Source organism: Micropterus salmoides, unplaced genomic scaffold (assembly GCF_014851395.1).
Source record: "Micropterus salmoides isolate LMB-PRFRI ecotype aquatic unplaced genomic scaffold, ASM1485139v1 Ms_hic_scaffold_5, whole genome shotgun sequence".
Classification (NCBI taxonomy): domain Eukaryota; kingdom Metazoa; phylum Chordata; class Actinopteri; order Centrarchiformes; family Centrarchidae; genus Micropterus; species Micropterus salmoides.
In genome coordinates this window covers 19207616-19425203 of record NW_024044237.1, presented here as the reverse complement: position 1 = coordinate 19425203, position 217588 = coordinate 19207616, and the positions used below count along the sequence as shown (strand labels likewise).

General features: G+C 41.0%; 10 protein-coding genes and 1 pseudogene across 13 annotated transcripts; 7 read left to right on the top strand and 4 right to left on the bottom strand.

Annotated features, from left to right (window-relative positions):
• Positions 1–490: 490 nt before the first annotated feature.
• On the bottom strand, positions 491–1995 carry LOC119888242 (annotated as a pseudogene).
• Positions 1996–7887: 5892 nt separating this feature from the next.
• Positions 7888–8661, top strand: LOC119888414 (piggyBac transposable element-derived protein 4-like). Its single transcript, XM_038698970.1, has one exon. The coding sequence runs from the start codon at positions 7888–7890 to the stop codon at positions 8659–8661; it is 774 nt and encodes a 257-aa protein (XP_038554898.1).
• Positions 8662–25179: 16518 nt separating this feature from the next.
• Positions 25180–32171, top strand: LOC119888696 (zinc finger protein 260-like). The gene is made up of 5 exons (XM_038699396.1): positions 25180–25415; positions 26047–26464; positions 27003–27130; positions 27412–27472; positions 29919–32171. Exons 2-5 carry the CDS (start codon positions 26140–26142, stop codon positions 31187–31189), a joined length of 1785 nt encoding a protein of 594 aa, XP_038555324.1. The 5' UTR covers positions 25180–25415; positions 26047–26139; the 3' UTR covers positions 31190–32171.
• Positions 32172–32353: 182 nt separating this feature from the next.
• On the top strand, positions 32354–35849 carry LOC119888697 (zinc finger protein 408-like). Its single transcript, XM_038699397.1, has 4 exons — positions 32354–33379; positions 33615–33736; positions 33901–34018; positions 34187–35849. The coding sequence occupies exons 1-4, from the start codon at positions 32959–32961 to the stop codon at positions 35164–35166; spliced, it is 1641 nt and encodes a 546-aa protein (XP_038555325.1). The 5' UTR covers positions 32354–32958; the 3' UTR covers positions 35167–35849.
• A 5080-nt stretch (positions 35850–40929) lies between these two features.
• LOC119888694 (serine/threonine-protein phosphatase 2A 55 kDa regulatory subunit B beta isoform-like) lies at positions 40930–67118 on the top strand. The gene is made up of 12 exons (XM_038699394.1): positions 40930–41116; positions 44342–44498; positions 44917–45255; positions 48631–48787; positions 55287–55384; positions 55981–56146; positions 56990–57102; positions 57714–57891; positions 58653–58817; positions 59936–60105; positions 63225–63316; positions 65090–67118. Exons 4-12 carry the CDS (start codon positions 48706–48708, stop codon positions 65382–65384), a joined length of 1359 nt encoding a protein of 452 aa, XP_038555322.1. The 5' UTR covers positions 40930–41116; positions 44342–44498; positions 44917–45255; positions 48631–48705; the 3' UTR covers positions 65385–67118.
• A 1004-nt stretch (positions 67119–68122) lies between these two features.
• On the bottom strand, positions 68123–77670 carry wfs1b (Wolfram syndrome 1b (wolframin)). Of its 2 annotated transcripts, none has more exons than XM_038699393.1 (10): positions 77493–77670; positions 75914–76283; positions 74407–74480; positions 74052–74196; positions 73721–73894; positions 73502–73582; positions 73102–73256; positions 72524–72760; positions 72242–72360; positions 68123–70764 (listed from the first exon to the last, which is right to left on the bottom strand). In XM_038699393.1, exons 2-10 carry the CDS (start codon positions 76272–76274, stop codon positions 69234–69236), a joined length of 2877 nt encoding a protein of 958 aa, XP_038555321.1. In that variant the 5' UTR covers positions 76275–76283; positions 77493–77670; the 3' UTR covers positions 68123–69233. The 2 variants fall into 2 exon arrangements, with proteins under 2 accessions (XP_038555321.1, XP_038555320.1); XM_038699392.1 differs by having other exon boundaries at positions 74407–74483; positions 77493–77669.
• A 5521-nt stretch (positions 77671–83191) lies between these two features.
• jakmip1 (janus kinase and microtubule interacting protein 1) lies at positions 83192–105537 on the top strand. The gene is made up of 22 exons (XM_038699538.1): positions 83192–83649; positions 90322–90624; positions 91556–91888; positions 92524–92685; positions 93947–94159; positions 94952–95065; positions 95341–95487; positions 95675–95845; positions 96547–96606; positions 97891–98019; positions 98582–98710; positions 98822–98905; positions 99888–99950; positions 100909–101007; positions 101905–102006; positions 102094–102147; positions 102248–102313; positions 102506–102574; positions 102790–102867; positions 103895–104104; positions 105197–105262; positions 105472–105537. Exons 2-22 carry the CDS (start codon positions 90469–90471, stop codon positions 105520–105522), a joined length of 2556 nt encoding a protein of 851 aa, XP_038555466.1. The 5' UTR covers positions 83192–83649; positions 90322–90468; the 3' UTR covers positions 105523–105537.
• A 1339-nt stretch (positions 105538–106876) lies between these two features.
• On the top strand, positions 106877–120402 carry LOC119888413 (early endosome antigen 1-like). Its single transcript, XM_038698969.1, is given in 16 exon segments — positions 106877–106974; positions 107369–107432; positions 108248–109138; positions 111071–111154; positions 111156–111572; positions 111678–113216; positions 113503–113652; positions 113933–114049; positions 114538–114660; positions 114780–114836; positions 114984–115529; positions 116476–116715; positions 116915–117644; positions 118263–118393; positions 118493–118546; positions 118638–120402. Coding segments are annotated over 16 exon segments (5358 nt in total). The 3' UTR covers positions 118755–120402.
• A 6203-nt stretch (positions 120403–126605) lies between these two features.
• Positions 126606–185519, top strand: LOC119889158 (Kv channel-interacting protein 1). 3 transcript variants are annotated; one of them, XM_038700034.1, is made up of 8 exons: positions 126606–126869; positions 178713–178837; positions 180279–180348; positions 180452–180522; positions 180651–180756; positions 180916–181022; positions 183211–183273; positions 183851–185519. In XM_038700034.1, the coding sequence occupies exons 1-8, from the start codon at positions 126782–126784 to the stop codon at positions 183896–183898; spliced, it is 678 nt and encodes a 225-aa protein (XP_038555962.1). In that variant the 5' UTR covers positions 126606–126781; the 3' UTR covers positions 183899–185519. The 3 variants fall into 3 exon arrangements, with proteins under 3 accessions (XP_038555962.1, XP_038555963.1, XP_038555964.1); XM_038700035.1 differs by lacking the exon at positions 126606–126869 and adding an exon at positions 168706–168896; XM_038700036.1 differs by lacking the exon at positions 126606–126869 and adding an exon at positions 178530–178575.
• A 130-nt stretch (positions 185520–185649) lies between these two features.
• On the bottom strand, positions 185650–190276 carry LOC119888215 (T-cell leukemia homeobox protein 3-like). The gene is made up of 3 exons (XM_038698687.1): positions 188806–190276; positions 187517–187754; positions 185650–186921 (listed from the first exon to the last, which is right to left on the bottom strand). The coding sequence occupies exons 1-3, from the start codon at positions 189227–189229 to the stop codon at positions 186738–186740; spliced, it is 846 nt and encodes a 281-aa protein (XP_038554615.1). The 5' UTR covers positions 189230–190276; the 3' UTR covers positions 185650–186737.
• Positions 190277–201052: 10776 nt separating this feature from the next.
• hrh2a (histamine receptor H2a) lies at positions 201053–214364 on the bottom strand. The gene is made up of 5 exons (XM_038700189.1): positions 214274–214364; positions 206818–208437; positions 206502–206673; positions 205905–206084; positions 201053–201783 (listed from the first exon to the last, which is right to left on the bottom strand). The coding sequence occupies exons 2-4, from the start codon at positions 207863–207865 to the stop codon at positions 206075–206077; spliced, it is 1230 nt and encodes a 409-aa protein (XP_038556117.1). The 5' UTR covers positions 207866–208437; positions 214274–214364; the 3' UTR covers positions 201053–201783; positions 205905–206074.
• Between the last annotated feature and the right edge of the window lie 3224 nt (positions 214365–217588).

The following is a 217588-nucleotide window of genomic DNA, read 5'->3' as shown; positions in this document are numbered from 1 at the left end:
GGCCTGGAGCCTATCACAGCTGACATGCGCGAAAGGGGGGGTACACCTGGACAGGTCGCCAGTCCATCGCAGGTATATATATGTATGTATATACTGTATATATAAATGCATTGTGTTTTTTATACTAAAAATTTACTTCTTTATATACTCATTATACAGTCCCCACCAAATGTATTGGAACAGCAAGGCAAATTCCTTGTGTTTTGTTGTTCATTGAAGACATTTGTGATAAAAGTCCGACAGGTCCGACAGTTTGCAACAGTGCAACAGGGGGGTGTGAAGGGTCAATTGGATAGGACTTCTTTGGACAGTCAGCGCTAGGCAGATAAATCTGACCTACTTGGCCTCTCATCAACTACATGTCAGTTTTTGGATGGTCGCCTAGTATGCTTAAAGCTCATTGGATGACCAAAACTACTTGCACAATATTTTGTGGTATGCCATGCTTGTTTTTAGCAAATAAACTAAACTCATATCAATCACAGTGTATGTCTGTTTCATGATCTGTTTTGTTTTATCTGGAGCTGCTGTAACGAAAGTAATTTTCCCCCGGGTGGGATCAATAAGCTCTAACTTATCTTAACTCAGACTCCTCTGATTATACCCTTAACATTGGTGAACCCTCATGTTTTTCACCCCAGCCTCAAGAGAGTCCTGCATCTGAAAGACTGGGTTCACTGACCTGCCGGGACTCTTTTTTTCCATAGCGTAGCTCATTTGCAAAGTGCTCACAGTTCCCCGTGAAGATGGAATACGGCAGCTCCTTGCCCACACGTGCACAGGCCTCCTTCACAATAAACTGGACTGGGCAGGGCTCGTACTTCTCGTCCAGGCTGTTGTTGATTTTCCACTTGTTGTCGCCCACCACGTCCTGCAGTTTCTCTTTCTTCACCATGGCTTTTTCAGTCAGGACAGACATCATAATGCTGGTGTCTGCACCCGCGACATCAACTGTGAATAAAGAGGAATGAAAGAGAGAGAAACAGACATAATATGTCCGGGATTATGTGCTAAATACAACAATTCTGAGTGGTGTATTAATTATGAATAATTTAAACCAAACAATCTTAGCTGATATTTTGGTCTGAAAGACAGTGAATGTGGGCCATTATTAAAGGCTGTTTTTGTTCAGGATTTGGCAGTAGCAGTCCATGGAGTTGTGTGTGGGGGGGACTCACAGAATGTTGTCAATCCCAAGTGAACAACGAAGTCATTGCCAATATACACAGCCCAGTGCTGATAGGGGCCCGGAAGATCTCAATCAAGTCCCCAGGCTGTGGTTTCATGTCATGCTTGGACTAGAACATAGAGGGGGGTGGACTTTGCATCAGGCTTGTGTTTGGCATCAGCTGCAATACATTAGACCTGCTGCTGGACTTTATGACTTAAACTGCAAGATAAGACAAGACTTAAACTTGATCAAAGTCAGTGAAATAAATGACACATAATTGCTATACCAGTGTCAGGGCCATGTCAGGTTTTGTTTCGTCTGTAAACCTGGGACTGCCTTCACTTTCCAGATGACTTTTTGCCCCTGAAGGAACAATTTTAACATTTGCACACAACATGAAATACAGGGAAAAGCAAAATATACAGAAATGTAAAAAATTGTTTGTCCTTCTATGTTTGGAGATAAGGTAACTGTGCTTTTTTGCCTTTAGATGTGCTATTCACATTGTGTGGTCACTAATACAATCTACATTAAATAATTGTTATGTGTAGAATTTGTGAATATTAATATGAGAAGACTGATGCAGACTAATGCCACTTCAACCCTCCGTGACACCCCTTTTACCTTTGGCAAGTATGGCAAAGGAGGAAAACAATTACAAGTGCATCTGAAAGGATTAGAAAAAAAACTGATTTTTGTAACTGCAATTCATATTTGAAACCCGGAGGCAGAGTTTGATTAATGCCCAGAGTAAATTTTTGAGATGCACCTGTAGGTACTGCAAGGATGGACGTAGAAATGTGTGCCTTTTGTAACAACGTGTAACACAACATATTACCATTTTAAAATATACTTTACTATGACTGCGTATTAAGTATTAATTTTTTTATTCATCTGCTGTTTGGTTTTCTTGTCAATAAGCATTACAGCCTCACAAATCCCACTATCATGTTTAAATTAAATACATAGTTAGATAACATAGGCCTACCGTAGTCTATTTCTCCCAATACAAGCCTTCACCAATAGGATTCACAAATTCGCCTCCGGGAAATGGACATGTAGTGAGAGCAGGGCAGGTAGTGGAAACACAGATGAGACACTGAGGCTGGAGGACTGGCAAGAAAAACTCTACGAAGAGGGAGAGTCTGAAGCAGAAACAAAAACCGAAGTCAGGATACAATTATACAAAAATCTCTCACGAGATTCAGGAAGTAGTCCAGGCCGTAGCACAATACCACATGAGAGAAGGAGAGAAGAAAGAACAGTGTGACCATGTGACCAATGTTCTGGCCTAAAGTGAAACTTTACGAGAATAACACAGGAAGGGAAAGGCTAAGATTACAGATGTGTTCATGCCTTTATAAGGGAATAAGGAAATAGCAGGCTGGTAGCCAAATGACGTTGGTAAATTTGAGTCATTCCGGTGGGTGCTGTAATGGCAGACAATTGATTCCTCTTACATTTAATCTTTAACACATGTTCAGTTATTAATATATTGTTTATGCCATCTCTCTCTCTATCTCTCAATTCAATTCAATTCAAATTGTGTAACAATATTGCCAAAGCCTCATACAAACTACATAAGAACAATCAACCCCATACATTTCATTAAACAAGTAATTAAAGCGTAAAGTAATTAAAGCGAATATGTGTTTGTGTTAAAAAATAAAATAAATAAAAAATTAAAATAAAACAAATAAATAAAACAGTAAGCGTTTGTGTTAAAAAAAAAAAAAATATATATATATTAAACATTAAAATATATAATAACGTAAACATGTGTGTGTGTATATATTAATAGACAATAAATTAAGAAAATAATGAATTGATTGAAAATAATAATAATAATAATAATAATTAAAAAGAATCAGGATCAAATGTAAAATCAAAACAATTACTAAAATATCAAGCAATCAAAATAATAATAATTTGAAAATTTGTACAATTATTTATCAGTCTGAGTTGGGGTGGGGTGGACTTTGCATCAGGCTTGTGTTTGGCATCAACTGCAATACATTAGACCTGCTGCTGGACTTTATGACTTAAACTGCAAGATAAGACAAGACTTAAACTTGATCAAAGTCAGTGAAATAAATGACACATAATTGCTATACCAGTGTCAGGGCCATGTCAGGTTTTGTTTCGTCTGTAAACCTGGGACTGCTTTCACTTTCCAGATGACTTTCTGCACATGCAGGAACAATTTTAACATTTGCACACAACATGAAATACAGGGAAAAGTAAAAATAAAGTAAAAATAGTTTGTCCTTCTACATTTGAAGATAAGGTAACTGTGCTTATTTGCCTTTAGATGTGCTAGTCACATGGGTATACTACAAACTACGTTAAGTAATTGTGTAGAATTTGTTAATATTAATATGAGAAGATTGTTGCAGACTAATGCCACTTGTAGCATACCTACTTGACGGTTAAATAAAAATTCTGATTATTAATTATTCAGAAATATTAATTCATAAATTCATATCTCTCTCATTTGGGGGCACCACCAGAAATTCAGTTCTTCCAGGGTCTCCGGGCTCCCTGGGTAACGTTATGGGTTTAATAATAACCCAATTATTCCTGTGATCAGTTAGTAGTAATTGCTTAATAATTTCTATAAATCAGTCAGTCTCATATCGAAGGCTTAAATCCTCCATTACAGTGACCTGGAGTCAAACAATACACACACAGTTCCTGTGATTACGGTGAAATTTATTAACTAACTAAAGGTGGATATAAAGTGAGTTTAGATATATCAAAGACATACAACTAATGATTAAACAAACAGGATGCAATCAGTGAAAATGATGGAGTTAAATGTGGATTTAGTGGTCTATTGTGGAAAAGATTTGGGTCTAAAGAGGCAAGAGAAACAATAAACGCAAGTTATGGTAATAACTCATCAACATCAACTCAACCACAGAATGCCCTTGGTTCCTTACTGCTTGTTGTTTCTCCAGCCGGTTAGTGTTCGGCCGGCCTCACGCTGGCTGAGTTTCGTGCGTTCTCGGTTGAGACGGCTCAACCGCCGTCTGCGGGTCGCTTTCTCTGCAAGGGAATTGCTCCGGAAGTCCGCCACTTCGGCTGGTAACTTAGTTGAAGAAACTTGCAGTGATGGCTGTTAACCTTGGCTCGGTTCGTGGGTTTTCATGTCCTTTGGGCTGCTGCTGGTGTAAATAACCCACGTGGCTGGCGTCCGGGCTTCATTGTCGTGGGGAGGAGTGAGGTTAGTTGATTCGACGGAAATAAAGTTTAAAAACAAACTTGGTTGTTTCTGAATTAAAATTTGCTTGACTTAAAACGGTCTCATAACTTTACAAACAAGCAAAAGAAATGAATAACTTCCACGAAAGGGAGCGAGACTTCGTGTGTGTGGCTTAAGAAGAACAAAAAACTTGGCCGGACTCCTTAGGGTGTTGCTGGGAGACGGGACACGCTCTGTAAGCGTGTAGAGCAGACCATAAACAAGAGCGAAGAGACCAGAGAACAAGGCTGTTAAATATTCTTACTTAGAGAATATAAGCAAGTTACACGAACGTGGCATCAGATTATACCCAATAAAATACAGAGTGATACATTAAAACAGCGGGAAGGGATTAAAGAAACAGGAACCTGTAATACTTAGTTTGTCCTCTTGGGGGAGATTGGTTCCACAAGAGAACAATTGATACTCTCACTAGGGAAGAATGGTTATTCAACATTTCGAGCTGGAAAATTAATTAAGTAGCACAGGATAATATTTCTGTTACACGGTCTTTAACAAGAAAATATATAAAAAGGTGTTGAAGCATAGCATTAGTATAACATAAATTAAAGGAACATCAGTGAGTATTGAGGAAGATTAGAACACTGCAAATTAACTTTCTTTATGGATTCTTCTTTTCAACACAGTCTTAAGAACATGGTAATAGAACTACTCAAATTAAAGTGGCGAGAACTACTAAGTAACTTAACAAAGATTATTTAATTAAACAAGGTAATAGGCAAGTTATAAGGAGACAATATTCATTTGTCCATACAAAGGAATTCGGGGCAGTGTCCTTCTCTGGCATCCAGAATTTCTCAGCAGTTTCACAACTGGGTGTGAAGAGGGAGAGGGCATGTTAAGAGTCCAAATTTATGGCTCTTTGGTGGGGTAGAGAGTCAAGACTGAGGAAGGGGATCTTTGATATTTGGAATAATTAGCAAAAGGGGGGCACGTGGGCTTTTGCCTGGAGTTCTCGGCCCTTGACGGGTACGCCTCTTGCATTCCGTCGGCATTGCATTGTCAACTGGCATTTGGATGGTCGTTTTTTTGGAGGGCATATGTTGGTTGGGTCGGGGTCTTCCGCATTTGCATCGTGGTGCATCTGGGAGTCATTTTGTTTTTTGTTTTTTTATTTCTCCCTCCCCTATTTGCTACTGGGGTTCTTGCCTGCCTGTTGCTGGGGTAGGTGTGGCATCCCACTCTCTAACAACTACATTCTTTAACAGGCTTATGTGCACACACATGTACACACACACACACACACATACAGACACATTTACCCACACGCACACAGACACACACAGTCTCACACATAGACACAAACAAATTTAGGTTGTCCCTGGTAGAATTATTCCTGATGCTTTTCTTTCAGTTACTTATTTAAATTTATTGTTATTATTCCAGCTCTCCTGGCTGTGCTGTGTTGCTTATTTAATGTGCATGACTGTTTCTTGTTTTCATTTTTCTCTTAGTTGTAAGCTGTTTATTGCTGCTGTTCGGCTGGTTGTCTATTACTATTATTTATATTGTTTGTTTGTTGTTTTCCTCCTCCCCAAACACCCCTCTCTGTTCTATTGCAGGTTTCGTTGCTTTCTGCAATTGGTGTTTCCCCTCTGCTATTCCCTGTTATCCTCACCTTCCATCCCCCTTCTCTTGCAGGGGTTGTCATTTCTCTGTGCTGTCTGTTTGTGCCCCCCCATCCCATGTCTGCCGCTCTGTCCGGCCCGGTGACAAATCGATACATATTTAAATAAATAATAAAACAGACAAAGGAGTATATTAATACTCTCTTGTTAAAGTAAAATCTGTCTCGCACAATATAGTATCCAGCTCATCATACTCTATACCAGGCTGCTGGGCAACACAGGTATATATATATAAAAAAAAAACTTTAAAAAATAAAAAAAAGGGGGGCACGGTTGCCATGGCTAGCATGTGTGGGGCAGTTAGCGTCTCTTGACCTTCTTTAAAATGGTTCTGATAGGCTGGTTTGGGCTGAAATTAGTCTCTGGGAAGTGTCGGGGTGACACCTTTATGGTCACTGAGGTCCTCACAGCCTGGTTCATGTTGAGGTTAGTCTCTGTGTAATGTTAATATTGTCAGTTTAACAGTCATGCATAGAGTCTGTTATCTCAACTTCACCGGAGGTGGTAGGTTTTATGGCCGAAATTACCCAAGCAGCACTTGGGAGTGGAGCAAACCTTTCACCCCCTCCTTTGTGGTACTTCGGCTGTCTGTTGAGGGTGGATATCTCAACCCTTCCCCTCTTTCTCTCAGGGAAAGACAAAGAGAATTTGGGATCTTCAAATTTTTGTTGATATAAAATGATCAAATCCACACTGGCTTGTTCACTACACACTTCAACCCTCTGTGACACCCCTTTTACCTTTGGCAAGTATGGCAAAGGGGGAAAGCAATTACAAGTGCATCTCAAAAAATCAAATTTCTTTAGCTGCAGTACACTTTTAAAAATGATATAGTTTCTTCAGCACACCTGTGTGTCTGGTTAGGGAGTAAACACATGTGGCGAGACCAGGAATGATGAGGCCAAACACACAATAAATTTTATTGGTTTTTATTCCACGACTGGACTCCAATGAGAACAGCCTTAATAATGTAAAGTCGAGAGGTTAAGGCAGTTGGTGGTTATACAAAACTTTCTTACTTGTCCTTTGCTTATTGCATCTGATCTCAACTATGTGCTCAATAGTACTCTATAGTACCCCTTAACCATACCACAAAATGTAAACAGCTGCCATAAACTAGTTCACACTCACTCTGGTAGACTTCAGTTACTCACTTTCTAGACAGGAACCTAAATTCTCAACAACCAAAGCTGTAAAACAGCCAAAATCTGTACAACATCAAAATCTAGACATCTAGATTAGATAACACCACTCTAGGCTAGACAACAGTAGTGGCCTTTCTAAACAGAGAAAAATAAAAAAACAAATATAAATAAATACATTCACTTAGTCACATAATGCATTTAGTGCATAAACTCAAGGTGAAATATTTAAATTGACCATAAAACATAAAATACATTCATTCACAGAACACAATTTGCCCAACACTTTGTACAGAAACTCAGAATTAACATTTTATGAATGAAATCAGTAACTCACTATTCTACTGTGCAGTGTGCATCCTCAGGACACGCCCACACACACACCAAGAACTCCGCACGTGTATCTCCCCTCTAAGTCAGCGGAAAAATAGGAAACAAACATCGTTTATTTACAGCTTCAGTATACACAAATATAATGTGATTTTGTTTGTTAACCCTTGTATGGTGTTCGGGTCTGTTGGACCGGTTTTCATTTTTTATCAAAGAAAAATTATACGATTATTTATTTTTTCAAACTCAGACTCATTTGCCTTGGCTCATTTTCTGTGAAGAATATATATCAGAACACATTTTCAATGAAAACACTGTACACCCCCCCTACACATTTACATTACACACATGATGTCCGCCTTCCCCTTTTTCAACCCTGGGCCTAATGTCACCATTGATGAGCAGCTGATGCCATTTAGTGGCCGCTGCCCCTTTAGGCAGTATATACCATCTAAACCTGCCAAATATGGTATAAAGATCTGGGCTGCCTGTGATGCCACTTCCTCATATGCTTGGAACTTACAAGTCTACACAGGGAAACCTGATGGAGGAGCCCCTGAGAAAAATCAAGGAATGAGAGTTGTCCTGGACATGACTCAGGGACTCAGTGGACACAACATCACATGTGACAATTTTTTTACCTCACACAAGCTGGGACAGGAGCTCCTAAAGAGGAAGCTGACAATGGTGGGAACGATACGGAAAAACAAGACAGAGCTCCCACCCCAACTGCTGACTACAAAAAACAGACCTGTCAAGTCTTCCAAGTTTGTGTACACAGCTGACACAACCCTGGTATCCTATGTGCCAAAGAAAGGGAAGAATGTGGTACTCATGAGTACACTGCACAGGGATGTAAGAATCTGTGGCCAGGAGCATCAAAAACCAGAGATCATCATGGATTATAATGCCACAAAAGGAGGGGTGGATAACATGGACAAACTGGTGACTGCCTACAGCTGCAAAAGGAGGACCCTACGCTGGCCACTTGTTATATTCTTTGACATATTGGACATCTCAGCGTACAATGTCTTTGTCATCTGGATGGGACTGAACCCAGAGTGGAACAGAGGGAAGCTCAGAGGAGACGCTTCTTTCTCGAGGAAATGGGAAAAGCACTGGTAAAACCTCAAATCCAGAGAAAACAACATGTTCCAAGAACCCCAGCGTCAGAAGCCATCATGAGGAGGATTCAGGAGGAGAATGGTGGTGCCCCATCCACCCGACCTACAGAACTACCATTTGCAGAGCCTGAAGTAAGTGTGTTATGCTGTTGCAGTATAGTATCTCCTTGCGAGAGAGAGAGAGAGGTGTTAGTAAAATTCTTGATCTTTTCATTATTCTAGGTTGCGGCCAGCAGCAACAAAAAGAAGCGCTGCGAAGTGTGTGGACCCAAGATGGACAGAAAAACACAATATACATGCATAAAGTGCAAGAAGTACATATGTAACACACACACAGTAAAACTCTGCCCCTCATGTGTTGTATAGACTGGTATGTAAAGGCAATGTGTGGCTAATGTGTCATCTAGACTGACATGGCTACTGTATGTGTTCAGCTTGTGTTGTGTAAACTGACCTGAATGGGTTAAATTTCTAATGAAGTTCAAATAAATAAAAGTCAATAGTTATGAAAAACCTTGCTTCATTTGTAAATTTGTTGAATTTTTCCACTCATACCTTGATTATAATTGATTTTCTTTTTTTTAATGTAATTTTAGTAAAAAATAAACAAAAAAACGAGTAGCACTTTAATACTAAATGTGATCTAACAAAGGTAAAGAGAAAATATTAACCATATATGCTGTTTATATTGCTTGTAATTGGGATGAAGTAAACATCTGTTGAGTATTTTAACATAAAATTGTTTGATTGTGTTGAATTAAAAACCCCAAAATGCAGCGGGTCCACCAGACCCACGAACACTGGCTGAATAACAAAAATATGAACACCACACACTTAATTGTCACTCACGCTGTCGCCGCTGCTTAGAGTCTCTTCCCCTCGTGGCGAAGATACACACACACATACACACACACACTCACTCACTCGGCTATCAATCATCAAGAATCAGCCGGGACACCCAGGTCTTCTTGCATCTACCTTGGTCCGCTAGCTAGTTAACTCTTTCGTCTGCCGATCTTAAGGATTATTACTGTACATGGGATATGGAGATATCCTCCGTATTGATAAACCAAAGTACATCCCTTGCCGTTTCTCTACATTGCGGTGTCCGTCGGAAACTCTACCCTCTCGCGCGAGCCGTCCCATGTAGAACTCTTAAAGCGACAGTGCCATTAAATACAGAGGACAGTTTTCGCAGCAGTAATCTCACCAGCAACTACATAACATTATAACCCACTTAACACTATTTAACTCTGTACCCCTGGTTCACCTGGCTGCACACATTTTCTGTAACTAGTAGGATGTACATGACGATTCATATTTTTAGAAGAATTTATTTTGGATTTGAAACCATATTTGAAAGTATTAATGTTTTTGGTTTTCTTGTCAATAAGTATTACAGCCTCATAGATCCCACTATCATGTCTTCAGAATAATTTGAAAGATGCTATAATCTACACATCATGTAATCTAGTGATTAAAACATTGTAAATGCATTTAATCAAGTTTTGAGTATTTGTTTAACAATTTGTTTATGCTTAGGCCTATATAGGATTTCTATATTCTAAATGCATTTTGTGTAGTTTTTTAAGTTTTCACTACCCAGTCTTTACTGCATCTTGCTTGGCTTTGTTTTTGTTTAAATTAAATACATAACATACAGTGGGTACGGAAAGTATTCAGACCCCTTTAAATTTTTCACTCTTTGTTTCATTGCAGCCATTTTCCAAAAATCAAAAAAGTTCATTTTATTTCTCAGTAATGTACACTCAGCACCCCATCTTGACAGAAAAAAACAGAAATGCAGAAATTTTTGCAAATTCATTAAAAAAGAAAAACTGAAATATCACATGGTCATAAGTATTCAGACCCTCACTCACAACAGCGGCTAACAACGTTAACATTGACATGATAAACAGCAGGGCTTCGGCTGTGTAAGGCTACGTTCAAACTGCAGGCCAATGTGACCCAAATCTGATTTTTTTTGCCCACATGTGACTCAGATCTGATCTTTTTATGACCTGTTATGTTTTGCTGTTGTGTTTTACACAAAGAACATGGCTGGGTTAAAGTTAACTTTGAACGGCTGTTGTGCTGGTTCTGCAGCGGTCCACTGAAACAAACGCTAAGTTAAGAGATGTCGACTAGCTAACCTGTGGTTAATGGTAGTTAGCGTTCAGTCTCCAGCCCTGTGATGACTCCTTTCTTTTTCTTTAGGAGTTAGAGGTCAGATTTTGCTGCTTCACAAGGCCTCATAAACGTGCTAATGGAAAACATTCAGCAGCATCACACCCTTGCACAGCAGAATCCAGTGCAGTCACATGAGCACCAGAATTGACAAGCACAAACCCGGAATATTGCTTCAGGTCAAGGGAGGTGTTGCTGATGGCAGATTGACCTGACGATCCAAGGAAATTACAAGTTTCTTTTAATATATCTTTTGTTATCTCATGAAGTCAAATCATAAAGTCATAAAGTCATAAACTCAAAGTTTTTGCATTTGCTCATATCTTATTCAATTTAAATATAATTAATATTTAATAGTTTTCACGTGGCGTCACATTCCAAGGAAAACGCTCCCTTAGGGTGCAAAAAATACGTTATTTTCTGCTGCCTGCCAACCAATATGCAAGTGATACTTTGAGTTTGTTACTCTTTGCGTTGCCAAAATGCTGGATGGTTATCGTACTTTTGGATTTAATAATCGAGGAGGAGACAAGCCTGGGCAGTGTTAGGTGAGGGATTTCCCAGAAGGTAAAAATAAACATTACCGCAGTCGAGCGGCAGCAGGGACCTTGCAGTTTGTGTTCATATCTTTCTTTTTCTTAAGTTGAAAGGTGATACAAATAAAATTTGACTGCTTTTGCAGCATCTCTACAGGGGAGTTGCAGTGTTGGTCTGTTGTTTTGCCTCCAGGTCACTGTATGGCAGATCTAAGGTAGAGTAGCTTGTCATGGCAACTTGAGCACTGATAAATGTGTCCTCACTTTAGTGTTTTTTATGTTAATTACAAGAACCTTCGATTGTGAGACAGTTCATGGAGAGAATGCTTAGAAGACTTCAGGAAGTTCTGCAACGTCAGCCTGTGGATTTTGATTATTTACACAAGTCATGGAGTGGGACTTGTACGATCTTTTGCCAATGTAGTAGGACTACCTCAAGATGTTGTTCGTGCTTTATCTGACTTATTAAGATTTCTTCATTTACAAGAGGAGCGTTATCCAGCTGCTACCTATGCAGAGGTTCTAGGTGGTGATAGGGGACAGCCAAAACTTTTAATTTCTAAAGGTCTTCAAAACCAAATCGACATGCAGTTGCCCATCCCCTGTGTAGCTAAGCTCCTGGGTGTCTGCAAAAGGACAATTTATCGGCGGATGCGTGAGTATGGACTATCAGTTACAGGATCATACAGCAATCTTACAGATGAGGAGCTGGACAATCTTGTGCACTCAGTTAAATTGAGGATGCCGCACATAGGTTATAGAATGATGAAGGATGCTGGTAGATTTTGTATGCTATTACAACATAGTTTATAGTTAGTTTGTGCCGCCATTCTATAAAATTCCAACATGTGAATGGGTAGCTATTTAATGATTGGTGCTTAGTGACTCTTAATCCATTCCATACTATGTGGATCTATGCTGTAAATCAAAAACATTCCTCAAGAAGGCTTGATTATTTTGGCATGGTTCTTTAGTTCAGCGTTAGGAAGTAAATGCATTGGTTTACCATTAAAAAAAACAACAACAACAGGATGAGGATGACATACAGTCAGGAAAAGTCTGCTGTTGCCGCACATAATAATACATGGCTATGTGTACAACATTGGTTTAACTGTTACATGAAATAAAAGAAGGGAAAAAACAGTAATGCACATACTGAGGCTAGCTTTATTTCTCATATTATAAGAGGATGGCCCATCTAAAGTGCAGCTTTTACAAATAACTGGACTTCACTCTATGAGACTATCTCAAGAACATCATCTTGAATATTGACAGTTTTTCTTTAAGGTCTTTGCAGTGTTTTCTCCAGTGACTGTGTAGCCCTATTTGGACCTACATACCTATACCTAAGGATGCCTTTTTGAATATCCTATTTTTTTATTGTAATTTGGTTAAAGCAGAATCATGAAGATAACTTTGGGTTTTTTTGGGGTTTTTTACAGTATAACTGCACAGAAAAAAATGCAATTCTGTAGTGAAAAGATTCGAAATGTTACATGGGTTCATTGTAAATAAAATCTGAATTGACCAACTTAATAATTTGTGTACACAATGTAGAACTGTTGTCAGAGGTGATATACTTTCTGAAAATGTATTTTTCCTTTCAGATATGGTATTGTTATCTGGGATTGATGGTTATTCACGAAAGGTAAACATTTGACATTTTTTCCAAACAAAGCAGTGTGGGTGAGCCTAGTATTATTCTATTTAGTATGGCACATTCACTTAAGTATTTTGTTACTATACTCTAGATAATGTACCTGGGTTCTGCAAATAATAAGACATCATCAGCATTTGGCTTCATCATGAGCTCAGTAGAAATGTTTGGCTTTCCATTAAGGTAATAAAACGGCAAGAGCATGATTGTCTTTTTATCAAAATCTTTTAGGTAACTGTAGCCCAGGCTTAATAATAGTTTGACAAAATGTCTTTTGGACAGAAGAGATATTACTTTGAATCGATGTTACCCTTATTTTATGTTTTTTATTTATTTCGCTATGTCCTTCCTTTGTTATTATTTATGTATTTTCTTATACAGCAGCCCCTGACTGTTTTGTATTTTAAATTTCAATAAACAAAAAAACAAACGTTCTTTTAGCGCCTGCACCTGAGCATAGGAGGCTGCGTTATCCACTTGATAAGACGCGAAACGACATGGAGTGAATTAAACAAATTCTGTAATCATTATTGCTTATACTGACTATACCCTGTTGTAATATAGAGAGTAAAAGAGAGCTGTGCCTGAATCCACTGTGGTCACGGAGCTAAAGGAAGTGAATTCCGCTAAAATGGTGAGTTGTTGACTTGGCGCTAGGCCTCTGAGTTTGCTAGCATCCATGCTAACAGGCCCCAGGCTTTTGATGCCGATTTGTATTTAACCTAGCCTGAGGCATGTACCATGTTGAAGTGCAAAGACTTTCCCGAATTCGTTGATGAGAAGGATCAGCTGAGACAAGGTATCAAGTTCAGTTGTTTATTTATTCAACCCAATACAGATATATCTGGAGACTCTGCTGCTAGGCTCAGGAGGTAGAGGGTTGACTGTTAATCGGAAGGTTGGCGGTTCAATCCCTGGCTCCCCCTGGTTGCGTGTCAAAGTGTCATTGGGCAAGACACTGAACCCCAAATTGCCCCTGGTGGCTGTTCCGCCAGCGTATGAATGAGTGTGAATGTTAGTTTCCGTTTGAGCACTTTGCCCCAATCGGCTCTCTTGGAAAATGACATCACCATCTGTAGGAAATCCCACAGACTGTTTTGGCCAATAGGCTGCTTTATGTTTGCAGCTGTGATGTGGAGAAACTCTTGACTATAGCGATATAATCCTACAGAGACTGATTAAAGGTCTTAGGCTATTGTTGCCTACAGGTTTTTACAGTACAGCAGGATAAGACTACTTACTTCTTTGAAATGTGTTTAATATTTTTTATTTGCTCTCAGTTCGTTTCACACACCCTGAGGCAGCCGTTAAAATAAATAGGTTTAAATAAATTAATCTCATTTTTGAAGTGACAAGTGAGGTGGAAGACCACTTATTCAGTGCCCGAGTCTTTTAATGTGGAAACGCACCGTAGCGGAAAGAATAAGGCTGGGCTGATATTATCATACAGCTCATAAGAACACATGAAATCGACGCATTATTATAGACTACGCCTGTTTATTTAGGCATTCACACTGTCTGCGATTTTCTGTCTCCCTGCATGTGTCAGATGCAGGCGAGCTACTGTGTGATTTCTGTAATGTTACACTTTAATCCTCGTTCATAAAATATGACGCTCTGCTGACAGTGGACTTGTTCGTGTCTGCGATTGGTCATCTGCTGCTAACACCGCCTCTTTTATGTGAACATGCTCCCGGATGGATTGGGAAACCCTGGGTTGATTTACCGAGTTGATAACCAGCTTCGTGGTACGCTTATCCCGATCGCGATTGTTAGGGTTAGTTAAACCAGATAACGAAAACATATCCTGGATAGCATTGCACAATGCAAAGGTGCTAATAGTGAAGAAAATTTACCTTTCCATACTGTTGCTAAATGGTTACTTTGTTAAATAATGATGTTAAATATTGTGGATTTAATTGTGTTTACTGGAGGTGAAAGAGGTCTCTTTTTTAAATTTTTTTTGTTTTTTGTGCATTCTCTCCACTGTTACCGGTGCAGAGGGGGATAAATAAGCACGCTAACGCGTTAATGCCCGAATTTGAAGTGATACAAATTGATCAATGTTTACATGCAATTCATGCAGTTTATTTATGATACTGCTAATGTTACTTAGGGTTCATAAAACTTGAATTAGAAATGTGTGTTTATATGAAGGATGTAATTTTTGATGTAAATGTACTTTTGTACTTGTGAGAAATTCATAGTTTTGATACTTGAGAAAAAACATAAGAGCTGTTGTACAACGAGAGATTTTGATATTGCATTATAGGTGTAGTGAAATATCATTTTATTTTACAGTAGCCTGTAGCAGTCCATTTATTCTCTGAATATTAATTGAGAGAAATGATATGGCCTTATTTATAGGTCAGGTTTTTGGTAAAGAGTTGGAAACATCGTGCAGCTGAGATCCATTCCACGGAGTGATGATCCACATGTTCCAGGCGTTCTCCCAGAGATTCATAGATTCCCAGTCCAGGTGGCTGGGTGGCAAGCCAACCGTGTTTGTGACTCTGACTTTAGACGGGTTGCCATGATCTTCTTCATCTTCATGGTGGTAGGACAAACACTAACACAAAGTTAAAAGGGCCCCAACGGTGAAAACTGAATAAAGCAAGTGGAAAAGAGGACGAACTGAGCTCAAAGAAACTGAAAAAAGGGTTTTATTTACGTGAGCAGCCCTGTGTATTTAATACACTTAATACAAACTGTCATTCTGGTATGGTATTCTTTTAATTGACATTCAATTCTCAGGCTCTTAACAATTTAGCGTCTTCTGATTCTGGTCCACATTAATGATAACCTCTAAGACTACTTTAGACTACTACACCTATGTACGTTATTACTACCTCATAATAATAACCCAAATCAGAAAAAAGCAGTTTTTCTGCACATCAGTGTTTTTATTTACTGAAATTTCCGTCTGTCACTAACACTTTTGTTCTCACAAAATACAATGGAGGTGAATGTGATTTATTTTTTGACGCGCAAAGCATTAAAGAATTGCATTGCGAAGACCGTAACACCAACATCTCTGTCCTAGTAAATTGGGATAATCCGTAAACGGTCTTCACCAGAAATTAATTCATTAAAAATATCTAAGTAAAATTGAGTGCATATGGCGTGATGTGTGGATGGCAGTAACAAGGGTATATTATGAGCTACTTCATGGTCTCGCAGAGGAGTGCCTGCTTGATCCCGCCAACAGCCTGCTGTTATTCTGTACCCAGTACATATTTGTACCACGCCTCCAAATGGACCTCAACACTTTTACATCCGGGTTGGATAACCATCCTCTGTGAACGGAACAAAACCTGACTCCCAATCAACTTTGGACCATTGAATTTCTCCAGTATCCTGTGGCTGTTCCAGAGAATCTAGACCTCAAAAATGTTGAATCCAAGCTATGTTTTATTAGGTTTATCCATTGTCTGAAACAATTATGACAAATAATGCAACAATAGATCAAATCAGAAGTCGAAATACATTTTAATGGCAATGTATATTCAGTATTTTCGTACTCTCAACAAATTAAAATGAACTATTTGAAGATCAAATGTGTGAAATACACAAAAGGCAATTACAAAATTACTTGCCATTTTGGGATTTGCACGATCACTTTTTGGATTTCAACCCTGACCGAGAAGATGCTGCTGCTGGTGGAGTAGTTCTACCACCTATCCAGTGCCATCTGGGCCACAGCTATGGCTGGACTGAGGGCAGCCATCAATCCTATCACTCCCTCCCAGGACAATGGAAAAGACATTTACAAGGCTGTGCTTTACTATGTAACATTTCACTCAAACTTGGCAGGATAACATGCAGTCATGCGTTTTTTGTGATTTGAAAAATTTTATCTGATTCTTACAAATGAAGTTGTAATTGCTTGCATGAATAGGTATTTGTGCAGAACTATTGTGGAGAAGGTTTAGGATATATAGGTTTTACTATGCAGTATATAAACAACACTGTTTTATTATGCTACGTTACTTGTTTTAAACAACCAAATGAACCTCCCACAGCTTTCAACAGTTTTTATTGGCAAAACTTTTAAATCTAGTGTATGCAGATATTTTAAACTGATATCTTAAATACCATTAGACAGTTATCTCACACTGCAAAACACATCCACCAAACTCAACATGCCATGTTTGCTATCTTGGTAATGAAGAATTTAAAATAAAGCTGTGTATTTGAAATGCATTTTTTTTTTCCCCAGTTGGAAACAACACATCAGTTCCCCTTCACAGTATAATGCTGTAGACTCAAGTAAAACACTTAAGTTAATATTCACAATGAAAATGATAAAGGCCACAGGCATTATATCCATTTATTGTTTTGACATCAACCAAGTTAATTTTTGATGACGATTTAGTAAATGTAAACCCCCACAAAGTTGATTCCACTTGAATGACATGAATTTGCCATACACGTATTGAAACTAATGTGTATGTGGAAGACTGAACAATTTAAACTTTTCAATAGTACAGGTAACACTGAAAAATTTCAAGATTTTACATTACATGTACATTTGTCAATGCTCTGCAAACAAAATGCAAATAGAGTTCTTAAATTACCTTTTTTCAAATAAATTTGTAGCAGAGGTCCCAAATTAAAAAAACAATGCAATGGGAGAACCAAACACTAAGGTTGAGCTATTTTTATGGTTTGACTTGGGCTAGATGTCTTTTTTGTTAAGACTCTCTCAGAATAAGAAAAAATGATAAATAAACAAAAATGCCATTAGAAATGAGAAAAAAATTCACAATACTGCTTGATTTGGAGAAGTAAACATCAGTGGTCACAAAACATGACCTCTACACAGTCTCTACCCGTTCTGATTGCTGCTGTCATTATATCTCATAATCTAACTTCTTGTATGTTTTCACATTTTCAACAGGAATAGTTATTGTATTTGTGCAGGCACTTACAAGTGGGAAACACAGTAGTGAAAAGGTTCTTGATGCTATTAGCATCCCCTTCATAAGCATAGCCAAATTGTTAGAAATTAGGGACAAATCCGACTTCTCCTTTCAAGAAAAAATGTTTCCCAAACCTCCAAACACCTGGGGTCTCATTTATAAACTATGCGTAGAAACCTCACTAAAAGTGTACGTGCTCCCAAAAGCCAAAAAAACTGCAAAACATATTCAGACTGCACCCGTAACCTAGCAGATGGTATAAGTTACTCAGATGTCCACAACCACACAACATCATTGTTCCACATCTTACCATAAACCACTACAAAAATCGCCATATTTCAACAAAATTTTACACAAAAATTGGCCGAACAATTTGAACGTTTGCTCAGTAGTTTTCACATCGGGTGTAACGTTAGCATTATAGCTATAACTTTAGCTGTGTTAGCCAACGTTTACAACAACTACGCACTAGAACAGTCTGTGAAGTTACATTGCCGTGTTTATTTTAAATATAATTCACAACCAATAAAGCATACTTACAGGTTGTGATTGTGAATTTCCAGGCCCAAACAGAGACTGAGTTGCATCGTCTTTTAGGACTAAACGTTGAACTGTTGCCGGTGTTCTGACGATCTATGCTGCCTTGCTGAAAAATGCTACCATAGCGCAAATTGATAGACTCAACTCTACTCGGCCCTGCTCCGTTCTCCGTTTCAAGCTTTATGACGCATTTTCATTGTGACGTCACAAGTAAAGGAAGTGAAGGGCTTGACTACAAACGAGCTGTCTTCAAGCAGTTCAGAGCAGTGCTTTCTGTGGGAGATGGGAATTCCCTTTGGGCTGGACTTTGGGCTTTTTCACTTTGCAAACCTGTTACATGCACAAAAAAGATTTATAACTCACTAAAGGAGAGGGGAACAGTCCTCACTTAATGAGGCTGCAGATGACTTAAAAGAAATATGACTTGTTGTAAATGACATAATACGTTATATTTCCATAATGTGTTTTTACAATTAGCGCATCACATCGACATGCTGGCACACAGCGTTTGGCTCAAAAAGGCAACGAACATGTGATAACAATAGGCAATATGAAACTATAGTCTAGTATTTGCTCGACTGACGCATTAAAAACGGCATCAATTTAAATGCAATTTGTCCTCCTTTTCACCTTATTTATGAGAATAAATTTCATTGCATGCAAGTAGCCCCCCTCCAGTGTATTTTGACATTTCTATATTTCATATTTCCTTACAATGTTGATTACCCACATAGTTCGTCAAAAAATATTTTTTGACAAATTTTTTGGCAAAAGTTGCTTAGTTGTTAAAACGGGGGTTGTGACGTATGACTATAGTAATTCCGTAATTCATACGTCATTCTCCAAGCTTGCGCAGGCGCATTGTCATGCCTTATTAAAAAACTGTCAGGCCATCATGCCTCGTTAAAGCCCCCTCCAGCCAGTTTTAACTGCCGTTTTTGGTTAATGTTCTTTCTCAAACAGAGAATGGTGTTGTGGTTAATAGTCGGACGTAATACATTACCATGACAACCAAAAACTGACCGGCTGAGCCAGAGAGGGGGGTTTGGGGAGGAGGAAAACAACAAACAAACAAACAAACAATAAAAACAATAATAATGGTAAAAGACAACAAGCCGAACAACAGCAATAAACAGCTGACATAGTAAGACAACTAAGAGAAAAATGAAAACAAGAAACAGTGACGCACAATAAATAAGCAGCACAGCCATGAGAGCTGGATTAATAACAATTAATTTAAATAAGTAACTGAAAATAAAGTATCAGGAATAATTCTACCAGGGACAATCTAAATTTGTTTGTGTCTATTTGTGAGACTGTGTGCGTCTGTGTGCGTGTGGGTGAATGTGTCTGTATGTGTGCACACAACATAGACCAGAATGTATTTATACTTCAGTATCCAGAGGGGTCCAACAACTGGCCGATAGAGAAATGGGGAAGCATGGATCTGAGGCCAACGAAGCAAATCAGGGACGCAAACTGGTCCCTCCAAGCCAATGAGGAAATGCCTCCCTCGGACTCCAGTGCACAAACTAAACGCCCAGTAGCCATCCAGAGACCCTGCACAGGGAAGGGGAAAAAAAACAAAAACACAATGCATCAAGATGCATCGACAATCGCCCCATAATCCCACCACAGCCCTCCAAACCGCAACTGGATCAACCCGCACAGCGCCCAGAGACCCCCACCCCCAGTAGCCAGGGGACCCCGCGACCGCCCAAAGTGCAAAGTACCCAAGACCGCGTGTCCCGGGGGAAGCTGGTCCCCACCGTCAGGTGAGCGATAACAAGGGAGAACCAGGCCAACAGTCCCCCAGCCAAGCCAGAGGCATCCCTCCCCAGAGTGCAGGCAGAGCCAGCAGCCCCTGAGCCCCATAAACCCGAGGCCGGTCTCCTTCTTGGACAGGGGCCCAGCGCCCCCAGTCAACCACCCTCAAGGAGGAACACCAAAACCCACCCCGACAACATCGGCCATGTGCCCCAGAGACTCCCGAATGCCCCCACTGTGAGAGAGCCGGCAGGGGAAAGTAGCGGAAGCCCCACCCCTGCCGAAGAGGGCCCAGGTGAGGAGAGGAGACAACGGGCCCCCAGGCCCAGGGAGACACCACCCGCCCAGAAATGAGCAAAAGCCAGAAGCCTGAGTCCCCAGAGCCCCTGGTCCAGAGCACCCCACAACTGTCAGGTAGTGGAGCCTCCCATCGTGCCCCTCCCACCCCCCAAGCCCTCTGTGTCTAATGTGTAATTAAACTTGAGGGGTGGCCAGTGGGGGAGGAAGAAGGGCGAGGCCGCAATAAATCAGCTCCACCCACCAAACGCCCTGAGGCCTGCCCGCCCCCCAGAGTCCTAAGGGTGTATGTAGTGAGACATGACCAAAGGGGGGAAGGTGAAGGAGGTCATAGGGAGGCTAGAATGGTCCTCCCCACTGGGACCAGATTCCTGACTGGCCCAATCATTCAGTTCCATTCCCCACCCCCCCTAAGCAGGAGGACGCAAGGTCCCTCCAGCCCAGGGCTTATAGCAAGTGACGCTCTAGAACCTTCAGCACCCCAGAGTCAGTGACAACCCCGCCCAGCCCCAGGACAGGTCCAGGTGACCCATCCCCCCCAGCGCGCAGACCTGCCCCAGACCCCCACACACCCCCGAAGCAGCTCAGCATAGCCCCGACCCAAAGCCCAACAATCCCCCGCCCTCTCCGGGGCCCCTCCGGCAGCCCCACTGCCACCCCCCCCACCTCACCGTTCCCACACAATCAGGAGCACTGGTGGGGGTTGTGCCAGCTCCGACACGATCCAGAGGGCCATGACGCGACCACAAACAACCATTGACACACCCCAAAGCACAATCCTTCTCCACACAGGATCCCCGTACAACAACCAAGCATCCAGTCCGGGCACCAAAATCCAGAGGAGACACCCCCCAATCAGCTCAAAAAGGACCAGCCTGCACCCCCAACCCACCCCGTCAACCCACTTCTTCCCGTTCCCCCACCCCTCCAACAACCAGTCGCCAGACCCCTCAGAGAACCGAAATAAAATTATAAGGATGCACACAGGAAAGAGCCACTGACGGTCACCAGTTAACAGCCACTATGTTTTATGGTGCGCTTTCTTGTGGTGGGTGCCTCCGCCGATGCATTGGTAAAACAGCCGTCAGTAAAATGCGTGCTGCAGACTGAATATAAGACGGCGGCAGGTGAAAGTGCGACGTGTTTTCTGTCATCTCTCCCCCAACACCGCACGCACAAATGCCATAATGAAAAAAAAAATTAAAGACCCTCTGTTAGCCAACTTTCTGCAATAACTATGCTAGCTAACTACACCTGGCTAACTACAACTTAGCTAACTAAACTAGAAAGACAAACCAACAATCAGACACAGAGAGACATACCTACTGTAAGTTCTAAGTAAATGACACGATAAATTGGTTAGCTAGCTAACAACAATGTTTATCAGTTTTTTACCAATGCATCGGCGGAGGCAACGGTATCAGAAGTCTTTACATACAGTTCAACAGAGTTATAGACCCCCCACATCCCCGCGGTAAAGTAAGCGCACCATAAAACGTAGTGGGAGTTATTGTGTGCAGTGCGTGACAGGACCATCGACTGTATGATTGCTAACAGCGGATACGCGCACATTAGTTTCTATCATGGGTAGTAATAGCTACTCCTGCCAGACAGTAAAGTGTACTAAACTTTACAGTGTAGTGACAGCATATCGTTAGTGAACACTCCAGCCAGTCAGTTTTTGGTTGTCATGGTATGTATTACGTCCTACTATTAACCACAACCCCATTCTCTGTTTGAGATAGAACGTTAACCAAAAACGGCAGTTAAAACTGGCTGGAGGGGGCTTTAATATGATTGCTGATTAAACTGTCCAACATATTTGAGATGAGAGAACATTTTCATCCTTCTGCCATGTGAGTTGCTTTATGTGCGTATGCATGGTTCAGAGTTTACGTACAGGGCCGCATATTCTCCCATCAAGATCACAAATTTTTGCTTGGGAAGTGGCATATGCACGTTTACTGTTTTGTGCGTAGGCACTGTTTATAAATGAGGCCCCTGGGCTTTGATTCTGTGTGTATTTATATTTGTAGCATTGTTTTTGAACAGGGCGTACTTTTAGAAAAAATTTGTATGTATACCCAGAATAAACAGACATCAGAACATGGCTATGGACCCTATGGGCACAGGCATGTGCGCACTAATGAGGACAATAGGTCTAAGCTAAATAAGGCTTAAAAAGGGGTACTTTGCGATTCTCATCTAATACACTTTTTGTTAAATTAGGCAAATATTATGGGTAGGTAGCTCTCTGTTTTTCGTGTGCTCTGAAAAAAAATCCGGTTTCCTACACAGCCCCTGGGTCTGTAAATTGAGCACAAACAAAGCTGCTCGGAGCAAGCAGCAGGTGGCGGTGGCGCGATCGAAGCAGTGGGAGATAGGGTTAGCAATGGGATTACCAGGAGAAGGATAAGGAGCAGTCTACCCTGCCGTCGCCGCCAGACCGTGTGGATTTTTGAATGGGAGTGATTGGAACTGCAGACGGGAGACCGGTGTTTCGGTTTAACGGGTGGCCCTGTTAACGGGTGGCCCTGTTAACGGGTGACCGTCACCTGAATGCGTCTGTGGTTGTCGCAGATACGACAGCTGTTGGAAACAGGAAGTTCTTCGTCTTTGGAGTCATGTGTGTGTGTAAACCTGTCATGTACCACTTTGTCACGCTTTGAACGTTGCTTATTGTTATGGAAAATGTTGAAAACAGGAAGAGGGCAAGTTGCTCTTCCTGTGAATGACAAACATTTTCTCTAAATGTTCTAAATACACATATTTGTCTTTGGAGTCTGTGTCAGTAAACACGTCATGTAGAAAAACAATTCAGCTTTTTTATCACGAGATTCAAACTCAGATCAATGTGGGAAAATAAATCAAAGTCGGATCGATATTCCACTAGCCTATGCTGTTATCACCTCTCACTCCGCTGTCGGCGTGGCATAAAACAACTTCTAGAGCATACAGCCAGCCATCACTCTTTAAAACGGGAGACACAGATCAACTTGTGACCACACTGTCTGTGCTAACCAAGACCATGTACGTATTTTACTTGTTCCCTTCACAACCAAGCCGCCGTTTAACACAGAGTTGTTTACAAGATGTGGATGATATTTATGTTAGTAGCCTACTTAAACTTTTTAAGTAGGCTCCAGCCTCCTTCCTAGCTGCCGGAAAGGAGCGGCTCCGCCCACCAACAATGAGGAGGAGAGGGCCTCCAGCAGCGCCTCGGTACATAACCCCACCTCCACCCGCTCCTCTGTGCAAGGACAACCTAAATCTGCGTCTTGTTCTTTAATTGGTCTGTTTCAAAACTACAACGGAAAATTTGATATTTGTGAAACCAGGAAGCAGCTTGTGTCTTCACCAACCAGGAACCTCCAGGTTTGAAAACTGAAGCCTCAAACCTGCGCCTCTCTAAAGGCCAGCAGAGGGCGACTCCACTGGATCGTATAGAAGTTTCTGAGAAAATGTAGCTACTTCTCAGCTGATTTATTACCTGAGTAACCACTTTCCTAATGAGTTTATGGTCTCAGTCGCTAGTCTTCTTCAACACAGCATGATGTTCATCTAGCAAATTATGGTCCCATTTAGAGGAAAATACACCAGAAAGCAGGAGAGGCTCTAGAGCGGGGCTACCTTGTGATTGACAAGTCACCCAAATATGGTACCCCATAGATGTTCAACACCTCTTTTCTCTCAGCTGGACAGGTCGGCTGGAATAAAATACAGCTGCTCGTTATTTTCTATAAATTGAAGTAAAAGACTTCCTGCTCAGCTTCCAGTCTGAAGGGGAGATGTTTGTTAACCTGCTTGAAGGTAGGTAGGTAGGTAGATTTATTTTGTCACAATATAACTCCCTTCTGCTATATAGCAGACAATATGCATTAATACAGAAAGCACATTTGTTATGCAAACAGTTTGTTGTAATCCTGCTCAGCTCAAATGTATGTTTTTGTTGTGTTTAGCAAAAAGAACTGTGGTGGATCCAATGCATTCATGTTGTTTGATTACAGACTAGCTGCTATGGTAACTGCCTGGCTGGGACTGGAGCACCAGTAGCATATTTAGTAGCGCCTGAATGGAAGAAAAAATCTACCTATTTCAAGCATTTTATTTTTTATCTTTATAGTTTTTTGTTTGTTTTTTTATGTTAAGTGATGCAGCAACAGGAGTTTCTCGCGAAAGATGACGTATAATGACGTATCATTTCCCTCCCTCCCTGGGGCGTTATTTTTTTCCCCACACCAGTTTTGCGGCAAGTCCCGCCCAGCTGTGCTGTGATTGGCTATTAGTCGTTCCGCCTGCTGTGCTGTAATTGGATGCCAGTATGAAAGTTACGGTTTAAAATATAATTATATTTTATTATGATTAATTTTTCATTATCGTCAACTTCAGTAGTGTCAACAGCGTTGCTCTGGTGTTTTTAGCGGGCTCTAACCCCCTTTTTGCAATAAAGATGATTAAAAAAAGCGGGATCTGAAAATTATTCGACTGGAAAACCGGTAGTGCAAGCATCCAATCACAAGGACGCATTGAGCACTGTTCCATTCACAGCACAATAGGGCGGGACTTGCCGCAAAACGGCGCAAAGCATTCATTCGCAAAACTGGTGGGAAAAAACGCCTCTCGGGCTGACGGCCTCTCGAAGTGTTGGGTAAAAATGGCGGAGAGACATACTATCGTGTGATTGTATACGCTGGATAAGTAACACGAAACAAATGCAGCTGGTTTAATATTCAGATGTCAGATGAGGATAAGCCGGTTTACTGTTCATGTGGTAAAGTTTCTGTGGCCCAGACAAAGGTTCAGACCGTTGATCATCAAAGTGTAGGAGGAGTTCTCCTTGTGCCGAACGGTCAGTATTTAGCATACATCACATCTGCCCGCCATGTGTAACGTTAACGTTGCTTGAATGTTTGTTAGTTTCTAACGTACATTTGCAGTCTTTGTCATTACAACACGGACCTACAACGCTTCTTGATGTTTAAAGAAACGACATGCTGGATCCAAATTTGTGTCTAACGTTATTCGTCGAAAGCCAACTGTAGTCATTAACCTAATTATCATTAGCAGACGATGGTTCAGCGAGAAACGTGATAAGAACATGAGAGGTTAATCATCTGTTTAATTGTTTTTACATTTTAACGTAACACACCGTAATGTTTATTTCTGATGGTCCTCCCTAATGCTGGCATGCTATTGCTTAATGTTAAATCCAAACAATGTGACGGCGACTTATATGTTGTGACTGAATGATTGCCCGTTGTGTCTGCTGGTTACTCAAAACATCACACGTTCACACAGTACTGTGCTTTAAACAATCCCAACTCTACCAGTCAGTCAGCCCTCGCCCAGCTGACTGGGATGTAAAGCCCTGTTTCATCAAACATACACCCAGCTAAAGTGACCATATAAAGAATACCTAGCAGCCCTTGAGGATGCTGTATTGGTGTTGACCTAACCTGATCTCTTATCTCTCTTTTAAGGGTTAAGCGATTGCTGATTGAAAAGTGCAGCACCGGTACACCATTACACAACTCTTTCTGATCGAGGACATCTGTTGCCAGCCATCTTCAAAGATGTCTGACTATCTGACCAGAGAATTCCAGGCCCAGCTGACTACAACCATGGACTCAGTCCTGAGGAGAACAATGTCTGAAATAATGAAGATCTTTGAGAACAGTCTACATGACCATCAAATGGCGCTGGCGCAGAAGGGAGAAGAGATTGTTCAGCTAAAAATAAAGTTGCAGACCGCAGAGATCAAGCTGAGAGGCAGTGAGTGTGGAGGTGACAGAGGAGCAGAGATGAATATAAGTAAGATTAATGAAATGCATAGAGATCCTGAAGATGTTCTGAACGCCATTGGACAAACTTCTGATGTTCCTGAGATTGACTTTGAAGGTATAATCTTTAAATGAGGAGAATAACTTAACAAAATATGCTGATTTGTACTGTGAAATATGTTTTCTGATTTAAATATAGTCAGTATTTTTTTAGAGAGAACTCTGTTTATTAACTGACTTGACTGTGTGTTCAAGACCATTTTAGTATTCACCCCAAAAGTGAAAACCGGTCTCTACAAGAGGATTAAGTACAAATACACATAATACACAAAAGAACTGATCTGACAAGTACTCTCACCCTTTACTAGGACACATTGAAGCATACCTGGTGTTGCCAGATGTTTTCAGAATGTGTTCAATCAAGTAATTTAATTTTAAGTTAAATACAACTGTCCTAAACCTTCAAGAAAATTTCCAAGGCATTAAATATCGCTCAAAGTACAGTAACCAGTATATCACAATTTCACATGGGGGTAGCAGAGAGAGAGCCTTTTTACCTGCATGCATGTAAATATCTTACTACATCATTGCAGCAATACGAACGAGTGCATTATATAGCTTACACATACAGCTTCATCATGTCTTTGTGTGTACAGTACCCGATGACTGGTGTGCTCCCCTGGGCTCCGAGACCGCGAACAAGCAAGAGGAGGGTGTGTGTCCCAGCATAAGACTGCGCCCGCTGTCTATTGCTCTGTGGCACATTCCGAACATCAAGCAGGAGGTGTGTAACAGAAGGGGGGATATCAGGATGTGGTGGCATCACTGTACAAGTTAGCATCATAAATCGAAAAAATGATGGGTAGAGCCTCCGGTTAAAAAAAGTCACAAAAAAGGCTAAAGCACTTATTTGCTCTGTATAGACTGCCTCTTTCATAATAAGCTGGAAATAAAATTCATCTCATTAATTGCTACTTATGCAGACCCAGTTCTGCACGTATGTGTTTTCTTTATACTTTGCATTGTTAATCATTGGAAATATAGCTAATAACATCTGTATTTTAGGTGGTTAACCGTGACATTGACTCCCACCAGCGAGCAAAGGGTTGCAGGAGATCGAAGAGAGGTGAGTTTCATTTTTGATTAATTATCTTTTGCTTTCTCACATCCACGTTTATATTCACTCATATTCACGTGGCTATTTAATGATTTCCAAGGCTCACTTTGTGAATAATAACTGTACTGTTATCCACAATTCAAAGGGTTGGTTCACCAAAATTACACAGAATGTTAGTTAGATAGTTTGGTTGCTTGGTTTTAGTCGCCCAGGTTTTAAGATGTCTATCGCTGAGATTACTGCGTCCACCCTCAATGGAGAAGAATTTTGTTTGTGGTGCTCACAGCTGTCAGTCAGGTTTGAAAAATTCAGGAGCATCATTTTTCCAGAAAGTGTCTCCATTACTCTGGATAGTCCACAGAACACTAAGTTTTTATAGGGACTATTCCTCACTAGAATTTTGTTGTAGTCAAAACTGCTCAGGGTGATTTATAGATTATCCAGAGTACAGGTTGTGATATACAATCCTTTTTACCAATGCGTGGAATCACAGACAATCAGCTGCAGGGTTGTTCACATACTTGCCTGCATATATTGTGGGAGGATTAAAAGGTAAATGCTCTAGAGGTCAGATTTGGGCCGAAGATTGCCTTGCTGACACGGCAAGTAAGCCGGCACGATATGAGGAAAATCTGCGATGTGTGATAACATTGTTCTGTATTGTGATGATGATATGACTTGTGATAAATAAACAAATATTGACGTCTGCATATTAGCTGCCTGGTTGTCTTTAATTTCAGAACAAGAGTATAATGTAATATTTAAAATACAACTGAAGTTATTTCTAGAGCAGCAACAGTAAAGTTTACAAGTCACTATATAAACTGAATAATATCTCACTGGGAAAAAATCTAAAGTGTCAATCAACTAAACCATATTCCTGACATCAAAATACTGAGTGACATTATCAGTCCGTATCAGTCCTCCCTGCTGCTGCTGTTATTCACTGCCTGCAGATAAAGTTACTGCTGGTAGGAGCGGCTGGTTTGTCTCAGCCTGCAGATAAGTTACCAACAATGTGCCAAATTTTAATGTCCATGGCAAACTAAGCTAAACTTTTAGGCTACAGACAGTCGACTATTGTTTGCGCTTCTTTGTAGCAATTCACTAATAGCCAAGCTTGCTCGCTAAAACACAGCGGCAGATTAAAATATCACTTCCTACATGTTTGTGTTTGTTAAGAGGTGTATTGTTTTTGTTTGTTTTTTTTTTTTTTTTACTTCCAAAGGTTTCATTGCACATACTTAGAGTAGAGCAGGGAAGAGACTTCAGCCTGTTAACAAATACTAATAATACTTGAGCCCTGAGGCCTATTTAATATTGCGTTTCATTGCCTATCCCTAAATACAATTAATTTTCTTCTATATCGCGTTTCAGGCAGTCTTATGCGTTGTTTATTCCGCCTGTTCAGATCAGTGGCAATGAAAATACGATTCATCGGTCTGCAGCGGTAATCACAGTATCTTCCCTGATAACTTTTGTATTTGCACGTTAACATAGCTAAACGTTGATGACAAGCCTGTATTATTATTGTCATCCCACTATTATCTTTTGTTTAGTTTATGTAGCTGGCCTTGCATCACCTAATAAATTATTATTCTAAATGTTTCAGGGACAAAAAAACTCAAACCAAACGATAAATGATGTTAAAAAGCTGACAGACTCACCGACACTAACTTGAGTTGTATCTATAATAAAAGATAATGGGGGGAAATAACAGATCATGAAAACACAAATCTTTCTAATAAATGAAGAAAGTTGTTTGTGGTCCTTTTGTTATTCAGACCTTCGATGAACACAGATTTCTAACTAAATGGGGAATCAGAAAACAAATCAAATAAAACATGCAAGTGATACACATTAGGTTTAATCTGTTGTGTCTTCACTCCAGTATGAATCTCCATTGATGTTGTGTTGCATCAGGTAAGTCTGATCAGCTGCAGCGCCCAGTTAATAACTGATATCCAGGGGGCGGCAAGTAAAATACGTCTGTCAAGGCTACTCTCGTGTGTCCTTGCTCATGGCTCTTCAGAGATCCATGCCTCCCTGGAGCACAAATAAGAGCTTTAGGACAGCCTTGAAGATGGCGGACCAAGTGTCCAAACTGTGTACAAAGTCATTGCTCACCCCTTTATACAGGTGTGAAGATTCTATTGGATATTGGTTCAAAACAACACACTACACTTTCCTAAGTTAACCTAAGTCATGTTGTGTCATTCGAGTCACATGCAACGCTTTCTAAAGAGAGCCAGTCAGCCTGTCTGTAATAAAACAAAGAGAATCTCGTTGGTATTAGTTTAGTCAATCAAGTCAGACAGGAGAGACGGAGTCTGACCTACTGTTTTGGAGAGTCACAGGCTCTCGGCAAATGATCTTAATGAAGGAAATATTCCTTCACTGTAATATTAATAACTTTCCATTAATAATACTTTTTGCAATGTTTTTTTCCCCACAGGTTCCTCATTAAACCAGGGGCACAAACACACTCAGGACGGAAGCTTAGCCAAATGTGACCAAGGAACAACAAAAACAGTAATAAGAAACGACATGAAAAAACTGCTCCTGGACATCAAACAGGAATATACTGACAGATCTGAAGGTCTCAAAAGAAGAGGGAGGCATTTAAGAAAAGCACAGCAAAATACACTGAAGAGCAAAGGAGATCAAAGAAATATCGCAGTAGCTGAGTCCAAGTCTGCAGAACGGGAGACGGTGAAAAGTAACCATAAAAAAAGGTACTCCTGCAAGTTTTGTGAGAAGGTATTTGACACAGAGTTTGGCCGAAGTGTGCACGTACGATCACACAAGAGGTGTCGAGGTTGCAAAAAAGAGTTCCCTTTTCCAAGTGCTCTTAAGAATCACAAACCATATTGTGGAAAACTCAAGAAATTGTTGACAAAAATAGCACAGTCCGCTGACCCTCTAAAACCTCAGTCCTCAGAAGAATCGACCTCGCCAAGCAAAAAACAAGTGATTAAGGAGGACAGCACGCCTTCTTCTAGCAACCACAGTCAATCATCTGTTCAGAAAGATGCCTACACCAAAAAGCACTCCTGCGTACACTGCAACAAGAAGTTTAATTCAATTTGCAAGTGCAGAGACCACATGCGTGTTCATACTGGGGAAAAACCATTTCCTTGCGACTTGTGCCCAAAGAAATTCCGTGTTAATCAGTCACTCAAAGTACACTTAACGAGAATGCACCAAGACAAGAGTTCCAGTGAGACTAACGGAGGACTTGCGTGGACTGAGCCTTTAGAGGAGATTGAAGATGATCAAGAGGATTTGATTTCTTCCAGCAAAGACACGCGTCAAGCAATCGATGTTCAGAGTGAACACAACCCAGACAAAAAGCCAAGTCGACAGTGGCAAACGATGGGCACACGCTGCTCTAATGGCTTTAGCTGCCTGTTGTGTCCAAAGATTGTGAGAAACAAGTACATGCTGACTGAACACTTTCGCACCCACACAGGAGAGAGGCCCATCAAATGTGACCGGTGTCCCGCAAAGTTTCATTCTAACTGGCAGCTTAGCGTGCACAAAAAAGGGGGCTGTAATCCTCTGATCCAGTGTGAGAAGTGTGAGAAGAACTTCTTCTCACGAACAAGGTATAATAAGCATGTGTCTAAATATCACAAGGACTGGTCTATTTTCTGCAAGTTTTGTGGAAGAGGCTTCGTGGTTGCAGGACGCCTCAGGAACCATATGGAGCGTTGTCATAAGTAAGCCCAGTATACAGCTAGCATCACCTTTCTGTGGACATTGAAACACTGGATGTTGTCATTAATGCTGGTTGATGGTGAAGATTCCCTACATATAACATGTTTTGATGGCTTAAGTTAAGCTGCTCTGTTGGGTTTTTTTTTTTTTTGAGATGTGATTTATATATTGATTTTATGACTATATCCGTAATCCACATTTCCTTCAAATATGGAAACAGTACTGTAAAACCAGTAATAACAAATCAGGTGACTGAGGGATTCTGAAAATGACATGTCAGCAAGATATAATTGGGTTACCAAATTAAAAATGTGTACTTTATTGAAAGTATAAGTAATGTAAATTCAATATTGCCTTAAAGCAGACCTGCTCTTTGACTGTAGTATTCGCCACAATGGTCTTAATACTACCTTGGTGGAAGCTGTATAACAATCGCTACATAAAATTCTGTTGTCTCACGGTATACAGTAAATCGCCAGATCCCCCTACCTGGTTGTATTTACTAAAAATCAGAGCTTGTGTTTTTTGGAATGATGTTTTAGCAGAATTGGAGAAACTGCATCACTCAAAAAGGCTTTCAGATCACCCCAGAGTGTTTGGTGATTTTGGAGTCAGACCCAGCTTTGTGATGTTGACTGTAGTTACTGGACAAAATTTGATCCTGTAAAATATCTCCTGCTACTTGACAGATATCTGAAAACGTTCCATTGTTGAGGACTTTTTACGTTCAATGTTCTGTTGAATTTTCATTTGATGCTTGAGTTCTGAAACAAACCAGAGAAGTGAGCATATTATGTCATTGTATTATGTCAAGTGTTTTATTTGTAATGGTTGTATTATTTCACAAGGACATGTATTAAAAGAGGAAGATGTAGTGTTACAAGCCCACTGTTCTTTTCTTCTTTTTTTTTGTCATTTTAATATAAGTGTTATGTTTTTAGCTTGTCAACATTACTCCAATAAAAAGTTCACATTGTGCACCTTGTCTTGCATATTGGAGTTATGTGTGTAAAGTTGTTGTACCACCTCCTTATTGAAGACTGTTTAGAAGAGATTGATCTGAATGTTTATCTATACAACATTACACATGTATTTTGAATCTTTGATGGTTTTGTTGTTTTTTCTGCAGTACATGGCTGCTGATCTGCAGTGTCCGACTCCTCTGCCGTGTTATCGCGAGACGTGCAACAACTATCACATCGCAGATACCTGCTAACCTAGCTGGACGACGAGTCTCCTCATCTTTGAATGTGATACGAGTGTTTTCGTGGATTTAATGTTAGCCATCGAAGATATTTGGCCGCCGACAATCAAGAGTAATTGCCGTCCTTCGTCTTTGGTTGTTTCCATTTCATTTACACAGTTAACTTGAGTGCTAGCTAGGACGGGCTTGTAACGTTACTGGCTACGCTTCACTGGCTCCCTTGTTTACACTTTAGCTAGAGTTAATGTGTTAGCTAATGTAACGTTACACTAGCAAACACCAAATGCATTTTCTGTTTACAACCAGGTTTCTTACAGCTAGCTAGACGTTGGTTACGTTTATGTCCTTAGACTATGCAAACTGGCTCTCGGTACGACACCGCATAGCATGTCATCACTAAATGATACCAGCGTTAGCTTACAACATAAAGCATTGACAGCATATCTTTACTGAGATCGCTAAAAGCGCCGCACAGGTTGATTATCAGTATTTGTTTAACCACAAGGAGATTGGGTTAAGAAAGGAAATCGCCGCGATAGATGGCTAACGTTAGATAGCATGGCAACATCTCATGGCAGTTCACAGATGCCTCAGTAGAGGAGTGTACAGTAGTAACCACATCGTCCCTCAACTGTCTGTGGAGGGCAACCTCAGAAGAAAACAGCGGTGTCAGTCAGTCGTTGACATTAAAATATCATCACTGAAACAAAGGACAATGGAGTCTGTGAGGAGTGCTTTCCACGCTCAGCTGGCCACAGTCATGGACTCGCTGCTGGCAGCTGCTGTTTGCGAGATCGCCAAGATCTTTGAGGGCAGCCTGTGTGAACAGCAGGCGGAGCTAGCGCAGAAAACAGAGGAGATCTCTATCCTCCGAGGCAAGCTGGAGAAAGTGGAGAGGAGGCAGAAGGCAAAAGGTGGAGGAAGCGAGGAAGGGGAGATGCCATCAGGAGACCGAGATGGTAGCTTGAGGCATCAGACCCTGACAGGACCAGGTAATACAGCTCAGTTGGTCTTATTCAAGTCAAGAGTTCACAGCAACTCACTTTGGTCATTGTCAATGTACGACAGATGAGTTAAAAAAACAACTTGTGGAAGTGAAATACATATATAATTGAAGTGTGGAATTATGTTCAACGTCTAGGATAATCTTGTATCCAAAGCTATATCTCAAACCAATCCATTTGTAGCGTTAAAGAACACTTACACAACTGCATTTTTCTGCCACAGGGCTGAATGTGGCAAAGGATGTGTCGTCTTCTCATTCAGACCCAGTAGATGGACTCAGTCAGAGCCTCAGCGAGCTGAAAGAGGAGGTCACAGGCCAGGATGGAGCTTCTGTAAAACATGAGGTCAGACCCTATCCTGTCTCTCCATGATTCAAAACTTGGCTGCTCAGTGAACTGAAGTTATTAAGCCTATGTGATTTCTGAATAGCCAAGGACAAAGTGACTTTTGCACCATGTCTTGCTGTTGGCTTTTCTGCATCTTACACACCTGTTGTACTTCTCCTCAGCGTGCTGGATCACGGCCTATCCTGGCTTCTGTTGCAGGCCAAGCCCAAGAGAGATGTCTTGCTACTGTGGACCAGAGGCAGATAGATACACAGTCTGCCACACAAGCCAAGGCAAAATGTAAGAGGTCATTCATTCTTCTCTCACTATTGATTATTGTAGTCAATAAAAAGACTATTCTTTTCAGTGCTAGAGCAATATGACCTGTGTATGAGTGTAAGGGTGTTTTGATATAGGTGGTGAAATGAAAGTGCATCAGTTGACCTTTTCCCCCTAATTTCTCTGCAGTGTCTCACTGGGATCAGGGCAGTCATGGTGCAGACCACAGACCCCTCCAAGATCAAGCCTCTACCCCTTTTCTCTCCATCTCCCAGAGCGGACGTTGCTCTCCCAGGCCTGACCCAAGCTTAGCTCAACCAGGGGAGTGGTTACCAGGGTTGGATGCCAGCCGAGGTGAGGTGTCTGGTCTGGAGAACCTGCAGGCAGATGGTTCTGGTCCAGCTAGCAGCAGCACTGGCACACCCTGCTTCCGACCAGGTTTTGGCTCTGATGAGACAAGCAACGAAGATGATGATAGCTCTTTCCCTTTTCTGGACCAGGAGCCTGAGAACCAGAACTCCAATCAGAACTCAGTGCAGGGCCACAGCGTGGGGCAGAGGGGGGCTCGGCAGCTTCAACCTCAGGCACCCTCTGGTGAATCACCATGGAGACCCCGAGACGACAGGGGTGGGAGAGGCCCCATAAATCACACACGGCGGGTCACAACTTTTGGCAACAGAGACCCTCTCCGACCACAGTCCAATTCACAGTCGCTCACGCTACGACACACAAACACTCTCAGCCATCCTGTTGCTCCTGGTGGAGGGAACGGACGACCTTACACCTGCCCATACTGTACCAAGTGTTTCACCTACCCCTCCCACCAGCGCAGACATCTTTTACGCCACACAGGAGTCAGACTGCATCCCTGTCAGTTTTGTGACAAGAGTTTTCTCACTCCTTCTGAGCTTACTGTGCACACTCGCACGCATACAGGCGAGCGGCCTTTTGGTTGCGCTCAGTGTGGTAAACGTTTTGCCCGCAGCGGGAACTTGAGAGCCCATCAACGGGACGTTCACATGGGGAAGAGGCCCTTTGCTTGTACAGAGTGTGGGAAGAGATTTGCTCACAGGGGGAACCTGAGGGTGCACAATCACAGAGTCCATCAAGGAGATCCCTACTACATGGATGATCAGCAGGAGTCCGACATGGGACCTAATCCCATTTGAAAGACTTTAAAAATATGGTTCTGCACATTTCATTTTGCTAGCAAAATAAACCCTAGGAACATGTTTCAGGATTGCCTATTGTGTCCCACATAAACTTACAACGGAACACTTAAAAACCGTTTGAAAGGATTTGATGTGTTTGTTTTATTTGTTTTGTCAAATTTTATGTGGGACAACCATAAAATGAACCACCGTAACATTTTATCATATGTAATCAATGACGTACATGGTAAAAGTAAATTTTTGAGTGTCTTAATTTAATTTTTAAATTTAATTCTGTGTCAGAATTGTGGGTCACACTAAAAGGGAGAGCTTTTTATTTATCTGTATTGTAAATGACTAGATAAAAAATCGTAAGAAATATTGGCTATTGTAAAGAAACAAATGTTTCTCCAGGATGACCCTGTCCAATAATGTTCTTTGCTCACAGTGAAATGTCACTGAACAGACTGAACTATATTTTCATTATAAGACAATAAAGAAAGTTGGTATTAGATTTAGACATGTGGCATGCAGAGGTAGGATAGCAGGTCTCTTCCATCACAATAGTGCTTATGTACTGCCCATCTCCTCAAGCCTTTATTTTGACTGTGCTGTAAAATGGAAATGTGTTGTTGAAGAAGAACTGTGCTTTTATTTTACATCCTGTTTTGAAATTAAATAATATACTCGCGTATAAACTATTTGTTCTCCTCAGCCAGAAACATTTATGTTTTGTACAGTGCAGTATTATGTTGTTGCACTGTTCTTTGGCAGACACCAGGGGGCAGTGTCAACATACAAAGGATTTATAGAAATAGCTTTGGACAGCATTGCTAATAGATTTCTGATAAAGTGTTGTTCTCAGCACCTTTTACCATGTGCCCTATATTTTCAGATCGTTTCCCCTGATGTATGCACTTGTGTCATCATGCCATCTCTCTCATGATCATGGTCTGCAAGCAATGTGCTTATAAGGTAAAATCTGAATGTCCTTGTGTTTCATACATTCGCCTTTAACAGAACCATGACATTTTGATCTCAGGACAGGACAGGCTCACATTTTTTCCAAGGCTGTTTTCACAAGCCTTCTTGTACGCTGAGTCATCAGTCACCGCAGTTGTTCCTCCTCTCCACACATTGGCCCATAAAATATCCCCTCCTAAATGTGATTGCATTTTAAGCAATAGGAGACAAAATGCAAAAAGAATTTCAGGTGAGGCTTATTTGAGGCTTCAGCAGCCTGGGTTAGTCAGAGTTAGTGTTTTTAGTATGAAATGTAACTCTGTTGCTATCCCTTCACTGCAGCTCTGTATGGTGGAACACAAAGAGGGAATTGTATACTAATAAGACTAATTTTGGAAAATACCCATTCAATTTGATTAACTCAGACTGCTGCAGCTGTAGCTTTTTGTGCCCGATGACTTAGACAAAGGCCTACATTAAAAAAAAATGTCCTAGCAAGTGGGATGTGTGAATGTTAATGAGATTTGTCCACGTCTCTCTCTCACTCTCCCTTTCTCACGTAGTCTCAACTGCTGAGTGAGGCTTGGCTGAGCTGTGCCAATGTATTCCCCAGGCTGCTGAGTCCTTGGTTTGCTCATTGAAAGATTACATTCGCTGCCCTCCTCCAGTGACCTCCCCTCCCCCAAGGGTCACCTGTGTCTGTGTCTCCCTCTGGGTTTTATACTCAGTTATAAAAAAATGAAAGAGTGCACAGCCAAAAGCCAACCCTATGTTGGCTCTAATACATGACAGAGAGGAAGGCAAACATTAATAGGAATGATGCATGTCTTGCAAACAGAGTTTTATATTTATGGATTTATAATTCAGCTTAGGACACTGTGTGAGTGAGCTACTATTGAAGCGAGAGGACTGAATCTCCTTTAAGTAAAGCTGTACGCTCTTACAGAGCATTTAGGGAAATGTACTGTGTAAGTATTGTATTTATGTATGGATGAAAGCGTTGGGTCAGATAAAAACACAATTTTATATACAGATTTGGGTCTCAAAATAGGTGTGTATGTGTCTGTGGATTCATAGGCAAGGGTTACACAGGGTTTGCAGTGTTTTCTGTTTGTATATTTGGTTATGTGTAATCTCCTTTCTGCTCTAAGCTGCTTTGCCCCAGAGGGGAGCGTCACCAAATGAACAGTTGACCAGGGTGGATACACTATGGGTGTTTTGAATTTATGTGATAAATGCATTGTAAGGGTATGGGTAAAACCAGATAAAATAATTTGACCGAAGACTAATGGGTCCATAGGCCATTCCTCCAGTGATCTGATGTGGTTTGAATGAGACCTTTCTGTTTGTTCTCACAGTCTGCACGCAATAATATGTCCTAGGAAGTGTTTATCGACAGGTCGCTGTGTTGTAGTTCTTTTTTCCAGAAGATATCAGGCTATATTGTGCTCTTTACCGTTTATGTCACCATGTTTCAGTTTATTTCTGTTGCCCCTGAGGCTGCTTCTTTAATTTGGCAGAAAAAAAAACACTCCTCCTCCTGCCATAGCTTTGCCCTCGGCCCAGAGAGTCATTCCATCACCATCCCATAATCCTCCAGGAGTAGAATTATACCCCTGACACCCAGTTTTATGCAGCTTCCTCCCCAAACGTAAAAAAAATACTCAGCAGAAGATGTATGAGCATGTAAGGAACAAGTCAAATTATATTCCCTGATATTGTTTGTGTTTATTTGTATGTGTGTACATCTCTCTCTGTCTTTATGCTTTCCATTTTCAAGCATGCTTCGATGTGTGTATGTACACTGAACAAAATTATAAACGCAACACTTGTTTTTGCCACCATTCATCATGAGCTGAACTGAGACTTTCTCTATGTACACAAAAGGCTTATTTTTCTCAAATATTGATCAAGTATCTGTCAAAATATGTGTTGGTGTGCACTTTGCAGAGATGATCTATCCACCTCACAGGTGAGGCATATCAAGATGCTGATCGCACAGCATGGGTATTTCACAGGTGTGCCTTAGGCTGGCCACAATAAAAGGCCACTCGAAAATGTGCAGTTTCACTGTATTGGGCGAGTCTGGGGGGGTCCAGAAACCAGTCAGTATCTGACGAATGTGAGCATTTGCCCACTCAAGTCAGTTATGACGACGACCGGCAGTCAGGTCGAGACCCCGATGAGGATGACGAGCATGCAGATGAGCTTCCCTGAGACAGTTCCTGACAGTTTGTGCAGAAATTCTTTGGTTATGCAAACCGATTGTTCCAGCAGTTGTCTGGGTGGCTGGTCTCAGACAATCTTGGATGTGAAGATGCTGGATGTGGAGGTTCTGGGCTGGTGTGGTTACATGTGGTCTGCGGTTGTGAGGCCGATTGGATGTACTGCCAAACTCTCTGAAACGCCTTTGGAGACGGCTTATGTTAGAGAAATGAACATTCAATTCACAGGCAGCAGCTCTGGTGGACATTCCTACAGTCAGCATGCCAATTGAATGCTCCCTCAAAACTTGCAACATCTGTGGCATTGTGCTGTGTGATGGAACTGCACATTTTCGAGTGGCCTTGTATTGTGGCCAGCCAAAGGCACACCTGTGCAATAACCATGCTGTCTGATCAGCATCTTGATATGCCTCACCTGTGAGGTGAATGGATTATCTCGGCAAAGGAGAAGTGATTTCAACAGATTTGTGAACAATATTTTAGAGAATAGGCCTTTTGTGTACATAGAGAAAGTCTTAGATCTTTGAGTTCAGTTCATGATGAATGGGGGCAAAAACAAAAGTGTTGCATTTATAATTTTGTTCAGTGTATGTGTATATATGGATGCATGTTATGGTTGTATTTACATGTGTACACTTACCAGCATCTTTCTGTGTGTGTGTGCTGGGGCTATAAGGGGTTTAGAGTCGCCCCAAGGCAGCTCATAATCTACCCAGTCCCACCACTCCCCAGAGGCTGTGGTTTCATGCGGGTTGCCATTACTGTAGTGAAACCCCCCTTTAGGGGATTACAGTGCTGTCTCCTGCTCAAGGCACTGAGTTGATACATAGTCTGCTTACTGTATTTAAGCACTCACTTAATGTGCTAATAGCGTTAGACTGGGGAGACGCAGCAGCTTTTAACTTTCATCTTCTAAAGCGCTTTGTCTGTTGGAAATGCTGATTTCATGGCTGCTGGCTTAAATCCATCGGTAATCAGTCACAATCACAAAATATTAAATAAGGTTCTGGATGCAGCAGACTTTATGTGTGCATGTTTTCGTGTGTGTGTGTGTATCAAAGGCAGTGAGGAGCAGTCACTGGGCCACGGTTACTGGGTTGAATCTCCTCCAGGAAGTGGAGTTGCCAGTTTCTCTTCACATTTTGGGGGTCATAGAGCACAACGAAGGGGTGGAGTGGGAGTACATTATCTTCCTCCTTCAGAGTTCCTGGGTTTTCCAAGTGTGTGTGTGTGTGTGTGTGTGTGTGTGTGTGTCTGCACGCATGAGTGTGTGTTCTCCATAGGCTGCTCTTGGGTTGCTAAGCAACGCTGTGTCTGCACAGTGAAGTGGGGGTGGTGGGAAGAGAGAGAGAAGCAGCAGGTCAACAGAGACAGACACTCACAAGCATTGCCGCGTCTGATTGGACACATCGGTGCTCCTGATGAATGATGCTGATGATTATCATGTTGACAGGCTGTAGGCCTGAATTGTGTCTGGGTCTCAAAGTCCACTCCCTCCCTCCACAGAGGTAAAGTCCATTTGTCTGTATCAGAAACTGAGATTGTATTTCTCTTACACACTGCTAAGAGCAACAGATGTCCAATGTTATATTTATTTTGGTTTAATATTTTGACCAATGTAGTTTAAAAAAAAACATGTTTCACAAAGCCATATTATAGTGATTAGTTATTATCGTACTCTGAGTACACTTTGTCACTTCCCTCTCATACAGAATCAGCTTTGATGATGGAACTAAAACATGTTGATTGTCAAAGACTGGAAGACAACAATTTCACCTTGTTTCCAAAGATGAATTGAAGAAGTGATGCCATACACTGAGGAAAAACTTGCACAAGGGAAAACATGGGTACCTCCTGTGTAATTTCTTGAGACACGATGAATGTGGTTTGATGTATGGCTTTTTGATACCCGCTTGAGATGACTTACTTTAGATAATCGCTATTAGCAAAGGTCTCTTTTTAATGGAATTTTAAATTCCACTTATTTATTAGTAAAGCGGTTTTGTTTTTACTTTTGAGTGTGTTCTGTCTGTTGATTTGATGACATATTCAAAGCTTCCAAATAATAAAAACTATGTCTGCGAATCTGTTCCTCCTTTGCACAGATAAATATTTAATGTCTTAAGTTTTGAGATACAGATGAGATATGAGAACAGTCATAGAGAAATCTTTTGCACAATCCTTTTGGTATGTTATAGGTCAGAGATATTTGATATTTACAGCTGTAAATCACTTTTCACTTAATTTTGAGCAATGTTTTCTCACAAAAATTTCAGCAGAAAATCAAGAGACCTGCAACCAGGACAGAAGATCCTTTCCTTAACTAAGAGTGTTGTCTTCTCCAAGTCTGACTACTAAAAAAATATATATATATATGATGACTTAAATCTTCTGGTTAAATAAAAAAGACCACATGAAGATTCACCACCAGTGTCCTCACACCATCTCCAATGAAGGAGATGGTGTGAGGACTCAGTAGCTATAGCTCAGATTCACTCCGGGCAACAGATCCAAGTGACGTTGGGGACGTTGGGTGGTCACGCTCCACTGTCACCAAGGTAACCGGAGTGGTTCGAGGCCAAGCCTTTACGACTGAATGTCACAGTGGTTATGGGAGACAGACTGGAGATTGCAATCACACAGACCCAGGGTCAGGCATGGCAAGGACAAGCTGAACTGTAGGTTACCTGCTAGCATCAAATGCAGACAGCCACTAGTAGCAAGCTAAAGCATATATTTGTCATCTCATGCGTTGGTGGAGGACGAGCCAGAGGCAAAAGGTCAATGAATACTGGAGTTAACGTCATATCAATAATTATGCTACACACACTTTCTGCTGAATGTTTAAGATACTAGGCAACTGTTTGCTAGCTAACACGTGAGCCATAGCAATGCTATCAGCCTAAAATAATGTCCAGACTGTTGTGGAGGGCAGTTTTGCATGTGTAAGTCGAGACTTCATTTTTTATTGCAGTTTTCTGCTTCAAAAGATGCATAAATGCACCTTTACGTTTACCGATTAGTTATTTATGTTATTGTGTTACCAAAATCCTAATGTTACACACTGCCACCTTATGCTCCCTGTTGGTCAAATATTCAAATATTTCCCACTGTGGTAACATTTGTGGCTAAATGCTAAGTAAGAATGCCTACCTTTATTGAAGTGTCTTAAGTGAAAACCCAAGGTCTAGGCCTACAGCTTCAGATGGTTTTTGTAACTGATTAATCTATCCTTTTTGTTCAATGAATTTTAGTCCAAAAGTGTCAGAAAAATGCCAAAAAAGGGGGAACCAGTTTATGTTTGGCATTAGTGCTTGATAAAGGCGTAATCGATTACATAAATAAATTCATGATGAATTAGTTGATTATCGACTAACCTCTTCACCATTACAAACCTCCCTTCTTATTTGAGTGAACCACAGATTGAACAAAGTACAACTTTATAAACTGTATGCAGCAACATAACATAGCTTTAGCCGGCCTGCATAGTTATTACTAATCGACTACACTTTTTTTGACACACTAAAAGTGTGTCAAAAAATACTGAAAACTATAAAAACATTTGTAGTATGTCACACCTCTCCCTCTCTGCTCTCTGGTTTTGGCAAAGGGTCAGATCTTAGACAGACGGGACCTTCTGAAAGAGCTAAACACCAAAGCTTATGGATTTAACCAGAGGGGTATTTTGGTGGCATATGGTTGGGGTAAATAGGTGGAGACTCGCAGGTAGAACAGTAGCTGTATATGGGAAACAGTGGGTGGGCTTAGGGGGAGCTTTGTGGTGGATGTTAGGCTGGTGGGGGGCAGTTAGAAGGGCAGATATGGCAGTGCTGTGTGGAGCTTTGCCCATCATTGGTAAGTAGTGGGTGGGGGAGGGCGATGTGGGCAGTCTTGGAGTAAATCAGATAAACAGCTCTTCTTGTTCCCTGCTGTGGGTGGGGGGTGTTAAAGCCTGGTGGCCGACAGCCAGCATCAGGGATGGCACCAACTGTCCCTGGCAGCCCCTCACTCTCTGCTGCCACACTGACTGAAGCCTCTGTGTGTGTGTTAGTGTGTGAATTTAAGTATTTATCTTGCAGTCAGTGGTCATTTCTGGTTCCTGCTAGTAAGGCTGGGCATGAATATTTATCTTCATATTCGTAAGATATAAGTAAATTATGTTCATTTTCTGATGTTGATATACTGTATATCTGATATCGATGTACTGTATATCGCAAAATGGCTAATGAATTCAAGATCACATAACAATCAAACTGATGTGCAAATTAGGGGTGGGTAAGTGTACTGCTGATACTTATTTAGAGTATGGATACGACAACTAGACTGAAAATTAATCAGCATTGATTCATTGTTTAGGTCATAAGCAAATTTTACAGATTCAAACTTCTGAAACCATAGCTGAACATGTGTTATCTTAGCTTAGTACAAAGATTGCAAACAGAGAAATAGCTAGCCTGGCTCCGTAGTAACACATCTTGTTTGTTTAATCTGTACAAAAACTTTGGTTTTAGGGAGGCTATGTGCCTCTGCGCCTCTCTGTGACAAGACTCTGCCGCACAATCCCCCAGAAAATCACAACTTGTTGTTTATACGCTTTGGTTTTTGTTTGGATTAAAGAGGTGGTTTAATGCTCATTTTCAGTTTTAGAATCTTATTTAGGGGTTGTACCAGAACAGGTTTATGTGATTTAATTTTCCAAAAACACCATATTTTTGTCATAATGCATATTGCTGCAGCTCCTCTTTTCACCTTGTGTGTGAAGGCTTCGTTTTAGCTATGGAGTGATACATCTTTCCTCGACATGATCTGCACATGCGCACTTCCTAGTTAAGGACTACTAGCCAAGAAGCAGAGAAGGTAAACACGGTAAACACGTTTCGGTTCAGCTGTATACCCCCTTACCAGCTTAGCAACATAGACTGGAGCAAGAGTTTCAGAGTGGTGAGTAATTAATCTGTAACAAATGTATCTTTCATCCATAAAGTTTTAACTGAACTCTGTCTCTACATCACAGTAACATCTTTATGTCCATTGACTGCCTGGCGGGTAGCTAGTGTTTGGAAGGGAGAGGAGAGGTGTGTGCTGCAGCTCAGTGTTTTCCCACCGGTGAGGGCGTGTTGGACTAGCCACCTGGAGAGTGTAATATGACGCGCCTTTTGCTTTCATCCCTGTGACGTCACAGGGATGAAAGGGAAACGGCTGGACTACAAACGAGCTGTTTTCAGGCAGTTCAGAGCAGAGTTTTCTGTGGGAGATGGGAACTCCCTTTGGGTTGGACTTTGGGTTTTTTCACACAGGCTAGCTGTTTCAGTCTTTATGCTAAGCTAAGCTGACAGACCTCAGGTGGAAGCTTCATATTCATAACAGACAGATTTGAGAGTGGTACTATCGATCTTCTCATCGAACTCTCAGCAACAAATGAGCGAATGAGTATATTTCCCAAATTCCAAAAAGGTGAAAAGAAATCTGTAGAACGTTCACTTGATAAGATCAAATCATAATATGATACTGCTCCAAGTTGATATAAAGTTATTTAATTATCGCTGAGCCCTACCTTCTATGCAGACTTGCGTAGAAGAGATTCTGCTGGGTATTAAAATCTGTGTGTGTGTGTGTCAGTGGTGTGTAAGTTGTCTCTGTGCTAATTGGATTATGTCTCCAGGTGAATCCTCTAGTAGTCACTGTACTGTGGTTCACATTCAGCTCTCATCCTACTCGCACCCTCTCTCTCATTAGTCACTGCCTTATAAGACACTCAGCCATCCCCGCTCTGCCACCCACTTCTCTATCCCTCTCTGTTTCTTTATCATATTTAATCACCAGCAGTCAGTGGTCAGGCAGATCTCAGCTTTGTGATGATTGGCTGCTCTGGGAGTGGGCAGGGCCTGCTCTGATGCATCACATACGTACCAGCGCAGCAGGACCGATCTTCTCTCTCTCTCTCTCTCTCACTCTCTCCCTCCCCCTCTCTCTCCCTCTCACTCTGCTTTTCATACATACGCCAGAGCGCAGACTGCAGCAGAACACAGGGTCAGTAGAGTTTTCCTCCTCATACTGAAACAGCTGAGAAAGCAGAGACAGTTTCCCGCTGAGGAGGAGAGAGATGTTATTCATGGAGGATCTACTGAGGAGTACCTGACCCACAAGCTGCCAAGTGTGTAGGTGAGTGTGTGTTTGTCTCACTGCATATGTGTGTGTGTGTGTGTGTGTGTGTCCATGTGTGTGAGAGTTCACTGCAGAAGCAGCAGCACTGCAGATACACCGACCAGGGGCTCTGCTCATCCCTCTCTCCCCTCCCCCCACTCTCCTCGCCCTCCTCCTCCTCCTCTTCATCTCCTCGCTTCTCTTGTAGCATCCATTAACAAGTCAGGATTTAGCTCTTTCTGGGAGCATAGTGCTATGAATGTTGTGTGCTAGTGAGAGAGTACAATTGGTCTGGCCACACCTGGACAGCTGCAGGGTGGACACATGGTGCGGTGGATTTTTCTTGCCTCACGACTGATGTGTGCTCTTGTGAGGCACAAATCAAGCTCACCCCTGGTAGTTTTTGAACTGTTTTCAAATAATCCCCCTCCTGCAGGTTTGCATCAAGCTCTGAGAAGCAGTTGTGTGGACTCCTACACGCACCCATCCCTCCTTCGGGACCGGCCCACCCCCTCCCTACCTGCCCCTCATCTTCATTTAAAGATATGATGCCCGGCTCTGCGGCCCTGTGCTGAGGAGGCGTCGGCGGGCAGCAGTATGGGCGCTGTGCTGGCCGGCATCCCCACCACCACCCCCACCACCACCGATCTGCCACCACCCCGCTGCCCCGCCGAGACGGGCGCTCCCCCCAGCCCCGCTGATGGGCGAAGACACTGACGCCCCCCGACGCTCAACCACCGCGGTTTCCTCCCCGACCACAATTATGTGACTGAAGGTAAGAAGATGACAGAGAAAGCCTCATGTGTCTGTACGTTACCTAAGTGTGTGTTTAAATGTTACCCCATGTGAATGAGTATCTGTGTATACGACTTCTGGAGAGTGTGTGTGTGTGACAAAGTGTGCGTATGCTTGTATAGATTATTATTATTAGATATTAGACATAACAAGCTTAGGACGGCTTCCTAATCTTCTGTAAGCTCCATGTTGATCAGTGTTCAGACAGAGTTGCAGACAGAGCAACAAGAACTAGGGAAAAACACTCTTATTACTGCAAAATTCCAGTTTCCTCTCCATGTACCCTCATTTGTTTCAGTTTTTTTTGTTTATTTTTGCTTTTGTAACCACTTTTGTACCTTGTGTAACACAGCTATTTTGCTACACTGCAGGGAATCATTGATCTGGCCTGTATCCGAATGTGTGTATGTGTGTCTCTGTTTGTGTCTGTATGTCAGTGACAGAGAGAGTGGGAGAGTATATATTTTTAACTGTAACAGCACCACAGTACACCTCTCACATCATAATAGAATCACATACATGCACACTCTGTTGCTCTCTCCTCTTGAATAAAACAGGTGCAGGTGTCAAATTGAATATATAGCTTATCACGCCTCGGATGGGTGGTTTATTAAAAGGCCCTGCAGCACAAAAGCCCTGCAAACCACTGGATTTCTTTGGTTTGTTTCATAAAACAGATGGATTATAACCCTGGATAAACCCCCCTTCTTCTAATCTCCATTACACCACTAATCTCACCTGCACACTAGCTACACTGTCTGCCTTTCTTCCTGCTTATCTGTGTGTCCCCAATCTGTTTCTTACACTTAGCTCATTGTTCGCCACGCCTTAGACCAGAGCAGGGGATTATCATTTGGGGGTCATGAATGTGTTGTGAGCTCATCTGTGATCACTGCAGGAAGGAAATTATGCTTCCTGTGTCTGTGCTGTTATATAATTTCCCTCACACAAAAGCACAAACTCTGTATGTATTCCCCCTGACCACAGTCTGTAAGACCTTTAGCGGAGCCTGTTGATTGTGTGCGTGTATGTGTGTGTCTGTTTGTGTGTGTGTGTGTATTCAACCTATTGTATCTCAGTGATTGAAGGATATCTGTGTGTGTCTTTGTTTATCTCAGTGTGTGCAAGTGTCTTTTTTTATACAGTATTTCCATGACCAATATGTGTCTTTGTCCATTTCAGAAGAGGATTTTCACGAACTAGCGCCAAAAAATCTGTCTTAACATCACCGACCATCCATTATTGCCATAGCAACGGTCCGTGATAAAAAACATGCTGCTTTTCATGCTTGGCCATTATGATTGACAGGCCGTCCCCACCCACCTATAATGGTAGTATTAATTATTCCACATCTCAGGCAGACACAGATGTTATTCAGGGCGAATTTCTGATGAATTCACACCAAAGTGGACACACCTATGAACACTATTGGTCTGAAAGCACTGTGCAACACATGGACAGTCTCAAAAGAGGTAGTTGCAGAAGAAGTCATTCACTTAATGACCACAGAAGATACTTTCCTGTCACAGTCAACAAAATGATTCATTACCTGCCTACCTACATCCACTCCCACACCCTCCACCTTTCCTCCATGTTCACCCCATCTCCCGTACTCCTCCTCCCTATTTCCATCCCCCACTGCTCCCCCTCCCTCCCTTTCCCCATCGGCCATCTAATGCAACTCGCAGCATTGTCCGGGACTGAAGTGGTGCGTCTGCCAAACAATTATCCAACAGTGCTCTAAAGGCTGCTCAAAAACAATGTGCCTCTGTATGTGTGTGTTAAAGAGAAAGACAGACTGTAGTAGAGACAGACAGAGTGCGGTGGCGCATGTGATTTTATGCTTGGGTGTATTTTATTAGCTCCTGTGTGTCTCCATCTGTCTTTATTTTTTTTGCCGTTGTTGCATTCATATTCATGTCCGTGTCTTTGAGTGCATACCGTGTGTCTTTTTGTTTGCTCAGGTCTGTGTGTGTATGGGTGTGTGTGTCTGCAAGGATTTTCTGTGTATGTGTGTGTATATATGTGTGTGCGCATACGTAACAGTGTGTCTGTAGATCCTCCCGTGGGGATTCCCCTGCCCTTTAACTCCTACAGGGAAGGGATGCCTAACCTCCCACTACCTTAACTTCCCTCCCCTCACTTCTTCCCTCCATCTCTTATTCCCTTTCTCTTAATCCCTTTTGCCCTCCTCAGTATCTCCTTTGCTATAACTTCACCTCCTCCACCTGGAGTGGCCTTGGGTTCAAGGGCGGATGAGAAAATAAAAATGATACATTGCATCAAAATTCTGAAATTTTGCATTTTTGATAGTTTTGTAAATACATTTTTTATGACTGTTTCCATTTCATAAATAATGCAAGCACATTATTATTGTGCACAATATACAAAAGTATCAATTCTTTTAAGTGAAAACCAGATATGGTAAATCTTAAGGAGCTTAACTGCTTTATTTTTAAGATTGATTGTTAGTGACAGAATCTAGTTGGTTTTGAAAATGTTTGAGAAACCTCAGAAGTTGAATAGTTCTTCAGTTGCCTGTAGAGATGGGCAAGCCTCTTATTGGAACTGAAACTGGAAACAGATAATCCCAAACATGGGATTACAAGATCTTGACACTAACATGTGCCCGGACATCATACTGCAAGTACAAAGGAGGTAAAACCAGTAAGAATTTAATTAAAGCCAAATGTTTATTCTTACCATAGTAAAACATCCAATATGTCTAAATATAAATTGTACATGTAACTCTAAAAGTAAACATTTGCTGATCGCAGCGTCTTATACGTCAAACTGTCTTCCTCTGAGTTTTCTGACTGTTGTTCACACCAACAGTTTAAGAGTAATAAGAAATTGCTTTGGGCTTTAGTAACCTGTGATGAGGAGATGTTTGACATTTGAATTGACAGATCAATCAATGAAAATAATTGTTAGTTGTCATACCTGGATGTAAGTATGTGAGCTTTCACAAGCTGCTCACTGCTCACTTTTCTAATTGTTATCCAATTATTGTCACCTCTGGGGAAATGCCAGCTATCTACACTTCTGCCTATTAAGACATATTAAGACTCTGTCCCGTAAGCTGTCTATCTCTGTCCATCCTGCATGTCTTGCTAGCCTTCCTGCCAAACCCAACATGTAAATACATCATAATGAATAGATACAGAATGATCATAAATTATTTATTTATTTTTTATTTTTTTGTCTGATGAGTACTCATGGCCAAGTGTGGTGATGCAGTAACTCAGTCCCTACCCTTAACCCCACCCTACCTCCCTGGTCCTTCCTTCGTTCCTTCCCCTCTGCTTCTCCCTGTTGCCCTCCTCCCTTCCCTCCATCCTTGCTCCTCTTGCAGGGCTGCTCCTGGCTATAGCCTGAAGAGCTCGGCCCATCCTGTCCACCCCTCTCCACCCTGGAGTCCTCCCCCAGGATGTTGAGTCCCATCCAGGTCCTGTGCTCCGACATCACTACCCTTTCTCTGGAGCCCGAACCGTTTGCCTCTTACACTGAAGGTGTGTGCTCTATCCTCTTCTATCCCGAAGGTCATATCTATGTCGCACAGTTGCGCCACATGACCCCAATGTGAGGTACTGAGAGTTTGTGTGTGTGCGCCTGTGTGTGGGTAGCTTAATGTAAGAGTGTGTTTGTGTTCTGCTGGAGTGTATGTGTGTGTGTGTCATTAAGTTTGTGCGTGTGTTTGAGTCAGGTGAAATCTCACGTGAGTCTGCGTGTTATAAATATCTAAAACATCACTTTGTCTCTGTCTGTCTGCCTCATCCTTCTTGTATGTCTCTATTTTTGTACCTGCCTTTTTATTTTTGTCTCAGTCTGCCTGCTTCAGTGTGGATTGTGTGTGTGTTTGTGTAAATGTGATTGATTTCTTTAAATAGTTTGACCAGACGACACCCTGACTCCTTCATAGCTATCTTACTTCTATTTTTATTTATATATGGAGGAAGGTGCACAGAGACACAAAATATGACAAACTCTCTTAACCTCTAAACACATATACTCTGTACATGTACTATTTAGATATTCATGCGCACACAAGTAGGGCTACAACATTTTTTCCCATTAATTATCAATTTATCTGCAATTTCATTTCTTAATGTATTGATTAATTGAATGTCTACAAAATCTCCCAGAGCCTTCAAACTGCATTTTTTGTCTGACAAGCAGTCCAAAACCCAAAGATATTTAGTTTGCTATTGTAAAAGATTAATATCTGAGAAGGTAAAACCAGTGAATATTAGTAGCCATTTTAGACAACAATTCATCAAATATGAATATCGTTGCAGTATAATTTTGGCCACGTAATCGTTTCAGCTTTTCACACATTTGCACAGAAATAAACAAGTGGCAGATAAAAAAAGGGCAAGACTTTTCTGAATATGGAGATTACATTTCAATATTTATGAGAGGTCGACACATAATCTCAGTTTTGGGTATAAACCATAAACCAGCTAAGCTCCTAATCTTTTTTTATATTACAGTCTCACAAATCTGCTGAAAAAACTAATTGATTTCTATCAAAAATTAATCACACATTGCTGCTTTGAGAATTCATGCAGATGTTTTTGCAGCCAGGCAATACAGGATTACAGGTGTATTTCACACACGGAGTTGAAGCTGGCTTGGTTTGTGATTCTAATTGTTTGTGTCTATAACCATTAGGCTCACACCGGCTCTGCTCCATTGTGCCGATGTGTGTTTGGAGAAATGGCAGATTCCCTGCTGTGCTGGGCTTAAATCACTCGTCTCCACACATGTGCACCTCTAACACAAACACATGCACCATTTTTTCCCCAGATAACTCCAAAACTGCAGGACAGGGATCAATTTAACGTCTCCCTCCGGCAGTCTCTCCCCTCATCTCCTTCGCTCCCTCCTCTCGCTCCAACCAGTCTATTTCTCTGCAGGGTAATTGAGTACACACACTTGTGCACACGTACACAGGAAATGCGGGGTGCTTGAGCTGCAGCATGCACACACACTCACCAACACACACACGTGCGCACACATCTCCTGCTGAGTGGTGGCTTGTCCTCGCTTTTAAGGAGTGTGTGGTTTTGGCTCAGCTTTAATGGTCTGTGTTTACCCAGACCTAAGATATCTATAATTGGGACTGTAGGACGTCTGCTCCTCTCTCTGTCCCCATAGTAGCCTGAACAAAAAGAAATAAGGAAATCCACCTCCCTCGACCTTTGCCGCCACCCTCGTCTATCCCATAAACCTCCTCTCTCCTCTCAAGAGTGCCTGCATTGTTTCATTTTGTAGCCACATATGAGCACATCTTAATGTGTATAATACAAACTATGGTTAGAACAATTATTTTCATCATCAGTTAATCTGCCTATTATTATTTTCTTGATCAGTTGATCAACTTTTGCTTTATAAAATGTCAGAAAATAGTGAATAATGCTGATCACAATTTCCTGAAGCCCCAGGTGACGTCTTCAGATCTCTTGTTTTGTCCAGCCAGTCATCCAAAAACAGAGATATACAATTTACAATCACTTAAGACAAAGGGAAGCAGCACTTTCTCTCAATTAAGAAGCTGGAATTAGGGAACATTTGTAATTTTTACTTGAAAAATGTTTATTATCAAATAAATTATCAAAACTGTTGCAGATTAAATTTTTGTTGATCGACAAGTACATTAATCAACAAATCACCCCAGCTCTATCTGTCAGTCTTTGAATTGTCAGTGAAAAATGGCCATCACAATTTTTCCTACAGTGGCATCTTAAAATTGCTGGTTTTGTTCAGCCAACATCCTCAAAAATGAAAATGATATGTAATTTCCAGTTATGTAAAACAGGAAAACTGCTACAGACAACAATAGTTTGGCATGTTTGCTTAACAAATTACTTAAACCAATAATGAACTGATTTTCTGCTGATCTACTAATCATTTCTCCCGACAACATTCTTTGATCACTGAGGAGTTGCTGTCCTTATAAACACCTCACAGTGCATTTGTGTGTGTAATGATTATCATTTGTGCATTATTTTATGCTTCACTGTGTCATTGGGTGCATTCATCTTTGCCTGTTGTTTTGCGTTGATTTGTACTGTATGTGTGGGCGCATGCACTTGCAATCACATTGTGTTCCCCCAGCTCCTGCAGTGGGGTGATGAGTCAGACAGGCCTACTGATGCTAATGGACTATCTGTGGGAGACAGACACATAGGGTTGCAATGATATGATAGTTTCACGGGATGATAACCATCTCAGATCACGATATTACACAATTTTTATTATAAGTTTTATTTTTTGGTTGAACAAACACTTGAAACTTGAACAGCTTTTTTAATAACACTGATACGGTAGAATTCAATGCCATAGGTAAGCAAATGTACATGGTAAAACTACAAATTTTCATACCACAGGAAATGGTGAAACCAGCTGCAACCCTTGAGACACAGCTAGCTTGCTTATACTGTAGCATATACACACTATAAGACATTGACTTACAGCTTGACGACAGACACACATATTACATTAGTACTGTACATTTCCCTCTTAGAGGAGAGCCACAGCATTTGTGTTGAGGCTTGTTTCTTAAGTGTCTTCAGTTGTGTGATTTCTTAGTGTTTTATTTTTCTGCAATGCTCTTCTAATAAAGAGCATCAGAGAGACAGATGGAGTGAGCTGTGTATGGTGTGTTTGTGAGAGAGAGAGTGACAGAGGGTAACTGAAAGATAAAGAGGCTTCAGGTCGAGAACAGACAGGATGAGAGAGGAGAGTGTGTGCTCCATATTTTATTCAGCTATATTGTGTGCCTCTCCTGTGGTTTTGCTTAGCTTAGCTCTTTCTCTGTGCGACTTGAGTGGAGACACAGTTATCTGTAAATGTGTTGGGTGTATACACACTCACACACACACACACACACACACACAAAAGCAATAAGCACACACATTTGCTGTACATCATTACGTGACTGTGTGCATTCAAAGCTGCATGGTGTGCATGGTGTGTTCATGAATTTAGGGGTCTGTTTTTGTACGAGTGCCATCGTGTGTGTGTGTATGCAGTAATTATCTGCATATCCTCAATTTGGACCATAACATCTGCTCCATCTCCTGGTATTAATTTTGCGATGTTTGTCAGTGGACAAAACTGCAGCGGCATAATTATTTTACCACGCTGCTTCTTCCTGCGAGGATTGGATTGATGAATCCAACTTCCTCCTTCACCATACTGCCATATACGGCTAACCGTTACGAGTACCGCCGCTACTGGTTGGCTCAGCCTGTTACCATGGCAACCCCTGCTCACCAAAGGCACCCAGCACCGCCTCCGCCCCAGCGCCTCTTCCCTCCACCTCCCTTTCCATCCTTCCCATTCTTCCACCACCAGCATCACCACCACTATGTACCCGCTAACCTACAGCCAGAGTGCCGTGGGGGAGGGATGAGAGAGAGAGAGAGAGAGAGAGAGAGAGCTGAATGTGGATAGACAACAGGGAGGAAAATGAGAGAGTGAAGTGGGGCAAAAGAGAGAGACCGGGGAACAAGAGATGAGAGATGACAAAATAATGGGGGATCGAGAGAGTAAGAGAAAGCCTGAAATAGAGGAAAGACATTGAACCTGAAGAATAAAGAAGGCACTGCAGTGACTGAAAATGAAAGAGAGAGAGTAAGAAGCAACCAGTAATACATGAAGATTGTGAAGTACAGAGTGAATAAGGTTATGTTAGTGTGGAGATTGAGGAGCAGTCCCTGCCTCCCCTCATCATAAAATCTCTCTCTCTCTCAAGGCCACCACAAAATAGGCAAGGCTACAGCTTTGAATGAGTGAACTCTCAATAAATAAGCTCTATTTTTATTTTATAGTCACTGCTTATTGAGGACCACCTTTTCTATCAAAACTGAGCTCAGTGGACTCCTTTTACAAAGGCTTGGTGGGATACTGAATCTGAAATGAGGCTCATTTTTGTGGTAGTGCAGTAGTTGATGTGAGGTTTTGCTGTACACAAATCTCAGGCAGGCAGGACTGCTTTGGAGGCTAGAATCCTAAGTCAGTCAAAATGCACCGTTATTACGCCTGGGGGGCTATGCAGCTTCTTTCTTGATTACCTTGAACATAATTTCAAAATCACTGTAGGTTTTGTGTTTTAGGTAGAATAGGTTTGCAGATGTATCAGCATTGAGTGCTGACTTGCCTACCAGCACCTCTAAAGCTCACTAATTAACACAGTATATCTCGTTTGTTTATATTCTACAATACAGTGTAAAAATGAAGATGTGGTTTAACTGGAGGTTTTTTGTTCGGGTGTAGTAACTTTGTGGAGTCTCTGCTGGTTGCCTAACCTCCTGATGATGACAAGATCTTCATTATGAGTGGACTGATTTGGTCAGTGTGAAAGAATCATGCAAATTCATCATCCGACTTACTGCCCCATACACCAGCAACTGAACTGCATGTCATGATGCAGTATGTTGGCGGGTGTCATGTGAAAAATACAACATATGGATAAGAAAGCTTGAGAGCGTTTGTCGTGACTGAGGTTGATTATCACCATTTTGAAGATTAACCAGTCACTGAAGTTATCACCATAGTGATCAGCATCACCAGCAATGTGTCTGTCCAAAACACCTCCTTTGTATTTGCAAGTGTAAAAACAGTCCATCCACACATTTGAAACTTAACAGCTAAGCTGAACATTCACTTCACTTCTGTTAGTAATTTGACTGGACTTGTTTGTTTTGTTCAAATCAAAGAGACTGAACAGCCTGAATGTGGGATGATGACCAAGCAGGTCAAAATATGGGCCTATATCAAATATTTATATGATGTTGGATTAAATAAATTATCCATTGATGACCATGGCATTCCTGATTTTGGAAGGTCAGCAGACTAGCAAATTAGCTTACCTAGCGTGGCTAGTTTGAACTTTGAGATAACTTTACATGGCTTGCTACCAGGTAAGCTACATCCTCTCATACCGCCTCTCTTTGATTTGAACAAAACAAACTTCTTCTTTCTTTGTATTCTGATTTCACTACCTCTTTATACAGCTGACTTAAGTTTTCTTTACAGACAGAGCTGCTTTGGGGGCAGGAAAAGTCTCAGTGGTTAAACTTCTTTCAAAGACATGATAAACGGAGGTTCAATAGAAAGAAAGTCTGAGAGGAGATTATATGCAACGCAAGATTCAAGCATCAGATCTCACACTGACTTGCCCTTCATTAGACGGCACAACCAAGTGCTTTCTATTTCATATTCTGTGTGTTGTGCGATGCAGGAAGGTCCACTGAGAGCATTGAGACAGTAAATGCTAAGTGGTTAATAACGTGCGTACTCCTCGTATTACAGTGTTGTCACTGAGTCAGACTGTGTTGGTGTTTCGGGACACAGGGCTAGTGATGGGGACATCGTCACAGATATGCAACTGAATGTCCTGAAAAAATTATATTTGAATGATTTTGAATCACTATTGCAAGTACACTGAGTGGTGTTTACACTTTAAGACACTACATAGATTATACCCCCTAATTATTCATATAAACACACACACACACACACGATTATAAAGTCACTAGAGTTCATTGTGTGTGTGTGTGTGTGTGTGTGTGTGTGTGTGTGTGTCATTGTGTGCGTCATTGTGTATGTGTCATACTGGAACACAGATAACACCTGTGCCTAATGTGAAACAGCTGTATGTTTGTGTCTTTGATTTTCTGTTGTTTTGATGGGATAATATGTACTGTATTCTGAATTTTCTCTAAAAACTTACACACAATTGCACAATATTTGTGTTAGGTATCAAATATTGTTTTATTCTACACATTAATTTGAATTTTTTAATCCACTTGCATGTTAATGTATTGACTGTTGACTAATAATTTAGTCAGATAATATAGATGAATCATGATATGTGTTCAATTAGCTAATGGCTACTCTTTTTCTCTTTCCTACCGTTCTTTCCTCTCATGCTACACCTCTCTCTCTCTTCCTCTCTCTCTCTCTCACTCACTCTTCGACTCTATTTCTCTCTCTGCCCAGCTGATATCATCTCCACTGTAGAGTTCAACCACACAGGAGAGCTCCTGGCCACAGGGGACAAAGGGGGCCGAGTGGTCATCTTTCAGAGGGAACCTGAGGTAGACATTACATAGTGACACAGGAGTGGATTTTCACTCCTGTCCTTACCCAATCCCAGAAGAATGACTCCCGTCCCATCCAATCCCGATAAAAACATATATAACGTTATATAATAGCGTATTAATGTTAGAATGAGTTAGAGCATATCTATATATAAAAACAGACCTATGATGCCTGTCCTGCCCTTTCCTGTTGACATTTTTTCTGTCTCGTCCCAATCCTGTGATGAATAGTGAAACTGACTCCCATTCCCGACGGGATTCCTGAAAAAATGTCAGCCTCTAGTAGACACACACACACACACACACACACACACACACACACACACACCAACACTCCCACACGTGCACACAAATATACAGTTTTTCATTGCAGCTCTGAGAGCTGTGACGAACACATCGTTCCCCTCCAGCTACAGCCTAGATTGATTGATAGATAAACAGTAATGCTCCTGCTGTGTCAGAGAGTGTATCATTAGAGCTGTGCAGGGTCCATGCCATGCCATTTCTTCACATGATCAAGGTGACAGAGACTGGCTCAGGCCCTGGGTGTTACATTTTTCTCCCCACATTTTCACCTCCCTTTCATTCCACAGAGCAAGACTGAGCCATTCTCACAGGGAGAGTACAATGTCTACAGCACCTTTCAGAGCCATGAGCCCGAGTTTGACTACCTTAAGAGTCTGGAGATCGAGGAGAAGATCAATAAGATCCGATGGCTGCCTCAGCAGAACGCCGCACACTTCCTCCTCTCCACCAATGGTGAGAGACCCCACGCACACACACACTTGTCCATCTTAGAGGAGCCAGGAATATGTGGAAGGAGGGATGTGCTTGATTGATATTTTGTGGAAAAACACTCTACTTAAACCAGAACTAACCAGAATGGCTCTCATTGTACCATTGTTTCTCCCTTAAGTGTGTGACAAAGTGAAGAGCCTGGTGTTGCAGTTGAAATTAAGACCATTATTTGAGTTTCTTGGGTCAGAGAGCAGAGTTGTCCCTTGCCCTAAGAGGGAAGAGTTGCTGCTTGTGTTGCATCACATTTAAGAGGTCTCATTATTAGAGTTTATTACTATATTGGAAGATCTATAGATTTTCCCTGAGCGCCCTGTTATCGATTAATTTAAGCACTATATTATTTATGATTGAGGGTATGAAGAATGTAAGAACTGCCTCAGCAGCTGGGCAATGCTGCTGCTGGACTGCTTGCAGTCATTTGTCGTTCAGTGTTGATGAAACAAAACCTCACTGTTAGTTCATTTAGAGCTTTAGAGTCCAAGCTGTCTTTCAGAGCTGACAGTTTGGGGTGTGGTGGATTATCTTGTCTATGAAGTTAATTATATTGGGTTCAAGTGCCTGGGTTGACCACATCTAAAATCATAAAACAGCATTTATTAAAAAAAGATTTTAGGCTTTGAGCTCTACCAATAAGATATGAAATTCTATATTTAGCATACTCTGATATGTTTAATCACATCTAATCTGAGATCTCCGGATAGCTTCCTAACCTCAGAGCATATTGACATATCTTTTCTTTTTTTTTATTACACTTTCAGATTATATTTGTCCTTTTCTGATTGTTTCTGATTGTCTGTTTCACAGATAAGACCATTAAGTTGTGGAAGGTGAGTGAAAGAGACAAACGGCCAGAGGGATACAACCTGAAGGATGAGGAGGGTCGCATCAAGGACATGTCCACCGTCACCTCCCTACAGGTAACGTCTGCCTGTCTGTCTTTATCTATTGCACACACTAAAACATTCATAATTGCAGTCAGTTGTGCAGCATAACTGGGTCAGTGGGTACAGATGCGTGCATGTGCAAAAATGGGTCACTGGCTTAATAGTACACGTGTGTACACATAAGTGTGTGGGGGCGGAGAAAACCTCTATATCCCAGTGTGCAGAACAGCAACACAACATTAGTCAAAGCTTCGGTACACACACAGTTTGCCCATGTTTGTGCATATGCACGTATAGTATGTCCTTCTTTGTAGACGTGTGTGTATGGTGACGGTGCTCCCACTGTGCTGTATGCAAATAAGGACACACATTTTGCATCGACAAAGATATTGTGTGTTAATGCAAATGTCAAGATATGAAAATGAGCTGTAAGTCATGCACTAAATTGGCTCTTGATCTGGCCATCAAGCGAGCAAGTTAGGGTTCCAATAACTATTATTGATGTCAAAGGTAGTAATGGATTAAATATTAATTCATGATACAATGCAATTATTTAAATTGAATCTACTTACTGTATTTCCACTATCTTTCCCGTCCTAATCAGCATGGGATGATAAACTGCTCTCTCTTTCTGCCTTTGCAAGGTGCCGGTGTTGAGGCCGATGGACCTGATGGTGGAGGTGAGCCCACGGCGAGTGTTTGCCAACGCCCACACCTACCACGTCAACTCCATCTCCGTCAACTCTGACTACGAGACCTACATGTCAGCTGATGACCTGAGGATCAACCTCTGGCATCTGGACATCACCGACCGCAGCTTCAGTATCCTTTGTTGGCTGTAATATGTATTCAGAGTGAAGAGAAGACAAATACACAATCACGTAGACACGAACGTGAACACGTATGAAGGAACAGGAATAGAGGGCACAGATAATTCAAGCATACATTATCACATTGATGCTTACACATGCTCAATTCTCAATACCTGTCCGCCCCCCCCCCCCACACACACAACAAACTCCCACATTGCAAATCCCACTTTGTTGTATGAAGAAATGCACAAAAGACACACACTGTTGGGGGAGGGGAATATTATCTGTGAGGAGTGAAAATGTAGCTTAATGAATAATTCAAAGGCTGCATAAATATTTCAGCCTCTTTCTGAGTTGTAATCCAGCTCAATAGGACACAGTAAAGTCACATCCCTGACCCAGTCAAGATTTATAATGTTACAGTTTTTCTGAATATGGAATTACTTTCCTCCTAACAACCCCCACCCCTCCAAGATATATTTATATTTGTTTGTTTTATTTATTGTATTATTTACATTGTGTTGGTTATGCATACATTTACATACATTTATGTTTTTATTTTGTATGTTTATTATGGACCTGTGTAGGTTTCCTCATGAATTCAAACACAATCTAATTCTCATTGAGACAATTAGTGAATGAAATTGATGAAAGGATGAGTGAATGAAGGAATATGTACATACAGTATGGTAGACTTCAGCAGGTAAAAACAGTTCCCTCCTTGGGAAGTTCCCTCTCTTTGTTGTTTTTCTGAGCGATGCCTCCTCTCAGACATTGTGGACATCAAGCCAGCCAACATGGAGGATCTGACAGAGGTGATCACAGCGGCTGAGTTTCACCCCCACCATTGTAACTTGTTTGTCTATAGCAGCAGCAAAGGCACCCTGCGCCTCTGTGACATGAGAGAAGCAGCGCTGTGCGACAAACACTCCAAATGTGAGTAAACCTGCTGAGAGCTGGGACGGAGACACACACATTTAGGTTTTTTGACGGGTCAAAATGTCAGATAGCACTGGATATTTTAGCCTATTAACTACAAAATCAGAGGAAGTTAATTTTGCTGCTGAACATGTTTCAAAGCATTTTAGATACAGTATTATCTTAAGTTTCTAAATAAACAGTCCACAGTTTTAGTTATTTACAGCATGTTTTTAGCTGTGCTAACAGCATGGCTCCAGGATGGCAGTGTCAGTCAGTTGGTCCCGCACTTCCGCCCAGACTAAAATATCTCTTCAGCTATTGGATGCATGCAATTTTGTACAGACATTCATGGTTCTCGGGTGATGAATTCTAATAACTTTGGCAATCCCCTGATGTTTCCTTTAGCGCCAACAATGAAGTTCACTTGCAGAGACTTGCTTAAGATACCAACTCTTCCACAGTGCTTTATTATGTATTATGTGTGGTTATGTAGTAAAGAGAGGGACTGTTTTCCTTGTGGTGCATTCCACCAGGCATATTCAGTTTATAGGTAAGTAACTGAAAATCTGCAAAACCTCAGGTTTTGTTAATGTATTGGAAAGTAAATAATCTAAAATCAAAAGAGTAAGTAAGGATTTTTTTCACCATTAAATACTATTTCTTTCCACTGCAGGTCCATTATTTAATGTATATAAACTAGAAATAGTTTTACAGCTCTAATCAGTATGAGTGAGTAGTACATTGCACTCTGCAAATTGTGTTCAGTGGAGCAACTCAAGTGGCAAGGGATTTAATTATTTTGGGGTATATTCAATGAGAAATGCCAGTATTTAACAGGTTTCTTTCATTGTATTGTTCTTTTTAGAATACCTTTGTTGATTGTTCTCTTTATAGTGAGCTGATATACACAGACAGCAACACCTGTCCATAAACATCTGTCATCTGTATGGTGTCTCTGCCTCGTTGACTACAGTCAACATCTAGACTCTGAGAGATTTCACTATCTGTGAACATGAAATAAGACACACACACATACCCCCTTCATGTGACACAACTGTGTTTCTGCCTGTCATCTGGCTTAACTCACCCTGCTGTCACTCACTCTCTCCCTTATTCTGTCCCACCCTCTACAGTGTTCGAGGAGCCCGAGGACCCCAGCGCCCGCTCCTTCTTCTCTGAGATCATCTCTTCGGTGTCGGACGTCAAGTTCAGCCACAGCGGCCGCTACCTGCTTACCAGAGACTACCTGACTGCCAAAGTCTGGGACCTCAACATGGAGAGCAAGCCCCTGGAGACGTACCAGGTGTGTAACTGACCACCTGTGAAAAGCCTGAGGGAGTGTTAGATTACAAAAAAAACACAATATTTCCTCTGTCATCTCCTAGAGGGTTGGGATCACTGCAAATGATACCACTATAGTGATATCGAATGATCATCACTTTTCTACAACTTTACTGTCACTGTATACTGGTATTCCAATAACTACTCTCTTGGCAAACCACAAATGCACCAGTGTTCGAGGAGAAAATATAGACAATAGCCTTTATAATCCGGCTGTTCTCATTATTACTCTTCTCATACCGTCATACCACCATCACATGCTGTTGCATAATTTTATTTAAATACATAAACCAAGATAATGCATCACAATTACATAAAAATACACCCACATCACTAAAAAACAAACCAATGATACACGGGCAAACAAACACAAAGACACAGACACTGTTGCTGAGGAATAAGCAATAACATTTCTTTTTGTTCTCTCTTGAAAGCCATTAAGGACATATTTTTCAGTTTTTCTATAATGTACCTGGATTACAAATAATTTATCCATCTGTCTGTTATCTGTTATGTTATTTATTCAATACAACACAAACATAATTGACTTAAGTTTTAGGACTGATTAAATTAATTTTGTTCCCTTGATATGTATCATAAATGTATTTCATATTCCTTTTATAATTCTAATTTTTTCACTTTTTTAATACCATAATCTCCTAATGAATGAATTAAACCAGTTCTTAAATAATATTTGGACTCGACATTTGCTAAGGATCATTGACATAACACCCTAACTGAATGTATTTGTCTGTATTTGATTCGGTCCAGGTACATTTGATAAATCACACGATAAACTTAAAATTAGGGCACCTTTGAATACAAATGCTTAGACCCTTAGACTCAGATATAGTTCAGTATTTTTTCCCCATAAAAGTTTTATCATGGAGCAGTCCCACAAAGCATGAAGGAGAGTGGCTTCTTTTCACTTACACCTCCAACACCTGCTGTCATCAGCTAGTCTTGCTTATGTGTTATGTTTTTGTTCATGTTCGCCTCTGGGAGATTTTCTGTTGGACTCTCCACCATCATCTAAACACAGAATGAGGGGAAATATATGGTTTCATTGTGTTCATCCCTCCACTAGAGTTCAGAGACTTGATCTTGTGGCTTGCGTAGGGCCCAAATACACTCTAGTATGACGTTTCCTTTAATTTGCCACCCTTTGGCATCTATGAATTCAATACAAGATTGTTCAGGTGTTTGTTATGTTGGGGTGTTGCTGCTCAGATTCTTTGTGCAGAGCTTCTTCTCCCAAATCAAACAGTACAGAAGAACCGTTTTGTATTAAATGTTCTCTTGCTTGACATAAGTTTGTGAGACTGAAATCATTGTTGCTTTGTCTAAACTGCTGGGTGACCAGCAGAAAGGGGGCATTGTCATCCTGCAAATATTCATGATTGGAGACAGAAATTAATCATGGGAAGATGGCTATCTCTCAGAATCACAGTACTTACTGAGGATTAGATTTTTCCCAAACCTTTTAAGGATAATTGGATTGATTACTTGCCAGAGACTGCACTTCTTCTCGTCAGTCCAGAAACTCAATGTGGCCTAAGTTTTTAACTGTAATCTGTAGATGCAGCGCTGTGTGCGTTTGGCAGATGAATACGGGCATCAGATAAACACAAACATTAAATTATCAATATGCCCTGTATGTGGTATTGAGATTAAATGGGCTTGGCATGCTGTTGAAAATGCACACATGAAACTAAGTACTAAGCTCATAAAAATAGATTTATTTCTATTTTTGCATGCTGTCTTTCACACGTCCACTCTCAATTTGTCTCTTCTAAGAAGTGTCACTTCTAAGTATTAGGTAGGCTACACCAGTTTATGTTTATACCTTTTTATATACAGTCTATGGTTTATATGCAGTAAAAGTATTTATCAGCTGTTTTTTCAGTGTGTTTTTAGTATTCCTGCTGCGGGCGTGTGGTTAAACGTGTGTGTGTGTGTGTGTTTGTGTGTCTGCCTGACGTGTGAGGACTCATGAGGCAGCCAGGAGTGGGAGGCCAAGACGCACTGGAGCTATTTATAGTCTCCACTCATAAAGTGAAACTGGAAGGAGGGATACCTTACACAGCGCCCGACACCTAGATCTGCAATGCAGCACAGAGAGGGAGGATGAGGGAGGAGGGAGGGAGTAGAGGGGTGAGGGTTTGGGAGGGTGTGTTGACGATGGTTTGGTGAGAGGAGGAGAGAAGAATGAGGGGAGAGTTTGTAACTGAGAGGATGAGAAAGAGGGATGGGTGAGGTTGAGTGGAGTAAACTGAGTAAAACAGAAGGGAGAGAAAGGATTTCAGCACTAAACTGCTCTTATTTTAGTAAATTTACACTCTTATTCCTCCTGGAACATGAAAAATCTGCACAAATGCATGAGGGATGACACACTGTACTCTAAAATCAGAGATCATGCAGACTGAAAAAAAAAAAAAAAGACTAGATTCAACTTAGCTGACATTGTATCATTTCACTCTGAGCAGAAAGACCCACAGGGGAAAACCAAAATGTCACTGGGTTTGATGTACAACCATGAGCCGACCTCAGCTTGACCGTTTATTGATTGCGAGGTGACTGTTGACTGCTGACTTTATGCAGAATGTGAAAATAGAGGGCTGAGTGGGCTTAATGCAGAGCGCGGCGGCTAGAGGAAGGTGTAGATTTCAACCCTTTGCATCACCGAGCGGACACAGTGCCGACACAGGCAGGTTGGATGAAAGCACAAGGGGAAAGAGTTATTAGTCAGTGAATGTGTGTGTGAGTGTGTGTTTTCACATGTGTGTCCCTGTTATCATGCCCTTGGTGGGTTTTGAGGTTAAGGAGTTTAGATTAAAATGTACTCCAGGCCTCGTATTGCTGAGGGCTGGTGTTGTATCTTATTAGAGTTGCCTTCAGGGAGGTTTGTTACAACTTGCCCACATTTAAAGTGTTTTGTCTGATCTGAGCTTTGTATGTGTGTGTACGTGTCTCCTGCTCACCACTTTTTATTTATGGTTTATATACAGAGTTGATACCTGGGACTGAAGCAACTGTGTGCTGGATTCATTTTTAATCATATTTCCGTGTGTGTTCCTCCAGGTTCATGATTACCTCCGCAGCAAGTTGTGCTCCCTTTACGAAAACGACTGCATCTTCGACAAGTTTGAGTGTGCCTGGAACGGCTCGGACAGGTACCTGAAGTCTCTGGATGTGTTTTGTTTCTATCCTTTCCTTTTGTGATCAACTTTTTATTCGTTGCGACCCCCCCACTCCATCCCATACCCTTGGGTCTCCATCCCATACCCTTGGGTCTCCATCCCATACCCTTGGGTCTCCATCCCATACCCTTGGGTCTCCATATAGTATTTACAAGACACAAAAATACAAATGGTGATCTTCTATCTCTTGCTGAAGTAGTACCAGCTACAGCACTCTTGCCACTGATCCATATTATTTATATCAATGTATGTGAGTTAATCCATTGAGCTTTTTCTATCTGTATATGTGGAGGTTTCCAATGTAAAGCTGGCATCTTTATGGCAGCAGTAAGTTAAGTTAGGAGAGCACATCTATTCAAAGATGTTAATTTTAATGAGGCAGTATCATTTAGAGGTGGGGGAAGCGATGAAAACAGGCTCTAGGTATGCTCTGTAAATGTGTAAATGGCAAACAATCAAAGTAGCCCGCACCCCACCACACAACATATTCCAGCTTTTCCAGCAATTATTTGTGTGCCATGTAACGTTTAATGACCTGCTCACACAGACATTCAGCTCACTTTGTACTTTACCAAGACATGCTGTTGTGATGATGTTAGCTATAGTAGCAGGAGAGTTGTGAGTATCGCTGTCTGGAGCTGGTGAACTGGCTCTAGGACTGTCTCGTCCTCTCTGCATGTTAGCTTTACGGCAGCAGCTGTAGTGACAGTACGCTAACCCACAACTTAGCTAACGTTAGTTACATTACTTGCTGTGTTGTTTGATCTATATCATGGTATTGGATTTCACCAATATCGCTTACTCCACCTTTAGGATTAGCACAGTGGGAGAGCACAGCACATCGACATCCAGTACATCAGATCAGAGAGTAGCTCAAACCTCACCCCAAAAAAGCATTCCCAATACAAATATTATACTACATTTATTTAACAGCCATACTAGAATTTGTATTAATATTTTACATGCAAAAACATATAATTGCCTTTGATAAATAATGAAATATTATGCATTATTACAGGTTAAAATACTAACCCTAACCTTATAGTACATACAGCAGTTGGGGCATAAATAGTACTTTACTTTATATACTTTAAGTACATTTTGAATTTTACTTAAGTAGAATTTTGAATGCAGCACTGCAGCGATTCTGCTACTTTTATATCAAGTAAAGGATCTGAATTCTTCTTCCACCATTGATGCGAGCGAGTGAATCTTGAATATGAAATAATCTGCATGTCCAGATACCACAATGGCTAAGAACGTGCAAAACTGAAGAATATCATGAATCTTGTAGAGATCTTGTTGTGTTCTACCAAACGGCTCAGACAGTCTTGTATCCCAAAAGCAGATTAATATTTTTGTTTATTTTAAGGTTAACATGTAGTCCTATTTGTAGCAACCCATCAGGTCTAATCAAGATTCAGAAGGCTTTATTGGGTATATTGTTTTTATTTTTTGTCCTGTGTACACTTACTGGTTGTCTTCTGTTTATGTTGTCAGTGTGATCTGGTGGCAATTGAGTTTCCCCATTGGGGAATAATAAAGCTTTCTAATCTAATCTAATAAATGTTTTTGTAATTTGGAGGAAGTGACCTTTTAAGTTTAGGCATGTAGTTGGGGGTTAAGGCTAGTTTAGGAATTTGATAGTCATCCTCTATATCTCACCAGTTTAACACTAAGAGAGACAAGAGGATGAAAGTTTCCAGACTGGAGTAACTATCCTTAATCGCCTCTTCCTCTTGTCAGTGTGATCATGACCGGAGCCTACAACAACTTTTTCCGCATGTTCGACCGGAACACCAAACGCGACGTGACCCTGGAGGCGTCAAGAGAGAGCAGCAAACCCCGCGCTGTCCTGAAGCCGCGGAGGGTCTGTGCCGCCGGAGGAAAGCGCCGGAAGGACGACATCAGCGTGGACAGCCTGGACTTCACCAAGAAGATCCTCCATACAGCCTGGCACCCGACTGAAAACATCATCGCCATCGCCGCCACCAACAATCTGTACATCTTCCAGGACAAACTCAACTCTGAGATGCATTAATGAACAGATGTCAGCGGTGGACTCAAATGAGTTTACACCTGAACACACAGCTATGCCAGAATGTACACATTTATGGACATAACGCGCACAGGAATATGCCTAACACACCTCCCCGCACACACACACACACGTCAGAAAACATACACACATCTAGGTCTACTCTTTGACACACTCCCCTCACCTCCTCTTCAGCCTCCCAGAACTGAAAGGACCTAGAAAGGGCTAGAAAGGAACAGGCTGGATTACGAAATGGATTATGGATTGCAAAATTGTCTGAACTGTGGATCTCTTGTTGATTGTTAACCTCTGGATTGTGCTGGTTGGTGAGTTGATTGCTATCAGCTTCTGAGGGGGGATAACCCAACCCACCCTCAGACTGAAGAGATGTTTACATGTTTGTCTTTTTTGGTTCTTCAGGCTCTTTTGCTTTTTCCTCCTCCTCCTCTTCTCCTTTCTGTATTTGTGTGCTCGAGCAAAGCCTATTCTTATCCCTTGCCTTCTGTTTGGTGTAACAAAAACCCTTCATGGTTGTTTACTAGTGGCACTGATGAAAAATTGGGGCATTTCTGTAATTGGCTGCTTGTTTGATTTCAGATCAGCTACCCCACTTCCGTTTTTGTAACTTCTTGTTAAATGATTTTAATGATGGTAATTATGATGACAGTGACAATTTAAAATGATGTGTGATGTGCAAGGATGAACTCGGGACCCTCCCCTTAAGTGCACCCAGACGCCTCTGAGCTCAACTGGACTGTGTTCAGTGAGGTAAAACATTTACAGTCCTGCAGATAGAAGCAGAAGTTAATAGGTTATTACACCGTGGCCTAAAATGAGGACACACTCTCATATGTGCTCCACACACTGTGTTTTAGTCATTAATGTTTTCTCTGCTGGAACAGGCCCTTCAACTTCTCATATTGTGGATTCTGCTTCTGGTCTTGGGGCTGCGTCGTGTGCTACTTCGCCGTTCAAAACAAGTCAAATCAACCAAAAAGAAAAAAAAGGAACTACATAATTTCAACAATCAAGCAAAAAGATGCTGCATGTCAAACCAATTTAGCCTAGGTGTTTATAAATTGACTGACTTGGCTGCCTTCTTAACCATTTAGACCCAGCTGTACAAAGGCTTCAGGGGCCCCCGGGGGCCCTATGCAGCACGAGTAACCATAGAAGACCGAGCTCTCCTACCTTTATTTGTGTCTTTGGACACTGAAGCATGTTTACCAGTGTTCGGTTCATACACTTACATGTACATTTTGAATGAAGCCGTCCAAGAATCAGTTTCTACTCAACTGAAACTGAGAACCAAGAAGTATGGGGAATGTTTCCATTAATGTTGTTCTCTAAAAGAAAAAAGGAAAAAAAAATCAAAGGGCCTAAATGGTGTCTGTATATATCAATTCTGTTGACATGTATGAGTTTGTTTTTTTTTATCATTCATAAACGGACACGATCTTCTGTATTGATGATTGCTTCCAAAGCTACATCAGAGAGATGGTACTTCAATCTCTTCAGCCTTCCTCACCGATTTATTTTTCTGAAGCATTTATTTTTAGAAAACACTTTTTGTTTTTTGTGGAAACATCTGTCAATTCTACTCCACGTCCCGACCAAACTAATGTTGATTCACATATTTTTGTGTTAATGTATGTTGATGACAAAATTGTAAAATGGACAGTTATAAATAATGTTAATATGTTTTTTTTTCTGAATAAAGATTTCAACGAAATTGCATCCAATGAGCGTACATCTGTGATTTTTATTGCAGTGTAATAATGTTAGACTGATAATAATTGCTAGTGCCATCATGAAAATGTGCACGCTTTATTGCTTATAGGCCTGTAAGGGGTCATCATCAGTCTGTAGTGATGTGGTCTGAGGCACCACCTAATGTCAAAACACACTTATTGCATCTGAAAATAAAAGATTCTGGCAGATTGCAATGCCTCCTAAACCTTTTCTGCCATGCCCCCTTTGGAAGCTGAAAAAATTACGTGTTACTAATTTACTAAGTTAGTAATTTACTAAAATGTCTGTCGGTTTCATTTATTAATTGTTTATCATTTACTTTTGTGCAAATAAAAATGCAGGTTTCTACAAACAAAACATCTCTCTTGCGATACACTGATGGTGAACTAGATGGGCTTTTCGTGTTTTGGGTTTCTTTGTTTGATGAGCATCTGTCTGTCCATCTTGTACTGTATGTGCCATATTGCTGTAAATAAATCTTTCTATCCTGAATTTTGATACAATCTTGTAATATCTGAGCACTCAAATCACATTCAGACTTTTTCAGAGGAGACACTTGTCATAGGAAGAAAAGCACAGATTGGACTCATCACATTAAACCTGCAATAATTAATTACATTTTATAATAAAAATATTGATTGTTGCCCCTTTAAATATACTTCAGTTGCAGCAATTAATGAGATGCAGTGCAGATGTGTGTTTAACTTGTCCAAGTGTTGTGAAAAAGATCCACTCAACTTGAGTTCAGTTCCCTTACGATGGTAAGGGAACTGAACTCTGCGACCCTAACAGCTGCACTCGAGGCTTTTACACCCATTTTTCCTACTGTGACATGTCAAGTCAAAATGTCTGCTGTGAAAAAGGCCAATTGCACTGAAATGGTAATCTTAAACGTATACAGTATGAGCAAAGTAAATAATTAGCAGTTGCTTCTAAAAGGCAGCACTAAGAGCATGCTGCATAAAAGTGTTAAATAAAAAACAACAAGCTAATGTTTTCAATATTTTTATGGGTCACAGTATAGAAACTGGTAGTGACATCCTAACTTAAAACACTTCATCACTTAGGGACAGCAAATATTCAATATATATTAAGTCTCTGCACAGCAGAGATGGAGACAAACAAGGGAGGAGAAAGAAGAAACTAGACACGTGAGAACAGAGAAGGCACAGAAAAACTTCCGATAAACTAAACTGCTCTAATAAATCCACGCAGGTGCAGGTGAGCATTTTCAAGGCTAAGGTTAAGGTGATTGTTTTCTTCCAAATTATTTTTGAATTGAGAGTAAGAGTCTTATAAGGCACTTGAAAATAATTTCCAATACCAAATATTTCAAAATGACATACTGGACATTCATCCATCCGTCCATCGTCAACCGCTTATCCTGCGTACAGGGTCGCGGGGCATACTGGACATATAATGTGTAATATTAAATAATTGCAGCTTGACAGCAAAGGAGAAACTCTTATGAGTTATTATCAGCAGTAACCTTTTGTTAAAAAAAGAAACCTTTTCTTTTATAATTCGTAGGCCGCATACACAACGAGAGTACAGTTCAACAAGGAAACTGTAAAATGTAAATACTGACTATTTTGGCCACAAATATTTGACAAACGTACATAAAAATGGCTGCAGCAGACAGTGTTTTTGAAATCACTTCATTAACAGACTCCCTGTGATGAGAACATGTCTAGCTTAAGTTGGATGAAATGCACAACTGACCACAGTTGAGGATGATAGGTTGTTTTTCTTACTTTAGTGTTAGGCAGTAAATTGCTTGCTCTAAAAACCTATTAATTTGTGTTTCTCCTCTTTATAAAGGTAATTTCATTATAATATGCATTTTCCCACATTTTGGCTCAAAAGCTATAAGAATGCAAACACACTCACTAGAGTTCAGATTTACAACATGACTGACACCACCAATGTCTGAGTATCTGTCCACCCTCTATTAAATAATCACTAATATTGCAAATAGATTCTGTTCAGAACAGAGGTTTATAATCATTAATGTTCTCCAGCTGACGACAGTACTATCATTATACACCTTATTGGACAGGTTTGTTTGCCAGATCGCTCTCCTCTACCCTCCCTCCTGTGTCACAATGTCTGTTTCACTCTCGTCTCTGAGTGTTGCTGTAGCTGAGCGGTCAGGAAGGGGTTGAAGAAGAAGTCAAAACCAAACTGCAGGGCGTGCTGTGCCGTGCGCCTCCAGTCGTGCTCAATCTTATACTGCCTGCGGCTGGGCTCGTGGGCGTTGGCGCACGACATGCAGTGAATGGCTTTCATTTCAAACACAGGCCATTTGGAGCCTAACCGACCCTCCAGTATGGTGCTAAACTCCACCAGGCTTCCTGTATTTAAGTGTAAAAGCACAGACTTAAACTCATTACTAGCCTGCAGGACTATGTCCTTAGTCGCGTCCTCGTCCTCTATGATTGTCCCGTTCTTAGTCTTCCTCTCTAGTGGCATGCCCATCGTGACTTCGAATTTGTATCGATCAAAGCGTTTGATGTGGCATTCATGCTTGGCCAGTTTTTTAAGTTTGCAGAGGGGATCTTCTGGAGGAGGAGCCGGGGCAGGCAGAGGCTGGGACTCGGCTGTGACATTTTTCACGTCCTCACACAAAGGATATGGCTCACCATACAGGCACCGCATCCAGTTCCCCATGACTACAGGCAGCAGGTTGATGACCGAATGAGGCCCGTTCTCAATGTCGGTCACTCGGACGTATTTGAAGCGTCCAGTCCAGGTGACGCGATGTCCTTCGAGATGAGAGCAGAGAATCTGGGTTTGGGCCATGTTGGACTCTTTCCAGGCCAGTGGGCCGCAGAGGTTGCTATACTCAGGCCACGTCAGGGTGGAGTTATAAACCTTCATGCCTTCAGACCTGTAGACGTACATCCAGCAGAAGAGCACCACCGCACTGAGCCACACCAGGATGAGCTTGACGATGCTGCTCCGTGACAAAGACCGAAAAACCACAATGGGGTTGAGGCTGAAGCGGGTCCAAAGCCTCAACACTACTGGCACAAAGCAAATTATCAGTGTGACCACCATCTTGGTCACCTCCAGGGCCAGAAACCACTGCAGTAACTGGATGATGAGCATTGCAGCCAGGCCCAGTGAGAGTATTGGAAGAGCGAACAGAAAGAGGAAGTAGCCAACGCAGGTGCGGATGAGTCCTATTGCAGTGGCGTTGTTAAGGAGCACGAAGCAGAGCTCACACCAGGTGAAGCAAACCAGGTAGGGCACGAGGCACAGGTAGGTGCCCTTGAAGCCTCTCAGCTGGGCCATACAGAAGAGGAGATAGAAAAGGTGTCCATATAGCAGACATGGCATCCCCAGGTTAAACGCTACGACGTCCCCGAGAGGCACAGTGATGAACGTCATCCCAAAGGCCCTGAGGAACCAGAAGGAGTCTGGCAGGAGGCGTGTGAGGGAGCATGCTCCAGAGAAGACCTCGGTGAGGAGGGCTCTACGAGCGAAGAGCTCAGCAGAGGCATGAAGGCTGAGGAAGGCGGTGACAGTGAAAAAGAGAGCAACAGCAGCCAGCTCTGAGCAGGGGATCCAGGACTTATCAGCAACAGGGAAGGAGAAAACCACAAAGACCACCGAGAGCAGGAAGTACCTGAGAACACAAGCAGACAGATGTATTCGTTTTTCTGGATTTCATTCACCCTCTTTAATGTTACTGTTTATTTTGAGAATAATACCTCACCACTGCTCATTTTCATTTTCTATATATATATATATATATATAAACAATAGATCAATAAAAAAAACTTTGAGTGATTTGAGCCTGTGGGGAAGTTGAGCCACCCCTTGCTTCTGGAGCAACCATAGACAAAATTGGTCATGTGACCACACATTTTTGAAGAGTCATTCATTTTACTCACCCTGTGATGGAGAGAGGCCCATGGAATAAGTGATAAGCACATTTAAGTTAAAGAAAATTTATGTTCAAGGAGTCCTGATTCTTGTGTCTGAACAATTGCAGACAGGTTTGAGAAAATCTTACGCATGTGTTAGTGCTTTAGAAAGTTACAATATGAGGCTATACTGTTAGCATGACATTAATCTTAATTTTGTTAAAATGACAGGGATGGGGTAATTTGAGCCAAAAGACCTGGGGGAAGCTGAGCCACCTATTTGACGGTAATTTTACAGTGCATTCTTATGCATCACCGAAATGATATGACATTATGCACTTGAGACCAGAAACCAGATCATGTCATGCTTCTATAAATACAAGACAGCCAGGATTCAACTCCAATTGTGGGTTTGGAGTAGTGGGTGAGGTTCAAAAATGGGAAGTCAATTAATCAGGTGGCACGGGACATGACGATCAATAGGATGGCTTTAAAGCGATACATTGATATGAAACAACCAGGAGACATAGCTGCAATGTTTCACTAAGTGCAATTGAATGTTGGGACCTGGCGTTTGAGTTTGCATGATGAAATGACATTGATATCCCCGCCCCCCATGTGGCTCAACTTATCCTCTCCCCATGTGTACCCTCTCCCTGACAGCCGTTTTTGCCTTGAACATCGTGCTAAATGCACACTACCATATCACTTACGTTTTTACCATTGCAGGTTTCACTGTGATTGTGATTAAAGCCTAGAGTTTTATTTTTGATTTGTCCAATGCAGTTTTCAGCCATGGAATCATCGCTAACCGGGAACCCAGCCACCCCAAAACTCAGCCCCTCATCTCCTCACAAAGAGTTCACTTTGTTTTGGAAAGCCATATTTTGAAAACAGTTTATTTTAGGTCCAAATTGATTATTCCCAGGGATAGACCACATCCTAAAATATATGTACATATTTTAGTTGGAGACATTACTGTCATGTCCTCACTTTAAAGACACCTCAAGTAAAAACTGGCTAAACTCACACCGCTCTCCCCTCTTAATGCCAGCAATATTAAAACAATTTTTAAAGCTCTGCCTGAACTTGACAAAAACTGCATGATTGTATCTACGTGACAATGGGAAGCTCAAATGTTGTAGTCAAACTAGAAAAACCTGAACAAAACTAAACTTTACATTTGCGTAAAAAGAAAACTACAAGTAGTCGACTGAGCATGTAAGAAGTACTTACAGATAAGGCTCCAAGTGTGTCCATCCAAAGTTGGTCTCAGCCTGCTCCAGATCAATACCAGGTTCAAAGTGCGCCAGCAGGTCAGTCAGGGCCCGAAAATTTTCCCATGCTTTTGAATTCTGTAGAAAAAGATGCTTATTAATATACTATGTTATGTACTGTATTTTAGTACAGAAATCTAATGCAAAAAAAACAACTTATATTTACCCTTACACAGGTTCAATATCGCCAAAATCAACAAGTGTATTAAAGTGTACATCTTTAATAGGAGCAGTAACTAACCTGAAACACCCGCAGCGTACAGATGACCATGGAAAAGAATGAGAGGTAGAAAACCAGCAGAGGGATGAGAAAGATGAAGAACTCGATCGTGAGGTTGGAGATGATAAAGAAGAAGATGAGTGCGTTAACGTGGTGCGTAGGGATCAGGGCGCTGAGCCACTGCATGCCAGCGCGTGACGCCCAGTCAATGAGGTGCTCCTTGATCTCCAGCAAAGCATACAGAGGGAACTTCAGCAGCTGGCGAGGGGGGGCAGCAAAGAGAGGAGTAAGGCAGCAAAAAATAAATAAATAACACAGCGTTTTATTTTATTTATTTATTTATTTATTTCAAGCAAAATAGTGTGACAACAGAAAAGATACAAAATAATAATAACTTATACACTTATGCTTGAAATGGCGTTCTACTGTCAAACTCTGCATATACATCGATCTGCACAGTGAAGCTCAAACATCCAAGTGAAGTAACAATAAGCAACACACATTTTTAAATGGAGGGGGACTTTACAAAGAGGAGAGCATGGAATCTAATGGACGGTAGACACCAGCTGCATCATTTACAAAGTCTGAGATCTTCCTACCTTTTGGTGTAAGGGCAAATCATCTGGATTCTTCACCACTACATCATCGTCATCATCATCGCCTCCTGCTGCAGCCATGACTGGCGAAGGTGCAATACCCTGAGCGTACTTCTTAGTCATCTCAACAAAGTCGTCCATACCCACATGGGAGCTGGCTACAAAGACACACAGAATACAAATGTTGTACGTTCACTTACAAGCAAATACATCTGAAAGTGGCATTTCTTAATGCAGCTCTTAAAAACATAAATAAATAAAAACAACGCCCCTTCAATCATATTAGGCAAGATGAATAAATCACAAATTGTACATAGATTAGACAATTGTGTTAGTAAACACTTCATCTTGGGTTTGTTAAAGACATCGTACAAGTTGGGGCCATGTTTCCATCCACACGTACCCTCATTGCTGACCATAGTCTCCAGCACTCTCCTCTGTTTCTTGGCAGAGCTGTTTAGTGGGCCCGGGGAGATTGGTTTGCCTGTAAATACAAGAGGGTAAAACAAGCAACTAGTCTGTATTTCTTTGCTTAAAATTGTTTACAGCATGTTAAATATACATCTACTTCTATTTGTTTTAATAAGCAACATCAAACTGTGCAATGTCAGTGTGTCCATACCTGGCTCTGTGTGGACGTGTTCAACGTTCTCTAGCATCTCAGAAACAGCCACTGACTTCTTCCTGTCCGGGTTCAACTTCCAGTACATGAGCAGAGCCGCTTTCCTCACGCCTCTCTCAAAGCGCGTCTCCGTGCACAACTTCTTCACCTCCTCAAAGTTCTCAAGAGTAATGCCTAAAAAACAGAACACAAATGTGCCTGCTGATGATGGACAAGTATTTCTAGCACCAGGCAAAGCGTAGTCTAACCAATTCATAACATCAAACCTATGATTTCCATGCTACTTTGGTAGCAGCCATAGATCGGGGCTAGCAGTGGGAGCTGCTGGTACCTTTCCTGGAGGCTAAGCACTGTTGCAGCAGTTTGACGGCATCCTTGCGTCCTTGTTTAGCAGCCTGGACGAGCCAAGTGACCGCTGTACAGTTGTTCAGCTCCTCATCTCTTTCTTCTGCTAATGCCAAGAAGTAACGGCCCATCTGGACACACACACACACACACACACACACACGAACACACACACACACACGAACGAACAAAGACACACAGCGACTCTTAGACTTGCAAGGCAAGCTTTACTGTGACTTAGCCGACTCATGACCTGTCCTTCCCATCAAAATGATTTGTTCTGTGCCCACCATATGGCCGTTAAAGCCAATAGTATTTGCAATATGTTCACTGACACTGACCTTGGTCTGTGCTTTAGCATCTCCTGACTTTGCTCTCTCCTCCAGATCCTCAAAACTGACCTCTTCTTCTGGCTCTTCTGAAGGAAACAGACAATTATTTAATAAACACTGCACATTTACTGCAGATTCTTATTAAAACAGTGTCCAACTAAATGTTGTTTTTTTTCATAAAATAATAATAAAGTTTATCTTCTGTAAATAGGTGGATAACACAAGAGGACTGACTTTAAAAAAATATTCATTCTTGTGTGACAATTAAGATTTGAACTGAACACCCTTGGTCCCAGCTACAACTGTTCTTGACAAGGCAAGGAATGTTTGTATAGCACCTTTCCCGTTGACTTTTGACTTTTCGTTTTAGTCAAGTGATTGTTTAAATTATTTATCATCTTGGGTTTAAAATACTCTGAACACATGATAAACATAAAGAGGCACATGGAAACAATCCATTTGAATGTGCCAGTCAGTGACATGAGTGATCCCAGAGCGTGAGCATGAGTCACATCCTTTCTGAAACAGCTTCTTCCTGATAAGGATGTCCCTCTGAAGCCTTTCGGTCTAATTATCATCTTCTCACGGCTGATGAGATCTGCTTCTCTCAAATCCCAGTGCCTGAATGGAGTTAGAGCTCACAAGGGAAAATGTGTCTACTTCCTTTAAAGTGAGGTGTCACATTTGTTGTGTCTAACAAAAACATGATAGCAAATCTTTCTAATCATATACACTTGGAAAAAGACGGAGGAGGCAACAAATGTGTCTGTCTCTCCAAGATTCAAAGCGCCCACAGGCTGTAAGTGATACTGGTGCATGAAGTGGTGGTCAGTCTGTGCCTGCCTGTCTCTGCAAGGAAAAGAAAACGCAATGGGATCCAGCAACTTCCATCAGATACCCCTCAATGCTCCTGGTTTGCTGCTCATATACCGCGATCCTTCGCCTGAGCCCTAAAATAACTGTTTGTTTAGCACAGTCAACAGCAGCTGCTGGCTTCCCTGCACACACATGCTTACATTGTTTTGCAATCTGTCTCCCATTTTTACTTTTTTAAGCTACATTATGATTATCTGTTGAAATCCGTGGACAGCTAGACACATGGTACAAGGCGTGTGTTTTTCAGGGAACAGAACTGGGGTGTTAGATTTCATGCTTTCCAGTTATACTCATATACTCAATACATATTTACATATCTAGACGTCACTGCAAAGGCATGAAACAAATACAAAGTGATATCCGCAGTGCAGCTAAGAGATCTCCTACAATGTGAACTAGAATGGAAAAGGAAAGACAGGGGGGGTGAGACGGGTTTTTCTCCTCAAGCCAGCAGATAGGGAGAGGCTGCTTTCCATGTTGTGGTAAATGTCAATGGTAGTCATGGAGACACTGCAGTACACAGAGTAAACTGGGAGTGTTGGCTACACTGACTGATGAAGAAGAGTAAAGGTAAACAATGAAGTAAAGATTTTGTGATTAAAAGTGTAGAAAGGGTCAAAGGTCAGAGTTTGATTCTCACCTGGATCCGGTGTGGGAGGAGGTTGTGGAGCCATGGCGGTTGGGGGAGTGCCCGTAGAGGCTGCATTAAGCTGCGATCTGCCCACCTGAGAGGGGCTCCTGATGGTCTGGCGAAGAGGGGAAGCAGGCGGCGTGGACAGGGAGAAAGAACGGGAGGAGAGACCTGGAGAAGTCCGAGGAGAGGCAAAAGATGATGGTGTAGTTGGAGGTGTTGGCATGGTGAGTTTAGGTTTAGGGCGGTCTGAGGTTGGTGCAGTTGTGGTAGAAGATGAGCTGGTAGAGGAAAGGCCTGGCCTCAGGGTGGAGGGAGATGAGGGGCTGAGTTTTGGGGTGGCTGGGTTCCCGGTTAGCGATGATTCCATGGCTGAAAACTGCATCGGACAAATCAAAAATAAAACTCTAGGCTTTAATCACAATCACAGTGAAACCAGCAATGGTAAAAACGTAAGTGATATGGTAGTGTGCATTTAGCACGATGTTCAAGGCAAAAACTGATGTCAGGGAGAGGGTATGATCGAGAAGGAAGTGACAGTGTCTGCATGAACATGTGTGTGTCACAGCTGTTGCGAAAGGACATTTCTCTTTTCATTTCAACACGCCCCCTCCATTCTCTCAGACATTCCTATTAAGACTGCAGTACACAAACAAACCCCTGAATTTCCTCCCGAATCCGCACTAAAAACTCAAGCTTGGTGAAATAATGTTGATAAATTAAAGTATTATATTTTATGTGAGAATACTGTATTGATATACCACTACCAAGCAGTGATGTCACAAATACAAGAAAGAATTTGATCAATGAACTTCATGAATGTTTTTAGTCTAAGTGCTATTAACTTGGAGGGGGGGGGACTAAGATGAGGAAACTGGAATAAACATGTCAACACAGTCTGACAAAGATGAAAACATGACTTAATGTAAAGAAAACCATAAGCTGTGACAGATATCTTCAGCTTTAACACAGTGCTAACAGACACCTGAAACAAACATGATGTGGCCTGCAGATTTTAATTTCCCTAAACTAGTGACATCAGATGAGCCATTAAAGGCTGGAGCTGGTTGAACAGCAGCCTGCGGACTTATCTGACCGACTGACACATAGCTGATTATTTACCTGCCCTGAATAAACCGCCCAATGCCCATTTAATTAACGATTCATTTCTCAACTGTAAATAAATATTCTGCTTGACTGTTTGTTTCAGCTGTGTTGCAACCGTTTGTTTTCTGTGATAGCGAAACCCGTCATGTGGCCTGCAGTCTATTTTAGACATTATCAAGTGCGTCCTGGGAAGCTATATAGAGAAGGAGACATCCTTGAAGTGCCCTGACTGGAAACGTGATGTGTCCTGTTGCAATTTAGGGAACCCCACTCCGTTTGCCAGCAAGAGGCTCCAATGACACTCACGTAACCTTTGGATCCTAATTTAGACTAATGCCATGCAGTGTATACACAGCACCACAGTCTTTATGTACGCGACATGACAGTGACTGATGAGGCAGGTAACTAAAATAACCGGTGGCTTTGTTGCTAATGCTAACGTGCATGATCTTCAAACATGTCACTACTGTTGTCCGCTCACCTTTACCACGAACACACCAGTTTATTTTAAATCCTCCACGTGAAAAGGCCTCGAGAAATGTATCAATCGCTTTGCTATTCAGTGTCCCAAGTCATGCTTCATTTTCGCTTCTGTAAAAATGTGCCTGTCCGCTGGCTCTGCGTGGTCAAACTCCAAACACAACGCACAGGAAAGTCTACCAGCTGCTCCACTCGATGTCCACGCCCACTTCATTTTCTGCGTGTCGTGATTGGACAAAGCGAACGAGTCGCTTTTTTTTAAACAAGATTTGATTGGCTGCAAAAGTAGGAAGTTCAAATAATTTCTCCCAGGCAAAACACATAGATTATCGAAAGACTTAATCTTTCAGATAAGTTTCTGAATTCTCAACGAGACATCAGGCTGACATCAGACAGTTATTTTAAGCATACAATACCCGTTTTAAGCAGTTATATTCTTACATAAGTTTCTTTAACAGATTTATTTATTTATCGTTATTCGATTTCTTTTTTCTGTTCGCAACAATGTAATAAATATTTTATACCAGGAGATGGCAGTAAATGGCATGTTGTTTTCATAATACAAAGGTGGATAAAAAAGAAAATCAATGATTACTATTTTACTTGAATATTTCACAATCTGACATAAAAACGAAAATCTCATTTTATTTTTTTCCTAGCATTTTATTTAATCTGCCAGTCTACTCCAATTCTGTCTTTTGTTTGTTTTTTATATTCACTTTTCTTGTCTTTTTTCGTTTATTTCCACATATAATCTATTATTGTGCATTCCATCTCTACTGTGTATTACTTTTGTTACGATAAATGTGATAAATAATTATACAGTATTTTAGTAAATGAGGTTTGGAGGAAAAAGGACAGTACCATGACATTTTATCTGTGTGGGAAAATAGAATAAGCACATTTAATTGTTAAAATGTAGGGTGCTGAAATCTAACATGTATGTAATCTGATTTTCTTTAGGGTTCACTTTTGTCCAACAACTATGTTCAATCACACGATTTAAATTCCACAGCGTGATCCACTCATAAAGTACAGGCTGATTCAGAGGTATTTATTCTGCAAAACAAACAGGAAGAGGATTTTGGTGTCACATTGCCTGCCAGTTTTACTCTTTGACAACAACATATTGATTGAGCCCAAACATAAACTACTAAGATTTGTAACACTGCTCGAAGTTTAGCTTTTAGCTCACATACATGTTCAGTGCAACATGCTCTTAGGAGCACTGGGAAACAAGGCAAGTAAAAGAAAACAGTACAGTTCAAAGAAGGGGGACCCAGGCAAAAAAGGAATGGGAGCACACAACTAAATGACTTTAATTAAATGACAAAGAGAATAGGGACTCAGGGGAAAGAGTTCAAGTCTGGGAATGCAGTAGATACCACATTTGGGCAAAAGAAGGGAAATGGGGGCAGTGATTGCTTAACTGCAGCTGAATTGAAGCAGTTATGTAAATGGCTCTAGATTAGTAGATTAATGCAATCCAGTTGAGAGGATAAGTAGGACCCTTATACCGGTGTTGGTCTTTCACATGCACACCTTCAATTTAAATAGGCTTATGCACACATGCACTCACAGACACAATTCCCATCTAAATTTGGCAGCTCAAGATAAATATTTGTAAGAATGAGCTTATTATCAGTGCAAATCCTTTGATTATGCAAATCTCCCCGCAGATTTGTTAGTGCCACACTGCCCCTGCCGGAGGCGGTCACAGTCAAGTATTGCAGGTTTTTACCATGTGGTCATTACTTAGGTGATTGCAAATTGAAACAAGCTGGTCTCTTTACTTCAGTCTCCTTGTTTTCTTTCTCTGTAACCCCTCAAAGTAGTAATGACTTATTCTGGAGCGCAAGTGATGGAGACTTTAATCATCATCTTTTCCAGTCTTGTATCTGGCAAGCCTGCTAATGTCACACTTGCAGTTATTAAAAGCTGCTGCATGACACCACAGTCTGGGTAACAGGTCCATAAACTGTTCATGCCCCACCCACGGTCTCACCCTCCCGGAATTGCCAATTACTCTCACAGGATGAGAGACCTGAGGAGGAGGAGATAGGAGGAGGTATGGTCTGTAACCATGGCAACCAGAAGGGTTATATGAGAACGGATATTGACTGCAGTGAAGATGAGTTTCCATCACATATGCAGCCCAACAGCTATTCTGACCTTTGAAGTTTCTCTCTGTAATGCTGTAACTCTGGATGGACTGCAGCCAGCTGATGCTTTGGTCAGTTTTCAAGACCTATGGTATATTACACACTTTGTACTCTATAAATATCACCCCAGCATGTTTATGTTATGATACTAATATAACAGGCATGTTGTCACATTGATTTCACTTTGAGGAAATTCCATAATGTTGGTATCTTAGAACCAAACCATCTTTTATACAAACCTGTTATAATGAACTCTTACAAAGTTAAATCATTCGCACTTCCTACACACTTTCTAAGTGGGGAAAACTCAACTACTGTTGAGCTTTTTGAGCTGCCAGCCCTCTATGTATTGATTTGTAGCTATTTTGAGGCCTGAGTGGGAAAAAAAGGGAAAGAGAAAAATTAAATAAAAGAAAAGAGGGTGAATATACATACTGGCCTTTATATCTGTGCTCATGTTCTTTTTGAAATTTGTTGTGTTTTGCCTTAAAGGGGTTTTTCAGCAATTTAGTATTGCACATAAATGTGGTGGACACACAAGAGACATTAAAAAAGGTCCTAAATGCCCACTTCTGTCAAACCTCACACCTCCAGTTTGTAACGCAGATTTTCAGTTAAAATATTTAAGTCTCAAGCCCAGTTGGCCAAGACGGCATCATCAGAATAATTAATTTTTTTACTATGCAAATCTCCCCCCATAGCCACAGAATACATCATATAACAGACTCCTTTCAACAAATGAACTGAACTTCATGTGTGAAATTGGTGGAGTCCCCCTTTAAAATAAGACATTAAAACAGACGACAAAAAATCCTTTCAGTTAATATCCTGAAAAACGCCCAAAGCGGGGATAGAAACCACTTAATTTTTTACAGAATGTGGTTCACAATACTCACAGACACTTAATCTCAAACTGCAATGTTATCATGGAGACAATTAGGCTATACAATACATTGTTTATTTAAATTTATAGCCACTGGACCTGCACTGAAATATTAATAAAAGTCTATATAAATCCCCTTGTTGAGTCATACTACTTGTTCTGTGGCTACATTAAATAACTTGTACTATGATTATGGGCGTGGGCAGTAATAGTGTATTTGTAGAGCAAAGTATTGGACAGTCTAAGGGAACATTTAACACCAGCACTTCCTCTAAACACCTCATAGCTTACACAGAACGTCAGAAACAGAGGAAAATCTTTGATAGTATGTTTGAAAACCTTTAACAAATCAAAGAAGCTTCAAATATCATTTTCAGCTGTTACACACAAGCTTGACATCATGTTATGTTAATGTTGTGAATTAAGATTTTTTGGGGATGGACCATGGAACAGAAGACTCAGAATTTTGGTGGTGAGTCATGCCCGGGAAGCCTAATTACCTTCATATGAATGTGTTACGTCACCACAGTCACTCCACACTGAGCTTGACTTGGGGTTACATTATGGAAAATTGTTCTGTTTGGTGGCTGGTTTCAGAAATGTGTGTTTTCTATCTATGTGCTTAAACCAAATGCTGTGTAGACAAAAGGTTGGCTAGACATATTCCTCATTCTTCTCCGGTCCCCTCTGAATACCAAAGACCATCTCTAAAAGCTATAAATTAAATCTGCAAGCAGTCATGAATATGTTAAGCTTATTATGGACAGCTCTCATGGATATGCTGAAAACCTAAGATGATTATGTTAAGTTAATAAAAACAGTGACTCCTTAAACATAACTTGGCAGAAGAAATGGAAATAGGCTGACTGACTAGATCTACTTATAATACTGCTGATGAGTGGGATTGTTTCCTTTTTCCCATGTAGGACTCTGTGCTTTAGATGCTTTTATAACTCAACCATTCAGCCTAGTCCGTACACCTTCTCTTAGAAGCATAACACAGGCTCAGGATGATTTTCACTTTTACACTTTAATTATCACCAGTATTATCACCTGAATCTATCTTGGGTTGTTCTTTTATCTGGGGATGAGACATCACAAGGCCTAATCACACGGTTATTGTGACGTCAAATACAAAAAGGTTTCCTTTATACTCTTTCTGGGAACTATCCTGTTCAGAGAGAGCTTGGTACAAAAACAGACTCACAACGTATCATTTTGCGGAAAACAGTACAAATATCTCAGGCAAAATAATTAACAGAAACACTAATTACCGATCTCTGACACACATTCACTCGCTGAGTCAATCCCTCATCAAAACTAAACAGGACAACCCCCCCCCCCCACTTCACCCCATCTCTCTCTGTCTGCAACCACAATGTTTTTTCACTTTATCACTCCATCTGGGTGTCTGTTTGCTGGCCTCAGCAGGAACCTGAATGCAGTGCAGCTCAATACTCCAAACTCAACCCCCTTTGCTTGTATGCTTTACCTCACAAAAAATGTTGCATACAACACAAGCAACCTGGGGAAAATGCCAACTGGGACTCCACTAATCACTGGATGAGTGTGACAACTGCAGGAGAGGACATGATGTAGACAATTGAAACTCATCCCTGACTGTATGCTCTTCTTTCTCCCACTTCTGGCCTATGTTGCCCTGCAGCAATAGGCTGCATATGCTGCAGCCACAGAAAGCTGTGATGATGAGTGTGGTGCTGTTTGTGAATGGCAGACAGGCAGGCGCAGTGTGGAGAGGCAGAGAGGGGCAGCTGTGCGTAAGTAATGCATCCTCCAGAATCTGGGTCACACTCACACCACTTTCATATTGTCAGATTATTTCACCTAGTTTTAAGATTTGACGAGTCATATTGTCCTAGATAAATATAGCTAGTGAAGCCCCGCAGTACCTGTAATAGAATCTTTTCAGTTACTATGCATCACTGTTAAAGAAGACAATACATACAGTGGAATATCTGTAGGGATGCTTTTAAGTTTTTTGTGATAATGATGATGTTAACCTTTCTAAAACATATTTACAATGATGCTTGGTAAGAGGGACAGTGGTACACAAGATACAGGAGTGCTAGTGACATATTCAATGACATATAGCCTAGTATAAAGGTATTTATAAAATAAAATATAAAGAACAAGGTAAATCAATGCAAGAACAATTAAATGAAAGATTTATGTGTGTTTTAAAAATAAATAACGTTACATAAATACAAACAAATAAAAAGGAAAGCCATAGAGTAAAATGATCACAACTTTATCCTTTTAAAGATAAGATAAAGCATATTAATTTATATCAGTAACCAATCTCTAGAATACACTGTTGGCTATACGTTTCTTTTTCTTTTTTCATAGACAGAAATGGTTTGGTTCCCAATCTTCTTTCCCTCTTTTGATGACAGATTATCTTGCTCTTACAGACAATAAAAACACTGCCTTTAAAATTTTGAAGCAACACCTGGGAGCACATGAGTCTTCCTCTCTTTGTGTCTGTTGGCTTTCTGCCTTTTTATATAGTCTCTGCTTTCTGCTTGTGCCACCGTACGCTCTGACGACGTACTGTACGTTTCTCCCGCACCGGCAGCGTGTTCACGCATTCACTGCGCGCGGTGTCATTCTTGAACACGCAGTCAGGTGTCGCGCTTCTATCACGCTACCGGCGACGCCCGCACGGCTACCCCCCACCCCCCACCAACGCTGCCGTCGAGACAGTTTTATTTATTTATCTATTTTTTTCCCTTCCCACCCATGTGGAAGAAATGTATGGGGACGGGTGACGTCGCGCGTGCACCCAAGTGTGTGCGTGGAGCAAAGTGTCAGCGTGCGGCGCGAGAGGAGGACAATCCCTGCGCTGGGTCCAGTCTGTAGTCAGAAGATAATATCAGCGGCGGAAACACAACTTGAGCCGCTGTGTTAACTGCTGGAACATGTGTGTCCGAGGACTCAAGTTGTAAACCGGCGCTGTTTGCAGTTTAGCTGACATCTTTGAAGTGCTGGAGGTGAGTTAACACAGCTCTGACAGACAGAAACACAGCCTCCCTTCCTGGATGTGAAGCAAAATCAAGCAGCGACAGTTCACCATCACAGGACCTCCATTTCAGGTAAGTCAGGTAAACTTCTGCCCAATAATTTGCAGGCTCTTGACAGGCAGGTTAGCCGCTGCGATAACGTTATATATCCGACATCCGTGTTTAATGTGCTAACGGTTCAGTAACGGACAGAGACCAGGCTTCATCATATCTGGCTTTCGATGTGAGTTTGGGCTAACAGTTAGTAAGCTATCCTAACTGCCAAGCCTCGTGTCGAACCACACAGGGATGTGGGTTTTGGCTGCATCGTGAACCCGTGTGGCATATCCTATCTAGTTTCAGCTAGCCAAAGAGGAAGTGTGAAGCGTGATGATAACGCTACCCTACATTACAACATAGCATTACCCGTGATTAATACTCAACTGCTTTCACTGTCCTTTCTTAGCCGTTACATTACCGATGTTTATATCCTCGTCCTACCCGGAGTAAAGGGGGTGGTGGGAGTATGGATCGTATTAGTCTGTGGTCACGGTGGCAATGCTACATGGCAGTAGTTTACACAGAAACAACACATTAGACTGTGCAGCCTGAGTGCAAGGACATCCGACCTCTTTGGCTGGATGATGCTGCAGCAGCTCCTTGCATGTCGCCGTGGGGTGTGGTTGGCAAGCCGGACAGAGAGGCTGTCAGCAGTGTAAAAGCGCTCCCGCCTCCAGCCATGATCTCCCATTTGACAGCTCATTAAAGAGCTGGCCACATCGGATTAAGCCATCCCAACATCCCCATGTCCCTTTACCAAACAGGTCCTCTACCGTGCGGGTTCTCTGTCTGTCATAACAGCTCTGCTGCTGTTGCAGGCGGGCCCCAGAGGCTCTTAAATCTGCCCCAGTGGACGGTCAACATGTGTTGCACACTCACTTCTGTTTGATCAGCCTGTTCACAGCATGCTGTAAAAACTAGGATGCATGCTGTGCTCATTGTATGTGTTGTATTAACTGATTCTAAGGTAAGGATAGCTCTCATGCAGGTATTGGAAGAAAAACATTATTCTTGTTGTGACAAGAAGATAGGGTCACTGTTATTTAATGTTATTCTTTCATCCTGACCTCAATCTGCCATTCTACTCTATTTTTATGTTGGGTGTAACATCAATGAATGCTGACATTCACCGGGACTTCTGTTTACGTCATAGTGCCCCCCCCTCTTTTTTAATTCCCTCACACCCTGCCTATATCCACTTTCCTTTCCATAACTTAATTCATTCCCTTTATTCTTCAATCATAATCCTATCTCTCCCTTCATACCCCTGCCTTCCTCAGCATGACTCTGAGTAATCGACTGCTACTAGGAAGATCCTTGTGGACTATACCAACATCTGCATGCCTCTCTCACTGCTTCACTCCCTTCATTATAACCCTTTCATGAAGACATACACGGGCAATTCATCCTGTAAAGAGCGAGACGGATGAGTAAATGTCTGTGCTGTGTATTGATGTTTATATGTAAACTTGGGGAGCAAAAAAGTAACCAACTACTACTGACGAAAGTGCTGTGTAGTCAGAGGAGAGAGGAGAGATTAAACACATTACTGACTGCAATATCATGTCTTTCTGAGAGGGGAGAGGCTGTCACTGCTAACATACACATAGATGCACACATACCAAACACACAATGCCTCCAGCAATGAATGACCAAATTGACACATTTCTGGGTCCTATAGATCTAAACCCTGAGCAATAAAAGTAGATATAGCATAACCGAGTTTGTGTGTGTGTATGTGAGACAGACACAGGGCGAGAGGGAGACTGTTTGGGTTGACTAGTCATTGGGGTCAGTAACTAGTAGTCATTCTGTTGGCAAAGTAGCTTTTAGGTCATATGCTTCACTAGTGTTGCACTTGGCTGGGTTACTCAGCCTCTCAATGGGATCTTTACAGTGTCTTTGGAGTATCACTGGGCTGCTGAGAGTGTGTTGACTGTGGAGAGATGTCTGGATTGCGGCCAGACCTGTTCTGACAGTCTGCGCTGTGCTGATGCTGATGTAACTACAAGGAGATGTATGCGTGTTGTGTTCATATATAGGCCTATGAGGCTCTTTAACAAATGTGTATTACAAACAGGACGTGTCTCAGTCTGTCCACACCCTCACTGTTGATTTGTAACCTGAGCTCCCATTTTTATGTATTTATTGGGCCTGCATGTCTCACTCCTCTGTACATGTGTAATAATCTTGTGCCCATTGCAAAGACATCTGTCTACCCAACAACCAATAATAGTTCCTCTGCTAAAGGACAAGGCCAGCCTTTCAAGTGCATTATTATAATATATATTATTAAATATCAAGTTTTTATCAAACATTTCTGGTTTTTATTATTTTTGTAGCCAGTTAGGGACAATTGTATCATACATCATGACTTTTTGTGAAGTCTAAATCACCATGTGTATATTAATCATGATGGTTACATCCCTGTCATTTAATACGATTGCAAATCTCATCTGCAGGCTTTATTTTTCAAATGTCCTCCAGTGACAAGCTTGTTGCACTAATGCCAATGCTTATTCCACCACACTTGACTTGTTGCGAATAGATGACTTCATAATATATCACAACAAGGGGTGAGTCGAGAGCAACTTGGCTTTTCATTAGAAGAAGTAACTAGAACTGAAACGATCAGTCGATTAATCAATTAGGCGATAATTAAAAAATTATGACAAAATTTAATATGCAACTATTTTGATTATAAATTAATAATGTAAGTTCATTTTCAAGCAGCGATGTCAAAGCATTTATGTTTGGAGTTTCTCCTTGTGAGGATTTGATGCTTTTCTCCATCTTTAGTTCTTTATTTACAGTATAAAACCTAATGGTTTTAATGCCATTTGATAGCCAGACGGTTTATTTTGCAGAGCTCTCCAGCTGGTGAAGTAGGCTACTTTAGGCACCTGATTTAAGAAAGTGCCTCCTTACCACTGTTCACTATACTGTACAGTTCACTACTAACATTTATTACAAAAAGTGGTACTACAAAGAAAAAAAACAAACAAACATCTAGTGCCACATTTAAGTATTTCAAGTATAAGGCAAAGCGCACTAACACACACCAAACAGTGTACTGCTGTAACCCTATACACCATTTAACAGAAAGGAAGGGGATTTCCAGGGGTCGATTATGAAACTACCTATATGTTTGTCACACTTTGTTCAACCTGTTAAGAAAGGATCAAGGTTTCAACACCAGCCAGTGGTAGCCAGGCACCAGCTTAAAGCCCTGAGTATGCTATGCTTCAGCTAATATTCTTATGCTGTATTGGTGCTGATGCAGGGTGGCCCAAAGTCAGAGTTGTTTTCTCAAGCAGCAATTAGCTTAATTATGAAACTCCTCTGCAGCTGCAGGATTTCTTCATTGCTTCTTTCTCGCTGTCACCACGAAGTAATTTAGCTCCATTGTTTGTTTAAGCTGATTGTCTCAGTGCTACATTCACTTCATTATAAATAAGCATTGAAGGTGCATTTTCTGTTGCTGCATTATTCAATTTATGCAACTCTATGTAAACTATTATTTGATTGATTTGATGAGTCATAGTGATTGTTTAGCTCCAACATTGTTGAGGAGTATAGCAGGGTAGATAAATACTTTTTGATCTTGGCCTCAATTTTGTCTGTTGAAGGGTTTTCTTTAAACATTTCGGCTTTCTAGTGCAGTATAAGCCGGGTAACTGTTTATACTGGGAATGGATGAGGTAATTTAAGGCCTGTGCTGGCTTTTGTTTGCTTCTGAGAACATTAAAGGTGCTTGTTAGCTTCTTGGTGCCCCTATAAAATGTTCCAGTTTCCCATATAAGCTAGGTTCTGGCTGCCAGCTTGGGAACATGTTGCTCTAGGAGGTTTAGTGGGAACTGTGTGTGGTTGACGGCATAAATGTTTGTGCCTGTGCACATGGGAAAATCTGTGTGTGAAGTGAAAAATGTAATGTACATTTTTAACCAAGAGCTGTGTTGTGATGCAAGCTAAGATTATCAGTAAGCTAGCACTGACCCCAAATATGTAAAGACAAATAAATATTTAAATTATTGATATGCATCAGACCATGTCACTCTCTATTTCCTCTGAGGAAGAGCGTTTCATCCAGATGTTCCACACCTGTGTCCCCTATGAAGAAAAAACAGTACAAACATCCATCATGCCTCTCAGCCATTTCAGCTGTTCTCTGATAATGGCACAGACATGCATAAACATGCTTAAAACAGTGGCATGGTGGAAAGTGATCCTCTTGTTCTTGTAAATTATGTGTGCAAATTCCAGTGCACATGGTTGTGAGTCAAGTCTATTAACCTGCTGTAAATAAATACATGCTAATGTGAATACGTGTAGAGAGCTTTTGGTGCCTGTGTGAATAGATGTCAGCTGTATCTGTCCCTAGTTGTTCTGTTTAAGAATGTGTGCTTGTGTCAGGGCTTTCTGTGTATGAATGATCTCTCTCTCTCTCTCTCTCTCTCTCTCTCTCTCTCTCTCTCTCTCTCTCTCTCTCTCTCTCTCTCTCTCTCTCTCTCTCTCTCTCTCTCTCTCTCTCTCTCCCGTCACTGTCTTTTTCTGCCTCTGTGAATGAGGGTGAGATCACTGTGATTGCCTTGGCTCGGTAACATCACCATGCCAGCAAGTGGGGGTAGAGGTCTGCATGCTCTTTCCAATTCTTCGCCTCTCTTATAGGCGTAGCCCTCCTCCATCCTTTCTTTCATTCTTGTTCTCTCCCATGCTGTAGAAATCCATGTGGAAGAAAGCTTCCTTGCCCTCCAGCATCAATTCATTTGTGTCTCTCAGTCAACCCCAGCTCGGAGATTGGACCCGATAAGGAAGTCATGTGTGCATGTACGTGTGTTTTTCAAATGTGCAGCCTGTACGCGCTGGTGTGTTTTTTGTGTGCGTACCATGTCTCTCGCTGTGTGTGTTGTGGATGTTTCAAATCCCCCGTGAGACTGCTCCTCCCCATCATCCTTTGCTATGAGAGGAATAGAGTTTTTGAGAGCAACGGTTGCCTTGGTAGCCATTGCTGCCATCTGTGTATGTTGTATGAATGTTTGTTAATTTGCGTGTAGAAAAAGATGGCGCCGCCTGCGGACTTAATGCTTCAGCTGCCTCCTCGCTGCATTATTTATTTAACAGTTAGCAGAATAACTGGAAGGTTACTGGGTTACAATTCATTTCAGGGTAGGAATCCACTTTCAGCTCAGTGAAAGTGTGTCATTGTAGTAACACATGTACAACAATATATGCTCAAAATACACCTGCCCACACAACTGTCATCTGCCTTAAGAAGGAAAAAGGATGAGAGTGGAGGGTAAACTAGTCATTATGTTAAATCATTTTGTATTTTCCTTGTATTGTAATTTTTTATTTCAAATTGTTAATTCAGATTCCTTGTATGTGTAAAAGCTACTTGGCAATAAAGCTGTATGTGATTAAAGCTGAAACTATTAGTCGATCATCAGAAAATTTATCACTATATATTTTGATAATCTAATAATCATTAGAAGCATTTTACAAGCAAAGATATCAAACATTTTCTCATTTTGGCTCGTCTCTTAGTAATGCCAGTGGCCATTGTTTCAGTATGTTGAGTATGTTTAGAGATAGAGAAGTGGCGACAGATCTTGCAATTGTATCACACTGATGGATAAAGTGGATGGACTGAATGGCAGTAATCAAGGCAGCTACCTTTAGGGTTCGGCGGTATATTGCTATTATAAGGTATACGATATATATTCAAAAGAGATATGACATTAGACAATACCATTTATACCGATAGAGTTTGATGTTGCATTAAGTAATACATTTTTCCAAAGTTCCACGTCCTGCTGGCGTTTGCTCCTCTCTCTCCCTCACAAATTCTCTAGCAACATGGAGGGAGAAACAATACCAGCGACACTGCTGAAGACTTGTTTTTTAAAAAGTAAGACAATTGTTCAGTTATTTGGACATATTATTTTGGATTTAAAAGATCAGATGTGTCCTACATCTCAAATTTGGCTTCCAGCCCACTTCGTAGAAAATAATAATATATATTGTATATCGGAATTCAGCATGAAAATAAAGGGATATGATTTTTGGTCCATATCGCCCAGCCCTAGCTACTTTATACATTCACCTCGTCCGAGGAGTCGAGACAAAATCAATTAGATGTCTATTCGAAACAGTAATTTATTTCATGACGAAAAGGTGTGAAGACAAAAAGAAGGCAATAGAAAAAACTAAGAAAAAATTTAATGAAGCAAAGAGATCTGCATCATAACTTTAGAGGAGACTTCTCATGAACTCGATTAGTGCAGGCTGTCAGTGTTCAGTAAATTTGCAGCAAAGTGATAAAGTATGTGATGATTAGTTTATTCTGCAGTTGATTAAGTGGACTACAGTGATGTAGTACAGTGAAGTGAAGTGTTGAAGGAGATGTGAGAGGCCAGGGACCAAAACTGTGGTGGTCACACACATTTTCATGCACTATGGAGCTTCTAAGTTCAGCCCAGGGACTGGAATAAGATGATGATAAATGGCCCACCTGTATGTGTTGGAGAAAAGAGGGTGCCAGAGGAGAGTGTAAACGTTAGTCCCAAAAATACTCTGTTGTCCCCAGGCTGTGGTGCGTCATGTGACTTGGGCCCAGAGTGTTGTGCAGAGTAGTTTTCATCTGTAACCCAGTTTTTAAGACTGACTCACCATTTTTTCCATCTTTTGTCGGTCTTTCTCAAATAGAAACTCTCAGCAACCTCCAGCAATGATGTAGACTTGACAACACCACGATGATGATGCTCACAGGGAGGAGGAGAAGCAACTGACTCTCTCCTCCTTTTTGCCACACCTGGCTCTCTATGTCCGTCGCTATTGGGCGGCGGGAGTGCTATGTCATCAACCACACCGCCTGCGGCCCCACCCTTTAAGAAGGGAAGGAAGCCGGAGAAAGCTGAGTTGATGGCTGACGCGGTGCAGGCCACCAACGAGGAGCTGCGGAGCAAGCTCATGGACATCCAGATGGAGATGCAGCAGGAGCGGGGCAAGGTGAGGGGGAGGAAGAAGAAGAGGAATAATTGGCGGCAAAGTGTGTAGCATCACAACAGTAGGAAGGTAGTCCCCTTTATATCATCACAATAAAGGCAGAGGAAGTAAAGGTTTATAAAGTAAGTAATTATTTATAAATTATTTACCGTCACAAAGTTGAAAATGTTTTGTTGCTGCAGCTAATATTCAATACAAGCACACGTAAGTAACACTTATATGAGGAGCTGTAATAATGGTGATTACTCTCCTTATGAGCTTATACATCTGCTAATAGTATGATATGGCAGTTCCACAAGCTTTTTATCGGTGTACACCACATTTCCAATCCGCATTATATTTATTCAGTGGCTGTCAGGCCTGCAAACACTGTACATAGTCTTGGAAAAGCTGTCAGGGTGGTTTGCCTCTTCTTGTACGTTCTGACTGACACAAAAAACTACCTCCCTGTGCTCCCCTTGTCCTTCTCTGCATCCTTGGTTGTACTTGGAGAATGACAGTTACAGTGCCAGGATTCAGTTCTTACTGGGGCCAGCCATGTTAATAAATGTATACAATTTGTATAAAAAGCATCCGCAAGATGGCACCTGGGTGTAAGAACGTCAACAGCAGTGTATGAAGCATAATATTGACAGTTAAAGTGGGACAGGTATATAGATACATCAAAACTGAAGTATCATGATACAATTAATCTGCGCAGACAAAGATATAGGGAGGTACATGCAAAAGAAATTTAACATTTTGTTTAAGCCAGCACTGAAACCATCTGTTCTCCATTTGTTTACTGCTCCCTGTTGGGGAATAAATCACAACTCGATAGCTTGCATGCAGTCTGGGGCAAAATGTATGAACATACTGGTGGCTTGTGAAATGTATGATGGTGACTGGTTGGATTCTTATGCAACGCTAATGGCAAAAGGTGTCGCTCTCCCAGGTATGTAAGCTCCGTGAGCGGCTCCAGGAGCAGCGGCAGGCTCGAGAGCTTGAGCAGCACAAACACGCTGTAGCGCTCACTGACCTGCGTGCCAAATTCCACGAAGAAAAGCTACGTGACATAGCGGCCGTCCGTGAGGGGCTGGCGCGGCAACATGAAGTCGAGCTGGCCCGGGCCATCAAGATCCGGGATACTGAGGTGCAGAGGCTCCAGGGGCTTGTAAACGCACTGAGAGATGGAGCTGCTGACAAGCTCAAAAATGCTCTTCTCGGAGAGGCTCGGGAGGAGGCCAGGAGAGCTTTTGATGGGGAGAGGCTAAAGCTACAGCAAGAGGTAGGTTGCAGCATGAAAACAGGTGATAGCAATGCAGTATGTAGTAATATTAATTAAGTTATTATTTATAATTATTAGATTGTAGAAAGATATGGACACTGTAATTGTTACATGAAATGCACACAAGTATTAATCCTAACGCTGCTTTCACACCACACCTGGTATCCTCTGCTTCACACAAAGCAGAGCACAGCCTCAAAATACTGCTTTTTGTCGATGCAGCAAAAGCACTTCACCAAAGGACTTGCACATTCAGCTATCAATTGCGATGGCTGTGTTGGTGTTTCTGTTGTATTTAGGCTGTGACCTGAGATAGGAAATTTCCTGAGGGCAATGTATGTTCTTAAAGTTTTTTGTGGAAAGTTGGCATTTTGAAACCATCATGTCAGTGTGCGTGTCGACTGTTGATGTGTGTAAACCTTTTGTAATTTTGCTGCTGAAAAACAGGAAGCAGGGTGGAAAAGCCTGTTGCCAAGCTATTGTTCTATTGTAGCCTTCCTAGACAAACAGGGCATCTATCATTACAGCTGTTTAATGGGGTAGGTCTTAGGTTGCTAAATGCCTGTGCATCACTCTCTTTGTTTGTTTTTTGGTTCAGTGTGTATTAATATTACTGTGCGTGTGGGATCTTGTAGATCCAGGAGCAGAAAACGGCCAGGAAGCAGGCTGAGGAGGCACTTGGAAATGCTCTGCAGGCTGATAAAGCCAAAGCAGCAGATCTCCGCACAGCCTACCAACAGCACCAGGATGAGGTGCACCGCATCAAACGGGACTGTGAGAGAGACATCCGCAGAGTGGTAAGACCACATGCTGCTGAGAAGAAAGACACTACATCACTACATGTGTCTTATCTTGAAGTGACATGACCACTAGCTAAGCCTATGGATAAAAACTAATAAATTTAAATGTTCCCTAAAGACTCTGTTGACTATATACTTGCTTGTGTCTCTAAATTATTAAAGAAATTTCAATTATCTGTTGTGTAACATCCAGGAAATATTATAATCTATTTAACCTTTATTTACCTTTGTTACGTCAGTTAACACATTTGTATTTACAGTATCAACTTGTCCAGGCTGTCTGTTATAATATAGAGTAGGTTTTCAGGGCCTTTTATTTCCAAAACCATGTACGACCACTTCCCCTGTGGGCCTACGCTGAAAAGTAAAATCTGACCTGTTATGTCCATCACAATGAGCTCACCCTAATCAAATTACAAAATATGGAGCTGTAATATGTGCAATGAAAAGACCTTACACTGCCCTATAAACCATATATTACTTTTCCTGTGTTAGGTTAGCTTGACAAACTCAGCAGCTGTTCTTTTTATAGTCCTTGTCTGTCCCAACCACATTTGAATATTACCAGCTCACACACCGACATCGGTTTTCCTGTGTCTAAAGTTCAGTTCCAGCTCAGGGTTTATCTTACTGACGTGGTATGAAGGTTAGAGACTAATTGCTGTCTTTGCCTATCTCACGATGTGCTGCTTATCTGCAAAAATAAAAGTTTGTATACCTGCCGCAGTTACTCATTAATCCCATTACGTACAGTAGGCCTACAATAACATGCATTGTTGTCAGTAAAGGAATGTTTAAGCAAGCAGACTTGCTCTGGAATTAGAGTTGTAAAAGAGTAAAGCATGGCTGATTGATAGAGAGCAGTCAGTGCAGGAAATACCAATGTTAAAGAACAAAATACGAAGGAAGTAGAAGTGGGAACATTTGTCGGAAGAAGTTACATGAACGCAGAGCAAGAACAAAGCTTTTTATATTCATCACAGCTGAGAAACAATATTTAAAACATTATCACTCCCTTATCAGAGCATGCAGCTAGTAAGACTGAAGGTGTGGGACAACATACTAGATCCTCATGCATTGGTGGTAAAACGAGTGGAACATACGGAAAATGAATGAATGAATTTTTGCAACTTGCACTCAGAAATATCTCCATCATTCATTGAAAGCATTTTTAGTAATATTTATGTGGGCTGTAACTGTCTGTCTGACTCACTCTTTCTACCACCTACCACCACGTTCCTATCCATCCCTCTTATAGATGGATGAGTTGAAGGCGAAGGACCGGGTGGTGTGTGCCCTGGAGAGGGAGCTGGGTCTGCAGGCCGGCTACGCCCAGAAGCTTCAGCTTCAGAAAGACGCCCTGGATGAGCAGCTGGGCCAGGTACGAGAGGCTGAGAGATACAACCACGGCAGCCCCAAGAGAGAGGTGGTGCCTGGGCTGGGGGACAACTCGGACCTTCTCAACAACCAGGTATCCACAGACATAAAAGCAAATGTGTACACATCCATCTGTACATGTGCATTAATGCATTAATAAACTTGTAATATCAGAGGCACTCTGATATGCTGAAATGCTCTATGTGCATAAGACCAAAATATAGACATTAAAGTTATGTAACAGGAGAAACATGAGTTTTCTGCATCTTTAAATGTGATCATTTTCATCCAAAGCGTGCTAAACATTCTTTTTGTATGATTTTTGTGACAAAGAATCTAATATACAATTAAAATAGCATTAAATAGAAATAAAGCACACTGGCTTTGGATTGGTTCTTGGCGTTAGCTGCCAGTACCCTGGCTTTAGGTATCATAGAGAAAAAGTGTAATCATCGAATCCCCTGATTGAAACTTTTATAGGCCTTTTAAAAGTTTGAAACATTGAAATCTCCCTATAGGCTCAATGTTGTATTTGTTTTTATTTTTTTAGCAGGCCGACCCACCCACCATTTTAATCTTAAGAAACCTTTATACTTTGAGTGCATAATTAATTTTTTCCTAGTAACAATGAAAAGCATCAGTCATATCGGAGATATGGCTGCACATTCAGCTCATACATTCATGAGAATCATCTGGATATACTGTGTGTGTTGCACATACAGGTCACAGTTGTACTGTGAAATGGCATCTCATCCTTTTTACTGTGAAATGGCACCTCCTCTTTCCCATCCACCTCCATTACCTCCCTGCCTGCCTGCCTGCCTGCATGTACGCCCTTTTTTAGATGTTGTCTTCCTCCCCCTCTCCTCTTCCCCTTACTGCACAGGAGGTGGAGGAGCGTGACATGAGGAGGTTCCAGCTGAAGATCGCGGAGCTTCACTCGGTCATCAGAAAGCTGGAGGACAGAAATGCACTGCTGGCCGACGAGAGGAATGAACTAGTGAGGAACACACATGCAGAAGTACATACATACGTTGATTATATGCATGCAAATACATACATACACACACACACACACGCACACACATTGTTACACTTACACGAGTACAGAAATACACACATGAAAATGAATTAAAAAACATACATGCCAATGAAAACGTGTCTTAAAACATTTGATTTTCTAAGCCTTACAGCTTACTGAAACATATGTGTCACTAGAAGGCAAGACTTAGGATTACTTAAGATTTCCCCTCCCTGTTTCCTTCCTCTGTCCAGTTGAAGCGGGTGCGAGAGGCAGAGAGCCAAATGAAACCCGTGTTTGAGAAGAACAAGCGGCTGTCCAAGAAGAATGACGACCTCTTGCAAACGCTACAACGCATGGAGGAGAAACTGAAGAGCCTGAGCCGCGAGAACGCTGAGATGGTGAGATGCACCCAGCGTTGAAAATGAAAAAGTTCAGATAGTGGTAGAAAATAACAGATACTTTAGTTTTTAATGTGTAGAGGAAGAGGGATTGTGTTACTGTAGCTGAGGATTTCATCAAAAAGGAATCAGGCCCTCTATTTGAGGAGAAGCATGAAATAATTCTCTCTCTGTCTCTGTCCCTCAGAAGGAAAAAGCCTCCACCTCTCGTCCACCCCCACAGCAACAATCCATTCAGCCCCCGTTAAGGAGGCCAAGTTCCCTGACAGACCTGAGCCACGCTCATGAGGAACAGGAAGTGGAGTTCCTCAGGATGCAGGTTTCTGAGCAACGTGGCATCATTGACGAGCTCACGCAGGTCAGGATTTTGCTCAAACCACCAGGGTCAAATAACCTGTTATATTTTATTATACTGTTTATTTGTACTGTGGTAGCTCTCCCTTTAACAGCTCTTGGTGTATAGGCCATTGTTAGCAATGCTGTTAATAAATGATCATGATTATTTGACATGATTTTGTTTCAATATGATATTTTCATTACCTCACTGGATATGCATATATTCCTGTCTGATTATGATTATTATTATTATTATTATTATTATTATTATTATTATTTTATCTATTAAAAATTTCTAAGTTGAATTTTCAGATATGTATATCAGTTTCACTATTGTGATATAAAATGACATATACTGTGATTATAGGATTTCATCCATATCAAGCACCACATTGTGAAATCACTAGACATTAATTCCTGCTCCTCTCTGCCTTTTGGATCCCTTTGGATTAGTGGAATAATATTTTCAGAAGGGGCTGTGATTGTACATGGTGGAATGTGTTAGTGGTTTAAGAACATTTCTACATCTATATGTCTCATTTATTCATCTTCACTAGTCTTTCCCTTCCCAAACACCTTCTTTACCTACCCATCACAAACTGCTAATTCCTTCATTAGATACAGCTTCAACCCTTATGCTTTATTCCTATTGAGTCATGTCTAGATCTCAGATGTGAGGCTGGTCCTGTGCGAGATGTTGATCTGCTGTCTGTTTGTCTTTAGGAACGTGACCGGCTGGTGATGAACAAAAAGAACCGGAGGAAACCTCTCAAAATGCGCACAGTAAGTGTTCATGCATCCATGAGATGGTGTAAAAACAATCCAGTATCCCAGTAAGGCTGATCCTTAAGTACTGTTTTGAATTGTGTGTGTGTTTGTCTGTCTCTGTGTGTGTTTGTGTGTAATTGGGCTCATGAGACAATAATAGACAGTATCCCTCACAGCTGGGAGCATCACGTTGAGCACACATGCAACTCCTGCATGAACTATTCCTACAGCTAATGGAAAATTATAAATTTTTTTCTGTTGTTTTATTTTATTTTGTGTATTTAGTGATATTGCATGACCGTGCATAGATTTATCGCAAAAAGTGCAAGCTTAATTTTTGTGCAGCAGTTTGTTTCTGTGCTCCCTTGTGTGTGAATAAAGGGCGAAAAGGGGGGTTGCTATCTAATTGGGTGAGTCGACTGTAGTAGAAAAAAAATAATTGTGTGTGTGTGTGTGTGTGTTTGTGTGTGTGTGCGTGCATGTTGGGGCTAATACATGAGGGGACATTTAGAGTCTGTGATGTTGCTAGGAGGAGGAGTGTGTAGATGCATGCCACATATTTTCTCACACCTCTCCTGCTGGAACCAGTTTGTCACCTTGGCGAGGTGTATACAGGTTTGGGCACAGTGGCTTTGGCTCTTGGACTTGCACCTGGAAATTTATCTCTCTTTTTCTGGGAATTTAAAAAGGAAGCTGAATACATGTGCCCGGAGACAGTAACCAGAAGCTTTTTTGTCTGCTTTTCATTTTTTGTGTGGGCGTGCAGCGGAAGGCAGTTGTGCTCCTTGGACGATACTGAGACTCCGCAGAGCTCTATATAGATCAACCAGTATAATTAGTTATAGTTTAGTGTTGGTGTTTTTATTCTAGCAGCAACATGACAGAGTATATCCTCCTTATTCTCTACTTCTCTGCCTTCATTTGCCTCTGTACCCTAGTCTGCCTCTACTTCTCTGGTTGCCAGGAGATGACTTATAAACATGATGGTAAGGACGCTGTGGGAGAAGTAAACCAACAAGCAGAGACTTGATGTGATATGATCTGATTTACTTTACCTGAGAGAAACAACAGAATGACAGTACCTGGTTTTAGTACTGTAGTAAGTTTTAGACAAAATGTTGGTGAATTTAGAATCTTATAGAATTTAAGTTCTTTAATCTGAAATCCAATGTGATATAATCCGGATCAGTGTTTGATTTGTTGGCTTTCTATAGTTTTGAACAACTACATGTTTGTTAAGTTTTGGGTTCTCTTTAACAGTGTGCATATTCCTCTTTTCTCCTCTCTTCCTCTCTGCAGAGGCATGTTGTGGAGACATATTTTGGATTTGATGAAGAATCGATAGACTCTGAGACGTCCTCTCTGACCTCCTTTAACACTGACCTCACTGACCGCACGCCTGCAACTCCAGAGGAGGATTTGGAAGAGGTAAATAAATCCATAAAGCTAGGGTAGGTAATGTATTTGAAAAGCATTTTTTGTTATATTTGTTGTTCTTTCTTTTTACATCCCAATAGCAGTCAATAAATCAAATGTGCTGGGGAAAAAATGAAAACAAATCCGGTATCAATGGCTGTCGCAGGACTGTAAAGCCGGCCTGTCTAGTGAGTGACTGTGCACTCATTGTGCATGAACGTGTCTCGAGGGAGTGGCTTTGGAGAGACGGGAGACAGGAGAGGATGGGATTTTTCTAATCTAGCTGTCGCCTGCTAGTTTCTACCGACCCCAGCTTTAATTTACATTGGAAGAAATTCGTTGGAAGAAATTATTTTAACTATATTCTGTAGTTCTAGCAGCTGAAAGATGTGCCGCAGAAATATTGAGATAACTGACAGGACAGAAGACACACCCTCAAAAATAATTTACAGAATCAGAGACAAGCTTACAAATCAGTTAAGGAAAAGGGTGTGTGTGTGTGTGTGTGCATTTGACCCTGTCCCTCTTTAATATATCTTTTAATATGTTTAATTTCTACTTTTCTTAAATAAAGAGCGTTTCCCGTGAAGAGTCAGAGCTTCGTTTCCGTCAGTTGACCAGAGAGTACCAGGCTCTCCAGCGTGCCTACGCTCTTCTCCAAGAGCAGACGGGGGGCTCTCTGGATGCTGAGAGGGAAGCCAGGGTTTGTACATAACATAAGACATATGAATATACTGTAACTTCTTAATCCAGTAAGTGATTGTAATTTATGATTTGCAGTAATACCATCCTAAATTATTCTTCTCTCCCACAGACACGTGAGCAGCTGCATGCGGAGCTCAGCAGCTGCCAGGCCAAGATCGTCGACCTGGAGAAGGCCCTGTCGGAGAGGGGGCAGGTAACAAAGAGGAGGGATGGTGACAGGAGCTCATGGGTCCTGCTCTCACTGGCTCTCCTGCATGTCTGTCTGGCCGCTCTGCTCCTGGGCTGGCGCAATGCCTACCAGGTCTTCCGCAGAATCCTGTGATGTCCTTCCTGCATGTGTGATGTCACAGCTCTGTGCCTGCATGCTCTGCCTCACCCTTTGTCCTTCCTGCTGCCGGTTCTGTTTCTTAGTGGGCCTTTCAGTGCTGCTGAGCCTAGAGAGGAGGCTTACACCACTTTGATTCCTGTCCGCTATAAGTACATTGATATACAAGATCTTGATCCAGCAATGTCTCAACTTTTCTGAATATGACAATACGCAGTTTACATTGTTTATACAACAGTCAAAAGTCATCATAAAACATTTCGGTCTAAGAACTAAGCCAAACCTATGCATGTGTAGAAGAATCGCCTTGGCTATTTTCTCAAAACTAAGTAGATTCAAAGTAATTCTTACATCGAGTATGTAAATTATTACCTCTTCTGAATATCACGAGAAGGAACACAAAGTTATTACGGCAAATTCATATCATCATCACTTAGTTTCTTCATTTGTTGTGAAGTTTTTCCTTTGTCACTGCATATTGCCTGTTCCACTGTTGCTTGATCCAGCTCTGTTATTTTGAGTTGCTGCTCAACAGTTTTTCAGCTCACATTGCCTTCTGTTCCTACTGTTACTGTAAGCTCTTGTTGACTGTGAATGCAGCTCCGCATGTTATCTCGCGAGCGGTCTTTATTTCTCTGGATCAATAAACTTGTGCCACTGCCACTCTGTTCCTGTCTGTTTGTGTCTATGCTACATCTATCATTTGGAAATTTAGTAAATGGATTTGATTTGGCTGATTGTGTTACTGACAGCTTTGTTCATTACACCCTGTCATCTGGGATCCTTACCTTCCTTTCCTGCTCCTGCCAGTGTCATTTCGTGCTGATGTTGTGTTTGGTTGTTATGGCAGGATTCAAAGTGGGTGGAGGAGAAGCAGTACTTGCTCAGGACCAACCAGGAACTTCATGAGAAGGTACATTGCATTACCTTATACTCGCTGCTCAGTGCTCTATAAGTCTTTAATCACTTTATAGTCAATTTAGATACTGTGTCAAAAGGGTTAGGGTTAACTTTGTAGACGAGAGCTTGTTTTTAGATTTTTCACTGCTATTGCTCATATGATATTATAATGTATATTCATTGTACCTATACCAAACAATAATTTTTCACTCCCCAACTTTGAGGAGTATGAACATTTGCTTCAAAATCTATTTTTTATTTAACAAAACAAGCAAAAACTTCTCAGCACAAGCAGTCAAGAAATTTGCCTAAATAAAATACAGTCTAAAACTAGTAAAATTCAAATCACAAGCTGTCTGATCAAGGCATTTATAGAACACATTTCATACACAAAGGTAATTCAAAGCGCTTTACATAGACTTAACATTAAAAAGATAAATTGAAAATATAGAAATACAAATTAAAATGTTATAAAACATCGAATGGTATGTTTGTAGAAATGGAAAAGATCAAAACAGAAACAGAAAGATGTAAGTGCTTAGGTGATTTAAAAGTGGTCAAAGTCGGGGAAGTTTTTTTTTTCTTCTAGAAGTTTGTTCCATATCTTTAGAGCATAGTGATCAAAAAAAGTAAAAAGGAATATGAATTGGAGCAAGCATTCACTGCCAGCTTTTCGTGAAAAGTTACTGCACTTCTGATACCAAAGGTTCAAAACTCAGCCAAACTGCCGTGCCTTTTAACCTCTGTGATACAAGGCTTGCAAGCAGAAACAATAATATAAAATTGTATATAGTAATATATAAATAATAATTTGGGATAATCTTATGATAATGTTTTACAGATAACTAACTACAGGACATTCATTATTCATAATGCAACATGCCAAACCATTGAATTTGCATAACAAAGATGTGCTTGTGTGTTTGTGTGTGTGTGTGTGTGTGTGTGTGTGCGCACGTGTGTGTGTGTAGATGAGTGCGTTGCAGCAGGCTGAGTCGCGGCTGCAGGCTGAGGTTCAGGACGCTCGGGATCAGAATGAGCTGTTGGAATTCCGGGTGCTGGAACTGGAAGTAAGAGACTGTACCAACGTCAAACTGTCACCAGGAGGCGACAACAACAATCTCAGTTCAAGACACAAGACCTACATACAGTGATTCCCCAGACAGACATACATACTGTTCACTTACACACACTTGAGTTCTCCTCTGTATGCATCCGTATTTTGCATGGCAGCTGTGTGCATACCCCCTCCTCTGAACTGGAATGTTTTTTTTAAATGACAGAATGTTGTGTTAAGATGAATATAATTTTACATTGAATAAAAATGTATTTAAATTAACCATTCAATCCCATCATCTGTTCATTTTGTCTCTCATTTTTGCATGCATGTCCTACGTTTTATTTGCATTTTTCATAAGATAAAAGCTTAGGTATGTGGATAATTAAAAAAAGATTAGCATTGTTGTGTAATTTGGGGAAATGTATTGTTTATATGCTAAGTATTTTCTATTAAATATTAGTTAGAAATATAGATGTACCAAAAGACGTTTAGTTAGTGATCTAGAGGTTTAAAGGCACAACATTTGGAATATTAATTAAATAACCCCTCACTCACATCAGTTGATATTGTATCCATTTATATTGCAGTTGTGTATGAATGTAGTATCTGTTTGAGTTTTAGCATGTGTTTTCAAACATCCTCTTGGTTTGGTTTCCCATTTAAATCTGTGGGTGTCCGCCTCACTCATTTTGGCAGATCTTGACCAATGTTTTCAGTATCATGTAAGTAAATCCCTCATTCACTCCCTTTGCATGCTCATTTACATTCTGTGTCTCACAGTCCACCCCCACCAATGTTATGATGAACTATTACATTACTGTAGGGCTGTGAAATGTTAGTTTGGATGATGCCATGATGTTTTTAGGTGGGTGTATATGAGTATTAATATGGTGTATACCTTCTCTAGGAAAGAGAGCGCAGATCTCCTGCCCTCAATCTCCACATGTCTGCTTTCCCTGAGAACAGCAACAGTGCCCTGCAGATCTACTGCCACCAGGAGGGAGTCAAGGTGATGGCACACTTACACTAACCCTGGCTGTTTTCCTTTTAAGACTACATGAAGTCAATACGACGTGTGTTTGTGACCTCTGTGCAGGATGTAATCATTCCTGAGCTGATGAAGAAACTGGATATCCTGGGGGATAATGGGGTGAGTTTAGATGCATAGTTGGATTAAAATAAGATCAGGCATCTTTTTTAAATCTCAGGAATTGTTATACTTTGTGGTAACTCTGTTATAATTTCTGTAGAATCTCAGAAATGAGGAGCAGGTAGCGGTGATTCAGGCAGGGACGGTGATCTCACTGTGTGAAAAGGTGACTGAGACGTGTTTTTACTGACACATAGTGGACACATTGCCATAACACTTAGTTAATTTCCAACACAGCCACTACATTCATGTTGCTTTTGTTAAGTTAAATATTGGTGAAAATAATACAGTTATTTTAGCTTCTGAGAGTGCATTAATCCCTCGCCTTTCCTCTTTCACCACAATCCCCCCTGTACAGTGGTTGAAGCAGATAGATAGCACAGAGGTTGCCCTCACACAGAAGATGATCGATCTGGAGAATGACAAGGTAAAAAAATCAATATATCATTAAAGTACACAATGTTCAAATGTTTTGAAAATCCAAGTGGTATCAGATACAAATATACTTGACTTTTCACTGTTATATACACAAAAGAAGCTTTTTATCTGCTTGTTTTTTCTGCTGTATTTACTGTACTGTAGTTGTGATACTGCAATGTAATACAATAATCCTGTATTGTATATTATCACATTTTGTTGCAGGAGCTGTTCAGTAAGCAGAAGGGATTCCTTGAGGAAGAGCTAGACTACAGGAAGCAGGCCTTGGACCAGGCCTACATGGTACGGAGCCTGGAGCAGTATGAACTGTCCCTTTTTATACAATAGCTATAAAACCTCTCACGTTGACAAAATGCACTAATTTATATTAATCAATTATAGCGATTGCCAAGGTTGAGTACAAGGCGTAATGGTTCATAATAAAGTTATTCAGGAACGCACAGGGGTACAACATTGTCATTCCAGCATGACACATAAACATTTGGAACACCATTAAACATCATGAATGCAACATCCTCCATGAAGGTAAAATCTGTCACATTGTTGGGATACTGCATCTTTTACCACTGAAGTCTAAATTCTGTGAACAATCTAAGCCACTGAATTGGTAGTTCGCTTGTTGTTTATTGGCCTAATGCTGTTTTATCTTCTGAGAAGGCCAATCACTGATTTATTCTCTCTTAAATAGTAGAAAATAAGATGCCTTTTTAATATCCTGTGTTAGTTAGTTTAAGTGGACAACCAGTGAAGTTAAAGATAAATTGTACACAGAGTGGGTTCAATAAGATTTTAATATTTAGCATGAATGATCTTAAAATATTCTCCTCTCCCAGTGACTTGAATAGGCAGTACCCAGAAAACAGAAGTTAACACTTACGTCACTCTCCGTATAATTCTAACCATTTTATTTGGTCAGTTTTGGTGTTGGTTTGTGTTTATGGTCCCATTTTACATTGTGTTGATGAAGCTTTGTTTTTCACATGGTAGCTTTGATGAAACAGTCAGGCAACTTTAGAAGTCACGAGTAGGTGATTGAGAATGAAACATGGTTTGTGTTGTTAGTAGATTGAAGTTACCATGTGAGGGTCAAGCCTAAATCAGCCTCAATGTAAAATGGAACAGTGTTCCCCATATCTGCCATGGTCACAGTGGTGTGTGTGTGTGTGTGTGTGTGTGTGTGTGCGTGTGTTTGTGTGCATGCCCCCGTGTGTGCTTGTGTGTGTTTGTGTGTGTTTTTGCATGCGCATGTGCACAACCACGTCTGTGTGTGTGTGTACCTGTATGTGTATGTATGTGGCTGGCTGTGCAGAGGATCGAGGAGCTGGAGGCCACGCTGTATAGCGCTCTGCAGCAGGAGCAGCCGGCATGCCAGGCGGTGGCTGAGTCGCTGACAGACAGGCAGAGGGAGGAGCTGAGGCTAGCTGTGGACAAGCTGCGGCGTCAGATTCTCCGGCAGAGCCGGCAGTTTGACAGTCAAATCTTACAGGAGCGCATGGAGCTCCTACAGCAGGCTCAGCAGGTAAGGCTTAAACCAAAATTGAGTTAGGCTACTAAGTGAGTCCTGCCCTCCCTCAATCTGACCCTTGGTCCCTGTCTGAAACGTCTGGCACCACCAGACCTCTGGTGCTTTGAAAAAGATGCAGTATCCCTGTGTGTGCAACCTGTACCTCTGCCTGTAAGTGCATTAGTAGGAGCGAAAAGATGAGACAGAAGGACTTTGTAGATGTGTGTGTGAGTGTGTGTCTATCATTGTGAACCACAACCCCACTCCTTCAGTATCCCTCCACTCCGCAGTGCTCACAGTAGTTTTATACCCATGACTTGTACAGTATCCGTTATTCATTGAGTACATCAACAACCACAGCACCTTCAACTTCATTTGAATCAGTTGTATTGTAATTTATCTCTAACCTCTAACACTTAAAACACATTTAAATCAACTACTCATGAAATATACTAACTAATTATATGTATTTAATGAAACTACTGGTAGAAATCAAGCCCTGAAAATGTAAAGTATTAAAGGCCACAAACTATATATCTGTTATATGTTGTCCATTGTATCGGTCATCAGATTCTGCATCTCTTGTCAATCAATAGTCTAGTAAAATTGTTTCTTCGGTTGGGCTTTATTTTACACACTTTTCCTCCTGGCTGGCTCAAAATGCTTAAGCTGTGTTTGGTCCTTTAGAAATACTCCAAGTATATTTGACAATGGATTTGTATCCTCCTTTTTTAACCCTGAATACACGTAAAGGTACTGCAGTCAGAAAACTATTTTTCTTTGCAGACAAGAAGACTAATGTGTCATTCCACAGTCAGTGAATAAGTTGGTCCGGTTTAAAGTCTCAAAAAATGGAGTCACTTCCACAGTTCGTTGTTAAATCTGCTCTTCAGTTGCCATGGCAGCTCATTCTTACCCAACAGAGCTACCATGGAGACAGAGGGCATGATGGGAAGGGGCAGAGTATATGGAGTATATACATGAATGGATGAATCATGGTGTTAACAACTGTTTCTTATTGTGCAAGTGTGGATGGTTGTATCTGGTCTTAATTTTTATATTTTAACATATTTTGACCAGCTAACCATGTCTGTCTTTGCCTTGCAGAGAATTAGAGAGCTGGAGGACAGGATTGACTTGCAAAAGAGACAAATAAAGGAAATAGAGGAAAAGGTATATATACAAATTTCTTCAAGATTCTTTCTAAGAAGGCTGGTAGAGGAAGTGTGAACTGTAACTTGACTAGGCAAAGATTAGCACAAGAAAACATGAAGGAGTTTACATCTACTGTACTGATGCTGCGTGTTAATTTAATAACTTCTTGACACTTTTTCTTCTCTCTCTCTTTTCACCTGTTGATTAAACCCCTTGTGTTCCTTTAGTTTTTGTTCCTCTTTTTGTTTTTCTCTTTAGCATTTATTCTTTGGCCTTAATGCAAGTGACCGTGGACTAACATCAGGTAGCACCTTTATTCACTGTATCACATCAGTATTTAATACATAATAAATATATATAGTGTTGATAGTAACAACAATAATCATGAGGAAAGACTTATGATGTCTAAAATGTTTCCTTTTCCTTAGGAGTTAAGGTGCTGTGGAGGAAAGCGAGGACGAAACAGATCCTAATTGTTTTTTATGCATTTGTAGAAAGCTCTCAAAAACCTTATGGCCTTTTTGATAAATGTGCAATTTTGCAAAAGACCCTTACCTGGAATGCAAATATTTGAAAACGTAATACATAACCAGATATACATGAGATTAAAATGAGATTTATAAATAACATTTACTATAGTGGTTCTTGGACCTGGAACATTAGACTTCTCCTCTGTGAGAAGCAAACACATGGATTTACTGAGAGAAAACTCTGAATCAGAGGATTTATTAAAGGAAGAAGAGCCACAGCTTCGGTAGAAGGAATGCCCAGTTGGACAATGGAAAAGGAGAGAGGGAGGGAAGAGAAGAAGAGCGAAAGTACACGGTTAGTTTGTGGGTGAACCCGCTGAGTGCCAAGTGGATATGGAAGATTCTGGCAAAGTCCAAAGTCTGTGACGTTTCTAAGGAAACAAGGTGCAACTAAGTTCACAGAGCAGAAACTGAACTCACTGGAAGGTCGTCGCTGGATTGAGAAGATGAAACTACAATCAGTGGAGCAAAAAGACCAGGTTATTATTCAAATTTATCTTTAAGACTACTCTAATTTAAAGTTGCATGACTTTTACTGTTTTTAGAATACCAATCAAAATCTGCAAATGAAGATTTTCTGATTATACAAATGTGAACTGGTTATCCACTGACTTATGTATTCTTGCCTGCATTTAGTTACTTGGCATTAGCCAAAAGCTTAAAACCATCAGGACAAACGGGGAATGATTACCAAAAACGGAGAATATTTTTAAGACAGAAAAAAATGTGAACCTACCCTTTAAGGTTATGGAATTAAAGGATTCGTGAAATGTGACTGACAGGATAATTAGGAGACGAGGTAACCTGAGAGGTACCTGTGCTCGACGACTTGCCACCAAGCTGGTGACATTATGAATAATAGATGCTTGTGTATCTTTTTCTATGTCTCTATTTGTCTTTTTTGATGGAAAAAAAACAAGCACTGCAGAGTGGTGCAGAGAAGATGTGTAACAGTTTTCCGTTTTGTTGTCCTGAACTGAGTTAAGTCTGACACGATCAGTTTCTGTGCCACAGGTAAAACTCACCCAGTGGGCACAGGCTAACCAATGGAGGATCACATGACCTGGTCAGACACTACAGGTACCAGAGGAGTTCTGTCACCATGGTAACACACTTAATGGGAACTGACCAGGACCTGAACTTCGATCTGCGGGTTCTGTGTAACAGAGTGAAGGTCCTGGAGCAGAAAGTTTCAACCCTGTAGTCTAACAGCTACCTGAGGAACAGGTGAGAGACTTGAGGAGAGGGGATCCAGTGACACACACACACACACACACACACACACACACACACACACACACACACACACACACACACACACACACACACACTACTACTATATACTCACTTTTGGCCAAGGTGATATCACATATCACTCGCACCTGACTACTCTGCACACTTACATGCGAGCACTCTGCTGCTAACATCTCCCCTGGAATTACTCAGTGTAGGAGATTTTATTTGCTTTTCTCAAATTGGAAGGTAAAACCTGAATCAACTTTGTAGATTTTTTGATATACCTGTGCAACCTGTGCAGTAAACCTAGCCTGCTGCTACAGCTCTAACAGCTAGCTACTGCCTCCCACCTCCCCAGCATGCAACACTCCCAGAGGCTGGACCAGAGACTCCACATGCTCAGGGAGGAGGTCAGGAACATGGTGAGTGCTTAGGAACCGTCAGTGCATCAATAGGCATGGATGTAAAGCATGAATAGTATAGTGGATGTGTGAGTCTTGCAGGTTGACTTTAGTCACAGGTTTTTACCAACTAAGTTCAGTGTAGAAGAGATAGACCTTGACTTTAACATAACTTAAATAAAGTGGATAACTGGCAGCACTTGTCTGGCCTTGCGATCAGCACAAGTTTAAAGTAACATGTGACAAATAACAGAGCTCTAAAGAGACTGTCTTCATCTGTCTGTCAAAGATATGACAAAATATTTAATATGTAAGGTAAACAATCCTGACTAACTCACAAAGATGCAATATGTATACTATACAGGACAATGTTTTACTTACTGGCATGCAGTTTAGTCACAACTGTAACAATGGTTCTGTTTCCTATGTCACAGTTAGTCTCATTTAAATGATAAAGTGTTTACATTATTATGTCAATGCAAGTTAGATTTTTCTTGCTGGGATTTAATTACCTTTTTGGTGTAAATGTAAATTAAATTGTCGAAATCCAAGTTACATTTGTTAGACAATTTTTGTATTGTATATGTGTTTTTAAATGATTACAATGTGGTGGTTTGATAGATTTTTTTTTTTTTTAATTCCCAGTTGGGAAACTGGTTTGTTTGCTCATGCACAGTAAAAACAAAATAGACACAGTACAGATTAAAACAAGTTTGATTAACAGGATTACTAGTATAACTATAAGGTTGGGTTTCCAGACTCTATTGTAGTATCTCTTTTTTAATATTTTCTCTCTGCCTCCGTCTTTCTCTCTTTCCCTCTTCCATCTGGCCCAGACCCAGGAGAAGGAGCGAGGGGAGAGGGTATGGAGGGATCGACTGCAGCGCTGTCAGAGGCAGCTGAAGGCCAAAGAGGAGGAGATGAGTCGCCAGTCCCTGTACTTCGAGAACTTTAAAACCCAACTCCAGCAAAAGCTTAGCCTGGCCCAGGACAGAGAGCAGGGCCTACAGAACCGGATTTACACTTTAGAAAAGCAGTTACTGGACATGACCGTGAGTGCTGCCACTGGCGTGGCAACGATCAGTGCAGTCAGATTCACTGCCGGGACTGTGACACAACAGGAAGAACAAGAGAGGCTACTTTCCATGAGAGGAGAGGGCGAAGGAGAAGAGGAGAGAAAGGAGGAGAGGAGGAGGCAATGGCAGCCAAGTGTGGGAGTTGAGAGAGAAGGAGGGCGAGAGGGTGATGAGGAAAAGAAAGAGACACAAGGGGGAAGAGTTAAACTGAAAGACACAAAACAGAACTCAAATGAAGCCAGGTTGCAAGGCTTCATCCTGAGCCTGCAGGAGGATCTCAGGGTGCTGCTGGAGAGAGAGGAGGATGGGATGACAGAGCGGAGGAGACTGATGGAGCAGCTCCAGGAGGCCCAGGAGAACAGCCACTTCCTGGGCTGCAAGGTGGAGGAAATGAAGGCAGAGGCGCACCAGCTGAAGGTGTCTGAAAGCTCCTTGATGGAGGAGATTGATGAGCTGAGAGGTGCGAACCACAGACTCCGGCAGATCATTGGGGATGCAGATAACCAAACACCCAGACAGTCATCCAGAGTCCCTGAGTCCACGTGCACAGGTCCTGGGACCAGCTTGCCCAGCTGCAGTCCTGCTCTGCCCTCCAACAATCTCTCACATACTACAACCATTGGACATTTCTCAATGGGGAGCTCTGGAGAGGTACGTAATAATAATCATCATCATTATTATAACCTTCTTCCCAAGTTTACCATTTACTTGTGGGATATCAAGTGTAAGCCATTCCTGAGATCTCATCTGATGATCTTAAATTTGAAAAGAGATATAATAGTGGGAGGTCTAGTAGGAGACATTTATTAACAACAGTGCTGTGTGCAGCTCTCTTCTTATTGCTAGTGACGAGCAGCCAACTTTTTCATACAGCACACAGTGATGAGTATTATTTATTATATATTATATATTGAGTAATATTTGGCTGCTGCAGTGAAACACAGGGCACAGAGGTAAACTGCATCAAGTTGTTTTAAAGAGGTCTTATTATGCTTTTTGGCTTTTTCCCTTTCCTTTATTGAGTTATATGCCTTTTTGTGCATGTAATAGGTTTGCAAAGTGAAAAAGCCCAAAGTCCAGCCCAAAGGGAGTTCCCATCTCCCACAGAAAACTCTGCTCTGAACTGCCTGAAAACAGCTCGTTTGTAGTCTAGCTGTTTCTGTTTCATCCCTATGACGTCACAGGGATGAAAGCTAAATGTGTCTCATATAACGCTCGCCAAGCGGCTAGTCCGACACGCCCTCAAAAACACCGGTGGAAAAACGCTGAGCTGCAGCACACCTCTCCTCTCCCTTCCAAACACTAGCTACCCTCCAGGCAGTCGATGGACATAAAGTTGTTACTGTGATGTTGAGACAGAGCTCAGTTAAAACTTTATGGATGAAAGATACATTTGTTACAGATTAATAACTCACCACTCTGAAACTCTTGCTCCAGTCTATGTTGTCAAGCTGGTTGGCAACATGTACAGCTGAAACGAAGCGATGTTTACCGGATTCTCATTGGCCCACCCTTCTCTGCTTCTGATTGGCTAGTAGTCCTTAACTAGGAAGTGCGCACGTGCAACTCCCAACAAATATCATTTAGAGGCAAGATGTATTGCTCCATAGCTAAAACGAAGCCTTCAACACACAGGGTGAAAAGAGGAGCTGCAGCAATGTGCAGTAGGACAAAAAAAAGTTAGTTTTTTTTAATTAAATCATGTAAACCTGTTCTGGTACAACCCCTAAATAGGATTTTGAACCTCAAAATGAGCATAATACCACCTCTTTAAGGTGGAAATGAGCAACCTGAGAATATAGGACATCTCACAAGCACAGGTCGGGAACAGACGTGATGGTCGACTGCACAACAGTTTTTCTGTCCTCAAGAGAAGAAAACATGCTCTGTTACGATAAAAGAAACCCGTTCTTCTGGTTCTGTGCCTGTTGGTTTAAATATGAGACTGCTACAGTGTCTAACCAAATTCCCAGGTCTTTATAAGATTGAACAAATTCAGTGCCATTATGAGTATGGACACCAAGAATTATGGGTTCATGAGAATAAAATACTCACATAAGGAGCATTTGTTGAGGTCCTGTATGAATCAAGAGGATTATTAGTGCCAATCACACAAATTCCTGTATTCCTATTTTACAACTCTAGACAAACACATTTAAGATCAAGTGATCGATCTGGGACAAATGATTATTTTGAATGTAGTCAGTTGTTTTCTGCGATGGATTTTCACCAGTGGCTCACTGTAGACAGGCCAAATATTGTTAAAAATAACATAAGGAGCAATAAAAATTCAATCTGTTACTATCAGCTTAATCTTGTAAATTCCTACGTGTAATATCATGAGAAGGTATTACAGCATAAAAAGGCTGAATGCTCCTGAATAGTGAAAGCTCTCTTGATAGGATTTAGAGTATTACATAACCACCTCCCCTATTGTAAATGCTTGTAAAGTGAATCTGAATATCAGTATTTTACTATAGCTGACAGATACATACATTTGGATTATTTTTGTTATAATATTAAATGTTTTGTCATTTTCATGTTTAAATAAATGAATGTTCCACATCTGTGATCTCTGTGTAGGTCCATCACACCTCAAATGAGGAAACAGGCCAGCCTCACTCATCTCCAGTTCTACCTGTTCACCACCAGGCTGCAGCAGAGCACACAGACTAATACAGAGGAACACTCCTCTGCCAAAACAGAAACTCCACCTAAAAATGATCCTCTGAACCTCTTTTGCCACCTTGGCTCCAAAACCAACCCCAGCCTCCAGTCCCTTTCATTGACTGCAGAGACACTAGAGGAGTTTAAACTGGGGACCTGGTGCTCTAGTGAGATCCTAAACCTGGAGGAAAGCCCCAGTGAGGAATCTGATGCCCTGAAGGAAGCCTACAGGAGCTTGGGGTTGGGGGAGGATCTTGAAGCACTTCAACAACAATGTAACCGCCTGGAAGTCACCCTGCAGCACACGCAGGAGCAGCTGCAGATGATGGCTCAAGAAAATACTCGACTGAAATTACAGCTCAGGAAAGAGGCAGAGGAAGAACAAGCTGAGGCACAGCAGGGGTCTTCAAGAGAAAAGGTATGTTGCAACTGCAGTATTCCCAATTATTTTATAGCACTGAAATGACCAGTTTTCAATAAAGTAGTGTGTCACTCATCAAATTCTACCTCTTTATATACTCAGATTAGCACACTACCTGCCAGTGATGGGGAGGATGATCTTGTCAAGGCCCTGAATCAGGAGAACCGGGCTTTAGCAGACCGGATCCGGCAGCTTCTGGGTCACATTGAGGTCAGAGAAGAGGAAATCAAGAGGGGGGAAACACAGCTACGGCAGCATATCACCATCGTAGAGGCGGACAGAGTCAGGCTGGAGCAGGAGAACCAGGAACAAGGGTGTTTGATCACAGAACTCAACCAGAAGACTGAGGATGATCTCAATACCATCATGGAGCTGCAGCAAAGGTTAGAGGAGAGCCAACAGCATATGGAGGAATCACACTTTGACAAGGAACCGTGTGGATCTCAATTGCAAGGTGAATATACAGCTGCAATATCAGGAAGTTTTCAACACAACAACCTTGAAGAATGTGTGGACATTTTGGTGGAAAGGGTGTTAAACGGGGAAGAACCACAGCTGATGTCCAGTCAACAACCAGACAATTTGACTACAGCTTCAGCACCTGGTTCTCAACATAATAATTGCTATGATCCCTTGCAGAACGGAATGCAAAGCAGTCAGCATGTTAGTTCGCTGACTGATCAAGTGCACCTGCTGACCAAGTCAGTCCAGAGCCTTAAAACAGAACAAGAGGAACTGTCTGGTGACATAAATTCTCTCAGAGAGCAGCAGAGAGAGGTGGCAATGTCAGTCCAAACACAGACAGAAGTGAAGCAGCAGTTAACTCGGACAGTTTGGGCATTGAAAGAGGAGAGAGACAGCATCTCTCAATCTCTGGCTGGTCTCAAACAGGAGAGAGAGCAGCTTACCAGGACAGTCTATGGGCTGAAAGATGAGAGTAACCAGTTTATAAGGTCTACAAGTGGCCTGAAAGAGGAGAAAGAGCATCTAACTGAGGCTTTATCTGCTCTCGAAAGAGAAAAAGAGAAACTGTTAGAATTTCTCTCAAGGGGAAAAGCGGAAAGAGATCAAACCATGCAGTCAGTACAACGTTTACAGTCAGAGAGTGACCAGTTAAGCCAGGCAGTGCTCTATTTGAAACAGGAGAGAGACGAATTAACCAATTCCCTTAAGTGTCTGAAGGAACAGAGAGATAAGGAGCAATCATCTTCCACTTTGCAAGAAGACCAAGGCGAGTTAAAAAAATCAGTAAGCAGTTTGCAAGAAGAAAAAGAAAGAATTGAAAGTTCAATCGGTTGTTTGAAAACAGAAGAAAAGCATATAAAGCTATTACTTCAGGGCCTAAGAGAGGAAAGCCTCCAAGCTGCTCTGCCCAGCCAAACACAAACAGAAGGGAGGGATCAGAAGCAGCATCTGCTGAATCCAAACACTGCTGTTACGACGAAGAAGACTAAGACTTCTGTTGGGACAGACGAATATGCTACACAAAGATGTCAGACGGATGACCACAGCGGGACCTCTCTACTTATGCAACATGTTTTTGATGGAAAACAGGTGCAAAGTGATCTGATGAGGGAGACTGAAGCTTTGGGAGCAGAACTAAAGAGGTCGCGACACGAACTGGAGAAGAGCCATGTAGATGTGAGTTTACACAACTTCGTTCGTGTACATTTGTTGTGATAGAAAATAATATATATTAACTTTGGACACTCTGTTGATTAAACAAAATAGCAGTAGTTGGACAAAACAATCCCAATTCAAGGTCCACTTACTAGCTTTAGCTTTTAATCTCAATCTGAAAGAGAAAGACGACACAGCATCCTCATCATGCTACAGAGCTTGACTTGACTTGTGTCAATAGGAGCAGTGGTTAGAGTGGAGATTCCCCTAATTTAATGTGTTTATGTTCACATTTGTGGCATGTAAGACCAATATGTTGCACAGTGAATTGCATCAAGCGGAAGTCAGGAGGGAGGAAGCAGAGAGAAAGGCCGCAGCTGACGAGGTGATGAGGCTGACAGATGTAGCCAATCAGATGGAGGAAACCAGAAAGGAAAACGACAGCCTCATAACCCAGGTATTGAACTAGATATACTTTACAAAAAGACATGCACACATTAAAACACATATAGTACACAGAGTTAAAACATCATATTTGGAGTTGCTCTGACAGAGCACCTGCCCTAATTAGCCTTCATAAGACCATATGAAGCCCTAAATATGTCCTGTTGTTTGGACTCCCTCTGATATTGCTTTTCACTTACTTTTCCAGGGACAAACTCAAGTAAAGACATTGTTTATCTGTTATCTGTGTCTATCATTTATTTAGACCTAACCAGTGTTTGTGTTTTCCGTAGGTGAAGCAGCTACGGAGCGAACTGACAGGACTGGTCAGGGAGAAGACTGATGCTCTGTCACTGAAGGCACAAATAGAGGAGCAATATAACATCCTTACAGCTCAGCTCAAAGCCAAGGTAAGAGTGGCAGACTATCTTTCTTTTTCATTTGTTATGTACCATAAATTAGTTCTTAGTGCCTGTATGTGGCGCTTTATTATAATTTTGATCTAACTATTCTAACTGTTAATTAACTAACTAATATAAGTATTTGATATTTGAATCTGTGTGATGTGTTGATGCTTCATCTGAAGTTAAAACACATACCACATCTGAATCTGCAGTACAGACAGACCAGGTTAAAATGCTCACATTCTTTATTTCTTGTTTGTGAGTAAATTGAAGGTCTTGAGTGGTTCACTGTTCTTCAGTTGCTTCATCACAGATCTGTTCCCGTGTGTGTGTGTGTGTGTGTGTGTGTGTGTGTGTGTGTGTGTGTGTGTGTGTGTGTGTGTGTGTGTGTGTGTGTGTGTGTGTGTGTGTGTGTGTGTGTGTGTGTGTGTGTGTGTGTGTGTGTGTGTGTGTGTGTGTGTGTGTGTGTGGGTTGGTGTGTAAAAACCTCCCAGACGGTGGCTCTAGAGGAGCTAAACTCAGAGTACATCGCTCTTAAACGAGGTCAGGGCAGCAAGGAGGATCCGGGCACTGTTCTCGTTTCACTCAGGACACGTTACAATGACATCAGAGTGAAGGTGTGCAGTCCATGATGATCAAAGCACTTAGTTGTATGTTATGAGCTGATAAGTTTTTATCTTTATCTTATATACAGTCGTTTTCACATGTTTAATACTATACTTTGTTTGTACTGTAGTATGATGCACTCCTGAAAAAGAAGAGCCAGAATGATCTGGAAATAGCTCCTTTAAAGGTGAGGGAAGAGACATATAGCTTTTTATTCTTTTATTAAGTGTTCCTTTATTATTATTGTGTGCTGCAACACTTAACAGTACTGACAGCTTTTGTCCTGTGTCAATAACAGTTGAGTTTGACTGACAGGTGTTTTGTCCAATAACAGGCCAAGCTGTCTTGCCTGGTAGTGAAGTGTCAGGAGAGGAACAGCTTGTTGTTTCAGATGATGAAGGCCATGCACAGACGAGGTTGTGTGGACTCCACACTCACGCAGCAGGTTGAGCAGCTGCTCAGTGACGCGGCTCTGCAGGACTACGCTGCAGCATTCACACCACGGAGCGTGAACGTAAAGACCCGGGATTATAGTACTTGGTTTACACCAGGATTTTTTAAATTTCAAGACTACACCAACGGGCTCACACCTGATCAGACCTGCTCCACCATACCCACAGTTGTAAATCAGCATTACCAAAATGGACTCACAACTGAATCCAGAGTAAAATGTAGAGAATTAAAAAGTGAAAAACACAGATCTTCAGTCACCACTGAATCAATGACAAAACATCAAGATTGCAGTAGTGAAGTCACACTTGCATCAACAGTAACACTAAAGGAAAATGCCAACTCACCAGTGCAAGAGCATGCCAGCGTCCAAGCGACACCATCACCTGTTGTTCCTTCACCGAAAGCGAGCTTGATCACTACGGCACAGGTGATATGATACAAACACATTTATATTCAAATATTTCTTTGGTTCATATGTTTGTAGATGTAGCATTTTAACAGCAAAAATAAGCCATTACTACATTCAATTTCTGAAATAATTCTGATGAATGAACATGAACGACAGCAGTTCATGGCTTCCATAATGTATTTCCTTTTTGTGCTACTATACCTGAATTAATAAAAAATATGCTACATTGCTTTACAGAACAAACAAATTCATTTATGGTCTCCAAAAGATAATCTCTTCCAAGATTTTATTTACAACTGACTTTATGGGAAATGCGCTCCTAATTAGAGCACTAGCATAAAATAATTCTTTTTAAATCTGGGCCTATTTTCACATATTTTGGTGTCAAAACTTGTAAGTACAAGTTTTGGAATGCACGCAGTAGATGGCTTCAGTTGGCAGGTGTCTGACAGCATCATGGAAAGGATGCCTGCAAGTGTCTCCGAGCAACACCCTTTGTTTTTAACCGGACAGATGTCTCGCTTTAGGACAATTCATGCTCTGAAATCTCGTGAGAGGTGAGTTGTTGTAGGAAGACGACAGTGGAAACGTGAGTTGGAGAGAGGATTTGTTTTTGTTCATAGGGTCACTGCACTGCATCCGGTTCACGCGAAAGCCATATACTGCATGGATTCAAAAACCTGTTAGTACCTACTAGTCTTTTTGACCCCAACATATGTGAAAATACGGCCAAGGCTTAAAAATAATGACATTTTCCTTTAAAACTGTAGTCAGGTGAATATAGAAACAGGTTTTGCTTGCTGTAATCATTACCATTGTGAATCTGTCCTTTAAGTAATATACTAGTGTGAGAAAGAAGCTGCCAATTGTGTCAGCCATAGTCTCATTTGTGTATTGTAACCATAACAAGTTTTCAATGTTAACTTGACATTAATATTTCATGTTATTCTCAATCCTACCACAGCTCTCTCCCGCTGCCAGTGGATCAGTTCAAGTAACCAGTGGACCCGAGAATCTTGGATTTCATCATCCAGACATGAAAGGGAAGTCTTCCCTAGATCTGGCCAGTTCGACTGGATCCTCACGGAGTCCCACTCCTCCCTCCTCCAACACACGTGTGAGCCGGGGCAGGAGGCTGAGTAGCCCTGAGAAGATCATCAACCTACACGAGCAACTGCAGAAGACTTTAATGAGCAGCTATCAGGTATACTGAAGCTTTCTGAACATGCAGCATTACATAGATGCAGTTTAGTGTTGAAGTGTGAGTAACATTACTCTTAGCGTATTATTTTTTAAATTATTTTTCAAGTGGTTATTCAAACTCACGTGTGCACACAAGATACATGAAGAAGATGTAGCCAAATATGATGTTAGCATGTGTTAAACAAATGTGTTTCTCTCAGGCTCCAGTGAGCAGAGGAAGAGGATCTCAGCCCAGGGAATGTCTCCCGTTTCCAGCTCATACAGACCTGAGACCAGCCTCTCAGACAAAGACGCAGAGCCTCACTTTCAGTATATCACATACCAACTCTCTCCTAGTCACCACTCCTTCGAGCCCAGCTAAGCACACTCCAGCCGTGACAGCCACACATGTTGCCACTAATAAGTCAACAACACTATTTGATACAGTCTCCTCAAGATCTGCTAGTGTTACATTCGGTACCAACATGTTTACTGACTTTAAAGCAGACAGATCTAAAACCACAACGTCTGCACTTTCTAGCTCTTATAACTTTCCATTTGCCACTATGGCACCTAGCAAATCCACCTCAAGCAGTGCCACTAATGGAGCAATATCCCCAAAACAGACCATGAAAATCACTGCTATTCCTGACCTGTCTGATGCAAAACATACAGCTTCTACTCCTTTAACCTTCGACTCTGATGTCTTCATAAGTTCTGACACCAATCCAAAAACCACTGCCTCAGACACAACTGCCCGTAGCATATCAACTGCCCCCAAGGCTAATCATTTTAACAGGCCTTCTAAAACGGATGGTGCTTCCCCTACATATGATAGGCTTGTATCTGCTGCATCCTGCGCTCATTCTGCCCATCGCTCTCCTGAGAGATCCAACAAGTCTGCCAGAAAGTCTGTAACTGCTCTTGAAAAAACAAAGTCAGCAAGACCAGGTAATTGAGATTACTCACACAAAGGCAAAACACACCATTGCTCAAAGCCCCGATAGAAGAAATTCATATTTTATGCAAAGTTGAAATGCCTTTATTGATTTGACAGTAAAACAGCATTTGCTAAAACTTTGCACAAGAACATGTTGTAGCTTCGGTGCATAATATTGCAGTTAATGATTGTAGATTATTACTTTTTAGTTGTACACTGCTGCAATGTGATTATACCCAGCTTAGATATGGGCCATTCTCTGTTTTTGTAATGAATAAAAAAATAATGTTGTATAATATTCCAGCACAAATTCTGGCAGTTTGACATTGCCCTGTTTATTGCTCACATACATTAACACATTGCGTTACAGCACATGCCTATAAACCTTTACTAAATCGTTTGAATTCTTTAGTAAGTTCAGTATACAGGAGCATCCTGCTATGCTCATTTGTTGTGGTAGAATTTTAAAGTTAAAGGTAAACCATAAAAGCAACCTGCTATTTAACAAAGAAATATATTAGTGCACATTTAGGCTGTACTGTACCCTGTGTTAACAGCATCACAAGCATTGCATTGTACAAGCAAGATAGGGTGCTGTGCTTGATCATTCTTTGCCCGATCACCTGCAGAAGCTCCAGCTGAGGTTCGCTCTGTTGAGGTCATCAAAACAGTTGGGCAGAGCAGCCTCATGATTGGCTGGGAGAGGCCACCACTTGATGAGCTGGGCTGCAGTAACGGCACATTTGTGTACGGATACAGGGTAGGCAGAACAAACTACAGCAGCAGGCAGACAGACACATGGACTTTGGAAGTTGCATTGGTCTAAAAGCTTCTTGTATTATTTCGTGTCACCTCTCAGGTGTTTGTAGATGGGGATTTTCACAAGTCTGTCATGAGCTCAGCGTGCACCAAGGTATCAGTCTCTCTCCTGACGCTTAACAGCTGTGCATTGTTGCATCCTGTTAAACTTAATAACAGCCATCCACTGCATTCACTTTCCACAGTGTATTCTGGAGAATGTTGACCTGAGCGTCCCAGTCCACATCAGTGTCCAAACGCTTGGCTCTAATGGTCTCGGTTCAAACAGTGTCCACACCATGTATGGGACTGACCACCACTGACTCAGTGTCCTGAATACAACAAACATAATGGTCCAGAGTCCACGAGTAAGTATAGTAATATTGAATAAGACACCCCTCTATCCTAGATTTTACTGCATCTGATTTATAAGTGTTTTACTATCTTGTCAGTGTCTTTGTAGGATTACAGAAACTCCTTGGTGAAAACCTTAACTGCCAGTGGCCAAGGTTTGAATGGTCAGTTGTGTGCATCGCTGTGTCCTTGTGTTTGTATATCAGTCTACACAAAGTATGGTCGAATGTTTTCATTTTGTCATGCATGTTTTGCTTTATGTATGTGAAACAGCAGTAAAACAACTTCCAGATAAATATAAAATTAAAGTGAAATCGAATCTAATGTAATTGATATTTTAAAAAGTGCTTAAAGATACTAACACTTGTGTGACAATTTTCACAAATTTTTCCCTTCGTCCTGTGTGTCCTGTGTGTGTGTGTGCGTGTCTGTCCTTCAGCCAACTATAGCTGCAGTCCTCTGAGGGGCCGTCCTAACCTCCACCTCAGCAAACAGCGAGGGAGACGCCGTCACACTGCCTCAGGCTCAGGTCAACCAATCACAAAAAATCGTCTCACGTTGTCTTTACCAGCCTATGAACATGCAGTGACCTATGGCCGGCCGCTAAACCTCAAAATGATTAACTTAAGATGTCAAACAAAATACAGTGTAAGATTCCTGCCTCTGTGCTGAGAATTAATTTGCATGTCAGAGCAGATCCTTGTTGGAAGAACTTCCTGTGTCAGAGTCCCTCCTACTGGATTCACCATCCTGGAATGGATAGGACGTTGTGTTTGCCAGGTAAAAAGGCCGGAGCGGCTGCCAATCAAACAGATCCTGACAAACTGATAAAAACACTACAAACACTACACTACAAACTATATGAAGCCAAGATCAATCACATTGTCATAAGCTGCCTGTGATGCCAACATTCACTAACATTGTTCAACCAAGACAGAAAATGTTGGAGGGACGTCTGCATCTTGCTGCACATTTTAACACTGTGTTAAACATTGAGAGATCATGTGGCATATTGCTTCATCAGCCTCTCTGGACTCTGTGACACGAACCGTTGGTTAAAGGGACATTCACTGTATGAAAAGCCTTTTCAAGGCAACACTCACTGTATAATGTGCCGACCCAACCTTGTACCCGAAGCTCATCTTACTTGATTTTTACACACAAAGCCAAATACGAGAAAAGACTCCAAAGACTTATCAGTTTCCTTGTCCTCATAGGTCTACGGGGTTTACTTCAAACAAAGAAGCCAGGAGATTTCTGGAATTTGCACACATATGATATCTAGAAGATAAAATTTAAAAAAGAGATTATCACTGATATTTTTTGTAGAGAATATTATAAAAATATGCCAATGTACCACCTACTGTCTTTTTGTATGAGTGGCACTTTGTTTTTCATGCCTAATAGATGTTATGTTTGCACGCTCACATTGTTTTTTTATTTTATACAATTTCACAACACACTGTATGATGTTCTTTTGCTACTTAATGTATGTATGGGTGTGGAGTGGTCATGGTGCAGCAAACGTATTTTTCTATCATTAATTGAAAATATTGATTCCCAATTGATTCCTTACGACTGTACAGAGAATAAATGTTTATATAATATTAACTGTCACTCCAGTGTCTGTGTGTGTATGTAAACATATGTAAGATATTAAAACATTTTGGTTTACAAATTCTTGTTAAAATCAAATCAGGGTTGAAATTTGGCCACATGGATAATACATTGCTGTCCAAAACCATGTATCTCCAAATGATTGATTTTAAATATTTCTGATAAATTGAAGCGTGTCTGTATGGGCTAAAAAAACTTTTAAACCCTAATTGATTATCTGAAAAATGCATTGTCATAAAAGTAATTTAAATCTTAGCTCATGAAAGGTAAATGTTTTGGAGATACATGGTTTTCATAGGACAGCAAAAATGGGGTTCTCTAATAATGAATTATGAAACTTAGCTTCATTTTCTTTAACCTTACCTAAACACTTCCCATTCATGAACACTAGATGGCAGCCATTCATGGATGAATGTGGGCAGTACTGTGTGTGTGGTAGAGAGAGATGCTTTCAGCAGAGATTTAGTAGAGTGGATGATGCTGACGTGCATACCAAGGAGTGGTCAAGTAGTTTAAAAAAAGACCTTAATAATCACATTCTCAGTTCTCAGCTGCTTTGGAAGCTCCTCTGAGAACGTCATCTCTCGTGCTCAGCAGAAAGAGTACTAGGTGGAGGAAGAAGAGAAATAGAGTTTGTGTGGTATAGGTGTAGAAGTGAGTTTAGCAGGAAGTACCCCAAACTGTGAGCAAAAATACTTTTTTTAACCTCTGCTCCTCTTCCTCTTTTCCTGTCTCTGTTACTTAGTACACAGACACACTCTAGATTCTCATACCACAGATAGTTGTTGTAGTAAGTAGTGTAGTAGTAATAACAGAAAAGTTAGCTGTTATGCATCTTACACTGTCATTTTTGCAGCGGTGGAAGTAGGCTATAGTTACTCAAGTACTGTAGTTAAGTACAAATTTCAGATACTTGTTTGTAATTTTCTTGAGTATTTACATTTTGTGTTACTTTTTACTTTTACTTTATCACAATTCAGTGGGGAAATTGTACTTTTACTCCACTGTATTTATTTGACAGCTTTACTTTACAGAACAAGATTTTCTATACAAAATATGACGCACTGTTCTAGATTAATCTACCCTACAGTATATCAGCTAGTTGAAATAAGCTCCACCTTGACCAACTATAACACTAAAATGCTACTGACATATTAAAGCATCAGTAATAATAATGCAATAATATATAATACACACAGGGGCCATACATTTTGCTTGCAAGACTTGTAATTAAACTCTTTTATATTGTGCTATTGCTACTTTTAAAGTATTTGAATACTTGCATTCAAGCATGAACAACACACTCAACAACTGTAGTCCTGCACTGCACCAACTAAAAAAGCTTCAATATAAACTGCAGTTCAGTTTCTTGACGCAGCAGGTCCTTGAATCAGCTTAAAGAAGCTTAGCTGGACCCGCAGGACTCTCATTACACTCTCCTGGGAGACTCACCTTCATTATTAACACACACTCCAACATATGCGGTGCACACGCCTCAGCACAGTAGTGTAGGTTTAATGTCTTGTTTACATAAGTTAATGACATCGGTGTTAATTAATTTTCCGTGCTGGGTGTTAATGATGCCAAGCTCAGCTCTGACTCTCCATATGTAGGCCAACATGCGAGTTCTAAGGTGACGGAGGAGAGAAACAGGAGATGTAGATTAAAGGAGGTTTGTAAGCATGACTTGTCACAGGGGTGCCAATAACAACAACAGCTGGGCTCAAGCTTCCTGCAAAAATATTCTGTGGTGACGTTTAAAGACACTTCTGGAGCTTTCCCTGTGTTTTGTGTGTGCTCTGCATATGTGGCTCAGAGTGTGTCAGCACTGCAGGGGATATCTCCTTTTTGCAGGAGTGTGTGTGTGTGTGTGTGTGTGTGTGTGTGTGTGGGAGGAGGGGGGAGGGTGTTGCTGGAAAAGGAGCGGCAGATGAGAAAGAGGAGAGGAGGGATGGCATGTTGAGGTTTTAATTTCACCCAGAAGGGATGTTGTCACTCCATCACTGCAACTGCCACTTGGAGCGTCCTGGGGCTCAAGTGTGGTGGTTGGTCTGGAGTCGACTTCCAGACCTCCAGGGCTACTCTTGCTGCTCACACCCGGAGATGAGCTCTAAAAGTAGTGTCCTCCCGCTGCTGCGTCTGGGCAGATGGGTCTTGATACTGGAAGGTTGTTGTGTTGAGTCTGTCATACAGCAGAGTTGTGGTTGTGTTACTATCCCTGCTGAGTGTGTGCGTGTCACTGTAGGCATGTGTCTGCTAAGTGTTAGAGCTCGCAGGGATATTGTCATATTATGCAAACACGCTAAGAATGTCATCACATGAAAATAACCAGCTGCTGAGCGGTTATGCTTATTATATGTGCACATGTTTGGCGTTTTGGATCTTGTCTTTCTCTCCACAGTGGTGTAATGCCCCTTTTATTCCCACCATCTACTGTGTCTGTCGTTCTGGCTGTATCAGTCCATCTCAGTCCCTGTTATATTTATAGGCAAAGCACTATCAGAGCTTCCAGCTGGCCGCCTGTGATTCAATTCTGACAGATCTACAGCTACAGCAAAGCAATCTCCTCTGTTTTTGTCTCATTTTTCTGCCCATCGCCTCCCCCTCTCTTTTTCTCTCACCCCCTTGTGTCCTCTCTTTTCTCTTCACTTCTTCCATCTCCTCTTCTTTTGTCTTTTTTATTACTTTCACCTTCAAACTTCAAGCCAATCTCAGTTATTTTTCTTCCTTGTTTGTACTGTTTCTTCACACAGCTTAATCTCTGTATTTCAACTCTTTCATACAATCTTCATTCTCTCCTTTAATTGTCACCATTTTTCACCCAAGTCGTTTATATTAATGCCCTTTTCTGCTTTTCTTGTTGCTTCGTCTTTGCCAGTTTTCCCCTTTTTAGGTCATTTTGAAGTGCTTTATTGCTGTTGTGCGCCATGAAACTCTATATCTCTTCTCTAGTTCCCTTTCAATTTTCTCCATGTCTTCATCATCCACAGTGCCTATCAGGTACGCTCTATCCTGCCAGCACAGAAATGAGAGCGTCATCACTTTAAGCAAATCCATGTTGAAACAAACATCAAATAACACAACTTCTAATTTGGGAAGAGACAAGCAATTAGCTGCTATTACATCCTCGAATCTGTGCAGCAAAGGCAACCCTAATCTCATTAATCATGAACAATGGGTGCAGTAATAGAGAAGCGTGTTTATGCAAATTCCCCCACACAGTAATCTCCTTCATGCTTAATAGCCAAAACAGTGGTGGCGCCTCAGCAAACAATCCTCCCCCTTCTTTTTCTCCGCTGAACCGCCTCTCCTCTTTCTTTCTTGTTTTTATACTTCTCATGCATTTTCCTTCATCCCACCTTCCTCTGCTTTCATGAAGTGTGAACCAGAACATTCAGAGTCTGTGGAAAAGTATTGATCCCGGTCCCTGGCGAGCCTTTCTGTTTTATAGCAAATAACCCTGAGACCGTATGGGGCTTTGGGTTTTACACCCCACCTGCTCTTGGCAGACTCCACAGCTCATTCCCCTTCTCCTCCATCAATTCTCTCTATTCCTTGTGTTTTTTATGCCTTTCATTTGCATTTTTATTGTTTCATTGCTTGCCTCTCTTTCTGTCTTCCCCCCATAGTGTCTGTTTACATCTATTCCTTCATTTCTCCTCCTCTTTACATTACAGTTATTGCTGTTTTTTTAAAATGTATTTTGTGTTCTAGCCCTCAGTCCAGGAACCATATGTGATTCAAGACTAAATATAGCCCAGAAGGACATTATAAGATTACGTCCCTGCATCCTCTTTCTCCTTACTTATCTCTCCTGTGCTCTTTCTTTTTGTCTCTCTTTTGGACTCGAGTTATGTGCTAATGTCAAATGATGATGATGATGATGATGAGTGCTGTGCAATGGCTGGTCAAGATGGATCAGGGGCCTGGGAAAGGTCAAATGCATTTGATCCATTACAAGACTGGTCAAATACAACTCGATCGTTTGATTGGTAAGCCCGCTCTTTGAGATGCTGCCTTGAAGTAATACTGATGAGTTGAGATTGGGATTTAAAATTATAAGATTATAAAGAAAGATTATAAAGCAGAGGATATTGCGATAACCTAAACATATTTTAACATTAATGTACTGTTGTAGTACCTTCAGTGGCAGAGAGTAACCAAGTACACAAAGTACTAATTTTGAGCTGGCTACTTGAGGATTTCCATTTTGTGCAACTTATACTTTTTACTCTGCTACACAGTTACTTTACAGATTAAGATTTTACATACAAAACATATTACAAGATATAAAACAAGATCCACTGTTGTCACTTTTTAAACTATCCGTCACCTCATATGCATGGTATCTTTTTTTTTCAGCACAAACTCAGCTGTATGTCTATTAAACAGACAAAATGACATGAAAAAAGTATGACGCTGCCAGGATCCAAAATACATGAAATATATAGCCTCTATAAAAATGTACAAATCCTTAATCATAATAACACAAAATATTATTATAGAACAGTAGAACACAATATTGTTTCAGTATTTACACACACAAAAGAAAAACTATAATACAGTCTATTTACATGTATAGTGATTTTATCATTAGCTTGTTTTTGTGCCTTTTTCATTGAAAGTCTGGATGCCTCTAAATCACTGATGATATTAAGAAGTCAGTTTTAAACATTTCATAGAATGTTTTTTAGATGGTCTACAAACATAAGCACTTTCAACTGGTTTCCTCAGCATGTCTCTAAATGATATATAAATAAATTATAATAAACATTATTATAAATAAAACATGTTCACTGTATTCACCAATATGATTGAATAGGAGATTCCAATAATATATATATATATATATATATATATATATATATATATATATATATAGTATATACTGAAAAGAAACACTCCCATTCTGCCTGTTAGGTAATTCTGTTTTTGATACTTTAAGTATACTTTAATACAATATTTTATATCTATATTAATACTTTCACATTTGAATTGAGAACTTTTACTTGTTTAGTATTTACACATTGTGCTATTACTATTTCTACGCAATCCATATTTAATTACCTTACTGTTTCTGGTTATTCTTTTAATATTAATTTAATATAAAATGATATTTCTTGTTTCATTTTATTCATGCAGCAATCAGGTCATATTTGTTAATTATGTGTCATTCTCTCCTTTAATTGTCACCATTTTTCACCCAAGTCGTTTATATTAATGCCCTTTTCTGCTTTTCTTGTTGCTTTTTCTTTGCCAATTTTCCCCTTTTTAGGTCATTTTGAAGTGCTTTATTGCTGTTATAATATTTGTTAATTATGTGTCAAATGTAACTTCACTTTTGATTTTTTCCCCCTGAAAAAGATGTCACAAATGACAAACAGAAGAATACAGAAGCTGCAAAACATCATCACACTTACTGATCATAATGTGGACTATCAGTAAGGACATGTAGTCTCTGTTTCAAGGTATCTATATAAAGTATATCAAGTATATCATACTTTTAACAATGGTGATCCCATTTTAAAGGGAAAGAATTGTTGAATTTGATGTTTGCCAACATGTCATAAATAAAGACGCAGCTCAATTTAACAATGGATGAAGTGTATTAATGTGTTATTAGGGCTGTGGGAGGGGTAAATGGAGGAGTGTGTGTGTACGTGCGTGTGTGTTTGCCTAGAGAGAAAAATGAGAGAAAAAAGAACGAGCTCAGTATGTTTGCTCTGCGTTATGGGGAGCTGTCCCTTGTCACTGGTGCTGAAAGTGGATTACTGCTTCCCCACTTAAAGGGAGGGGAGGGGAGGGGGGTGAATGATAAGCAGGACGGACAAAAAGAAGAAGTAGAGAGAGAAAACCAAGAAGAGCTCACAAGATTGCTTCATTACTGCAGTCCCAGAGGCTGACTGCAGATTGAAGGAAGTTTCTTAGGAAAGAGCATTGTAAGATCACATCTAACTAGATGTAATTGTCTTACCTGGACACTGAGAGTGTATTTCTTTAACACACTTTATCTCTGTCTCTCTCTCTTACTCTCTCTCTCTCTATGTGCACACCTCGCTCTCAAGCTGTCACTAATTTGGACACATTCAGAGGTGGGATGGAGGAGGAGGAGTGGGGGAGGGAAAAGCACGGGAAGATCACCGTTTCTTTTTTTCACTGTTTTTCCAGCTCAGCAGGACAAAGGGCGACACAGTAAGAAGAGCGCAATCTCCTCTGCTTCTTTTTCTCTGTTGGATTCATAAACTCCACCAGAAGAAGTTGCATTGAATGCTACTTGGATCTGAGAGTGCTGCTACAGCTCCTGCTGCAGATTTGGACCTGGAAACCCCTGTTCTGCTCTGGCCCTGCTCACCCAGCTGTGTCCCAGGTCACAGTCAGGATGACGGGGTGTGCCAAGCGCTGCAAACAGGGACTTGTAAAGTTTGCCTTGTCCCTGCACAAATTGGTCACTGGGACTCTCATTAAAGGTATGTCAGTGCACACACACCTCTTTATTGTATTTGTGCATGTGCAGATTTGTGTTTGTGTGTGTAAGTTCCTGCATATTAATTCATACAAGTTGCAATTACTGAAAATTGTCTTCTAAGTGTCGATGTCTAGTGTTAAACTGTAGCAGGCAAGGCCACAAATTACCAGTAGCATCACAAAAGCAGAAGGGAAAGTCCAACCTCCTCCGTTTTGACTCCTGTCTGCAGTTGACCTCGTTCTGCTCAGTATGTTCTCCACGGGGAGGAGTGAAGGAGACAGAGATGAAGGGAGTAAGCAGCTAATAGAGAGGAGAGATAACGTTGATATAGAGCAGAGTGTGTGTGTGCATGCGATTATGATGAATGTGAGTAATAAAAACATGTCGGTGAGGAGCCGTACACACATGATACTGAGAGGAAGGGGAGGATTTTACTATTGTGAATAATTAGCTGTTGTGTGCGTTTGCATCCATGGCTTGGTGCCTATATGTAAGGGTCCTGTGATTTTGTGTGCACACACAACATTACACTTATTCAGGTGCTTTTATTGTTAAAGCAGGGAAATGTGCACAAATCCATGCTTCAGAGACTGTCTGCAGCACAGCAGGAGCCTGCAGGCACACACACACACGCACGCACGCACTTAGAGTATAATGCTTTTTGAGCCAATTGACATTTTGTCTGGAGGGATGGGAAACATCAAAGAAGTCAGTCACACACATACAATAGGAAAAAAAAGACATACTTAGATGCGCGCACACACACACACACACACACACACACACACACACACACACACACACACACACGGCTCAAGCATTCAACCACAGTGAGTTGAACTTCCCTCAAGGTCTCACACACACACACACACACACACACACACACACACAACGTCATGAAAGAGCTACTCCTAGGGTTTGGTTGTGTAACAAATTACTCCTGATATACATTTAAAAAAAGGAAGCAGCAGTAAATGTGAAAATGGGATCGATCTCTATCACACACAAAGAACACACATGGCACTAATGCATGCTTATTTAATCACCCACACAGAGAATAAGAAAATGAGCTGCAGGAGCAAGAGTTCTGGGTCTGTCACACCCAGACACGCACATACATCCCCCCTGCTCCTGCTCCTTAAAGGGCCATTACAATTTTGTAGTTCTATGGATTATGTTTACTTCCCATCACTATTCTCTTTGGGAAGTTGGTGTTTTAATTGGGCATGAAGAGAAGCTGCCCTGTGCCCTCTGTGTTCAAATCAATGAACACCTAATACATTATCTCCTGTTGTAATTCAATAGCAAATGGTCAACATGTAACATTGAGCTCTTTTTTTTACTGAAATTACACTTTTACATAAACCTGCAGTGCGGAACTTTTGTTCCCCCCCTTTCCCTTACGACAGTAAGAGTAATTACACACATGTGCTTCTGACGTGCAGGCTGTACCAGTTGCTGCTGTCGCTACGGTTGCTCTTCCCTTCAGCTCTGGCAAACCAATCATTGCTGGTTGGTATAAAGCACATCACTACCAGTTCCCACAGACAAAACGCTGGTAACCTGTGAAATACAGAGAGATTTACCAGGTGGTGATAGGCTTAATCAGCATTGTGGGAACTTGTTTGGCAGGGGCTTGAATATAACATCCATTTATATGGATGCATTTGTATATTTTCATTATATTTTCGCTTTGGATAAAAGCATCAGCTAAATGAATATGTAACAGTCCTGCACTCTGGCTTTAAGTTTTTATTGAGTGCTGGGCTCCATTTAAAATGGCTTTACGATACTGTCTGCACCAGGAATTGGATTGTAGTAAACTGGTTACTTATCAAGCCATTTGGAGTAAATGGAGTGTGAAAATGTAGTTCTTCTTGGTTTTATGTTTTTCTAATGGAGAATAATGGTGCCCAATATTGGAATATTTAGTTGTTCTAAAGATTAATTTTCCAGATAGCTGATGAAGGTCGGATGACAAAAAAAAAAAATAAAAAATCACTACATCACTATGAACATGAGGAGAGTTGAAGGACTTAAAGTAATCTAGCTTGCACATCCTCTTAAAGAGATAGAAGTTACCAAACTTTAGAGAGTAAGAGACAGATTAAAGAGGAGAATGGTCAAAATTGAAGCAAAGTAGGCAAAGACGTCCTAACTTTTAGTATGAGCTAGTATTAATCACACCCCCAAAACCTACATTTCCCATAATGCCTACAGCCTGTGTAATCCTCTTTGAAGCATAAACTGATCCTTATGTGTAAATTGGTAGAGTAACCCTTTCTTTCTCCTCCCACTCCTCTTAGAATAGTACTACAAAAACTACTACTGCAACTTCTGCCACCCTTGCTCTTGTACAAAAGCCATGTATTCACAATTGAAAAAGAAAAGATGTAGCTGTCTTTAGGAGCTGGAGGCAAAAATACAAAAGGTCACAGCATGAGGAATCAACTTCGGTAAAGGCCAAAGCACAATTGTTTCACTCCAAATCTTGTCATGATGATTTATTATTAGTAAAATATGCCATTGACTGCAACTGTTAAACTACTGAAGCCACTAGCACAGCCACCATATATTTTTCTTCAGTAAGATGCTGACATTAAAGGGCAAACAGGGCCAGCACTTTCTGTAGCCAATGGGCCCGGCTGCCTTTTCTATACTACACTAAGTTACAGACTCTTTTTCAGATGACCTTTAACAGTCAGCATTTTAAGACAGTAATAAATTGTTGGGAAAGAATAGTTATCCTAGTTACACCAGCACGGGTGTTGAAGGAGAACATGCTGAGGTTTTGTTTAGTGTACTGAGCGGCAGTGCAAATAAGATATACTCATGGAATTTAGCTCTGTGTAGAATGACTATCAGAGCAGCATTGACCTCTGCTGGTAGCACTGAGAACATACAGGTTAACAGAAAGAAAATCACCTAACCTGACATTTTTAACTATCAAGCATTCACAGAAAGCCAAGGGTTTGAACTTGATTCTGATCATACTAGTAAGAGCTCACAGTACATATCACATCAATGGGGTAGATACCTAGGGAAGGAAGTAAGAGTTAACAAAAAGTGCAATCAATACAAGATCATTTAGGGGATAGAAGAAGAAGAGCACAGGAAGTGCATGTTAGAGGTTAGGAGTTAGAGGAGTTATAAGAGGATGTGTTCTCGGAAGAGATGAGTTTTCAAGAGCTTCTTGAAGTTAGAGAGGGACACCCCTGCTCTGATGGCGTGTGGTAGCTCGTTCCACCATTGTGGTGTCACAGATGAGAATAGCCGGGACTGGGATTGCTTTGTGTGAAGGGATGGCAGAGCCAGGCAGCGTTCATTGGAGGAACGTAAGTTTGTATTATGGAGTTTAGGTAGATGGGTGCAGACACAGTAGTCACTCTGTATGCAAGCATTAGTGACTTGAATTTGATTCTGGAGGCCACGGGGAGCCAGTGGAGGTCACTGAGTAATGGAGTGACATGAGTCCTTTTGGGCTGATCAAAAACCAGACGTGCTGCTGTGTTCTGAACCATTTGTAAGGGTTTCACCGCACAAGCTGGAAGACCTGCTAGGAGGGCATTGCAATAGTCGATGCAAGAGATAACCATGGCCTGTACCAGAAGCTGGGTGGCGTACTGAGTGAGGTAGGGCCTGATTTTCCTTATATTGTATAGAGAAAAGCGGCATGACCGAGAGACAGCAGTAACATGGTCTAAAAAAAACAGCTGGTCATCAATCATGACACCCAAGTTTCTCACCACCTTGGTTGGAGTGATGGTTACGAGTCAATTTGTAGTTTGATGTTAGTAATACTAATTGTGCTTCCTCTTTGAAACTCATAGCACAAATACGGTGTTTTTTATTCTGCTCACAAACCTGTAAGAGAGGAAGAAGAAAAGACAAATAACAAAAGTGAATATTTGTTACGTTTTCTTTGTCTGTCCCTAACATCACTTCCATGATATGCAGCAGAATCCAACTTAAAAATGCCCTTTTACAGTCATTGAAACTACACAATCCCTTCACACTAGGACAGTTTTTTGAAGACAAAATTATATAAGCTATATTTTAGCTATAAGATCTGTAAACCCAGCTACTTATGACTTATTCCAAGGCTATCAAGGGCTCTTAAACTGAGAGACTCAGAGCACAAATCATGCACAAGGTCAAAAACAAATGACTGCCTGAAAGTATCCCAAACATGGCATTTTAATGGTAGCAATAGTGTACATTTTTTGTCTGATGTTACTTTTTGACCTCAAATAGGATGCAATAGTAAAAAGGGTAATACAATAAACCAGGGATTTTCAAAGTCTGAGACTGTGGGCCTCCCCTCTGACTAAGCTTGGATAAAGGTGCCCCTCCTTTAGTTTACCTGGTCAGTTTTGCTCAAGTCTGGATGCCTAAGGGATCATGATTATGTTATATGATCACATAGACAGAATTAAGCCAAGATAGCCCAGTATTTCTGTTTGACAGCACACACCAAATATGAATATTATCTCTAAATGTGGGACAAACTGTAAAATTTGTTCCCCCCTTCAATAATTTATAATTAATCTAATAACTAATGTAATAGTTTTTACCTTAGGTTAGGCCGGTTGGATGTACAGCCAAATCCTCTGAAATGCCTTTGGAGACGGCTTATGTTAGAGAAATGAACATTCAATTCACAGGCAACAGCTCTGGTGGACATTCCTGCAGTCAGTATGCCATTTGCACGCTCCCTCAAAACATGCGACATCTGTGGCATTTTGCTGTGTGATGGAACTGCACATTTTCGAGTGGCCTTTTATTGTGACCAGCCTAAGGCACACCTGTGCAATACCCATGCTGTCTGATCAGCATCCTAATATGCCACACCTGTGAGGTGGTTGGATCTCAACAAAGGAGAAGTGCTCATTAAACAGATTTTGACGGATTTGTAAACAATATTTTAGAGAAATAGGCCTTTTGTGTACATAGAGAAAGTCTTAGATCTTTGAGATCAGCTCATGGTTGAATGGGGGCAAAAACAAAAGTGTTGCATTTATAATTTTGTTCAGTGTATTAAAGCCAAATATCAGTAAATAATCTCACACATCTTACAAACATTACCACACTAGCTGAAATTCTGATTTGTTTTCTTCTTCTTCACAAAAATCTCAGGCTGGAGTTTCCAGATCTCTTTTAAGCTCTGTTCACTTCTTCTATCTCAAGACTGATTAGACTAAATCTCTTTCATCACTTTGGTTTTTCTCTTAGTTCATCCCTGACTGTCTGTCACTTTCTGCACTGCCTCAGCCCTAAACTTCTCTTCAGCTTCCTGTCATCTCTGAACACCCAGTAATCATCCTGTCAAGCCGTTCCAGTCTGTAAACTGCCTGCATGATTGTGCTTATCCTATCCATGCAGCATGTCCTCAGGTGCTTCCCAATGGCATCACAAATCCAACCTGCCTGGATGCACAACACTTTCCTCTGTGGTGGTTTGGGCACACGTGATGGCACGTGATGGCAACTATCAGCATCAAAACTGTCTTTGGCTGAAAATCCACAGCAAAACACAGAAAATACAACTGAATCCCTTCTTTTCTCCAGCCAGAGTATAAGGCCAGGAAACTGTCTTCAAAACTAACTGTGATCTTCTAAAATCTACTCTTTTTCTATGTTTCCCTCTGGGTGTTCTTTGGTAATCAGAAATAAACCACCTTTAGAGGAAACTTTCCTGGAGGAACAAAACAAGGAATTTAAAATGTGCTGACTCTTCTCAGTCTTCAAAGCACTATTCTGTTGGGAACGGGGGAGGAACGTGCAATCTTAATCGCCCTTCTTCTTCCTGCCTGTTTACTGGCTCGACTGGAAGAGCTCATTTTCAAAAGGGAATAACAGCAAGCTCACAAAAGCAAAACTGTCCTGAATTTTAATGTGGCTCACAATATGCAGGTATTAAAACCAGTAATTCTTTATTCTTTTAATTTTCTTTAATTTAAAGGGTCTTATTTTTGACCAAAGCTCAGTATTTTATGCTTCTTTTTTTCCCCCCATTTGTGATTTTCTCAGTTTGCACAGCAGAGGGCGTCAGATACCTCTTTCCTGTTTCTCACCATCTCTGTAATCCCACATGGTCAGGGGCAGATCAGAACAGAAGTGAAGATGAGTCTTAACCAAATGAAGCATTAAATATTCAGTGTGTCCACTGATGAAGGAGCTCTTCCTCTGATGATTGATGACGCCATGGGGGATTTTCAAAGTGAGGTGTTCACCAGCAACGACCACAAGGACTCAAATCTGAGATGTTTGTCATAATTGCTTAATGCAATATTTAACAGCCCACCCCCCTCACAAATTTGCTTCAGGTCCCCCCTTTTTTGAGTTGGCAGGACTTGACTGCACTTTTGTATTCAGACAAGCAAAGGATGGAAAGTAGGATGGATGAGTACATAAGAACAGAGAGCAGGGAAGAACGAAAAAATGAGAGGACAGAGAGGGTGTGTGTGTGTGCATAACTGCACTCTTTGCACACATGTAAGTAAGCACATGGGTATCTTTGTGCACACAAGCTTTGATGTGGATATGTGCGTGTGCACGGTCTGGACCTGTTTGTGTGTGTGCCACTTCTCAGCTGCAAAATGCTGTCATTTCACCTTTAATATGCCATAGGGCACGCACTGCATGTTCAATACAAAATAAAATGCATAATAAGTTATATGGGAAAGGCTCTCAGGGGAGGAGACACATCCCCCAACTCTGTAATCAATCCCCAGACTGCATATAATTAACACTTCCTTCACTCTGATGTGCTGAGGAGGGTGGAAACGAGAGGCACAGAGGGGGAGAGTCAATAGAGGTGTTTGTATTCTGTTCACAGAAACCACTTGGGTATTTTGTTAAAGAAATACGACTTTGCTGCAATTAACAAGAATGTAAATTGCATTTTTATTTGCACTTTTGAAGAACTGTCTGTGTCCAGGAATAGTAATGGAGGGTGACGGGGCTTGAGTACAGCAGCACCCACAGGCAAGATGATACTGTCTGTGAAACATTTATGGCAAAAACAAAAAAATAAAAAGAGTAAATATTTCAACCAAGCTGAAAAATTAATGGATAAACAGCTTGTTGTTAGTGTGTTGTGGAGTTTTTTAGATCTTGACAGGTGACACAAAGTATGTGGGCGGCGTATAAAGCAGTGAATCTTTCTGAGAGATTCACTGTGGGACAGAAAAACAGCAGCTGTGGCCTTGCGAAGAGAATTATACAGTTGCAGAGAAAGCTCAAGACAGCAGAGTCTATGTCTATAGTCTAGTTCTAGTCTAGTTCTTTCAAATGAAACATTGATACCACTGATCGGTCTGGTAGTGACCAGCCAGCCATCTTGTTTGAATGAGTAAAAGGTTCAACGCAGCCAAATTACTCCATGAAAAAGCCGATTTTCTCACTTGTTTGCATGGAGACACACAGGTTTAGTTAAATTTGTCCAGGTTTTGAGATACCTGTGTAGCCCGTGGAATTAGATGCCACACAGGACACAATTACTTCAGGGGTTCTTGTAGCTTCAGATTTATTTATGACCACATGTGCAGGTCATTTGACAGAGTGGTATGCTACTTTCACGTAACCAGCTCCAATGCTGAGTTTTGTAACAGTCTCTAAAAGCCAAAAATGTTAGCAGAAAGAAGGCAAAATAAATTAAAATACAATAAAATATTGTAACATACAGCAGTGGGCTATGACTATTGACAGAAAACATAAAATAAATCATGTTAACAACCATAAATCCACTAACATCATTAGGCTGACCCAGAATAGTCGAAGATTCGATGCTTCGATGGGCGGAGCCTGATTCGACTGTCAATCTCACACCGCCTACTACATACTACTGGCAACCACAGTATGCAGTATGTACTGTATACTGCATACTGTTTGAGGTATAGTATGAAACTGATAAATAGATTTATTTTGCAGCATGCTAGGCCAGGCTTTACTAGTTTCCGGTTTTCAAAATCGGAACAATAAGAGGAATATAAATGTAAGTAGGTCGAATGCTTGAAACATATTCTTTTTTTAAAATCTTATGTATGGCTGTAGCAGATGTTTGCTTTAGTATATTGGTGCATAAATAAGAATTATATAAAATAAAAGCAAATAAAAAGCAAGTACTATAACCACAACTGTAACATCACTAACAATGTAATGTCTATTTAGAATAATGATAATAATAAAGCGACAACAGTCCCCTTTCATACCACTATTGTTGTTTATTTTTTTTTTATCAAAGTGCTTCTACCTTACACAAGCCTGTCCATCACGAGCCAGATGTCTCTTGATTAAAGTTAAAACGTTACAACATTGACGTTACTCAGACTATAATGACAGAATAACAGCGGTACGAACATTTAAACTGTCTCACAGCGGCGGGTTTTTCCTCTCACGTTGTTGCTGGACTCGTCTGCTGTTGGCTGCAGAGGTCTGGTCACATTATTACAGCGCAATGATGTGCTAAGTTATAGTTTTAACACAGCCGTACCGTAACTTTAGTCCTGCTAAGTTAGTGTTTACAGCTATCAGCTAACAGCTGATGAGAGTTGTTCTCGGTCCGCTACACTTCAGAGCCCTGACAGGGTTCTACCGGGAGCCGATTTACCTCTGAGGTCGTCCCCCCTCCACAACAAACAGACCGGGTCATTTAAAACATTAAAACACAGCCACATAGCAACGTTAGCGTTAGCCCTGTGGTGTGTTACAGCTAACAGCTGTTCCAGGTCCGCCAGAGAACGCAACGTAACTTTTACTTGTTTACTTGCTGTTGTTTCACAGCTCGTGACTGGTGAACAACCTGCAGTGTTTGAGAGCGAGTGTGTTTCTCTGTCTGCAGAATCAGGACCTGATGTGGCCCATTCTGCGTCCAGAACTGCCAAACTGCTGCATTTATATAATGTGTTAATATTTCTTTGTTCCTTTCTCTGTGCTGGAGTTCTTTTAAGAACTTGGTGGCTTGATCCAGATTATTATTAAATTGGTTGTATTTTAACAAGAGTGTGTTTATTCATATAGTGTATCAAGCTTATTACTTCTATATAAGCAAATCTGATATTAATATTTTACTCTTGGATAGGGACGTTAGGCTACTGTATGAATGAGCACTTTAGAGATAATGATAGTAATTACATACATAAGCCTTTATATGGCTGGTCTGGTTGTATACTCAGGAAAGATTGTGAAAATGTAAGGATTTAGCCAGAGTAGTGGACTGCATATAGACAACATATTTCTGTGCGATTTTAACCCGATAACGTCAATAAACACAACTCGCCATTACTAAAGCTGTATGAACCCAAAGTAAACAATTTGCTGTGATTAAATAGCAATAAACGGATCAAACTGATGCCGAAATAACTACAATATGATGCAGTTTTGTTAAACATGAATTCATGCTTTGTCAGGTCTGTCAGTAAGACAGCAGGACAACAACTTCTAAAATGTTTGTTTTCTGAATGGAGTTCAGATTGATCAGGGCTAGGCCATGGTAACTTGGTCCCAGTAAAGTACAACGATAGCTGGAATAAAGTTACATACACATCTTTTCTGAACTCACCAGGTAGTTCAACCTCCTCGCTTTCTTTTCTCCCAGGAATGTTCAGTTTTGTTCGGTTTTTATATAAATATGAAGTAGTGCCAAACGACGCTAACAACACTGGAACCGGATGTGCACGGAAACTAGCTGCTGAGAATTTCGAGTGAAGATGAATCAACGTTGTAATCATAAAAACTAAAGTAAAAAGCTAATTTTATAAAAGCAGTTTTACTCCGACCTCCTCCCTCCAGCAAACAGCGTAGTTGTCAGGGGAAAACCCAGTCCGACCACGAAACCTGGAGCGCTGCTCCCTGCTCCTCTAGCCCAAGTTTAGCAGCTCTCAGCCGTCCTGCAGATCGCCCGCTCTCCCTGGCCCTCTCCACACAACGCTCTGAGGCTGTCGGTGACGAACGGACAGTCTCAACGTTGATAAGCTATCGCGACTCAGCGTCATGCGAATTTCTCGCTTGAGTTGAAAATCTTAATTCGCCGCTCTACGCGTCTTTGCATTGACTTTGTATGTAAACTCGCCGCCCCGAACGCTCACTTCGCTTTTGGTCTGAAAGCACCATTACAGTTCTAGCGCTTTGCATTATGGGCCACAGTACACGAGGTAGACTGGTCCGAGGCATACTGCAGATTTTTCCCAAATCAGTACGCCATCCGGGTATTTTTGGTATACTGCAGATTTTGCTTTTGTTTGCATACTACATTTGGGCCAAATCAGTACGTACTACTAGTATAGTACATAGAACTACCACTTAACTTTCAATAAGTTCATATACAGCCTATTACAATATACATACTATAACATTTAATGCTGTAAATAAACATTTAAAAAGAATAAAACTTTCAATAAATGTTTTTAAATTGCATAAATAAATCCAAAATTGTAACCCTAACCCTGGGTTTTCAGTGCATGTGTAGGCATAGCATGTACGTAAGACTTCAATTAATAGCCGAGTCCCAAATAGCCGCCTACCTCCTTTACTGGCCTGGTGTGGAAACAAATTTTGACAAATAAACGCCTGCCTTAATTAAACGCCTGGTCTGGTTTTTATAGAAGTTCTTTGGATGTATAAAACCTCTTAAACCCTGCGGGGTCGCCCGCTTTAGCTGCTTCTAAGCTGCTTAGATTGTTAATACAAATATTAATGTTTAAATGTATGATCAATATGGACATGCTGAACATCGTTAGATTGGTCAGATACCACTGTTAAGTTCATTTAACGGAAACAACAAGACCCAAAGTCTAATTCTTCTAGATTTAGGCCTACTGGTGTAACCTGCATGGCTACAAGAGAGGAAAAGGGGAAAAAAAGTTCTTTGAAGTGCTCGTTAAGTCCGTCGTTAAGTCCGAATATGTCCGTTCCTTGATTATTTAATATATTCCTTTAGTCTGTACGGGTCCACCCATCAAAAGAATCAAAACAGCTTTTCAGAAACATTTATCCAAGTTGTGAATCCTGACATGTGAAGTCCATCACTCTCTGTCTGCTAACTTCTCTCATCCTGCACTGTATTGTTGTTTTCGTGAGGTTGCTGCCTTCAAAATAAAAGCGCATAAGCTGTCTGTCGAAGCTAGATCAAATGAATGACCTGTAATTTTACATTATTTGATCATTTTTACATAAGTATTGTTCTGTTTGAAATAAATAAACTGTTTCATAGTAGTTTCAGTTTTGTGCAAAAAGAATTAAAGGCCTGTCCCATATGGACGCCTGTCCCAAATAAAGGCCGGGTCAATTCAGTGATTTTAGCAAATAAAAGCCTGGGCTATTATTCAGAGTTTTACGGTATGTGTGTAGTGGCGGAAGAGGAACACTTGTTGAAGAGACGGAGCCCCAGCTTCACTGGTGTTGTGCCGAGTTGTCCGCACCTCGCGGGACTTTTGGATGATTTATCACCGTTGATGAACCACACAAAGAATATTTTATTGTTTTTAAATAGCCGGCTACTTGAAATAGACCCACAACGTGCAAGCAGCTGTTGCACGCAAAGCTCAGCACAAGACTGGTGAATGGCAGGCAAGAGAGAGAGAGAGAAAAAGCCTCAGTTTAGCTGAAAATTTACAGTGTAAGTTTAATGAATAGAGACTGCAGCTCTGCAGCTTCTCAAGATTAAAGTGGAGTGCGTGTGTGTCATCCCCCCCCGCACAAAACCACACATGATTGGACTCTCAGTTGACTATAGGCAGGACTTGACGATTCCAATTCAACTATGTAAATCCTCAGTCGGGGACAGCCCTAATCAGTATTACAAATGACACTTACACTTCACCAAGATCCACCAAACCCACGTGGAACTTCTCGGAAATTGCACAACGTAACGCACTTTCAACATCATTTACCTTTAAACAGAGTTACAATTAATGTAAAACCTGTACCATTTCTAGAGTAACAAAGTAGAATATCACGGTGTGACTTAATGCACGCTAGGATTGGTCCGTGCGTGAAGTAGAATTGATCTGCAGCTGTTAACATTGTATGATGAAAAGTGCCAGTTTAGGGGGTGTTACCTAATTTAATTGTCCTACCTCCACTAATGTAAATGTGTTTTGACCCATGTGAGTTCATTTTTCCAGAGCAAATGCTGCCTAAACTATGTTATAAATATGCTGTGTTATTGTTGCATTGAATGAAGACGTGCAACGTAATTTAGTGCACAAAAGTGTCGACTTGTTCCATTATCCAACTTGTACAATGAACATTGAACAGAAACTCTAAAACCGGAAACAGAGACTGCTCGCTTTCAAAATAAAATGTCTGCATTTTTCACTGTCATTTTAAGGATGGTTAAACTTAATAAATAAACAAATAGCCTATCATAAATATTGAACATAATTCATAATTGTCGTATTAGTTATTATTATTAGGCTATACCATATTATTTTAATTAAATGGTCAATTGGCTCAAACACCGGAATTAGGCTATTATAGAGTGCTGTGATTCATGCCAATGTAATCATTCATTTATATAGACTATTCATGAGTTCATTTATTTGATTAAGGCTACTTAATCTGTTACTTTAGGTAAGGCTATAGGCCTACATAGTGTTATGACTTGTCATGAGTGACTGGTAAAAAGAGTTGATTTATCTCCAACTTTGACTTAATTGCTGTGGGTCTGTTTTCATGGCAATAACACTCTACCCTTGTAATGCTTTTCAAATTAAGGCTAATCACGTAAAATATAAACATATAGTTATGTATTATGTTAAATATATAATACGGTGTTTGGTCTGAGTGGCCGCTTCCATTAATCTTGTTCCTGCATTACGAGGATGGAGTAGGCTAGTAGTGTTATTGTCATGACAACAGAAAAATTAAGTCAAAGTTGGAGATAAATCAACTCTTTTCACAAGTCAGACTCATCACAAGACGTAACACTATGTAGGCCTATAGCCTTTAAAAACAGTGGCATTTTACTTTGAAGGTGAGCAGTCTCTGTTTCCGGATGAATAACTGCAGATGAATTATACTTCAGGCACAGACATATTACCATAATATTTAGTACACAGTGGTTGACGATTGGTGTCCAAAATCCCAGCACACAATTCCAGTAGTGCCTAAATCAAACCATCTTGTTAAATATTTACAGGGGATGCCATTTTATACACTTGTACAGGAATATTTTACAAGATATGCATGCATTTACCTACTAGGCTACTTTACACAACAGAGTCACAACACCATTCCCTTGGCAATTCTCCACATTGTTCGCATGTTAAACAGGAAGAAAGACCATGATGCACTTGGCGAAACAACAACAATACTAGGCTACTCATTGCTGCCGCCTTGTGACCAAAGTCTGCCATCACATGTAAGATTGTGGAAATTCACTTGGGAAAAGTCCCTCTTTTGAAAGACTCGAGTCACTAAATCTCATTCATTAAAATGAACTAATCTTTTTTTGTGTCATTTTGTTCATTTTAACTAGGCTGGTTATTGCAGCGCTGCAGCCCTCTAGTGGGCAATTTTTAAAAAACAGCGCAGTTCTCAAACACAGAAGGCTGCCTGGCTTGCTCTAATTGACAAAGTAAAATGCACAAATTCACCTCTTGATCTTTCTCTATCATGGTTCTATAAAGCCCCATGGAGCCACAACCAAATTCAAACCATGTAAAAACCACAGAAATATGTTGTCAATATTCGATTAAGCCACTACTCTCTCAGCCTGCTGAGTGAAGACAGACTCCGAGGAGGACCCATGTGAGCGCTGAACGATTAGTTCATTCCTGCTCCACAGTAGCCGAGATGTCACGTGAAAAATGAACGACTCAAACCCAGAGACCCACAGTTGAGAGTCTTGAACTAATTCTGTTTCCTGTGCTGACGGAGACCTTGCAGCTGCTGTGTAACGAGTGAACGTAAGAGTCAAAGACTATTCACGCATGCGTGAAAATGAACAAATTACTCACTGAGACAACCCATTCCTCCTGAGTCACATACAAGATTAGGTCAAATGAATGAAACGTTCTTTGAACGACACAACACTACTTACAATAGGTGCGTTCGAGATAAGTGCGACTGACTTTCGCTGACTTGATAAGTCTAACGTGGAGTAGTATGTAGCTGCAGTACTGGAGGCTGCAGTTTCAGGACCGCAATCCTAGGACCGGAACTGCATTTCTAGGACCCTTGTTTACTTTGATACTGCCAGCTAGCTATGTTACTCTTGACAGCCCCCCAAAGCCAATTACCCTTACCACAACCATCACAGAGTATGTGCCTAAACTTAAGTTATTGATTACATGCATGTTGACCCGTTAGATGGCGCTGTCGCAAAAGAACTATGGTCCTAGAACTGCGGTCCCAGGATTGTGGGGTCCTGAAACTGCAGCCTCCGGTACTGCAGCTATATAATATTGATAACGTGAGCTGCAGGTGACTGCAGGGGATCCTTTGTTTTACATTTCAAACTGCTATAATCTTCATACATTTTAATACTCAAAGCTTGATCTCTCTGCCGCCTTGACACACAGTCAATGATAACCATTCCACTCCTTGTTATTTTGATTGACCAAACATCTCCGAGTTTTTCTCCAACAAACTTTCCAACCTCGTGCGAATCCTTGAAGTTGAAGATCCCATCCGTTTTTGTCACTGCTATCAAACCAACTTGATATATCTCATCAGTTCTTGTTGCCTGGCTGCCATCACTTGAAACACTATCCTACTTCCTTTTCCTATTCACAAATCCTCTTGTGTCTTCTTCATTCTCCATGCTCTCCTCTGACTCTCATCCTCCCATGCCCACTTACAATATACTTCACACTTTACTTAAAATTAAAAAATGTTACTCTCAAAACAACAAAGAACACATGTATTTATATTACACATCTTTTAGAACTATATTAAACCTAAGTGGAAAATTGGCTATGAATAGATTTAGCACCCAGCTACACATGAGATTTCTGTGACATTTCGTTTATGGCACTCAGAATCAAGGGCAACTGGACTTCATTGAAGATACTTGAGAACGTTTCACATCTCATCCAAGGTGCTTCTTCAGTTCTGACTGACTTGTAGGGACTCCCAGCCATTTAACTTCTGTGGGGTCCTTATCATCATGATGGATACAGCTGAGTTCATTAGTGCTTGTCGTTTGAGGCCACTCTATGACTCCAACCGCAACGACTCATTACAACAGCCAGGAGCACTAGTAAACTAAGTGGTATCCATCACTTTGATACAGACTCCTCAGAGGTTAAATTGGGATTCCCTAGAATCTAGACAGAACTGAAGAAGCCTCTCGGATGTGAGGTGAAACATTTAAGTGTCTTCAACCCAAGTCCAGTTGCCCTTGATTTTAACCTTCTTTGGATGGGTTAGCTGATGTCAGCATTTAGCTACAGCCTCACAGGGCCGCTAATGTAATTTTTTCAATAAGCGCCACAAACGAAATTTCACACAAATCTCACATAAAGGTATATCAAAACCTGGACAAATTTAACCAAACTTATGTGTGTGCCTAAATGCAAACAAGTGAGAAAATCTGCTTTTTCATAACATGCAAAAAAGGTAGGCAGATGTGTCACTACCATACAGTATCTTGGCCTGTGCCTGACTAAGATTTAAGGCATAGACCTGTCACGCTGTGGGCCTGTCTGCTCTGTTTAGTTAGTTCTTAGTCAGTTTGGTTTAGTTTTTCCTGTCTCTGTTTTGGGTTTCAGTCCTGTCTGTTGTCTTGTGTCTAGTTTACGCTGTGTGTTCGTGCTTGTTGGTCTGATGTTGTCTGTGTGTCTTGTTGGGGGGTCTGTTTGTGTAGTTCTGATCTGTTTAGTTTCATTATTCTAATTTTGATTGTTCTGCGATAGTCTGTCCTCGTTCAGTTTATTATTCAGTTTGCCTGTCCTGTTTTAATTTTGCCTTATTAAGTTTAGTGTATTTTCGGCATTTAGATTTGCTTGTGTCTGTGCCACCAGTAATTCCCCTGCCTGCTTGTCCACTAAGTACTTTGAGTTCCAGTTAATGTATGGTCTTGTGTTTTGCATCTGTTAGTGTCTCTCTGTTCTCTCCTGCTGTCTCTCTGCCTGCCTGCCTCTGTGTTTTCCCCTGCTGTCTCTCTGCCTCGTTAGCCCTGATCCTGGTCACCTGTGTTGCTCCCGCCCTGCTCGTTAGTCCCTGTGTGTGTGTGTGTGTGTATATATATTTTTGGTGTTTCTGTTCATTCCCTGTCTGGTCATTGTAGCTTGTAATGCTCTGTCCTGTGATGTCCTCTGTCTGCCTGTTTTCTCCCTGCTAGTTTTTGGATTATTTTTTTGTTGGGATTGTTTATTTTACTTTGTATACCCTGGACTCAGCCACTCTGTAAGTGTGCTTGCCTTTTGTTTAATTAAGTCTTTGAACTTCACCTGCTGAATCCGTGTCCCGCATTTGGGTCCAACAACCTGCTCAACCACACACATCCATGAAAAGAACACGCAATAATCTAAATTTATCAGCTGTTTTCTTACTTTGAAAATAATCTGATAGAAAAAACAAAACATTCTCAATCAACTAAATTAATTAAGCGCCTCAGTTCTCTAGCGTGAGTGAGCCTGACCACTGGTATGGGAGCAAGGCATGTAGCCTATAGTCAATCTATGCACTCTTGATGTCAACCAGTAGGTGAAACCATGACTCCATTACACACTTCAATGATAGCCCCTTAATTTGCTTAATGAAGCAAAAAAAAAAAAAAAAAAAAAAGCATAAATAGGGGAAATAATACAATAAACACATTTTAAAAAAAATAGAAAAATTAGATGAGTATTACAAAGTAAAAGAAATACAGAATTACAAATTTAAACAGAAATCTCAATATTTACACATTTCCTAAATTAATGCATTTTTTTTATATTTTGGTGCATGTCATTTATCTAGCCTATTAGTCACTTATTTGTTTATAATATAAGACTGTTGCCAAAGCAGAGGGAAAAGAATAGCTAATGTTTGAAAAGATCTACAAGACCAAAATGCAGTAACAATGGGAGTTAACTGGATTTTTTTTTTCCTACTGAAAGACAACAGAAGGGATAGTTTTTATTTCCAAGTCCATCAAAAAGTCTGAGCTGCAATGATGGAAACAGTAAATTACACTTTCAGGAGTCCTCAGGGGAATGAAAGAAGCTTTAAGCATTTAAGCTATCACAATTGTGTATCTAGTGTGGAAAGTTATTCTAAGAAGTTTGTTGGAAAGGAACACCCAAGCGATTTAACTGGTCTACATACACTCACCTAAAGGATTATTAGGAACACCATACTAATACTGTGTTTGACCCCCTTTCGCCTTCAGAACTGCCTTAATTCTACGTGGCGTTGATTCAACAAGGTGCTGAAAGCATTCTTTAGAAATGTTGGCCCATAGTGATAGGATAGCATCTTGCAGTTGATGGAGATTTGTGGGATGCACATCCAGGGCACGAAGCTCCCGTTCCACCACATCCCAAAGATGCTCTATTGGGTTGAGATCTGGTGACTGTGGGGGCCATTTTAGTACAGTCAACTCATTGTCACGTTCAAGAAACCAATTTGAAATGATTCGAGCTTTGTGACATGGTGCATTATCCTGCTGGAAGTAGCCATCAGAGGATGGGTACATGGTGGCCATAAAGGGATGGACATGGTCAGAAACAATGCTCAGGTAGGCCGTAGCATTTAAACGATGCCCAGTTGGCACTAAGGGGCCTAAAGTGTGCCAAGAAAACATCCCCCACACCATTACACCACCACCACCAGCCTGCACAGTGGCAACAAGGCATGATGGATCCATGTTCTCATTCTGTTTACGCCAAATTCTGACTCTACCATCTGAATGTCTCAACAGAAATCGAGACTCATCAGACCAGGCAACATTTTTCCAGTCTTCAACTGTCCAATTTTGGTGAGCTCTTGCAAATTGTAGCCTCTTTTTCCTATTTGTAGTGGAGATGGTACCCGGTGGGGTCTTCTGCTGTTGTAGCCCATCCGCTTCAAGGTTGGGCGTGTTGTGGCTTCACAAATGCTTTGCTGCATACCTCGGTTGTAACGAGTGGTTATTTCAGTCAAAGTTGCTCTTCTATCAGCTTGAATCAGTCGGCCCATTCTCCTCTGACCTCTAGCATCAACAAGGCATTTTCGTCTCTTAACGCTCTATCAGAAGACAACTCCCAAAAGGGAAGCGAGCAACAAGGGTCCTTTTCAAAAAGGTAACTAAGGTATCAGTTAAACACAAAAGTAGTGATAGCAAACTATCATACAGTACACACAAAAACAGTAAATCACTACACTTAACCACAGGACTTCTGTGGCCACTGCCAGTTACTGTCTCAGCCAACTGCCACACACTCACCACAGACTCCAAACACTCAGTAACACTGTCTCTTTTGCTGTAGACCACCATACTCTCACTCACAGCAGTTTCCTTCACCAGCCCTTATACTCTCCACTGATTAGGAGATTGGAATCAGCCGCGCTCCTCAGGTTGCTGGCTGCAGCATTGGGGGCGGGGCAAGGTCCTGCTGGTGGCTGAGAGGGAAAAGACACAAGCACAACATCCCATATAGGCGTACACATAAACAGCCCACGGGTCGTAACAGTTACAGAAAAATTTTTACTTGTGATGTTAACTCTCTTAAACATAAGCTCTTATTGAATTTGATGGAAAATTGTTTGAAAATATTTTTTTAAAGCCAAAGTTGAGGACATGCAGATCAAACACAACTTTAGTCCTCAACTAACATCTTGTTTATCTAAAAGCCAGAGATCCTTGGTTGCACAGTTGAGAGCTGGGATTCTGCCTCTGGCCATTGAGATTAGCCGATTCAAAAATATTCCATAGGAAAACCGTTTGTGCCCGCTGTGTGACTTGTTTGAAAGATTGGAAAAGAAGACAAGTTAGTTTGTTTAATTAGATTTAATGGTGTTTTGTGTAGGTTTATGTGTATATACGAGTATATGTGGGTGCATATATGTGTGTGTATATACACTCACTGGCTACTTTATTAGGTAGGCTACACTTTGCTTATGCCGGGTTGGACCCCCTTTTGCCTTCAGAACTGACTAATTATTTGTGGCATACTTTCAACAAGGTGTTGGAAACATTCTTCAGAGACTTTGATCCATATTGAGATGATAGCAGGGTGTGAACTACGGGGGAGCCAGGGGGAGCTAAGCTCCCCTTCGAGCCCCCCTGCATGATCCATGCAGTACTGCAGCTGGAGGCTCTTTGCAGTGCCACGCAACTTTTCAAAATTCTTCCCTCTCACGGAGAAAAGAAAGGTCAGGTCACAAACAGCTGTTGTGTCAAGCCTAATTGCAGCAAAATGGCTACATATGATAATAATATTAATAATATTTTTTGTATTATAATAATAAGACAAACATGCCTGATACTTTCACAGTCAGCCCAGGCCTACATCCTTGCAGCCATTAATGATTCAGCAGTCATAAAGGGATGGACATGGTCAGCAACAATACTCAGGTTGGCTTCCGCGTTTAAACAATGCTCAGTTGGTACTAAGGGGCCCAAAGTGTGCCAAGAAAATATCTCCACACCATTATACCACCACCAGCAGCCTCAACTGTTTTTACAAGGCAGAATGGATCCATGCTTTCATGTTGTTTATGTCAAATTCTGACTACCATCTAAATGTCGCAGCTGAATTTGAGACTCATCAGACCAGGCGTTTTTCCAATCTTCTATTGTCTAATCAGTTTCCTGTTCTCAGCTGACAGGAGTGGCCGGTGTGGTCTTCTGCTGCTGTAGCACATCGGCTTTAAGGTTCGACATTCAGAGATGGTGTTCTGCATACCTTGGTTGTAACGAGTGGTTATTTGAGTTAATTTTTTTAATAAGTCTTTCTGTCATCTCAAACCAGTCTGCCCATTCTCCTCTGACATCAACAGGGCATTTTCGTCCACACAACTGCCACTTACTGGATATTTTCTCTTTTTCAGACCATTCTCTGTAAACCCTAGAGATGGTTGTGCGTGAAAATCCCAGTAGATCAGCAGTTTCTGAAATACTCAGACCAGCCCGTCTGGCACCAACAACCATGCCACGTTCCAAGTCACTTAAATCTCCTTTCTTCCCCATTCTGATGTTCAATTTGAACTTCAGCAAGTTGTCTGGACCACTTCTACATGCCTAAATGCATTGAGTTGCTGCCATGTGATTGACTGATTAGATATTTGTGTTTACAAGCAATTGAACAGGTGTACCTAATAAAGTGGCCGGTGACTGTATGTATACCAGTATATGATGTACTCTGGGCCTGGCTATATTGTATATTGATTTTGATGCCCTGTAAGCCCAATACCTGGCTGGGCGTAATTATACGCATGACACAATAATAAACCTTCATTCATTCATTCATTCATTCAGTGCACAGTGGATTAACCAAAACAGTAAAGTTGAGGCAGTAAAAACAAACAAATCCCACAGATATACCTAATCAGTGTACAATCATAGAAACCAGTAAATATTCAGATTTTAAAAGCTGGAACCAGTAATTTTATTTTTGCATTTTCGCTTAATACATGGGTTAAATGATTAATTAAAAATGTTGATAAATTTTCTAACCAATTGATCAACTATAGTATTCATTTAAGCTGTACTGAAGAAATAGCCCTACTGAGTGTTACATTTTCAGTGTTTTAGCACGACAAGTGAAGTTATATTCACCTCCATCATATTGGATTTATGCAGCAGAAGTCTCAGATACTGTCCCTGGACAAACAAAACAAAGACCATCTGCATGGCTTGATATTAGAGGTAATTTATTTTTTTTAATTTGAGTGATCCTTTAAGTGATGATAATGATATGTACAGTGTAGCACGATGCCATTCTAGAGACAAAATGATTTTGTGTTTACTCACTTGCTGCACATTGATTGCAGTCAGGCCTTGATGCACAGCTTGGACTCTGTGGTTTGTAGTCTATGTGCGAGAAGCTGACATGTTTGGGTTTGTTAGAGGAAAACCGACTTGTGATTGACTTTTTGCAGCAGGATTTGGCCGATCTCAGCGGTGTTACACCTCATGTCCTGTTGTTGAGCTTGTCTCCTCCACTCCTCACTCCATTAAATAAATCTGTTTGCTCTGATGACTCAGACGACACTGAGCCCGTTTGAGCCAGTTAGTGTCTAGGTTATTTCACTCTTCTCCTCCTTGTACTCCCATCTCTCTGTTCTGCCTACATGCCTATTTTTTCCTCTCCCTCTCTCCCTCTTTTCTGTCCCTCCATCTTGTTCGTCATTTTATCCTCCCTCATTCCATCTATCCCCTCCGTCCCCACCCATCTCCCCTCCGTCTACTCTGTCCTCCCAATTCTCTGCTCTCATTCGCTTCTCCCTATCCCTTGTTAACCCCTCATCTGTCTTGCCCTCCAAATTCTCCACTCTCATCTGTCTCGCTCTCTTCTCCTCCCTTCCCACAGTTATTGCCCCCTTGTCTCATTTCTTTCACTCGGTCTCTTTCCTTCCTTTCATGCTTCCCTTCCAATTCTCTGCTCTCATTGCCCTCATCTCATCACCTCTGTGTGGTCATCACTATGACAGTTTCCACACAGCCTTTGCCTGATAAGAGCAGGCAGAAACTAACCAGCTAATTTATTATTCGTTGCCTTCTTGCCACATTTCCTGTGCTTGTCAACACCTTCTTTCTCTGCTGTCAAATGTTTTCTATGTTCCTCCCTTTTTACTACTCCAACCCCATCTTTTTTCTTTCCCTACCCTCCATCCATTCATCCAGGCACCCATCTCAATCTAGTAAAAGGTCCATTGTGTAATGGTTAATAAATGATGAGATGCAGGCTGGCACTCAAAATGATCCACAGCACACCGGACAGGACAGGACTGAGTAGCGGCACAAACGATGTCAGGCTTAATGTCTTGGAAGAGTTTGGCTCTCAGCCTAATGTAATGAACCTGTTGCTGATTAGTGTTATTGCAACTGCAAAGCTATTTTCATTTCCTTGTTTAAACCACTGGGTTGGAAATGTCTGTTACTTTGTGTTTGTCAGCAGGATATCTGAAAGACTTCTGATTTAGATTCCTTGAACATGATCAGATATCGTTGAGGATTTACTGCAGATACATATCCTATACTCAAGGTTCACTCACTCACTTTTTTTCTGTAATGCTTAATTGTATAACGATTCCTTAAAAATCCTAATACATTTCCAGGAAAGAACATGCAATTTGAATTATAAAGAGTGATTAGTTACTGCCAATTAACTCCAAATGCTAAGCTAACATAATATTGACTTTTTTGTCAATTCACAGCAGGTCATCTGAACACTCAAAAATGTGAAATTTGTCTACAAACATACAATATATCCATCCATCCATCCTTATCCTGTGTACAGGGGGGGCTGGAGCCTATCCCGGCTGACATTGGATGAAAGATGGGGTACACCCTGGACAGGTCGCCAGTCCATCGCAGGGTCACATACAATATATATGAAGAATAAAATTTCCAATGAATGATGAAATGACCTTTACCTTTCAGAGATTTCCAGAGGATTTTCCTCTGAAAATCAACAATGGTCAAGACAACTAGCTGAACTGACTAAAAAAGCAGTTTCATAACTACTGTCTGCATTTTCCCTGTAATCTGTACCAAATTACAAAGTTTTCACTGTGGGATATGCAAAAAAACAGGGATTGGACCTAAATGCAATGATTTATTGTCCATGAATGAGCTTACAGGCAGGTGAAAGCAGGTAGAGGTAAACAAGGCAACTAGGATGGACTAGCAATGATCAATGGAAACGAACTGGTAGATATGGTTGAGTGGCTGATGAGGGAATGAATTGCAGGTAAGGAGTGGGTGGAGTGGGCAGGGTAACTGCAGGGCTGATTAGAGAAGTGAGAAAAGTGTGTTGGGTGTGTCAGGTGATAGGGAAAGGAAGGAGAGTCCAAGAGCATCTGGTAGACAGATTGAGGATGGTAGGTCTGAGAATTTAGAGAGATGTGCCAGGGATGAGAGAGTGTGGCTGAAGAGAGTGACTTGGAAGCAAACTGTGACAGAGCCCCCAAGGTGGCGGATTCCAGATATCCCTACAGACCGGTCAGCAGCACCAAGCAGGGTGGGTGGAGATGGTCTGGAGAAAGGATTCAGGAGAAGGTTACTTGGAAACAGAAGAACAAGGGTGGTGCAGAAGAACTCAGGTGGACAGCTTTGGCCCGGGGCAGTGCAGAAAACCTCTGACAGGAGGAAAAGGTGCAGCTCCCCGACACCCAGTTAACTCATGACTGTGAGGTTACAACTCACGGCCCGAAAAGAAGAACAACAAACACACGTGTGCACAGCTGAGGACTGCGGCTTACTTTGGCTAGCCTTCAACTCAACAATCAATCATGATTTCAGCTAAATGCTAAAGTTGCTGTTACTGTTACCTTGTCTGTGGTCCGCTGGCAGAACACCAGGGGCTTTCTGATCAGGTGCTGTTGTGGTGTTGCCGAGACGACATAAGTTTTGTTTTACAGTGGACGGATGGTAACATTACAGAGTTGTTGTTTTCTTTAGCTTGAAATAATCCCATACCTTGGACGCTTTCTTCTTTGTCCCTGGCTATTTTCTCTTTCTTCCTCCACTTTGCAAACAGCGCCATCATAATCACGTCCTGATTGACAGCGTAAGCGCGAAGTGCGACAGTAATAAATTTCCGTGCGAAACAGTGTGCTAAATAGTTATATGGAATAAACTAAGCCTTGATGCAAAGAATTTGCGTCGATGCATTTTAGTAATCGATTTAATCAATGAATCGTTTCAGCCCTACTCTTGGGGACTCCACTGTACCCCCTTGGTTAGTCCCAAAATGTGACCACTGGACAGTGGTCTGGCTCCTCGACTATCCCATCAAAGGCTATCTGGCTGGGAAGCAGGCTGGAGGTTAGCAAAGTACCAGAGTGAGAAATAAGAAATGAAACATCCATCAGCCCCCGACAGATGTTAAAATTCATCAGCTTCTCAATAGTAAATCATTGTTTTGTGTCTGAAATCTACCAGCTACTTTAATATTTTGCCATCATTTGGCAGGTGGCAGATACTAATTTCCAACCCTGTCTGTTCTATTTGGTAGTCTTTTTTCACTGATTGGATTCTGCTCCATTCAGATAAGTTCATTCTGTGCCGTTTGAAAACCAGGTATTTAGAAAATGTCATCTTTGCAGAGACTGATGAAAACAGCCTGTTTTTTCCAGCTTTGCACTGTGGGGTTTTTCAGTTTATCCAGCGGATTTCCAAAGTGTTTGATCAACCAAAGGCTTTCTCTTTGCTGATAGATGTGTATGTAACCCCTCCACTGAAGTTTAAACATCACCACTACAGCAAATCATGCTCCCTTATCTCGTCTATTCAGCCGAGCTTTCAGAATTTAATCAGCATGTCTGCCTATTGCTGATGTAGTGTGTATTTATAATCCTGTTTCTCTCTGTTGATATATTGCCACTCTTACTTTTTATAACCAGTGGGTGTTTGTGCACGTGTGCACGTACATCTGTGGTTGTGTGTGAAATGTATTTGTTAGTGTTTGATTTTGATTAGAGACTGCTGTCAGATCCATCTATTTCTGGAGAGCTAGAAAAGCAGAAATAGGAGGTGTGTGTGTTGGGGTGAGCTCTTGCATACCCAAAAAGAGTCGCTCACCATTACACACGCACAGCTTCTCTGCAATGCTCCCTTTTCTCACTTTCTTTGTCTCTCTGCCTCTCTTCTCTTCTTCATTTTCTTTCTCTCTTCCACTTTTTTTTTACTTTGCATTGATCTTCAGCGGGCAGGCTACTGCAGCCAGTACCTTTTAATGAATGCCATGGCCTAATGGCTTTATCATTGGCCTTGATGGCCTCAGCTCAGCCACAGCTGTAGCTCGGCTGTAAATTGTTTTCTTAACTAAAGCCACGTGAGGAATATGAATAGCGTCTGCAGTCGATGGCGTTATTGCAGCCTGCCAATCTGAACTGCAGGGTGTTACATGGAGGGCAGCAAGGGGTTAAGCGTGATTGACAGAGGTGTACATGTGTGGGACTGGCGTCACTCCCCTGACTGTATGGTCGTTTGGCCTGGTTGTGTATCTGTGTGTAGCTGATGGATTCATCAGCAGACTCGAGAGTAAAAACATGTCTGATACAGGGCGTTGATGCCGTGGCTGACATATGCGAGGCGGCTGTAAATGTAGTGGTGTCAGATGTACAGGGCTTTGTCCATGACCCACCTGCTAGCAGAATAAATGTGCACACACACTACACACACAGACAGACAGACAGACAGACACCACCTGTCAGTAGAGATAAAGCAGCAAATACACTCTCCACAGTCAGACCGTTTGCCTGCTGAATAGCAAAGGGGACAGATCAGTCTAGCTCTCCCTTATCTCCCCTCACCTCTTGGACTCTTCATCTCTCTCTATCTCTTTTTTTCAACCCCTTCCCTCCCACCCTCACCCCCCTCACTTTGCCTCCCCCGCCGTTTGTGAATCCTCCTAATTTGTCTCTGTCTCTTCTTTCTCTTCCCCCTTTTTTTCTCCTCTTCCTCTCATCATTTTCTCATTGCTTTTTCCTCCTCTCTCTCACACTCCCTTGAGTTTTGTCCTACTCTCTCTCTCTTTCTGCCTCTCCCCCCCCCCCCCCCCCCCCCCCCGTCTCTGTCTTTTCCTGTGCAACAGTGTGCAATCCCTCTTTCCCCACTAGACAGACAAAGAGAGCGACTGAGACGAATAGGAGGGGAACAGGGAGCAGAAAGAAGCAGAGACGGAGAGACGGAGAGAGGCAGATACCTAAAGAGGCACAGAGGAATTGATGTAATGACAGTCTGGTGGCAGGGGACACAGAGAGAGAGCGAGAGGAAAAAGAGAGAGCAAGAGGGAGGCTGCGCATGGTAGAGAGACAGAAGGGATGTAAAATAGGCAGCTCCAGTGACAGCGTAGACAAAGGTAGCTTCAGAGTGCATCTGCGCCCTCTATTTCATTCACACACTCTTTCTCTCTCTCTCTCACTCACACACACACACACACACACACACACACACACACACAAACATCCACTCTCTCTCTTTCTCTCTCACTCACTCACTCACTCACTCACACAGACAGACGCACACACCCTCGAGCAGAAGCAGGAGAGCTGTGTGGGTTGCAAGGCAGCATGAGAAGTAATATCTGTACTTCTATGCGTACATCTGGCTGATACTGGACTAACTTAATTACACCACACGCACTTACTGTAGGCACACTCACTAGCACACCTTGATTATAGGCAGGCAGATAGGCAGACACACACATATACACACAATCACGCACAACCTGTCTGCGGCCAGAAGTCAACATGGGTCTTGTGGTGGGAACCTTTTCCATGCAAACCAAGCAGATCAACAACTACCGCAGAGGTAAGAAAAACATTTTTTTTTATAGATCAAACTTGACCCTCAAACACACTCAGGATCTGTGTGTTTTCTTGTTCTTGTGAACACATGCATGTGGCAGTCATATGAGCAGAGCACCTGTCATGCTGTGTGTTTGTGGCTTAATGACAGAGTTATTTATGTTTGCTCTCAGAGTGAATATTGCACAAAAAGTACATTATGGGAAGGAGCTGAATGCATAAGCAGCGATGTAAAGTTGGCAAAAAATGTAATTCATTATTGGTTTATGATGCAATCTTCCAGGCCATCTGTCCTGTGGATTCAGGAATAGAAAAAGGAAACGTGTGTGTGTGTGTGTGTGTGTGCAGCTGTGCCATTGGGCATGTCTATAAAAGGTGATGGTATTTACCCCTGTCTGTTCTCCACACCAACCTGCTTCCTGTCTGCTCTGCTACTGTTTGACAGCAGGAAGCTGGCACTGCCACTTGCATGCATGCTAATGAGTGTGTGTGTTCATAGACTTTAAGTGTGTGCAGCTTTGTCCATGAAAATATTTATGCACATATTTCAATATGTAGGAGTGTGTAAGGGGGGGGCGTATGTTTTATGTGTGTGTGTGTTGTGTGGCAGCTGTGGCAGAGGTGTGTGTCTATGTACGCAGTAAATCAGTGTGGTGTAATCTGTCAGCCTTTGGCCATGGTCTGTCTGATGGTTATCACCAGCAGACACAGAGCTGCATCACACAGACTGCAAACAGGAGTCGGATCATGTTTCACCACACTGTCGCATGTAGAAAAAATTCAGAAATTCCTTATTGGACCATTAACCTGTCAATTAAATAGTGAGATCATGTACAACAGGCTGTGTGTTACACATGCTGTGACAAAAACTGTGGAGGCAGTGATTTAAATTAGGTGCAGTGAATGTTCTGTAAGTAAAATTACTTTCAGTTGTCTATATTTTCTGTGTTATATCTGTCAAACATTACAGTCAGACCACTAAGAGTATCTGAAATAGCTGTAAAAACACTTTAGAGACCCTATAAATGATTTCCTGAAATATAGGCATATATAGCATCCTGCGTGGGTTGTTTATTTTAATTCTAGACCTGCGCCTCATTTCATTGCATGGCAACAGCTCTCAGTAGATACTTCAGATCAGTGCTGAACTGATACTTGAGGCACATTTTCAGAATGTTTTCTGTAGCCTAAAATAAAATATATAGAAAGATTACTGAGGGGAAAAAAAGAGAAAATGTGTCAGAAACTCATCCATGTTGTCCTCTTCCATTTTAGAGCGCAACCCATTTACTAGTTGGGGAAGGCAACAATGCCTACAAAGCAACTGAACTGATATGTATTTTTAGCCAATTTTGTGTGTAGGAAAAGCTCTCCCCTAGTTAGGATAACCTCTAAATAGCAGCCACTTTGAAGTGTGCACTGTTTGGGTGTGAGGAAGGTGGCGATAGATGAGTAAAAGGGGGAGAGAAAAATTGAGAAAAGTTGAGAGTGGAGGCGAGGTTGCTCCTCAGGGGGCTGCAGTGTGAGTGTCAGTGAATGTGTGTGTGTGTGTTTCACCATCTGCTGCAGTGTTATAAAAAGTTGCCTAATGGAAGCAGGGCAGGATTCATTTTGCATGGAAGGTTGGCCCCTCTTTAAGTTGCAGCCCAACATGAGGCAACGGCCAGCTGGGATGGACCCAAAGTTAACTTAGAATACAGAACTTTTCAGGATTAAAAAATATTTTCTAAAATACAGTCTGACTTTGTGCAAGGCAAAGATGTGAACTTGGGACAGACTGGAGTCAATGAATGAATGAATCTGATGACTTTAGATGTGACTGCACAAAATCAAAAAGATTTAAGCAACTCAGGTATGATGACTCATGACTTTACCTGGGCTTTATCCTTACCATCCCTGACTTGGAGTGACTTTATATTCTCCTAAGATAAAATAAATTATGATGCAAAAAGTTGTTGTGCTGCACAAGATGTCTTGATTAATACAGACAGAAAACCAGTATAATAAGAGAAGCAGGAGTTCTTTAGAACATTGGTTCCCATCCTGGGGGCCGGGACCCTTGAAAGGGTTCTCAAGCTAAATCTAAGGTTCATGAAGTGATTAATGTTTCACAAAATAATCAAAAACATATTTTACTACACAAAATGTGTTTTTGTCTTGTGCATAAAAAATGCTATTTTCTTTTTTGGTTATTATTTGGACATTTTAGCCTTTATTGATTGTGGAGAAAGATAGGCGACATGGAAAGAGAGAGTGGGATGACATGCGGCAATGCTCCCCCGCCTGGGACTTTGCGATTATATGATACATTAAATTACATTTATTTAGCTGACGTTAAAGTTTGTTTTTTAATGAGCCAAGATACAGTCTGAACAGATGAGTTTTCAGTCTGCAATGGAAAATGTGCAGAGTTTCTGCTTTCCTGATGTCAGTGGGGACCTCGTTCCACCATTATGGAGCCAGGACAGCAAACAGCTGTGAATTTGTTGAGCAGTAGCTGTGCCCCCCTCGTAGGTAGGGAGTCGTAGGCAAGCCAGTCATAGCAGAATATAGTGGACAGTCTGGGAGGTATGGTCCGACCATATCCTGGATGTGGGAAGGGTCTGATTCATGAATGTATTTATGGGGACTCTATATATTGTCTTTATTTGTATTTATTTGGTGTATTTATATCTGTGTGTTTCTCTGTTGAACTGGCTGTGAAAACAAACCTCTCTCTGGGACAATAAAGTCTACATCTAAGCCAGGGACACTACAGAGTTCTCAATGGTCATGGACAGGTTGTGGACGGGAGATGCCTTCCCTGGCAGTATAAGCATCTCACTCTTGTCTAGGCTGAGCTTACATTGTTGTGCATATATCCACTGAGCGATGTCAGCCAGACATGCAGTGATTCGTGCAGCCATCTGGGTTTCAGACCGGGGAAAAGACAAAATTAGTTGAGTTGATGCATATGGTATGTACCTTAATCACTAGACCACCTGGATGCCCTGTAATAATTGATTTCATCCCTTCAGCCTTCTTAAGATTATTCAAATGTGAACAATTTGGGAAGGGAAAATCACTTGTGTGTTGACAATGCTTAAAGGGTAACCTAAGTGACTAATGGGGGCAACAAATTGGTTCAATACTGAGCGAGTGCGCTGCAGTTGGCAGCATCAAAACAGGGCTGCAACAAAAACCTTGCGGGCAATTGCGCCTCTTCAAAGTATGTCCACTGAAGTCCTTGTTTTAGACAGGCTAAGATTGTTATTATAAGTGTCTGACAGCATTGTGGAAAGGATGCCTACAGAGATAGACCTTTTTTAAAGAGTAAATTCTTTTTGTTTAACCAGAAACAGCCACTATACTGTATCTCTATGCCCTGTTCAAAGCCACCAGACTCCTTTGATAAAAACAATAATTTAACCTCTGTGGTCTACGGCTGCTGCGATCGTTTAATTTGTGCTATTGTGTGACTTTGGTATTTGTAACCCTTTAAAACAAAGTAACCGATCCAGGCAGCGGTAGACTGGAGTGGTAAACAAGTACTTCAGTGGACGTCCTTTGACAGTGTGCAATTGCAGACCTGTTTTGCTTCGCTGCAGGGCTTTCTAAATACCTGACCAATTTCAAAAAATGTTTTCCCCATTAGTCACAAAAACATGGGAAAATTGGGTCCAGGTTGAAAAGTACCACAGTTTCCCTTAAATTTTAAGGGGATACCGGTCACAAATGTTGAGAACATTTGCTTTAGAACTGCAGGTATGTTAATTATTCCATGATTTAACCCTCAAGTGGCTCTGGTGGCTTGATCCCCAGCTCCTCCTGCCTACATTTCAAAATATCCTTGAGCAGGACACTAAACCCTGATTGCTCTCCATGGCAAGGCCTGTGCCGTGCATTGTGAATAAGAGTCACTGTACAGTGCTAGAAAAACTCTGAACAAACGCAGTCCATTTGCAGTCCTATCCAGAGCATTTGATTGATGTGATGAATCGGCTGAAATGAATTCAAGAGAGTTGCTATACAAACTGAAACAGGTGTTTTTGTTTTTGGTGTGGCTTACTTAAGATAAACTAATGCTATGGCCTACATAAAGTCATAGCTCTCTAGAGAAGCTATATCAGAGATATTAGCCAGCATCCTGACCAGCACATATAGCCATAGGTTGACATTAAGGAATTTATCTATATGTCTGTCTGTCTTCACCTGGGGCAAAAAAAAGAAATGTATCCACTGTCACTGTGCACAAAATACTTTGCTCCTCTGAAATATCTCCAATGGGTGTGTTATAAGCTACAAAACTTGCACCTTGCCGTCACATTCATCTCCCTGTCTGTTCGCTCCATTTGTTTTAGCCTCTAGTTTCATTTCTCTGTATTCTCTCACTCTGTCAAGTGAATTTTCACTCTCCCTCTTTGTCTTGCTTGCTCTCACCTCATTTCACCTCCCCATTTTGTCTTTTTATGTGTTTCTCCCTTCAAGTTTTTCCCTTCTATTCCCCGAGCCGCTCTCTTCTTGATCTATGGCTATTCGTTTGCCTTTGCTGTTTATCTCAGGGTTTCTGTCTCTCTCTCTTTCTCTCTCTCTCTCTCTCTCCGCCTGTCTCTTTCGCTCTCTCGAACCCTCACATCTCTTTGTGTTGTGAGTTTTGCACAGAAGATAGCCTTGTTCTACTTTTAAGATCACTCCAACAGCTTGAAGCTTTCATGTAGAGTTTTAGTTTGGGGCCGGCAGAAAGTATGTAAATAAATGTGTTTGTGCATGTGTGAGTGTATGCGGGTCTCCTGGAGAACAAGTGAGTGTGGTTCAAAGTTTCCATCTGCTGCAGGGCTAAAGAGCTGAGAGGAGAGGAGCTCTGTTTCTTTAATAGGCTTTACAGTTTCTACCCCTCTCTCTCATCCCTGCACATCAAAAGAAGTGCACCAAAAGGGCCAATTAGGACAGCAAAAGAGCTTTATTGGGCACATGACAACATGAAAATGGGGTTCTGTTTAGCCCCATGCCTGAAGCATTTGTGTGTTTGGGTAGGAACATGTAATGATGGAATTGTGATGTTACAACCTCATGTCTCATATTTCTTTATACTCAATACTCAGAGGAAGCACAATTTCCATTTAAAAAAATCTGCCTGTCATTTAAGTTCCTCTGTCAGCGTTTGATCTTTCAGTGTTGCAAATTAAACCCACGTTTGAGCATTTTATTAAATAAAAAATCAATATACTGTATAAATAAAGATTATTTATTTGCATAATATTTGCAGGCAAATTATTTGCTCAGTTCTTCAAAGATAAACAACATTTTCCATGCAATTTATCTCCATAGACAGCTCAGCCCTGTGCTTGCTTCAGGCCTTTGTAATACTGGACCCAATGAGAGAAATGCAGATGATGAATATAGATAGCTACTTAGGGCTGACTATATGGTTAGGCCTTTATACAGTTATGACAGCAGCAACACTTGAACTACACTGTAAAAAAAATCTGTAATTTTAAAGTTTTATTCCTTTTTATTTCACAGTTTTTTTCCTGTATTTTTGAAATACATGAAAATATCAAAAAATTATCAAAAGTAAAGTGAATTTACATATCTAATGTAACATAACATGAAAAACCTGTAGCTGTGATTAACCATAACATTTCTGTTATTTTAAAGAAAATATTGGGTTTTTTGACGTAAACAAACTGTTACAATACATTCAGGAATTTCCCGTATTTTCACAAATATTATTTATATTATTTAAAAGAAAAAACTGTTAAATAATAAGTTTAATACTGTAAAAACATTTCTTAAACTTGGTACAATTAGTAACAGTTAACCGTAACAAAAAACATTTGTTATGTAACTTGACATAGATTTTCTTGTTAATTGACAAATATCTCCTTTAATTATGGATATTTGGAAAATAAAAACATTGAATAAATGTTATTTTAATCAGTATATAGTGTCTACAAGTATTGTTAAACTGTTGAAACACAGTTTTGATAATTGAAAACAGCCATAATTACACACAGCTTTTGACTTTTATTATAATTCTTAGATAACAAATTAGATAAACATAGTATATAATTGCCCCAAAGTGGTAAAATTACAGAAAGGTAATATTTAATTTATTGTTAAATGACAGGTGTTCACACCTTTTAATGGTGTTAAAAAAGAAAACTTCCTGTAAAATGACATTTTGTGATGAAAAATTAATTCCATTTTACGGATACTTGATTGAAGAGTCTTAGGTGTATTATCAAAACCTAAAGTAGACATATTTAAATCCTGTTTTTTCATAATTAAAAATTACCACATGTTCACATTATTTTACATATATCTATTTATCCTATAATAGAGACCAGAAACCCATTTTGAGTAATCTTGTACTAGGGTCATTTATGACAGTTTCAGACTTCCTTAAATTTACTTAATTTGAGCAAACTCAGACATTTATTCATTTAGCTGACGCTTTTATCTAAAGCGACTTACAATTGAGGTCGCATGTGAATGGGTCACAGTGGGGGATTGAACTGGTCTCTCACACCAAAGGCATGTGTCTTATCCATTGCTCCATCACCACCCCACAGACCTTTTAAAGTACCACCACAATACAAATTCCCACATCTGATACTATTTATAGACCATTTATTCAGTTCCATGCTCACAACAAATAAGCCACACAAGTCAAACATTTCATTGTAAAGAATTGTTCTCCTGAAACAAAAGTAGTTTTGTTTTTATTTACCTTATTGACGACATTTTCAGATCTATTCATTAGAAACCTAATTGGCTCAACACAAAGAATATTTTGGATACTGTTAAGACACAGCAAGATTAAAGTGCAATCTGAATGTAAAGTAATTGGAAAGTATTTCTTAAAATGCTGGCATTTTGCTTTCATAGGACTGTACAGAGACATGAAAGGCAAAGGAGGGGGGGAAATGGTGGTTTTACATACAGTGAACATAATGCACAATCCAAAGACTTCTTCCCTGGTTTCAATATGATATTTTATGACTTTCTAAAGCCAGTTTTTATATCTGATAAATGTTGTTACGGCTGTATGTGTTTCTCTGTGCTGTGCATCCTTGTTCCTTTTCTGTCTTCTAGTTCTGCCCCAGGAGTGCTACATCTGATTGCTGAATTAGGTCCACCTGGCCTTGCAACGCAGTGCACAACTGTGTGCACGGAGTTGGGGAAGTCCAAAATTTCTAAATTAAGTTGGTATATAAAAAAGATGCAAATGTATGCAAGTAGAAAGACAAGTGCGAATGTGAAGTTTTTCTTGGCAGTCCAAATGAATCCATTTGTTTGCAAGTTTTTGGTATGCAAGCCAAAAGTACTTTTTCAGATTCGACTGACTTTGCACAACAACACCTCTGGATGACTTAAAGAAACCACTTGGGTTCTTAACTCAATTGGAAAACATAAACAATGGCAAACAAAATCAACAGTATATCTATCCAAGGTCTGCAAGACATTAAGTAAGTTTCCCTTAATAATTGGTATGGTGACCAAATTCTGGAAATGTGTTAGTCCATAGCCCTCTCCACAGAATTGGGGAAGAATTCAAGTCTGGTGGCTACATGGCTGCAAAAATGACAGAGCAGAGAACCACTCCCCCTCCACCACCATCTCTTCCATTAAGTGTGAGCAATAAGCAAAAGGCAGATGATCTACACTAGCTTGCTGTTCCTTACATCCAAAAAGCTTGACAGCGTTTGATTTTCAATATAACTGCATTGATAAATAGGACTGTGTGATCTGACGGTATATACTATATTGACAAAAGTATGGAGACACCCCTTCCGAATCATTGAATTCAGATGTTCCAATCACTTCCATGGCCACAAGTGTATAAAATCAAGCACATAGGCATGTGGACTGCTTCTACAAACATTTGTGAAAGAATGGGTCACTATCAGGAGATCAGTAAATTCAAGCTTGTCCATTTGTGAAATTTCCTTACTACTAAATATTTCAAGATCAACTGTTAGTGGTATTATAACAAAGTGGAAGTGATTTGGAACAACAGAAACTCAGCCTTGAAGTGGTAGGCCACATAAAATCACAGAGCGGGGTCGGCGCATCTGCAGAAGCTGCCAACTTTCTGCAGAGTCAATAGCTACAGACCTCCAAACGTCGTGTGGCCTTCAGATTAGCTCTAGAACAGTGCGTAGAGGGCTTCATGGAATGGGTTTCCATGGCCGAGCAGCTGCATCCAAGCCTTACATCATCAAGTGCATGCAAAGCGTCGGATACATGAAAAGCACACCGCCACTAAACACTAGTGCAGTGGAGACGTGTTCTCTGGAGTGATGAATCACGCTTCTCTGTCTGGCAATCTGATGGATAAGTCTGGGTATGGTGGCTGCCAAGAGAATGGTACTGGCCTGACTGCATTGTGCGAAGCGTGTAAAGTTTGGTGTGGGGGTGTTTTTCAGGGATTGGGCTTGGCCCCTTAGTTCCAGTGAAAGTAACTGTTAATGCTTCAGCATGCCAAAACATTTAGGACAATTTCATGCTCCCAGCTTTGTGGAAACAGTTTGGGAATGGCCCCTTCCTGTTCCAACATGACTGTGCACCAGCGCACAAAGGAAGGTCCATAAGATAGATAAGCGAGTTTGGTGTGGAGAACTTGACTGGTCTGCACAGTCCTGACCCCAACCTGATAGAACACCTTTGGGATGAATTAGAGTAGAGAGTGCGAGCCAGGCCTTCTCATCCAACATCTGTCCCTGACTTCACAAATGCCCTTCTAGAAGAATGGTCCAAAAGTCCAACGAACACACACGCAGCTGATTACCAGTTTTTTTACAGTATTTTGACGTTTTTATTCAAGGAAAATCTAGTATTTGCGGGTGTTGTATCATTCTTTTTTTCATAAGATACTGATTACATTAACAAGATTTTTATGTGAAATTATATAATAAAACTCAAAAAGCAGCACTCTACTATAAATTTTAAGCCTGATTATTTGTATTATAGCAGTGTTCAACTATATTTTTATGGTAATTTAATTGTTTTTACTGGCGTATATGTTCTTAATTAAACAATAAAAGCCCCAAAAATTGCACAAGATTTTATGTAAAATTAAAGTTACAGACTTGTCATTATAGAATACTACTGTATTTTTACGAGTGGGTTATTTACTGTTATTTTACTGAATTTTCTGGCGCCCCAGCTGCTGGAATATTGCCATTCTTTTACGAGTTGGTTGTTTACTGTTATTTCACGGTATTTTTCTGGCGCCCCAGCTGCCAGAAAATGTCTTTTCTTTTACAAGTTGGTTATTTACTGTTATGTAACGGTAATTTTCCGGCGCCCCAGCTGCCAGAATATTTCCGTTCTTTTACGAGTTGGTTATTTACTGTTATGTAAAGGTATTTTTCTGGCGCCCCAGCTGCCAGAATATTTCCGTTTTTTCACATTTTTTTTTTTGCAGTGTAAATTAATGTGACAGCTCAAATGAGAATCATATAGAGTAAACTGTAATGTGTTAATAAATGTTGCATATGGAGCATTTTATATCACAAAATTTCTTTCAGCAGTTACTGGACACAGAGTGTACAGGGAAAACAAGCTGTTCATTCAGTAACAAAAATTAACTCAAAACACTTCTTCATACGCACTTTTGGTTCATATTGAAAAGACCTGTTCTGTTGCAAACACAACTAATTAGTAATTTATATCTACATATTCATTACACTAATTAAGCCCTACAGCGGTTTCGTGCCTGATTAAAATAAAAATCTATTTTTTTTACTTTTAAATGTGTTCTGTTAATGTGAGAATAACAGAAAATAACAAATATACCAATGTCACACAGTCCAATCAGTTTTTATTTATTTTTTCTTAATTATTAACGAACAAGCTCTTAGTTGCAGTGTTGTTGCAGTTGCAGTGTGAAGAAAGGACAGGGGAAAGATGAACAGCTTCAATTACCCGCTAAATAAGAAACTGGGGGACATTCATCATTGCTTTCCCTGACATTCAAGCACTCGACAGTGTGTATGCAGTGTTTCTGTTTGTTTCAGTGCGCTGCTGTTTGTGTTACAGAACAATCTGACACTGGAAATAACACAGACTGTTCAACTGTTAAACAGGAATGTCATCTGACATTAAGGTTATGTGTGTGCTCCTGGTTTTGCTGTAAATAATGGATGATGTATCCCCGCGCCCTTATAAGTATCAGGTCAGTGACTCACGGTTCACTGTCGTGTCATGTAGTTGATATCTTCATCTCTACATGTGTAAAAGGAAGCAACAAAGATTTACCCAATTTAACTTTTTTTCTGTTTGTTGCACCGTAGGGCTGCAGTCAGTGATTATTTTCCTTATTGATTAATTGGGAGATGTCTCTGCATTAATTGTCCATGCATCTTGTGTATTATAGCAGTTGTGTAACAATTTAAAGGTCATGCATTTGCCTTGGAGACATTCCTTTTTGTTTGATTTGTGTCAAATTTCTTTCTTGCACATTTGAGGTTTTACTTGTTATTTTAGTTTTGTTGCCCATTTTTTCTAGAGGCCAAGGTGGCATTTTCAAATGGGTTCCACATATGGCATAGAAAAGCTTCAAATCCTCACATTTGAGATGCTGGAACCAGTGAAATGTTTGGCACTTTGAATAGTTAGAGAATTAATTTTCTCTTGATTGACTGAAGGATTAATAGACAACTTGTTTCAAAACTATTAATAGCTGTGGGATCAATCTCTTTTTAGTGGTCAACTATGGGTTTTTCATTGGCTGAAATATCATGTATAATTCCATTATTTCATACAGAGTGCAAACTAATATACATGGTTGTCTCAGCAAGCAAGTTATTTTAGAAGGATGTTTTTATTGATTAATGAAAGAGAAAAATACATTGGGTTATGCTGTGGATTTCAGAACGTGACTGGTGTTTAAAGGAGAGTGGGGTACAGTTTGTCCCAAGTCACGTCATTTAACTGCATCATTCTGTACAGTATAACAATAAATATTTAATGCTAGCCAGTAATGGTTTTAGATTAGATTTACTTTCATTTAGGATGATATATTGGGCCCCCTTGCGCAGATTCCGGCCGATTCCGACTGAACGGACTGACATGACTTAGTACTGTTGGAACTGAACCCCTCTCAGCCCCTTCAGGAGCTACGCATCCAACAGACTTGACTGTCACTCTCCTCCTATTTCAGTCCTGCAGGAAAAATCCTCTTTAAACAACCTCTCAAATCCAGAAGAGTATTTCCCTGCTGCTCCCACCCTCTGACAGTAAGTGTGTGTGTGTTTACTAAGGCATTCATTCCTATGTAAAAATAGTTAGCTTTGAGAATGATGGAGGAGCAACAACCATGTCGAAGAGGACGACGACTTTATTCCCTCAGTCGTTCTCTCTGTCTTTCTTTAACTTTTCCCATTGTTTCCCTGTTTAATCACTCTCCATCTCCCATTCAGACTTTATCACTTGCTTTCTCTCATTCCACATACCTGCGTTTTTCTTTTCGTCTTCTTTTTTCTCTCTAAACGTCAATCCCCTCCATCCCTCTGTTTCTCTTTCCCCCCTCTCCCTGGATGATGACAGATCAATAGTGGAGGCTCGTTTAATTATTCCCTTTTTTCATAATGTGATGGGAGCCAACAAGAGGCTCAGTGCACGTCCGCTAATAAAGATACAGAGGAGTGTCTGTGTGAGAAGTCACGTGGACAGCAGTAGTTATTAGTATTGATTTTCCTAATAGACATGTTCTTCCCTCTCCAAAGCCATGCTGCCCCTGATGAGTAATTGTCAAAGCCTCCTGTGCTGACAAGACAGTGTCACACAGTAACATGATAGATTCATAATCTTTCATAACTGTTAAGATGAAGCTCTTAGGAGGAACAGTTGTTATGCTGCAGGCCTACAGGTTAGCACTGAGGTTGGCCTGAATGTGCTGCTTTAAAGAAGCTGAGCTGATTTTCTGAAGCTTCCACACGGCGGTTTAATCATAATCAGGATCTTTTCTCTCGTACTTGCTCGCCCATGTTTTCCCCCCTCATTCTCTTTGTTCTTCCACCCTCTTCTCTGGAAATGTAGTGTGTGAGTGTCCCACTTGCTCTCTCCTCTGCCTTTTCTCTCTTGCGATGCCACTCGCCCACTCTCTTGGCTCTTGTTATCCACTTCTTTCTCTTTCTTTCGCTCTCTGCTTTGCACTCTAATCTCAAGCTGGAAGCTTTCCTGGTGTGTTTCCTCCTTCTAATTCTTCATCTTTCATTGCCAAATATGTTTCCATCTCCGCCATTGCTGCTTTCCCCCCTTCCTCCTTATGTGCTACCGTTCTACCTCTTGCTGTTTTCTGTTCTCCTCACCTCTGTCTCTTATCCTCCTCTTTCCTTAAAAGTGACACAGGGTTGTAAAACAGTCTGCAGCCATTCCCTCACACGCCTGCAGGGAAGCACCAGGCAATTTGGCGGCAATTTCTACACACAAACACGAAAAAGACAAAAACTCTCTCTCTTTCCCTCTGCTCTACAGATAGACTTTGAAATGATTACTTGAAGGAGAAACGTTTCTGCCAGTGTGTGGAAACAGGCCTGTCAGAGACCAGAGGGAGATAGAGAGGGGTGGAGATGTGAGATTGGAACAAGTCGGGAACAGTGTTTGAAACGACAAGAACACTATGTTTGCATAGATATATAGGGAGAGATGGCCTGATAAATGTCTACTTTGTGGGGTGCAGTGAAGATAGGGAGAAATCACTTTCATAGCCTGTAAATTCCTATAGGCACAGTACAGACAGTGTGTTGGCAGAGCAACCAGAGAGGTAGAGCAGTGTGTGTGTGTGTGTGTGTGGCAGGAAATGGTGATGCTCCATAGTGGCGTTTGGATGCCACCAATGCCCACAGAGACCTCATCATATGATCAACCATTCTTTCAGCCCGCGGTTGGTGCATGTGCATAAATGTATGTGGGTACATATGTGTGCTTCTCTGTAAGCATGTGTGCATGTGCGTGTAGGCAGGGTGAAAGCATTGCTCCCCACTGCTGTCCATTCTGTCTCTCTCGCTGTTGTGAAAAAAAAAAACCAAAACAAACCACGCATCTGAGCATTCATGAGCACATTTTCACAGAAGCAGATTTTTTTTTTTTACTCACCAAACGAAATGTTTCCAGCTAAATCTTCCCACATGGCGTCCGAACAATCACGCCTCGTTCATTATTCACCATCAACAGATTCGGAGCATTTGCAACATTTGCAGAAGCATTATCATGGATGGCTGGCTTGATATAAAAGGACAATGTGTCTATTCTCCAAATTGACTACAAAAAACTTGGTTGTTAAACCTGACACATGCATCGTTTGCAGAAGCAGCTGCAACTCTATTAAACGTTTTGCTCATTTAGTGGCAAAAAGAAGATCTAAAATATTTTCATCCTTGCTAACTGGAACTTTGATCCTAGCTGACAATAACATTTTTGCACGGCGTGCCCTCAGGCTAGTGGCTTTTATGTCTTGAAGCTTGGTCCATCAGCAAGCCTGTGATGAATGGATGAGAGCCGAGCATCCAGCGAGTTCCTGTTAAGTGTTATTGTGTTATATTATTACCTGACACTGACAGTGCTCTCTCTCCCTCTCCCTATTTGACAGCTCTCACTAGTTACATGCTACTTAAAAAATGACCAAACAGTATATGAAGTTAAAATTAGTTCTGCCTCAACCAGCAACATTTAGATGCTTCTTTCCCAGCAATGCATTCATAATAATAATTATAATATAACAATGAAGTGTATTATTACTAATTCACGGAAATGTGTGAATTCAATTATATGTTTATTACAGCTCCAATTTATTATTAGGACATTAAAGGTGATGTTAAACTGTCCCTATGTTCGTATATACACCTCTGAATATAATGCAGTCCAGTACAACACATCACTAACTATGACCTTGATACTAAAACGTCCAATTTACACCTCCCTCAACAAAAACTGATTTTAGGCATCATAAAAGTTGACTTTATGGCAGAACAGTATTTGATTGCATTAGATTTACTTTTTATGCTTTAAGTAGATTTTGCTGGTAATACACTTTGTACATTTACTTGAGTACATTTTTGAATGCAAGAATGTCGCTTGTAAGAAGTACAGTATCTCACAAAAGTGAGTACACCCGTCACATTTTTGTAAATATTTGATTATATCCTTTCATGTGACAACACTGAAGAAATGACACTTTGCTACAATGTAAAGTAGTGAGTGTACAGCTTGTATAACAGTGTAAATTTGCTGTGCCCTCAAAATAACACATCACACAGCCATTAATGTCTAAACCGCTGGCAACAAAAGTGACTTACACCCCTCAGTGAAAATGTCATGTTGTCACATGAAAAGATATAATCAACTTTTTACAAAAAAAAAGTGCACTCACTTTTGTGAGATACTGTATATATGTAGGGGGTTTATATTGAGTACTTCTTTTGTAAAGGCACAGCACATGTTCTTTGTCATTTTCCAATTTGTCTCTTTGTACTTTCATCATGTAGGACCATATACCTTGTTTGTATTGATCTGGCTGTAATTAAAAAGCGATTTGGTGTGTGTGTGTGTGTGCAGCTCTTAAAGGCAAGAGCACATACTCCTGCAGTGTTATCTGACACTTGATCCCCCTCTTTCCACCTTATTAAATATCTCATTCTTCTCATCCCTTGCTTTTTCCTGCTTTTAATCTCTCGCCTCTCACATCCTTGACTTTAAGCCCTTTCCCTCCTTTCTGCTGCCTGCCCATCTCTCTTCCCTCCTTTCTTCCTGCACTGGAAACCAATCCGCCACCACACACACACACACAGACACTCTCTCCGCTCCTTTATCCATCCCCTGTTAGCATGTATGTGGGGGTATTATGGATGGATGAACAGGAATGATGGATGAAGCGAAGGGAGGTGTTGATGGATTGATGTGGCCTTTTCATGAGCAAACCGGCAAAGCAGAAGAGATGCACGAGGCTCTTCCTAATTATTTTCACATGCACATGTTTTCCCTTCACTCCACAATTCATATTTACCTCTCAAGTCAATATTTCAGCCTGTATCTATTTGCATGTTTGTCCTCTATCAAAGGAAAACACACGTGTTTAGATGTGAAATGCAACGGGTCATGTTTGTTGTTCTTTTTTTCCCGGAGTGATTCACGGAGTGTTATCGTTTACAAATCAATGCGTACACTCATATCAATTTATAATTTAGTGAATCAACATCCTGCCGATTTCATACTGAATCACTGATGCGCCGCTCGGGCTCTTGGCTTGTGGGTAAAGGTGGGAGGGAGAGGGGGGGGGACTACAGCCCCTAATGAAAAATCAAAAACAAGGAAATCAGAGTGGGGGGGGGGGGGGGGGGGGGAGAGTGGGAAAGCGTGGGGATAAAAAGGGGAGAGAGAGAGAGAAAGGGAGGAGGAGCGCATATGGAGTGAGAAAGCGTGAAAGGAAGGTAGAAAGAGGGCTTCTGCCGAGAGAGTGGCAGGAAAGAGGGAGAGGGAGAGAGAAGGATGAGAAGAGGGAGTGTGTGTGTGTGTGTGTTCTAGCCGTCAAAACACGTGACAAAGAGATAGACTTCAGCACACAGACGCACTTGTTTCCACGACGACGACGGCAAACATGGGGGCTGTGGTGGGTACGCTGACCATGCAGACCAAGCAGAGGAGGCTGTCCAGGGGTGAGGGAATACACACACAAACATAAACACACACAGGCACATGCGTGTGCATTCTCTCCTACACACAAACATGAACACTATGGGCTGTTATTTCTCTTTTTAATGAACACATACATGCACCCACATACACAGTGAAACTTTTAGCAGTGTGTTTTTATTCTATCTTCAAGGCACGCTCACTCTAGTGCAAATTTAAACAGCGCACGTACGCGAGCTGCGGACCAAAGATTAATAACTGCTGGTATTTCAGATGCAGTGAAAGAAATAGGGCATATGGTTTGTAGTTTGCGTGTGTGCGCAAGAGAAAGAGAGAGAGAGAGAGAAAGACCAACAGGTGTTCCCAGAGGAAAAATAATCTTTTTATTCTACAACAAAGTTGGAGTGCGACTGTGTGTGTCTGCACCCGTGTGATTGTTGTTGTGCCTATCTTTTTCGACAGAACAAACCGAGGGAGGAGAGTAAGAGGCAGCTTCTTTGGGTGTGTGTGTATGTGTGTGGAGGCTTGAGGATGCGTGTGTCGCTCTGCCTGTCTGGCTGCGTGTGCAGATGCGGGCATCTACGCTGGTAAACACACACATGTCGGAGGTAGTTGTCACTCTGCTCACACACTGCTTCTCAGTCTTGCTGTTACCTTGGAAGCAGGGTAGCCATGGCAACAAAAGATGTCAGTTTTAGGGTAGGAGGGGTTGGGGGGGGGGGTTATGAGATTGGGGTATTCCTAAGTAAGTCAAGGCCATGTGAAAGAGACGCAGTAGTAGAGATGCAAATATACAGATGGAGCGAGGAGGGAGATGTTTTTATGAAGACCTGTTGCCTGTGGGAAATATTTTTACTTACTCCTTACTCCTTGTAATAAAAACCTGTAAACCTCATTTATAGAAATCTAACAAAATCCAAACTGGCTGCTCCGATGAATGGGCAAACTGAGCAGGAGATCAGTGCCAGAGTGAAAATATCCTCCATTGATAGCATGTGGCCATTTAAACTTATTTGTTGAGGCAGGCTATTATTGGGTTTTCAGGAAATTTTCCAAGTGAGTGCATATGGCTCGTTTCATCTTCTTGTTTTTTTTTCTCCATAGGCTCAAACAAACACATTTGCCCATGGGTGTTAAAAAGGCAAGGCGTAAATTTGTTGCTATTTTGAATAATGAGGTGGTTGTAAATGCACTCGCATTGTGGAAATGTGTGAAATCTGACTCTCTATGAACAAGACTTTTTTTATCTCCCCAAATGCCCCAACAAAAAAAACAAATCCATGAAATAAGGGATGTAGAGCCGAAGCTATTTGGAGGTTGTTTGTAATTCTGCTGTTGCTTTGTGTTTGTGGTCCTGATTTAACATGTTAGCTGTGTGCAGGATTATTGCAGCAGGGCTTGTGTACAGCCGCCTATTCTGTGGCGTTGCAGATAACTTGTTATCCGGGATCGTGACACTGACAGCAACACTGGAAAGGAGACACTGCCTGGCTGTAACATTGTGAGATTAGATTCCTACGTGATTGATCATCGAAGCACAAGCTTGTCACTGTTCTCTTAAGGAAAGAAATAAAAAATGTAATAAACGCCTCCCCATGTTTGCATCCTGTGCCTTCCTGAGTATTTGCATGCCTCCTTCTCTGGACTGTCTGTTTTCATCAAGGCTGCTTGTTCTCTCAACTTGCTTTGTTTTTGGTCAAGTGTTCTTGTCTGTTTTTCCTGACAGCCTATGTTTGGTGGTAGTCTCCCCCTACTTGTTGTCTCGTCTGCCTGGTTTAGTTTGGCAGGCCAGCTGCTGTTTTCCTCCTCATCTGTTGTGGTGGCCTCTGACAGCTCATCTCTCTAGAAACATTTTCACCTGGCATTTTTCTCCCCTCCCTGGTGAATTTTTTTTATTTCTTTTCAGCCCCTACATCTCTGTCTTCCTCACTTACTCCCTGCAGCAATATGTTGTCACTCCTCTGCTCCTCCTTAATCTTGCTTTCTTATTGCTTCCTGCTGCCTCCCTTTCCACTTCTCAACCTTGTCTTCTAGTTGTTTTTCCCACTGTTTCACATCTTTTTCTCTTCCATTTTACCCTGCTGCTTTCTCCTCTCCCTGTCCCCCACCTCTCCTCCGATTTTCTCCCTCCCACTCCCTTTCCACGCTTGTTTCTCTTTATCTTATTTCTAATTTTCCCCTCCACTCTCTCACATGCCACCACCACAATCTGCTCCTGGCACCCTCATCTCCATACCTCTCTCCCTCTCCTTTCATTTTTATGCCTCCGTTCTGTCTATCATTTGCTCCCTTCCTTCATCACCCACTCTCCCATTAGCTAGCGTGAGTGCTTATTAAGTCATCTTGTCATTCTCCTCTCATGGCATCCAGCCGTGTGTGTGTGTGTGTGTGCCGTATGGTTGTGTATTTCTGCCTAGACATGTATTTACTCAAAAAATCAATATTGGCATGCTCCTATGTGTGCGTAAATGAGCTGTATTTGACTCACTCTTCTCAAACATAATCAACAGTGGCACACTAATGTGTGAGGAAGTGACATTAGGTGGATTTCTGTGTGTGTGTGTGTTTCTCCGCCTTACGTACACACAAACACACAACTACAAACACCCTCCAGCACTTCAGCCCTCCTTCACAGGCTGAGGATTAGTAAGCAAACCGATGTGTGTGCTTGTGTGTGTGAGCATGGAAGCATGGGAGTGTGTGTTGAAATGATGTGTTCATGTTTGTCTTGTTCGAGGGTGTGTGACTGCATGCATGTGGCTCTCTACATGTAGAAGTATGTGTTTTCAAGCAGAGCTAGTCTTCTGACTTTCAGTGAACCACCCAAAGGCAAGTCAGGGATTGGGCCAGTGTCCACTGGCTGCGATATTGACTGTGGTTAAACTGTGCATCTCAGAACGAGAGCTCGAATTCACGCCATGGAACTTGATTAGGTTATGCAGCTTTTGCATGGTGCATATAGGACTGTTGCATCTGAAATCTATTTTTGAGATACTTCCTCCATACCTCCAGGGAGCCCATGGCCAGTGGAGCTGCTACTTTCTTGGAGAGCCCCCTCCATCACTAAAGAGGCCGGTGAGAGTGAGGCCTATCCATTGCCGCCTGGATGGCAGATTAGGCTAATTCAGATTATGCAAATGACACACTCTCTGGCAAGGATTACAGGACACAGTACAGAGTACAGAGCATAGCAGAGATAGAGTTGCAGAGAGAGAGGAGAGTTGGGCAGAGTGTGATAGATAAGAAATGGGGGAGAAGGGGGGATTCTGTGGGCAACACAAGAAAGGAAGATGTTGGGGAGAAATGAGAGCTAACATTAAATACCAGAGCCAGCAGTAGTTTAAGGGAAGCTATATGAAATCCTGTCTCTGGGCTGGAAGAAGTGTGTGTGTGCACTGAGTAAGAGGTATTTTTGTGACAGGGTGCTGGCTGGGGAGAGTGACAGACAGTCTTTCTTTTCTGACAGTTCTGGCCACCGCTTAATAATCCAAACAAGCTCTGTAAGAAAAAGGTTCAGGCTTTTAGTCACTGTCAAACTCCACTGTCTATAACAGCTTGTGTAAAAGATGGAAATGAAGCTCTCGAGGTGGCTTTATAGGTTGGGTTTATCTAGGTTTTCCTAACCTGCTAAGTTTGCAGATTCAGATTTGGAACAGAGATCATGCCGTTTTCTAGATCTCACACCTGCAATAGTACACTGCCACAGCACTTGTAAGTGTTAATCTTATGCTTTTACAAGAGGTTTCTTTGATCAGAATCTTGCAAATAGACCTTTGCTTACAAAAGCTTGCACCTCAGTATACTGTAGTGAGTGCAAATTATTCACATTTTCAAAAATGAGAAAAAAAGGAATGCTTCCTGTGCACCTGGACTTGCAGGCATAGCAGGAGCACATAGTCCACACCCTAATATCCATGGATGGCTTACTGAACAGGCACAGGCCCAGTGGGTGGAGCTTCACTTTGAAGTGACTGTTATTAATATTTTTTGTTGGAAAGTCAAAGTGCTCGGTCAAAAGTGGGAATGACTTGACAACCAAACCGCCACCCACAATATTAAGTATCTGCTGCTCCTATGTAAAATTGAAGTTTTCACATGTCAACATGTGAATTAATCACATATGAAATGGTTTTCCACATGTAACTATGACCTTGATGACTGAGAATCATCCACACTTTCTCTCTGCTTTGTTTTTAACGTTTCTATTTCTTGCAACTGTCTTTTAATATACTTTTTTACAGTAATATTATTATGTGATAAACACGTGAAACATGTTTGGCATATATGAAGCACACATGTGGGTTTTTGTATGTATCCATTTATTAATGTATATTTAAGCCACATTAAGCAGTTGCGATATTATGGAAAGGTCTGCTTTAAGAAAATATAAAATGCGTCACAAGTTTCCTTTAATACTCTGTGTGAATGAACTGTGGCAGGAAGCTTTCTCATTCCCTATGTCTGTGCGTTATACCATGACAGAAATGTTGCAGATTGGTCACAGAGAGAGAGAGAGAGAGAGAGAGAGAGAGAGCTGAAGGTTGATTACTTGAACAAACACAGTCTACACTTAATCATCCTTATCAAGTGATGTTGACACTACTGAGCATCTTTAAAATGTAAAAAGGCAAATTAAATTAAAAGCTACTCTTACCACTAGATGTGATTTTACCCATCACTGCTGCAACAGTAAACAGAACAGTAAATAAAGCAAACCTTCAACTGACAACTCTGTGGGAAACCTCTTGATAAAGCAGAGCCGCCTGCAGTCTGCAATCAGTGGCTACACTTCGGCTCGTTTGGGCGATCACAGCTCCTTTTTACATTCATGTTGAGACTATAAATGTGTGCCTGCTGGTCGCATACTACCGTGAAATATTCCATTTTTATTTCATTTGTGTTTTACCATTCCGTACATGCTTTATATTTTGAGAACATTTACATTTACTCATTTGGCAGACGCTTTTATCCAAAACATCTTACCTTTGAGGAAACAACATACAAGTATCATTAAAGTAAGAGATCTACAAATAACAATAGATACTAGTAAGAGCAGCAGTAATACTAGTAAGAGCTGTTAGCGCACACTTCATCAGTGGGATAGATACCTAGGGGATGCAATAAGAAATGCAATCAAGACAAGCGAGTTGTAAGGAGATAGAGGAAGAGGAGCACAAAAAGAGGAGACAAAAGACAAAGGAGACATTGTGTTCTGATTGTCTGAGCAGTATCACTATATGACTAAACATATCAGCTAAATCTAACACATAACACACACAAAGTAACACATGTAATGAAGGGGAGAACACATCTTCATCAGATTCTCTCACACACACTGGTGTCCTCTGTGTTAGTTTCTGCTGCACCCTGCTGGTATGTACAGGTTGTAGCAGGTTATGTAGCTCCCTCTACTCACACGTTACAATATCCAGTCTCTATGCATTATAGGCATATTAAAAGGCCAGAGGCATGTTTGGTTAAAAAAAAAAGTCACTTTATAGTATATGAAGCCTTCTGTTGTTTGGGGATGACAATGTCTGTTAATGGGGCCAGTTAATTGCTGATCTGCTCTTGAACACACACATGCATACACACGCACACTGTCCCAAAACAAAAACATACGGTCATCCAGTGGAAGGTGGGTTTGTCATTGTTACTGTGTGCTCAGTTCCCACAGAGTGAAGGACACCGAAGTCACTGAAACGGGGGGCCGAGAGAGAGAGAGAGAGAGAGAGAGAGAGAGAGAGAGTTGGTGGGATGGAGCGAAGGTCGGGACAAGAGAGGAAGATGCCCCAGGGAGTAGAGAGACAGGGGGATAAAAAAACAGAGATAGAGAGAAGCAGGTGAGTGCTGATCTCATTGCATAAGAGAAAGAAAGGGAGACATGCAAAGAGAAACAATAGCCAATTGAGTTACATGAGGTGAAAAGCTATAGCAAGTCCAAGTTTAGAATACGTTTTTTCTTGCATATTTCTATGTGGTGAAAGTCTCAAGATAAAAAAAAAACGCAATACCAAGAGAGCTGGAGACACAAAGCTTCTAGAGGCCAGTGGAAAGAAAGACGTAGTCAAAATGGAACGAGAGGTGCAGAGTGAGAACAGCTTACACACTATAGCCATCATTCTGCTGTGTTGTGGGGCCGTCAAAATGCTGCACCTACTGGGAGTTATCACTGTAGAGGGTGAGTCAGTACTACAACTACTATCAGGGTAATACAGCACCGACCCAAGTTGGAAGGAGGTTGTGTTCAGCATTGCTGGAGATTTGCACTCTCAACTGCATGTAATGTATTTATGACTTCTGAATTATTGCCATTAACTAGTCAAATGATTTAGGTTTGCCGTAGTGTGTATTTGTTTCTCTGCTGCTTTTGATATTCTAAATCTGCTATGGCCATCTGAACATTACATTGGTTTGTGTACAGATAATAATTCTGCTGAAATACTCAATAAACATTACTGTTACTACAGTCTCTACAGAAAACTGAACAAACTAAATGCAAAGATTAATAAAGAAAAATCTCAGTAAGTTAATATAGTGATAATTACGCCCCAGCCCCAGCTTGTAATTTACAAATCTTAAATTGTTAATGAATGTCCTTGTGTATTGATACTTTCTAAACATTTATCATAACGTTGCATAGGTTTTTTAACTGCATACATATACACTATACAGTATATCTTGTCTTTGTACATGCTGAAATGTTCTTTCCAATTTAAAACCTGAACACTAACTGATCCTGACTCACACTTGCGTTATTAATTGAGTCAGGTCAGTTTTGTTTATATGGCCTCAGACCTTCAATATACTGTAATTTTTCTATGCATTCTGTGTATGTCAAAGCAACTTAATAGCCCTCTTAGATGTTTAAAAAACATGGACATATATGCTAAAGGGATTGGTGTGACTTTTTAATCGTACTTTGAGACAGGATGTCCTGTGCTGTGGTAGTTTTCAGTGTAAGCATGGGGCATGACGGTGACTGTGCAGGTGCCATCAAGCTTTTAACATGGACAATAGAGTTGCAGTGAAGCCTTAGGGGAGTGCATATTCTTAAAATATAAACCAAAAAAATTGAAGCAGTTGCTGGTGTGATGTCATCTTATGTGTACAGTGTAAGAGCATCGCATCAGGGTCTGCGTTTTGAATTAATTTACAAGAACATGTGCATCAAACTTCACTGGTATGTGTTATATATTATATATTATAATAGTTTGGTGTGTGTGTGTGTGTGTGTGTGTGTGTCATGAAGTAGGACGCAATAGACTTTACCTGAAGACCAATAGCAATTGGGTGTGAATAATTGCAGCTTGCGCATGAGTGTGAACCTCCACCCTAATGGGATGCTGAGAAATACTGAACTGCCTGAGTGATGAAATGAATGGCCTTAAGGGGCTGTGTGTGCGTTTGTGTATGTGAATGAGGCAAGGAAAAGGAGCTATATAAAGAGAGACTGCTTAGCAACTCAACAGAAGTGATACAAAGCAATAATGTAAGAATGCATACATAATGAGGAAAATTAGTGGCCACAGTGTTAAAAGCTCTTGGTGGATAACATATTATTGAATTTTATGTTGACTATTACAGTTTAAAATGAGTTGCTTTTTGTTTTGCAGTGTACTAGCACAGTGAAGTGCCACATTTGAGGGGCGTGTTTAGATCAGTGGTTCAAGAGGATGTAACATTATAACTGACATTTAAATTCAGACCCACATTGCTCTTAAACCATGATGACAGAACTTCTGTGCAGTTATTTATATGAATAAGTCTGTTGATTTATTAAATGGTAACACTGGATACTGAGTCTAAAAAGGCTAGACTGTTGACTGAGGTTTAATTTAGCAGTGAGATGAAGTGGTCTTTACCTGGCACAGTAAAAACGCCGACCTGGTAGCTATGATTCACTGAGAGAACAGAACCGAAGAGGTATTGATATAATGAATTTCTATTTCAGGACTGTTGATGTTTCAAAATCTGGATTGCCAAGGACAGTGTGAACTTTGCGCTCATTGACACTTTCATTAAAGCAGAGCAGGAGCTCTTAAAAATGCTTTAGCTCACACCTTGTGACTGTACCAGTGTCCATTCAAACACACTGTAAGTTTAAATTCTCTTAATTTACTGGTTTTGGAGTGAGCACTGGTAAATCAGACACTGACGGTTTTGAGGACTGTTGTGATGACCACACTTCGCATTTAAAGACTGAGGAATTTGTACTTGATTGCCATGCAGTCCTGCAATCCTAACACACTAATGTCTAAATGTGTATCTGCCATAGAGTCCTGTCCTCCAATGCACCTATCCATCACTCTGATTTTTAACTATAATGATACAGGAATATTATAACTTTAGGTTATATGCTCCACCTGGGTTTGCCAGGTTAAGGCCGGTCAGTGATGAACAGTCACACAGACATTATTCTGAAACGGCTTTCATAAAACGTACCATCTTATTACTTAAGCACCAGTAGTTTTTTATTTTTTTAACTACTACATATTATGAACACTTTATCATATTCAGAATTTTTATTACTATTTCTATTAAATTATGCACAGTGTGTGCATAATTATGACATTGTAGGTTGCTTCAGGGAGTTGGTGCACACTTGTGCAAATGTGTAGATGAGTGTCTGTGATAAAGAGAGGGGAGGGGTGTGTCGTGCTTTTACACTCATGTTCACCTATATGTGTGTGTGTGTGTGTGTGTGTTGTTTCAGAGTCAGTGGTTTGTCCTCTCTCACCTGCCCTCCAGCAAGGAGAGTAATGAGTTGTTAATCACAGGGCCAGTGAGAGGAAGAACATGGAGCTGTTAGACTGACCTCTATCTCTCAGCACCTCCTCTCCTTCTCTTTTAAAAAAAAAGTTTAAAAAATACTTTTATTATTTCTGCCTTTCCCAATAGAATAAATAGGAAATATTTCAAACTTGACACAAGTATTTCCCTTCACATACAGTGGATAGAAAAAGTCTACACACCCCTATTAAAATGCCAGGTTCTTATGATCTAAAATAATCAGACAAAGATAAATCATGTCAGAACTTTTTCCACCTTTAATGTGACCTATAATGTGAACAATTCATTTGAAAAACAAATTGAAATCTTTGAGGGGGGAAAAATGAAAAATAAAAACCCTCAAATAACCTGGTTGCATAAGTGTGCATACCCTTAAACTAATACTTTGTTGAAGCACCTTTTGATTTTATTACAGCACTTTTTGGGTAGGAGTCTATTAGCATGGCTCATCTTGACGTGGCAATATTTGCCCACTCTTCTTTGGAAAAGTGCTCCAAATCTGTCAGATGCTTCACTGTGGGTATGGTGTTCCTTGGGTGATGTGCAGCGTTGTTTTTGCACCAAACATACCTTGTGGAAAATCCTACTAGAACAGCTGAGCTTTATTTGTGATTAATCAGAGTCACTTTAAATGATGGCAGGTGTGTAATGACTTCTAGTTAACCTGAGTTTGAATGTGATTGGTTAATTCTGAACACAGCCACATCCCCAGTTATAATAGGGTGTGCACACTTATGCAACCAGGTTATTGTAAGGTTTTTATTTTTCATTTTTCCCCCTCGAAGATTTCAGTTTGTTTGTCAATTGAATTGTTCACATTATAGGTCACATTAAAGGCGGAAACAGTTCTGACATTATTTATCTTTGTCTCATTATTTTACATCATAAGAACCTGGCATTTTAACAGGGGTGTGTAGACTTTTTCTATCCACTGTATATCCACTTCCTTCTTTTCTATATTACTTGGATTATCGTTCTTTTCTTTTACTTTCACACTCTTTTGTTGCATGTAATGTAAAAGTTATGTTTCTTGTGTGTTTCTTCAGACAAAACTGATGATGATTTGGAGATTACGATGGTGTGCCATCGACCAGAGGGCCTTGACCAGCTAGAAGCTCAAACCAACTTCAGCAAAAGAGAACTCCAAGTGCTCTACCGGGGCTTTAAGAATGTAAGTGACTGTACAGGTGCATTAAGTCAAAGGAACAAAGCATTGTGTTGTGCTAATGTCAAGACTTGCTGAATCAAGATTCAGATTTTTTTTTAATGTGTGGTCTGGAATTTACGCAGACCAGCAAACCAAGTTTAGCTTAAAATAATGATGAATACTTCACCCAAGAATTATGTTTGAACATTTTTGTATTAATTTGTGAATTTAAAAAAGATTTACTAAACAGCTGGAAACCTTCAGTCTCATCCTGGCTTGTGTGGTAAACCCAGCTTAAGGCAACAGACAAGAAAAGGCAACTTTTTTTATATAGCACATTTCATACACCCATCATCATTGTGCTTTACAGGGTAAAAAATAATTGCAAAGGTAAAATATTTACAATTTCGCAGAAAGGTGCAAATGTACAAACAAGACTTTAAAATTAATAAATAAAAGAACATAGACCCCCCCCCCACACACACACAAGCACACACTTAAATGTACAATTTAATTAAGTCAAGAACAATTTAAAACAATAAAAAATAATGCCATTTAAAAGAAATGCTGATTGATTGTTTATAGATTGATTCATTGATCAGGCCTCCTGGTAAAATATTTCATCTCTGCCTCTAAACTGAAAAAATACGAGGTGGATAACAAAAGCGTAAAACTGTGCCAAACATCTCTTTTGGTTAAATAATGCTTTTGACACTGAGTTTGAAGCAAAGACATACATGCACAGATTGTGACCGATTATTATTAACAGTCTGGTGCAGAAGGAGGTATCCTTCAGTATCACTTTGTGTGTCTCTCCAATAAAAGGCACTGATTAGAGGACAGATCAGTCATTTTTTACTGAGATAAAATTTATTTTAACTCACGTATATTTATATTGCTATACTATAGCTACAGCAGATTTTTTAAAACTCTTCTTTAAAGGTTTGATGTATCCCAGAAAGGAAAAATATTCAGTGGTTATATTGTATTTTATATTATATATTTAGTTTTTTCATTGTTTTGTAACTCTATGATTGTTATATTTCAGCGCAGATCCTGTTTGCAATGGTTCTTTTTTAGTTTTACTATATAAATATACTTTTAAATTATAATAAACAGACCCTGTACCCAGGGGATACCCAGGGTACAGGGTACACGGTTTTGCCAACTAAGGGCTAAATTAAAGTTCAAACTGGACTCAATAGTGACACCTGGACAGAAGGTCAGAGTATGCAACTGCAGTCTGTTGTACTTTCGGTTTTATTGGACAATGATGCTATACAAACCGGTAAAAGCATATTTTACTTTTATATCTCACATAGAGGTTTAACCAGTAGCCAGTCTCCCATCGCCCTCTTTTCATCTGTCCCTGTCCACTTCTATGTGACCCGTCCCTCAAGTTGTTACTACAGCTTATATCTCCCATGTCCTCACCCTCCCTTTCTGTCTCCCTCTCTCTTTCCAGGAGTGTCCAAGTGGCATCGTAAATGAGGAAACCTTCAAGCAAATATACTCTCAGTTCTTTCCTCATGGAGGTAAAGAGAGAGTGTGTGTTGTACTGTTTGCATCAATACCTGTTTTTGTCTTCGTGTTGTTTCTCCCCAGTGTATTGACAAGCCTTTTCTTCTTCTCTTGCAGATGCCAGCACCTACGCACACTTCCTGTTCAACGCATTTGACTCAGCACATACCGGCTCCATAAAGTTTGAGGTTTGCTCGTTTGCTGGGTTTTTGCACACTAACTTGGGTTTTGGAAAGTTCTTATTCAAATAATATTCTTGTTTTTATCTCCAAACTCATTTTTAAGTTTTTCATTCTGTCCCTTTTCTCTCCATCAGGACTTTGTAACAGCTCTGTCCATCCTGCTGAGGGGCTCCGTCACTGAGAAGCTGCAGTGGACCTTTAACCTTTACGATATCAACAGAGATGGATACATCAACAAAGAGTGTGTGTGTGTGTGTGTGTGTGTGTGTGTTTGTGCATGACTAACCTTCATTGATTTTCAAATTGTGGTTATATGTACACTGAGTTAGTATTTTTATGTGACTCTCACACTCTCACACGTCTCATGTTTGTGTGTGTGTGTGTACTTTTGTGTTTCATAGGAGATGACAGACATTGTCAGAGCGATATATGACATGATGGGGAAGTACACTTACCCTGTCTTGAAAACTGACGCACCCAAACAACATGTGGAAGCCTTCTTTCAGGTAACAACACCTAAGTCCTTTATTTAAGTCTGATAACAACAACACAAATATTGATGATTAACCAAACAAGGATGCATCAATCTAACGCATGCTTTACATTTCCTGGAAGCACAAGAAAAGCTGTGTGGTTAGAGCAGCGATAGCCATGGCTTAAGAGCAAATAAAAGAGTGAAAACAAACTAAACTTTCTAAATTAAATAAGACCTCTCAATGCTGGACACAGTGAGTAGTGGCTGGTGATCTGACAAGTGCAGTGACACCACAGCAAAGAGCGCCTGGTAACAAAGAAGCTGCCAAAATGACATGATGACTGTGAGCTCACAGAATAGGCGGCTGATTTTAGCAGTGGTGGAAGAAGCATTCAGGGCCGGTATTTATCAAGCTTCTCAAAGTGCCATTTTAGTCTTAAGTGCTGAGAATTCATGAAATTTACTCCTACTTTTAAACTTAAGAATAAAAGCAAGTTATCAAATTTCTCAAAGCTAAGAATCACTCTTATTTTCCCAGTTATTTAAGACAGCTTGAGAGGTCTCTCAAGTGATTAGGAGCTGCCAGTAGGGGCTTGTGATGGCACTGTGGAGACAGAGACATGCATCTTTCAGGAGAGGAAGAATGTTTCTGAATTATTTGACGCACAGTTAATAAGACGGGGTCGGACAGCGCAGGCATAAACTTTGTCAATGAGTTGGTGAGGGACATCATCTCACCACTGACTTCACAGAGTCATGCGTTTTCAGTTAAACTGAAGGAGATGATGCTTCATTTATTTGCCACAGGACAAATGCAGCAATGCTGATGATTGTGGCCATCACAACCATCAATAAGCCGAATAGTCATGGAAACAATTATAGCACTTACAGCTCCACACACTGTCACGCGTTTCATCGACTTCCCAACAACAACCCCGTAATCCGAAAGAAGCAAGCACAGTTCATGCAAAAAGCCGGCAATACAGGAGTAGTAGGCGCATTGATGGCGCTCATATAAAGATAAACTTTTTTATCTTTCATTTCTTAATGTGTAGGCCTATATCATAATGTATTATCTTGAAAATTCTTTATTTTTAAATGTGTGTTGAATATAAACTCCACTTAAGAATTTCACCATTCAATGTGAATTTATCTGAGAATATTCTTAAATAAGGAAATCTATTCAGTGATCGGTCCTTGGCTACAATGTCTTCCAAAATCCTGTTTGCGGCACAGCAAAGTGTCGTAAATCAGCACTAAGACTGACACTTAAGATTTACTTCACTAAAATTAGGACTATGATGCTTGATAACTAACTTTTAAACACAGCTTTGAGCCAAGAATTCTTTTCACTCTTAAGTCAGTTCTTAGCAGTGTTCTTATGAGTAATTCTGAGAAGCTTGATAAATACGGGCCCAGATCCTTTACTTATGTAAAAGTACTAATGCCACTGTGAAAATACATGTAAAAGTCCTGCTTTCAAACCTTATTTAAGTAAAAGTATGTAAGTATTGTAAGCAAACATTATTTATTATAGTATGAAAAGTAAAAATACTCATTGTGCAGTAAAATGGTCCCTGTCAGTGTTTAATTATCATATATGATGGATTAATATTACTGCTGCGCTAATGTGTATGTTACATTTTACTTCTGTATTTGTTTATGGTTGTGGAAAGTTTAGCTACTTTAACAGTGATAGATTAATCAGGCCAATATCTGGCATTTTGAGATAATCAGAATCGGCCGATACCTGCACTCATGAGGCCAATATATCATCCTTAATGACAGCAAATCACAGCTAAAACAATTACAATTAATAATTGAATAATACATATATATTCTTTATTTTGATATCGGCATTATGTATCGGCCGCCTGCTCTAAGAAGTCCACATTTCATGAGCACAGAAATACAGACCTGTTTTCAGATTTGTGACGATGCATTTTCCAGCTAATTCAAGGAGGTTAATCCTTCAGTTCATCAGAAAAATGTTTGTTCACCAAATTTGGAGATACATTGTTTGTTTTCACTGGACAGGATATGACATTTGTAACCTGAAAAGTAACTATCTAGTACAGTAAATGTACTTACATTCCACCACTGGATTTTAGTTGGATGTCTATTTATATACACACTGCATTTGTATCTTTGGGTGGCATGCTAATATCTCCCCTGACCTTGGGTAGACAGCCTGACAGCGTGTGCTTTGCTTTATACAGAAAATGGACAAAAACAGAGACGGTGTGGTCACTCTTGATGAATTCATCTTTTCGTGTCAAGAGGTACTCTCTTTATTTTCTTCTCTCTATAATTCTGAGACCCCTTTAACTTTGCAGTAGAGGGCTGAATTCCATTAAGCTGCTTCAGTTTAAGGGTATTGTGCGTGCTGGCTCACTGTCACTCTGTCACAGCAATTGTGGGTCTCTGTAAGTAATATAAGGCAAAGGTCTAGACCTGCTCTTAATGAAATGTGCCCTGAGATAACCTCTGTTATGATTTTGAGCTATATAAATAAAATTGGATTGAGTTAACAGAGCCATTATCAGTAAAAGCTGTGCTTTTCCGATTGTGACAAGTCAAAATGTCTGCACTAGCTTTTTGCACAAAAAATTAAGCAAATTTACTTACTATATACAAAAAGCATTGTTTTCTCTCCCTTTACATGTCTCACTATACTGTCTATTAATTATGGTCTTTGCTTTCTATATCATTGTGTGTGTCTGCAGTGAGATTGCTCACTGACATTTTACAGGCTTTCACTGCCCCCTAGTGGCCAGTAAACTGAATTAAAAGGTGATTACTGGATGACTTTCTCCTCACTGTCAGCTTCTTAATTTTTTCATCTTCCATCTTTCACAGGATGAAAACATCATGAGGTCCCTGCAGCTCTTTGAAAATGTCATCTAGACAACAAAGAAGTGGGAGAAAGTGCAATAGACAAAAGCACAGAGCGAGAAAAGAAGAAAGGGAAGGAGAGTTGAATGTCCAAGAGAAAAGTAACAGCATAGCTTGCTATTGAAAACAAGGATCTTGTCACTCTATGTGGGACTATTTCCACAGAACTTCATGGAGGGCCATCTTGCTGTAACAAAATCCATGGCCACAAACCATCACTGGTTTTGGAAAAATGTCTTTAAGACTTAAACCCTTCATTTGACCATTTACCTTGTCTCCATCACCCTTGTTTGTTGCTGTCACTTTAGAGAGTGTGTAAATACTGATTCTCTAATACTTTCCCTGAAATATGTCAGATGAACCACATTATCAAGCAGGACTGGAATTCCTAAAAGCACCTTAGCAGTGAGATCAACCAAGATGCATACTCGGTGCATCTGAAGCTTAAATAAGGCTTTTTTTCATCTTGAATTTCTGTGTCAATACAACAAATGTGAGCAATATTGTGAAGCATGCAAGACAGAGGCCTACGGCATATTTGACGTATATGTACCATTTAAAAAGAAAACAACAAAAAAAACTTGGTGGCCATATACTCTTGCTAAGTGTATACATATGGGAAGCCGTGGTCTGGGTGTAGCATCTGACAGAGCCATCACATGTGTTTACAGAGTAAATTCAGGCACAGGCCTGTAAAGGTTTGCAGAGCTGAATTTGACCTCCTACGTCTCGTGACAAAAGCCCTCTTTACTCCTACCGTGTGATCCAGTGGTGTCAGTCAGTGTTTCAGTGTCGTAACGACTCCACTGTAGATATTTAACTGTTGTATCTGTGGCTTCTTCTCACTGTATGGAATCATTTGTGTCCGTCTGGATGTTTCTGATTCTGCCTGTCTGTCTCTCTGATTGGATATAGCTGTAATTAATCTACCTGCCATTCATTAAAAGTCCATTTAGAGGTTTACTGGCAAACAGATGCAGAGTGATACAGGGACATGCATATGTTTGTGTGTGCGTGTGTGTGTGAGTGTTATCCTCATGCAAAGTTTCTGTTTTCCTGATTTAAAATAATGAGTGTCATGATTCGAGCATGTAGCTTTATCTTGTGGCTCAGTCTGGCTGAGCTGACAATGTTCCTGCTAGAGAGGAGAGTTTCGTCGTCAGTTCTGTCTGTTTTTAAAAATGTTGACTCAGAGCGACTAACCTTTCACTGTGAGGGAGAGACAAAAGAGGGGAGAGCTAGAAGGAAGGACTGTGGGGAAAGAATAGACTGAGACATAAGAGGCGAGAATAAGGCAGAAGACGAGAGAGACCTTTTCACTGATTCTGAAGGAATGGAAGCCATGTTTCTAACAAGAGCCATCATTTTGAAGATTGAGCAGGACAAAAATACAGATTTATAAATGATTTGCTGTCATGCCCACTCACTGTGCTACCAGTAGTGTAATAAAACTCCTTGCTGAGCTGTGTTGCGGCTCATCTCAAATGTACCCAGACATTCTTCCAGACAGACTGACAGACAGGAAGACAAACAGATAGACAGCTCAAACCTGTCAGAATGAAATCATGTGTGTATTGAAATACTGTATAAAATCATTATATTTATCAATAAACTTTTCAAGAAACAAACTTAATTCATGTCTATTTTTTTATAACCTTGTCGCTCCATAACTTTTTTTTATAATTATTGTGTATTAAAACCTTAAAATCTTCTTTTTTTTAAAAATGATGCACCATAAAAAGCACAAGCCAAAAAAAGGGTCACAAGAATGGTTTATACTGTTATTTACACATATACAATGAAAGTACAAAAAGAGTTGTACATTTGTGCCTCCATCCCGAAGGACGCGGCCCACAAATAAAGCATGATAATGTGCATATGAAAAAAACCGTCACCACCATCACTAAACATGCATCACTCCTTTTATTACCCAACTTACAGCCTCTTTCATATTTTCTTCACTTCTCTCCCCTGTAATCCTGACATCTATTTTCCTTTTATTACCGCTCCCAAAAGCATTTTCCCCTTAACGTTAACATTTTAGGCATCATTTTCTTGGGCTAAGGTGGTGCACCACACCTGTGTATATACAGGTGATTGGAGTTGGAGGGTTTACATTTATAAATGAGAGCGGAAGAAAGTTTAAGCACCGGAACAAATTGTTTTTCTTAATTCTTTTTGTGAATGAATTCTTTTTGTGACCTTTCTTTCTGTGCATTTTGATAAAAATAGAGCAGGATATTTATTTGAAATTCAATGACACATTTCTATGCAAGTTCTCTATTGTATAGGTGGAGTGAAGGCCTTGCCTTTTTTTTGTCTGCCAACCCTGTCAAAGTGTAGGAAAGTCAGCTTGTTGTTTAGGAGATGGTTGCATTGAGAGAAGACCTTCAGAAAAAACACTCCATCATATTGTGTCTCACTGTGGAGAATTAATTGCCTCCTTCAGTTTTATAGGTTAGTTGTCTTTCTTGGTCTTATTCTAATAAAAAGAATAAGATGCATGACAAAGACAATCAACAGGGTGACAAGAAATTTTAATGACAAGTTCTGTGTCCTTTTTGGATTTGAAAAAGTCTCACTGTTCCCAAGTACAGAGTCGCAAGATTTATTCCAAGCAAGTTCTGTTTCTGCTTCAAGAGAGGCTTCACTCACCATCATTTCAGGTCCATTCTCACAACCATCCACTCAAATTGGCTGTGACCCATTCTTCAGTTTTACTGGTCCAACATTTTTTTCTCCATTGCATGAATCAAAGTAAGTCCCACTGTCCTCATGTAGGCTAGTTGAATTTATTTATCCTCCCAGGGATAATCGATGACGCTTATTGATTACAGCGTGGTGTTGGTCTCTATTCCCTTTCCTCCGCCCAGGGTTGGAGGTTCTGCAGGGCGTACAGGGAGGAGTTATGGGCGCACAGTGGATCCGACACTGCTGATTCGCTGAGGGACTTCTGGAGGGCGGACTGCTGAAGCTGCAGGATGAGGCGATTGGCCTGCTGACGCTCCGCCTCCCTCTCCTCGGCTGTCTGTCTCCTGAAAGAAGACACGAGTAAAAAACAAAATCTTAACAAATAAATAGATAGATAAATAAAAAGAGTTATGTAAGGTTAAAGAAGAAGTGTGAAAATTCCCATAAGCTGCATAAAGCGACAGTGGTGAGTTATAAGAATTAAAATAAAATTATGTCTAGGGCAATGCAATGATGAGAAGATTTGTTTCAAGCATGAAAAATAAAAATAAAATCTCTTTGACTCCATGTAATAATTGATAAAATCTACATTTTGTGGATTTATTATGTAATATGTATAAATATAGGCTATATCTAATATATTTTATACCATGACTATTTAATATTGTATAAATTGAAGAAGAAGAGGAACAAGAAGAGGAAAAAAATGCCTATAAAATTTTATAAAAGCTGAAATCTTTTTTCGTTTTTTTGTTCCGTGTCGATGTGGTCAATTCACAGGAAATTGCGCATGGGGTCATCTGCTAAATGGCGAAAGTTTGATTTTTGAACTCCTCCTTGAAGAAGGCTGTAGTAGCCGAGTTTTCTACGAGTGAAGTGTGATGAAATGCGCTTTCAGATATTAGTACAGGTAACTTGAAGATGAAATTTCATACCAACCTCCACTTGGTCCTGCGGTTCTGGAACCAGGTTTTGACCTGTGCGTCTGTCATCTTCAGACTCTTGGCCAGGGCTGCCCGCTCGGCGCTGGCCAGGTACTTCTGCCGGTGGAAGCGCTTCTCCAGCTCGCAGATCTGAACTCTGGAGAAGGACGTGCGGGGCTTTTTCCGTTTGGGAGGAGTCCGGTTCTGGTACGGGTGTCCTATCCGCCGCGTAACGGCGAACGGCACGAGAGCCGCTGCGGGGAACAGAGAGAGACACCGGTGAGTAAAAGATGAGATTTTATTGCTACAGCACCAAACCGACTAATTCACTCCCCACTCTGTATGGAAATTCAAGCCCATATATCACATATACCCGCCCTGTCTGACAACAATTCCCTATTTAGACTGTGTAAGCCTTGTGTGAAATGAAAATGATTGTGAAAGATGAGTCTGGCCAAATTATTGGAAAACAATGCAATTATAAGATATAAATAAATACTCATACTCATTTAAAGTTGTTTGGGCTTTAACAGATGACCTGCGCACTAATTACAGAGACAGCGGCCTCTTTATCTTTTCTTTAATGTAGGCTATTTAGGCCTTTGCTAGTAAATGTTCCTCTTAATATTTAGTTAATCGTATGGCTGGCTGTGTGACAAAATGTTTTATACCAACTTTAATTTGCATAATCTTCAATTAATATTTAGGCTACCTTGTTGTTAAATACTACACCCTTTATTATTTCAGAAAGTTTTTTTTTTTTTTACTTTTTGTCTATAATTTATGATGTCAATTATTTGGTGATCTTATTCTTCTCTTCAGCATAGCCTATTATTAATATTTTAGTTCATTTTCACCACAACAGTAAATGATGACAGACCCCAATATTGCTGTTTGAGAATTAAAAAAACAAAGCCTTATGAAAGTAGCTGTGCAATTGTACATTATTACTTTTGTCTTGTTTATCTATATGATGTAGAAGTTAAATATTCAACTTATAAAAATACGAGTGAACTCGGTAACTAAAGCAGACACAATGCGTTTTAATAATCTATAAATGTAGTGGCCTACACTCCATAATTTAAAAAAACAAACAAACATTTGTATCCTGTTGTATGTTTTCCTCTCTTAAACCATTTAAATAATTAAGGTGAAAACAGTTCCGTTGGCTGTATAAGGCCTTTACAAATATTTGGCACAGGTGTTTGTTTGTTTTAATGGTTCAGCAGCAGTTACTAGCGTTTTGAAACATAATCAAATATTAATGAGGCGAACCCATTAAGTCTAACAGCTGGCATAGCCTACCTGATATTCTGTCCTTGGCGAATCTGTTGCCTATCCAGGGGAAGCAAAGCCCTCCAAACCCAGGAACAGCGCCCTGGACTGGGGCCGGGGGTCCCGGAGCTGTCATGGGTCTGTGTGCCGGGACTCGAATCACTCGGCTGGCCAGACTCCTGCTCTCGCCGTATGAACCTGAAGCCTCCACCGGAGGCATTATACCGGAGAGGGAGATAGACAGCGCGGTGTATGAGGGCGCGCTGGCTCCGGTCGGGCTTCCTAAACTGTAATAGCCGTCCCCGCTGCTTAAATCTGATCCAATTTGTCTCCCAGCCGTGCGCCCGTTTTCCGGCTCTGTACCGGCTCCCAAGATCTGATCGATCCCGAAGCTGATGGGCTCGTGATGGGCCGGTTTGGGAGGAGGGCTCGGCGCGCTGGGTGCTTGCTCCATCCCCGTCGCTCTGTCGCAAGAAGGACGAAAAAACTGAACAAGACGTTTTCAGGGAAATTCGCAGCAGCGTTAAACTATACCAGAAGTGATCGCCAGTAGTGACTCCATCATCCTTGTTGTCTCTAGCAGGCCTCTTTCAGAGAACTGGGTCCTCTCCACAGGCTGTGGTGAAAGTTTGATGGGCGTTTGGAGAGATGTGACGCTCTGTCCTCCTCTCAGCGCGTCAAAAAGCTCCGTCTAGCAGCTCCGTCCTCCTCCATCCCTCTCCACCTTTCATTGGCTGGCACCAGAATGACTGATTGAATGTTAATGGGGATAGGCTCACGATTTGGCACAATAACCAAGATTTCCCATAACCACGGGCGTCAGCTTATATATATATATAGCATCTTCAAGCCTTATGAGTGAGTCAGTATTTGATGTTGTCGTTTTTTATCATTGTAATGGAGAATGAGGGCAAGGAGCAAACGACAGCTTCATGGAAATTTATAGGGGCATATGTAAAAATAAATAAATAAAAAATCACACCAGGGACGACTGAAGATCAATACTCTTTTTAGGCTCTTTGGAGACGACATCTAATATTTTATAATTTCAACCAAATTGTGTTTTGTCAGTCATTTGTCAGTGTTCCGCACTTTTAACGGGGGGATACGTTTTGGTGACAAACTTTTTACACACCTTTTAGGTTCGGATGAAATGATGCTTCTGCCCATTACCACTTCTCATGCTAGACACAACTCATCTTTCCTAGTGCGCATCATTTGTCCTCTTGCTGTCTGTGTCACGTCTTCTGTTTGTGTCATTTGGCACATGTGGAATATACGGGGATAATAAGTTCACACGGGAACGGGGTTGAAAGATATTAGGAAGTGCTTTATAACCTGAAGACTATTTATCATGGGTATATTATGAAGAGGAGAACAAAAGGAAGAATTGTCAGTCTCCATTTATATTCCTTTTATCCTTCACATCTTCCACGCCTTATAATCAAATGCCGAGTTATTTTTATTCGTTCTTTGAGATTCGGCTGCACTGTGGCGTCTAATGTTCAGCTGTTTACAAATGTTGGATTTTAAACCTGAAACCAAAAATGATGAAGTGTTGTTTTTTTTTTTTTTTTTTCCAATATTCATAATGCGTCGGATTTAAAGCCTTAAATTTTGACACCTTATAACCAAATGCAGAGTAGTCACATTCATGTTGGTTTGGTGTAGTTGTAAAATCACTTGAAAACATTTACTTAATCATGCATTTCACCAGCTTTTATTAAAGACGGTAGTACTTTGAGATAATTAAAACAGAATACAAATTATAAAGCTTCAAGAGTTATCATTTTACCGGTGCGTAATTACGCACATGAAACCCACCACATCTCTTTTTAAAATAAAAGGACAGCAGCCTAATTGAACATTGGCAGTGAATCACCAGCACCTATTGAGCATGGCATTACGTGGCCTTATTTGTTCCTCGTAGCCAGTGCCACATTAAATGACCTGACACGGGAAGGCCATGGGCTACTTCAGATAAAGTGTCCGGGCTCTGGAAGCTGCTAACCGCTCAGATTCAATGTTACAGGCGCCCAAAGTGACCGGATAATCACATTTTCACTAACTTGTCTTAGGGACAGACAAATGCGCATCGGGTTTGGATGCGGCAGGTGGCTTTTTAGGCTATCACATTACAGTACTAACCAACTAATGCCCAACATATTCATTTAGTGACAATGGGATTTAAATTTGTAGGAGTGTAAAAGATCTGTCCAATCTGTTCATTAATCATTGTTTTTGTGGGAATGAATTTTAATGTCTGAACCATGCAAATAATTACATTTTAGTATTTGAGTTATGCTGACTTCTTGACCAAAACTTTATGCGGTGTTTTAGCTATTATTGTTAGTCTATTAGCGTTTTTGTAATCACAATTCATTATTTAAGAAAATGCAGCCTGATTTTATATGACACTGTATGTTAAACTACATTAAAAATTCTTGTAATAAAATAAACTGTTATTGGTAAAATTGTGACTTGTGAGGTTATATGCCACACAAATCATACGGAAATGCAAAGATCCTGTAGTGGGTAATATAGGCTATATTTAAAAAAAGGATCCGCATCTCGCCCTTCACAATAAAGTCTTATGAAGCAATATGAGATTGGACAAGGCCCGAGGTGTTTGTTTGGCAATATGGACAGACTCTGAGTGTTGGCTGGTCCACCCTGCCATATGTGAGCTCACCGGTGGCTTTTGATGGGGGAGAATTGGTCTGTTATAGCTGTCATCTTTGTGGACATTTTTATGTTTCTCTTGAAGACATTTGAACGAACAGTTCCCCAACAGTAACTATGGCGAACAAAACACATTTAAATTAATTTAATTAATTTATAACAATTACATGGCCACTTACAGGGCGACGCATACCCAGATCACAACGGAAACTGCTTCATGAAAGTTAATAGTTATTGCGTTTATCCTGACTCCTCCGCGGAGTGAAGGCAGTCCCTGCTCCAGCCTGTACAAAGCAGACTGGGTCCCACTGGTTGCAGATGTTAGGTGTTAGTAATCCTGTGCATCCCAATGATAATGAGGGATTATGACACATTAGCTCTGACCTACCGGGATACCACCGTGACACCGGTAATCCAAATCACACCAGGAGAAACTCCTGCCCGCCTCCTGCCAGCCTTTCTGGATTTATTGATGGCCTGAATGTTGAAGACAGTGTCGGATCATTTCATTGCTTCATCATTACGGCAGAAAAGGTTAAAAAAAAGTAATACCATGAGCCCACTTAAAAAAAGAACACCCCCTTTAAAAAGCAGCCTTGAGGTTATCTCGTTTAGGCCAAAATATTTAGATAGTGTTTCTGAAAAGCCTGCAGCCCACACGGACAATTAAGATGCGCATCAATCCTCGTTTTTTTTCCACAGGCAATATAAATGCTGACACTCTGATTCCAAAAGTCCAAAAAGAAACGACAACAAAAGAGTGAAAGAGTGCGATTTGTTTGAGAAATTACCACTTGATCTGCATAATCGGGGGTCTGGGCTGGAGCTCGGTACCCGGGGGCTGCGTTTTTATTGCGCGTCTCTTCGCCGTTATCAATTTCAGCGGCGCGCCTGACTTTTTAAAAGGGGGACGAGGCCGGCTGCTTCTGAATAATGAATGACACGCTTTTATATTGTCGCTAAAGTGCCCGTGATGTTACAATATGAAAAGGCAGCGGTAAGTAATAGTGCATTTAAAGGGGATGTAGTGTATTATTATGATGTAAAAGAGAAGGAGAGAGGCGGTGGAGAGAGGGAGATGAGTGGATAGCAGCGCCCAGAGAGAGAGAGAGAGAGAGAGAGAGAGAGATTGTTTTATTACAATAAGAGGAGATGAGTTTGCCTCGCAGCGAAATGGGGACCAGTTAATGAAACTTTACCGCAGCTAACGATTTCCCCTCCCTCGCTCTAAAAACCGCCCTTATGAAATATTTAAACTATTTAATATAGGTAGTATTAAGCTGAAAGACACTGGCATCGGCCATCTGACAACATTTACAAGGCTGTGGATTTTTTAAAGTTGGGTAAACAAAGCTTTATGGCCGGCTTTGCTTCAACCCACATACAACAAAATTCGTGTTGTAAATCTTGCTCACATTGAGTGCAATATTGTGAAAATGTGTTTTACTGTTGGGAGACTTGATTTGGTCTAATTTACACTTTTCTCCATACCACAGCCATGCGCAGATGCAGCAGTTTACAGGCTCATCCTATCAATATCAGCCTGTCTTGTCTATAATGGGAGGGATAGCCTAGCATGGCCCCAGTGTGGGGGGGTATTGTGTTTCATATTGACATGCTCAGTGGGATTGTTGGAAGAGAGGAGAGGAATGGGATCCCCCATCAGGGACTTGGTCAGGGCCATCATCATCCCTGTCACTGGACCACTGCTCTGTGCACCATGTGGACACAGTTTATCTTCCAGAAGACTTAAAAAGCAGATAAACCAAATACAATGTCACTGTTAATGCTATATATGTGGCTCAGTACATATTAAAGGATTTGAATTACCAAATATGAAGGCTGTCCTCTGAAAAGGTTCTCTTTATTGGAGGAAACACAAGTTTAAATGTTGTCGCTTTTGTAGATTTAAAAATGTTGTGGTGGATACTTTGATATATTCTCCACATGGAGTCAAACAGCAACCAATAGAGAGACTTTCAGTGAGATTTCTTTGTATACAAATCAGTCATGTAAGCTTTTTTCCCCCTGCAAGTATCAGGATGCACATTTAACCACATAAAAATGCCCTGATATGGTGGATATTTGTTTCAGTGAACATCACATTCTTGTTACTCTTGAGGAACAATATGCTTTGACTCTGTGTGTGTGTGTGTGTGTGTGTGTGTGTGTGCGTGTGTGAGGGTAGACCATGTAAGCCTGTCTGATGGTTGAATGCATGGCTGCTTCTTCACGCTGGTTAAAAGTCAGGGAGGGAGGGAGAGGACGATGGAGAGGAAGAGAGTGAGAAAGGGAAGTAAGTAACCGCACAGACGTGAATTATAGGGATGGACGGAGAGCAGAGAGCAAAAAACCCCCAAAAAACAGGATGGATGGATGACTGAGATGGAGATGTTAGAGAAAGAGTTAAAGCATTAATGGGGATCATTTGGGGCTGATGATAATTGAACACATGGGTTGAGTTTGGACAAGAGGATTCCCATGGCTTTGTCTCGTCTTTGTGTGTGTGTGTTGTGCTTTTAAGAGTTAATCTCTGTCTTATCTAATCTGAGTGCTAAGTAAATGTTTCTGTTTTTGTGGAGACATTTTTAGTCTCTGATCAGAGTCAGTGGCTTTCAGAGGGATCTGCCATCGACAAAATGACTCATGTAATTAATAAGAGTGTGTTTGCTGGTGCTTTAAGGACTTATGACTGATTTATGTGTGTGTGTGTGTGTGTGAGAGAGAGAGAGTGTGCCAGTGTGGGTTTGTGTTTAAGAGCAGCTGAGTGCTCCTGAACGCCCCTGGTCGTGGCGCTAATGTGTTAATTCATTACTGCTTGTAGTCCGTTGCATTGTGTCAGAGCTGTGTTTCCCGTCTCTCTCTGTCTGTGTCCTCTCCGCTTCATAAAAGCCGATTATGCTGCATGTCGCCGCCGTTCCATTCTCTCCTGCCTCTTGACCTCCTCACCCCTCCTGTTGCCTGCCCGCAGGGCGCTCATGCAGGGGAGGAGGGGAGGGAGAGATAGAGGACCAGCTGTCACCAGCCATAGTGCTCTGGTGCCTGGCAGAGGGAGCTACTCTAGCCCCCTGCTTTGCTGGGCCTTCTGGCCCCTCAGGGTGGAAGGGGGGAACCAGCCTCATGCCACCAGCCCCACCTGTCTGGCCCCAGGCGCAGGAGTGTGACCGATTAGGCACACACGCTCACATATACACAGCCACACATGCATATTACTGCCGGATGACCCTGAAAATGTCACCTCTCCAGTAACTTTGATTTGATCAAATGTGCTTTTGAAATGTTTCATGAGCTGCAGAATAATTTCAGCCCGTAGAACTGCAAGTAATCCTTATTTTGAATTAAAAAACATGAATATAATTGTGATATATTTTGTAAATTTACAAGCACCTGGTAATAGGCCACAGTCTCCACAAAGATTTACACAGATTTCCTTGATACACGTGCTCATGGGCGCACACACTGTACACTTCCTCCTCCTCACACACACAAATACACAGAGGCACTTTGCTGTGAGGCGTGAAAGAGCGAGAGCTAAGTGAGGCCACTCCAGAGCGCTATTCTCTATATTGATTTCCCATTATCAGACCCCAGTCCCTGTGGAGTCATTAGTGCCGGGATCAAACAGACAGACAGAGAAGGAGACTAATACCAGTCACTTACACCAGCGCAGGGAGATCACCTTACCTCCCTGAGGGTAGGAAGGCCAGAGAGGAGCAGAGGAAACGAAGGGGGGGGGGTTAGTGGACGGACGGGTGCAATGGGCTGACAGATGGAGACAGCAATGTGTAGAGAGAGCGAGAGGAAAGAGGTGGTGTTTCGCAGTGGAACGTTCACGGGCAAATGGTAGACACTCTTTGATCACTTTATTTGGCCGTTCTGTTTTGTTTATTGTAGCGGAAATGTCTTCTCTCGCTTTCTTGCTCTCTCTTCACGGCTCCCCTTACAAGCTAAGCATCAGCACTGTCCCAAAAATACGGTTGCCTATTTTACTACTTAATTCGAGTTTTCATGTTTCCACTGATGCGTGACTTTTTCTCTTGGTCCAAATGTGTATAATGTAGCCAATAAAGCTCCGCTTCCCCTCCTCTGTCAATAACTTTTTGGTAAAGATGCAGTGATGAATGGTTTTCATGTAACCAGCAGCTGTCCCCACACCAGAGAGAGACAAAGAGAGAGAGAAATGGAGAGAAGACACAGAGAGAAAAAGTGAAGGAGGAATATAAAATGTGAGATGCTCATTTTGGTCCCTTGCTTCATAATATCTGTGGATGTATTTATTCTCTATGGATTCAAGGGGAGCAATGAATTCGTAGTATGAATCAACACCATCCATCTTATTCACTTCTGCCTGCCAGTGAGCCCTGGAAGTGGTGGTCAGGCTATACTACACACTCACACACACATACATGTAGAGACTGACACACACACAGCTCAGATGGGGGTGACCCTGGCCTGACCCCCCTGCTGACCCCCAATCTGTTCCCCAACCTCACACCATGAGAGACCGGGGCACACCGGGACGGGGACACACACGCTCAAAGGCACACACATACACGCACACACACATTGGCATATTGCACAATGTGTGATCTGATGGATATCTCCTCAGACAGTACCATGTGTGTGGGCAGTGTGCTTGAGGACAGCGTGTGTGTCTAAGTGTGTGTGGTGCCGTACCCTCTGCCCCCTCCCACTGGTGTTAATTGATTCTTGGTGCGCTTTGCTGATTGGTGTGAGGACCCCTAGAGGCGGGCCCAGTCTCCACCGATGCCCCCTCCCCATTTGAGTAGCACCTTTTGCACACATACACACACATACATAAGGCCTACATACCACACAGATATACAGTATCTAACTCTCTCTCTCTTATATTTATGTGTGTGTGTGTCCACATGTCCACAAACTGTTCATAGCAGATGTGTTGACTGTCCATGCTTTGGTGAGAAAACACACACACACACATACTCATGTCTTTCAGGGGGTTTTCACACCCTGGTAAAGAGGAAGCTGGCTAGCTGACACGAGCAGATTGCGGATCATATGAGACAATCCACATAGAAAAAATCTGTGTCTTAGAGGAGATTCATGAACAATATAGGTGGGCAAAGGTGTGTGTGTGTGTGTGTGTGTGTGCGAGTGAGAGAGAGAGAGCCAGAAAGACAGTTAGAGAGATGAATCTCCGGTTATTAATTTCCAGCCGCGGCCCCTGGGTGAGATGTTAATATACGGCTGATTGTGACTAATTTCTTATTAATTGCCATCAGCGATTACACAGTGGCCAGTAATGTGGCTAATTTGTTGAAATGAATTTGGTTTTCTGAGGCATTTTAATTGCTGCAGGTGGGCAGCGTCCTCTGTACACTGTCGCTTTTGTTTTTCAGCAGGAAACTTTTGAAGTTTTGCTGCTGCTGTGTGTCACTAGTATTAGTAATATTGTTGTGCATATTACACAGACATGTGTACAAATACTATACTATAACAGTATAATATGTGTAAACATGTCTGTGCATGTGTAGTCTTTGTATAAGTTTCTGCCTCTCCGTCTGAAGACATGCACACAAACAAATCTTTGCACCATCATTGTAAATGCCATGGTATCTTATTCATCAGGTTTATGGATCCCCCTACCACCATATATCTCTACACGTTCATGATCATTACAGTGGGGACGGAGGGACATTTAAGTTGTTGCCTTTGTTTGTTGAATGTTTATAGCTTCCGTTAGCACAGTCTCAACGACCACTGAGGAACCAGTAGATACAAAATCCAAATCCCCCTATAAAAGAGGAGATGCCCTCTGGGCAGCCATAGCTCATAGTTGGCCTGATTTAGTGGCAGCCAGGAATCTAGGCTTGAATAAAGACAGAGAGAGCGAGGGCAGAGTGGGAGAGAGAGCGGAAAAGATAGCTCTCTGTGTGATAAATAGCCCCGGCTCTCTCTATTGCATTAGCCGTCCGGGCCGATAGATTGCGAGCCCAATAGACCCAGACGTATGCGATTGGTTTCTCATATAAAAGTTGCATATTAAATTCCTTCACAGGACTGTGCCCCCCAAGCATGAAGGAAGGATGGAAGAAATGGGAGCGAAAAAGCAGAAAGTAGAGAAACGAAGGGAAGAGCAAGAAAAAGGCTTTTTATGAGAGGCGAAACAAATGCAGAGAGTTGGGGAAGCTGGAGAAGAAGGGGAAAGATGATGGCAGGAGAAAAGTAGCTTGACGGTAGAAAAGACAAATGGTGATGTCATGTATTTAATAGGTCCGTGGATATTGGGCGATGAGTGCGACCATACGTCCATTTAATCAGTATTGCTTCCCAATGAAGATTTCTCTCTTGTTTTGCAGTCCCCCCTTCCTCTGTTCTCAGCCGTTCTCCACATGCTAACGATCTCTCTAATTGTTTCCAAGCTCATTAAGATGCTGATGTTTTAATAGTAATTAATCCGTCATTTGCCTACATGCAAACACGGGCCACTGAGGTTTGTTCATCGCTGTTTCAATACACTGATAATGCAGTAGCCTAGTCAAAGGAGACAATATCCTCCTAATTTAGCTCATCTCTGTTAATTGGTTGTTAAGTGCCTTTAATTACCAAGCAGGCTTTGGGATTTAGGTCGGCAGAAAGAGGGGGATCGCTATGTTTGTCCCTGCCGCTGTTATGGATCTTGTGTGAACTTTGAAAACAGGAAAAATGACCAAAAGGTGAAAAGAGACAAACATTGACCCTGTTCTGTTTTTTGTTTTTCTATCTCCTCATTTCCTTTCTTCTCCTCCTTCCTTTCCCTCGTCCTCCTGTCCCTTCCTCCATCTCGGTCTCACTCCCTATCTCTTTCTCTGTGATATTATTAACTCATTAAGTTTTTTTCATTATTTTTAATAAAAGATGAGTTATGGCTTTAGCCTCACTGTGGCAGCACCCCCCTCACACCCTCCCCCTCCTCCTCCCCCTCTTCTCTTCCTTCCATTTACTCCCTCTCCTCCTCTCCCGTTTACTCTTTCCGTCTTTGCCATATTGTGCCTCCTCTGATACGTTTGACCCTTGATCTGCAGTTTCTGACTTCGGTGTTGCTGTTTACAACCTTCTGTCCATCTTCTTTGCTTTCGCCACAGTCACTCACATCTATCAGTCATCTCTCTTTCTCATAGCGCTGAGCAGTCTTTAGATGGCATTCATAAGATTTATGATTCATGATTCTCTCTCTTCTGTGTGTGTGTGTGTGTGTATGTGTATGTGTGAGAGAGAGAATAGGGAGAATGGAAAAGGGAGAAAGAGAAAGAGAGACAGAGACTGGAGAGAGAGGGAGGAGGAGAGGGTCTTGTCGATGACACAGTTGAATAATGACAATATCTATGATTGATAGCTTATACAGAGCGAGCCGTGTGTGTGTACTGTTGTGTGTGCATTTTCGAGCGAGAGAAAGAGTCTATAAGGTTCTGTTTTTCCCCACATTAATATGATGTTTAAGAAGCAATGATGAATGGTTTTCATGTAGTTTGAGCAGTCGATGGTCACTCTGCTGAAAAGAGAGGGGGAGAGAGATGGAGAAGGGTTGAGTGACCAGAATTACCAAGGGACACAGTGCTTATGTAGGAAAAGAGGGACTCAAAGAGATGAAAGCATAATAAATGTCTTTTAGTTAGAGAGGACAGAGTACAGATAAACCCTTAACCACTCTGGTTTCCAGCCACAAAAACACAAAATGAAATATTTACCTCGTCTATTTATCATTTTCTTCACACTGTGAGTCATGTTTTTAGCCTGTTCAAAGGCACTTATATAGGTACATTTCTTATTATGTTAATAAAACACTCACATGCTGTACATACAGTACATGGAAAGAGTTGTTCACTGTAATCATTCCTCCTCAAGAAGTGAGCTCTTCTAGCACTACTACACTGTGAGTGATAGCGGACATAATGTCAAGTGGGTATGTTTGAAAGTTGCTGCCTCTGTAGTGTTAAATTCTCTTTTGTGTTTGCATGAACAGTGTTTCTGTACCGAGCCACGCTGGAGGGATACAGCCTGGTAGTTGCATGTCTGTATTTTCCCAACATTGGCAATACATCTACAAACTGCCAGGCTAAAGAGATGCTCACATTACCCTTCTGTTCAACAAAATTGCCCCGCACGCATCTCGAAGAAGGACATGATGTCAAGTTTCTGATGCCAGTAATAAATAAATATTGCTCAGAGCGATCGCAAGCATAAACTGTGAGAGCAAAGCTGCAATTAGTTGTTTGTAATATATGGTTTTGTGATATAATAATGTATGTATGTCTGTAGATACAATGGAATAATACATTTTACATGTTCAGACAGTCAGGGATTCCATTAATCTCTATAAACAGATATCTGCATATAAATGCACAATCTGTAGGCAAGGAACAAGATTTTGGTATCAAAGCATTATGGTTTCTGTTTGTAGTCCGAGTAGTATTGACCAATCACGCTTAAGCAGGCTTTGGTTGCATGTGACTAAACAGTCCGTGTGGAGAACAAAAGAGGTGGAACACATTGGCCGAAATGCAGTTTCATAACTCATTGGCTTTCGTCTAACAACATTTAGCTTTTAATCAATCTCGGAAATCTAGAGATTATAATTTTATTAGCTTTTTTATTAAATGTATCGGCACTCAAATCATCATCAGACAATAGCTAATGGGTTATGTGATTGCTAATCGGATTGTAAACAATGCTCAGAAGAAGTAGTCTTGGCCCTGAAACATGGATGTTGCCCAAGAGGTAAAATCGTCGTCAGACGATAGGTGATGGGTTCCAAGATTGGAGTTTCTATTAGCCAACTGGCAAAATCCACTGAGTCAAAGTTGAACAAGGGTGACCTCTGAGTGTACTTAAGTTTACTTTAGTGGTCTTTATGAATTACAAGTTTCCCTGATGATTCCTGTTACCAGTACTACTTGCTGCCACGACTCCCTCCAACATGCAACAACCTCCCTATATGAATTAGGGTTTTAATGTATGTTTACATCTATGTTTGATACTCCACTGTTACTGTATGAATTTGGAGGAGCTAAGATCATTTGCTTGACCTAAATGTCTCTGACTGAACGAGGATTGTATATTTTGTCCCTCATATTTTACAGTGTAATCATGACGGTTAGAGTACATATGGCTTGTAAGTATTGACTAAGACAGATATGAAAAATCAGAACCTGTCCTTTCACTGGTGAAAGAGATGAGATAATGGAACATTCATTCTCAGCTAATCTACCCTGGATAGATAACAAGTAAAAAAAAAAGAAAGAAAGAAGAAATACTACCCTACTGTTATAAATACCAAATACTTTTTTCTGTGTAGTTGAATGAGTTGTACAATCCCCTCCACCACTTGTTTCCAGCTGGTACCTGACATGCAGATTGATATTATGCACAGTTCTGTCAGTCCTCAAAGGAAATAGCTTGAAGTATGGAGAAGGTTAAGTGTTAATGTGGCAATAGTTTGAGGCAATGTGTGCTGACAGCTTTGATGAATCGTTTCCATTGTACTTGTATTCCTTACCACTCACACAGTGTTTTCTGTATCATCCCACATAATCCCTATCTGGACTTAACTACAGCCCATCTGTATTACAAAGTATACAGTATATTATATTCTTTATTTAAGCTGCTCTTTATTGATACAGTATGGTTGTAATTTTCTATTGTGGAGGAACAGCACATGTAATTCTTTTCACTCCTCAGTAAGTTTTACAGTATGATACAATACATACAGTATGATACATGCATACAATTTTCAGCTTTATGCCACTGAATGAGATACATTAAAGACACAGTTTGGAGGCAGCTGCATTCTTACAAATAGACACATAACATTAGTTTGCATGCTACACATTTCAATGCATTCTACATGAAGTGAGAAGTGTAATAAAAGTCCATTTATCACATTCCCCCTTTAGTTCCCTGATTTTGTGAAACATCCATTTCAATTTATTTTGTTCAGTTGAAGTTGTGATACTTTGAGTTTCCACTGGAGTGCACTCTTGAGTCAGCATAAAAAATGTAGTACGCAAAATTGATAACGAACAGAGTTAATCTGCTGGTCTCATTTACTCTTCCAGAGCTTCTATACTATTCACAGTTAGTTCAAGAGCATATCAGGGTCCTGTGTGATGGTTGGATGCAGTGGAAGGATTTTGTAAGACAACTAGACTTTTAGCTCCATCTATGTAGAAGCCTCGTCATATATTCGGTCCTGGACGGATAGAGGCCGGCTGTGTGCGTACAGTTGGTTCTTGCTGATGAGTTGTGGAGTTACTGAGGTCCCATTTTCTCCCATTTTACTTTGTTAAAGTATGGTTTGAGTGGTTGCTATGAGGCAGAGAGAGACACACATGAAGAGGATCAAACGTTTGGCACTCTATTCAATCACTTTGGGTGTACAATATGCGGGGAGGAAAGGATCACTCACCACTGTGGTGAGAGTAGATTAGCTCCTACTCTCAGTATAGAGATTAATGTGTTTGCTGTATCAACAATCGCATACAAAACAAAGCTGCAGGAGGTAGGACAGATGCTTGAGAGGTTAAAAGTTGTGTAAATATATAATATTGTTTTACAATATTTTGTTTTCATTCCAATAATGTACAGTTCATAGATGTTTTAGCTGAAAAAAACACAAAACTGTTAGGATTTGGTTTTGTGCTGTTGTTTTTATTGTGTTTATTTGATATTGTCATGGTTTGGAGTTTTGTAGTCTAGTTTATTATTTTGTTCATTCGCTTTTAGTTTTCTGAGTAACTGTCTTGTCTCTCATCTTAGTTCTTAGTCCTGTGCTATAGTTCATGTTTAGTGTTTTTCTGATCTGTGTACTTCTGTGTTTTATCATTATGGTCTGTCTTAGTCCTTAGTCTTATATCTCCATGTTTTAGTGTAGTCTTGTCTCCTGTTTGGTCCCGTCTCTGTCCATTTGTATAGCCACTCAAAGCGCTTTTACACTACATCTGCATTCACCATTCACTCACATTTATACACTGAGCCCAAGTGCTCAAACAGAAACTAACATTCATATACTGGTGGATCTCCTGAGCCACAACCACCCCCATGTACCACCATGCTGTACAGCCTGTACAATTTATTGGTAATCATGAAGAAAAAAAAAAACTTTACGTTGTTTCATTGCTTTAAAAGTACAATGTGTAAGAACAGAATGTGACAATTAATGTCAATTTCAGGGCAACCGTGAGGTGAGAATTGGGCGTGGCGCGATTACATACAAAGTCAATGCAACAACGCTGAGAGACACGAATTCCTGTCGGGCAGCACGCAGGTCCTTCGCTCAATCTGGTGAGTTGAAATTGTTCAACTCGAAGTCGTGTGACACTGTCACGATAGCCTGTCAACACTGAGATTGTCTGGATGTCACAGACTGCTTCAGAATGTTGTGTGAAGAGGACCAGGCAGAGCAGCGGGACAGAGTCTCTGCTGGCCGATGATCCTGTTGATCTGTTTATTGTAATTAAATCATAGCCAAATGTTTAATTTGGGTTCATACCGCTTTAGCAAACTGGGTTGTGTTTACGTTCAGAAACTCAACAATCAAACTCTCGCAAGTCACGCAACGCGAAGATTCAATTCACGATTGGTCTGAATGCACAGAAAGACCTCTAATGTCATGTCAAAGATGTCTGTGTATTGTGTTGCAGAGATATTTACTAAAGTTGGCATTGTAATGAGTTAGCTCTAGCCAGTGCTGTATTCTAATACCACTTGTGCCTTGAGATGCAATAGTGAGTCACTGTTGCGTCCAGTCTGCCCTCAGCCATGAGAGGACAATGAAGTAGAGATGCCTTGAGGGCTTGTCAACCAATACTGCTGCACAAACTGGTAGGGTCATTAAAAACAGTTGAAGTGTGGACAATGAGGCTACAGTAGCTCTACAGGACTGTTATGAGTGTATAGACTGTCACATGTTCAGAGAGGCTGCCACCAAGGGAGAACCGCATCATCATTCTACACATAATCAGTGACATCATACATGTGTTACTGATGTGGTGATCACTGAGACAATAAAAATCTTTCTTCAACAAGAAGGTCTGGATGAATGGAGAGATTAAGGCTCTTTACAGAGCCAGGTGACAAGGAACCATACAGCACCACTAGAGAGAGACTGAAAGTTGTCAAAGACACAGCATAGACAACAGCAGAGACTGGAGAGAGACCTCAAGACCAACAACCCCAAAGATATATGGCAGGCGATCAAAAACATCACAGGCTAGGCAAGGAGGACTTTGATCTTCTCAACAAGGAGTCAGCTGTAAAGTCTACTCCACCTCCAGAGGACCGGCCACTGTCAGTGTCCACAGCAGATGTGAGAAGAGTCCTGCTGGGAGTGAATATGAGTAAATCAGCTGGGCCTGATAACATCCCTGGCAGTGGATTAAAAACATGCCAATCAGTTAGTTGAGGTTATTACTGACATTTTTTAAATATCACTGTCGCAGAAGAGTGTTTCCATCTGCTTCAAGACCGCCGCTATTGTCCCTGTACCTAAAATGTCTGCAGTGTCTAGTCTGTGGTGCCCACACCCATGGTGAAGTGCTTTGAGAAAGTTGTTCTCTAGCACAGAAAAACGTCCCAGTCAGCCTGGACCCTCAACCGTTTGCTTTCAGAACAAACAGATCCACAGAGGATGCCATCTTCACAGTCTTCCTCAGTTTTCACACACTTTGAGAAAAACACATCAGAATGCTGTTTGTGGATTCCAGCTCAGCATTCAACACAATCTTCTCCATGAAATTGATCAGCAAATTATCACACTTGATATTGTACTTCCTCACAAACAGAACCTATATAGTTGGGATTGGCAGTCACACCTCCTCCACTCTAGTGCTTAACACCGGAGCCCCCCAGGGCTGTGTGCTCAGCTCCCTCCTGTTCATGTGGTTCACCCATGACCTAACCCTAACCCCCGACATGGACGACACCACCATCATCGTTTGGGTTAAAAACAACAACAACGATACTTCAAATTGGGAGGAAATCAATAATCTTGTAGAGAGAACACAGAGAACAACCTACTGTTCAACGTCAGCAAAACCAAGGAGCTGATCGTTGATTTTAGAAAAAAAGAGACAAGGACACACACTCCAACAACAGTTTTAGATTCCTGGAAATCATCACAGAGGACCTGACATGGTCATCTCACATCTCCAAGCTGGTAAAGAAAGCTCAGAAACAGTTGTATTTCTTAAGGAAACTTAAGAATTCCTGTGGCAACTTATCAACTTTTACAGAGGAGCAAAGGATTCTGACTGGAACAATCATAAACTAGCATAGGATGTGTACGGCCCAGGACCGGAGAGCTCTTCAGCGGGTGATTAAAATCTCAGAAAATAAAGTGTATGGGATTATTTCAAGCTATAAGAAAACAACAATTCAGTAATTTTACAGTCTGTCCACCATAAAACGAACCTTATGTAGCCTACCGTAACAGCACAACAGCATCTGATCAGACAGCACCCAGTCTAGCATCAACCTCATGGAGCAGACAGTAACAGCAACTGTAGCAATTAACTGAAATCATGATTGATTGTTGAGTTGAAGGCTAGGAAATGTAAGCCGCAATCCTAAGCTGTAAATATATACACATGTTGTTCTCTGCCTGATCGGGCTGTCAGTTTGGATTGTAAGGTCACAGTCATGAGTTAACTTACACAGATGATCCCGGTACCGGGCAGGGGGTTAATCAATGAATTGATGAAATATTCTGTAGAATACTCGATACCTAATCTTGTTATACCAACCCTGTGTTGTAAAATGATAGATAAATCTACCTTGATTCTGATAAATGCATTCCATGCATGTCAGTTCTCTTGATTTGATTGAAATATCAAAATCCGCCCATCCACTATAACTATTCAAAATAGTATCCCTGTTCTTTGTTTGTGTGTTTTTTAAATTCTGTACTTATTCCACATATTTGTCAGTCTAACAGAGAGCAGCAGACACACAGAAGCAGGAGAGAAGCCCCTACCACATTGTTGCAGAAGAAGAACGCCCACTAATCCAGGAAGACATAAAAAGCTTAATTTATAAGGTTCTTATAAAGATAAGCTCTAACATTACAAGTGATTAGAAAAGAGAAAAGGAGCAGAATTGCAGAGAGTAGCCAGGCTGAAGGGGAGCATGTGGGAAGGAATTATACATTGTACCTTTTGACTAATACACACTTTACAAACATGCACGTAGAAAGAGCAAACCAATTAGTTGATACTGTTCACAAAGTGCAAACAAAGAAGTGAGAGCAGGATGTGAAACTGGATAATGCGTCTCCTCTGTGCTGAAAGCAAATTTCTTGGCCTAATAAGTATTTTGCCATATGGCCTGATTCACTGCGAATGACACCGCTAGGATATGTGTGTCACAGTTCATTTGTTCTGGGCCTGACATGGTCTGCTGGGGCTACAGGGAAGTCATGTATGTCTACTTACATGGTGTATTATAGGTACTTCTACTGTGGCACTGAAGGCCTCCAAATAAAGGGGCTGTACATCTCTGCAGGCCTTTTTGTCTGCTGCTCTTCTTAGGCTGATGGATTCTGGTTCTTAGTTGCAACCACAGTATAGTGAACACAGCATCCATCCACCTCATCAGCACAGGCTCAGCACGACCTGGGCTCACAGAAAGGAATAAAAGATGAGAGAAGTATGACACATTTGTGTGTTTGTGTAACTGATCAGATTTTGTGTTTTTAAAGTAAGACAGAATATACAATCCAGTGAAAATACATACTGAGAGCGGGATATAACATGGAATCATCTTAACGCACTGATCATAGTCCTTTCTTGGTGATGGCCCTGTATTTTTCTCATTATGAGTAAATGTGAATGTTGTAGCATTTTCACCCCAATTTGGATGTGAAACATCACTCTTCATAAGGTAGTTGTACTATACTTGAGTCATGAGTCATGGCTCTGCATGCAAGAACTCCATTGCTGACATGAACTTCTCCACATCATGTCAGGTCATGTCATTTTGTATTCGTGCACATGAAGCACAAGATAAGTCTTTGCTGATTAATAATTTACCTTTCATTGCCATTGATGTCTGGGGCAGCAGTGCCATTTGCAAATTGGATATTTGCTGTGGCTGTACCGCTGCTCCTTTCTTGAAGCATGAAGTTTTGATCTGTTAGACCTGCCCTGCAGGTGGCAGGGGTGTGGGCACACAGCAGTGTCACCTCGGTAAGCTGGTCTCTGGCTGAGAGGGGGAAGATGGAAAGGAATATAACGGAAACTGAATCCACTCTTAAATTAAACTTAAAACCTTGAAACTTTATGTGAACCATTACGTTACGTTTTTGCAGATTTACTTGCAGATTTTAAGCTCTTTCTACAGCTTTACCTGCTGTTACAGTGGGAGAAGGCTGTCGGCTCATCCACCCACTATAACTTGGCAATCGACATCTCAGTAGATGGGCGTAGGCTGACCTGAAGTCCCTATTGAGGGCTCCATAGAGGATAGGGTTGAGGGCTGAGTTGGTGTAACCCAGCCACAACACAACGGGAAATTCTGGCACCTTGCTAGGGTCTGGATGCTCCTTTAGGCCCAACACTGTGAACAGGATGAAATATGGCAACCAGCACACCACAAAAGCCCCTATCACTGCTGCCAATGTCACTGTGGCTTTGTGCTCCCTCAACGCCACTGCTGTAACACTGGAAACCACAGTGGTGCTGGTGGAAGGATTGTTCCTGCAGTTGTAGGTAGTGATGCAAGTGGGTCGGGCACCGATAATGCGTTTGGCCTGTGCCCGTGCAATGCGAAGTATTCGGAGGTAGGTCCAGCACATAGCCACCAGAGGCAGGTAGAAAGTGAGAAGAGAGTCTGTCAGTACGTACGGTCTGTTCAGCTCAAAACGACATCTCCTCTCTGGAGCCCAAGGCCCGTGGTTCTGCACAGTCCCATTAACAGTGTTCCACCCCATTTGGATGGGCAAGAACGACACAGCCACAGACACTGTCCAAACACTGGCCATGGCCACAGCAACTCTCCATGGCAACACCAGTGAGGCGTATCTTAGAGGCATGGTCACTGCCATGTAGCGGTCCACGCTGATGGCCAGGAGGGTGAGGATGGAGGCAGTGCACAGCATGACATCCATGGAGATGTAGAAGTTGCAGAATACCGGGCCAAGTGGCCACTCGTTGCTGAGCTGGAGCAGAGCGGAGAAAGGCAGCACCATGACACCGAGCAGCAAGTCTGTCACGGCCAGCGACACAATGAAACAGTTTGTGAGGCAGCGGAGGCGTCGAGAAGCGCAGACAGCCAGGCACACCAGCACATTACCACCGACAGTCAGAAGGATGAGGAGGGACAGGAGGATACCCAGCATCACGTTTGACAACATTATTGCTGGTGCTTTACTGGAGACATCATCTGATGACATCATTGCTGGAGCTTTATGTGAACCGTTACGTTTTCTTTTCAGATTTAAACCACACTAGATGAGAGGTCACACTTTTTGCAAAGAAGACATTAACATTATAAGCCTTAGGCTCACATATAATGTTAAATATTAAATATGTTTGAACAGAGTGTGTGGGTGCTCCCATTTATTAATGTGCATACAGTCTTATTTCAGTGGTTGAATGTGACTTAAGATTTTGGTCACATGTGCTCCCTCTGTCTCTATGTGCTCTCTCTCTCTCTGTGTCTTAGCTGCTAATTTACCTGACTGTTCTTACTGGGCCTGAACCCTACTAACCATAGCTTTCAACTCTCCAGTGACTTGACCACACCAGCATTCCCATGCACAACATTCACCAAAAAGTCTTGCCATACGTTGGTTGAACAACATGTCTCTTGACAAATGCTGCTGCTGAGAATTGCAAATCAACACTGTGCTTTGCTGTTGAAATGACTGTGATGGCGGTTGAACAGCTTTCTGTCTGCGTGGCTGATTGGCTGTGGTCCATGGCTTAACTTTGGTTCCAACACCATCTTCTATGGCTGTGCTGACACCTAGTGGACAGAGATGAGAAACACAGTTGGTAATCTGTACAGTATTTCCTATCGTTTCAGATATTGGACAACCAAGCTTACACAACAGAGCAGTTACATTCTTTTGGGCTGGTTTTATCTGTAACCTATAATGCATGACTTTGACTTATAAAGAACTAATTTGGCACTAGATTTGTAGTAACTGATAAAATAAAAAAATAACAGAATGACTCAAAAATCTGCTTGTGGAACAAGTACACTCTGAAGACTTGTGTTTAAACACTATTTTATTCTCTGTTAAGTTTTTAAGCAAATGCGTGATGACATTGAAAGATTTATCTCTTACAGCGAGACTATGTAACTTATAAACAGCGGCCACTATGGCTGCATTGGTTGCACTATTAAAGGCTTTGCACTTACGTACACTCTACAGGTCACACACACACACACACACACACACACACACACACACACACACACACACACACACACACACACACACACTAAATGTAATTTGGCTTGCAGGATTGCTTAGTTATGAAACAGAAAGTCTACATAGTTGATGTCTGTTTGATTCTAAACCTTAAAGCCTCAAGCCTTGCATACATGATTTATGATGGCAAAGAATTCAGAATGAGATGCCATAGTAAATTTAATCTAGTCACAACATAATGTATCATTACAAGGTGTATGGTGTTTTTTTAATGCTTGTCATTGTCAAATGTAAAGGTATGTTACCTCTAATGTTTCATGGCTGCCATTTTCCTAATACATTTAGACTGTCCGCTAATGGGAATTCCAGTCTATCTATAATAAAACATAGACAGATGAGCATACTGCTTGTTGTGGGCAATGTATTTGTTCAGCACTGAGCCAGCATGTGTCTGTACTGCCGCTGAGATCTTGTTAAGACTTTATTTGGTTTAAATATTGTTAAATAACGTTTTGATGCAGCATTATGGCAATGTCTTAGAATAATAACCTGTTTGATTCCTCCAGGTCTGAAATAGAAATCTTAAATCAGGTTTCAGAAGGTTTGGTCTGACTGATGAGAACCATAGAAGTTTTGTAAAGGTTTTTCAATGGCAAGTAAACATTATTGCTGGTATTTTGTACAATAAGTACTTTTTATTAAGTATGCTTGACAAAAATCATTTTCTAATGGATATTGTTAACTCTTTTGTTTTCTTACATAGACCTTGTCAACAGAGTTACACGGTGCTATTAGTCCTCTGTGAACTTATTCATTAATGGCATGTGGGTTAAGTTTTTAATGTGTGCTTGGTGGAATGAGGGTAACTACTTGATAAGTGTGTGTGTGTGTGTGTGTGTGTGTGTGTGTGTGTGTGTGTGTGGAGTACATGTGTTTGCGTCAGTGGGTGGTGGGTAATGTTTGCTCTCCTATTTTCTAACACCGTAATGGGTATTGGGACATTTGCCAGACTTGGTCCAGAGCTGCTCACTTATCACCTTTAAAGAAAGAGAGGGAGAGAGAGAGATCACGTCGACAGGTGGATGTGTGTACTGAAAACTAAAGGGGACAGAGCGTTTGCTGTCAGGGCCCCGAGGCTCTGGAACAGCCTGCCCGAGGAAATCAGGTCGGCTGAGTCAGTGAACTCTTTTAAGTCCCTTCTTAAAACATACTTTTATAGGAGAGCCTTTCCCGATCTTATTTGACTTTATTTTATCCCTTTTATTTTATTGTATTTTACTAATTTTATATTAATTTTTCATGCTCTTATCTTGTATTTTTTTTGTTTGTATTATTCTTTACACTTGTTAAAGCACTTTGTAACTTGTTTTTGAAAAGTGCTCTACAAATAAGGATGATTATTATTATTATTATTATTATTATGTTGGCTTCACATGAAGATGAGAAGAAAGAGCATTAGAGCACGGAAAGAATGGTTTTAATTAAATCTGGGTCTGCAGAAAACAGAACACTGTCTCTAATCTTTGAATTCTTCTAATCTTCACTTCTTTGTTCCGTGGACAGATTTCTGTCACCGACTCGTTACTTTGAACTTCATCCAGGGCAAACACTGATAACACAGTCACTAACGTATGACGTGCATCTCTCAAATTCACATGACATCTCAGCCTGTCTATCTGACAGAACCACCGACTGACTCCCTGAGACCACACATTTCAACCATTTTTATCATCACAGTCTGTCTCTTGCTCTGTCAAGTCACTTTCTTGCTTTGTTTCTCACACACACATACACACACACAAGCTTACACAAACTGCTGCAACAAGTTTTGGCTTGTATCCACAATGAGCCTTTGATGAATGTCCACAAATGGACATGCATTACAGTCACTATAACCTGGTCTCAACTCTGGGACATAATGTATATGGTTGTGTGTATGTGTGTGCGTTTACACAGGCATACTCAGCCAAATGCAGTAGTTCCCTTTCCCATGTTACAGTGCACATGTATAAGAGCATAACCATAATTCATTTCCTGTGTTTATTTTGGCATAAATATTTGTTTGAATAAAACCATATTAATATACAACCCTGCCCACTCACGTATCAAGAACCACAAGCATGCACAAGACTTATTTAGCACAAGTGAGTTGCATGCTTTTTTGTTTTATCAGTGCCAAGTCGCTGTTCATCTATGCAGACTACAGTTACAGCAGAAAGTCACAGTCATTTGCCTAAATGTTGAGAAGGATGGTATCCCCTATAGTAAACAAAGCATCCCTCATTTAGACAGTGTGCTACTTTTATTACTGACCATCTGTTTTCTTTCACAAACCTCTCATTAGTTGTCCCCAATGGAAAAGTGTTACTGCATCCATATATAGAATCACTTACACACACGCGCACACATACTCGCATGCAGGTGTGCATAACACACAACCCAAAACATGTCTTCATAATGGATTTTGAGGACTGTAATGGATTGTAATGACTGCTTAGTGCTGTGTTTTTCACAGGATGTAATGGCTGCTCCACTTTTGGAGGTTTTCTGAAGAAGAATGCAGTTTTCAAGAGACAAGGGTTGCATGAGTTTGTGGTTTGAGGACAGTGCTTGAAGGATTCATCCCAGTATAGGTCTATCTGTGTGTAATCGAGGTGAAGCGCAACAGTTAGTGGACATAGCAAAGTGATTAACTTTTAGGAGCTCCTAGACAGCTTCCTTGTCTCTTATCTTCAAGTATAAGAAATATGCAAATGAGCTGGGAAGGCTTCATTCTCCCCCATCTAAACCTACCATTACTCAGTAAGGGATCTGGTGAAAAGAGCCAAATTTGGGTATTGAGATGAAAGGCAGGCAGAAAAAGAACTTGTAGCTCTTTACCAGACATGGTCTGAGCCCGGAGATGAGTAATTAGGTTATTCACCTCTCAGCCGGGACTCGCAGCCTGATTTCTGAGATTCTCCAAATACAGTAACGTGTTAATTCTGAGACCTTTTTAACCAGCCAGATGTGTCTTTTTAGAAGTAAATTGATAAGGAATATCAGCTCTTCTTCAACCCTGTGAGAAACCAAAGCAATCACGTGTACAAAGTAAAGGGTTTGAATATATTTATACAGAGTCAGGAAATGGATTTATTCTGCCCTCTCAAATCACTGCAATATTGAGATGAGCTCTGAATTATCAGCTGGGTGTGAAATTACCTTTTGTTTTTGTGGTTGCTCCAGACTAGTCATATATACAGGAAATATCTCATTAATTGATTTTGCCCATTAAAACTCATTCACAGGAGTGTGGTTAGCTCACGTGGTTGAGCGTCCACCCCATGTCCAAAGCTGAGTCCTTACTGCAGCGGCCCGGGTTCAAGTCCTGCCTGCGGCCATTTGCTATATGTCACCCCCTATCTCGCTCCCTGTTTCATACTGCTATCCACTGTCCTGTCTCTCAAAATAAAGGCAAATATGCCTAAAAATATATCCAACAAAACAAAAACACAACTCAATCACAGTTAGCGTATCTGCCACCTGATAGTTTTAGCCGGGGGAATGGCAGTGTCCTGACATGGAACCAAATCGCTTGCCTTGTCTTTGCAACGCTGCTGAAATGTGTGGACAGCTCTGCGTCAGCAGTACTGCACGGTACAAGTACATGCAGTGACTCCGTGTACTTCTCAGTCACGTGATTGTTCTGTAATGGTTGGTAAACTGTAGTGTGGTCAAAAGATTACACACACCTGAGAGTGAAAGTGGCAGTGTAGCTGGTGTTGATCCTGCAACCATCTGATGTTTTTTTGGCAAAGCTGTAGATTGTTTGTTTATTCTATTTTTCTTAACAATACAAACAAGAAAAGCAAGGACTGTTACTAGGTCTCTTAACATTTATTTAGTGGGGACTAATACTGAAAAGGCCTGCAGATGTTGAAAGCAACTTCTGTTCCTCCATGCAGCATTCATGAGAGCAACATAATGAAATCAGACTTCTGAATGCTTCATTTATCCTAATATAATCCAATTGAGCAGCAAATACTTGGCTCACTCACTTCCTCTGCTTTTACAAAGAAATCTATAGCTGTCTGTGTTTTTGTGAATGTGCCAACACCTGGGTGCGTGCGCATGTGTGTGTCTGTGTGTGCGCGAGTCCGTCTCCCCGTTTGTCTGTTCGTGATTGGGGGGGCAACCCTCCTGACAAGTGGAAGGAAGCTGTGGAATCTTGTGTTAGTGTAAAAACGAAACAAGCTGAGCGTCAATCATGACTGTAGACAGGTATACACACGGGGGATCAGATACATAAAATATGCATTGATACTAACAGCATGTGTTGCTGTGGCACAGACATACATGCACAAGCAAGTTCAGGTCACCTGGGGATAATTGATTGCCAACAGTGTGTCAGTCTTGACCTTAGTTCACTTCTCCTTAATGAATACTTATATAAGTAGACACACAGACAGACAGACATTTGTATAGAAAAACACACACACATGCACAGTTCAACAGAAGAAAAACAAGGTGGTTAGCAGTAGCTATTTTTGAAGATATAAAATAAAGAGCACCACCTACTGAAGCACAACCTTTATAAACATAAAAGCAGAGGAAATGATCAATGTATATGTATTGATTGTCTATCTTCTGTGATGTGTTCACACTGTATGTAAGGTGAAGTCTAAATGTAGAACTTCAAAGTCTGTCACAAATGTACCAGCAGGTAAAAGATAAATTATGTATTTGGTTTACACACACACGCACACAGAATAATCTCACTTCCTCATTTTCAGGACTGATTAAATGACCCCTTTGTGTATTTGTCATTGTGAAGAGTTCACATGCTCACACCAGACTCAGGATTGACTCTGTTGAACTCTCCACAACCACAAACCTATGAATTTGAATGGAACTTGTGACACAATTGCAAAATAAGTAAGAAGCTGTTTCCCAACAGCTGAGTAGACAGCGATTCAGAGGAGGATCTTCTGACGCTGTGAGCCTGTTCATGACCGAGGTTGCGTTTCACTAACCACACACGCACTGCTGCTCTATCACGTCCTTGACTTTCCTTCCTTCCCTCCCTAACCTGTTTTTGCATGAAAATACTTAAAATTGTAACTCGAAAAGGCATAATTGTTCCAAAATCCGAGGTAGACAAGTAATTGTGCGTTTAATTATGTAAATGTTTTGTCAAGTATTTGACACATTAAATTAATTTAGTTCATCCACGATTTGTTTCTGTAATATTCTTGTTTGGCTGCTGAAATGCACACCAGCAGATCAGTCCAAATGTGGAGAAAATATTGAACCAAGCTTAACAGTGCTGTCGCACCACAGACACAACTGGGTGGATTATGTTTTTTTTTTACACACCACTCATTCAAGTTTGATCACATGTAAAATATATTATAGAAAGTATGAAGTTGGAATTGATCAACTCACCTCAGTGCTGCTTTTCCTTTTCTGCGACGACTGCCCCCGCTACTCTGCTCTGCTGCCGGAGAGAACCACAGTCTTGCTCATGAAGTGTGTGTGTGTGTGTGTGTGTGTGTGTGTGGGAAAGAGAGGGGGGGGGGACCTGTGACTCAGTGACAGCTCTCTTTTTCTTTCTATCTCTCTCTGTCTCCTCTTATTATTATTTGCTATCTCTTTAGGGTGATTTGCTTTTGAAATGATTTTAATAGCTCTTCCATTCTCTTATCACGCCTTCTAAGTTGTGCTTGTGCCAGCTGTTAAGATAAGTTCTCCTCAACAAACTGTTGCCTTTGGAGACTGCGCTGCATTAACTGAATAATTCAAGCAACCTGTTGTATTCAGCCCTAATGGAATCACTGGCATATAAGTCCAGTTTGTAGTGGGAGAGACGGTATTCCTGCATGCATCATTTCTTGTCCTTAATTTTGTCTCTAAAAAAATTAAATAAAATGCCACTGCTCTCTAACTTTCTACAGTTACAGTAAGAGAGCTTCACGGATGGATGGCATTTGGGTAAGTTGCTGAGAACTGGCACCAGCTGGACTGGAGGGATGTCAATGACCCGAAAGGTCACAAAGATTTCTAAATCAATCTCTCTATTTCTGGTGCAGCCTTTTACTCAGCGTTTGTATCTGTTTTTATGTGCTTTGGTCCCTGGCGTGGCTTCCCTTTCCAATGGCAATTCATCTTCTTGGCTTCAGGCTAATGTTCATGAGTCATTATCACACCTCTTTTCATAACTGTTTTTGCCTCCCTTTTCCTTATCTGTCTCATCTCTGTCTGTCTCTGCTCTGTCCCAGCTTCCGTGGCCTTGTTCATATCTTCACTCATGGTGAATTAGATTTTTTTTTGTCTCTTTATGAGCTATTTCTTTATGTTAGATAATGTCCCTGTGCCTGTCTCTTTGTATTCCTTCATCTCTACATCATTTCATCTCTGGCTATGTCTGTAGCTTACGACTGTCACTTTTTCCTTTCTTTCTTTCTCTCTTTCCACACACCTTTTAAACTCCACCCTTGTTTCTCCTTGTGAGTCACAGCAACAAGGTTCCAGGTTTGTTCCACTACACAGTGCTATGTGATAACATATCTGTCTATCTGCATGTCTTTTTTTGTCACTCCATATCTAAGTGTCACCTCCTCACATGCACATTGACGAGTTCTGTCTCCCCTCGTGATAAGAAGCACCCTCTGTTGGTGGAGGACACCTGATTGGCACTACCATCTCTGGTCATATGCTACATACATGATGTCTTTTCTAATGAAGTCTTTAGTTGGGTGTTACATGGCTTTGACACCTTTGGGCCCCAGAGCTCCTATGCAAGGTGTTGGCAGTGGTACCTCAAATTCCATTAGCATTGCAATATAATTTTTCATTATGGGAAGTTAAACCACAGCTCCCAGTCTAGGCAACAGTGGGTTTAAAATATGCCATATCTTGATAAGATAAGATGAAGTAATGCAAGGGGAATACAGAAAACAGAATTAAAAATGACTTCAAACTCTACCACCCTCTCTTGGATTTGCAAAGTAATTACATAATTGGTTGGCGTTAACTGCAGGCAAACAGGCAAGGCAAATTCAGACAAGAAATCAATGACTGATGTTGTATAAGCTATAGTTGCATGCTACTCTATTAGGACTCCCTGATCAGATAGCTGTAGCAATCATAATATATTCATAACATTCAAATTCATTTTTGACCAACATATATCTATTTTACATTATCCCTAAATTTGAATTTTCAAATGGTGGTAAATGAGAGATGAGACTTATTGTCAAGTGTCACTATAGGGGAGGCAAAAGTAAATAGACCCAATTATTGTACACACAGTCGACATCAATTTTAAAATGTCAAAACAACTTCATAAGAAAGCTGTCCTCTCTATGATGGTTGTAATGACACATAGTACACATAATGGAAAATTTCCAAAATAATATGTACATTTTTCTTACTTTTCTTAAATATTAATGTGTGAAATGTGTGAAAGCTGATATTCCTGTAAATGTGTTGTGTGTCTTTCAGGCTTTGACAGCCTCATTGGTTGATAGCCATACTGCAAAGCACTTTGGCTGTCCAAGAAATAATACTGCCATTTACAGTATATTTACTGTTCTTGGGTAAACTGGCTTACAAGCTGTCCTGATGGATTGATTGAAGTCCTCCAGATTTCATCTTAGGGCGACTTTGAGCCACAGAGAACATTTAATTCTTAAATAATTAATTCTTCATCAATTTGGTTCTGTAGTGAAAGAAAATTATGTTCCTGTTTTTCCACTTGAACTTCATAGAGTGTAGTCTATAATTAAAGAGAGATTGCTTGTAATAATCAGAAAGGTCCTCTCTATTGTGGATGGTGGTTGCCTGTTGTTATTGTTGCTGAGGATGTTCTCAAAATGGAAAGTTGAATGTTACCCTGGCAACATCATATGCCAGAGGTACAGGAGAACACGTGGTGAAGGAGAGTCTTCTTTGAGATCTCAGATATGAAATCCAGCTTTATAAAGAAGAAAGCAAATGGAGAGATTAATTAACACCTTTTCTAATTTTGCATATTATCACAATTTATTAATAGCTGGAGTGCTCTCCACAACCACAAACCCAGGCTGTGTTTCTGTTTACTGATTAGACAAAATTTCACCTCACACAATTGCACAGCTGCAGCCATCCACGGGGAGAGCACTTAGTCAATTTAATATTCTTGCAATATAAATACTGCATACCTGTAGCTTGACTAGACAGCTTTTGCAATAACAGCATTCTCGTCATCACAGTCTCCAGAAATGTCCAATGTTTCAAAGACAGAGATGACAATACAATGTATTAGAAACTCAGGATTAGACAAAGCTCATAGAGACATGCAAATCTAATATGCTGAAGCCTGAATTAGAGACACTAGAATATGTGTATTTCTGGGTGGTACTCTAGTGATACTAGTTTTATTTAATATCAACTTCTTTTAACATGTGATACAAGCATTTTGCATTTATCATTTTTGATTTGATTTAGATGTATAGTGTTTTCCAGTCTGATAATGGTAATGTTGTATCTATTCTAGTCTTATCTTTCTTGTTGTGGAGGGAGGAGAGAGGAGGTGAGGACAAAACAGGGCTGAGCTGAGGTTATCTATGGATGATGTGATGCTTCTAACACAAGACTTTTGAATTCACAAGCTTGAAGGATGGACAAAGAGAAGAGGTGAGTACACTGTATGAGAGATGACAGTGTGAGCTTGCAGACAATTGAGCACAAATTGTGTTCAGATTTCAGAATTTATAACAA

What these genes read in the sequence shown, in the direction of transcription:
- LOC119888414 (XM_038698970.1), top strand. Translation starts at nt 7,888, where the DNA reads ATGTCCGCCTTCCCCTTTTTCAACCCTGGGCCTAATGTCACCATTGAT.
- LOC119888215 (XM_038698687.1), bottom strand. Translation starts at nt 189,229, where the DNA reads ATGGAGCAAGCACCCAGCGCGCCGAGCCCTCCTCCCAAACCGGCCCAT. An exon ending in CGCCAAGGACAGAATATCAG is followed by an intron (nt 187,755 to 188,805) that starts GTAGGCTATGCC and finishes TGTTCCCCGCAG; the next exon opens with CGGCTCTCGTGCCGTTCGCC. An exon ending in AACCGCAGGACCAAGTGGAG is followed by an intron (nt 186,922 to 187,516) that starts GTTGGTATGAAA and finishes GTCTTCTTTCAG; the next exon opens with GAGACAGACAGCCGAGGAGA.
- jakmip1 (XM_038699538.1), top strand. Translation starts at nt 90,469, where the DNA reads ATGTCATCAACCACACCGCCTGCGGCCCCACCCTTTAAGAAGGGAAGG. An exon ending in CCGACGAGAGGAATGAACTA is followed by an intron (nt 95,066 to 95,340) that starts GTGAGGAACACA and finishes TCCTCTGTCCAG; the next exon opens with TTGAAGCGGGTGCGAGAGGC. An exon ending in TCGATCTGGAGAATGACAAG is followed by an intron (nt 102,575 to 102,789) that starts GTAAAAAAATCA and finishes ATTTTGTTGCAG; the next exon opens with GAGCTGTTCAGTAAGCAGAA.
- wfs1b (XM_038699392.1), bottom strand. Translation starts at nt 76,274, where the DNA reads ATGGAATCATCGCTAACCGGGAACCCAGCCACCCCAAAACTCAGCCCC. An exon ending in TCCTCCCACACCGGATCCAG is followed by an intron (nt 74,484 to 75,913) that starts GTGAGAATCAAA and finishes TGTTTCCTTCAG; the next exon opens with AAGAGCCAGAAGAAGAGGTC. An exon ending in GTACGCTGCGGGTGTTTCAG is followed by an intron (nt 72,361 to 72,523) that starts GTTAGTTACTGC and finishes CTTTTTCTACAG; the next exon opens with AATTCAAAAGCATGGGAAAA.
- LOC119888696 (XM_038699396.1), top strand. Translation starts at nt 26,140, where the DNA reads ATGTCTGACTATCTGACCAGAGAATTCCAGGCCCAGCTGACTACAACC. An exon ending in TCCTGAGATTGACTTTGAAG is followed by an intron (nt 26,465 to 27,002) that starts GTATAATCTTTA and finishes TTGTGTGTACAG; the next exon opens with TACCCGATGACTGGTGTGCT. An exon ending in TTGCAGGAGATCGAAGAGAG is followed by an intron (nt 27,473 to 29,918) that starts GTGAGTTTCATT and finishes TTTTCCCCACAG; the next exon opens with GTTCCTCATTAAACCAGGGG.
- LOC119888697 (XM_038699397.1), top strand. Translation starts at nt 32,959, where the DNA reads ATGGCAGTTCACAGATGCCTCAGTAGAGGAGTGTACAGTAGTAACCAC. An exon ending in TCAGACCCTGACAGGACCAG is followed by an intron (nt 33,380 to 33,614) that starts GTAATACAGCTC and finishes TTTCTGCCACAG; the next exon opens with GGCTGAATGTGGCAAAGGAT. An exon ending in GAGCTTCTGTAAAACATGAG is followed by an intron (nt 33,737 to 33,900) that starts GTCAGACCCTAT and finishes ACTTCTCCTCAG; the next exon opens with CGTGCTGGATCACGGCCTAT.
- hrh2a (XM_038700189.1), bottom strand. Translation starts at nt 207,865, where the DNA reads ATGATGTCATCAGATGATGTCTCCAGTAAAGCACCAGCAATAATGTTG. An exon ending in TTCTCCCACTGTAACAGCAG is followed by an intron (nt 206,674 to 206,817) that starts GTAAAGCTGTAG and finishes TCCCCCTCTCAG; the next exon opens with CCAGAGACCAGCTTACCGAG.
- LOC119889158 (XM_038700034.1), top strand. Translation starts at nt 126,782, where the DNA reads ATGACGGGGTGTGCCAAGCGCTGCAAACAGGGACTTGTAAAGTTTGCC. An exon ending in TCAGTTCTTTCCTCATGGAG is followed by an intron (nt 180,349 to 180,451) that starts GTAAAGAGAGAG and finishes CTTCTCTTGCAG; the next exon opens with ATGCCAGCACCTACGCACAC. An exon ending in ATGTGGAAGCCTTCTTTCAG is followed by an intron (nt 181,023 to 183,210) that starts GTAACAACACCT and finishes TGCTTTATACAG; the next exon opens with AAAATGGACAAAAACAGAGA.
- LOC119888694 (XM_038699394.1), top strand. Translation starts at nt 48,706, where the DNA reads ATGTTGAGTCCCATCCAGGTCCTGTGCTCCGACATCACTACCCTTTCT. An exon ending in CCACCGTCACCTCCCTACAG is followed by an intron (nt 57,103 to 57,713) that starts GTAACGTCTGCC and finishes TGCCTTTGCAAG; the next exon opens with GTGCCGGTGTTGAGGCCGAT. An exon ending in GCCTGGAACGGCTCGGACAG is followed by an intron (nt 63,317 to 65,089) that starts GTACCTGAAGTC and finishes TCCTCTTGTCAG; the next exon opens with TGTGATCATGACCGGAGCCT.